General features: G+C 39.6%; 2 protein-coding genes across 7 annotated transcripts; one reads left to right on the top strand and one right to left on the bottom strand.

Annotated features, from left to right (window-relative positions):
- The first annotated feature begins 98,729 nt into the window (after positions 1-98,729).
- Positions 98,730-115,865, top strand: PPP1R17 (protein phosphatase 1 regulatory subunit 17). Of its 3 annotated transcripts, XM_083863855.1 has the most exons (6): positions 98,737-98,791; positions 100,469-100,617; positions 104,460-104,572; positions 107,393-107,545; positions 108,945-109,100; positions 114,332-115,865. In XM_083863855.1, exons 2-6 carry the CDS (start codon positions 100,586-100,588, stop codon positions 114,409-114,411), a joined length of 534 nt encoding a protein of 177 aa, XP_083719981.1. In that variant the 5' UTR covers positions 98,737-98,791; positions 100,469-100,585; the 3' UTR covers positions 114,412-115,865. The 3 variants fall into 3 exon arrangements, with proteins under 3 accessions (XP_083719982.1, XP_083719981.1, XP_083719980.1); XM_083863856.1 differs by lacking the exon at positions 100,469-100,617 and having other exon boundaries at positions 98,730-98,791; XM_083863854.1 differs by lacking the exons at positions 98,737-98,791; positions 100,469-100,617 and having other exon boundaries at positions 104,255-104,572.
- An 11,922-nt stretch (positions 115,866-127,787) lies between these two features.
- Positions 127,788-259,755, bottom strand: PDE1C (phosphodiesterase 1C). 4 transcript variants are annotated; one of them, XM_083868121.1, is made up of 19 exons: positions 259,571-259,755; positions 251,129-251,179; positions 247,372-247,543; positions 218,904-218,930; positions 186,033-186,146; positions 185,013-185,195; positions 183,129-183,195; positions 181,037-181,153; positions 178,979-179,119; positions 176,670-176,770; positions 174,788-174,916; positions 165,874-165,975; positions 164,422-164,542; positions 156,201-156,282; positions 152,647-152,767; positions 151,326-151,501; positions 147,980-148,282; positions 144,552-144,626; positions 127,788-128,592 (listed from the first exon to the last, which is right to left on the bottom strand). In XM_083868121.1, the coding sequence occupies exons 1-19, from the start codon at positions 259,653-259,655 to the stop codon at positions 128,423-128,425; spliced, it is 2,337 nt and encodes a 778-aa protein (XP_083724247.1). In that variant the 5' UTR covers positions 259,656-259,755; the 3' UTR covers positions 127,788-128,422. The 4 variants fall into 4 exon arrangements, with proteins under 4 accessions (XP_083724247.1, XP_083724250.1, XP_083724249.1 ...); XM_083868122.1 differs by lacking the exon at positions 127,788-128,592 and adding an exon at positions 131,519-134,279; XM_083868124.1 differs by lacking the exons at positions 247,372-247,543; positions 251,129-251,179; positions 259,571-259,755 and adding exons at positions 237,985-238,087; positions 238,638-238,910.
- Between the last annotated feature and the right edge of the window lie 28,603 nt (positions 259,756-288,358).

Raw genomic sequence — 288,358 nt, 5'->3', positions numbered from 1 at the left:
AACTACTTACATGACTATGTTTGAATGTGCAAAATATCTTTGTTATAGATGAGCAAAGCAATGGTTAGCTCTCACAATTAAGGCATGAATATTGTGTGTATGTTAAAAGAAGTTTTATAGATGTATAGTTATGTTATTGTGATATGTCCTCCCATAGTCCTCTTACCCCCCCTCCCCAGCGCTGCTCTTTCTCCTTATTGTCTTTTGTTGTATTTTGTTAAGGTTTAATAAAGCTTTGAAATTTTACGAGTGAGCATTGTTTCTTCTTCATTGTGTTGTTAAAGGTACAATGAGTAAGGGTTAACATTTCTGTGGATATTAACTATTTATTTAAAGGTATTAACAGGATGTGAATCTTGGATTTACAAATATGTATATAAGCTCCAGAATTCAGAATGTCGTAATTAAGTTAATTAAGAGACAAAGAAGAAATTTGAATATTGTCTGGTTCTGGATAGTATCACAGCCTCCACTCTACTGAGAAAGGCAGATCTACTATACCAGTAGCTTTCAGTCAAACTGCATTTGATTTGATTCAAATTCTGTTCCAATAAACTTATTTATAATACATGTATAAAAAGTTTGTAGGGGAGCCATCTCATAGTTACTAGAGACTCCATCATAACGCATGCTTCCAAAAACAAACTCTGTCTTGTACATGAAGTTAGAGCAAACTTACTGGGTAGGCAATGTAAGAAGTCCACTCACTCCTATGAAGGTGGGCTCATTTGTTAATACATTAGTGTGGCTGTGAGAGGTGGTAAGAGAGGTTTTCTGCTATGGACAGCTTACGTGCCTGACAAAGTCAATCGTGTTCTGGAACAACACAGGGATATGTGATGTACTACGTATAACGTGAAGAGAATGTAGGAAGCCAGGGTCTGAATTGCTAATGGTGGCTTCAAAATGTATTCACACCTATTGCCCATTTTATTTGGGGTCTTGCTTCTGAGACTAATGTAACAATTTAAACTTTGAAACTGAACTTTCAGAGACAAACACCAAATATTGTGAAAATTCCTGAAATATATAACATCTGGCATCACCATGTTAAAGCTGACCTCATAGTTTCATATTGGCATACCTACAACATTTTTATGCATCATTATTTAGAAAAACTTTCATCAAAAAGTATGTACTGACATGTCATGTTCTTGGTTTTTTACTTGCTTTTACTTTTGATTTTAAAAGGTAGAGTGTCATAAATGTTATCTGAAGGAGAGTCTGAATTCTTGGTTCATATTGAATAACACCTTTAGAACCACTGCCAATTCCAGAAGAGTCAGGCTTTAGCTGGAGAATACTACTGAATCAATCTGAGGGAATAAAAATTAATTATCTATTGGGTTAATGTACTCCAGAATCTGAAGACCAGTTCATGTTACCAAAACTGAATGATTTAATTTTTCAATTTCTTTGCACGTGTTTGGTGATTTCATGTATGCCCAAAGCATGACTCTGAGGCCTAAAGGATTTGACAATATGATCTAATAGCATCAGTATGTCAATGATATATGAAAGAAGACTAAATTGGTAACGAAATAAAGCCTGCCTGTATAGTCTTTTTCTAATGCTAATTCCTGTATTATCAGGATAATTTAATTAAATATCACAGTGTGAGAGAAAAAAAAAATCTACCCTGGCAATTGAAACTTTACGTCAAGATATCATTTGTTTTAATATGTCAAATTACAAGAAACTGTTGAAAAACCCAGACTAGGAAGTCCCAGACCAAACCATATACCTCAAGACTGAAACTTATTTTAATTCCAAGAATAAGTAGCTGGAAAAGACCATTTTCATAGATCAATATTTTGGGTTATTAAAATATTGGGGTTTACATATCTGGAAGAAATATACATTACATTGATTATGCATTGATCAAATTTCTATTGTGCCAGCTGTACTTCATAAACCTGAGAAAGTGATTCAGACAAAACAAAAGACAACATAAAAACACAACTCTAATAATTTTAAATCCCAAAGAGGCAATTACAAGTTTGATTCCAGTCATGTGGCTGGACTACATTGGAAACCTGAACACTTTACTCATATTAAGTAGATGTAAAGGCTTGGATATCGACTGTAAATAATAAATCCATCCGGCAGTTTTATTGGCAAAGTACGACCCTTTTAATAAGTTGGGAAAATACAGCAATAAAATTCACACTTATTCATGGGTACAAGGTAGTTTAACAGAACTGAAATGTGTTAAAACATCTTTTTTTTTTTTTTTTTAATGAGAAAAATGAGTTGTGCAATAACTAGTCATTTAAATAAATCAGCTGAAAAGTGAATTAAAGTAATGTTGCAACAGGGATAATTTATAATTCTTTAGCCTTTGTGAATTATAATTCTTTATAATTTGTGAATGTGTTAGGGTATATTATATTTAGTGTTATATATTTAGAATATTTCTTGGCCTATAAAGAAAAGCCTGGCAATTGCAGTGCATATTTATCTTTGCTGTGGTGGCTAGGAAGAAGGGTAAAGGGCAGGGCATCACAGGTGCAACAAACCACCCAAACAATGACATGAAGATGGACCAAGGTTTAAAACACTAGCAATGCAGATGGCAACTGGCTGGTGAGGATAGAGGTGAAGGAGAAACACAGCTACCTTTGTGTGCACTATCCCAAAAGCAGCTTTTTCATTCAGGGTACATGTGCAGGGTCTTTACCCTCAGATAAATGTGACATGCTGAGTATAACCTAGTTCAGGGCTGCTCCAGTAGGTACTCACATTTCTGGAGGACAATTTAACCCACAGAAACTACTTCAGGCTGAGATGGAGCGTCACTCTCCGCTGAGCACTGAGCCACCCTGTATAAGTGCTTTCAACTGCACATCTTCATTTTAGATGTCTAAAGTTAGGTAAATGAGACCTTCCCATGATAGATATAATAAAGCTGATCCATCTCTTCTCTGCTTTTTCAAAAGTGCTGGCCTTAGAGGTGGACGGGGCAAGTTGAGGCAGTTCCTGGTCTGTTTGGAGCAGTTTTGCATGTGTCTGGAGAAAAGTCTTTCTTGTAGTTCTCTTTGGATGTAGTAAGGCCTAGGCAAACACCAGTGTTTGGAGAGGAGAGGGATGGAAGGAGGTATCTAATTATACATCTGTTCTCCAACATTTTGGCTCTCAGAATTAAAAGAAAAAAAAAAGAAATGCAAAAATAGGAAGATCATGAGAAAAGGTAGTGGGACACAAAATAAATCCTATATTATCATTTTAATTCTTTGCTTTCTCTTCTGGAAAATGTAGGTATATTGAAAATAACAATAAACAATAAACCCTGCTTGTAAAAAAGATCAGTTCTTATTCTTCTGATGTAACTTGAAACAATTCTGGGGAAAAAAAGGTCTTCTTGAAATGCTTCCTTTCAAATTTTCCTAGTTTTGAAAAAATATTTTATTAGTTTAGCATTCAAGACAATTATTTTATCATATTATTTTAGTTAATTTATAGTTTAAAGTGTGAAAAATTAATAAAAACAGCAAAAAAGAAATAATAATTATTTATGTTAAATATTTTAACAATTTAATCTTAGGGATTTCTACTAATTTTTTTTCTTGAACAGCATTACTTTCCAGGTTTTTGGCTTTTTACAAAAATTCTGAAACTTGTGGGACAGGAGAAAACATTTGTGACTTAGCTCAGTCCTAAGCATCTAAAAAGATCTGTGGTACAAATTATAGTCAGTGCTGCACTTTGTCAGATTTTGGGTGTACTTTGTTGAAATGGGTTTCCTCAGGACCCTGAGTTTGCTGCTTCTCTTCGGCAGACGCAGGGCCAGAAAAACAATGTTAAGTACACCCTAATATTTTTAAAGCCACGTTTCCTGAGAAGGATGCTTCAGACTGTTATTTGCTACTATTTGGCCTTATCATTTGAGGACACAGCTGTATGGTCAGGTAGTGATGTGCAAAGTGGCAGATACAAGAAGAGTGTTTCATGGTTAGCTTGTCTGAAATTGTTTCTGCATGTATTTAACGTTGACGATTAACATGTCCACCGACAGCAAGGAAGAAATGAGGGTGGAGGCAGGAGTCGAGGTCTGCAGGGATATTGGCAGACACGGACTCAGGTGTTGCGAACATGACTGGTGCCACCTATGGGCAGGTAGAAGAACAGTAACAGGCAGAGCTGGGCTGTACTTTACTGACGGAGCACCGCAACACTGACTGGATTTTGGCAGCAGGGGTGATTGGCTGTAGTATTTGCACAGTTTATAAACGGGTGGTATTTATCCTTCCCTAGTTTTTTTCTATTATGGACATACCATGTCTCTAGCCAGTGACTTGAAGCTGCAAAACTAAATCAGTGAAAGGAAATCAGCAAGGATCCTCACAGGCTTGACTTCCAGCTCCAGGCATTATTCCCACTAACAAACTTTATCAGTTTCTGTAGATTTTAAATCACATTGTCTTTTTCTTTTCTCTGTGAAAGACCTAGAGGATCAAGCAGAATAACAAGAAACTCAGATCATGATAAAACTTGGCAGAGACGTTTCTTGCTTCCAAATCATGGGACCCTATAAAGATTTGAGGCCAAACATTGACAGGTGCATGACCAGCTCCTATTTTCTTAGGAAAAATACTGAAATTGTTGAATTCTGAGTGTTCCCAAAGGACTGTTACACATAGAATTTAGCAAGCTCAGTGCCCCTAAGATGAAAAAAGAAGTAATGCCTGTTGTAAAATTGAATTGATTTCATGCGTGGGAAATTAATTCAGTAAAAAAAGGGAAAGATACTAATTTCAACTATATTTTTTAAATTATATTTATTACAATAATATTTTCTTAAAACTTTTGTGTGGAAATGTGAGACTGAAGTTTACTTTTCCTCTGCTGCTGTTAGCAGCTTCCAACCGAGTTTAAAAAATTGTTTTGCAATGTTTTTTTCAGTATACCTTTAGTGTGTTGTAATTATTCTTTACTGTTTCCTTCTGTCTCTATGAGAGGAATGCAATATGCCACCCACGAGATTTTTGTGTTGCCTTGCCTGCTTATCCTTCATATGTGCCATGGCACTAACCTTTGATTACTCTCAAACTCCATGCTTCAAATCCATTTGTCTATCTGTACATACACATATGCCTCATAATCCTAGGGTTAAAGATAAAAAGATTTTACTTTTTTAAAGAACATCCTCTTTATCTGACATTTTCTTTGTTGCTGCTTTTTTTTTTGTGCAAAGTGTATTATTGCTTGTGGGATAAGCTGAGAAGAAACCAGAATGGCAGTCCTTTTGTGAAGCTTCAAGCTCTCAGTATCTTCTCTGTTCATGACATCTCCACTCTTACCTTCAGCTGATGAAACTTTGGACACGGTTTTCTTTATTTTTTCTATGCCTTTTAAACCAACTTTAGGCTTCCGTTTTGTTGGTGGAGATGAGTAGATGTCCTTTAGCTTGCCAAATAAGAAAGAGTGATCCTCGTATCTATAGTAAGTACAAGTGATAAATTTAGTAAAGGTGCTGTTAAATATCACTGTCTGGATTTAAATATTTGGACAAAAAATATCTGCCAGTACAAAATAAATAGCATGAATGTTTAATCAATATCTATCATTCCTCCTGGTCAGATACTGTCTTCTTTGTTTAAATAGAGAGACCATGCCTGCTAAGTCTATTAAGATTTGGACAGTTTTAAGCAAAATCCAATTCATATCTTGATGCATAATAAGGAATGAAATATAAGAGAGTTGAATCTACACATCATAGGTAAATACATACTTTACAGATTCTTTAAAAATTACGTTGGGGCATGACTTTCAAAAATACATTTAGTCACTAGAGGGAGACATGATCGTGTATAACAGAAATTTTCACACTGGGAGGCAGCTATCAGCCCAGCTGGAGTGCTACTGCCCAAGTGAAAGGCTGGTAACCCTCTAGGGGCCATGGGGATTTGAGACAGTGCAAGAACCCTTCATGAATCTGCCTGATCCTCCAGAATTGCATCAGCAATTCCTTTTCATAAACCCATCTGACCTGTGCTCCAGTGAGAAGATCCCCTTCAACCTGAGTGAGTAGAAAAGGCTTTTACCTCATTTTCAGCCAGTGCTGGCCTGTGCTATGTTGCTCATTTTTCTCAAGAAACCTGCTGGGCATGGCCAAAATTATCACTCAGAGTAACTTGACTGGGTGGAGGAGAGGAAGGGCAATGAAGAAAGCCCTGTGTCTCCTTGGGAGTTTTTCTACTATCAGAAGTGGGCTGGGACACCTTAATAGCTCCTAACGTATGCTGCCAGTAACCACTGATTCCCCAAAGCTGCATCTGGGCTGAACAGAGATGCTGCTTGGAGGAAACCAGTGAGGATGTGCTGAGCAGGCTCCTGGATGATTTGTTGGCATGGATGTTTTTCTCTTGGTGGAAGAGACTGCAGGGGACAATATGTACAACTATTTGGCTAGAGAAAGTGGTATGCAAGGCTAAATTGGCAGGGTCTCATCTCAGTGATTTACTTTAAAATGAAAGCTAAGGTGCAAACATTAGAGGCAGATTTTGTGCCCACTGGAAAGTGCTTGATCAAAACACCAAGCCCAGTGTGAAGCTTCCATAAGTGTTATTATTCATCCAAAAACCAAACAGAGCAAACCAAAGGCCCTGTCTGCTGGGATCAGTGTTGGGCTAGCATTAACCATGTTGCTGCTGATAAAACCACAGGAAAACATCTCTACATCTGGAGTTTCTGTTCAGTGTTTATCCATTCTGGGATGCTGTTTAATAATGTATTAAACTAGTGTATTGTAAATGTGTGGTAAGTGACATTTTTTACCACTACATTAATAATAGGTGTTATTTATTATTTACTGCCCAGAAATACTTTATGGACCTGTTAATATTGCCTCCAAATAAATGTTTATGGAATCACTAATTCTGGTTTTATTTGCAATATTTCTCACAAAGCTTGACTCATCATTTCTACTCTGCTAGGATTTGTGATCCTATTTTCTCTTTGCTTTGTATGTTATGTATGTCTGTGTAATTTGAAGGGACAATTGTGGAGTGTGAGATGGAGGCAAGTATTCTTTAATTAAAATGCTAACACAAGAAATTAGCCTATTGAGTGATTTTGTTGTAACATAGCCACATGCTCTGCCATACAGTAGTAAAATGCTATTTGATGCTTCCTCTAGAATGCTTCCTATTCTCTGGGGCTTATACTGTATCCAAAAACCACCCTCCCTTTAGGCTGAAACTCGGCACACAATATCTCAGATCAACTTCATTGCAGCTTGAAACTTAAAACAAAAAAATTTTGCTCTCCTGTCTTCAAGTTGCTTCGGGACACTACACCTTAAGGTTCCTTGTATTGTTTCTTTGCAGAGTGATTAAAGATTTCACCATCATTCAAAGATTAAAAATTAAGTGTTGCTGGCATTAATTTTTAATGGAAATATCATTACTGCTGACTACAGAAAAAGACCCTCTGTATTTGTGTTCAAGAAGGACATAGAAGTATCACTTCACAGAAAGAAAAACGCTACTCTTTAGCTGGCTGTTTTTGCTTGTGTTGGTCATCCAAGATGGAAGACTCTTACCCTTTGTGGAGAGCATGTGACACATGCTTTCATGTCACTGACCATTGTTGGAGACATTTGATCTGATCCAAGCACGAGCTGTTGTTGCTTCTACAATGCCCAGTGAATAATGAGTCTAAACTCTTCTTAACAAATCCCTCATCTATGGTTATTTATGCATAAATGGTTTCTGAAGCAAGTCAAGTGTGTTACTGAGCAAGTTGTCTGTCCCTGTCACTGACTACAGAAAGTTAGTCATAATAATCTGATTGACCAGTTAGATTAGAGTAGACCTTTGATCTTTTAATAACAGCATATGCATATACATGGAAAAGGAAAGGCAAGTTCATTGCAATCCTAGGATACATAAAGACTGAGTCTAGCACAACTTCAACACCTGGGACCAAGTGGAACTTGTGCAGCAGGGTTACAAATCTGGTACCTATCTTTTTTCTTTTTTTTACTGAGTTGTGTGCCTGATTGATATAAACAATTTTTGCACCGTGCTTTTCCAAGATATGTACCATAAATTTAGTAGTTTCAGATTACTGGAAATTGTTTCATTACAATTTTTTCTCCTGATTTTATTTATATTCACTCTTTGAAATGTCTTTGCACATTAAAAAAAATAAAGACAGTGTTTAATAGATGGAAATCTCTCTGTCTGTAAGACACCTATAAAAAGGGTTCCTCTTAGTAGAAATAAGGAAAAATTTTAGTTTTTTCAGTATAGGAGAAAAAGTTGGGGAAGTACTGACCAACACCTGAAAACAGGAAAACAAATTCTCAGGTGGAAGAATTTATGGTTGCTGACACCAGTCAAGAGTCATAAAGAAATCCAGAAAGAGACCAAAGGACCTAACCCAATGGCATAAGATACTTTTGGTTGATAAATGCAAGTCATTTAACTTGGAATAATGAAGGGGGAATTTGAAATGGCCCATTCATTTTGGAGATTACAAGCTAAATTTTTCCTACTTGGGAAAAATACCACTGAACACAGGTCAGACAGAACTAGTCAGTCTGTAAGATCTTAAAAATATAGGCAAAATGTTAGTACCTGTAAAGGTTGAACAATAAACTGTCAGTTACAACCAGTTACAGATCAATGCAAGCCTGACAATGTCATTGTATGCATCAGTGCTATGTTGTCCCTTGTAACATAGGGTCAGATGGGCATATGAGGAGCTATTTTTTCTCCTTTCTTCTCTTTTGTTGGTTAATTTGGTTGGTTTTCGTTTTTGGTGCCTTTTTTTTTTTTTTTTTTTTTCAGACAATACTTGTATTACATTTGCAAGAGACCAGTGCTTATATGTTTTACAGAGTGCTTGTATGTTTTACAGTTCAGGACACCTGCTTTTGGCAGCAGAGATTCAGAAATTGTTGTGGATCCTCCTGGTAAACCATCCCCAAGCTTGTGGTTATACAAAGTTGTAAAAATCCAGAAGAAAGCCTGAATTACACCTTCTACCTTTCCATGGGTCACTTATTCCCTTGTGTAGTCTTTCTTGAGGCATCAAGCTTATTCTCTTGTGCTGCCTGTCTTCAGACATCAAACCTCCAGTGAATGGAATAAAGTCCCTTTCTGTGCCATGCCACTGATCCTACAAGAAGTGAAGCATTTTCTTGCTCTCTGCAGCAAAACCCAGCTCTGAACACATCAGTGACTTGGGGGGTTTTGCAAGAACTTGCATGGTAGCAGTGCACAGTAGGAACTGAGCAAGCAGATACTTGTGGGACCACAGGCTGTTGTGGAAAGGGACTGTCAAAGGAAAATGGATGCACTTCTGGGCAAAGGTGTTTAGTGTTTACAGGAAAGAAGAATGGCTGTTAGAAAATTAAACAATTGGGCCTGGCTCTGCTCATGGGGGTTACGGAAATCACTGATCTGAAACGGATGGAGTGATGCTTATGTGGAAGTGGTTTAAGAGTTTTGCAGTCTTTATGGAACTGTCTTTTCTTATTTCTGAGAGCAGAATCAGTGAGCAAGGTGAGTTAATAGTACATAAGTAAAATTGAAGCCTACAGCAATTAAATTAAAAACTAGAAAATTAGGAATAGTAAAACTGAATACATTTTAATTGAACATAATCAGTTGAAGACTATTACATTACCAGAATGGAACAGAAGCACAGAATAACATGATAATCACCTCCTGAATTAAAATTTTAAACCAATAAACTGAAAAATTGCAGGTACCCCAGTGTATGACATGCAGAGTACTCATGATATGAGAACATGAATTATTTATATCTTCTTTAAGTGTAGAATGTAAATTTGTTCTGAATTAATTTCTACTGGGAAATCAGTAAATATAACTGTCTCCTGTGGCAACGTTTTTCCTTCTAATTATTGTTATTATTATTTTATCATTTTGCTGTTTGGAGAGGGAAAGAAAAAATGACAAATTTTTTGGTAGTACATAATTTAAGTAAGGGTTATATTGAAAAAATGTAAATTCTTTTGATATTCTAAATGTTTTCTTTGTAATGAAATACACTGCAAGGTAGACAGCTGTCAAAATAACTGGACAAAAGGACTTCACTTTGTTAGGACCAATGGGTATTAATGTCTTCAAAAATGAGTTGATCAGAAAGGACCAATCAGGTTCTGGAAGAATGAGTGTGGCGGTCTTTATGAACATCAAACTACACTAGGTTGTTGCAGAGCTGAGCACAGTCTGAACTTTTGAAATTTAAAGAAAAATATGCAGGCTTAATGGACTCCAAATAATGTTGCAGGACTCCTCTGTCTCTTTTGTGGACACTGACTTTTCACAGCATGATTTTCAGCACAAATTTGATATTACTATTGTGTGACCAGGAAGTCAGTATCTACTTGTTTTTTCCTACAGAGAGTAAATCAGTAGACTAGTAGGGAACACGAAAGGGTTTAGCTAGTGCCTTATTATTGTGCTCTGTGAGATGCAGGTCAAAGCTTATGATGGCCATAATATCACTGAAACTCGGGAAGAAGAAAACACCCTCCAACAATATTCCTTTAAGTGTTAGAGAATTGGGCATTGTTTTACTCTGATCAGGATGTACCATGGAAATAATCCCATCCACTCATGCTTTTTTACCAGACTTTCCACATATTTATATATTAAAAAAACACTAAGAAATTATTGTTCATTGGTTCTACATTACACAATTTAATATTTGATCTCTTATTTGTTATTGATTCCTTAGCCTTCAATGCTAATTTGGTCCTCACTCTTTGGTTCTCTTATCAATCTTTTCCCAGTTCAGGTGTATCCAACCACACTAGGGGTTAATGTCTGTTAATGGCTGGTTATCTCCCCTATGCCTTCTGGCTACTCCCAACACGTGGATGATAAACTCTCAGATTCTAAGAATCTTCTTCCTAGGAGTGAGCCTCAATCAGGCCCCACCCAGCAAAACTCAAACCCACAGTAAAGAGTCTTTTGAAGATAAATCTCCATTTCCTTCCCACCAAGTCCCTACACTTGGCAAAGGCAAGCAAACCTGTGACTACAATTACCCAAAATTTAAAGAGTTATATAATTTCCAACAACATGAATAATCTAAAAATGAAGGAAAGTCTCTTCTGAGGAGGGAGAGAGTTATTAAATTAATGAGCCCCTATTATTGTCACTTCTGTTTTTTCTTTGTTTTTATCTGTACACGGTGAAGGAAACTTACCACTTTGGGAGAATTAGGACAAACAGGTTTCTTAAAACACAGATATGGTCATAGCTTATAGTTCATATGCTCACAGCTTGCCTGCTGGTACTGGACAAATGATTATTGCTTTGTCCTTGCAGTACTCCTGTTGGAGTATTTTGCAGGTACATCTATGGTAAAGTCAATGAGGAATTAGGCTTTCTCAGCTTTGTTTTGTACTCCCAAGCTTATTGAGGTAGAGAGCTTTTGAATTCTCTGTCACCTTGTCCTTGGGGGGTTACTGAAGTGTCTGTCTAACAAAGTCAGAGTAACCACGACTGAGGCTTTTGTTAATTGCCCTGACCTTTACAACCCTTTCTACTAATTTTGTACACTTTATTCGTCCATCTCTCCCATCCTAGGGAATAATAATACCTTGTGGATAATGTTATATGGCAAACACTAAGTTTGAGAGGCAAGTAAAAGATGGAAAATATTAAATAGTTTTGAATAATTTAATACAGTATGTTTGCATTACTTATATCTTTGTCTTGTAACCCATCTGGATCTGCAAGTCCTTATTAGCTGTAAACTATGTTCTCCCCATTCTTGATCCTCTGACAATGGGAAGGTGATGAGCTAAAAATGTAAAGATTTTTGTTCTTATGATTTTCGAAAAACAGCTCCCCTGTTTTCTGCTGTTTTCTTTTCGTGGACCATTAGCAGCTTCCAAAGGCAATATCCTTTCACTGTCACACTATGCCATGGGGTGCCATTTCAACAACTTCAAATGAGGGCATTAAGTACAATTCTGGATGAGAGTCAGAGCATAACCAAATAAAAATAATAAAGGAAACCTTGTAAGAGCAATTTGGAATGCTGTCCTGTGCTGAATTCATTTGCAACTTAGCAGAAAGCTACCCATCACTGGTGATTGGTACAATAGTCTTCAGTACCTTATTTAATCGTAAAGTATTTCATACCCTAAGAAACATCACTGTTCATTTGCATTTCCTTTTTCGGTGATCATCTTAGCTGAATGCTGAGTGGTGAATCAGTAGGAGGGGAAGAAAATTCATGCTTCTAATTCAAGGAGAATAAAAATGGACTTCTTGTTGTTCCTCTCCCTTCCCCCTTGCAATTAATCTGGAGTTAAATACTTCTTAGGAGAATTAAAAAAAAAAAATCCTGGAAGGAAAGAAATAACTTTCATAATCCTTTAGTAAATCTCTCAATGCATAGTGGTCAAATTATGGCAAACATTGCATACAGGTCCAAGACAACATACTCCCACCCAGAGGTAGGATTGTGGGGTAGAAGCTCACCTCCTTTAGCTTACCTCCTAGGGAAACAGAGAATGATCAGTCTACAGGTCCTTACAATGCCGCATACTTTGGGGAGGACTCAGGCTGCCTAAGGTCCCTGAATTGGCACTGACTGGTTTGGCACCAGCTTTTACATTCAGTGCTTGAATAAATTTTGCATTCATTATTTTGGGGAAAATCTGTAAGGTGCACAATAAATGGACTGCTCAGAGCTAGAGCTGAGGCATTTCCTGACCCTGACAATGCCCTCCCTTTCCACACCTTTTTCGCGGTGACAGACTTTAGCAGGCACTGCTTGGAAGTGTCATGCAGAAATCCACATAGAGTTTGTCAGTGTCATGGGTTGACACTGGCTGGATGCCAAGCACCCACAAAAGCCAGTCACTCACTCCCCTTTGCAGCTGGACAGAGAAGAGAAAAATTATTTCACAGGTTTACAGGTTGAGATAAGGACCAGGAGAGATTACTCATGTTATGTGCGGTCAGAGACAGAAATCATGACTTGAGTCCTCCTGATCATAAGGCAAACAGCCAGTTTTATTGTTCAAAACCTTAAAACAGGGAGTTCAAAACTCCTGGATCTAGACAACTGATTGGTCTGGGTCATAACCAGCTCCTTGACCAGTGATAAGTCTGCATTCTAGATTGAACATGACTGGCTGAGGTCCCTGCTTGGGTTTTACTCCAACCTATCCCTGCCTCATCTGAGGACTTGTTTTACTTCTAGGTTGGTTGAGTTTAGGGCTCAGATATGGCCAAATTTATCTGTCCAGCTACAGACTAGTGTACTGTGACAATCAAACACCAACATGGGAAAAACAGGCTCAACTTAGAGATATGTGTTGGAATGCTAGAAACTTAGATTTAAGATTCTAGTTTATAGTAACACATAAGAGTCAAGATGGAGGATTTGGGGCGTTGTCTTTGTCCTTCTTTGCCTTCTTCCTCCTTCTTCATGGGTTTAAGTGGTTTTCTGTAATTGAGTGAAAAAGGACTACATTGCAGGCCTTGGGTGGTCATTATTGGGTCAAAAACATAAATAATATAGGCGTCACCTTGGTATTGGGCAATTATTGCTTAAAAGACCATGGAAAGAGTTAGAAGCACTCCATTTTACCTTTGTTTTCTAGAGCTCATGGTGAGTGAGCTACTAGTTTATCTACTGTAAACAGATAAAATATAATAAACATTCCAAGTCCAAACTCGACATCTTCATTTCCTGTGTTATTCATCGTGACCTTGTCAAGAGAAGAAAAGAAGCTTAAACCGTCACAAATGAAGTGAATTTATTTACTAACAAAATCAGAGCACGATAACAAGAACTAAAAATAAGGCCCTCAGAAACACCTTCCTCCCAACCCCTCCCTCCTCCCAGCTCCACCTCCTATCTCAGTGGTGCAAGAAAACAAGGAATGGGGGTTGAGGTCATTTCATCACCTTAGGCTTCTCCAGTTGCTCAGGGAGAGGAGTCCTTCCCCTCCTGCACTGTAGGGTCCCACCCACAGGAGACAGTTCTCCATGAGCTTCTCCAACATCAATCCATCTCGTGCAACAGCTGCAATCCCATGGGCAACAGTACATCTCAAACTGCTGCAGCATGGGTCATTATTCCACAAGTTGCAGTCTTTCAAGGACAGGCTTCTCCAGCATGGGAGCAGGGCCCCTCACTCCATGGATTTCTTATGGGTTCACTGCCTCCTCTAGGCATCCATCTGCCCTGGTATGTGGCTCCTCCACAGGCTGCAGGTGGATCTATGCATCCCAATGGACCTCCATGGGCTGCAGGGCCACAGCTGCTTCACCATGGTCTTCACCACAGACTGTAGAGGAATCTAGGACTTGCTGCCTGGAGCACCTCCTTCCCCTCCTTCTTCACTGACCTTGGTGTCTGCAGAGTTCTTCTCACATGTTCTCACTCTGTTCTTTTCTGGTCAGAATGAAAACTTTTTGTTTTGATTTCTTCTTAAATCCTTTATCACAGAGATGTTACCACCATTTCTAACTGCCCCAGGCTTGGCCAGTGGCACATCTTTCTTTGGAGCCACCAGGGATTGGCCTAGACGTGGAAGAAGCTTCCAGTAGCTTCTCACAGGAGACACCTCTCTACCCACCCCTGCTACCAAAAAACAGGCCATGCAAAATCAATACAGTCAGCAGAAGAATAGATCAGTCAAGAGGTTTAAGTATAGGACAGGGACATAGCTGGGATGGTTGCTGTCTTGGCTATGCTGATAGATGACTTTGGGCTAGGTACTTAACATCTGTGTATTCTGCTTTTTGTTCTCTAGAAGAGTGCTAATCTCTTCCTGTGAATGTTGGAATTTTCTCTGGCACTGGCCTTGTAATAACACCTTAATACCAGTAGGGAATGTGTTGTGTGACTGTGAAGGTTTACAAAGCACTATGAATTTGTGTTGGGTTAGGTGTTATATTTCACCAGTGTCTTGCTACCAGAATGTTTCTATTTGAGTTGCACCTTGCATAAGTAACAGTTTTATGTTATTACTCTCTGCTCTGCTGAACAATATTGAGTCTTGTAATTTTCTTGCTAACACAGAAATTATTTCACCTTGACATGGAATACTAGGCAAGAGTGTCCCATTCTGAAGTAAAAGGCACATGGGACATATTTAAGAATATGCCTAGTGGGGGTAGCTCAGTGTGCTGCTGTAGTGCAGTGCAAGCCGAAGATTGTGCTTTGGGTGGGAGGAAATGGTGGAATTCCCAGCAACCAGCTGTCAAGTGACACAGATCCTTTGCATAACAAAGGGCATGGAGGCCTTGGCACCAGTCAGGTGACCAGCCACTCAGAGATATGGCAGGAAGGAGCCAATAGCTTAACAGCAAAGCCCCACACTATTGTGTGCATAGACTGTGATGATACAAAAGCCAAGAGATTGCTTGGTTCTGGGTGTCTCCTCAGAAGCACCCAGCTGGATCTCAAAGTGTTTCTGTGTGATTGTGCCATGATTAAAAATTGCTTTAAGAGTTGTTGGAGGTTAGGATTTTCCTTTTTTTTTTTCTTTCTCTCAGGGAATTTTGTCCCATTTGTTGTCTGAGAGATGATAATGACCAGTACTTAAGAGAAAAAGAAGTGGCCAAGGCAGGGGGGAGGGTGCAGTTGGCTCTCTCTTAGCTAGGGAGGGGTTTCTCTTGGAAAGGGAAGAGATACTGTGAGATTTTGGCTGAGAGGTGAGGGACTGGGCTCAGCCCACTCTCTCTTGCTCTCAGGAGTGGAGGGGAACAATCCAGATGCTTCTACCACAGAGAGAATTCACTGTCACCAAGGAGTCCATCCCCTTTATGGCTTCTTCCTTACAGTGGGTGAGTTGTTGCTTGTAAGAGAGGGACCTTATTACATCCAATCACATTGGAAAGGATCCTCGTCATCTGCTCAGCTGCCTCAGGGGAAAAACTTGGCACCCCAATTCCTTCCCCTTCCCCAAAGACATCTCTGCAGCTGCATGCAGCTGCTACAGCTGCAGAGTTTTTGCTACATTTTGTTTGCCACCCCGGGAGTGTCCAACCACTGCTCCAAGGTTCCTACTACAGCCCATTTCACCACCCAGAGGGGCACCGAGACCAGCTGTTTGCAAAGAAAGCCCCTTTCCATCTCTCCTGACAGCTGGGCTGCCGTTAACCCCCATGGTGAGAGATGGCCAAAACTCGCGCCACAGCGCCCTCTGCAGCCGCAGGAGAATCATCGCACCTGCCCTGCACGGCCAGGAGCCACCAGCGCCCCTGTCAGCTGTGCCTGGAACTGGATCAAATTTTGCCCAGATTCTCTTTTCCCCCTGGGTGTGCTCACAGTGTCAGACTTGAAGGCTGTACTGATGGGGGAGGGGAGAAGAAACTCATGCCGAGAGATTGGAGCAGCTCAGGCAGTCAGAGATCCCAACAGCCAAGGAGGGAGATGGCTGCTGTCCACCCTTTGGTCTCTTGGGGCAGGCTCAGCATCAGGGTGTTTTACAGCTGCTAAAAAACAATCCAGGCAGGCCGGGATGGGGCATATGCTCATCCCCTCCCCAGCCCGGGAGTCAGCGGGAGTCCCCCCTCACAAGGAGGGAGAGCTGGACTGCCCTTCTTACCCCTGCCAGGTCAAAAGGAAAAGGAAGTCCCCAGGCTTCCTGGGCTTTTTAAGGCTGTGTGACCCAGAGAGGTATACCTGTATTTAATTGGCCAATCTGGCCATCAATCTTACAAGTCAGTTTTAACCATCCATACTAAACCAACACCGTGTCATACAAAAGCTGAATTCTATTCCTGACCATCCTTGCCACAATTCCCTTTACCCTTTCAGTTCCACTGTGCTCTTTTAAAAGAGGGGTACTAGATTTGCAAATCACCAGCACATTCTGGGTATATAAAATCTGTCCATGTATCCTTGGTTTGTTCTTTATGACAAGTCTGTCATTCATGGACTTCCATTGCAATTATTTCGGGTATGGCAATAACGTTGTTACAGTGGCTGGGGTTATATTATAGTCATGACTCTGAGTGATAGAACAGATTACTGCCTCTTTAAATCTGAACGTGAGAGGAAGGAGTCACTCAGACCAGGAGAGCTTCCTCTTCATTTTGCCTTGTTTGCCTTTGCCTGCTTTATGATGCACCACCTTGGAGTGTTTTCAACTTCTTGTACATTTGCTAGAAAAGAAAAAGCCTCTCTAAAACTGCTGGACTGAAAATTAAATATAGGATGGCTGCAGGCTATGTTTTTCTTTGCTGGGAAGCATTACCATGATAATTGTTTCTACTATTCTGGAGAAACTACTACTCTGGAAAAAAAATGAAAAACTAAAAAAAGTCAAAACAAAAGCCAAACTCCTGAACACCCTCTACTTCCTTGAACTTACCATAAAGTATTGCTAGTAATTATAGAAGCCAACTGCACAACATCCTTATTTCACTTAACTGGCATTTTTTTTAAAGCTGCAAAACAATGAAAATATAAAATTGACTCAGTGCACAGGTTCTGGAGATTAAATTTCACTTAGTGAGAAAACTGTAAACTGTCATGCAACGTGTTTTCTTATAATTCACTTCAGTTGTTTATATATTATTTTTCCTTTCTTTTTTTTTTTTTCTTCTGTTGTAATACAGAAGTGTAGAAATACACGGCAGCGTTGGACAGAAGACTTAGTTTTGCTTTTGCTCTCAGTGCTGGATTATGTCTGACAGAAATGTTTCACAGTGAAAGATTATCAAGAGGTAGAGAGATCATATATTAGCGTTATTTCTTAATGGCCGCAGGGTTGAGGTTATTTTTTATTAAGCTGGTTTGTTTTTTTTTTTAAAGTGACTAGCAATTTTAAATGACAAATTCTTCTGATCTTCCCAAATATTTAAGCAATGGTAGTCTACTAAAGAGACAAATCCTTTTTGAGATAAAAATTTATCCATTGTGGGTTTAAATTTAAACAGATTAGTAGTCACCTCCAAATCAATTGAGCTTTAATGAGTATTACAGAATATTAAGCCATCTGTACATACTACCAGTGAGATGATTTAACTATGCAATGTTCTGATACAGTAAGAAAAAATTATATTAAGTAAATGTTTATTTATTTGAATGTGAGCTGAGGATTGTCTATTATAATACACATATATTACACAAGTTGACGTGATGACAGAATTGTTTTGTGCTGTAAATACCTAAAGGATCCAAATCTATGTATGCAGTTAAAATAGCAAGTAAGGACCTGCAAAATTAATAGTCAAGGCTTTGCATTCTCCACCCTATTTTACACCTTTCTTGTCCCATATGAAACACCCAGTCCCAGCTTGAACAGTGACTCTTGGCCCCAGAAATACTTCAAATGTCTTCTAGGCCCTTCTCTAAGAAAGGTGATGTAGATGGAAGGTACTTGGCAAGGAAGAGCCTAGGACACATTGCAACTAGTGGGGAATTCGTAAGGGACATTTTCCATCTGACACAGTTTACCACAACTGCAGGTCAGTCAGGAAATCAGTTGTCTCATCCAAAGCACCCAGTACTGTGATGAACTTTCAACTTTGACATTAGCCCTCTGTTGACATCAGAATCCAACTCTGCATTTGGTCTGGAAAAGTTGAAACTCAAGAAAGATGAGGATGTGGAGGTGATTTTAAGCTAAATTTGAACCTCCTTAGTCCTAGAATTGGTGTGCATTGAAAGCTGTTTTAAGTTCCTTGCCTTCATTTGATCTAGCTAATCACCAGTAGATATGTTTCCTCTTCTGATACCTGTTACAATGGCTGACAGGATCACTGGTTCCACAGTACAGCTTTGTAACAATGACTGATTTGGTGGCTTAAACTGGTTCAAAAGTTGTCAACAGCAACAGAAGAATAATTCCAGAAAACAAAGAAGCCTACGAAAGGTACACAGTTCTGGTGGAAAATGTATATATATACCACAGCACTAAGCCACTTCTGGAAGAGTTGAACTATAGATCTGTATTTGGTGTGCTCTGTGCTTATATGGGGGTTATGCTAGTTTGTTTTCTACATGAGCTCCATGTACTCTGATGCTGCTGAGTACCATGGTGGAGTGTAGTTTAGTTCTGAATTAAAGCGCTACTTCAGGTAAGTTCTGATGTCATGTAGTAGTACATATATATAAGTGCCATTATTTTTTGTCACATTGTTTTATTGAGAAAGGAACCATTTAAATGTGGAACTATCTCTCCCATAATATAAAGATAGCATTTAAAACCTATGGGACAGATTTGTCTATGTATTTAAGGCTATGTGCTTCCAATGAGATCACAGCATGCTTCACCCTCTCCACACTGAGTAGAAGAGAAATGGAGAGAACATTTGAGACCTGAAACTGAAAGTATGAAACTACACGGAATTCCTAGTGGAAAATGCAGGATCTGCTACACAATCTATCTTTTCACAGTCAGTTTTAGCTCTACCTCATTGCAAAGAGATTGCCAGCCACAGGAGCAGGATTGGAGACCTTTTTAATCATTAACCATCTTAAACACCATATTTATTACCTATCAACAAGTGTTCATTAAGCAGTGGAGAATCATGTAGCTGGATTCATAAGATAGGAGAACAGAATGGGGCATAGGTGTTGATAATGTTATTATCTTCTGAAATTTGATGAGGGAAGTATGGAAAAAAGTAGCAAAACCTTAGCTTAAGGGCTGCAAATGGAGAAGGTTCTTCTTTATGTATGCCCTTTACATTATTCCCAAGGCAGATGTAGATGTTTGTGTTGTTTTGATGAAATGTATCACAAGGCAGCAGAGGATAAGCATATGTGATACAGAAAATTAATAGTAAAGAATCAAACTTTTCGAGATCAAGAGAATACTCAGTCAATCATAGAAAACTCTGGACTATCCAAAGCAGTTTACCAACATACAGTACAGTCCTAATAACTGTGATCTCAATTTAGTGGCTTAAAATGGCAAGAAAACAGCAATGTGGGAATTTCTTTGAGACAGTCTAAACTAGAAACATTCACCTGACTTTCATGCTAATACCATTTTGGACTGTAATCTGGTTTTTTTTATTTCTTCATAACTGGAAATATCCCAGAAGGGGAAAAAACTGAATCGTTAGTATTTACATTTCAAAGGAGTAAAGTAATATGTGCACACAGGGGCATAGAGAATTAAAAGACTTGTATTAATTTTTTTCAAGGATATGGAAGGCTAAATATACAATTTTTTTTGTAAGTTCTTTTCAGGTTTTTATGACCTGAGCTGGTTTTACCTCTGCAGCTAACTCAGTAGCCAAACAAATGAAACACTGAAAGTTCAGATCTGGACATGACTTCAGTCTTAGTGAAGATTAATTTACAGGTTTATTTCCATATGCTTATCTTTCTCCTCCTTGTCATGGGTTAACACAGTTTGGTTTTTATTTAAAGAGGAAAACTGCCCTGTAAGGACCAGTTAATTTCCTGTGGAAGGGACAGGCACGTATCAGAGGCCGATTTTTAGATACCGACATATTGTTTAACCACTGAGGAAGCTGAATGCGACTTTGAGAATACGCATATAAAGTCCTGATTGTATCCGAGGCAGCCTTTTCCCTTCTGGCCACAGGAGCAGGTGACACAGGCCCCCTGGGGCCATTCCATGGAGCAACCCAGGCCAGCCAGGCCTCCTGCTGCTTACCCCGCTCACACTGGGGGAGAGCTGGCCCTGGCCTGGCCATGATGACAGGCCCCCATCACCAGATTTGTGGATTTGAGCAAAGGTATCTGTGAGGGACTGAGCGAATAGTGAATCAGTAGTTGTGGTCCTGTGATCCTATGAGATGTTTGAACAGAAAGAGATGAGTTAAGAAGCCCTCTGCATGGGTGAGAAGACATCTCCATTCCCTGCAATGAAGAATCCTTCGCCTTTGGAGTTGCTTATCTTTGAAAATGACACCCCAGTATAGATGAGTCTATGGCCCATGAGCAGCCTGGGAAACTGCTAATGGGAGGGGAATTCATAGTCTGCAGAATTTCCAGGCGGGTGCGGATTTGTGACATGGGAGCCACCAGAGGACTGTGTTATTTGTGGTGATGTTGCCATGGAGGTTCTAAGAGAGACTTCTCTCCCAAAGAACTGATGAAATATTATTTTTAAATGATGAAACTGACTGAAAATCCCAGGTTTTGTCTCTTTATGTTGTTTGTGGGAAAGTGAACAGTTTGTAGGGGAGGAGGAGGGTTTCAAAAGTTTCATTTTGATTCTTATTTTCTTATTTTAGTGTGTGCTAATGAATCTACATTTGTACCCTCTAAGTTTGGGCCTGCTTTGCTTTTTCTCCTAATCCTATCTCACAGCAGAAAAGACACTCAAACCACTACACTAAATTTGGCAAACAGAGACAATTGAATATGAAACCATAACACCCTCTCATAATACACCTATGTCTGAATTACTTTTTTTTTACCTTGAGTGATTCCCCTAACTTAAATATTGATTGTTTTTTTTTGTAAAATTTACAATAAACAGGAGTACTATTTAAATTTTTAATAGTGTCAGGTTGAGACAGACTGAAACAAGAGTTTGAGAAACCTAATGATTTTAAACTCCCCACATCAGAAACAATTAGTTTAATCCACCTTCTGCTTCTCTTTCACTCATCCAATAAACTCTTTCTTAAATAGATTTCATATAAAGATTTAAGACCAAAAAAGGATATAATTTTTAAAATTATGACTAGATTTTTAATGGAGTTTTGTTGTTGTTGTTTTGTTTTTCTTTTGAGGTGTTTACTTCAGGTTGTCTCATACTCAACAGATACCTTTTTGTGATGCTCATTTCATAGCAGAAAACTCATAATTTTTCACCTTCTAGGATGTCAAGAGAGCTTCCGAAGGCTCTTTGGAGGAAAGGGGAAAAGATTTTCCAAATGTAGGAAGTCACAGTGAACATGCAGATGAGAAAGGAGTTTATCTTTCAAGTTTTCAGGGGTATGAGGATCAGTCTCCACGGGGAAATGATGTATCAGTATTTTCTATGGGAAGAAATAGGATTTGTTTCTCCAACTATGAGCATTAGATGTTCAATATTTAAGCCAGTGAATAAAAACATTATTGTGGAAGTAAAACTTTCGTGATGGTATTAATGCATGCATGGTAGCAAATATAGAAAAGTAATGATCAGATGAGACAGGTAAGAGTATATGGTAGGTAGCTTTCTATCCTAGGCAGAGCAGGACATCCTGGAAGACCTTGATTTAATTCCTCTGTCTGTCAGTCTCTGTGTGACCATAGGCGGGGTATTTAATCTGATAATGATTCAGATTTTTTAGTTCGGTGAATTCACTTTTATTGCATTTGGATTATGAAGTCCATAAAAAGCAAATGCCTTACTCTGTGCTCTGTAATGAAAAAGAATCTTAAGAACAATAATGTAATGAAGTTAAATTTTATCATTATAAGAGATTGATTTAGTCCAGTGAGTATCATGATGAACTGTGAAGGGCATTAATGATGCTGCACATGGTCCAAAATCTTATGCAGAGATCAACTGAGCTCCTGATATTTTCATGAAATTTTAGGTAGAAGAAATAATACATGGTTGTGTTAAATGATGGTAGAGAAATACTTTGCCAATTTGCAAGTTCCTATGTAACACTGTAAAGAAAATTTTAAAAGCTCTTCCCTTGGAAGGCTTTGAAAAAGAACAAATCGTACAAAACCCCTTGTATGTGAAAATAGTCTAAAAAGAAGAGTTGCAATATTATCATAATAATTTCAAAGCAAAAGGATAAAGCTAGGAAGCCAAGTATTTCATAATGAATGCAGCATATAGCTTTTAAACAGGGCTAACATATGGACCACTAAAATGAATGTGAATGCAAATTAGATACTTTTGATTGCTTGAAATAAAGTCAGCGAAATACAAGCTTCGAAAAGCAAATTGTGTGGATTTAACTACATGAGTGCCGCAGAAAGATTATTGTTCATACAATATTTCCATATGAAAGAAGGTAATGAAGCTAATTTAGGTAATTCTAGGGCAAGCTGACCTAGATTATTTGAAGATAAACTGTATGCTTTCTCTGGCTTTTTTTTTTTTGTGTTTGTTTTCTTGATCATGATTTGTTTAACCTTTTACTTCTACTTTCTACTGAATTTATCACCCAAAATTACCAGGCATCTCATTTTTAGATGTGCTATAGCTTTCTACAAACATGCTAGTTTTGAGATTAAGTGACATAACTGGTGCTGGCTGGAATTAGCAGTTGTTGGGAACTTCCTGACTTACAAAGCATGATTTAGCAGATAATGTTCAAGGGCTTCAAGTGTCTTTTGGCTCAGGCAAATAGAGGGAGAAGATCAGAAGTTGCCCTAAACCTTGGAAATGCTGGTGCAACTTATCATTTCAGCAGCACACATTTTGTACCCAGCTCTTCTCTGCTGTGACTAGTGGACAAACTGGAGGGTAGCATTTTCCCCATGAGCCACTACTCTTCATGTAAAAGCAGCAAGATACTCTTGCTCAGAGGGAAAATTAAGGAGGTTGCCTATCACTGGACATTTGTCATGGCTTGCCCCCATGGAGCAGCTATGTCATACCCTCACTGTGACCTGCAATTTGTAGGTCGTAGGAGCCAGGAGCTCTTGAGAGATGGGTGCCAAAGGTCCTACGTAGTTCGGAGCAACACCAGCCAAGTGGGAACCTGGGTATTAAGACATATCCTCTCCTACTCCATTTCTTGCTTGCCAATCTTGAAGCAAAATCTTAGGCTCTACCAGGAGAATCAAGAGGTGACTTATATCACCACACCTCCTGATACATACCTTTCCCCTGTCAGACCACCTTTCCTTCATCCAGGGTCATCAACTATATTCCGAACTGCTGCCCCCTTGCAATGAAAGCAGCCCTTTAGCTCCCCTCACAGTCAGAATTGCCTTGCACCTTCAGACATCTCATCTGTGGACCACTCTAAACATCTATACTCTTTTACTGCTGATACATCTGTAGCTATTCTAAGTACTCCCCTGATGCCTTCCTACCACATCTGGAGATCTTTTTAGTGCATTAGCAGCCCCTGCTGTTTTTTAGCATTGTTCCCATACTCGGGGCTCATGGTTATAACTAAGCCAAACCCACTACAAGACCCGCCCGGTTGCATTGCATTCTCCTCATTGCCATAACTGTGAGGAAGGGAGTACTGATCCTAAACGACATTTTAGCAAAAGAGGAAAATGGCTGAATGAGCTCATTTACATGTTTGCCAATCACTTGCCAATTTGAAGATATGTGAATTAGCACATTCTTAAATTTGCATAAATTCACACATAGAACTGTGCAAGACTTGGCAGCTATGAAACAAAAAAACAAAACAAAACAAAAACTCCCAAAAAACAAAATAAAACAAAACAAAACAAACAACAATAACAAAAGAAAAAGAGAAAAAATGTATTAATGGCTGTGCAAAAAGGAAAGGAAAACAGCTCCAGAATATAAATTTCTTTGTGTTTATACAGATTCATAATTGGGTAAACCAGAAACAATTCTATTAGTAACAGTGGTGCCCATTTATGTAAATCCTGAAACTGGGCTTCATGATTTGAAACATTGACTTGGGCCCTATTCTTTCCTGGAAAACCATAAAAAACAGTTGCAAAGACTAGGAAGAAAATTTGTTGCAAAAAGAAAAATGCAGCACTTAGGCATTGGCTAGCTTCAGCAAAGTGTTTTGGAACACTTAGAAGATCTGCTATCTTCTACACTGTTTCACACCAGCATTCCTCACCCCTGGCTGTGCACTGCCACTCTTACAATTATACTGATTAAAGCAAATGGTGTTTTTAAATCATGGCTGTGATAAAATTTAAATTGAGCCTGAAGGACTTCCTGGACCGCTGATGCTGCACTCATGTTCATATGTGGGGCTTAGCTAGCAAGGTCACTGAGCTCAGGCTGCAGCCTGACTTGTCCTTTTTGTTCAGAGGAATGAAGGTAGCAAACAGGTGTGTGGTGTTTGCAGCTAGATTACTTCAGCTAGAGATTGGTCTTGTTTCGCACCATGTCTTCCTTTGTCTTCAAAAGCTGTGCAGCAGCTTGAATTGGCAGCAGCACCTTCTTTACAGGATGGTAATCCTGAACTATGTGTTTACATGCTCATTTATTTGAGGGAAGGTGGCTTGCAGTTGGGCAGCTAATGCATACTCCTCATTGTCTGGTCATTCCCAAGTGCTGCTAGTTATCTCTCAGCAGAGAAAACTGATAATGTCAGTGAATACTAATGACGTGGTCAATGCCAGTTATTTTATTAGGAGAGGTGTAGTCACCATGCATAGGCATGGCAAGGAGTGATGTACGGCACCTAAGGGGTAGATGATGGTATTTTATACTAACAGAATTGTAATTGTTGACAGTATATTCTGCTTTACCTGCAAAGGTTGGATTAATGGCTACTAAAAAAGTATACTGTTGCTCTTAAAAATGATAAGCACTTTGCTAGTCCCACATCCTGTTATTGTTACACAAGCTTCATTAACCAGTGGTTCTATGTTTTCAGCAGATTTTTATAAGTTGAAAATTTAAGGGGCAGACTGTGTACAATGCAGTGATCTAATATCTGTATAAAAGCTGACAGAGGCCTCTTCAGCCTTGTTATAAGCGGGTTTTTTTTTTTTGATTGGAGCAAAAATGGTAGGTTTGGCTGAAATTTTTGAATTCTAAAAGCAAGACAGAAAAATAAAGGAAGTAAAACTAAATCTGCCTTGATTTGGCCAAACTATTATTTTACTGAGACTTTTTTTTTTCCATTATAGAAATCAAATAATACTTAGGAAAATTTAGGAAAGCAGGAGAGCTATTAAATATTGCAAGTTCATTTTTAAAATTCAACTGAAGCATCTTCATTCTGAAATGCCTTGGTACCACTGGAGAGACTGACTGGGATCTAGAAAGGCCTTAGCTACACTCCAAAAAAGACACGCTGTGACAAGTTAGTCCATTGCTTTTCCTGCTACAGAGACAACTGGACTACAACTGGATTTTCTGTTAGGAAGAATGTAATGGTATGACATATGGGGAAAACTGGTATTCCCAAAATAGCTGGAAAGTTTTGCAGCCCTTGAAGTCTTACAAGTTCTTCCCTCCCTGATTTAAATGTCATACTCCACACTGAATATGTTTAGATGGTAGTGCCACTGACTACTTTGTAGACCTCAGTAATTAATCTAGTAATGCTCCGCTCAATGTGGATGACACAATTGGAAATCTGTCCAGGTAGAGACAATTTTGTCTCATAAACAGAAACATAATCCTGTCCCTGAAGTAACACATCAGTTACCTGACACTCTTCTTACATTTCTTCTTGTAAGAGTTGGCAATGCTTTTAGTTTCTCTCATTATGTATACTTTGAGGTCATGGCTAGATAAGTGAATTTTGCTGTTTAACTCCTTTCCTTAAATTCCAGGAAAACAGAGCAGAGTAGATTAGCTTTTAAAAGCTCATTTAGTTTCCTTAATGGGTCACTTTGATTTTTCAAATCTGTGAAGTCATAGGCAGAAGTTGAAATGATTTTATTTGCACTGGAGAAAATATGTCCGCTATGTACTAAGCAAGTGGTTTACATATGTAAAAACAAAGAGTGCACAGCCTCATCTGTCACAGCAAAGATGAGGGAGCTCCTGTACTGTCAGTAGAACCTGGTGATATTCACATGCACAATCTACTTTGTAGACAGAAAGGCCCAAAAATTTTGGCAGTTTCAAGTATTCTTAACCTGAAGCAGAGAGGAGCTGAAAGGGTGAAATATCCTGCCAGAATAGGAATATGTTATGCAAAACTATTCATGTAAATATTTGTATTTCAGGTGGTATTGCTCCAGGCAATTTGCTCTTTGTATAGATTTTATTTCTGATTCTCTGAAAACAGGCAGATGACGGGCCTGAGAAGGATGATGTGCAAAGTCTTCGCTTGCTCCAGACTTCTTAGGTAGTCTTGGAGCATGTAATTTATCTCCTCTGAGACTTTGTCCACCTGTCTAAGAAAAGAATAGTTCATAAAGATGAACCTCTTAGAGGTTGTGGAGACTAAGAAATTACATCATGGAGGTGATGTGTATTAAAACGATTGCAGAAAAAAGTACAATTGGCCAAGGTTTATACATAATCTCCATATCCTTCAAGTAGATCGGTTGACTTTGGATAAAGATTTTTATTCCAATTTCTCTAGCAATAGGTGCTAGCCAATCTGTCTATGCATGCAGGTTCTAAGACTTTACTGTCTCTAGGGTTTTCAAGTTGAAACACAGGAGAGTTGTTTTACGTTTAGGACTGGGAAGTATCCTGTCTGCTAGTGAGGCACATAGCAGCCATGGAGCTGCTGTGCAATCACTTTAAATAGCAATTTTGAAAAGCACATTATGTAATCTTATCTATGAGATAAAATAGATGTTGGGAGTTAGGTTTTTTCCCTTTTGTTTCTTTCCCCCATGGAACTTTGCCTCATATGTTGCTAGGAAATAATCACTATTGATACAAAACAAAAGATGTAGCTGGGTGTCACAACATTCCATTGAAATGGCCCTGACTGGGAGCAGTTGCAAGGGATAACTCTAGGGAAAATGTGAAGGGGTTACACCAGGGGTTTGGGGCTGGGTTTTTGGTCAGTCCAGTTTCTTGGTTTGGGGGAAGAAGGAGTGGCTTGCCTTTCTTCCTTGCCATGTGAGTCCTCATAGCTCAGAACCCACTGTGTGTGGTGCCGACACATCGGGATCAGCTCCCACCGGGCCCTCTGCCCGCAGCGGGTTGTCACGGCCACTCCTGTGTGTTGGGCTCTGAGATCCCAGTCTGCTGGGATTTTCCTGCACTGCAAGTCTGCTTAGTTACTATTTTTGTTTCCCAGACTTGGGGTGGGGTGGGGCATGTCCCATATAAGCCACCTCTGCGTGGTACGCTGGGGACTGGGGACTGGAGCCTGGCCCTTGCGAGGAGCGGCTGCCCGCGGTCCCTGTCCGGGCCCGGCCCCGTTACCCGCGGTCTCTGCACTCGCCCCAGAGCGCCCCCTGCCCCTGGGAGGAGTCACTGCACCCCCTGCCCGCCCGGAGCCGCCAGCGCCCCTGCTGGTCGTGATTGTAACTACAACAAAGGGGAAATTACATTATTGCATTTTCTCTGCTCGTTTGTTGTTGCTGCCATTGTTGTTGTTTGTTTGCCTTGTTATACATTCACATACTAGTAAAGAACTGTTATTCCTTTTCCCATATCTTTGCCTGAAAGCCCCATATTTTCAAAGTTATGATAATTCAGAGGGAAGGGGGTTATATTCTCCATTCCAAGGGGAGTTCCCACCTTCCTTGGCAGGTACCTGTCTTTCAAACCAAGACAAAAGGGCACCATTCTGCTGAGACACAAGATTTCCTTGCATGAAGACATCTTTGCTGAGTATGGGCATACTGGAAAACCAAGCAGGAAACTGACTAAATGGATTTAGATTACCATCTTCCCAGCAAATGTTTAGGGGCAGTTTTCAGGTATCTTCTGTTATAGATGAGTAATGGGATGACTGGCTCTTGCAATTAAGGGATTAATATTGTGTGTGTGATAGGAGAAGTTTTATTTATGTATAGTTATGATATTTTGGTTTGTTGTTTAGATGTCCTCTGTTCTCCTCATAATTACCTTCCCCCCCTGCCCCATATTGTTCTATCTAGGCAGCCTGGGTTTTCCAGAACATGTGGAGAGAAGGTGTGTAATGGGGAAATCTTATTGCTAGGGTAGCGTGCTGTGACAGCACCTGACCTTCAATGAAGTTGCAAAAAAGTAGCCTCCACCAATAAACAGCAAAGAAGAGTTGACTGGCAGGCTTTGGAAGGGCCAGGGTTGCCTGATGCAACCTCAGGGGTATAAAAGGTGAAGCAGCCATTTTGTAGATGAGCTCGTGGCTACTGAGTCACCAACTCCCAGTGCACTGTCCTTTTCTCCTATTCAGTCCTTTGTTGTATTTGTTAAGATTTAATAAACCTTCTAAAATTTTAAAGTGAGCACTTGTTTCTCACACTTCTGTCCTCATACTCCCAGGTGAGGGTGTTTTGCAAAAGAAGGAAAAATCATGAGTAATCAAACAGTGATTTTTTTTCCCTATAGCAGGAGCAAAGATTAGGAATCAAGAAGTGGAAGAGTCTCAAAGCCTTGTGAGGCTATGCCAGGGCATAGGAGCCAAACTGAAAGGTTGACCTGAGGCAGGCAGCTTGAGAGAACCCTTTTAGTGGGCTCCTGTGCTTCTCTGAGAGTGAAAAGTCTGTGAGGCCAGGAACTTGTTCATCATTAGCATTTCTTAGAAAGCAAGGGAGAGTGAGTCTGCTTTGACTTTTTACCCATATCCTGACCACTGAATAATTTGGGTGTTACAAGCAGGAGCACTAGGCTGGGCTAATGGTCACATCATTTCCCCTTTCGCTGCTGTGCTGCTCATTGGACCACTAGGATCCAGGCCTGGCACCAGAGTCTGTCAAAACACCTGTAAATGGGATCTAGATGCATAATAATGCATAATCTAGATCTCAAACTCTAGGAGTGAGCTTTCACTTTTTCTGGATACACTTCAGGCTAATCAACCTCTAACTTCCTTCTCTTGTGGGATTTCCTGGATGGGGGATGCAGCAGTCTCACTGCTGCTCATCTGCACTCTCTCCTGCATCCAGTCTAGGTCTTGCTTTGAGGTTTTCCTCCAATGTCCTCCTTCCACACTGTTTAGAGGATGTCCTTTCTTGGCTGCAGCATCTAAAAGTCCAGAGGTTCCTCTGTGACTGGAGCTCAGGTACCCTAGAAGGGGTAGAATTATGGCTTCAGTTTGAAACATATGCACATTAAGGGGCAATCTCTGAGCAGCAGTGGCACTAACTAAGTGGGAAATTGTAATTTCTTGTGTGTCATGGTGATACAAAATTTACATTTTGTGAAAAAGTGTTCCTAAATAATTAATTTTCAGTACTGAGGGAATATGTACAACTTTTTGTAATTTTATAATAATTTATCAGCCTCTTTCCTGCAGTCCTGTGCTGTCTGGCTGCTCTAAAAGTATACAATCAAAAGACAGCATAAGTAGTTTCAAGAGCAGACAGGATGTACCTTCAAAATGAGGATTTTCCCAGTGAAATTGGGACATCTGGCAATCTAAAAAAAAACCCCAACTAGATGAAATAAAAATTATGAAATGGAGGAATGGAAAAATATGTCTTCACACTGATTAGCGGGCAAAGTAATCCATCTCCTTCAACTCCCCTTTCAGTCCTTGGAGTAAACCAAGGGGAAATAGGGATATTGTTTTCAGACTTAAAAGGGATATTTCACACCTTTTCCTCCCTCTTTCATGTTGTCCCCAGTAACAGCCTTTATGGCACTTATAAACAAAATCTGTCCCTTGCTATTCTTGTTTCTGGGTTCAATCAAAGTTTTACCATTGTCTTTCAGGTGCTTTGGATCAAACGCAAGCTTATCTTTGCTGAGTGTGTTACTGTTCAGGACACCACCTGTCCACAGTCCAATTTGCAACTGAATTTCTTTCCTGGCCAACATATATTGACTTTCTTAAAAAACCAGACAGACAAGGTAGCATATCCAGCTGGTCTCTTTCAAGTGTGGGAGAGCCACACATACACTGGATCTACAATAAAAATACTATAATGTTTTCCCTATAAGTTGTTTTTAACTGCACTATACTACTATGAAATCAAATGTTACATGACTACATAAATACATTTAGACTCAATGATCTTAAAAGTGTTTTCCAACCTAAACAATCTACGATTCTGTATCTGTGGTTTCATATGCATGATCTAGTCTGATGGTACATTTTGGGGTAGGAAGTCCACAAAAATGCTAAGTGTGAAAGATGGATAATTGATCTCTCTGTTTCGTATGTATCTTGGTAGAAAAATATGCTAGAACTAAAATGAAGTGTAAAATGATGCTTCTTGCATTGCTAGGAATTATTTAAGTTTATACAGAAATTATTTTTACACACTTAGAAGACAGTGCATGCTTGTAGACACAGTGTCTAGTGCAGTGGAATCCTCACCTCTGCTGGGGTGTGGGAAAAAATCATATGATGTTACAGATGAAAAGCACTGTAATAAAATTAAACAATTCTGGTTTTGTACTGCATTTCATCACCAATATATCCATATTGGAAAATTGTATTTTCAAGAAATGTAAAAAATGAATAGTAGTGTTTGGCGAGTGAGTGCCTGTATTTTAATGGCAGTTTGACAGTGTAGACAGAAACGTTCCTCTAAGCATCTTTTCACCTGTAAGTTAACAAGACAACCCAAAAATCAGAGCTCTCTAATAACCAGCATACATGTGTTTCCCAGTATGATTACATGAGGAATAGCTACTATCAACCTCCTCCCATACATGCTCACTTAACTGAATCATTATTACCCATTTCCCTTCATTAGTATTTTTAATTTTTTACTGTACAACAGTTCAATGGTTTCTCATGTTTATGCCATAATTGTGCCTAAGAGAATATTTCTTAAAATTTAACTCTTTTTTTAAATTCCACATCCTTTTCTAAATAACTCTTACTTTTTAAAACCAAAAACCTGAAAGGAGCTACCTTCCTCAAACTCAAATGTCAGTATGTATTAGTTCATAATTTGATCTTCAGGCAAATTATATGCATGTATATCCTTGTGAATAAAGTCTGTTTGTCAGAGATACCCCTCAATGACAGCCATGCCACCAGGGAAGTTATATGAGGGTGGGATTTGTCCTTCTGGGAAGGGAGTCACAGGTGATACTGGTAGACATAAGAAAAAAGGAGAAAACAGTTGGTTCCCATTTGCCCACTGCATTTTTACTGTGGCTTATAGGAAGTTATAGTAGTTAGTGTTGCATAGGCAAGCTTTTTCCCAACAAGTATAAATGTTCAGGAAAAAAAATATTTAAGCCAGCAGGGCCACTTAAATTTACCAATCCCATATATACAAGAAATGTGAAAACAGAGGTTTCCTTGATATCCCACCCAAGATTGCTTTGATGATGAATTTTAAAACTGGGATTTTAAAGATATTCCCTTAGATAAAAAGACAGTTTTTTATAAACTCCTCATTCTAAAGTGAAAATGACCTCTGCTGGTGGAAATTTGCACATCTATTCAAATAGGCATTATTCAGGTCTTTTCATAAACATTTGTGTCCAAATGCTGTTGCACTACTGCCTCAGTATTTTTTTTTAAGTAATCTTCTAAGAGGAACTGGAATATTTTGGAAGATTAGAAGATTATCACCTGTCTTCATTGCCAGAAATATATATGCCCAGGAAATATTACTGAGGATGTCACAAATGCTGAAAAACTAAAGAAAAGGCAAAGTAACCCCAAAATACTTGTTCTTATATAAAGCATTTTGCTGGTGGCATCCATTCTGTCTTCATCTTCTCCTTATAATGAGCCGGTTCCTGTAAGGATAAAATTAAATTATGTAAGTGATACTAGAAGCATCTGCACAGAAGATAGATTGGATTTGAAAGACAATGGTCATTCTGTGCTTATGAATAGATTATTTCTAATCTTTCTATAGGATCTAAAAGATTTATGGTCTGAATTGTGTTTATAAAATTTGTAATTTTCTATCTCCTCCTATGAATGGCACTTAGGGAGTGATAACAGCCAATAAGTCTGGCTTCTTGCAGACATCTGGTCCTTCATACCTGTAGAAGATGGCATAAACTGACATAGAAAATCCAGTTTTGGGTGTCGATAGGAGCTCTTCCCAGTCTGTCTCTGCCTTACCCTGCATGACTGCCTAGAGTGTTTTGCATTCATGCATGTCTGTGTACAGTGAGGATGGCTGCCATCAGCAGGATGGCAGCACCCCAAATAGTTGCCAAAGGCCTTAAAATCTGTGCCACATCAACTTCTCACATCACTTTAAGAAAAAAATCAACAATACAAAACTTCCTGAACATGTCTGTTCTTGAAAACACTTACAAGTCACACTACTCCGTGTGACACAGAGTAGACAAAGCGTATTTGAATAACAGAGAGGTTGGGCATCAGTGGGTGAGGACTATGAAAATATCAGTCCATGTTAGGCAAATCTTTGTCCTCTCTCCTTTAGAAACAGGAAAGCTGCAAAAGTTTTTCAGAGCTGTAAAGCTGATATAGGAGAGCTGTTTTACAGCAGACTCTCACTTTTCCCTCCTCTGGCTTCTGAAGAAGTATTAGGGCATACTCTGCAGTACCTGTGCTGGCACTGGTAAGACTTGTTTACTTTCTGTTATTCTTTATTGAAGCTGCATGTGTTTTGTAAGCCTACTCCACAGAGGCACTGCTGGCAGAAGGGTGATGCCAAGTTTTGTCTTTGGAGGACAAAACTCCTTTTCTGCTGTCCCACTGTGTTCAAATACATTTAATAGTGAGGGAAGGTGTGTCTTACACAGCAAGACTGTCTTTCATACCATATTATTCTATGTGCATGGGACAATGCCATTACCAGTGGCTAAGGCTTGAAACTTAAGTCACTGAGTAATTAAATATGCACTATCTGAGATAGTAAGCTGTGTAGTTCTATTGGTTTGTAAAAAGTCAGATTAAGTTATTGACTTATTAACTATACTCTTTGTTTTCCTAGACATAGAGATAGGATTAGTAATTGCTTGAATGAAATATGTGGTTGACTAAGGAACAAAAAATCTGGCCTACAACACAAAAGATTACATGTGCTCACAGTGTCCCTCCTGCCCACTCCAATATGCCAAATATGCTCTTATCAACACAGAAAAGTAAAATGTTTGCCCTAGGGTTTCCAGTGCCAGTTCACAGGTGGGCAAAGTTAATGTTCATAAAAGTTAGCAATCTGATGTGAATGAAGCCTTAACCAAATTTTCAGTGAGTAACTTTCAATTTACTTTTGTAGCCTCAGAATTAGACCTGAAGTGACTGTCAGTTAAATCAGGAGTAATTTTGGACAAAACCTATCTACTGAAAAACATCAGTTCAAACTTTGTACTGCAGGGAGAAAGGAGTAATTACCATTAAGCACTTATCAGGTCAATTCTGGTGAACCTGTAGTATTTCTAATCTGAGATACAAGATCAATCTAATCTGGTTTCTTAAAAACTGACACACACCAAGCATGCTGACTTCTGACTGAAGTCAGCCAGGCTGCTTGTGAAACAATGGAAAGGTATCTGAATTTGCTCCAAACACATGACAAAATTTTGTAGTACAAGCTGCAAACAAGCTGAATCAGTGTTTGCTTCTCTGTTTTAAATCATTATTATTAGTGAAATGAATACTCATCCTATAGTGCCTTTTTGAACCATTATCTTCCAATAAGAAATTTGAACTCATATGTAAGGATGAAGTAGAGATAAAAAATTTGGTGATAACCAGATTCACCTGAACTATATTCCTGTATTCCTATAAATAGCAACATGTAAAAATAGTTTGCACTGATGCTATATCTTGAAATGAGTCCTTATAGAACTCACTTTACATTGCAAGGGCTAGTACACTTAACTGTTGCTGTAACCTTTATGACTTACAGAGAATTAATTTATCAAGAAAAAAAGAAAACGTTCTAAATTTCAGTTCTGGAAATTTAGCTTTGTCCATAAGAATGAGGGCAGTTATTCCTGGCTCCGACAATGCTAAAAATAAAAACAACCAGGCCATTTGCCTCTTCTAGAATATTTGTATGTAACTCTCTCAAAACCAGTGGAAATGGAAATAGCAGGATATCCACCTTTTATAGATTCAGCTTTTCTATATAGATTTCAATGTCATGATGATATGAGGAAACAGGGAATGTTGCTTTTGCCATTCTCCTTGAGGTTGTGCAGGATTATTAAAGTAAAAATATGCTTTTTAATAAAATAAACAGAAGACTGAACACATAGAGGGAATAAACCTATTGATTGGAGGACAGAGCCCAAACGTGTTTTCAGACATTAAAGAAGACAGTACTTTTCGTAGGTTATTCCCTGTAAATAATTTTGTCATTCAAAAGACTGACCACCATCCTGACTACCTTACTCATCTCTACTGGCTGGTGCACTATTGTTTAAAGAAATGCCAAGAAAACTGTTTCTGAAAAAAATTTGTAGCAGAGGAAGGAAAAGATCCCACAGGTAAGGAGGATGAGACTAACAGTAAACAAAATGCTAAGTTCAGTTTTCAAAGAGACCTACACATAGTAAGGATTTGTAATTGCTTTGGCTTAACAGGACAAGTTGGCACTGGAATTTTCTATGCTTTCTTGTTGCTGCTGCAGAGTGCATATGGAAGGACATTATGAGTGGCCCATGGGCAACACAACCACACTCTGTACTGACACAAGGGTAGGCTGAGGACTTGAAGCCTTGGAGAGGCATGCAGAGATTGCTGCTGCTTCAGCTGTATGCTCCCATTTCAGATCCCACCTCCATCCCTCTTCCTTCTTGACTTGCTTCATGGACTAGTTCAGAAAGGGAAGAGGAAAGAGTTATTTAATTGGCAGGTGCTCTGAAATGGTAGAGAAAGACTGAAGCATGTGTCCAAATTGTGCTTACATAGGCAACATGAGGCTAGGGCAATATTTCTGTGTTTTATACATGCTCTCTTCTCTGTCTCTTTCACCAGCAGCACAATGGATGAAAGGCCTGACAGAATCTGTCCCATCAGTAGTTAGTATTAGGGCTTCTGGAAATGCCTGAAATAATTCTCAGGGTATCTGAAGATCTTGGTCTGGTGATGTTGCTGTCCATTTCTAAAACTGTCCTCAAGGGTATATATGATTGCTAAGGGTTCAAGGAACATGCTGAGGTGAGACAGAGGAGCAAAGAGTTAACTTAATCCATTTGTCAAGCTCCCTCTTCTTTGCTTCCAGTATTTGCTCAGGGACACAACAGCAGTGGGCTTGAGCTCCCCATGACAACAGTGTTAGAAAACGCATTCAAGGATAGGCGTGGTGCCAGCTGCTTGGTTTGGAAAAAAGGGAACAGGCAAAGACACTTGGGGCTGATACTTCTCTCATTTGCAGACAGCAACAGGAAGCAATCCACTGATGTAAGTGGGATTATATGGTGCAAATCTATTATTTCATGGACTTTTATGAGAGCAACTGAAGGGTTGGTGATCCTAATTTGTCTCCCGTACCCACAGAGAATGATGGTGTGAAAACAGAGAGGTTTGATTGCAGCCTTCTTGTCAAAGGAAACCTATTTATGTGACAGGTTTGCCACTGATTGTGGGCTACTCTCCTGAATGGGGAGACAAGAAGAGTATCTTGGAAGGATATAGCTGCCCTAGCCCCATCAGAGAAGTGCCTAGTCCAGTGCTAAGGGAGGAAAATATTTTTGCTCAACATCTTACTTACTATTATGCCTAAGATCCTCTGGAAATAAACCCCTTGACTCATCTATGTGGATGAACTATTTGGTATCCAGTTCTGTTTTTGCCAAACCAATGGCATTTTGGCCAAGTCTCTCCATAGAAGCAGGGCCACATCATTTGTATTGCATGTCTGTTGAAATAAAAATGATATATGACTATGTTTCTGGCAGAGCTTAAAGCAATAATAATAAAAAATACTAACAATCTAGCCATCTAACAGCCAAACAACCATCCATGATTTCTTTTTGGGAAACAAGACAATTTCCCTCCTTTCTATTAACTGTACTGCACTGGTTCCAACTAGGTCTCCTTAGAGAACTGCTCATTTAACTGGACTTTTTGGAACAAAATTAAGGTGCTATACAGTACTTCTGAAGTATGAAGAAGACATTCAGCTAGATAAAAAAAACTGTTGCAAAAAAAGCCCAACAATCCTAGGATCTGGCTGCTTCTTAAGCCATTCCAGTGCTTGTGGAAATTACTTAGCCCAGGTTACCAGCATATTCATTTAGCTTTGGTATCCCACAGGGAAACAGACAGAAAGCTGAATTGTTGTCATATGTATCTGTCAGGTATTTCACACAGGGTAGTACAAAAAATACCAGTTGTTCTGCAGATGTGAGTGATTCTGCCTCTTCCTTCTTCATCTGAAATACAATCCCTTACCTTTTTTTCTCTTCATAGCAAACACAGACCCAAAACTGGTGATGGTTTTACTTGTGATCAGTCACAAGGAAGATCCTGGGAGAGTCTCTTGCCAGAATATCATACTGTGTGTCCTTCACTCCTCCTGATTGTTTGCAATGCAAATTGTAGGCTTTGACTCCTGTAGTGCCATATCCATGGTAACCAAATGAAGGTAAGTTTGCATTACTTCCTTAGTAAAGTGTAATCCTTCCCCTGGTATATGTGCCCAGAAGGCATACAAACTTAAAGGGACAGTAATATATTTTATGGAAAACAAAGCAACCAAAGCATCTTCTGCTTTTTTTTTTTTTCAAGTCTTTTCCCCCTTGTGTCAGTTATTTCTGCACTCACTCCTCCACCCTCTATTTCCCATCTCGTCTTTCTCTATAATTCCCAGTGTTAAAAGCTGGACTAGTTCTGATTTCTGCTTTCCCTTTGCCTGGAGGCTAAGCAAACAATTATCAAGTCAAACTGCCAACCTAAACACACTACTTCTGCAAAAGTTCTTCTTTCACCTTTTTGGTATCTTCAAAAACCCATAAACAATGGGGGTAGAAAGCCAAGCGAAGAATGCCAGTGCTTGTATTCCAGTTTTTCGGACCTTTGTTCTCTGGTAGAGCAGAGATAAATGTGCACCAGCCTCCTATTATTCCACTATATTAATAACTGGATCAAGCCATACAGATTAGAGTTATCATTTTTTTTTTTTTTTGTAATGGCAAAATATTTTAGAAAGACTTTTTTTTCCTGATCTGTAAGATATTATGTAAAAAATAGTTTTTCTCTTAATTTCTGGTTTTAATTCCATTTAAAGGAGCTTCATTCTGGATTTAAAGAGCTTTTATTTTTTCATAGCTTCACAGAATCTCTTTTGACTGGACAAATAGATTTTTGAGCAACAGGACCAGACTCAAACTGAATGTACTGCAAAATTGTTGCTGTTGATACTGTTTACAATGTTGTTTTGGTTTTCTACTTTTGACAACCTTTGCACTGAATTTATGTACTTTACATTATGTATCTGGAAAGCTTAAAATATAACTCCCTCTTCAACACAGTCTCATGCTGTTTGAATACAAGGAAGAACTTCTTTGCTATGTAGGTGATCAAGGACTAGAGCAGATTGCTCAGAGAGGGTATGGACTCTCCCTCACTGGAGATACTCAAGAACCATCTCAGCGCAAACCTGTGCCAGGTGCTCTAGGATGAATCTGCTTGAGCAGGGATGTTGGATCAGATGACCCTCTGTGGTACATTCCAACCTCACCCATTCTGTGATTCTGTGAAACATCTTTAGCAATTGTTATTTACCTTTATCTGTAGTGTTCTCAATTAGAGTGAGCTCACATAATTAAAATACAGCATGAAGGTACCATCAGGTTCCAGTCTTGTTATTTAGAGTGAACAACACAGCTTGTGTCAACCAGCTTTATGACTTCTACTTTGAAAAGGGTAGAGCAAGTTGGTACTATGGTCTCTGGACAGAAATTTTACCAAAGGCTTCACATGGGTAGAATCCTCTCAAAATTTATATTTACCAGCACATGAGAAAGCTTGAAGTGTTACTACAGCATTCACTATCCTGTTATGCTTTCAGAAAAGTTCATTTCCTGGAGTCACTCATCACTTGTGAGTTTTTGCATGGATGTTCCTGCAATGCTTTGAATATCAAACTGAGTGTCCTTTTTTCCTGTCAAAGCAAATGGCAGGCATGCTGGAGAGACAAAATAAATCATCCTACAGCAGCTGTGAGTTCAGTGTGCTTAACAATTTGGATGTTGATGGGCAGGGAAAGGGAACCTCAACTTCATTTAGCTGCCAGAAGTCAGATCCTAAAGCTGAAGACTAAAAAGATTTTTGTCATCTCCTTTTGCTTCTGATTAAGACAGAGAGAAAACATTAAGTTTGCAAGCAGTGTTTTGTCCTAATACAGGGCAACTGGAAATAAAGAATAATACAGACCAGAAAATATGACTATTTTGTGCCTCAGGGCACCTGGCTAGATGCATATTTCTTTTTGTTTACTGGAGCAGACATTGGTAGACAGATACTTTGCTCTTTTTCCCTGATAGAACTGCCATAAGAAGTGTAGCTAAATCAGAATGTAGAATACAACTATGTCACATAAGTGACACCACAGTGGTAGTATAAAGGATATCTGCTGTTTTCCTCCTATTTTCTTTTTTAAGTGTTACCCAAAGGCAACAAATAATTAATAAATTATACAGAGTATTAACCCTATAGTTCATAGAGTTGATAATACAAGCATTTTAATCCTAGCTGTGGGATCTGAAAAAAGCACATTTTTTTTCCTATTCATTCTATGTTGTAAAAGCATACTTACTATTCTGTTGTCATGCCAAAACAGCCAAGTTATCAAAAATATACTCAAATACAGAGGACACTGGAGCATATTCAAAGAAAGGCAATGTCTCAGTTTTGAAACATATTTAAGAGAGGACACTCTGTAATGAGTAGTCTCCACTAAAGGGTTTCAACAATCCCCTTTCACCAATAGAAAATGAATACTAATAGCAGAAAGTGGAAAAAAAAACCCGACTGAATGCCCACAAGGCAAGGAAGAAAGGTAAATTACTAGCAAACACCAAATTATCAGAACTCACACCCCCTCACACACACAGATAAACAAAGACCCAAAAATGCCTGGGAAATGGGGCAAATATAGGCAAAACACCCCTCCCCGACATGTGGTGCAAGATGGCACCAGGTTGCATGCATCCAGTCCTGGCCCTTAAAGATACGGCAACCATTTTTGGGCATAAAGCAGAGGATCATGGAATAGACTATCATCATAAAATACTCCAAAACAGGCAACAAAGGTGGTGAAGGGTCTAGAAAACATGACTTATGAGAAGCAGTTGAGGGAACTGGGGTTGTTTATCTTGGAGAAGAGGAAGCTTGGGGCGGGACTTCATTTCTCCCTACAGCTACCTGAAAGAAAGTTGTAGTGGTGTAGGGTCTGTCTCCTCTGCCATGGCTCAAGCGAAAGGATGAGAGGAAATGGTCTTAAGTTGCACTAGGGGAGATTCTTAGTAGATATTAGGGAAAAAAGTATCACTGAAAGAGTGATTAGGCATTGAAATAAGCTGCCCATGGAGGGGACATAGTCACCATCTCTGGAAGTATTCTTGGGGGTATTTTTTAGGGGTCATTAGGGTGGTTCTGCACTGATGGTTGCACTAGTGGTGTTGAAGGTCTCTTCCAACCTAATTATTTTGTGATTCTGTTTTCTGACAGATTTCTAAAGGGCATTATTACCACTGAAGTATCTTCCAGTTTGGTAATGAAATTCAGTGTTTCTAGTGTTGGGAACAAAATACTTACACAGAAACATAAACATAAATACTGCACTCTCCCCATTACTATTTTCTGTGAAGTCTTGAATATGGAGAAAACAAACTCTAATAAATGTCAACCTCTCTAATGAGAAACTTGGCATGAGAATCTTTTCATTAGAAAAAAAAAGCTGGAGACCAACCATGAGTGAAATTACCTGTGTTGCACTACCCAGAGATTTTGGGTAAACTTTCTCCAAGTCATGAGTCCTGAGCTGTTTTATTACCACTTAACAGATTGGATAGATAAGTTTCTGTAGCAGTACATTGGCGTGCTCTTGCCCCACAGAAATACAGGAAAAATCAACTTACTTTGGCCTACAACAAAAGCTAGCTAAGGTGTCACAGCCTGTGTTTGTCTGATTTTAGAGTACAGTCACACCAGCTACTGCCTCTTACCAAACTTGCAACAACCTATCATGTTTTGCCCTTTTGATTTTTTGGTGACCTGCTACTGCCTATATTGCCTATAAACACAGCATCATTAAAATCATCATTAAGTTCTTTTTTCAACACCCTAGCCAGTAATTCACAGTACAGAGTTTTTATTTTGCAGCATTTTTGTTCACCAAGTCCTGGCAATGTGAGATATTGAGGAAATCACATCAGCAGCCAGTTTGTGGTATAATGTTCTCTTACAGAGAGGAGTACGTATGTGCTGCTAGGGGAAAATTGTCTTCATTCTCACTTTCTAATCTTAGTTTTTACATTTTCAGGGATTTTATAGTGAATTTACAACTTCTGTTGGTGTATGAGTAGGAAATAGTATACAACTAGCAGTTGATTCTAATTCAAAATGTGCTCAGTTTGCTGCTAGAAAGTCTGTCTTATGTTACTACACAAATTACAGCGTGTCAGTAACATTTATGTTCTCAATTTGGATATCCTTTTACTGAATAAGCCAGAAGAAACTCATGTTAGAATTTATGAGCACAAGAATAATCCCCTGAAAGGATGTTTTTTCCTTCTTTACTGAGACAATTTTGTTAAGTAGAAGAGAAAACTTTAGAAGTTTTTATTCTCTATTTATTTTTATAGCTAAAAACGCCCCTAGCATTTATCTGACGGAATTCAGGTATTTTCTGCTGCTCATAGTTAAATGTTATCCTGTCTTTCAGAAGATCAGCAAGTGTGTTATTTCAGTGTAAGAAGAGGAAGTTACAACTACAGGCACTGTAAATTTTCATCTAATTTATTCCTATCACATCCTCATGAAATGATCAAATATATACTATACAGCTCACAGGTATAGCACACTTGGGGTCCACTAAACAGTGTCATAAGTTCTTGGACATATATTTCCTCCTCCAGAAACTCTTGCAAGTATTCTGCATCTGTCACTACTCTCAACCATATTTAGTGTATGTTTCTAAGCCCATATTGATGAGAAATCAATATTCACTAATACTCCCAAATTTTTGAATATACTTGAAAAACTGTAATGTACCAAAAAAAATCATACCTGTATATATTAGAGTGAGAATAAAAGTAATGTATTACAACTGTGGCTTTTTAAATAAAAAAACAAGGATTGAAATTTATTTGAATTAGATTTTGCTCTATATATATCTTCAGTGGTTCAGCAGCACATGGTGGAACCCAATTAGTAGTGCCTACTTTTAAATATAGGGGCTTAGAATCTGTTGCTATTGATCCATGAAATGTAAAGGTGCTTATTTTCCCTTTATTATTGATATGTATTGCATTATTTTATGACTAAACTACACCGAGCTTCCCACATGATATCGTTTGGCAGCTTTGTCACTCAGGCTAAAATTTTCCTTATTTCATTAAACCAGTCTTTTGGTCTTTTCTCTACTTTGACGGATTTTTGTTTTGAGGGGGAAAATATAAAAAAAAAATAATTATTTTTAGTTCTTCTTTGCAGTTTCCTTCTCTCAGACTTCTATCAACAGTGCTAGTTCAAAAATCTGCATATCCCTCTAGGCCTGTTTAATATGTGAGCTGATGGATAACCTGCAATGGTAAAAAAAAGTTATCAATGCAATGCTTCCACTCTATATAAACATTTGCTACTGATCTTGAAAGGTGTGTGTAAGGTTAAATTCATTTTGGGCATGATAAAACCTGTTGACAAAGACTACCATGGTGTGAGATATTCCTTTTACAGTGTGAGGGCTCTGAAAAGCAGTCATTTCTCTACAGATTAGCAAATACAGACACAATAAAGTGAAGAACGGAATCATTCTCAGCTGCCACTCTGGCTGCTGCAATTCATTGTGCCTTGTGTCTCCAAAATTTTGTAATGAGCAATTATATCTTTTGAAGTAGGTGGTTAGAGAAACCATACTCCCTAAAGGTTCCCCAAAGATTCACCATCTGTCAAAAGTGAGCCACTCTGCCACCTTTATAATTAACTGGTACCTTACACCTACATTCTCACACCTACTGTAACATACTGTTCTTGGGAATAAGTGTATTGCCTCCCTCATATCAAGTCCTCTTCTAAGACATTGCTATTATATATCATAAAAACCAAGACAAAATGCAAATGTTTACTCTGGGAAAAATAATTATGACATCCCAGAGGAGTACATAAGTAAACACATTTCATGGTTGCTTTTTTACCAAACAGGTCCCTGCTAGAGTTTTCAGAAAGTCCAGTTATGTCAAGCTGCAAGAATCTCAGCCTTTCCCACATGCTCACGCTCACTGGTCCGCCCCAAAGGTTAGTTACATCCATATATTACCACCAAGGAATACAAATTATTAGTCTGTCAAGAGATCAACAAATGTGAGTACACTTTTAAATAAGCAGTCAAGGTCCTCATTTGTAAAAGCCATGTTCTGGTTTATTTGAACAAGATCAAAATAATCTTCTCAATAACAGTTATCTGATCTCAAGTGAATTTGTAAAAAATCAAAACCTACCTGAAGCTACAGTGGGCTTTGGATCCTCTGGAAGGTAAAAGGCTGTGAGATTTTATGGCAGCTGCAGCATGCCTTGCCTGTGTTGCGTCTAGAGCAAAGGCAGCCTGCGGAACTGTGAACCTACACCTCTTATTAATATTCTACTTGCTAAGCTATCTAGATGTAATACCACCAGATTATTCTGGGGAGAGGAACGTATATTAATCTTTTAGCAATATGACCCAAAATGCAGTGACTACTTCCACTTCAGCAGTAGTCCCCACAAGAGGGGGAAAGAAGGGAAGATAATTATTAAAAACAAGACCATATGACAGCTACTGCAAGACAAAAGTGGTACCAAGACAGTGATGTAAATAATCTTGATGTTTCCACCACAGCATCACTGAATGGCTGGTGCTCTGGGAAAAGGATCCAGTGGAGATTCTGCTTAATTTGGGGTTTGGTACAGAAGAACCTGATGTCTGCACAAAAATACCTCCTCGGTTCCTCAGTGGTGTTTCTGTAGCAAAAGGATTTGACATCCAAGCCTTTTTGGAAGCTCAGAAGAAGCAGGTGGACATTGAGAGGCCAAACCTATATGGTAAGGAGAATTATTTTGGCAAAAGAAGTTTTAGCCATAAATAGCGTGGGAACTGAGAGGGTAGAGAAGAAGAGGCTTATGAAAGAAAATTAATGAAAAAGAGACATATTTAGGAGACATAGAGGAATCTCCTGTAGCCCTTTGTGGCAATGATACTTCCTGATGTGACTGAAGTTTAGCTCTACTCAGCTATAGACACTGATTTATGTGCTGAAGCTTTCTGCTTGTGGCATTTTAAAACAAAACTGCATGTCCTCTGTAAGATCAACCCCACAACAAGAGAGTCCTTGGTGTTGCCGAGGCTGCAGAATTGAATGTGTCCATTGACTCAGCCACTTCACCAGCGGTACATTAATATGCACCAAGCATCACTGGTGTTGTTAGTCAATAGAGAAGATATGGAATCCAGCCAGGCCAGATGCGGGCCTAGGTTTCTTTTTACCCTTGGTGGATTCCTCTCACAGGGCAATGTTCAGAGCAGATAACAAGATACTAACTTCCCATGACTAGAGGTGCCAGAGCTCGTGTATTAGACCCTAACTACAACCTAACAGTTTTGTGGTTCAAATATGCACTAAGGGTAGATTAGAATCATATTTTAAGTACAACAAATTCCTTGTTCAAAATGGCACCACTTAAAGCACACAATCTTGGTTTTTATTAATTTAGATGTTTTTAGTTCTTGTTTTGTGTATTTTGCTATTGAAAAATGAATACAAGGTCTTCACCCTGAAGATATTTCTGCATTAAAATAGCATTGTTAATCTGCTAGTATATAATCCATCTGAAAAGTGCCTTTTTGACATCATATTCCCACAAGTCACAGCACAGAATAGCCAGATGGCTCTTGAAATCTTCTGTTTACTGAAGATACACTGTGAAGCAGGATCTCTCACACAGCCCATGTATTGTTATGTAGAAATGCACCAAGCAAGAAGTAAGGATGGAATGAGAATTAAAAATGAAATGTTAAAGCATTATGAAAAATGTGTTCCTCCCTGCTCCCCTCAGCCCCTCTCCTTTTTTATAGCAAGGCCCATGCACACATTTCAACATTTACAGCAAACTGATACATTAGACAGGTTTCTCAGCTCTCACTTTATTTCTCTCCTTAGAGAGAGGGAAGAGAGAGATCTGAGCTATTTGGTATGAATGGATAGATATGTATTTGGTGAGAGGACTCTTAAATGGATAAGAAATTGGTTGGATGGATGCATCCAGAGAGTAGTAGTCAATGCCTCAGAAGCCCAATGGACTCTGGGATCCAGTGCACCTTCAGCAAATTTGCAGGTGACACCAAGCTGGGTGGTACAGTTGACACACCTTATGTCATCCAGCGGAATGTGCACAAACTCAAGAAGTGGTCCAATGGGAGTCTCATGGAGTTGAATAAAACTACGTGCAAGATTCTGCCTCTGGGTCAGGCTGGGAGGATGATGAACAGAGCAAAACCAGTCCTGCCAAGAAAGAATAGGAGGTGTTAATGGATGAGAGGCTGGACAGGACCCAAGAATGTGTACCTGCAGCCCAGAGAGCCACATGTGTCTTTGGCTGAATCAAATGAAGCATGGCTAGCAGGGTGAGTGAAGTGATTCTGCCCCTCTGCTTTGCTCTAGTGAAATCCTATCCGAAGTGCTGTATCCAGCTCTGGGATCCCCAAGCCAGAAAGAACCTGTTAGAGTGAGTCCAAAGAAGGACTACCAAGATGATCAGAGGGATGGAGCTTTTAGGAGGAAAAGAGAAAATGCTATCATGAAAAGCTAAGACACTTGGGATTGTTCAGCCTGAAGAAGAGATGGCTTCAGAATGGCCTAATTGCTGCCTTCCCTTCAGTACATGAAGGTAGTGACAAGAAGGCTGGTGAAGGACTTTTTTAATAAGATAATTTAGTGATGAGATAAGGGAGAATGGCTTCAAACTGAAAGAGAATAGCTTTAGATTAGATGTCAGGAAGAAACCTTTACTGTGGTGTTGGTGAGGCACTGGAACAAGTTGCCTATGGAAGTTGTGGATACCCCATCCCTGGAAGTTTTCCAGGACAGGTTAGATGGAACTCTGAGCAACCTGCTGTGCTGCACTGAAAGATGTCCATGCTTCTTCCAACCCAAGACATTCTATGATTCTCTTCTGGTGAATGGAGATTTAGAAGATACAGAATTAAAAGAGAAGGAGAGCAGAGTAAAAGCCTTTGAGAGAAGGAGTTTGCACTGTGTAGGTAGACATGTCAGTGTCGTTGTGCAGCTGCTGGGCCATGCTACCAGGGGCCACCCCAGCACTGCGAGCAGCCATGCATCTGGGGCAGTGCTTCATGGCTGCAGTTGTCTTGGCATGGCTGGAAATGAACTTTATTTACTTAGCTTCTTTTAGCCACCCATGCTGCAGACAGAAAGGCAAAAGCAGCAGCAGCAGTTTTTTTTTTTTTTTTTTGGTGTCCTGCATGAAGAAAAGGTGTGGAGTGGAGCCGGCAGTTGGCGTGCCTTGCACAGTGCTGGCAGAGACCACACGACCAATAGAGAGAGAGGTGTGGCAAACAATTCCCTGATTCTGGAGCCTGGACAAGATTAACCTTTCAGCTTTGCAGAGCTCTATGAAAACCAATTGATAGAACTTGAGAACAAACTAACCTACGTACACCAATTCTCTCCTGAGTCAGAGAAAAGGAAAAATTGAAGACATGTAAGGAGAACAATATGGCAACACTAATGTTTGGTGCAAAAGAGGGAGGGAGAGGAGAAAGTGCTTTGAGGGTCGGATTCTTCTGCAAGCTGTGATGAGGACTATAACACAACAAACTGTTTCCCTGTAATTCATGAAGTGCATGGGGGAATGCAGCATTCACCCGCAGCCCATGAGAAAAAGACACTTGTGCTGGAGCATGTGGATGCTGAAAAGCTGTGATCAGGTGAGAGGCTTGAACAGAGACAAAGAAAATCCTTGCATTCAGAAATAGAGGAAGAGGACCCTTGCTTTTATACTAGAACAGCCCATCCTTAAAAACTGCACCCCATAAACTAAATGGCCCATGAAAAGCAGTTGTGGGAAGACTGCAAGCCATAGGAGGGACTTCACATTGCAGGCAGGTTGCAGGTGGACTGTTAGCTGTTAAAATTAAAACCATGTTGGAAAAGTCCACAGAGAACTGTTTCCCATAGGAAAGACACCATGGCATAGCAAAAGAAATTCCTCTTCTTAAGTGAACTGAAAAAAGATTTTAGAAGATTTTAGACAAACCAACTAAAAATGCCATGTTTTATCTCCCTGTGCTCTCAGTGGGAAGGAAAGAAGGGTGGAGGGGGGGGAGGAAGGTGTTCTGATAGTTTATTTTTAGTTCTCATTATCTTCTTTTAATTCTGTTAATAAAATTTCTTTATACCTTTTGAAGTTTTAAGCCTGTTTTGCCCTTAAGGTGTAATCCTTATCTCACCTCATGAATTTTCTTTCCCCCTTCTCTGCTTAACTATAGCAAGGAAAATAAATAAATGGTTTTTGTGGGTGCACTGGCATTTGGCCAGTGTCAACCCATCACAAAGGTTCAGATCTAGAGATGTTCCACAGCATTTACCTCTCCATGAACATTTTAGGGAATTCCAGATTCCTTACAGTTGGAGAATACCAGAATAAGTACCAGAATAAGGCAGACCATGTGCCACTTCTGGATATTTAAGACTGTATTGAAACACTGATTCCAGAGATGGTGGTGTTGGATGAATTCAGTTATTGTTACACTGTTTGGTTTACTATCAATGAGCCATTTCAATGCTAAAGAATTCTAAATTCTTCTCATTTGCCTCTAGGAAGAAAAGGAAGAAATTGCTTAATATGAGTTAGTGAATGCTTGAGAGGTTTTCTCATTGTCAGTTTACTTCTTCATATTCTCTGAGTCAGCAGAGAAAGTTAGTTGATTTGGTATGATATATGTTACTCTGAAAAGAAAAGAGACAAGGAGAAAGGTTATAGGTAAAATATGGAAGAAAGAAACCTGGAGGAAAAAAGGGAGAAGGAGGTGAGAAACCCTAAGGGCTTCCATAGTGAAGTGATGCCTCTCCTTTTTCATATTTCATTCATTTCCTATTGCAGTCCTTTTCTGTTTCTGTCTGACTCTTCCAGGAATATAGTTTTCTCAGCCTCCTTCACTGCTGATTAGATCTTTTAAAATAAGCATGAATTGCTAGAAAGTTATTAATTTTACCATCACTCAGTGCTGCTGTTTCCTCAGCGTTGGCAGAGTTTTAAGAGGTTCAGTTCACCAAAAAAACAAAAACAAAAACAAAAACAAAACCAAAAACAAAACAAAACAAAACAAAAACCCACCTAACTTCCTAACTGAAGAAACAGTCACTTAACAGTCAGAAATTTTAAGTGAAAAGTGATTATATTTCTAAATATATTGATTGCCAAATACTTTAAAAACTTTAAGTTTCTGAACATCTCAGTTCAGTAATGTTGAAATGTTTCAATCTGATGCTTAATAATAAAAAAAACCCCAACCTACTATATTTCAGTATCACCTTTCTATAATGCCATATCTAAATTTACTTGAGGTGTTGTGTCTTGTTTCTGTGGATTTTTTCACCCTCATTTCTCTCTGTCTTGGCTGCTGCAAGCCCCTCACTGGAACAGTTCAAGTCTCACTACTCTCTGTGAGATGAGTATATTAGGTATCTTTTCCCATGATACGTTGTTGTCCTGCGACTACTACAGGTTAGTTAGAACAGAGGAAATACATGCTATTGAATATATGCTATTCTGAAATGGAACAATGACCCCCTTCCTCCAAATTATTATATTTTTGAAATTATGGGGCTTCCAGGCAAAAAATATGGGAAAAAACAATAAAAATTCTTTATGAAACTAAATATATATAACAAGACAAAACAAACAACAATAACAACAGCAACAAGTCAAAGAAAATCCAATAGCCTTATCCCACCTATTAAGCAATTTCCCCTGTCGTGTTGTTCCAACGACCAGCTGTTGGCTTGTGTTGAGGCAGAGAGGCAGTAGTACCTCTCTCAGGCTTCTGGGGGCCCTCCGATGCAAGAGCAGGATGTCCCTGGCGGCGATGACAGCTCAATTGAGGGAGAGAGAAGAATGGTCAGCTCCCCCCGCACCTACACAGACTGTACTGGTCTCTCTTGGCGCTGGCAGCTGGTGAAGTCTGTGTCAGTGGAGCAGCTGGGACTCTCTTTTTCTCTTACAAGCAATGGGCATACAAGCCAGCAGCAGGAAGAGCTCCATGGCAGTGTTAAAAATCACTGCACTGGAGACATCCAAAGTGAAGGAAAAAACCACATAACTGTCTCTGCTCCCAACTGGGCAAAAGACTGATGACCCTGCAGCTAAGAAACTGCCAAAACCACCCCCTCCCCGAGAATCATTCCAATGGTAAACCAAGGCACTCAGCCATGTCTTCTGTGTCTTAATTGCTCACCATTCATTCCCTTCTGGGCATCAACTGCCCCTTCCTTGTTACCCCTTTTCAGGTAACAAATGGGAGAAAATACACCAGAAAAACCAAACCCACACCAGCAACTGAAACAGGGCTCACTAGCACTCGGGGAAGCCAGCTTGCCCATATTCTCCAGGAAAAAGCACCACTGTTCTTGTGCAGATGTTGCTGAGGGGGGGACAGTCCAGGCACATATATTAAATTGGGCTGGCTGTCTGACACACTAACAAGTTCCTGAAAACAAATGTGCCTTAAGATATCCTACATCCCACTGCCTGCCAATGCCATTAAAGATTGAGCTTCATTGCACCTAGCTGCAGAACAGCCCCACCGTTCTCCTGCATGCAAGGTGCCTGCTATAAACAGGCCAAGGAAAGAGTCTCCATTTCTGGTGGCTCACATGCTCAAAAAAGTCGTTGACTGTAGTGGTGTGTTTTTAGTTTTATCAGTTCCATATATGTATTTGTTCTATGCTTTCATGCTGTTTGTATAACAGTTTGTTCCTTGTACCCCCATATTTGCCCCTTCTTGGTTTTACCCCAATTACAGTTATATGCCAATTGTATGTTATATAACCCGTGGGTCCTGTCCATCACTTCGGGGCCTCACCCTGGGCCTAGAAAGTTCTAGTGAGGTCATCAAGCGATTGGGCAGGATCCTGGCTGTTCTCTCCTTTGTCTTCTTGATTTGTTCTATTGTCTGTCCTTTATGTACAGAGTCACACCTTCCATTCCCCTGGTTGGTCCCACACTGTGCCCTTCCCCTTGCCCCTCCCCTGCTTTTAAGATGCTGCACAGAGATGATCTACTCTCTGGTTGGCAGACTCCCTGGTGGTGATAAAGTAAACCCCAGCTGCTGTTCACCCATCAGAGTCCTTCCTTCATTCCTCATCATCATTCACGCTGCTGTTGTGGCAAAGACCTCACAGGATTGGGAAGGTATCCCCAGACATGGACCATACCTCTCACTGTGGCTGGTGTCAGGCGAAACGGGACAAGGGTCCTGAGGCACCGTGGCCACTGCAGTTGACACAACCTGCAAGCTGCCAAATTAATTTGAAATTTAAGAGGTAATGTGGATTTTGTACTTTATCTCCATTCTATTCACAGTATAAATTTGGATTCCCTATTTCAGGATGGAAGCTAGAGTAAATATTTTCAACAAACACCATGCAGCAGCACTATGGGGAAAATAAGTTGAATTCACACTGCTCATTGGGGTTTGATAATTTTAGATTTAAAAGTCCTTTCTGTTAGGATATTGTCAAAGAAGTTATCACTGAAGTTACTGAGATAGGATTCATTCAACCAGTATGATAGTGTAAGATGCCAGTGTTTTTATGCAGTCTTAGGTGTTGGGGTTTTTTTATAGAAGCAAGTTGCAGGGATGTGGATACATATGGTAAAGAATATTTTTATAGATCCAGTCATGAACCAGGGCTGATCCTTTACTTTCTATCTTTCTTTTTTCTCCCCAAGCTCATGACCTTGTGTGCTTTTTCAGAGGGTTTCGTGGCAAAATTTGCCTTGCTTTATAGCAGTGTTTGAAAAAATCTATCACTCTGTAAACTGAGAATACTATAGCCCAACTAAAGCATTGGGAAAGTTTAGGCTGAGGTGGTAGTGTTCTTCTTGAGGAAAAGATATTTATCTTTCCAAGTCCTTCCAAAAGTGTATTTTGGTTGGTACAACTTTTCTCTCAGTACATCTAATTCAAGAGTTGGAGGACAGATCTAATTATCAACCTTGGTGAGAAGTAAGTGTCTTTTACAGATCTGCAGCACTGCAAATTTATAGTCCTGTAGCAATCTCTATGTCTTTCTAAAGCATTTAGCATGCTAAACTTGCAGCTCCATGACTAGAAGTTCACACAGAAGTGAGGGCACTGACAGAGCAGTAAACACGGGTGATCATAAACGCCCCAGTTTGATGTCTAAGACAATATGGTAAATGCTGTATTCTCAAGTTAGATAAGGTATATATCATTTAACTTCTGAGTATTCTCTACCACAGCATTAAATTAAGACCATGTACTGTTTGAAACCATGAGGCCACCTAATTTTTTAATCTGGCAATGGCCACTAGCAGATGTGTGGGGAGCAGAAGAACAGGTACATATAGAGTGATCCTTTTCTCTTATTCTAGCCTTTAAAAATGAGAACTAGAGGCCCTTCAAGCTACAGACTGCATGGAGAACACACCCAATATAAATGTTAATGTCTTACTTGTATCTAATAGATCCTTTCCTCTCTGAATTTTTTTTTCTGAAGGAGTTTATGCAGCACCATGACATGATATACTTATTGATATTATGAAAAAGTCAAATGGGTCTAGAGTAAAAAAATTCTGACCTTACATATACTCTTTGGCAAAAATATTTTCTTGGATTTCTTCTGCTAAATAATTTCTTTTTCTTAGAGACATTTCTCTGAAGTTGTTCAAACAAGATTATTAGTGTATTATAACCTTTATGAATTGATTACTTTGACCAAGACTTGGAAATGTGCTGAGACTATTTTAAAGAGAAGACTACAAGAAAGAGAATCATCTGAAAGATGTTGTGTTTTCACCATGAAATGTCCAGAATTTTTGTCTGTTTTTTTGCTTTTGCTCCTAACCTCCCCAACATTAAAAATCATTGCCATCAGTAAGAATTCTTCCTCCTCTTTTTTCTGATTCAAGTTTTGAGGATCCCACTCTATGTGGAAATGCTCCTGACACCTCTTCAGCTGAGTGTAATAAATAATTTGGCTATTTTTATTTTAAAACTCTTCCCGTGTAGCTGCTTTTAAAGTTTAGCCAAACAATACATTTTCCCTCTCTGCTCCCATCATCTCTGGCATTTGAATGCATCATTCTAGATATGATAGTCTAGATGATATGGCTTGCTAAATCATGGGGCTGTAAAATACACTTAGCTTGCCAAGGAGACTCAAGGAATGCACATGAAAAGGGTGTATCTCCCATGCACAGCTTTGAGCGTGTAGGGTCCCAGTCTGATGCTTTAGGCAGACATCTCTGCTCTTCCAGGCGACACTAAAGCTGTGCTTCTACTTGGTGAATTATTTGTCAGACTCAGATGATGCTTTATACACCAACCTTCAGATCCCTATGAGATAAGTATAGGAGACTGAAGATAGTAGCTCTACAGCTATTCTGTACTCAAACAGGACCATTCAGCCCAACTCTCTAGTGGCAGCATCTTACTTTTGTCAAGCCTGCTCAAATAATAAAGCGACCCAAGTTCCTGCACAGATATTTGTCCTAGTTTAAAAGACAGATGTCTGCCAAGAGAGATGGGAACCTTCCTGGAATAAAAAAGATGATTCCCTGCCTCCAAATCACTATAACTTTGAAATGATGGGGCTTTCAGGCAAAGATTTGAGAAAAGGAGTTCTTTACCAGTTCTTTACTAGAATACATGCACACACACACGTATATATATATATAACAAGACAGGCAAATAACAACAAAACCAACAACAACAAAACAACTACCAAAAAAAAAAAAAAAAAAAAAAAAAAAAAAAAAAAAAAAAAAAAAAGAAAAAGAAAAAAAATAGCCAGAAAAGCCTGCTAACAGCCTCTTTCTGTCTGTCAAGCAATTTCCTCTTTGGTAAAATTATGGCCACAACTGTCTCCCCTCCAAGCCAGGCAAAGACTGAACCATTCCCAGCTAAGAAACTGCCAAAACCTCACGGCTTCTCCCCTCATCAAGCCAGTGTCCAAACCAGGACCTCCCTCCCTGGAAGCTTTCCAATGGAATGCAAGGGTCATTGGGCCTTTTTATTGTATTTTAATTGCCCATCATTTATTCCCCATGCCCCACCCCAATCCACCTTCAACTGCCCTTTCTTTGCAGAGGCTTTTTTTTTTTTTCAGATAACAAATGGGAGAAAATTCACTGGGAAAACCAAACCCACAACATGATCTAAAAAATCTTCAGGTATCCACTGGTGCTGGGCATGCACAGGTGCCATTGGCAGAAGTGGCAGCTGTGTTAGCAGGAGTGAAATCCTGAGCCTGTCGAAGACAATGTCCTACTGACTTCTGCTGGGCCAATGTTTTTATCAAAATGTGTGGGGTTTTCTTGATTAATGCTAGAGCTCAGGAACGGTGATAGAATAGAATAATTAATTATTCAGTTTGGAAGTGTTTATTAGTGTTTTCAAATTATCTGTAAACATATTTGCTGTTTTCCTGAGGAGTTGGTTATGGTGTTGTGATGTTTATCTGTATACAGGTTTGCATACCTATGGCATTCGGTTGCTCTTGCCACGTCTTTTGTCTTTTTGTATGTGTCTAGTTTGTCAACATGTGGTTTCATCAATTTTTGAGGCTCAATGTCAAGTCGTTGTTATTCAGATTTTTCACGAGAGTTACATGAGGTTAGTTTGGTTTTATTTTCTGATGAATATCTTGATGTTCATGAACAAAGATGTGAATCTGTACCAGCAGTCTTGCTCATAGAAGTATTTGCAGAAATAATAGCTGTAAGAAATAAAATACAAAGTTCCTGAATTCAGTTGAGTGTTGTTACTGTAAAGTGTTTTGTGGTTAGATACTATTTACTTACCTGTTGTAAGGCCTTCTCTGTTAAATACCATTATCTCAGATCTATTGTTACTGTAATTGCAAATGCCTTTCCTAAATGTTTTCTCTGTTAAATGATACTTATCTCAGACCCTTTCCTTTGAAACTGTATCCTTCCCAAAGAATCGCCCCTGCCGCTCCCTGCTGCTCCCCGCATGGCAACCACACTACCTGGCGTGCAAATAAAGAGGACTCCCATGAGCCTTAGCCCTCAGAGGAAGTGGAATTGATATAAAAAAAACCCCTAAAACAAGTGAGCCATTGCCCAGACTGGACTCCAAACTACATCAGTGAGCAGAGAAAAGCATCAGACTACCCACTGGGGCTTTGTGTCTGGTCACCATAACTTCAATAGTACCCTCTCTGCATGACTACCCTAGACTTGACATCGAGCCGGTGTCTTCCCAGGGACTCCTGCAAGGACAGAAGGCCCAGCTCTGCCCTGTGGCAAAGCTGAACACCTTCTCCTCTGTGTCATCCATTGGGAGCAGCGGTGGTGTGAGCAACCCCTTGAGCTCCCACCTAGAGCTGATCTTAATAAAGGCATTAAAAGGAGCTGGTCTCCTTGCCCATTCATTTCAGTAGCAATCCCCCAGGACTGGTGGAATGGAAACCACCATTTGGATAAACCTTCAGTGATAAATTAAAAAAAAATTAATATGTGGACATAGCCCAATGAGTAAAACAAATTCAAAATGTAATGATACACACACAAGTGCTTTTTGCATTCTTTGTCCATCTCTAAAAAATGACTGTGCTATTCAATTTAAGGATTTAACAGGTAGCATAGGTATAGTAATCACAGAGAAAGGGGGGGAAAATAACAGTATATCCCAAATACTTTTTCAAGATATATGAATAAACACATGTTTAGTAGTAATTTCATGCCAGAAAAAACAGACTGCAATTATTTCTTTTCAGTTCAGGTAAGACTGTCATCCAGTCAAGTGATTAATCAAAATTGTCCAAGTAAACTGAACTTATGTAAGATTTATGCCTTTGTAGAACCATATTACTATTTATACTTTTTTAAAGCACCATTTTTTTTTCTCTCTTTTCTTTGTTGCTTTTGAGTCTTTGATGCTTTGCCTAAATTTAAAGTAGAGATTTCCAGCTTTTAAAACAGGCTTTTTTCATATTCTTTGTCTTTTTCTCACTGCTATTAGATGGCATATCCCTCCATACTCAAAGAAGTCTTTCTGTGACTCCTACTTGCTGGGTATCATGGAAGTAGTCTAAAAATTTTCAGTTGTGAATGTAATATTGTTAGTAAATAATACCTAGCTTTTAAGAAAGTTCCTATTAAATTTAGCAGGACATGGTTCAGACCCATAAGAGAGGTCCTTAAGACAGGAACAAGTGGGAAAATGAGTCCATAAGGAGCCTAAATGAAGAAAATCTCAACTCCTGCAAGCACATGCCTGAATTTCTATTTGGCTTCCAAATCCCCTAGAGCTCAGGCTGCCTATTTTTCAAGTCTCATGCAGTGCCTGATACCATAAGGGTTTACTCTCATTTGGCTGTGGGGTCTCTTGGAAAGGGTGTGAGTAATGATGGAGGTGTAAGAGCCTGACATGACCCTGCTGAAATGACAGCTTACCTGAGTGAAAGTGTGAAGAGTCCAACATGAGAAGAAATAGAGATAGACAGGAACAGACTGCTTTGCCTTGATGAAGCATAAAAGAGAGACTCTTAGAAGTACTTGTCCCAGTGGAATTATTCCTTGGCTTTGTAGCCTGGCCTCAATTTTAGTCCAATTGCTTAATTTTCTACATTCCCCACGAAAGCTAATTCCCTGACTGCAGTGTGTCTTCTTTATATTTCTCCATAATGTAGAGTCTGGCTGTTTAACTGCAGTAGACTTTATGATAAGGCTTTTTCTCCCTCTTTCTTGGCAGAATACCGAGACTTAATTTTAAAAGACACTCAAACCTTCAAACACCCCTGAATTACTTACAGGAAAAGCAGAGTGTTTACTAGCTCTGTTTTTAAAAATATGACAATATTTTTTATTAGGCAATTTTATCATTGTTATAAATAAGTAATTGTACTGGGGAGAAGGGATAATCCTTATTTAATTAAATTCATCTATACTCCCAGGTTGGCAGCAACTACACATATGTGAGACTAATACTCACAGCCTGCCAGTATGCATGTGCAATTAAAAATTCACTCTACAGTAGCACTGGCAGTTTAGTGTTGCTTTTGGCATTTACAAATTCTTTTATTTTGTGACTTTTTTTTTACCATACACATATGCTGGAGCAGATGTTGCTTATTTGTTGTTTATTCAAATCTGTGGGCTCTGGCAGCTAACTCCATTGTTCTGTAATGAAGCTTTATTCACTGTCCTGTATTAGGACCCGGCAAATGCATGATGGGCAGAGGTAGCTCTCAGCAGGAGCTACAGTTATTGTCCTTATTGGCTGTTAATACACTAAAGCTCACAGTTAAGGAAGCTGACTGGGCAGGGTATGGGGCTAGATGCTATATGCAGGGCAGAAATACTTGACTCCACTCACTGTATCTTTGCCCTGATGAGGTGTGGGCTTGCATGTAAACTCAACTGTTGCAGAGGTTTTGCATTCAGCACTTGAAAAATAAAGCTCTTCTCCCCCTCTACACCCTCTCCTCTCCTTGTTCTCCCCCTTCCACCCCTGCTGCTCCTTCCTTTTTTTCAATTACCCTTTGTAAAGTACTGAGTATAACTAAAGGATGTTTCAGTGTTGCTCACCCCATTAACTCAGTGTGTGCCTGAAAATTCATTAACAGCAGCTCCTATCAGGGAGGCATGGGAAGTCAGTGTTATTTGCATGTGTGTTGCAGTCACCCACTCCCTCTTGTTCCTTGCTTACTTGCCTCTCAATCTGCTGGGGGGCCATGCACCAGAAAGGCAGCAATTCCTGTACAGCGCTGACCCAAGTGGAGACATTGCTCCCAGGCACTCTAGTGCCAATAGAAACTCATTAGCTTGCTGGAAGAGCTCTTGGTAGTCCAAGAGATAATCAATCAGGCAAGTAACCGCCTCCATCTGGCTCACTGTGACATAGTATCTTGTGATATATCTTGTCCCAGCTAGTGGTGCTGGGGATCACATACATGCAGTTTTTGCAGTGGCTGGGAATGTCCCAGCTTCCCCACATGCTGTGCTAACACATTAGCTCCTGTGACTTATCAAGTAGCAATTTTTTTCAATTATCACACCTTCACTCTTCCTACTCACCAGCTCCTCTGATGGTTTGGCACCATTGCAATACTTAGAGAATTCAATTGGTATTTCTTTTAATTGAATGAGTACCAAGAATGCAAATTCTATTTGTTATCCATTATCCATTGTAAATTCTGCCTGTAGTTGAAGGAGCAATGCCTTCAAAAGTACAAGAAGAAAAATATGTGTATTTCCTATGCTTTACAGAGTACGGATTTTTCATGTGCCTTTCTCTGGTTTCAATATTAAGAAGTGAACAGCTGTTTCATATTTGCTGTAGTGCCAACATAACACTGTTTTTCTTCATGTATAACACAGTGACTTCTAGTGTTAAGTATATATTAAAGAAAAGGCAATGGCAAAAAGACAGACAAAGGGAAGACTTGCTAAATCTGTAGTCAAAATTTGGGAGCCTTAACTTAAAAATGTTTTACAACTATTCTTGTGTTGATACCACCTGACATTTAGGTTAAAATTTGTCATTGGTTAATAAAAACAGTCTCCAAATATAAATTCTCCCTTCATAAAACATGATGAATAATAGATTCATAATTGATAAATCATTCTTTGCAGCACTATTGTCTCCTGCAGGTGACCTGATACAAAGGAGACATACATCTTCTTTAGCTGCTTTATGTTGCCTCCACTTGTTTTATGATGCCACAACCTGCATTTCCCCCTCTTATACACATGAAGCACGTAAAGGCCTTCTTCCTTTTTCCTGTTTCTTATATAAGGTATCTGCAAATGGGATTAAGAGGAAGTTGCTGCATTTTAATGCATTTTATGTACTGAATAAGTCTGGAGGGGAAGTCTTGTAGTCCCAGAAAAAGAAAAAAAGAGCAAAGCTGTGAAATGATGAATCTTCAAACTTTCCTGTATTTTTTTTCCTTCAAAAACATTTTGCGTTGCCTGTTTTCCCCACGGAAATTCTGCTGGAAAAACAATTTACTTTTGCAGCTCTTAGTAATACCTTGTCTGCTTCACTTTACTGTGGTCCTCCTTGATGTATCTCACACACTTGTATATGCTTAATGGATATAAAATATATATCCAGTAATGAGTATTAAATAGAAACTCAGGATGCAGTGATGTCATCTTAACCAGTACAGAAACTAGATGGGCAGCAAAGAAAGGAAGATTACCAGCTTTTTGAAATGGTTTCTGTCAGATTATGCCACCCAGTGGTGTGAGTATTCCCTTTCTGCAGTCCTTTAGTCTAGCAGTATCTCAAGGCCTTTAGGAGGTTGTACAATTTTTAGTGAGAACATTCCTAAAAGTCATTCCACATTTATGTCATTTCGTTGCATATGTGTGTCATACTTTCAGTTCTAGTTCAGCAGGCTGATTCATCCTAGTGGAAAAGGATATCCATACATTGCATACTTAAGGCAGATGGCCCAGTGAACCTGTTCTTCTGTTCTTAAAAAACATAAGCTGTTGTTTAAATTGTAGGAGAAGAAAATCATAAAATGTCATAGGTGTCCAGGAGGACAATGAAATACTAAAAAAAAGGAGAGATTTGTTTAAATCAAGCAATAACCTTTAACAAGAAAGGCTTTTTCTATTATTTATGTCGCTGCCACTTCTTCCCTTACCCTCAACAAAGCACAGGATTATCAGAGACTGTGTAGTCACAAACCTCTGTGTTGATGCCTTAAGTTTTAGCTTTCATATTTTTCAGATTCTGTACTGCATGAATATATAATTCTGAACTTCATATAAAGTGTTAGCAAGTTAGCTTCACAGTTTAGATAGACAAAACAATCCTTTTCCAGCCTGAGAACTAAGGATATGGTTACAGCTTCAGACACAAAAAGTGTCAACCACAGTGAATTGAGGGGAGCAAACTGGGAGGTTGGGACTTCACAACCTGAAGCTGTAATTGGACAATTAATCCCAATATGCAAATGGACCAAAACTTATAAAAGTGTGAAAACCTGTGATCCGTCGTCCACCTTGGGGGTAGCCTCAGCCAGGCTCTTGTACTGCTCACGGTGTATTCTTTGAAGACCTTTTTAATAAATACCTACTTTATTCCTTTAATGCCTAGCCTCTGTTCTAGGTAGCCTCTCAGGGCGTTGTGTTGATATAATAATTGTTCCAGTTGACATCTGATCTTTTTTTGAACCTTGCTGCAAAATTCAAAATCCAAACCCCATCCAAAACTTAGTCTTTGAGGCAGCTTTTTGAGAACATGCGTACTTTTTCTGATGGCACCACATTGCTTTGAGAGAATTCATTCACCTCACTGTTGGTGACACCTCTGAGAAAAGGATCTCACTGCTGGTGATACCTCTGAGAAGAGGACCTTGTTATTCTGAATGCATTTTTATGCTCTGGAGAACTCTACATGATTCCTCTTCTATAGGTCTTCTACATACTTGTTGTAGTCTTCAACCACTTGTTTAAACTTAGCATTTTTCCTTGGGAAAATATCACTGGCAAGAGAGAGGCAACCTTACTAAGCCAGACAATCTTAGACTCCCCGAACAGAGTTTAATGCCTATTATAATTGAAATAGAGCTATTGTAACTGATCTTTGATCTCTAGAAAGTGACATCCAAAAATCAGTACTGCTTCTAGCCTTTCAATTTCTTTGAGCACTGCTGACCAGAAGTAGCAGGATCTACAAGGAAGATACAGATCTGTTCTGGTTCTCGCCAGGACGGGGTTAATTTTTTCAGAATCCAGGAGGGCCGCAGCCAGGACCCTGGGGTGGTTTGGATACCACCTCAAGACATGAACAGAGGACATGGAGAGGGCTAGGGTTTTCCCAGTGTTGTTAGGGTGTGCAGGGTATACAGTTGGATGGCACCAAGATCTGCAGTTCTGCATGGTGAGCAATTGCATGTGAATCTTTTGCCCATTTTGTACACTCTATGTGCTGGCTTGAAGGTAAGCCAGGGGGAGGAATTAACTCCACACTAATACCTCATGAGACATTTCAAGATGGAGTTCCAATTTACTAGGAAAGTCACAATGAAGGCAATAGTAGGGGCCTAAACCAAAAAAAGTCGGAGTCACTCTGTTGGTCAGGGTGGTGGTAGCAGTCCAACTGAATGGTGATTGCCGTCCCATTGAAGTGATGGATGTGGTCTTGTCAAAAATGGTGATCCTATGGAAAGGCTTGGTCCTTCTCTGGAGGTCCAGTGGTGGTAGTGGAGAATTCTTGTCCTCTGGGTATCCAGTGGTGGTCGTGGTGTCCCAAGCCCAGATTATATACAGGCAGGAATGTCTGGTACCTCCCACAAGGCAGGGAATTTCACAATGGATGATGTAATTCCACAAGGCATTCTAGGGAGTCCTTGATGGTCCATTAGCAGAGATTGCCCCACTCACCCCCTACCCAGGGTAGGTGGTACAGCTAATTCCCCAGAGAGAGTTATCACAGTTGAGTCATGATAAAGAAACACTGCTCCACCTATCTTAACAGTTCATCAGAAGGTATTGTAGATGGTGGCAGAATACATACTTTGGTTACACCCCACATTGTAACCCGGGACACTCATTAGTACTGCTGTCTAATTGATGAGTAGTTACTGATGGTTCTCTTATTTCATTGATATTTCTAGTAAAGTGTTCTTTATCTCAACCCATGATCTTTACCTTTTTGTGCCTCCAATTCTCCTCTCCATGCAGTCTCAAGAGTCTGGGGGTAAATGAGCAAGCAGCGCATGGTCTAGGGATGTTTCAGTGGGAACATTAAATTGGGGAATATTATTCATAAACCGTGACAGGATCTTTCACTCCTTTTTGTCAAAGTAAAGGTTGCTGGAAGCAATTCTCCCTTTTTTGAGGTGGTTTCAGTTGCAGAGAGACCTATGAGGTTCCCTTATTTTTTATTCATTGTCTCTGTGCAGGTGGTACTGGAAACAGTTGTGATATAAAGTGATCTGCTGTGTAGGATGATAACATTCAGCTCTGAATGATTTTCATCAGAAGCAGATACAACCATCACACAACTCCCAAATGCAGTGATACAAATCTGATTTAAAGATTGTTGGCTGGAGCTCAGTGAAAATAAGATGGAAGTGATACTGACTCTCAAGGCAAAGTAGGAGGAGGACCTGGCAAAGTTTGAGGCTGTTTCATTAGCTGAGGGAAGATAAAAGACTGCTTTCAAAATGACCACAGTTTGAGGTTTTGACTAGATTCCTCACTGCTCCCAGCCTTCCCAGACTACAGAAGCATGATTTGTGACAGAGAATTGACTACAGTGTTCTCTCTTTTCCTGTCAATGAGATGACTCATTGTCTTGGTTTGAAAAACAGGTGCCTGCCAAGGAAGGAAGGAACCTCCGTAGGAATGGAAAATATGACCCCCTACCCTCCAAATCATTGTAACTTTGAAATTATGGGGCCTTCAGGCAAAGATATAGGAAAAGGAATAACAGTTCTTTACTAGAATATATATAAAACAAGCCAAACAAACAACAACAATGGCAGCAACAACAAACAAAAACCCCAGAAACCCAGTGAGAGCCTTCTCTCGGCCACCAAGTCTTTTCCCTTTGGTGCAGTTATGTCCAGGGCCAGCAGGGGCGCTGGTGGCTCCCGGCCAGACAGGGCAGGTGTGATGATCCCCCGTGGCTGCAGGGGGCGCTGTAGCACGGCCCAGCTGCCTCCCCTGGTCAGTGGCAGCACTGCTGGGGGAAGAGATAGAAAGGGGATTCCTTTACAAACTCATGGGAAGCAGCAGGTCTCGGTGCCCATCCGGCTGTTGAAATGGACTGTAGCAGGAATCTTGGGTACAGCAGAGGCAAGCACATCCAGGGTGGCAAACAAAGTGCAGCAAAAACTCCAAAGCCCTGTCCGGGACTGCAGGGTGTCCTAGTGGACAGGAGGGTACTGGGTTAAACTGTAGCAAAAAGCCCAAGGCAGGGACAGAAAACAGAGGTGCTGGACAGTAGCAGCTTGGCTCCCACAGGCAGCTGGGAAGATGTGCCTTCAGGAGGTGGGAGGGGGTGGGGTCACAGGTTTTTCCCTGTGGCACCTGAGCAGATGGTGAGGGTTCTTTCCAGTGAGATTGGATGTTGGAAAGGTCCCAGCTCAACAGCCGCTTTTATGAGCAAAGGCTCACCCACAGTAAGGAGAAGGTGTGCAGGACAGAATTCTGCCTGGCACCAAGATGATGACCATCTCCCCTCTGATCCTGAGAGTGAGAGAGTGAATGAGGGCCAAGCCCAGCCCCTCACCCTGAAGAATAAGGACTTTACAATTAGAAATTGTAAAGCAGGTATGTTTTATTTCCAGCTGGGACACACAGGGGAATATCTCCTCCATACTGTGTTACCTTGTCAAGACAAGGTCCAGGTTTAAATACACATTGATCCCACAAACCCACACCTCCCCATCTGCTCATTCCCCACCTTCTCTCGCTTCGTATTCTAATTAGCTGTCACACCTCCTGGTGGTTGTGAGTTGGGGAGGAAGGCTGACATCTTCCTCAGGTTGATCTTCGCTTCTGGATAGGCACGGTGGAGGTTTGGCTATTTTTCAGGTCACTAAGCTCTTGCCAAATATTAGGAGCTTGATTTTGCTGGATTCAAACCACAAAGTTCTGCTTTATCAATTTTTGACAAATACCTAGGTCTTGCTTTGCTGAGTTTCACATTATACATCTTACCTATATGACTTCTACTTAGCAACTACCTAACAACTAAGCTTAATAGCTAATCTTCTATGTGTTCTCAATACAAGCTGTTCCTTTACTTTTACAAAATTACCAAAAGCTGCTTCTAAAATCCTGTATTTTTTTACTCATAAACATCCTCCATATCAACCCTCCAGGCAACAGTCTCATGGTATCATGGGCACTTCCCAAGAGAAAGCTGCTCAGTTAAGAGATGGTAGCAAACTGCACCCTTCCCTGTCCTCCTCCTCCCATCCAGATCTTAGGTCTCTTAAATGTCATAGTTATTGTTTCTTAGGCAAAAAATGGGAGAAAATTCCCTGAGAAAAAATAAAACCAGGAAAAATCCTAACCTCCAACACTCATTCATACTTTTACTATTTCTAGGGCAATGTTTTCTTATGTAGGACAGGCAGGAGATCATGGAAAGCTCTGATTTGCAGAATAGGCAAACACCTTGCTCCTGAACCTTGCAGTTTGCAGCTGCAGTGTGTGAGATTCAGTGTCAGTCTGTATTACCAAACCTAATATGACCTCTTTCTGTAGCTCCAGCCAGTGTGTTAACAAATTTTCCAGAGTTGTGGACCAAATTGTAGTGGGGATATACTTGAAAGAGGCAAAGGACTGACCTTCTGGATGGTGAACCTCTTCACCAATGCCCACAGTCAGCAGATCTTACCCTCTCTAGAGAGGCACTGGATGGCTCACTAGCAGTGGAAATCACATCCTTTTGGGTGGTGTACATGGTAGAGAATGTGCTTCCCTTGCCCATATTAATTTATGATTTGGGTAGGGAGGAAGCAAAACAAACTTTTTTTTTTTTTTTTTTTTTTTTTTTTTTTTTTTTTTCTCTTTTTTTTCTTTTTTTCTTTATTGAGTAGCTTTACAGCTTGTTATTAGCTAGTTCAGTTCTTTGCTAAGGCTTCCTTCTACACATTAGCTCAGGAAAACCTTTTATACAAAAGAGTGAAAGAGAGCAAACCAATCCACCCACCAATCCCAGGCACTTCACGGAGAGGTATATTTATACCTGCTGTTGAGACACTGACTGAAATACGCAGTTAGTTTTTAACCTGAAAATACACGCACCAGTTTTGAATATGCTTGCATTCAATGCAGGTGCCAGTGGCAGACTAGCCAACGCCTTGAAGAGCTCTTATGCTGCTTTTCACACAGTTTTTGCAACCTGGGCAGCACTGCCCACTTCTGTGCTCTGGCTGCTGGCTGTGCTGTGCCATGAGCTTGCCAGACATAACCATAATATACACTGAACCTTAAGCCAAAAGCTTGCCTTAAATTTGGTGCAAAATTTGTTCAGGAGGAAGACTCAAGCTGAATTCTCTGGTGATAGACATAGATTTACTACATAGTTCTGTTATGCACTGAGCCAGTGCAATTTTTTCCTTTAATGCTCCATGATCTGTTTCTCTGAAGTGCTTATGGCTAGTATCTGGAGACCATCTAGGTAAATGTCCTTCTTGGAGCACCTGGAGCTCTGCAGACAGACAGGCAGTGGATGAGGAACCTGAGGCTGCACAGGAGGACGTGAAGCACAGTGTGTGCACTCCTAGTGCCCCTGGAAGTATCTGTCTCCTTCTAATGATGACTGTGACAGACAGACCCCAATGATAACCATGTAAAGAATTGCAGGCTGAACAAGGAGATGAAGCAAAATATCAGTAGCTGTCACATGACATATGTGCCTTCTGCCCTTTTCTCAGGTCCTTGTATGAAGCATACATTCCCTTGTGTCCCACCTAGAGTGGTTGCAGTCATGGGAAGTGCAGGGCTCTCCCCTCTTTTTCACAATGAGTCTGGCGTGACCCTCACAAAAAGAAAAGTATACCTGAAGTCCACCATATGTCAGTGGTACCCAAAGTGATGGGGAGAAGAACATTGCAGACTACGTGAGCACTGTAGTTTAGACAAGAAGAAAATACTTCAGAGGAACCAGATTTTGTTTGCCTTGTAAATTTGCATTCTGGGCATAGACTATTCTTTTGTTGAATCCGTACTACATCCACCAGCACAGTGGGGAACAATTAATAATAGAAATTGCATTTCATAGAGATTTTTGGAATATATTTTCACCTAGTCACACTGTGTAAGATGATAGACATGAAACTCCAATTCAAAGGGAACAGGGGACTGACAAATATCATAGCTCACTTGAATAAGAGTAGGAGCTTTTGCTGCATCTGGTGCATTTTGGAGTGTATTATTTCCTTTCAAATATAAATATTCTAATAAGGTTGTTTATTTACCTATTGTCTGTCAAAATATCATTGAAAAATGAAATTTGTAGAAGGACGTGTTAAAAACTCAACTGTGCCAGGCTTTGGAAATAGGTTTGTGTGCTGCTGCCATCTGATGGTTATTCTCTTGAAGTGCTGCACAATGCTGAGACGCTATACAGGAAGGGGTCAGTGCTGCTGTGCTAGGGACAAGCAGGTCTGGACTAGGCTCTCCTATGAGCAAGTTGTGGAAATGTGTATTGCATTTGGCTAGAAAACAAGTATAAACGAAATTTTTCTCACCTCAGTTTTCTTGTTCGTTGTCCTTTCTACAATGTGCAAAGTGAATCAGTGTTACAGGAGCTTACAGGTGTATTTAAAAAAATTCCTTTGAAATTTCAATGGCACTAGTTGAAATGTTTACCTTTATAATCAATGATCAGTAATCTGCACAGATGCCGATGGGGAAACTATGTCTTTGAGAAAGGAAAGACAATTCAGTATGCTGGGAACAATCAGATTTTATGGAACATTTACATAGGATCAAGGTTTTTCACATACATGAGAACACATATTCACATATGAAATACAAGATTCATTTTCCCCAAATGTTGAAACTTGTAAAAAGAAATTACTTCTGGTTTATCAAGGTTGAGTGAGCTTCACATTGTTTTTACTGTTCTGGGTAACAACAATTAAAAAATGAGGTGTTTTGTGGCTTATGCAGAGTTCATATTTCAGTGAAGTTTTGCTAGCTCTTAAGCATTGAATTGTAGAATGGCTTGGGTTGGAAGAAACTTTAAAGACCATCTAGTGCCAATCCCCCTTCCGTGGAGAGGGAGACCTTTCAGTACAGTAGGTTGTACAGAGCTTAGTCCAGCCTGGTCTGGAACACTTCCAAGGATGGGAGGTATCTACAATTTCCCTAGGCAACCTGTTCCAGTGCCTCACCAACCTCATAGTTAAAGAATGTTTTCCTAAAATCTAGTCTAACTCTACTCTTTCTATTTGAAGCCATTCTCCCTTATTCTGTCATTACATGCTTTTAGAAAAAAGTGCCTCTCCATCTTTCTTGCAGGGTCCTTTCAGGTACTGGAAGGTGACAGTTAGGTTGCTCTGAAGCCTTCTCTTCTTCAGGCTGGACAAACTGAATTCTCTCAGCTTTTCCTCATAGGAGAAGTGCTCCATCCCTCTAATGATCTTAGTGTCTCTGGATTTACTCCAACAGATTGATGTCCTTCCTGTGCTGGGGATCCCAGAGCTGGATGCAGCACCCCAGGTGGGGTCTCACCAGAACAGAGAAGAGGGGCAGAATCATCTCCCTTACTCTATTGGCCACATTCCATTTGATGCAGCCCAGGACACATTTGGCTTTCTTGGCTTTTTTTCAGGACACAGGTCAGAAAGTACACTTTATTGGATCATGTCCAGCCTCCCATCCACCAGCACTCCCTTCTTGGTAGGGCTGCTCTCAATCTGCTCACTCCACAGCCTGCATTGATACCAGGGTTTGCCTCATACCAGATGCAGGACCTTGCGTTTGGTCTTGTTAAACCTCATGAGATTCCTATGGGCCAAATTCTTGAGCTTCTCCAGGTCCCTCTGGGTGGCATCCTATCCTTCAGGTATGGTAGCCACATGACTCATCTTGGTGTCATTTGCAAATTTGCTAAGGGTGATCTTGATCCCTTTGTCCATGTCATTAATGAAGATATCAAATAACGCAGGTCCCAATGCCTGCCGAAGGACACCACTTGTCACTGATGTCCACTGGGACTCTGAGCCATTGACTACTACCCTCCGGATGTGACCATCCAAGCAATTTCATATCCATATAACAGTCCATTCATCAAACCATCTTTCTCCAATTTAGGGAGAAGGATGTTGTGGCAGTGTCAAAGGCTTTATGGAAATTTAGATAGATGACATCTGTAACCCTTCCCTCATCTACTGATGTAGTCACTCCATCAGAGAAGGACAATAAGATGGTGAGGCAGGACTTTTCATTGGTGAAGCCATTCTGATTGTCTCCCTGTCTTCCATGTGCATTAGCATGGCTTCTACAAGGTTCTGTTCCATGATCTTCCCAGGCACAGAGGCTGACAGGTCAGTAGTTACCACTGATATCTTTTCTACCCATCTTTTCAAAGGTGGGAAAAGTGTTGCCCCTTTTCTAGTCACCTGACTGACATGACTTTTCAAATATCATGGAGAGTGCCTTGGCAACTACATCAGCCAATTCTCTCAGGCTTCTGGGATGCATCTCTTCATAAATAAGTGTTTCAAGTCTCTTAAAGAGTTACTGGCAAAAGTATCAGTAAAAAACAGGTTTAATATAAAAGCGACAGCATGACAAAGTTCATTAGCAAGGTTCACTGGATTACTTACTAGATAGTTAAGGCGTACCAAGGAAGAGCAAGTGAAAATCCATAGTCAATTAATCTAAACCAAAATAATCCCAAAATTTTCTACGTGGAGGCGTGGGGGGAGGGGGGAGAGAAGACAAAGCGATAGAAAGTGTAAGGATAAAAAGGAATACAGCCTAAAGGTGGAACGGCACTTAAACTTAACAGTTCTTAAGCATAACAGCATTTAACTTAAGCTTAACAGCACTTAAGAAGAATTTAACTTGAATTATAACTGCAGTTAAATCGTTTAGTGAATGACTCATATAGGGTTTTTTATATCAAAACAGTAACTTACTTAAGGCCTAACTTGTAAAAAACCTAAAGTACTTAAGAATCTTGGAAAGCAGCATTTCTCTGACATTTGATATAGCATTATGCACACTTGTGTGCATACAGACATAAAGAGTTTCTACAAAGTACCCGCTAAAAATTTCCCTTTAGGGTAGTGAAATACTTACTTCAAATGTCTTTGCATCTTCTCAGCAGGCAAAGGGCTGACCCTCAAGGAATGGGAGTACCAGCCCAGGATCAGTCACTGTTTGTCAATCCTCTGAATACAACAAACTTGGGAGTTTGCTGACTCTGAGAGGCATTCAGAGGGACTTTGCTGGTCACAGCTGCTGCAGTCCAGGAGAGCTCAGATGGTCTTGTTTTGGACTGCTGCTTATAGGGCTGCAAGAGAATGAGCTTTAGTCATAACAGTGTTTCATCCTGGCCACACTTCAGGTCAGAAATTTCCTTTGAAAGATTGGGAACAAAAATATTATTCCACTTAGGCTGTTATTCAAGCAAAAAGTTTCAAAGGCTGATGATTAAAAAAACACAGTAGCTCACTAGACAGGACAAGTTCCTGAGAGCAGACAGTGCTCCTGATAAGCTCAAGAAGAGCTTAGCCCAGGTACTGTTCGAAGCCAAGACCTAGCAAGTATTTTTCCAATCTTAGCTAGGCCTATGGGGAAACAGATACACCACTGCAGTCCCATAGAGTTATGCACATTCAGGTTACTCAGATTGCCATGAAGCTGATCTTTATCAACAATGAGAGGGATTCTACTTCCCCAATCCCCATCCTACTGTCCATCCACTTGGGAGGTGTGGGAAGAGAGAGTATCTCAGCCTTCTCATCTGTTGTTACCAGCTTTCCAGCATTGTTTATCAGTGGAGGGATTGGAGTCTATGCCTTCATTGTTCTTCCTTTTCTGGTTAACATTCCTGTAGAAGCCCTTCCTGTTATTCTTTGCATCCCTTAACCAATTCAGTTACAGCTCAGCCTTGGCCTTCTTCACCTTGTAGTGGTGTTGGTTTTGGTTCTATCAGTTTTATGTATGTATTTGTTCCTTGTTTTGTATTATTTTTTATAAGTTGTAATGGTTTGCCCATGTCACCGATGTTCCACCCTTTTTGGTTTTAATCCAACCCCAGTTATATGTCAGTCATAAGTTATACAGCCTCTGGGTCTTGTCTGTCACTTTGGGGTGTCTCCCAAAAGTCTGGAAAGCTCCAGTAAGGACCCCAAGTGATTGGACAAGACTTCAGCTGTCTCCCCACCCAAGTTATTGATTTGTTACAATGCGTGGAGAGCCATACCCCCTTGGCCCCTCATTTGTCCCCAGTTAAACCCATCCCTGAGTTCCTCCCCCCAATAAAAGGTGTTGCATTGGGGGGTTTCCCGCTTTTTTTCCCCTCGCTTTTCTTCCCCACTGCTTCTGCTGAGGGGTGTCTGCTGGGGCAGATACCCTGATGAATGAAGCCAGCAGTTAACCCAGAATAGCCTCCCTCTTTCTTTCCTGCTGTCGTTGCTTCACTCCTTCGGGCAAACAAGAACTCACAGGGATGGGTGAGGTTCATCCTGCTACCGAGCCGTGCCCTTCACTGTCGAGGTGTCAGGGCTGGCTGAGGCAGAGACAAGACACCTCTACACACCTCATCCTTACTCAATTGTGCTTCATCTCTATACTCTTCCCAGGTCACCTATCCTAGCCTCAATTGTCTGTATTTCCCTCCTTCCCTTTAGTTCGGACTCCAGATGAGCAGTCCAGATTTTAATTTGTGAATTTAAAGTTCAAATTTGTTCTTGCGTTTGTAGTGTTTGTTCCTATTATTCCCCATATATTCATATGATGTAGAAAACAAATATTGATATTGATATACATTCATTGGTGTTAATGTGATTCAAGAGACATGCAAAAAATGTGCTAATATTTAGAAACAGTGTAGCAGCTCTCATGGCATCTTCTGCAGTTTGCAAGTATTTTCCAGACTGAAGACTGGAAAGAGGTTGTGTTGTTAGCATCCAGCTCCACAGAAAACCATCTGTGGAGTCTTCAGGAGAAAGCAGAACCTAACTTCAACACTTATTGCTAATTAGGAAATACTATTTTTTTTAATGGTGAACCTAGAAACCCTGTAATTTTAGAAAGTTACTGAAATCTTCTGAAAGTAGGAGCCACTGTAACTGCATGTAAATATGGAGAGAGGAAAAGTTTCTTAATGAATTTGGATTGATCAAGTTGGGGCACCTTTGATTTGGAAGGCATGTACTTGATTAGCAATTTCTTTTAACCTTATTTATTTATTTAAAATTCAGGCAGAAGAGAAATGGAATGCAGGAGCTAAATTATCCCAGTTCAATTAGCACTGAAAGGTGAAGACCCAAGGTTTATCTCACCAAGATCTTCAGGGGCAATTCTCAGGTTTCCCCTTTCCAACACAGCCATATGTGCACTCCACATAAGACCCAGAGTTAGTTTTTAATTCATAGTTGAATATTGATTTGTATATCTGCTTCTTCTCCAAACATACTATGTCTTTCCTTGGTGCAATTCTCTGCATGTATTTGCAGACTCTCTAGAGATTTGGGTGTCTTCACACATTAGGAGAACTCAGTAGAACTACACAAATAATGGATGTTTATTGGTGGCTCCTGCCATATTGTAGAGATACATCAAAAATTGAAAGCTGCAGTATGGAGTCCTACACAACAAGGTGCAGAAGGTATTGAGGGACAAGACGGTTCAAGTAGGGTTGCAGAGATGAAAGCCATCCAGCTGGCTTTAGGTATCACTGAATGAGAGAAATGACCAGGTCTACCTCTACACTGACTCCTGAATGCTTCTTGGTATGGCTAAACCAATGGAAAAAAGACCAACTGCCAGCACAGAGGTAAACCCACCTGGGCTGCTGAATTGTGGCAAGACATTGCTGCCTGGGTAGAAGCACTGACTGTCAAAGTATGTCATGTAGATGCACAGATATCCCAAGAGCTGGGCTACTGAAGACCACAACAACAGACAGATGGATCAAGCTGCCAAGATTAAAATGTCTCAGATGGATCTGGACAGGCAGCATAAGGGTGAATTATGGATAGGGAAAGAAGCATTCCCTTCTGGGAAAAACAGCAAATATATCTGTGCATCTTCAGTTTTGTTAGGCTGCTTTGTTTGGTAACTTATATACATCAGTTCAATGTTAAAATGATTAACTGTCAACTGGGAGGTAAAGTTCACAGTCAAATGAAAAGCTGAGATGAGAAATGAGTTTCAGTGAATCAGCTGAATTAATAAGTGACTTACTGGTTTGCAGAAATGAGAAGTTATATGATTTAATGTAACCCTTTTGTCCTAGGTTGCAGTGTAGGATGTACACAAAGTATTTATTCTATCACCATCTTCATGAACTTTTGAAACCAGGTGGGGCAGTGTTTTCCCAAGCCCCTGCCTCTTCTGCTAATGGCCCATTAACGCCTTGCCCATGACTTACAGGTAACTCCCTCCAGGAGTTATCTCCGTTTAATGGGCCATCAAGGACCCACTTCACCCTTCTCATCCTATTGTGAGATGCTCTGCCCAGGGGGAGGAGCCAAGCATTCTCACCTGGATATAAGCTGGTATGTGGGACAGTGCAAGCAGCACTTATCCACTGGATTCCCAGAGGAGCAGAGCTACCAGACCTTTCTACAGGATCACTGCTTCAGGAAGAGCACCTCACCTGGACTGCTTCCACCATCCTGCTCAGGTTGTATTCTGACTCTGTCAGTGGTCCTTTGTGTTATTGCATTTATTTAATTTTATTTTTACCTTTTTACCTTTCTTCTTATTAAGTTATATCTCTGACTTGGAGCCTCTCATTCATTTTGCTTTCAAACCACAACACCTTTGAATAAGATAAAACCATTTGGGTGATATTAGTTACTGCTTATTCAAGACTAATTGTGAACATTCAGATACATACCACAAGCCAAACTGCCGCAAATCCAAATGAATCATGACTTCTCAGAACTTCAAGCTATTTTACTGTTCTAGAATAAGTAGCTTGCATAAAATCTTAAGTCCCAGTAAGATGAATTATTCCAATAAAAATACCAATAGTAAAAAGTCATCAAATATTTTATTTCTTTGTTCAGAGATGCTGAGTATTCTCCAAAGCTATGAAAGACTCAGCGTGTGATAGGGAGGAGGGCAAGGAAGGGAGTCAGGAGTGACTTTTTATCCTCATAAGAGTGGAAGGAGCGCATCACCATCTGCTAAATTTCAGGCATTTCCATTTCTCCTCTTCTATTTTCTCTTCATAAGAAAATGAAACTTGAACTGTTGTAGAAACTGGGGAAGAAAATTGTTAGATAAAAGTCCCAGAAAGTGAAACTGGTGAATGTTAAACTGCTTTCATTGAATATATAAATCTGCAATGTCTTTTCTTTGAATAGTGTATTAGAAAATATGCTTTTTGTTCACTATCTTGCAGTTTCCAGAAGATGGCAGAGTCAGTCCTTAAGAAGGACTGAGGAGCCCTTTCTCATTTATTCATACTATTTTATCACTCTCCTAATGGGGGATAATGGGCTATTTCTTCTCTAGTCTGTGGACAGGAAATATGGAAAAGATTTGCACCGTACCATTATTCAAAATCTATTCTTAGAGATATAGCTTCACACCCAAGCCACTGTACAATAAGTGAGTGAATTTACTGAATATTAGTCATTATACAGAGATTACACCCTTGCCTACTTTGTATTGCAGGTAATGTAGTATCTATAACTTTTACTGTGAGAAGTTTTTCAGATTGCATCCCATTTACCAAGGGTATGCATGGAGTATGCAACCACCATGAAGCAACTGTTAGACAGCAAATTCGTCGTGTTTACCAACACCTTACCTGAGACAAGGTCTTGGATGAGAGTTAGTCCCAGTCTCCATTTGATAAGGAAGAGTAAAGAAATGATGACTAGGAGATTTGTCTTTTGATTCTTTTCTGACAAGCTTGAGTTAGAGGGTCTCAGAATTGTGGAATAGCTAGGGTTTCCTTATATGGAGGTGGAACTCCTTGTGTTTTACTCTATGGCCTTTCCTCCTTTTCTTGTTGCTGACCTCCACTGAAAAGAGTCTGGCACCATCCTCTTGGCTAAACAGTTCCAACAGTTCCTAGGCTAAACAGTTCCAACCCCCACAGTCTGTCATTGTAAGATGCTCCAGACAAGACTGCATTGACCACAGATTGAAGTCTGTTTGCAAATGATCCCTTAGGCAATTAGATCTGTTGAAATAAAACATCCTTTAGGGTTTTCTCCTCCTTTTTATGACAGTATCTCAGTAGCCAAATCTTGCATGTCTTCTTCAGACTAAGCAGAAGCAGGCACTCTTCATATACTCTTGTGTGTCTTGTTTCATGCCTTTTATTATATTTTTATGATTGCAATATGCTTTTTGCTCTATTTTCTTTGCAGCAGCTGGACCAATTATTAGCAGAACAATCCCATCTGTTCTCTGAGCTCAAACTCTCTGACTGAAGGAAGAAAGAAAAGCCCAGAATAAACAAGTATTTTCAGGTGCTGCTGACACTGTGCATCCTTGAAGTGGGTGCTCAAAAATGATGCACAAAAGAGCTCCTATTAAAACCACATCAGCAACAGGCTTTCTCTCTGCCCCACAGCAAGGGACAGCCTCAATGCAGTTTCCTATCAGGATAGTACATGATCCAAATTCAACTAAGGCTGCCCCACAGAAGCTGTCCACCAGTAATAAGGAAATAAAAGGACATCCACAAAAGAAAATTAAGTTTAAGACATTCATATACAATGCAAGAAGTTTCAGTCTCAGTGTCAAGGTTTTCAGTAGAAGAGATCATTGACCTGCAGTACAATTTTACTATTCTCTGTCTCATTGCCACTGTCTAGCTCAGGACCATTTCCTTCTAAGCCATGCATTTATCTGAAGGGATTAAGTCAGTGTTTTGCTGCACTTTCAGTCTGCATAGACAACACAGGAAGAACTGAGACTGGACCCACCTTGGTATTTCTCAGTGTTGGGGGTTACATTTGTTTCTTTTTTTTACTTACAGAATTTTTTCCCATAAGTTGCTAGTAGACTAAATACTGGGTACTTACAGGCGCTTGATCAAAACCAAGTGGTGGGCAGAAGTCAGGAGGAGGAAGATCACATGACTTTTTGGGGCAGGAAAACAACAGGGCTGGAGGCAGCTACATCTCTCTTGCTCTCAGTATCAGCATCCGAGAGGGGATGGCCAGGCTGTTGCTTGCTGTGGGAGGAGTTCACTGTCACCACCAAGTCCTGGGAAATCAACCATCATCTGCTCATATGCCCCAGAATTCTGAGCTCCTCCTCCTGCCCTGCTGGGCCAGCCCTGTTCCACCGCTGCTTCTTCAGCGCTGCTTTGAGGGGGTTTTTTGCTACTCTGTGGCCCCGCACTCCCCCTGCTCTGCCAGGACATCCCTGCCATTCCAGTTACCACTGAGGTTCTGAAACATCTCATCCACCAGCCCGGGATTTTCCACTGTTCCAGCTTGGTGTTTTTGGAGTCCTGCAGGGGCACCGAGATCAGAGTGCCCCAGCTTTGTGAAACAAAGCTCCTTGAGGTTCATTGTTCTGTTTATTATTGGTGCTGTAGTTGTTGTTTGTTTGCCTTGTTATACCTACTAGTAAAGAACTGTCATTCCTATCCCCATACCTCTGCCTGAAAGCCCCTTTAATTTTCTAAATTATAATAATTTGGAGGGAGGGGATTTGAACTCTCCATTCTGAGGGAGTCCCTGCTCTCCCTAGTAGACACCTGTCTTTCAAACCAAGACACTCAGTAAGCTCTGGCAATGATCTAGATGCTCCAGAGAGAAGAACATATAAATACATGGATTGTATTTGGCTTGCTTCAACTCTGAAGGCGATTCTTTGACTAATTATTACATTCAATCCTCTCTCTTCTGGTGAAATTAGTAATTTATGGCTTCAAATGTTAGACCTAGTTAACCAATTTTACAAGGTCAGTAAAGTCAGTGAGTTGGAAGGTTTTCCTGATGAAATTCCAAATAAGTATGTATATCACAATGTAACCATAAAAAAATTTGCCTGATTTAAAAAATATAATATAAACCTAGAAAATATTGTAAATAGCTGCCTTATTAATGATGTGTTCCATCTAAACAAGTGTTCCAAATATTAAAGGATTTATCATTCTCTTAAATTAGAAATTAGGGTTAAGTTATGCCCTTCATTGTAGTCTTATACTACTGTATTGATTTACGTTGATATTAACACTGATGTTATCAAGCAGAATCAAGTTCCTCAGCCACAGACAGTGAGGAAGAAGGAACTGAAATATTTGAGATAATGTTTCATTATCTTTTGCACCCATTTCTTTTTAAGTCTAGTCTTGGACATTCTTTCAACATACAAAGAAAATAGCACTTTTTTTTTTTTTTTTTTTTTTTTTTTTTTTTTTTTTTTTTTTTTTTTTTTTCCAGTTGAAGAAATCTTTCCAAAAATTTTTAAGTATTGATTCAAGAGAAGAAAAAGACTGATGGATGTCAGACTAATGAATTTTGTTTTTAATAGTTGTGGCCTTTTTCTTGAAAGGCATGGTATATGACAGAAGCAAATTAATGAAACTTTGCATTATAGAAAGTTCTGATCACAGCAATTTTATTTGCCACAAGATGACTGACCAGAAAAGCAGCCATTTTAAAGTGATTTTTGAAGACAGGCTATGTATTTTGCCGTTCTGTGATTATTAATTTTATTATGCTCCTATTAGCAATTACACGGGATAGGGCTGTTTTTTGCAGAAAGATTTAAAAAGAAGAGGGCAAATCTTATATTTTTCTGAAGAAACTTAAGAACTTGCAGACAGACCAGGAAATAGTATTAAAAGGTATTCTTCTTATAGTCAGTTATTTTAATAGTCCTTCAACCAATACTGATTTCTGGTGCAAAGTGCCTTGTTTAGTCCTAGCCACATTCTAAATTTTAACTTGCTACTAAGTACCTCTGACTATTTGTTACTGTTAGTATCAAATTAGAAGCTCACTGGCAGTGCATAGAAAGTTAAACTGTCAGACTATTACTATGCAAGTCACCTGGCTATACTTTTCATGTTTGCTTTATATAAATCCAACTAAAACCAAAATGTGATGAGAAACACAGGCTTTTCTACATTATAATTCTGGAATCAGAATCCTGGTTCAGTTTTCTGGGAGGTACATGGAGTCTGGATTTATGCAGAAAAGCCTCTCAAGTTTGGATCACAGCAAAGAAATGCAGTTTCATTTTCAAAGCAGTGCAGCTTTCAATTTAAGGCTTCCCAGACTGTGAGATGTCCTACTGTCTTGTTTATTTATTTATTGTTTATTATGTTCTAAAGGCATCTTAGGTATCATTTAGGCTTTGGTGTTGCAAATCACAGCTTTGCTAAGGTGCAAATAGAAGTAGCATTTGCACATGTTTAAGGAGAAAATGCAGTCAAACATGCTGATCAGCCTTGAGGCTCCTTGCACCTCCATGCTTCCACAGATGTTCAGAGTAATAAAATGACTAGAAGAGAGAGGTACATAACACAGGAACTAACAAGATCCTCCACAGCGTGCTGGGCTATGAATTTTACTGGTTGAAATTTGCTCCTTTCTTGAGACCCCACATGAGATTTGTACGCCACTTCCACACTATCAAGTTTTTAAGAGTTTATATGTCAAGGTTTGTGATTGAGAGAGTATCTTTAGGCAGCATGAAAACAGGACCAAAACATCTTCCATGGATTTTTTTTTTTTGTGAAATAAGCAATAAATATGGCATAGTGTTTTCTCCTTCTCTACTGGCTTAGAAACTGCAGCCGCAGATGTTGTCTCTCAGCTTGTGGAGGAAAGCAAGAGCATGGTGAAGGACAAACAACAATGCCAGTGCTGAAGATCTCCTGGAAGAAAGGATGGCTAAGAAGCTTCCTTGCCTCAGTGATACCAGTGATTTCTCCCATGAAACAAGATGATTTTTGCAAGAGTCACTTCAACCCAATGCATAAAAGCTGTGTAGGAATATGATGTTGCAATTACTCTTGGCCTGTCTTAAGCCTATGTGTAGAGAAGTTGATATTGGCAAGTGGCAGCTGTTCTTGATTAAAAAAGATCATGCAGGACCTCTTGTGCCATTTGAATTCTACCATTTATATTGATGAGGAATGAATCTAACTCTAGGTAACAAAACTCTCCTGTTTGAATGGTCTTTAGATTGGTATGTGCAGTCCAGCTCCTCCTTTCAATTCAATTATAAAATAATTCAAAGCAAGATATGAATGGTATAGGGTTCCCCCATATGCAACACATATGTTAATGTGAATGTGTTTGCATGTATAGCTAGAAAACCTTCCAAATCCTCAACACTGTTTTAATTGTTAAGCCATAGTCTTATAGCAATAAAAAAGCATAAAAGCATTGGAAAGTATTTCTTTCTGAGTAATCCTAGAGCACAAGTGGTGTTTCACTTCATAACAGCTCCGTGCATGTTACAAGGATGATTGGACTGCACCTCATACTGCTGTTGAAGATTGGAGAAAAAAGAGAACAAGGAGTAAATTTGGGATCAGGAAATTCTGGGGGTAGTGCTGGTGAATGTGGCAGCCAGTTGTGTACCTATTTAAATTCACAGTGTTACCGACATTCTGGAATCCATCATTTATATCCCTTTGGGGCAGTCATATGCAAATATGATGACAATCTCAGTGACAACTCAAAAGAATTGATTAAATAATAATATATTTGATTGAATATCACAATTGCTCCAGCTAGCTAAAATACAAATTAGCTTGTTAGCTCATATCTTGGAGGAGTGGGGAAGCTATATTACTTCTGAAAAGCATTAGCTCAAGCAGTTTGCAAATTTGAAATCTGAAGAAAACTGATCTTTTGACAATGTAGGACCTCTGACAACACCCCCACAACACCCCCCCGCCCCCCCCCCAAAAAAAAAAAAAAAAAAAAAAGGAAATAAATTGAAGTATTTCAATAAAATTATGCTTTCTTCCCCATTTTACCTCTCCAAAACTAAAATAGGTAGAACCATTGGCTTTTTCTATAGGAGTGATGAGGCTCCACAAAGGTCCATGCAATATATATCAGACCAGGTAGGGAAAAATATAAGACAGATAGGGATACATCAGTGTTCTTCTCCTTGCTCTCTGGTGCTCTTTCAGTATCTTTTGCCTCTATTAGCACCTGAAACTACCACCTGAAATGGTTATAACTCTCTATTAGAGAGTTAACATTTCCTTTGTTCTGGTTACAGTATCTAGAGTGAAAGGCAAGGGCAAGATGCAGCCTCAGCAAAGCAGGAGGGAGGAAAGGATGGAGACAGGAAGGGAAAGGTAAAATAGAAAATTGTTCCTTAACAAAGATAGAAAATTCAAAACCTAATGATTGCTTTTACCTACCCTAGTTCAGTAGCAATTTGTGTAATTTGGGTTTTACTTCTTTTGTCATTGTCTTTTGCCTTCACTGGTTTTCCCTGATGCCCCCATAAATCTTTAAACCCTGAAGCTAAAAGAGGCTGTTTTGTGCACCAGCTTCAATATTGATTTTGCTAAAGAGTATAAAATCTAATCAGATAATAAGAAAATTAATCTAACATACCCTGCCAAGAGCTCCCATTAGTTGTTATATCAGGCATCAATTCAATCAACCCTTGAGAGCATCACATGAATAAACATCAAAACCTCTCTGGCATGTTAATGCATCAGTTGCCTTATTGTCAATGCTGCCATGACATTCCAAGAAAAGTACTGTCTTGGGAATTCAGCCCCTTCCAACTTCAAGTCCAAAGAATATTTGATACATGCTTAGAAGACAGCAGAGTTCAGGAGAGGGGATCTCACAGCCAAAAATTGTGGGCACAGCTGCTTTAAACATAGCTTTGACCTTCTAGATGCACAGTCCAGCCATACCCAATCTGGGCATACTGCCTCCCTCTTGCATCCCAATGCATGGTGATGCAGTGCCCCAGGTCAGGCCCAGGGCTTCCCCTGTGTTGTGATTTGTATTTGAAAAAAATCAAAAAGCCTCAAATCTTGGCCTCAAGCAATACAAATAAACTGATTGTGAACTGCTAGATATGAATGGCTTTCTGCTCTAGGGCTATCAAGGAGCCTGGTGTGGCAGGACATCCTCTCCCTCTCTCTACCACAGATGGCTGGTGCAGATGGACAAGATAACCCAGGTGGGGTCACAGGAGTCATCTCCTGGTGCTAAAATGTCTGCAGCCTGACCAAGAATCAACATCTTGGTATAGAGAGCAGATGTGGGAAAAGAAAAAAGAAAAATAAATATCAGTGACCAAAGATTCTGTTCTTTACAAATATAAAAGTCACACAAATTAACACGGAGGTAGAAGCCACTTACACACTCCCTGGAGACATGTGAGGAGGCTTTTGCCCAAAGCATAGACACATTTTCATGGCTACTTTTGTGGAAATTAAAGCAAAGGATTTCATTGTGTGCCCCATCAACAATTGTAAAACACATTGAATCCTAACCTATACTGTTTCTTTGCTAGCTGAATATAGGTACCTTAATCGTGTAGTGTATGTTAACTAGTAGTTATTTTTGTTTTATTTCAGTGTAGTAAATAGTCTGTTTAAAGTCTTGTGTCAATTTTGTGTCTATTAAATAAATAATTCATTTTGTAATAGAATAATTTGCCATTATAATTTGCCTTGTGAAGGAGAGTGGGTTTTGAGTGCTGGCCACCCCAATAAAGCTACCGCCTCTTACTGGAGGCCTGGGCAAAAAGCAGGAACTTATCTAAGCTCCCATCTCCATTTGCTAGATGGAGCCACACCTGATGACAAGAACCCCTCATCTGATTCCAGGCTGTACCATGTTTTTCCTGTGATCAGAGTCTTTCTTCTGGTGGGGGACCCTTATCCCTGGCACAGCTTCCTTCTGTCTTATCTAACAAGGTTTTAGATTCATTGCAGTGAAGTTATTCTCTCCTAATACATTCGTAGAGTGCCTGGCAAAATAGGGACCTAGTATCAGTTGGGATCTTTACTTTCTGCTGTGATAATAATTTTATGAGCAGACTTTCATTAAGATCCATTGCTACTTGAGAAACAGCTGCACCATCACTTTTTAAGGCTGTTGACTGTTTTAACTCTCTGCTCCAGAAACAAGGTTTCAGTCTTCTCTGTAGAAATGGATATGGGTAAAATAGGCTGAAGTATGAACAAAGCTAATTTTGAATTTGAAGCATGAAAGGTAATTTTGCTATTAAATGGGAAAATTCAGAATCACAACATCTGAGGCTGCCAGGAATTCAAGCACTGTTAAACAACACTGATCTCACCTCTCTAAGAGGTGTGTTTGAATTAATCTGTTTTCATTTCATTGTTTTTCATTGTCTTTCAGTGGATGGAGCACTCTCTCAACTAGCCCAGATCACAGCTAATAAGAGGGGCACAGGTGTGGTCCATTGAGGCTATTGAACATTGATATGGGAAACTTCCAAAAGTTGTCTGTTCCTTCCCACCACCCCTTATCCTAAGGGAGTGTGAGGGGTCTCTGGTACCTTACCTGAAGATTTGTGACAGATTTCCTTTACATGTCACTGTCAATCTCTGGCCTTGTCACCTGCAAAAGGCTTCTGCAAACACAGACAGGTAAAACATTCCCATTCCTCTGTATTCTCTGATAGCCCAGCTGCCTCCAGGAATGACTGCAGTCAGTATTTATCAGAGGGATTTTAGATAACGCAAGAATCTGTCAAGGGTGACAGGCTGCTAGAAGTCATGAAGAGGAGCAGAATGATAGTCCCAGGTGGTGAAGAAAACTGTGGTGCTCACCCCAATATTAATGGTACACTACCATTTTCATTACCCTATTTAAGTTTTTGGGAAATTACTTTAGGTCAGTTCCCAATCTGGGAAGCTACAGTAAGGTGCACCTTCCCCAACAAGGATAGTTTCTTTACAACAGACAAGTCAAGCTTGTAAACCTATGGTGAAAAAAGGGGTATGGGGGTGGGTGTGAAAGTCTGTAGTCAAGTATTGCCTTGGTGGAAAATTAGCTTTTAAAAGGTTGCCGGGACTTTACAGAGCTTTTTCTAAACTAATGGCAGAGAAAGAGATTATGGAAAGTAGTAAATAATCACTTGGGAAGAAAAAAAAGAAAAACCTAATTACTTGAAAGCTAAAGTCAATTGTATTAGTGACACCTTAATAATGTCCTGCATAAGGGCTTTACTGTCCTTAATTTTTCATCTACAAGGAGTAGCAAGAATGATCTCATTACCTCAGGAGAATTGTTCCAGATCTAAGGTTTCTCTAACCAGAACAAAGCATATTGGAAGCACAGTAGCCTGGATTACTCACATCCTTGTCCCATTTAACAAACAGAGAAGTGATACCAAGGACAACTGAGTCATCCCAAATCAGGCCAGACAAATGTGACAAGCACCCTTCTCATAACTGGGTTTCCTGCTGAGGAAATCCACAGAGGAGCGAGTGTTTGTATGTGTGTGTGCATAGAGGGTGGGGGGTAGCTGGAGTGAGATGTCTGGGGAAATTTGGAGCAGCTAGCACCAAAGAAAACTCATTTTGGGAGCTGATAGCCTTTTGATATCATGAGGCAGTATCCAGCTGTTGCCTGATGAACCCATCCTGGCACTGGTTAGCAATTGCTGCCAAAGCATGTAGCAGCTGGGCTGACTACCATCCAGACTGGAGGTGAAGAAAAAGACTTGTGAGCAGCATAGAGGAAATGTTGTAGCTGTGGATGGGACAGAGGAATCTGAAAACAAGTGGCAGACGTGAAGAAAAGCAGTAAGAGAACAACAGTTGAGCAGGTGTAATGGACATAAGAGGCCTGAAACTTGACAAAAGTTGTTCTTCTATGTGTAGATTCATCAGATTAAAGGTAGCCTAAAGATATCAGTCCATAGAATTCCTTCAATGAAATATGTAATCTGATGTAGACCTTGCTCAGAAATCCAGGTAATCAAATTCACTTGTTCATCTTTCCAAGGATGTTTATGAGCATGCCAGAATCACAAATGAGCAAAGGGAATAAGGACCACAGTCAGATTAAGTGAAAGCTCAAAAGAACAGTCAGTTTAAGGCTATCCTAAACTTTGATATAGCATCCAATGATTAAGACCATAAAAAAGGGATTACAAGGCCAGCCCACCTGTAACAGGACAATGAGAAAATAAATGTTTGTTTCTTGCCAAGATTTCAGTGCATCTTCATTGAAGACTAAAGAAGCTGGGTAGTTGTAAAAGTAGAAGTCCTTTATTGCATGCCTAAATCAGCCTCATGATTACAGTTTGTGTGATTATGCAGAAAGCCTTCTAGCATAAAGTCAGTCCCAAGCAGAAGCAGCAGCATCTTAGCAGCAGCAACAGCAGCATCCCTGATCTGTGTTCTGTGTCTGGTCTAGCATTCTCAAACAGTGCATTTTATTCTATTTTTAGCCGATCAGTTACAAACATGATTTTCCTACAGTCTTGGTGGACCTATCCTAGCCTAAGATTAATATGCGAAAGCAGTCATAATTTCTTACACAAATTCTGTGTATATAACTTTATCTGTTATATCTAAGAACGCTAGTAAGGCTATGTTAAGTCTAGAATTTAGTTAACTTTTTAAAAGGTGAAGCTACTGAACTTTCAACTAGGCTTTAGGGCTTTTTCTTAGTAACTAATTCAGTCTCTTATTTGCTTAAGGCACTTAAAATATTGTCTACTTATTTAAAACTAAAGTTGCATTTCTACCTCATGTCTCTGTGGATTTATGCATTTTAGTTTCTCTGAAGGCTTTAATTCAGCCCTCACATCTCTGAATGCCCCTAGGCCTGTGGGGATGGGGATGTCCCTCTGGGCACTCTGACAAGAGAAACTAGGAAAGGTAATGTTATTTCAGGGGGAGAGCTCGATCAGTTTTTTGTGGGCTGCTCTCCTCATGTTGTTCCTGGCAGACACAGTGCTTGGATAAGGAAAATTTGAGCATATGTTTCTACCTGTCTCATTTAATATCTCTTAATGTTACAGAATCACAGGAAGACAGGTTGAGAGGGAAATCTTGAGTCAGTTGGTAAAGTAAGCTTCAGCAGTAGTGGTGGCTACAGTAAATCCTGGGGACTGAGCACTAAAATGGGCTGGATAGAGGGTTCCCAGAGTCAGGGAAACATGATCAAAAGCTGAGGTATCCACAGTGCTCAAGAGCAAGGCTTGAGCCTTGGGTGGGAGTTGCCAGGAGCATCTGTGACAGATCTATACAGCTCCTGGGAGCATGAGTGAGAAAGGTGTGTGGTGTGGTAGTTTGTGAGGAATGGTTTCTCTCCTTAAGAAGGTCAACATTGTTGCAGAACCAGAGAGCAATGTGTAAGAGCCATAGTTTGTCACAGCTGGTCTTTAGCTAAGACACAATAAATCTGGTCATGGCAAGCCCAGTTTGGCTGACCTGGCTTGTTCCTGAAGTCCCTAGGTGAATAAGAGCTCGTGCAGAGACCTCAGCCAATCACAGTCAGTCCAGAGAGCAGATATATATCACTGGTCAAGGACCTGGGCAGGGCTGAGATTCAGACCAATCAGTTGTCTAGATCTGTGAGTTTTGAACTCCCTATATAAGTGAGTTCTGAACAATAAAACAGGCTGTTTGTCTTATGACTAAGGACCCAAGTCACGATTTCTGTCTCCAGCCTACAACCATCACATAATAGCAGTTGAGAATAAGTAGTCTGAGTTCCAAACATTATGGTCATGACGTGCTATAGAGCTTGTTCCCCAGTGGTTGTTGGAGTTGCTGCACAAGTGATGTTAGAGGCTTCCCTCTAAACAATAGATGTAGCTCTGGAGATCTCTGAGTGCCTGGTGTGTGTCTGGGAAGCTGGGACCAAGAGTCTTCTCCTTTGCTGAAAGTGTGTCTGTGTTGAGGAATTATATCACCAGATCAAGGAGTTATATGAGGAAGTAAGTAGGCTGCATATCTTTCATGAGGATGAGAGATAGATAGTATATTTTCAGAGACCCTACAGACTCAGGAGCCTCAACCCTTTTTACATTGAAGATTGGTGGCCTCTGCACCATCTCACAAGAAGCCAATAGGAGGGAAGGCTGGCTGGAATGCTGCCATTCTCCAATCTCACTGTGTGCAAGGAGAAATGCTCCTATTTCTCCTGAAGACTTGCCATTAACAAAAAGTTTTGTGCCTTCCAAGGTGAGAAGGATCTGAGTAAGGCTTCATTCTTCTCAGTGGTGCCAAGCAATAGGTCAGAAATTGACACACAGAAAGTTGCACCTGAGTGTAATGAAGAACTTTTTTACTGTGCAGATGATCATGCACTGGAACAGATTGCCAAGAGAGGATGTGGAGTCTCCCTCTCTGGAGATATTCAAGAACTGTCTGGATGCAATTCTGTGCAATGTGCTCTAGGATGACCCTCCTTGAGCAGGGGGGCTGGACCAGATGACTGCACTGATGGTCCATTCCAACCTAACCCATTCTGTGATTTTGAGCTAATCCAACATTCCACTCAAAAAAGGGACTAGCTTTCCTTCTCCTAATATGTCTAAACCTTTTTGTATTGTCTTACCATAAACTTCCACTGCTCCCTGTGGAAAGTAAGTCCAGAAATTTGCTAGTTGGTATGTGAAGTCTTTTTTTAAAATCAGTTTTCAACTGATGTCCTACTTCTAATGAATATCCTCTAACTCTAGAACTTCAGGATTTCATTAAAAAGTTGTATGAATTCATTTTATCCATTACTTTCTGGATTCTGCAAAACCGAGGAGTCTAGCATCTCCAAACTGAAGAGTCTCTTTTGTCACTGGAATTGTTATGCAAAACATACAGTTTCTTCTTATCAAAATTAAAAATAAATAAATAAATAAATGAAAAAGGAAAGCATGGAAGAAGGAGACATGGACTTTACAAAAAATATGGATATAGAACAAAGACAGGAGGTAGAGAGAGAAACAGAGAGAACTGAGGAGTTAATAAAAGAAAGAGGAACTCAAGAGTCAGACATAGGTGGCTGCAAATGTGAAAACCAGGAAGCCTGGGTCCCTTTGCTTGGGGTCACACTTCTGTGCCAGAATGGCTATTGGGAACAGGAATCTTGTCTGTCTTGGGAATTTACAAAGAAGACAGAGAAGGTCACAAATGATATTTGCCCACCTGATTAATCTCCTGGACAGTAGGCACCTATCTATAATGAAGAAAATCCAGGGTTGAACATCAGCAAAGCATCTGGTTGGTATGTGTTTGTAGATTCCTTTAGGACTGGCAGATTGATAAAGGATTCTCCCCATGAGCTGTATGGCTGTGCAGAAATTTTTCTGTTACTATTTCCCCCTTAGTCTATAGTTTTACTCCTTTACTTCTCCACTGCTACAGATCAGGGCAGCTGAAGATAGATGGTGGTTGGGACCAGAACCTTGACTGCGTGAATTCCTTCTGAATAGTATATTTGGCACCAGCAACAGCTCAGAACTCCACTGTGTTGTTTTGGTAGAGTCTTTGGGGATATTTTGTTGGTTGGGTAATTTTTTTATTACAGACTCTCAGATTCAGTCCTTTTCTGTGTTGTAGTGTAGTCAGCTTGTCAGGTAAAGCTTTACACTCAACAAATGATCAGGAAATCTCAGTGGAACTACTTAAGCAAGAGGATGCCTTGGTCTTCTGCTAGGCAGAAGTAAGCTAGCACTGTGAGGTAGCAACAAATTCAATACAACATCTCAGAGTGAATTAGACATGTCACTGCTAATCCCTAGATAAACAAGATGGAAGGAAATGTGTCAAAACAAAAAAAATACCTATTAAAACATCTGTAAAGATAAACACTTATCCATAGTTAGCACTGCTAGATGATGGAATATTGTCAATGAACCATGAACTGTCATATTCAATGCAAAACCCAGATGCGTTGGAGATCTATGTCAGATTTTCTGGGGATTTCCAGACTTGGAAAGAAATAAATAAGGAAGACAGATCTGGAAGAAAAATATAATAAAAATTACTTATTTTTAAATCCTAACTGTAATTTGAGGTTTTTGGTAGCTTACACTTTTCTTCTCTGGATTCACAGGGGGAAGTGGCAATTCAGCAGAGTGTTCATGAACTGTGTGAAACTCCTGTCACAGTCAATGAAGACCTTTGGAGGAATAAATAAATAGCTCTCTTAAGAATGTACATTGAAAAAAGATGAAGTCTGAGAGGAAGAGAGATAGGAACCTAAAAAGTCTAAGACAGCTAGAGAGTCTCAGAGGCTCTGTAAAACAGGGATTCTCAGGCTCTCTAATCCTATGCTGTTGATCATCTATGAGCTAATAATACATATGTGAAATTCTGGGTAATAATGTTTTCATAATGTTTTATAGTAGAATGCTTTCAGGAAGGGAAAGAAGAGTCTATAAGCTGTTTTGTGACGATGACCTGAGGTAGTCCATAACATTCTCTGGGAGAGTTGTGGGAGAGATGTACTGCAGATCAGGGCAGCTGAAGATAGATGGTGGTTGGGACCAGAACCTTGACTTTGCCTGAATTCCTTCTGAATAGTATGTTTGGCACCAGCAACAGCTCAAAATCACTGAAGGAAGAGGTTGGAAGAGACCACCAGAGCAGTCATTGGGTCCAACCTACTTGCTCAAGGAAGATCATCCTAAAGCATATTGACAGAATTGTGTCCAGACACCTCTTGAGTATCTCCAGAGAGGGAGACTCCACATCCTCTCTTGGCAATCTGTTCCAGTGTATGGTCATCTGCACAGTAAAAAAGTTCTTCCTCATGTTCAGGTGGAACTTCACATACATCAGTTTTTGACTTTTGCCTCTGGTCTTATTGTTTGGCACCACTGAGAAGAGCCTGGCTCCCTCCTCTTGACATCCTCCCTTCCTATACTTATATACATTGATGAAGTCATCTTCTCAAGGTGGAACCCTTTGTTGCCCTCTGCTGAACCTGCTTCAGGAACACCATGTCACTCTTGTCCTGAGGAGCCCAGAACCGGATACAGCACTCCAGATGTGGCCTCACCAGGGCTGAGTAGAGGGTCGGGATCACCTCCCACAACCTGCTGGCAAAGCTCTTCCAAATGCACCTGAAGATACCTTTGGCCTTTTTGGCCACAAGAGCTCACTGCTGGCTCATGGACAGCTTGCTGTCCATCAGGACAACGATAGATGCATAACCTTTTGAGTAGTATAGGCAGATTTGAACAGGCAGATGTACAGAAACAAGTAAAACATCTAGAACATTTAATAGGAGATTACAGAAAAACATTTTCTTTCCCTGAAAATCGGTACTCTGTAAATGAATGAATGCTGGGAATAAACAGCTTCAGAGGATGGCAAACAGGTATTTCTTAAGCTAACAGCTTCAGAGGATGGCAAACAGGTATTTCTTAAGCTATAACAAGGAGAGAGGGGTTCGTCTTTGATGGACCTTATGCCCAAGAACATATGAACCTGTATGCCACTTAGTTCTTACTCTATATTATATTAGAATGTAAGTTCCTAGAATTCCTGCTTATTGGGAAAATCTTGAACGAGGCTCAAAACCATAAGACAATTTAAAATATGCCAGACATACTTTCCCTACCCACTCCACCCCACCCTGCCACCCTTTTTCTTTTTTTTTCCATTTAATGATCTTTGTGGGGGACTTTAACTACCCTGATATCTGCTGGAAAAGAAACACAGAGGAGCACAGTCTAGGATGTTCCTGTTCCATCAGTTGTCACTGATGACAACTTCCTGACAGAAGTAGTGAAGAACCCCAGAAGGAATTGTTGTGCTGCCCAACCTTATACTAACAGGGAAAGCGTTGTTGGAAGTTGTAGGCATGTGGGGGTCAGCCTCTTCTCCAAGGCAACTAGCAATAGGAGAAGAGAACATAGCTTTAAGCTGTGCAAGCGGAGATTTACAATGAACATTAGGAAGAATTTTTTTCACAGAAAGGGTGATGAAATATTGGAATGAGCTGCTGTCCTGGTTTAGGGCAAATTTGGGAGGAAACCTCTGAATGGGGTTCCTTCTGAAAGCAAACCCAAATGGCCCCTCTCCCAGTCAGTCTGGGAAAAGAACTTCCTTGGAGAAAAGTGGAAAAACTATTTATTCAACAAGCAAAGTGCCCAAAGGCATAAAGAATTAATAATATGAAACAATAAAACCTCTCATTCTAGAGTGGGATGGCAAATTGAGAAAGTCCCTGCCATGGGTGAAACTCAACTCACTCAGTCTCTTATCAATTCAGCCAGAGGTCCAGGCCCCACTGGGCCACAAGTTCCAGCTCCCCAGTGCTCCTCTGGGTATTTTCAGTCTAGAGCAGGTTTAAACAGTCCCAAGAAAAAGGGGGGAAAAAACAGTCCAGGAAGTTTCTCTGTGTCAGCTAGCTAAACTAACTAAAAGCAAAAAAGATTTCTGTGCTGCTGCTGTCGGTGCCTCAGACAAACACCCGCCGGAGAAGGAATGCAGAGGGGTGAATGCTGTTTTCTCAAACAAGCTGCGTGCTTCTTCTTTCCCTGCTTCACTCTCAAAACCCCTCTTAAAGGCACAAAACTCAATATACAGCACACACAGGACAGACGACTGAGGATACAAGCATCATTAAGTGACCCTAGGGCAGCTGCCCAGGGATGTGGTGGAGGTATTTAAGGAAAGATATGATCTAAGTTGACATGGCAGTGTTTGGTCATAGGTTGGACTAGATGATCCCAGAGGTCTTTTCCAACCTTTATATCTGTTAAGGTATAAACTTGATATCTGATTAATTTTATATGGGCTCTTAATATTACCATTCCAAAAGTAACATTTCAAGGATAAATATTAATTAATTTCAATGTTACTTCATGTTTGATATGCTGGAGATAGTGCTTGTTTTAAGTAAGTGGAAACAGGTGTGCAACAATTGATTTAATTAAATTAAACAAGCAAGTAGAAAATTAAATACACATGGCTGTTTTCAAGGAGAGATACTGTAAACACTAATTAAGCAAATGAAATTCAATAACTAACAAAACTATTCCCTCTTTCTAATTTTATGAGATGGAAGAAGTCCTGATGTTCTCAGTCATGATACTGTTATTTATACCTTGCTAAGGTATAAAGAAGAGGTGCCCATAACCAGGTCAGCCATGACATAGATGCAGCCATCTGAATTGTCATATCTGGACTTCATATCATACCTTATGAATCCTGTAGAGATCCATGAAGAATGATGTAGCATTGCTTTCACACTGCCCATTAAGTCCAAAAGAGTCAGTGATTGTCTAAGTAAATGATTTTCAGAAATAATTAGCAAAAATTATCCTCCATTCCCCTTCTGGCTAAAATTAAGTCCTTTTACATAAAATAAGGGATGGCTACTATCTTTCCAGTGCTGATTCACCATGTAAGACTACTGTAATTTTGTGTGTAATGAATAAAAATACTTAAAAAGGAGAAAAATGGATTTGCAAATTTTTATAAATGTCAAAAGTATTTATTTCTGGTCTTCAAGAGTCCTCATTAATATTTATCCTAATCAATACATATGCTCCCTGCAGAAGTACAGACAAGCTCAGCTTTTACAACTAAAATAATTTTGATGGATTTTTCTACTATTGCTGGCAGAAGTCAACCCAGCTAAGTTAGAGGAAAAAGCTACTTTCCAGTCTGGTTTGTGCCTTTCTGTGTGCAGGTCATAGCAACTACTCATATGCTATCCCACGAGAGGCAATAAATTACTTGTCAGATGCAGAGTCAAATTCACAGGAGACAACTTACCTCATGGGGCTGATTTCCCAGATCTCCCCATGCTGATTAAGGAAAGAGATTCCCTGTAGCAAATGGAGCAATGTCTGTGCTGGCTGAGGAGGGGGAGCAAGTCTCGCTGCTCAGGAAATTGTGGTCAGCCCTGCCTGTATAGCATTTATGTTTGAAAAGCCTGGCTCTGAAATAGGTTGTAAATTGTTAGAAATAATAGGGAAAAAAATAGCTTTATGAAATGGAGAGAGATATTCTTCTCTTTTTTTGGTCCTAGGGGCCCCAGGAAAAGGAGTTCCATCTTCATTCTATGCATATCATCTCCAGCAAATCCCAAACCAAGTGTGTGTATATTTTACAGACAGGATTGTGGAGTGTCACAGGGTCTGGATGAATGCAAGCTGTCTAAATGGATGGAGCTGTTTCACTTTACATAAATAATTGAATACTAAATGGAACACACACTGGCATATGTCCACCCTTCTCCCCTTGCATCTTTCTAACACCATAATCTCCTCTTCCTGCTGCTCTGATGGGGAAGCCATAAAAGTACTATTCCAGAGGAGGGCAGCAGAGGGTGCAGGAAAGAGATCAGTCTCCTCTCCCGCCCTCCTGGCTTTACAGAAATGCACCTGCAGCACTTATTTGGGGTTTTTAAGTGCATCCAAATGTTTAACTGAAAGCCTGGATTTACTTTCACTGGAGCACCTTCAGCAGGGACCCACACTGCTGCTTTCACAATGCCTTTGGTCCTCCTTCCACATATGTAGGAGCATTTGTGACAGTGGCTGTAGAAAGTGGACACTCTGCTATTACTCTTCTGCAAGATCCTCATTGAGCTTAGCTTGTGTCTGGAAATTCATAGTGTTTGGTTTTAACAGGCATCATAACTTTGATGAATAAGACTTTATGGAGTGAAAACAAGGTTCAGTTTAACTTGTCACCAGATGATAAATGGCCTACACCTGGTGAGCTAACATAATGCTTCTTCTCCAAAACTGCTGGCCTATGGAAACAGTACAATGCCCATTGTACAGTTGTGTAAGAAGAACTGGAAGTTCACTAGCCACAGTGTCCTGCCAACTCAGACAGGTGACCTGGAACATTGGGGTGTATGACCACCAGGGACCACCAGGGAGACCCCCAGAATAGAAGAATGTGTGTGTAAAGGGGAGGGGAAATATTTTAATGATTTTGGGGAAATGATTATTAACATGGGTGTATGTTTAGTCTGGGACAATCACTGAATATGTAGGCAAAAGAAAGTATATAAACAGAAACTTTCCTGTATCCACAATGCATGGCTTTTGGGAGGAGTTATCCCCTTGTGGATCTGGCCAAATAAAGAATATCTGCTTCTTAATGCTGCATTGGTGTTAAGAAGTTTTTTATTTCATCGAATTTTTGGTAAAAAACTTGCTTTCAAAACCAAATTGTTGAAAGATCTGTCTGCTTTTTCTTTCATGTTTTATATTAATAATTTCCTGGCCTTGGCAAAGAAAAAATAAGTCCTTTGTGGTCTCACTGGACCATTAAAAAAGAGAGGCAGCTCTCATCTGCCTCTTCAAAATTTCCTGATATAAGCAGATATTGTTTTGCTGTTTCATCATTGATTAATTATTCAAATAACCTAACCAAAGAACAACATTTAATTAAACAACAGGCAAAGAGGTACTTTATGGTTAAGCACTGCTTGAATTGAAGCAGTCTTTATTAATGTAACTGAAATAGATACCTGCTGCATATCAGCTTCACAAACATTCCTCTCTATGACATTACCTATTGCTCTCTCCACATAACCCAAATGGTCACATTTCACTATAATACTACTGCAGAAAAGACACTTCCCCAATGTCTTGTGGGTGAGAATAGCTGAAAATATATGTGACTGCCTTTAGAGAAAGAAAAGTTACTCAGTTTATCCGGGTGATGTCCAATCTCTATGTGCACAACAGAAAAAGGCTCACATTAGCTGCTTAATCAAGCATGTTTTCTGTGTATTATGGCAATGTTTCTTATTCTAATGACTGTGTCATTAGGAACAACTTTCTGGTAAGGCACAAAATTTACTTTTCTGAGCCAACAGAGAATTTAATTTCCTGAGGTCCAGAATCCATTGAAGTCGCTGTTCTGGGACAGTTTTCAGGTTTTATGCTGTGTTGGGGAATTAACTTTGTGACGTCTTGGCCCTATTAGACCAGTAGAAGTTTTGTCTTAAACTGCAGTAGATTTAGTATGTTGCACACTCTCTAACAATTGAAACAGAAACTATAGGAGCACAATTTTCTGCGTGCCATTTTAATGAGCTTAACTATGGGGAATGAAATGGAGAGTATAATGGAACTGATAAAGGAGCCTGATACCTAAGCCTCAATCTCAGGCCTGATCAAGCAGAAGCCATGGGAGAGACAGACACAGATAAAGGCTCCCTGGGTATAAGTGACCAAGAAACATGTTGTGAAAGTTTGTAATGATTACCAAGTAACTGATGTCATAAAGAATGTATAACCAATGAGAAATTGTTACCAAAAATAGAACCCTATATGTACCATACAAGAAAATCCCTATTTAAATGCCTTGTATGTTCAATAAACTTGGCTTCTGATCAGAACTTGGAATGTCCCCCATCTCTCAATCACTGATACTTAACAACTTCCTAGAAACAAGCTTCTGCAGATAGGGAATCTGTGCATGTAATTACACAAATCCCATATGATGCAGAGCTTGTGTGTCTCAAATTAAAGAAATGTAATGTACCCACGCCGGGTTCAACAGCTTGCTGTCAAACCTCCAGTGGGGTCAGTTCTATTGAAATCATAGAAAAAATTGATAAAATGCTAAAGACTAACACACTGTTAGTGTTATTACAATTGTAAACTTGAAATGCAGGCAGTGAAATTAGGGACATTTTAGACTTGCTTTCAAATTCCACCCAATGGAGGGGTTTTCCTCTCCCTTAGAAATACTTTGCATTATCTACTTTGTACCATCTCCTGTAATGGAAGAAATGGTCTCAGACAGAGGACACCATCCTGCTCTGAACAGCAGTCAGTAACCTGCTTAGCAATAGGAAAGGACCACTAGCACACTTCTTTCCTCCTTCCCTCAATTTTGCAGTACGGGCTGGAACATCAGTCTGAAAGTCTAGGGAAGTAGGATGAAGAAAACGCAAAAGCCCTGCATGACTGCCACCGCTGCTGCATCACCAGTGCTGTTCTCTGGACTAGCTAAGATTTTTCAGGATCCAGCACAGGTTGCAATATCCCTTTGTTTCCCCCTCAGCTCTAGGCACAGCTTTGTGAGGAGCTACTCTCCTCAGAAGTCAGGATGAGGCTACATGATGGCTATCATGGCTCCAATTGGCCAGCCAGGTGAGGACTTAGAGTGTAGGAATTTTTTCCATGGATGGCAGGGACAAGGAACTCTGCACACCTGAGATGCTCTAGAAACACGCGGCTTTATTATTACAAGGGTCGTGGGTAAAGCGGGCTCTGCTTCCAGCCACCAGCCTCGGCTGAAGCAAAGCCCTAAAAAGAGAATGGGGAGAGAGAGAGATAGAAGAGAGCTAAGGGGTAAAAACGGGGCAGGAGCAGGGGAAAAACGTGGAGAGAAAGCAGGAGCAAGGGAGGAGAGAGAGAGGAGAGGAGATGGGCCAAGCGAGATAAGGGAAGAAGAGTGGAGAAGAACGAAGGAGAAAGGAGAAGAGAGGACAAGAGTGGGGAGGAGAGGACAAGAGAGCGATCCTCTTGTTACAATACAATATATCCTTTTTTCTGTTTAATATTCTAATTCACATTGACTAACCAGCGTGAGATACAAAACCTACAAACTTTGCATGCAGCCTATAAGAACGACTGCATTACCATGTCATTTTACTTTCTAAGCTCTATAGACGTCTTTCTTATGCATTTGTTCCTGGATGTCTTTGCCAAGGTGGAAAGGCAACATTCTTGTCCTTTTGTCAGCTTAATCACCGTCTTCCTGCCTGCCAGGTTTACATCTCGAAACTGGCTTTCATTCCTATTTCACTCAGGTTTTACATCTACAGTATTTCTTGCCATGCAGTCATATTCATAAGTCCTTCCTGTCCCGTCTTTCCCAACATTAGAGTAGTCCCTGATGATTCCCAGAATGAAGTAACAAGCCCATGACATGTAGAAGACTGCTCCCTTGAAATCTCATCATCTATATTCTTTAGCCAGCAACAATTAATTAAATTATTGCAGTTTTTCATCCATTGAATTTTTCAGACCTTTTCTCAAGCTGTAAGGAAAAACCAAACATCTTGGGATGGAAAGGTATGCTCTTGTCTCTTCCTGCAGAGGGGAAGTACTGAAAAATGCAAAGATGCAGCTTCCAGCTTGCCACTGACTGAGCAATGCTGAACAAGTCAGCCATATATCCTTCTCAAGACCTGAGTCATCCACAAACTGGAAGTTTGTCAACACAGCAATGCAGTCTCATTGCATGACAGGGCAGTAACTACCAAAATGTCTGTGGTGCTGCTGTAATGGGAAGAACAGAGAGTGAGTAAGGATTTTTCAAGATGCTTTCAGTAAACTGGAAACTCAAGGAAGTTGAGAGGAGGCAGTATTCACCTTCCTCAAATTTATTTGAAAAACCTCTTATGTGGATCACTCTGCTCCTTGCTTCTTTGTTTCATGTCCTGTGTTGATAGACTTTTGGTATGGTTTCAATCATATCTAGTTTATTCCTCTTTCAAGAATTTGTTTATTGGATAACACATGCAGAAATATTCTTTGCCAGGAAAGTTCACAGACTGTGTCAGACATCTAGAACTCCTGCCATCCTGCTGTAAGACGCAAAAAGGCTGAGGGACAGCCCAAATTTACTGATGAGTCTCTGTCTCTAACCCGAGAGATAGGCATGTGTTGTAGGTACTGATGTTACAGTCATATATGCAGTTTCTAGTCAGAGAAGTTGTTTTCTTTCCAGGTTCTCAGTCTAATAAAATAAAACAAACCATGTAGAGGGTTAAAAAGCAGAGTGAACACAGTGGTGTTTTAGAAGCTGTCTAATATTTTTAGGTCCAAGTGCAGGAGGACTGTGATGCTATTTAAAAAGATCATTGAATGCCGAGTTGGAAATTATGTAATCTTGACAAGTCTACAGTGTTTTAGCAGGCAAACCCCTTTGTATCCATACACAAGAAGACACTGGCTCAGCACATAATTAACTAGAGCAAGAACTTAGAGTGGGAAACAGGAACTTCAGGAAAAGGAACAATTCTACAGATTTAATGTCCCTGAAAATGGAGGGAGAGAGACTTCTCGAGGAGGTAAAGGCCAGCTTTAACCTCATCCCAGCTCTCACCTTGCTCAAAGCTGCATGAAAATGATGGATATAAGGAGAAGCACAAATTACATAGGTCAGAGGTCATCTGCTACTGCTTTGCTCTACGTCTCCCCGGAATATAGTTTTTCGCTGCCATCTGCCATTTGCTGAACTTTACATCTGTCTTTCCCTAAAATTAACTCTCCCAAAGCCATCTGACATTAAGATTAATAAAAATTGTGCACTGGAGTCTTCAAAAGCACCAAACTTGAACATCTTTCTCTGTTATGAAAAGCCACGTATTTTTCTTTCCATGTTTCTCCTGGGTTGCTTCTCCTGAAATAAGAAGGAAGATTTTGTTGTAAACTAGATATATCAGAAAATACTAAATTTTTTATTTAAATGTAAAGTATGGGTTAACCTATAATAATTTTCATGACAGCTCAGTGGGATAGTTTTTCTCCTTGGCTTTGCACACGGAATCTGGGCATGATATAGAAATGATAGATTCTTGACATAGAAATTTCCTTTGCCACTCTAAATGGGGTTATTGTCTTCCACCGTTCTAGGTTTCCTTTGTAATGCCCCTAACCTTTGTAGGGGCTGCAGGAAAGACATTTGCCTGAGAGTCATCCATCAGGGTAGATATAAACCCCAGACTCCTCTGAGCCTTTGTGTTACAGTCTTAAAGGTTTTTCTCAGCAGTACAATAAACACAAATTATTTCCCTCTTGGACCTGAGACAAATATGCTGGTTTCAGTATGTGGCAATGATTTTCATCAAGCTTTCTTTTTCAAAAATATGACATATTTTAATGTTTGTGTCTGTGATAAATGCAACTTATGTCCCTATATGCATATCCAATTACATATAGGCGGAAATGTAGATGTTTATAACAGCAAGTCTGAAAAGTGAGGTGCTTTGAGTGCAGGTTTTGATCTTCTGCACTTTTAACCTTGACAGCTTAAAGGGAAACTGCCAAAGACAAATGTTGACTGTACTGGAGGCAATCTGTTTGATTAAAAACCCAGCACAGCCCATTGACCTATTGATCAAACTGTTGTGGCTGCAAAGTAAATTATTTAATCAACTGTAGTCTGTTTTATAGCTATGACAACATTTATAAAGGGATTAAATTAAAAAATTGTTCCTTACAAGGTACAGTTCTCTAATTTTCCACATATAAATTTATTTTGAGTGTGAACATGCATGCAGCAGCTTAGGAGTTAGCATAAATCTGGAACAAACTTTATGTACTGCACAGTACACTTCCATAACATAATAAGAGCACAGGCTGAAGGTGGGCTTAAGCACACCAGGAGAGTGTGAGCCCTGAGTTTTCTTACTTGGACTGAGTATTATATTGGATGTAACCACATGCTACTGCTAAATCATCAAGTTTTCAGATATCTAAGATCTGTTAAAATAAAATGGCACTTCACCTTATCAGCACCTCTTATTTGAAGAAGATTATTTCACTACCTGAAAGTAGTGCCAGGGTTGAAAGTAAAATCTTACTTTAATGTAAACTTAATGTAACAAACCCCTACAGAGCCACAGTGGTACATATGTCTTGGATTGTACTTAAGATTACTATATATATGCTATAAGTTACTATTGGTTACTATAAGCATAGAAGTTTTATTAGATTTTCATAGCCATCTGCAGTAGATATGGAGCATACAGAGGTGACAACTCTATCATCTTTAAGGCAACAGGCCTTCCTGGTACTGATAATCATGCTCACCTTTACCTTTTTAGAGACAGGGTTTTGTATGAGAAGGTACTGTGCAATGACTCACATGATGATCTCTTGTGTTCTTGGTTCTCTCCCTTCCAGCAGACTCATTCCAGCCTCTACAGGCAGCATCAGACACTCTGTTTCACACCCATGACCAATAACAAAGCCACAGTAAGGTTATAGTTACATATACATACATACATGCATATATGTACTTATGTGCATGTGTATGTGTGTGTATATATGTGTATGTGTTGTATTTACCTGAATTTTTTGTTAGATCTTCTCTTTCCTTTTGCTTGTCTTCTAAAGCACTAGCCTGGAAACTTTTAGACATGTTCTTATATTTAATTACATGAGTAGCTCTCCAAGATGGAAGCACTTGTGTACATGTGAAAAGGATTAAAGTGCAGATTTATTACAAACTCAGACTACCTTCCAGGTTGTGTTTGTGAAATAACTGAACAGAAAATATTACAAAGCTGGCAGAAGTTCCAACCCTCTTACAAGCAGGACAACAACTGTAAACATTTTTAAGACCACAACTGACAGTAAATCCTCCACCACATTGATAATGTGACAGACATCCTGTAGAGAGTAGGATAAATCTTCTGTTGCAGTTAAATGCTTCATGGCATCATGGTAGCTAACAAATCTAAAAGGTGACCCGGGTTGGATGTGTAATTTTGCTGAGATAGCTGATAGGTTGCTTTCCTTCTGAGTAAACCTATATTGTAGCATTCCCAAAGTAACCTTGGGATGTAGTGGCTAGAACAGGAAATTATTTTCTCATCCTCAGGGAATTCTTTAGTGCTATAAATGACTGACTGACTTTTTAAATCAGGACAATAAAAAGGCAATCTTCAGCTGAGTTTCAAAACATATTTCTGGTTTGATCACTTTGTTTCATTCACCTCATTCTGATTTTCTGACTTCATAGAAAAAATATGAGACAATTGCGTTTCTAAAAGACATTTCAGTGAAATTAGAGGGGTTTTAATTTAAAATTCACTGCAACTGAGAGGTTTGGACAATGATGGATGTGGGCAACTCATAAAAAAGCAAGGTTGGGCTTTGTGTGATATGAGGAGGTTTTTTTTTTGTTTGTTTGTTTTTTGTTTGTTGTCGTTGTTTTTTTTTTTTTTTTTTTAATTTAGAAATATTAATTTTCACAAAAATTCTTAGGAGCCCCTGCTTTTTTAAGGAATAGTTTAAGCATTTATGAACTTGCTTTTAAAGGTGGGCCACTGAGACATATAAGTACAGGTGACTTACACTTTGCAAGGTAATGAATGTACTTGTCTCTCCCAGGCATTAGTGAGGAAAGCTCACAGTTCTTTCAGGTGGTGCCTTTAGAACATTTAACATGCTTGGCATTTTGTAGAACCACATATGTTACACAAAGGATCCAAGGCTGTAGCATAGTTTGCAGGGCTGGCAATTAGCACTTTGCCCCTTTGGGCTTTCTGTACAATATACTGTTTATGAAAGAAAGTATGCCATGCACACTGGCACTTTTGAATTGCAGTCACTAAGTGGGGGAAAAGAAGAGAACAGCAACTGTTATCCGTCACAGTTTTTATAGTCAAAGGCATTTTTGTTTTAAATGAATACTAAGAGAGCAATTCACAGTCTCACCACAGACTAGAATATTTCTTCCAGAGCTTTTCCAATGTCAGACATGTTTTTATTTCTTTCCCTGAGCTGAAATAACAGTTCCATCCAAAGGCATGGGCTAAAATAGAAGAGACTGGTCTCTGCTGGCAAACAGTTGGCAGCTATGGAAGACTCCCTGCCTGTCCCCATAAACACCATGCTTGTATAACCAGTTTTGGCTAGATATTCACACAGAAAACACAGTCATCACTGAACCTCAGTCCTGGAGACAGTGTCCATCAGTTTCTATGCTTATGGTGCTGCACCTGGATGTGTGCCCTGCCTTCTTGCTCCACTTTTATTCTCAGCTTTCCCCTGGGTCCCTGACGGCATCAGCCTTACTCCCTCCCCTTGTGATTTTCTTTGCAGCTCTGGACACAGCAGCTGCAGCTCACCTTTTGGCTCTGTGTGCCAAAGTCTTCACTTTCACATCCTCCCTTGTTTCTTTGAGAGCAGCAGCGTCTGTGGCTCTTGGTCATCTGGCAGGAATGATGCCTCAGCCTTGAGGCACTGCTGATCTCCCACGCATCTCTTATTGCCTCCTCTTTGGCCCCTGTAACTTGTGGAAGAGGAAGAAAACAGGATAAGAAACTGCTAGCGGAGCAGGGAGTGGTGGTGCTGCTCCCTAGCCTGCAGGAGGAAGCCTGAGTGCAGCGTTGCCACAGCAACGGCTTCCAATTACCCCTAGATAAGACAGGCAAGAGCACCAGCTGCAGTCCCAGTCCAGAAAGATCCTCCAGTGAGCTCTGACAACAAACTGCACCTTGCCTACTACCTCACACCACTCAGTAAGTATTTCAGCCACACCTTTTCCTCCTGGCTGGTTGGCTTTTTGATTTCTTTTCTCTCTCTTTGTTTGTTTGTTTGGGTTTTTTAGGGGGCGTGTGGATTTGTTTGTTTATTTGTGTGAGTTTTTGTTTTTAGCAGCCACCACCAGCAAGTTGCCTTATCTCCTCTGGGGATGGGCAGGAAAGCACAGGGTCACACTGCATAGGGAATGGGCTCGGGATGGTCCTGTGTTGAGAAAAATGATGTATGACCTAACTGAGTCTGGTATTTGTGGATAGGGCAGTGGTGAACAGACTGTTTTAGAGAAAACTAAAGCACTAACTTTAACTGCTGGGACAGTTCACAACCAGATTTGTAAGTCAGCAAAGTGGAAACTGATATAAGGACTTCTTATCTCACTACTAAGGGGTTAATTTGTACCTCAAGGAAAAATTAGAGAAATTTGTATTTTTTATGATCTCCAAAGACAAGTTCTTTGTAACCAGAACTTGTGCAAATGTATCTGGCATTTTTTCAATCAAACAAATATTTTATTTATTTTAAAAGTTTATTTTATAAGCTAATAGTGTGAATCAGTCCACCACCCAGCCACAATTTTTGAAATAACACACAGAAGCACACTGTATGTGAGAAGAAACTGCTCTCAGACAATTCTGTGGTACTTATGCCTCCATGCTATTATTAGTAGCAAAAGTTTTGGGTAGAGGGAGGCATTCAGATCAGGCTTTCAAATATCTATGTATTTGCTAATAAGATTTAAATATGCTTTATAAAAGTAAAAATCAGAGTAATCTGACAATATCCTTGTGCAGAGCAGCCTAGTGCCTAAATAACTGAAGAAGAAACTCTGTGCATTAGCATGAAGCAATCTTCTGCACCCTGGAAGGCATCACTCCAATAGAATAATTTTAAACATATAGTAAAATTTGTAAAAAGGTTTGGAGTGCAGAGCAGCAACACTGCGAATTTCTACTTGTAGGACATCTCCTTTGTACTCTGACTACTGTAATCTTGCTTTATACACATGATTTGCCAGGAAGCAGCTAGGATGGGGTATGGGTGAAGGTACATATTTTCTGATAGATACCGAGGCCCAAGATGGAAAAAGCCAAATGCAGGCAGATGTAGTACCATTCTTCTTGACTCCTGTTTCACATGATTTCTGTGTAGTGGAGATGTGTGCAAGACAGCTTCATCCAATATCTTATTCCTTCTTTCTGCATTTGTAAATTGCTTCAAGCAAATAAGGGGCTATTCACACTATAGAGCCCTCCACAGAGGGCATGCTACAGGTCCCTCTCTTCGCCTCCCACAAAGGCTTAAGGATGCAGAGAAAAAGGAGCAGGTAAGGATGCTGGGAGCCTGCCTATTCCTGCTTGCTTATGTGCTCATTGAACCAGACAGAAAGGGGAAAGCCAATTTAAAATAATTTAATATACAAACTCCACAGGAAACTGTAATATACAAACTTACAGGAAACTGTAAGTGCATGCTTCGTGGGAGAAGAAGCATCAGTCTTAAAGAGCAAACTCCCATGCCAGAGCAGGTCTTTGGGTAGGGCAGCAAAATGCTGCTTTTTGTCCAGACTGGACTATAACTGATGAAGTCCAGCCTCTGCCTCGTGTCTGCATTTGGCAGTAGACTGTGAGATACTCCCTTTTTACTCCAATTTCCAGCTACTGAGTACACCAGCAGCAGCAAGGCCAGGCTCTGCCTATGAGAGGATAAAAAAGTGTGCACCCTGTACCACCCCAGGACCTTACTTGCCTCTATTTCTACCTCTGCTTCTCTCTATGTTCTTAGGAATTGCGGTGGCTTCAAGAAGGTAAGTACATAGGGCCAAACAGGCTTCTGTGGCAACATTATTATCTACCATCAAAATGAACTTACTAAATTCAGATTGACTGCTATTACCCGACAAGGATGCTCTCAAAAGTATTTTTATTTATCTAGCATCCTTGTCAACATGCCAGTGGTTTGTTTAATAATTATGCATGCCCTGGAAATCAGCACATTTTTCTTCAGGATTTTGTCAATTGTAGAAACAAAACACTCTCCTGAACAAGGAAAAGAAAATCCACCTTAATGACAATTGAATCCTAAATCATATAGGGAAATCTATAGCATCTCAGGAAGTATCTTCTATTGTGTGTGAAATAGGCTTCCAATGTAACCATTACAGATGCACAAAGGATGAACATGGATCATTATGTCAAGAGACATAACAGAGTGCAAGAAAAAACCACTTTATTTCATCACATGAATAGCAAGAATTTGCTACCAAGGTGACTCTCTGCTCTGGCAGCAGAGAGTAAAAAGTGTACTAATGTGAAGGCTGCTAGGAAAAGTGTTGCACTTAATGCATGAAAATCTGAGAACATGCTTCAATTTGTAAAGCCATATTAATGGCTTCCTAAAGTCTCCATAGCAGGCTACCTTCCCACATAAAACGTTACGGGGAATCTGTTTCTTTAGTGGCAGGAACTGATTTTAATGGTTTGGGAAAGCACCATTACAATGGTCACATAACACCAACTTCCTTTGAAGGAGAGCTCTGTGTATAATCCATGGTGAAAGGATGTAACAGTACTCACAGGTTCACATGTCATACACAATGTATATACATCCAAGATATATACCAAAATCCATGATATATTTTGGTAATTTTTATCTTTTTATTCTTTTGTCACACAGACTGTCACAAAGTGCAGTACTTTTTTAAGCAAGACAATGCTGGTTTCAGGGCAGATTTACAAAAGAAATGAAAACAAAGGAGAGTGTCAGAAGATAGCCTGTAAACCAGAATTTTAAAGCACTGAAGATGCCAAGGGCTTGGCATGTGTGACAATGAAAATATGAACACAGATCTAAGAGATGTATTTTAGAATAAAATTTTCCAAACCACCATATTAAGGAAAAACAATGAAGCAATCCTATATTAAGTTTCTTTACAAAGCTTAATTTTTATTGGGTGAAATAATTCAATGAAACAACTTATTGAAATCTAACCAAATTTAACTATATTTTATAAGCCATTTCCAGTAAATATAATTTACTACCAATTTTGCATTTAAATTTTGCTATCTATCCTCAGACTTTTTTGCCTCAAGATATATTAAAACCAAAAATGTCCATGGTATCTGAAATGATATCCCTGATTTTACTGAAAACCTTGTAAACAGAGTATTCTTCAGAAAATAATACTTGGAAGCCAACCTATCAAAATACTTTATTAGAGGATGGCCAGGCTGCTGCTTGTGGAGGAGTTGTGGGAGGAGTTCACTGTCACCAGAAAGTCTGGTCCTGGGAAATCTACCATCATCTACTTGCGTGCCCTGGAATTCTGAGCTCCTCTTCCTGCCCTGCTGGAGCTGGGCCAGCCCTGCTCTGCTGTTGTGGCGGTTTCTTTGGCCCTGCTCTTTTTGGTACAGTGTGACCCTGCAGCTCCCTGCCCTGCTGGGACATCCTGCCCCTGCCTACCAGGGACATCCTGCCATTCCTGCTGCCACCACAGATCTTCTGATTTATCTCATCCACCAGCCCAGGACTTTCCACTGTTGCAGCTTGGTGCTCTGAGGGTCCTGCAGGGGCATGGAGACAAAACTGCCCTGGGTTTTATGAAGCAAAGCCCTCAAGGTTCTTGGTACTGTTTTGTTGTTAATGCTGTAGTTGTTGTTTTTGTTTGCTTTGTTATACATACTAGTAAAGAACAGTTATTCCCATCCCCATACTTCTGCCTGAAAGCCAGTTCAATTTTCTAAATTATAATAATTTGGAGGGAGGGAGTTTGAATTCTCCATTTCAAAGGGAGGCCCTGCTCCTCCCGAGCAGACACATGTCTTTCAAACCGAGACAGTAAGATATATTGAATCCTAAGTTACATTATTTCTTTGCTAGCTGTTACATTAATAGGTACCTTTAACCTTGCTCTGTATATATCTACTAGTAGTTTCTTTTATTTTTTCTCTTTATTCCTGTGTAGTATTAGTTTGTCTTATGTCTGTTAGTTTTCTGTCTATTAAATAAATAATTCCTTTCATAATAGACCAAATCCGCCATTATTAAAGAACTTGTGAATGAGAGTGGGGTTTGGGACGCTGGCCACCTCAATAAAGCTACTGTCTGCTGCCAGAGGCCTGGGCAAAAGGCAAGGGCTTATCTAAACCAGCACCTCCATTTGTAAGAGCAGTGTTACTCCGGTTATTTTTAAGTCGTTGGCATTTAAGACGTGTTTACATCTGCTGTAGAACTACATCAGTGCAACCTTTCCTACCTCCTTTTGCAAATATTCCTTTGACTGGATTTTGCTCAAGAGTTAATTGTTCTTTACACAGATGCAAGTTTAGTCATGGAAATGAGATTAACTCCTCCACTGTTCTGTTTCTTGTCAGCAAACCACCATTGCAATTTACAGAGAAATAATTAAGTAATTTTTTTTCCTCCAGCAAGATAAAACCAAACTAACACAGTTTAGTCTCCTATTTTCCCATTCTCCTTTTCACTGTTATTCTCCAGCTGCCTCTTTTCTTACCTTTCTCTTTTATTTGCCTTTCTCTACTTCCCTTTCCTCTATTTTTCCCAATTACTTCTTTCATTTACTATTCATAATGTCTCCATCTTTTTTCTTTTCCACACTGCCTTTCTCCTGCTTACAAGCAAGCCACAGTCTGCTCTTATTCCCTGAAAATGGAGAACAGAGGTTGTGAATAAGAAACTACCACAGCTGTTGCTGGATGAAGGCAGATACTGAGATCACTTGGACTGGACCTTCACGTTGAAGGTTTTTTCCCTTTAACATTGCCTTTGTCCTTCTGATGAGTTTCTGCTAAGCAACCATAGAAATTATCAGCAGCAAAAAATGGCCTAATTTTCCTCTTTCTGTGATGGCATCTCTGGCAGCCCCAAGATCAAATCTCAGCTTGCAAGGTGCTGAGGAAGCTCAGGTAGGAGAATGGATGAGGATGGGCTTGGACATCTACTGCATTTATAAGTAAAGGGGGGAAAAATAGCCCAAACAGCAATCCAGTGAGACTTGCAGAGCATGGACACTTAAATAGCTGTGTGAAATGGGTTTCCATGGTCTTACCAAAGTGATGAGTAAGTTTACTCCATGATGGCTTTGGGGTCTGTGGGCACTGGCCATCTTTCTGAGGCAGGACTTTACACCTGGTTTTTCTGGGGTATGCAAGGTGTCTTAGTGGAGCTGGACTTATAAGACTAAGTCAACAGAATTCATGATTAAAGTTGGTTCATATAATAAATACTAAATATGATCCTTAGTTTACAGTTGAGAAAAAATGGAGAAGAAAACCAGAACAAAACATCCTCTTCCTTAGCATTTACTTTGTGTATGAAATAGGACTTTCTGTATGAAATAGCACCTTCTGTATGCTCAAAAAAATAAAAAAGTATGTTTTTCTGTAGAGCTAGTGTGGGTTGCTTACAACAAGGTAAGTGGAAAAACAGGTTATTATGTGTGTAACAAAGACAGTGGATAAATGCATCGCAGCATGAGTGAGTAAAAAATAAGGTCAGCAGACTGCTGGAAGACAAGAACCCCTCATCAGTTGTTAGGTAGCACCAATATGTCTGTTTTATGCAGGCTGCTGAATTTTTTTTTTTTTTTTTTTTTTTTTTTTTTTTTTTTTTTTTTTTTTTTGGGGGTAGAATCTTCATAGGAGAAGAAAAGCCTGTTTCAATGATGTCAACAGAATGTGTTCAGCCACTTGATATCCCAGAGGACAGACTGGACAAGCAAGATTCACAGTGTAACCATTTAGGTAAGTTATTGGGTGATGTCATTGCACTAATGAGCCGTGTTGCCTTCACATCATAAAGTCCTGTCCAGTGTCCATTTTTCCCCTCCAGCGATATAACCAACCCCCCATGAAAACAGATAGATTACACCTTCTGCTAACACTTCTAGTGCCAGATGGACAGACAAAGAGCATTTTTCCTATATATAAATATCAGCTGAAGCTCTAGAGTGAAGTTAATTGAAGAAGAGAAAGGAAAAGAGTCATTGATCTTTTCCCTGGTAGAGCGGTTTCTTCATTTATATCACAGTAAATTGAAAGCTAGGATATAGCTGAGATTTCCCTGAATATATCTTCCATATGCAATTTGAGTAAAAGATTTCAAGCATTCCATTTGCCATTGAGAGAGCTTTCTAAAAACGCTTTCTCCTTCATCGTCAGCTTCCTCTCTTGAAGCAGCTTCATACAACTTTTACAATGAGCATACTAGGGTTGTCTTTGCTCTGTTACACTCCTGAATACCAGACTTCATGCTTGATAGATATGCTTTTTGCATATTCATGGTCTTTGCCTCTGCTTCAAGTGCTATGATTTCATTTTTATCTTACAAAATTGTCTTGAAGATTTAGCAACCCAGAAAGAAAAATCTGTTTGCTTGTTGTTACCTTTGCAATGACAATAATGAAACACAAATACAATTTCACTTCCTTTTGAACAAACAAGCGTCTCACCACAGGTTTTATACATCTTGTTTATTTGTACTGCAAGGAAGGTATACTAGCTCAGTCTCTGCTAAGTGGCATTTCTAGCCACAGACACCATTTTTACAACTGCTGGTATACCAAACATAGTTACTCCACAAAATTGTTTATTTAAATACATACAGAATGAGTTTCATTATTTTGTTGGAAAACTGAGGCAGTGGGAGAGTAAATGAGCTCATTAGGACTATGAAGAAAGCCTTTGAAAGCTGGAAAAAAATGCCACATATCCAGGGACTTAACCCAGAGGCCATCCTTCCCACATCCACCTGCAGCTCACAGACATAACAGCTGCCTTAAATAGTATGAGAAAATCTGGAATGAAGTCTTGTTTGCATCCAAGTCTGGGGTTGGGTAATGGTGTGAGGGACCCAACTGAAGGCAAACAAGCAGCTTTTAAGAATTCAAAACATTGGTTTCTGTGATGATACTAATGAGCAGTTCACAAATGAGAGGTTAAAATGCTTAAAGAATCATCATCAAGGTTATTGGCAAAAATCAAGGTTTAATATGAATTCATGAGAATGCAGCTTTAACAAAGTTAAGTGGCAAGGTTCATTCTATTACTTACTATGTAGACAAAGCATACATAAGTGAATTGGATTAGAAGCAATTGAATTGATTTACATGAAGACTGGGATGCAAGAGGGTAAGAGGGTGCAGAGAATATGGATATAAGAAAAGAATGCAAAAGCACTGAATCATTGACCAATTTAATATTTTTAAAAATAATTAAATAGGATTTGCTACAATTTTTATAATAGTGAGTTAATTATATACTCAAAATAACAAAATTCATACCATAATCCATCCACTTGCATGAACACATGATAAAAGATGCATACATTTATATCTCCTAGTGTAAAGGTACCTATCAAAATTTCCCCTCAGGCTCAGTGTAATACTCATGTCAAATCCCTTGGTGTTTCTCCATTGGCGTGGGCTGCACCTCAAGGAGTATGTATGTGTGCGGGTGGCATCTGCCTAGACCTCGTTGTCAGCAACAGTCTTTCAAGTATTGCAAACTTGAGGGTTTGCAAGCTCCAAGAGGGATCCTATTCAGAGGCCCACTCTGTTCCAGGAGAGCTCAAGCAGCCTTACTTAGCACTGCTGTTTGTAGCACCACGTGATTTTTCCCTAAATGTCCAGTAAAAATCATACTACTACACTCAGGTTAGAATTTATTTTTTCAAAAGATCTCATAACTATGTTACCATTTCAGCTGGCTATGACTCAGGTAAATTACTTACCAAGGCTAATAAGAATGACTGCTTATCCTTTGTTCCTCGCTTTGGTTGGTCTGCTAATGCTCCCGGTATGGTCAGAATAGTTCCTACCTTTACTGTACAAGAGCATTCAGTATGGTCATGGAAACTTCACTGCCCAACTGGCACATTTAAGGGGCACTTCATCACTCAGCTGATTCAACTAAGGCTTATCAGAAGCTGCTGAGATTGTAGAGCAGACCTAAAGAGGAGTTGAGGGAGGGGGATGTATTACCACAACAAGCTATCTTCAGTATTTTCAGCTTGCATAAGCGCCCAGAAATATAGACCCTTGCAGGAAAAGTTATGTTGATCCTCTTAGTCATCTGAGTAAAGGATTGTTTTAAAGGAAAACCAAATATCCAGTGTAATGTTATGTAAATAAAAAGCAAATAGCAATTGCTCAGTAGCTCTGGAAATAAAGCTAACTCTTGGAAGGGAACAACATACTGACTGTCTCATTTTACCAGTACCTCAGACTGACCCTATATATGTAAAACTTTCCTTCACAAAACTGGCCTTGTAACTCTTGAAGACAATCCACACAGTTACCACTGGATGAAACAGGGGTGGCCATGAAACCTCTGCACACAATGCATTCCCACTAACATGTAAACACACAAACTGCCCATAACTGTCTCTCTCTCCATTTTGTGTCTACAGCCAACAACACAGGGCTACCTAAGTGACTTGACTTGCATGTAGTATGGGACAGAGCCCTCTTTTGTTGGCTTTCTAAATATTTAAAAGATTTTTCTTTCTGGGCATTTTTATTTACCTGGATTAAAGGACATTTCTGTTATATTTTTTCCCTCCAGAAAACCTTTCAGAGCAGCTGATTAAGAGCTGTGACCTCAAAAAAAAACCAAGGAAAGGTAAAACCCTCACAGCTTCCCAGAAGACTGAACAGGAGCAAAAGAAGCCAAGGAGAAAAGATACACCAGCTTTGTACACTCCACCACTTCTAACAAGTGAGTAGTAAATCTCTCAACTTTGAAATCTCAATTGCCTCTAGGAACTGAAACAGGGTGAAAGTCCATAGAATGTTCATTCAGTTATGTCCCTTTGGATGCAGACAGGAACACAGCATAATGCATGTGCACCTGGGAAGGCAGGTGAGCAGAAAGTCTGACTTTCTCAAAGACATTCCATGTTAGTTGAAGGGTTTAGTCTCATTTCTAGGAATACCAAGGTGGATAGATTTGTGCTCTGAAAAACATGCTCCTGTGGAGCTCATACTCTTGCTGATAAACAATGTTACGTTTATGTGTGAAATGATGTGCATTTATTGGCAGCTGCTGAGCCATAGATGTCCCAGTTGGATATGGTCCGTAATCAAAAAGGATCAAGTCCAACCCCTGCACTTTCTCATAAAACGTGTCTGGCTGGGGATGAGACTGGGAGTAGACCAGTGAAACACAAGCCACCTGCAGGATGCTCCTCCTGGAAATCACAGGGCTCATGTGTTTATGGGGACTCTGTCAAAGGGTAGATGTTTCAGGAAGCCAGAAAACATCACAGCAATGAAAGGGCTTCTTGTAGGATGCCCCTTGCCATGGCACAAATACAGATGTTTGAGAGCTAAATGCTACCAACCTGGAGAAGGGAAGAATAAGCAGAAGACTGCCACTGAAACCTAATCATCCAAGAATAGCAGTGGGCATAAATGTTTGCCAGTCTCAGCTAACAAGCACTCCTTGTTATAATCTCCAGTGAGAGAGCTGTGCTCTTATATTATTGAGTTCTTCCCATGCTGCACATACACGGAGGAATTAGCCAGTAACTACTTGTGTGCTTCTCTGTGTATCTGCAACAATTCACCAAGTCAAAAATAAGCAACTGGAATTTCCCAGTATTTGTAATCCAGATATTGAATTTGATTCTGTTCAGTTTTCACATGTATCTTCCAGCAATTCTCTCTTAGGAAGAGCAGCTCAGAGGCTGAAAAGCTGTGTTTTCTTCGTGCTGTTTTTGTCATATCATAAAGAAAACATTTTTTTCACTAGTTAAAACAGCCACTTCTTTGTGGTCACATTGCTCCCAACTAACTTCTTGAGCATCTGTATTTTTAAACTACTGTGGTAAGATGTCTAAAGTTCTGGAATAGGAGATTACACTCATCTGTCCCACGATTTCTGACAGCCTGCAATTTAGTGCATTATATACAATCAGAAGCCAGCTGGCCTGATAGCATTTTCTAGAGCCTATGGGAAATAATTAATTTGAAAGAAATGTAGGGTAGGTGCATCATGCAGCAGATCATGCAGTTGTGCCACTATACTTCAGAGTAGTCTTTGGGAGAGCTACAAAGGTGAAAGTTTCTTCAATGGAACAGGCTAAAGTAGCATTTTCTTTATTGTTTACTTACAGGCATAATTTCAGACTCATCTGAAAATCTGCTGAAAAGGTATGGTATCACAGAGAAGTCACGAAGAGAGAGTCCAGTCTCTCAAATCACTGAACTGGAGCAGAAAAAGCCCAGAAGAAAAGATACACCTGCAATACATATCCCACCTTTGATAATAGGTAAGAAACTTAGGTAAAATCCTCCTAAGAGACAGCAAAAAGTGGCTAGTGTCAGAGATATATTTGAAAGGCTGAAAGGAGGTTACTCTCTGCTCAGCGTACTTAGCAGTTCTTGAACTGGACCTATTTGGTCCAAGTATATAATAGTAGGGGTTAATGAAAAGTCTAATATATCTCAAGTTCAAGCTCTGGGGATAGAAAGGACAGGGAGAAAGAAAAGGCACTTGATCACTTGATTATCTTTTGCAAACTGCAATCCTACTTTTTTGAAAAGCCAACTACTGCCCTGCTTTTCAAACCCAAGCCTATATAAACTTTTTAGGTCACCAGCCTTAAAACGCCTCAAACAACCTAGAGCAAAGCTGTACTGGTTAATCTCCTCTTCATTCTGCAGTCCCTCACATGCACTGAGGAAGTCAAGTGGTGATGAACTTCTCATTAGCAGCACCTTAAAGATAATTCTGTGCTTCTGGCATGACATGCAATACATACTACATAACATGCCAATAGGGCGGGGAAGGGAAGGGAAGGGAACCCAACCCCTACCATGGATCACTTGAATAGACCTAACCTGGTTTTGGGTACACTGAGGAGTAAGAGCTCAGCAATGTATGCTCAATATAGCTGCACTTTGCTTTATGATCATGTCCCCTCTCTTATTTAAATCAAGAAGTGATGAAAGAAAAGTATATTTATGTAATTCTGATTACCTAATTATAGCACATAAACCAGCGTTTTTAGAGCAATGCTGGAGACAGCTGAAAGGTAAGATGCAAACAGAGGTCCCCAGCTCTCAGATGGACCCATACTAGTAGTGTGTCAGATGCTTACCACAATCAGTAGCAAGATCATTACTAGTAAATCACTTTGCTAACTCCAGAGGTTCCCAGTAGAATTCAGGATTCAAAGCTCAGAGAGGGATGTAGTCCACAGATGCGAGTTATAAACTTTTCATGGACCACCAGCAATTTCAAGGACAAATCAGCATTTTAATGCAAAACAATGGAAAGGGAATACAAATGGGAAGTCAAAATGGTAGTGATTTGTATAACACTGGGAAAGTATTTTTTTTCTTTGACATGATGCCTCTGATCACTTGTGAAAAAAATGTGCTTTACCAAATGCAGTTTGGAAGTTTTGGGTTTAAAGGAGTGAGAAGCATGTCTGATTTGGGAAACATTTGTAAGTTAATCTTTCTCTGCTGTTTAAATCACTTAATCTCCCCACCTCTGTTTTCCTAGCTGTGTGCATTATGAAATGCAACTCACCCTGAAGGTCTATTTTAAGGATTGTTAGGTTGTTCTGTTAATATCCACCAAGGGATCTGGCTAAAGAAAACAAGAGGGTAAATACAATGTAATCATAATTTCCCAGCAGAACTTCCATGTACTTGCAATTTTTAGGTAGACTCTGGAACCACAATGGCTCACAGAAACATGAGTGTTTCTGTTAGAAAGATAAAAACTAGGCAGAAGTTGTTGTCTTAAATCATCTATTTGTCAGGTGCCACCTAGATCTAAACCATACCTCCTGGGCTACAAATCAGAAAAACAAGAAGACAGCACATGTCTACAGACTGCCTAGGGACAACTCCTGCAGCTGAGTTGGGAGAGGCAAGAGGTGAATGGTTAAACCTCCATTCTTCCCACCAAGAGGTTTTCAATGGAGGTGTGATATTTTCCTAAAGGAGCTGCCTTAACTGGTTTTCTAGGCTATGAGAGAGAATGAGGGCTTGAAACTAGTTTTACTAGTTATCTCTGATTTGATTAGGAAACCTCAGTCAGCCATATTTCAGGAACTGCATTCCCATATTTACACATGTATTTAAATTCTAGCTCAAACCCACAGGCCTGAAGACCAGTTAAGTTAATGGACGATATAATGCTAAGTGGGGATGACAATACAGTGTTCTAGAGCTGACTGCAGGCTTAGGTCAGATTCAAGCCATTTACTGTCAAGTGATATGGAAAAAAAGACCTTTAGAAATCTGGTTATATTTTGTCTTCTGGTCTAATCCCTTCAGAAAGACAAGGTGTTGGTTGACTGAAGGAGAGTTTGCTACTCAAGGAGACATCTGTTCATGACCCATTTGTTTGGACATGGCATAACATTAACTGTGCCACTTCAGTAGAAGTTTGAAGGTTGAATACATTTAGAAACCTGACTCTTGTAGAGGAGATTTCAGATAACTAATTTAGTAGCCCCCTTTCTTTATCTGCATTTCCCAACTGGATTGGGTGTTTGCAAGGTGTAAAACTTATTCTGCTTCTCACTTCAACCACATGCCATTCAGTAGATTCATTAATTTTTTTCATTTTACGTGATACATTTGACTTTCTTTCATTTGTGACAGAAAATCTCTCTGAATACCCAAAAGGGAGAGGGACTGTCCTAGGAGTGCTGGTCAAAACAAAGAGGGATAACACATCTGCCATTTTAGTTGCATTTACAACAAAGTATTAATGTGGACAGCTGTTCAAGAGAATATTTTATTATTTAATATTTTTTACTAGAATTAAGTGGAGTTTCTTGAATTGGTATCTACAAGTGGTTTGCAGGGGTCTGAAGGGGAAATATTAGAAACGGTGATAATTCTCATTAGCAGGTCACAAGAGATACTGATGCCTTAAGATTTTAGCTTTTATATTTTTCAAATCCTTTACTGAATTAGTGCATAGATCTAAACTCCATATAAAGTATAGTTAATTGTCTTCACATAGACAAAAGAATCCCTCTGGGCCTGTGATCCAAGGATACACCAGAGTCTCAGGCCCCGAAAAGTATAAACAAAAGTGAATTGGGGAGAAGCGAGCTGGGGAAATATAGCTTCATTATCTGAAGCTGTTATTGGAGAATTAACCCCTGATATGCAAATAGATCAAGCTTATGTCTGTCTGAAAAACCTGTGACCACCATCCATCTTGAGTGTAGACTGTGAGGCTTTTACACTGCCCAAGGTGTATCTATTGAAGGCCTTTAATACATTCCCACTTTGTTCTCTTAACTCTGTCTAGCCTCTGTTCTAGGTAGCCACTCCAAGGCATCAATACCATGCAGCACTGAGTGCTGTTTACTTCAGCAAGACTAATAGCAAGGAGACAGGACAGAAAGGTTTGTCTATATTTACTTAGCTCACATAGTCCTGCTGGGTCTTCTTGAATCTTCAAGTCTATAATTAAGGTTCTGTTTTGCACAGCAATTCCACAAAAGCTTAGTTTCTTTGTGTGTGCTACTGGATGGAATAAAACTGAAAGTAAATAAATAGAAAATATTGGACCAGCCTTCAACCAAAGGCTTTTCATAGCAAATCACGGAGTCATCACTGTTGAATTTCAATCAGTAGAACATTGGTATGTATCTTGAAAAGTAAATATGCATCCTTAGAATAAGAAAGGAGTAGAATTCAGGCATTTAAATACATAGGTTACTTTGCCTGATACAGCCACAACTCTGCCAAAGGCAGTTAATCACTGGAAAACAGATTCAGAATACAGGATATGAAAAACTCTTTACAGAGAGGCAGCATCTTAGCAGATTGCTTTGATTCCATACCAAGTGTTGTAAGGTGGCTTCATCAATAGGCAACAAAGTGTCATTGGAGGTATAATTGAAGACAACTGAAAATTGCATTCGTTTCTGCCATTCTCTCAATAGCAAATGCATGTAGATTGAATTTTGTCACACATTTGAAGGTACATTTTAAGCATATATTAGTTATATTTTCCTTGTTCATCAAATGGTCCAGGATGTAAAAACCAACAACAAATAACCTCCACTCCACTTTGGAGCACACACAACCCAAATCCCAAAGACAACAGGAAACAAAACTTGTCTATATTTGCCTAGGTTGCCTATAGGAATAGAAGTCTGTGAGGGGAATATTTACATCCATCTCCATAAAATGACATCATTCTTTGCAGTTAACAACAATAGTTACTTAATTGCTGCTTGAAAAATGAAGTGCTTTGTGTTTCAAGTTAACATTAATTTATGCCTTTCAGTCTATCTCATAGTCCTGTGAAACCAGCTAGTTCTCAAGAACTCCAAATAAACAAAGCAGGAGGTAATTTAAATGAAGGGCAGTATAGGTCAGTATTTTTATTAATTTGTCACCTCTGAAAAGGCTTTATATTTGAAGAAAATCTCCCTCTGTGGTATTGTCCTATTTTCAGACCTTGTCAAGACTAAAAGCCTTCTGTGTGAAAGGATGTTTGATATAGAAAGAAGAAAAACAAGTTGGCTTGACAGAAAAGCATGGCTGGCTAGTCACCAGTAGGACATCAAATTAAAAAGGGGAAATTTCATTGGTCTCAAAGAAATTGTATCCCTCATCCTCTTTGTAGACTGTTAACATCCACACCAAGGCATGTGGGCATAAAATCCATCACAGAGGTCACTTGGTTTCTACTGGAAACAGGCAAACACAGCACAATATGTTAAAATAGGTTTCAAAAACATTTTTTTACCTAATTCACTGATCTTGCATCACTCTTATTTTTTAATGCAGAAAGCAGTTACAATATTTGTTATACCTTGGTATTATGTAAAAGCCTTCAGATTCCCAAAAGACAGACTTACTGGTTTTACCAAGAAAAAGAGAAAGAAAGGCACAGGGAGAGAAGAGAGAGATTTGTGGGAGGTATGATCTACAATCCAAGTCTATTTTCACATTGTTCTTAATTCAATAGCTTTTGCAATTTATTGGTACTATACCATTTCAGTGGAGATGCCACTTGTCATGTGGGTATTTTAACCTCTCTCTTGGTCACATGCACTTGCAAAACCTAATATGGCTACATAGAGAAAATATTCACATGTTCACAAAAGCTGTTTCTGTCACAAAGATTAATTACAGTATTTGCTTCATCATGCATGCTCTTTCCCTTATTTAGCTACCCAAACCCTTTTAACAAACAGATTCCCAAATGAAACTTCAGAGTATCTTTTTACAGGTAGCAAAAATATGCTGGATTTAAGAGTGCTGAAAAATTTTAGCTAAAAATGCAGTGATTCAACTCTAGTTCACTAAGTATTAGGAGACTGAAATGCCAAAAAGAAATGAGGAGTAATTCACATGATGCTGGAAAACAACATTAAAATCAAAAAATAAGAAAGAACTGAAAAATTCTCTTTAGCCTGATACTTTCTAGGAAGTAGTATATTAAATCAAATCCTTTTTCTCCTTTTTTGTTTGTTTGTTGTTTGTTTGTTTTTTGTGTACTGTTTTTAAGGCACTAAGGTGTTTAAAGAAGAAGAACAAACAGTGATTATGGAAGATGAAGAAAAGGATGGAGACATAATCCACGGTTAAATTACTGTGATACTTCAATAATACAGTGTAAATAATCATGGGTCATTCAAAGTGGCAGCATATTAAAAAAGATATTTCACCTTTATAAATAATTTTCCCAATTGTACACTTGAATATAAACTATAATCAAGTGCTTATCTTCTTACCTGCATCTCATAATTCCCAGCAAGTATCATTGGAGATGATGGCAGAAATTTCAGTGACACAGGGTTTGAAGGATTCTGTTGATTTACTACAAGTGGCTTCCCAGCATTTTTGTCAATGAGGAATCCACCTCTGATCAGACCTAGCTTTGTGCAGTGTGGTACTCACAGAGTACCCTATGAGTGTATACATATATATAGGCACACACTCATACTGGCACTAGAAGTGGTAGTGCAGAGTAGTAAACATTAACTAACGATTCAAATTGCTTTTTTTGCCTGACACTTTACCTCATTTATCCAGCTTTCCTTTCTTGAAATAACACTGACTGCAGTGAAAATTCCCATGTGCAGAGCTGGTGAAATAGGTGGAGAAGGTGAGAGAGGAAGGATTCAACTTGAGTCACTGAAATGCGAAGCAAAAATTTCCTCTGCCTGTATCTGCTCATGACTTGTGTGTGTAAGGAGGAAAAGATAAATTTACTGTAGAACTAAAATTTACACCTAAGTGCTCTCAGCATTGGCAGACACATCAAACAGGACAGTAGAGGGCAGAGATCTCAGAGGAGAAACCCTAGGGAAGCACAATACCTGCCTGTTACACCAGTGTAGACAATTGTCTCCACTCCTTGGTGAAAGATAAAGTAGTTGGATAGTTGATCCTTTTGCTCCAAATAATTTCTTTTCACATCTGCTTTTTAAATTGAGTCATAGGTAATCAGTTAGGAGAGGCTGTAAAGATTCAAAATCATAGCAGGAAGGTAAAAATTGAGTAAAAAGAATATGTTACTCAATGGCACATGCTTACTGCAAAGTAGAAGAACAACATGTGAGGTTTTTAAAGTTTACTCAATGATTCATACAAGAATTCTTTTCACAGCCAGTTAAAGCCTTCAGCATTCGTAGAGAGATGCGTATTGGAAGAATATTTTACCAAAAAAAAAGATAGAACTGGACACTTTGTGCTTGCCTTAATAATTCTGGGCTAGATGGAGTAACACTGCTAGCTGAACCCTTAGGGAACTAAACAGAGAGGCTGAAGATTGTCTAGACTGGCAGGCTGAATTTAGTTATCTTTTTAACTCACTTAGGCAGACAGCTAAGGACCACACTAGCTTGAACTCCATTTGCCATTGTGACTGACCCAGCATCTTTCATAAAAATGCAGTCCATTCACAAATATATGTGAATGTGTACTCTCAAGATGTAATCAATGAGCTTACAATAAATAATTGCATATTAAATTGTACAAGAGGTCTGCTATATTATTAATGGGATGCCTCTTACTTAGAAAGTGTACTTGTTTTTATCCTATTAATCTATCAGAGATAAGATAATATTAAAAGTATAAACAATCAATAGTTCAAATAACAACATTAATATAAGATCCACAGTAAACTATGTCACAACAAGTAGATGGCAAAAAATATGTATGACTCAGGTCTACCTTTACTAGTAAAATTGGTGAATATTTTCACTGCATGTGTAGTGAATTGATCTTGGCTAGATGCCAGGTGCCCATCAGGCTGCTCTATCACTCCCCTTTACAGCAGGACAGTGGAGAGAAAGTAAGACACAAAACAACTAGTAGGTTGAGATAAGGCAGTTTACAAATGCAAAGAAAAATAAAAGCAAACGTTTATGCATACATAAGAAAAAGGGAAAATAGGGGGGAAAAAAGAGAAAATAATTAGTATCTACTTCCCATCAGCAAGCAATATTCAGCCACTTCCCAGGAAGCAGGATTTCAGCACACACTTCTGGAGCAGTTGGTCCAGAAGGCAAAAATGGTAAAATAACAAATGTTTCTCATTCCTCTTCTCTCTCATAGGTTTTGTATCTGAGCTGATGTCATATAGTATGGAATATCCCTTTGGTTTATTTGGGTCAGCTATTTTGGCCTAATTGAGTCTCCTTGCAGGATCTTGCCCACTCTCAGTCCCTTGATAGGAGACATGGGAGAGAATGTTAGAGAGACAGATGCTCTGCCAGTGCTGCTCAGCAGTAGCAAAAACATTGCTGTGTTATCAACACCTTTCCAGCTACCAGTGCAAAGCACAGCACTGTGAGTGCTGCTAAGGGAAAATGAACTCTCTCTCAGCCAGACCCAACACAGCACAATACAGCAAGAGTGAAGTGTGGAGTCCTGAAAAGATTAAAATTAACATCAACAATGGATTAGCCATGAAAATCTAAATGTTTAGACATGAAGGGGCTTAACAACACAAAGTAGGAGCACAGATAGGACTGACTTTACCACTCTGAAAAGGATTTATTTCCAAGCCTGGGAAATACTGACACAGTTTAATGGGAAATTGAAAAAATAAAATAAAATAAAATAAAATAAAATAAAATAAAATAAAATAAAAATTGAGCATCCTTTAAGCCTAGCATTGTATATTGCATTGAGTTACAGTCTGAGTGACATCTCTAATGGCACAGCAGCCTAATTTACCATCCCTGTATTGATGAAATTGAAACCCAGACAGAAGAATGCTGCTGTTTCCTTTTAAACTGGCACATTCACAGCCTGCTAACTCAGCATTTTGGGTTTTTTTTTTCCCACCCAGGACCCATATAAACAATTAAAAATAAATTTTCACTTGATGAATTAAGTAAATAAGAGGTTTTGTAATGTTCCTAGCAAGCAGTTTTAAGGACCTGATAGTAAAAATCAAAAAGTGCTTCATCATTATCATTATTTCTTTGAACATCTGAATACTAAGAGCAGCCCACCTTGATGTCCATAAAAAGGAAGGCAAAACCTGCGCAAAACTAGAGAGAAGGAAGAGAATGACAGAAACTCTGGCCTTCACCTTCCCCCTGCTCACCTCTACTGCTGCCTTCCAAGCTTCTACACAGCTGCAGAAAGACCTAAAGCCTCCAAAAGCTGAGATGCCACCAAGTCTTGGATGATGCCTCCAGCTTGGGGAAAACAGTAACCTACTGTGACACGCACAGGACTTGTGGAAACCCTCCTCTGCTACTGCATTCCCTGGTGTGAGCAACAAGAGTGGACCAAAGTCAGCTGCAGGGACCACATGCTGCCCCTACTTTACAGGTCAGTGACTGCCTTCCAGCTAAGACGCTAACCCTCAAGACTAGAAAAGCAGATAAGCTACTCCAAGCAGCAAGGAAGGAAAAAAGGCAAAAAATCCTTTGCCCCCCACCCCCCTCAGTGAAAAGGTAGCAAGTGTGTTTGGTAAACTATCCTATGCTTGTAAAGTAATAGTAGCTTGTTTCTAACTTTTCTCTACTTTTCCCTTTCTCTCTCTTAGCCTCTCTTACAGTTAATAAGGTGAAAATATAATTTTTTTTGGTATCAACATATAACTTCTTTTGAGTTTTAATTCCATTTTGGGGAGTATTCGAACCTGAAGTACTTTCTTCACAGAGATGAATACTCCTTCATAATTAAGTGGATTGTAACATTTAATCACGGGACATGAATCCCTTAGAACTAGAGTGTTGATTCCAAAAACTCAACAGATTCCTAATTTTTATGATTGATCATTTTGTGTTAGAGAAACAAAGCAAGATACCCTTATGACTCCCTTATGACTTTTTTTTTTTTTTTTTTTTTTTTTTTTTTTTTTTTTTTTTTTTTGTGAGGAAAGTGCTTTGTAAAACATTGTAGGTGTTTGCTTTTTGGATGAAATTACTGCAAGGTGCCCCTCAAAAGTGAGGCATATTACTATGGTAAAGTGCTTAAAATAAGATGCTCCTGATGTGTAAGGAGTGGGACATTAGAAAATAATTTAAATTAGGTGCCCCTCAGGAATCATCTCCCCAGTGTGTGTGTTTTTTATCGAATATATACAGGTGCCTTTCTAGGGTGAAGGATTGAAATTTGAATATTAGCTGTAATTTATACAAGACACCTCTGGAAACAATCACTTCACCTTCATGAACTTTGTAAAATATTTTTCCAGAGATAAGGGGTTAATTTAGAAACTACACAAGGTACTCTCTGGAAAAATCTACCACATTTTTGTGGTAATATGAAACATAATGCACAAACTCTGGTCAATTTGTTGGATGAGTTTGGTGCCAAACTCTCTCCTTCAGGAATGGTGTGGGTATAAAACTACTGGTGTAATATCCCAGAAATTGTTAATCAAAACTCTACCTTGCATGCAAGGGCAAAAGTCAAAAAAGACAAAGGAAAACCTATCATGTTTTCTGTCCTAGATGCTGTTGTCTTAGCTGCAGTTGAACACAAACACCAACAAAAAGCCGATATGGAAATTATTGTTTCGTTACAAGATTTGGTTGGTCGCAACTGCAATTAGAGGAAGATAAGGCTGACACCTGCATCCTCCAGGAAGAGACAAGAAATCAGAAAGCTATCATATGTGCTCGGAGAGAAGCTGCATGTGAGATTAGGAAATGAAACAAAAACGGGAGTTAGAGCTGGAGCTATCCAAAGAAACATATTCCCTCTTGTGGTAGTTTGACATTGACAAAGTGATTTTTTCAGGAAGTTATAGTTATACCCATTGTTGACTAGTTTTGAAAATGACAGCTACTACAGCCAATAGAGGAATTATACATCTCTGTGAAAACACAGGGTTAGATATCAGAGGATACTGGGAAACTTCCCTTTTCCCCTGTGGCTGGAGGAGCAGGTAACCCTGGCCCCAGGGCCCTTCATGGAGCTCCCGGGCCGGCAGAGCCGCCGCTGCTGCCTGTGTGAGGGGCCGGCCTGGCCTGGCCGGGCCCCATCGGCTCCCGGGGAGGGGGGAAGGCTGCAGTTTGACATCCAGAGAACTCTAAGGCTCATCCCGAGCCGGGGGAGGTGTCCGCCAGGCCCGGCTGGGTCAGGCCCGCCCCGGTGGTCACTGAGGCGTCTCCCGGCCCCGCCATCCTGAGATCCCTCCTGGGGGATTTCTTTTCCCCACAGCCCCGCGGCTTTGGAAAATCCTGGAGGCTCCTGCGCGGCAGAGACCCCACGACCATCTGCAGGCCTGGGCGAGAATGTTAACTCATCCTGGTAGAGATGAAACTTTTAAAACTCTAATCCTTCTTTTGAGTAAAAAGAAAAGGACAGACTGAAATGTAGAAAAGACACAGCATGAGACAGAAGTCAGATGAGAACATGAAAGACAAATTGGGAGAAAGGAGTGAGGAGTTGCCCCCTTTTGGCTGGACTCCTCTTGTGAAACCATGGAGAGTGGACTAACTTTCCCTGTAACATATGAATGCTGTTAGGGGCATGCAGAGATCTAGTTATAGTTATGGACTGATATAACTGAGATTTAATGGAGAACAGAGGAAGATAAAGTGATGTGAAGCCCTTGGCTCCCAGGGAAAAGTGAGGCCTCTGTTCCTCAAGATAAAGATGATTTTTGGAAATAGAAGAAGAGAACCTTTGTTTTATACTAGAAGAGGCATCCTTAGACAGTACCCTAAAATAAGCAGACATGACCCATATGCAGTGTTGGTAAAGCTGCTAATGGAAGAATTTCACAGAAGCAGGTTTCCCAGGCTGCTGTTTTTAGTGAGTTAAGACCCACAAGAGAACTGTTCTATGTTGTCGGTGGGGAAATTCCATGGAAGTTCCAAGAGTGGCTTCTCTCCTAAAGAACTGATGGAAGATTATTTTTAAATGGTGAAACTGACTGAAAATCTCAGGTTTTGTGTCTTTATGTTGTTTGTGGGAAAGTGAACATTTGTGGGGGAGGAGGAAAAGTGCTTTGAAAGTTTCATTTTGGTTCTCATTTTCTTCTTTTAGTGTGTGTTAATAAATCTGTCTTTGTAACCTTTAAGTTGGGCCTGCCTGCCTTTCTCTTAATCCTATCTCACAGTAGAGAAGACACTCAAACCACTGCACTGAATTTGACCAAGAGAGACAGGCAAATGTGAAACCAATACACCTCTCTGACTTAAAATGTTTTCGTAATCCATCAGAGAAGCTGCCAGTCTCACTTTGTCCCTTAATTAAAACAGAATACATATATGAGGGTTCAGATGATGACATATATTACATAACCATGAAAGAAATTCCATATATGGCTACTGAATTGGTTAAATTTAGAAAGGAATATAGCCAAACCCCTAAAAAATCTGAGACTATGTTTGGAGTCTCTCTTACTTGGAGTGACAAAAATTCTCAGAAAAAGAGATGGAAGGGTTCTGGGGGCAGGGAATGATCCTGATCTCTTACCCAAAGGCCAGCTTTTTGGGCTGGTGGACTCAATCCCCTGGAGAGATCCCCTGGCTATAGTGGGAAACATTAATCAGATTGTAGAACACATGAAAAAGTTGCTTGTTTACAAATGATGTATGATAGGGAGTTAACACCATGATATGAGTCCCCTATGATGATGACTGTAGGCGCTGAAATAATGATATCTCTTATCAGAGGCCACCCTGAAGCTATGAAAGCCATAGGCATGCAGATAAAAGGACAAATAGAAAGCCTCATTAAAGGGGAAGGAGCTGTAGCCACCTTGGAGACAGCTATTACCCCCAACCATAAGTGAGAAAAAAGTAAAATTTGGGCCTGGGAGTAGGTGGCACAAGAATTAATTAATTATGGAAGAAAATATGACCTAATATCTTCAAGTGCAATTGATTTTAAATCAAGTCAGCACACAGAGTGCAAAACAACTGTGCCTCCAGTAAGAATCCAAAAGGCTATGTCCTCCCCTGGAAAGGAGGACGAGCTAACACAGGGGAAGAACACAAGGAAAAAGAAATACCCTGTGGAATGTGGGCCTACAAAAAGGGATCCCAAAAACCCTAATAGATGGCCAACCCACAAATAAAGTAGAGATATTAATTTCAGAATGGCCAGCAAAGTATGGATAGTTTTAAAAGCTATACCTGCAACAGCCCTTTCCTTCATGGGATCACAGAAGGGGAATGTGACAGGAAATTCCTATGTTCATCCCCAGTAGGTAAGCCAAGGGACAAAGGGCTTACCAAAAACTCCAGAGGAGACTTACTAATAACGTGTCCTATTGGTCTCCACAAAATCCCTGTAACTTTTCTAGTAGATATTGGTGCTCAAATGTCCGCCCTTAAAATTGACAATGCCTCTTCATGTGGTATCACTCCCTCATGTAAAGGTATACTTGTGGATAATTTTGGATTCACACAACCTCAGACAACAGCAAAGGCAAGATGCTGGTTACCAAGAGAGGAGAATGCAGTTGAGACCCTAATGGTTTGGGGTAAATTTCCTGCAGATTTACTGGGGCCAAACCCCCTAAAGGGAAGGTCTTGGACTAACACAGAAGGAAAAATATGAGCATCTGGGAAGGAAACCCAACATCTGTGTTTATTAAGTTCTGCTCCTGCTTTCCCCTGCTCCCTAGTAACTGATGTCAAACCTTACCTCTTACCCTTGTGAGACAGTGAAGGAATCACCACAGTTATTGGAGATTTGAAAGAAAGAAGAATAGTGATTTCAACACATTCTCCTTACAAGCCTCCTGTCTGACTGGTCCACAAGCCAAATAGCAATTGGAGATTGCTATACAAGAACAGGCTCATAAAATTATGGGCCCTATTGATGTTCAGGACATAATTTTTATGGTTGCCCTGCAGGAGGAGTATCAGGAGAATTTTGCTCTCGTGGGAGGGTCAGCAATACACTTTCACCCCCCTCCCACAAAGATTTAAACACTCACCCACTCTAGCACATCATGCACTGGCACAAGAATTCTCGCTCCTTCCTCCTGTAGCAGGAGTAAAAGTATAACAATAAATAAATAAATAACTGAATTTAGGTAGCAGAAGATTAAATTGCACCTGTACAATCAACACAAACAGACATTGCTAAGCATTTAGAGTTCCTGGACTTATATATTCCTCCTGAAAAAGTACAACCCCTTCTGCTCAAGAAGTTAAATTCCCAGGAATCTGGTGGAAAGGAAGAATGGTGTGTATTCCCCCTGACAACACTCACCATCTACACCAAATTAAAAAACCAGAGACTAGAAAGACCTGCAGCATGCTTTAAGCTTGCTGATATTTTGGAGGAAACACATTTCTGATTTTTCAATAATTGCAAGACCCCTATATCATTTGCTATGGAAAAAGGCAAAGGGGGATTGGACGCCCCTCCATGATGAGGCCCTACAACTCCTAATTTTTGAAGCCATTCAATTATCAATTACTAGGCTCTATACACCTTACTGATTCAGTACAAATTGATAAACTGTACATACACTTACAGCAGAAAGGACCTAATAGTCTAACCAGACCCACAGAATTTTATTCCTGCAGCTTTAAAGATGCAGAAAAACAATACTCTACCGGGGGAAAAGGGCTTATTGGTGGTTAATACAGCTTTTCAGGAAGCAGAGGAAAATATCCACCAACAACCACTAATTTTAAGAGGGCCTTTTAAAGTAATCAAGCCAGTTTTGGCAGGAACACCACCTCCAGATGGGGTGGCCAAACAAGCCTCTGTTCAAAAATGGTTCACTTGAACATTGAACAACCACTTCAAGCCTTTGGGGTGGGGGGAAGAAATTAAGTGCTTCAATCAGTGAATAAAAGACTGATTGCAGTCAGGAGATTGTTAATGGCTAATAGTTTTGAAGCAAATTACTTATTACGCTCTACCTGGTAACTAAGATACAGGTCTCTGTTTACAATAGAGTTGGGACCAAGGAATTTAATGGCCTGACACTTTAACAACTTTCAGCTAAGGATTACAGAAAGCCTTTCACCCATCTTAAGGGGTTGTGATGAGTATTATTGTAGTACTAAATATTAGGTTCATAGGTTATGTGAAACAAATCTAAAGCAATATTCATGATGTTTGTAAACTCACACTATATTCACAGATAAAGCAGAATTTGTATGCATTGAGTTTAGCAAAACTTAACTGAATTTTTGTCTGGTCGAAATTTTGTCTTACTGGTTAATAAATTGATAATTGTACAATGCTTTTACCAAAATTAATTGATACACTTAGATATTATAACAGATTCTTTCCTCATATGTTATATGCAATTTCCACCTTTTGAGATTACACTTTTTACACATGGTCTTACAGTATTCTTGTATGCAGAGAGACTGCCCAGTAATAGCATCTACAAGCAAAAATCAAAAATGCGTGTCAGTGAAGCACAATAAAAATTTTGGCTCTCACTTCTATTTAGATAAGTTCCTAAACAGATATTATTCAGTTCCTTGCATTGTCCCCCCAAAAAGTGAGGTGGTGCAAAAAGAAATACCAAAATTTTGGCAATGTAGATCTACAAATAGAAAGAGTGAACATTTAAAGCCAGTTTCTACTCCAAATTATTGGCTTTTGGTCCTATGTGAGAGAGATTGTAGTGTCCATATTTGGAGATTTTCACAACCAAACTGGACACAGCCTGTTATAATCTGCCTCAGTGGACTACATATGAACAAGAAAACTCTGGAACACATGATCCAACCTTAGTGATTCTGTGACTATAACCCGGGAACCACACTAAGGGAGCTGCCCAGTGATGCTTTTTTGTGAGCGAGGAAAAGAGTTAGTGGTAATGATGTCACATGAAGTTAAAAATTCACAAAAAGTTCACAGTAAATATACATTAGTTTTAAAACCATGACAATAGGGTGCCAGAGTAATAGAGCAATGAAGAGTTCCCAGGAAATACCCAAAACATAAGACGTGAATACTCAAAAGAGTCCTTCTGTGCCTCATTCACTGTAGATTTTAACATTCAGATTTTAATTCAGACTTGAATCCTTTCCTAAAAAAACATGGAAAAAACTCTTCAAATAACAAAGCACCAATTTTTTTCCATAGCTTAGCAACCCAGTGATGACAGCTGAGACTCAGTTCAAAAATGGACTAAAGAGAGAAAAAGAAGACATTTTCAAGTGTTGATTGTTGCAATGACTTATTGATAACAATTTTAAACAGCACCATAAGCCTAAGATAGTAAAACTTGCTAAGAGGAACGGACTTTTTTCTATGCTGGGAGCAAAGGTTAATCTCAGAAATCACAAATACAGAAGAAAGCTGAGTGCACTGCAAAACTGGTCCTCCTTCAAATAACACAGATTTTATTTGTGGAGAATTTTCCTTTGTTGTCCACTAGATGTCAGGATTGGACTGAGTGGATGAGCCCATCCATTTGATTCTATATTATCAACATCAACACAATAAGATGGTAAGCTTAGGAATTATTTTTTGAAGCATCTGGTATTCACTAGAAGCCATCTGCACAAACATCGTCTCTCCTCCACTTGGCAGTATTTTATTTCAGCTAAAAGCCCCAGGCTTTGGAAGAGGGAGAAAACATTCTGAGATATTTTTCCAATACCAGTGAGTGTCCAGCAATATTCTTCACCTTCTCCAGCTCTAGGAAAAAAAAAACAATTCAAACAATCCCTCTGAACCACTTGGGTGAACAGCCACTTTTTAGAGGCAACTCTATTAAATAGCAGAGCAGCACAGCATGGATTTAGCTGGAGGAAAGTGAGAGCAAAGGAATCTGATCAGAACTCCAAAAAATTTTAGAAGCCATAGGTACTCCCCATGACTCAACAAGCTGAGTGGCACAGCTGACGCTCCTGGAGGACAGGATGCCACCCAGAGGAGGACCTGGAGAAGCTTGAGAAGTGGATTTATGTGAAACTCATGATGTTCAACAAGACCAAGTGCAAGGTGCTGTACCTGGGTCAAGAAACTCCCAGTATCACTACAAGCTTGGCAATGAACAGATCATGTGCAACCCTGCTGAGAAGGAATAGGGGATGCTGGTGGATGAGAGGCTGGATATGCAGCCCAGAAAGCCAACCAAGTTTGAGGGCTGCATCACAACGTGTGTGGCCAGCAGATCGACAAGAGGTGATTCTACCCTTCTGTTCTGCTTCGGTAAGATCCCACCTGCAGTGCTGAGTCCAGCTCTGGGGTCCCCAGCACAGAAAAAACATGGCCGTTAGAGCAGGTCTAGAGGATGGCCAGGAAGATGTTCAGAGGGCTGGAGAACTTCTCCTATGAAGACAGGCTGAGAGAGCTGTGGTTACTTGTTCTGGAGAAGAGAAAGCTCTAAGATGACATTTTAGCACCTTCCAGTATTTAAAGCAGACCTACAGGAAAGCCGGAGAGGGACTTTCTACAAAGGCATGTAGTGATAGGATAAGGGTGAATGGATTTTAACAGAGAGAGTAGGTTCAGGTTGGATATTAGGAAGAAATTCTTAACTTTAAATGGTGAGACACTGGAACAGTTTGTCCAGAGAGGCTATGGATGCTCTATCCCTCAAAGTGGTCAAGGCTGGCCTGGATCGGGCCTTGCCCATGTGGAAGATGTCCCTGCTCATGTCAGAGGGGTTGGAATGAGATGATATTTAAGGTCCCTTTCAACCCAAACCATTCTCAGAGTCTGTGATGACACCTCAGATAAGTCAATTCATTACCCTGTGACTACATAGTAGTATATTCAAGATGACAACATACCTCTGCCTCATGGCAAAGGAGAGAGTGTGGACCAGGACACCAAAGACAAAAATGTCCTCCTTTGTAAGATACTAGTGACAGAAGAATGATAACAAAAATAAACTATTGATAATAATGAAAGAAAAAAAAAGAGGTTTCTCTTTCAACCTCTACAAGTGACCTAGTGGTGTCCACTTGCTGTTCACAGGCAGAACTCTGTTAGGTAAAGTGTCCTATGGGGAAGAAATGACACAGACAGGAAATGTGTTTGGAAAGGCAATATAATTTTGCACATATACATATACATATGGATACAATATATGTAGTATACAGCCTATTTGAATAAAACATTTTAGGGTATTCTACAAGCAAAATACAGTTCTTAGAAAATTCCCAGAGACAGATCACATTTCATAAGTGGAGGACTTTAAAGTCCATTCCTTTAGGCAGTGACCCAGCTCTGCTGCTGGAGTCACAACTTCAGGTGGTGGTTAAGGTCAACATTACAACATGAAGCACTGAGTAAAAAGGATTACAATAACTGAAACATGGTGACATCAGAGTACTTGGGCAGTGAAGATGTCTAGGAAAATATTGTAAAAAGGTGTGAGATCTTGAGGCGAGTGCACCTGGAAATTGCACTGGTCCTCTCTTAAGAGAGTAAAGGGCATCTGTAGCATCAGGAAAACACCTTGGCTTTTTTCATGTGACAGACAGCCTTGATTTTAATGTGACTGTCATGCACCAGTGGTACATGCACCAGCTGGTGAAGTTTTAATGTTGAACATTATTACAAACTTGTAGTGTATAACGGGGCTAATTAACAGTGACCATATTTTTAGAACTAGTAATAATAAAATTGGTAGGTGGCACAGATACTTCTAACAAGAATACTTAAAACAAAATATTCAGACAAGTTTCTATGCAAGAATTTTTGCTTCACAAACTTTGACGCTCCTTGGAGGAGCCAACAATGATTTTCTCCATTTTTCCAAGGTCCTGGTCCAAAGAATGTCAAAGCTACTGAGTCATGGATTAAAAGAAGATTACAACATATGATCTTAAGATGGATAAATAACTAGTTAACAATGAGGAGAAAAATAAAAATGCACAAATAAATTAAAAAGTGTGATGAAATGGTCAGTATTCATAGTAAAGAAGGATTGTTGCTTCTGCTATTCAATGTGCTTCTCCAGAAGATGTGATTTGGAAAAGTTGTTGGTGGAAGAAGAAAGCAAGTGGGGAACAGAAATCAAGAAAAAGTGAAGAGGTAGAAAAGAAGAAGCAGTAGCTTACTTCAGTGTAGTTGGCAAGTCCACCAATTCAATATTGGTTAGTGCAGAAAGATGCATATAGAGAGAGGCAACACTAATTCCATAACTCCACATGTGTACTTGGGCTAAACATTAATTAGGATTTTTATAGAGAATTCTACAGAAACTACTGTTCAGTACTCAAGGAGGTTCAAAAATTAAAGTACAACCTTAGAATCTGTTCAGAAAAGCATAGAAGGTAAAACAGAAAGTGTAATTACATTACTGTAAACATTTCTGGTATACATGCAGCTTGAGCAGTATGCAGTGCTTGTTCTCTCCTTTCAAAATGAAATTGAAATCAAGAAGGATATAGAGAAGAGCAGCAAGGAAAATGAAAAGTAAAGTAGGTTTGCCTGTGAGGAAAGTAAAAAGAGGGCTGCAAAGGGACAGTTGAGGTAGTATGTAAATCACCAGGGGCTTGGGGAATGAGGACAGAAAGCTATTTGCCACTGTTTCTCAAAGCGCAAAATCTGGGGACAAGAGGATTTTTTTCACAAGGGACATGTTTAACTGTGAAACTCAAGCCCAAATGACACTGTCTACTGAAAGAATGCATGGGATCAAATTCAATGAAATTAATACCATAAGAGACAATCAGTGTTGTTTAACATTCAACAGAATTTGAACAAAGAACAATTTTAATGTTGTGCTATATTTTTTTTTTCTAGTGAGTGAAATGAGAGGACTCTTTGTACTCCAGCCTCCTACCTTCATCCTCCTGAATACGTATCATGCTGTCATAGGAGGACATTTGTTCTCAGTACTGTTAGGTAAGAAAATTTTTCCCATGCTGTCTGAAATAGGAGTTATTGTTTTAACTGTGGTGGGCAGAATGTCACATTGAAACTACCATAAAGAAACCAATAATCTAGAAAAGCAATTACTTAATTTGACAGTAAGTCACATACAATTACTTTGTGTACGTAATTCTTTTAAGGTAACAGACCAATATTTTAGTACTAAGTGAGCATATGCTATAATAACAAGGCTATTGAAGTAATTTCTAACAAAATGTCCATTATATTGTATAGTAAAATCATACACTTGGTTTAAGTTAGAGTTGCACTACATTGCTGTCAATGTAGTGTGGCCTGTGCAATGACTCCACAATGTTCTCTGTTTGACATTCCAGAAGAAGCCTCTTTATCTCTTCTGCTATTTCTTATTCCAACTCTGGGAAATATGTTGAATTTTCTTCATTCTTCCCCTCTTGTCAAACACCTTACCTCTCACTGGATGTTCCTCTGATTTCTTGTGTAAGGCAGGGCTATAGTCTCCTGGGTTGTGAGCAGGCCTCCCGAGGTGATGCAGTTGAGGTTTGATGGCTGGTGGCGACAAAGGAATAACAATGATGGTTACTGTGCCTAGCTTTCACTCACTTGTGGAGAAGAAATGGATTCCTCAGAAGCTGTATCCATCCCACTCAGCACAGGCTGTCTGTGGAAAGGAAGGTTTCTCAGCCTGAGAGCCAGGATTCTTTTGGGTTAATGGGTAGTTACAGACAGTTAGAAAAAAGTTCACAGGAAAAAGCATTTAGAAATATAAATCATAAATTTAAATGTAAAACTCTAAAATGAAACATAGGCATCTCCAAAAATGAAATTAGGGCAATTAAGCACTACAGAATACTGGATCTTGAAATCATGCCCTTATTCTGACATCTCAACAGACTACATCAACACAGGAAAGAACATTCTCGTGGTTAGAAAACAACAGTTTAGACAGTAGATGAAACTACCAAAGCTAAATGAAGAAGTAACTTTATACTCCTATCTACATTTATACAGTGAAACACTTCACTGTTTTCAAAATATTGTTGCTCAAGGTATTTTTAAGGCAAAAAATCTGAATTGAGATAACGTTTCCCAGAATTCAGGAATAGGTGGATCTGAGGCATTTTTTATGATTTTCCAATAAACTACAATGATTTTCCAATAAACATTGTGAAAGATGGAAGTGGTCTACATATGAATTTGACCATTCTCAACTTCTTGACTGTTTCTTTGAACCTACATCTTGCTTGTTTTAGGCTTATGCATAGCAGAAGTCCCTGTGGGAAGGGCACAGCCCAGGCTGGACAGTTGGGAGTGGATTGAGGGGTGAGAGGCAGCTGGGAGTGAGGAGAGTCAGTTGAGTGACAGCTGGAAGTGAGATTGTGATTGGCTGGAGAGACACATGGACAGCATATGAGCAGAAAGGTGATTGGATGGTAGGAGTGTGGACAGCAGCACTGAGCTGGGCCAGCCTTTGGGTGCCTTTCTTCTGTTGAGTTCTGTTTGGTCTGTTTGGTTTCAGTGATGTCGGATAGAGATAAAGGATATAAAAGAGGTGCTACTCTTACAATAAACTGATCTCCTTCAGATGCATAAGGGGGGGGTCTGCATCACTTTTCTCCCCATTGCTATGGTTACTAAGTTTCCTCCCACATCCAATAAGAAACAAAGGTTGATCTTACCCTTCCTTTTACCATTAATATATTTGTAAAAACATTTTCTATTATCCTTTACAAAAGTTGCCAGTTTAAGTTTGAACTGAGCTTTGGCCTCTCTAATGTTTTTCCTACATGCCCCAACAACCCCCTTAAATACTTCCTGGGAGACCTGACTCTCCTTCCAAAGATGATACATCCTCTTTTTATTCCTAAGTTCCTCAAAACCTTGTTGCCCATCCAGGCTGGATGTTTGCCTTGTTGACTCAGCTTTTGGCGCACAGTCTGTTCCTGTGCCCTCAAGACAGTTTGTTTTGAAGCATGCCCACCTGAGCTCCTTTGTTTTTAAGGGCTGCTTCCCAAGGAACTCTCCAAATAAGTCTCCTAAATAGGCCAAAGTCTGCCCTCTGGAAGTCTGATGTAAAAGTCTTATTGATGTTCCTCCTGATTTCACCAAATATTAAGAAGTCTATAATTTCATGATCACTGTGCCCCAAGAGGCCTCCAGCCACCACATCTCCCACCAGCCCATCTCTATTTGCCAACAACAGGTCTAACATAGTCCCTCCCATGGTGGGCTCAGTCACCAGATGTGACAAAAAGTTGTCCTCCACACACTCTAAAAACTTCCTGGACTGCCTTTTTTTGCTGTGTTAAGTTCCCAGCAAATGTCTGGTAGGTTGAAGTCACCTACAAGAATAAGTCAAACTTTTTGTCAGACCAGCAGCAAGAAAAGAAAAATACATGAATATGCTAAAAGGATATGATCAAGGAGAGGAGCAAGAAGAGCCCCTGCTCAGCCCAAAAAAGTATAAAACATGACTCTGCAAAACCAGGATCGGTAAACCCTGGGGATTCGGAGTGATAGAGTCTGAATTTGGGTCACCCAGTGCCGATCGCCAGGCTCAGCACTGTTTTGCTTGTGGCTTTTTCAAAACTTATACTTTGATTATTCAATAAATTCTCTTTAATTATTAAATTAGCTGATTTGTTTATAACATATTGATTAAAGAATAGGCATTCAGATGATGTGTATTGCTGCTCTTTGAAGGAAGAGACAAGACTATGTGCAAGAACAGAAAGGAGAAATGCAAAGATGCCTGATAAGGGGGACATGCTAACAGGAGACAAAAATACAAGATTACCAGAGATACTGAGATAACAGGGCGCCTTGGGTCCCCAGGACCAGATAAAACTGGCCTTATAGCAATGGCATCCTCTCTGTTTTAGGAGAGGAAAGTGCCTGGATTCTCCCTCTCAAACTATACGTCAGTTTCTGGGAAGCAGAGGACATGGTGCTTTCAGCTAGGCAGAGCTTTCTGAGAACACCAGCAAGTCTTTGTGCAGAGGTGGAAGAGTGTCATCTTTATTACGCAGCTTCCTAGCCTGTGCTGCCCTCTGCAAAAAGCACTCTGGCACCAGAATACTCCTTACAGATGGGTGATCCCACATAACTGTAAAATTTCAGCATGAGGCAAATTATATGCACCCAACACTTGCAGAATTTCTGGCTTATTCATTGCTTGTGTATTGCATTCTCCATTACTGAGGATGGAAAAGAAAGGCATCTGAAAAGATAGTTTCTATACACCTGGGGAAAGTTAGATAAAGATGTAATAAGAGAAATCCTTCCTCACACTATAAACATAGGCCATTAGATGATTAACACCTAATCCTTTTCCAGTTTTTTACTGATTCCTTTGTGGAATAAAATAAAAGAAAGCAGCTATGTGTTTTTAAATAATTGTTTTTATTATTTTTTTATACATTTGCACAGTGGCTGATCTCTAGTTTAACTGGGAGATGTCTAAACATACCATACTTTGGCTCATGATGCATCAGCACTAGGCTGCAGAATGTTTGAGGAAGCTGAGGGGACAAAGTAAGGAGGCAACCCCACAATAGATGCTTTCACCTGGCCCAATCACTTTGTAGGGTTTTGATTTCTAGATTTCACTTTCACTTTATGTATTTTCCCAGCTAATAAATTTCACTTCTTTTTTAAAATGACAACAAAAATAATTTAAAAAATGCTAATAGTCCACTGTAGCTTACACAAATAAGTTCAAAGGAGAAGACTGTAAGGTCTATCTCTGACTGCGTGTATTAAAAAGCATTTTGCTGTACACTGGTATGTTGAGATCAGTAACTCTCCCTATAGCATCTGTTCTAGAACAGCAAGTCTGATTTGCAGATTTCAAGAGACATCAAATCTACCACTTCCTTTATTAGCTCCTGCCAATAGCAAATAACCCTAATAATCGAGCAAAACCATTTTCCAGCCTGATTTCTCACCTCTGTGCCAGTGCATGATAAACAAGGACTGACAAGCTATGAAGAAAGAAAGAAAGAAAGAAAGAAAGAAAGAAAGAAAGAAAGAAAGAAAGAGAAAGAAGAAAATATGTATCAGAAACATATTAATAAAATCATACAGTTTTTTCAAAAAATGTTATTTTTCTAGTGTGCATAATCTAAGGCATCTTTAGCCACTGTAAAAGGTAAGAGTAACTTGACTAAAAATATTGACTAAATTGCTGCACCTCTGACCAAACATTCTGTTAGGGTATACTTTCCTTGACTCCATGAAGAAGTCTATCTAAGACTGTCACCACTGTGGTATTTAGTTCAACATTATTGTTATTTCATTAGTGTGCCTTCAAAGAATCTGCTCAGGCCTGAAATTCATATTCTACTACTCTCATTGGGATTGACTGCTGATGGAGGAGGGGAAAGAGAGTCAAACAATGCTAAGAGGTGACACAGCCTGTCACAACATGGAATGTGCTCAGTGTTGATGGTGGAGCCACTGTCCTCCCAGCCCTTCACTTTCTTCAAAAATTTACACCAGAGTTACTACTGAACCACAAAACCACAAATAGGAACACTATGTCCCCTTATATTTCATTTAAATAAGCTGGTTCAGTGAAGCCAATTGAGGGTTCTAAAAAATTCAGAATTATTTTCATACTTCTTTCTGAAAACAGATGATTGAAGTACAACCTTTTCACAGCGTGAACATAATCTAAATCTCTGGCTTTGAACAAATTCAAACTGGAGTACAAAACAACCCCTTAAAATATTTCTAGCTTCAATAATGAATATGCGAAATGCTCAACAGTCTTAAGTAAAAGTGTTTATTTTTAAAATGTATTTAGTCTGAGCTTACTGCTGTAATTTTTGCTAGTGTCACAGAGGCTCCTCCCTGTATATGCAGAATTTAAAAAGGATCAGAGATCCAAATTCTGTTTGGAAATTCCAGGCTTTTCAACATGAAAAGGAAATACTAAAGATTTACCTTCCTAAGCCAATGTTTTTCATGTTCTCTACATAGAAATGACCCATGACAGGGGTATGATTCCTTAAAAAATACATTAATGAGTAGTACAGCAAGATCTCATCCTGAACAGCAAGCTGTTCAGCAAAAAAAGTTGTATGTATATGTACATGTCTTGAATTCCACACAAAGAGGCAAAATTGCTTACAGTTAGCTAATTGTAATTCCTATTGTGGATTCCTATTAAGATCCCAAGCCAGAAACACAAACGTGCTTGATATTCCTCATACATTCTTATTTTGGGTTTTTTTCTGCCCATCCTTATGCTTTTCCTTTTCATTGGACTGTCCATTCAGTCAGTGATGAAAGATTAAACTGAGATGACAGTAAGAATTGATCCATGTGATTCCCTGATGCCCCTCTCCTCCTAGATCTTCAGGTCAGACAAACAGCTATTACTAATGGGCCATGAAAAAATGTGGAAAACAGATGATTTCCTGCAATATGAAGTTACGCAGGTACATCACAAAATACATTAATAGATGTGCTCAGAGTCTGACCACAAAATTTGCCCCAAGAGAATATTGCTTTCATTGGTGATTTCTTTCCTAACTGCAAAAAGAGAACAAAATCAAGGGTTGAGAGAGTCTTACTGCTGTTTAGAAAGAAAACAATTTTATCACCTACAATTTTGTATTACCTGCAAAAGATACCAAATCCCAAGAAATGGTCAAATGGCTCTACACATTCACTGTTCTTATTAATAAAATCCTCTACAGGGGTAAAACTGATGCCAAGTTCTGTCTACTAGCAATTGGAAAAGGCTTTCAGTGAAAAGAAAAAGTGAATTATTATCAAGGAATTTTTTGTTTGTTTTCCTTTTCCTTTTATATTCTTTTGCATCATCCTAGTGTTGGTTTCACAAGCTGAGGCATAGCAAAGGGCAAAGCAAGCTTTTGAAAAATACTTTTTTCTATTTGCTTGACCTGTCCAGAAAGCGGAACCATTTGCATCATGAAATCACAATTTGACCTTTTAACAAAAAAAACCTTCCAGAAAAACCAACAATAAAAAACATACATACATGAAGAAACAAACAAAATTAACCAAAAAAAACAAGGCCCCCACCCTTGAACCCAGAGCTGCTAGCTGTGAAGTAGCCAGTGAGTGGAGGAATGTTTCAAAAGTTGTTTAATGCCTTTCCCAGAAACTGGTCTTTGCAGGAGTAGGAGAACAGGAATGAAGAAGGTCAGATAAAATGATGAAAGATATTTGCAGTCTCTTTTTAAATATATTTTACTCTTCTGTATCTGGAAAAAAAAGGAAGAAAAAAAAAGAAAGAAAAAGAAAATGTCATATGCTGCCTTTCTCCACTTTGTCCAAGGGGTCGGTAATCTGGGAAAGTAAAATAAGTGTATCAGTTTAGACAGCCTCATTTTCTGCAAGCAGCGAAGCTTTGCTTAACTGTGGAAAGGGTTAAAGGTGAGGCATGCCAAGGCAATACCTCTTACAGGCAGAACTGGAAATAAAATTCTGTCCTAAACAAATTGAATTCTATATGATCAGACTAATACAGCTAGAATTCAAAGTTAGGTATCAAGAAGATCACATAACAGAGTCCAGCATGCTTAGATCAAGAGATTTTAATAGGTTTCTTTGCTGTACAGCACACTGATCGTCTTTGATCAACAGCTTTTTCAGTACCTTTTTACTTATGAAGGCAAGGATGTTGTACATGTGGTTTGAAATTAAGAAAAGAAAATTCTCCAGACACAAAATAACATTACATTTTAAAAGCTCTTTTCTCCCATTGAGCTTTCAGTAAAAACCACAGCTTTAAGTATGGAGAGGTACAAAAGATATAACAAAATATGTGCATTTTACAAGCTCCTTGGGTCCTCTGTCAAATATTTATAATCTCTTGGCCTCATAATAAGGCTATGTTTGACTAATATCCTGAATGTATAAGCTTAACTGTTTTCTATGTAGCTATACTACAAGTGCATCTTCACAGTAAACAGATCTCCTCGAGAAAGAAGTATAGACAAGAAAACCTTTTTGCTATTTCTAGTGAAAACTGACAGTTTCTAATTAAAGACGACAGTCTATCCAATTCATCTCATAACCATCTCTAGAAATCCTCTGGAAAAGCTTCAAACAGGAACATGAATATTTTACTCTATATTGGCTGTTCTAACTGGCTCCCTGAGTACACCTGGTACCCTGTTAAGATGCTGTTATACTGACAATGCTTATATCAGCAGAGTTTGAAAGTGCACTTGCATCTCTCAAACATGGAGATTCAGCCCAAAGAGAGATGAATTTACCTGTAGGGCTGTGCATGCCTTTGAAGACATTATTGCAACATAACACCTTTTGGTCCCTTTCAGGAAACCAATCTCTTTTGCACTCAATATTATATTGCCTTTTTTTCTTTTTTAATGGTGTTTAGGCAAAGGAGAAAAATGACTGCCAAAACAAAAATATTTGCTGCTGGATTGCATTGTCTGTGATGGATGTATACAGCAGCTGCACAGATCTACTAGTGAGTTGGTATCTTCTACCACACAGATGGCAGGGGAACCTTTCCTTTCAGGATGGTCCCCTGTAAATTGCTATTACAAAATCTTGCTCACTGATGTGATTCTAAGACACCCTTTTAAAGAATTAGGCTGTCAGCATTTTATTTGATTTATTTAGACTGAGTTGTCACATTTCCAGCATAATCTACAATAGGTAATACTAGCAGCCATAATAACAGTACTACATTACTGTGATGTTTCCCAACTAAAACATTCAGCCTGATTTACTGTCATTAACAGGATCATAACAATACTGTGACACTTATAATTAGACACATTTTAAAGAGAAAAGATTGACCCAGAAGGAAGGGTAATTATTTGAGGCAGGTGGACTAAATGGCATATTTGAGTATTTGAGAAGTAAGTATTTCTGAGCTTCTTAAGAGATTTGCTGCATCAAACCAGAGATCCAAAACAGAGTTTGGAGTACCACCTAACACATGCTTCTCTTCCTATGCCATCCACATTTACAAGAACTTTAGCCCCTCCCATCCCTGCTAATGAAGCGAGGGAAAATGCAAAGTTTTCTCCATTTTCTGTAAGTTCCCTAGCTGTGAGAACTGAGTCAACCCAGAAAGGCTGTGGATGTCCCAACCCTGGCAGTGTTCAAAGCCTGATTGGTTAAGGCCTTGAGCAACCTGGTCTAGTGGTAGGTGTCCCTGTCCACGGCAGAAAAGGTTAGGACTAGATGATCTTTAAGGTCCATTCCAACCCCTAAACTTCCTAGGATACTGTGATAGCTGTTTACTTCTGTTAGCTACATCATCAGCTCCAGTAAGAACAATTCAAAGCATAGAACTTGCTTTGAATTGTTTTTTTCTGCTTGGTGGAGCAGATGTTTTGGTTTCCTAGCCAAATTTCCCATTTCATATAATAGAACCTCCTTTCAACTACCCTGATTCAGCCTCTTTCTCATTTAAATCCAATAGTTCTAGTGTAAATACTAGCATGTATCAACAGAGGTAGCTGAAAGAGGAAAAAGAATGACTATGCAGTGCTCTGAACACCTAAAACTTTAAGTAGTTCCCATAGCATATATTGAATGTCATTATCTGAAATAGCCTTGCCTGAATACAACTTTTGGTCTAACCCAGTAAGATTGTTCAAGTGTTCATAGCAAAGCTGACAGTGTTTAAAAGTGGCTTCTACCCCTACTAATTAAAAGCAAAAGTTTTAAAAATGAGCTTATTTATTGCAAGCTCTGCTCACCCTCAGAACCAGTTACATCCAAGCACTGAGTGAAATGACAAAAGAAGTTGCAAATTCCTGTATGGCCTTTGATATCATAAAACAATTACTACTGATGCAGTGCACAATGAGGTGAAATAGTAGTCTGAATAACTGCATCTCACATAATCTATAATCCAGTCTTTCCCATTACAAATGACAGAAGTATCTGCAGTTGCTGAGCCAGATCACCTAATCTGCCACTTTTAATTTCTTTTTAATTCCTTTGTGGACTCACTCAGCATCTTACATATGTAAAGGAGTGCCTTTTTATTTTTTTTTTTTTTTTTTTTTTTAAGCTTTTTCCATCAAACCTGGGTATTTCCTGTCTCACTGAGTGCTAAAGTGGGCTCAATCATAATCTGCAGATTTTCCACCTGAAAAACACAACTGAAGCTATTTCTATTGCTCAAAATAAAACAAAGATTTTGAAATCTAAGTACTCAGTTCTCAGCACTGGATGATCCTGTCTCCTACTAAAGCCATTTAAAGCCTTTTCATAGATAATTAAGAGCATGAAGAAATAAATTCCGTATAGTTATGGTATTTTATTTCTTCCCTTGCACTAAAGATGTATGAGGCCTAAGAAGCAAAGTTCAGAAGACCAATGAAATAAAGAAGAAATATGTGTCATAAGTTAATTCATCTCTGTTATCAGTATGTCTAATGGATGAGAAATTTTGGAGTGATTATTTTTTTCAAAGAAAACAAAATATTATTTGAAGGTGCTTGCATTCTCTTTAAAGCAAGGGAAAACAAGAATAAATGCTTTTGGGAAAAGCTTTTGAATAATTGTTTAGTAAGTGAATTTAAATAACATCACTCCAATTTAGCACATGACTCAAGTGCATAACATTAATTTTTCTATGAGAAGAAATAGCATTAGCATAGAAGATATCCTGGTTTTGGAGCTTTGGCACATAATTGTGCCAAACCAGTCATGAAGTCAAACAATTTCTAGTCCTTTTCACACTGACATTGAGTTTTATGTTTGCTTGACAGCTTGCATTCCATTTGACTGACCTAGAATAACATCAGTGATGAAAGAGATTAGTTTTGGTTTAATATATGTTATTTGCCTACCAGCATATGATGGAAATATATAAAAGCAGATAAAAATGTAATGAATATACTGTCAAAGGTTTGGTTACACGAAGTAATAACTGAGTTTCCTGAATCAAGCATGTATGAAAGTAATTAGATACTTACTATGTAAAGTCACCTAGAAGATGAGGTGCAAAAGCTTATTCTACGTTTGATAATCAAGCATAAATCAAACCTCTGCATATGTTTGGGGTAAAAGCTAGATCATTGTTTTTATAAAGAGATGTTCCATTGTGGATGGAAACAAAAACCCCCAGTTCTTTTCAAGGAGCAAGGGGGATGAGTTGTGTAGTGGGTTGATCCTGGCTAGACATCAGGTGCAACTCTATCACTTCTCTCCTAAGTTGGACATGGGGAGAGAATATATGGATCATGTTTTGAGATAAGGGCAGGGAGAGATCATTCATCAATTACTGTAACAGCTAAAACATACCTGACTTGGGAAAATTAATTTAATTTATTAATGAAATCAGAGTAGGCTAATGTGAAGTAAAACAAAACCTTAAAACACATTCCTCCCACCCCTCCTTCCTGGGCTTAACTTTATCCATGATTCTTTACCTATTCCTCCACAGGGCACAGGAGGACAGAGAATGGGGGTTAGAGTCACTTTGTCAAACATTGTCTCTTCTGCTCCTTCCTCCTCATGGGGAGAACTTCTCATACATTGCTAATGGGCTTGGCCTTGGTGTGTGGTTCCATCTTGGAGCTGGTTGGAGTGGCTCTGTCAGACATGAGGTAAGCTCCTATTGGGTTTTCAGAGAAGCCACCCCTCCAGCCCTTCCCACTACCAAAACCTTACCATGCAAATCAAATAGAATCTTCTACCAGAAGAAGGATCATCAAAGCCAACAAAGTTTTCTGCCACATATGTTAATCAGAATTTTATCGTAAGCACTGGGCTTCTTTGGCAGACTAAAACAAAAAATTAGGATAATGCCTAGCTCTGGGTCAGACACAAAGAATTGGTGCATTTTTCTCATGGCAAAATGTCTGTTGGAGATTAGAGTTTTGGGGAGGGCAGTGGGGTGGATAGAGAGAAAATAAAAGATCAAGCTGAGCTTCTCATCTAACTAAAACAAAACTTTTATGTTTACCATTTACTAAATGCTGGATAAAAATGTGAAACACCATTTCACTGACGTAACATGGAAAAATGTTCCCCATAAAGGTAACTACTCAAAAAACCCTAGTTAAGTTGCCTCCAGTGATGATTCTTTTTCACCATGCACCTGAATATTCCAAATATTCACTTAAATCAAGAGAAATGGAATTCCCAGTTTTTCAGCTTGTCACGTATATTTGTGACTTCATGTAAAGTAGAATCAAAAAGCAATCCAGCATCCTAAAGACCATGTATCTAGGCTCCTATGAATAATAAAGAGCAGGCTAAAAAAGAGACACATGAAAGTCTCAAAAGAAAACCAGGTATTTTCCCTAAGAGTTACAAACATGCGCAAAACTGACATGGTGCAAAATCATCTGCATAATTATAAAATATACCTGTCTACATATTCCCCCTATTTTCATCAAGCATGCATACCATGGTGATGTACTGTTTGCCCTGTCTAAATACTATCAATATATTTTGCACTTAGCCTCAAAGATCATGTTCATCTCCTATTAAAACTGCATAAAACCTTGTACAGAATGCATTCTTCTTTGCATATTCCAGCTTGCCTCAGGTGCCACTTGCTAAATTAGTCAAACTGTTTTTTTCAAAAGAGCACAAAAAGGATTTTAAAAAGCACAGAAGCTGTTCCACCCCCCAGTTATCCTATACTGCAATATTATGGAACAATTGTTCAGCAGAGATAAATTACAGTGAAATATGTCTTTTTGGAAAGCAAAATGTCTTCATGTTTCAAGCACGTTTTTCCAGAAGCTAACATGTCTTTCTGATTTGTAACTTGAGTCCATAGCTGTTAATGTAATTCAAGTAACAGGCTATAAAAAAAAAGTGAGAAAAGGAAGGAAACTCTCTTTAGTAAGTAGACTTAGATTAGGGTCATTCCAATTTGCCTGTACTGCTGTAGTATGACACATAATATGAAGAGCACTATCAAGCAGCAAGGAGAAATACTATGTTTGCCTTACAAATGGAAATGGATTTTTTGCTTCTGACAATAATGGAGAAATCAGCTTATCTTTTGAAACAGAATTAGGAATGGCATCATTATTTATATGACCTGTACTTTACATTTTTACCTCTCTCAAGCAGACATAGACAAATGCTCTTCACCTACACATTTGAGTAACCTGTTTTAAAACAACATCAGAATAATGAATATTACGTGAGCAGGATTTAATCAGAAGTCTGCTTAGTGTTCATTGCTATGTAGTGGTCTTGGCTCAATTGACACATACAAAAATTGTATCTTGCAGAAGGCTGCAAAGACAGGCAATATTAAATGGTTGAGAAGTTTTTACAAATGAAGTTGGGAAGAATCCTGTTAATTCAACTCTCTCTCTGAATAATTGTAGAACCCTCATCATGGTGTCTTCTCACCACCATGTTCTTACAACAAAGACATTGTCAGATAAAATTCTGTGCCAGCTACTCTGACTTGATATTTGGGACAACTGGGACAGAAAGAAATGAAGGCTTTAACATAATAATCAGGGAATTTTTCACTTCCTGATCAAGAAATAATTATCTGGAAAAATTAAGACTGAAAGGCAGTTCTACATGTTGACATGGGCAATGTACAGAACTCAAAGGAAAACTTAACTACTGTAAGCAACACTGTATCTTAAAAAAAATTAAAATATAGAAAGCTAAACCCTCCATCTCTGAAATATACTCCATATATTAAAAAAGCTATATGTAGTATTATATTACATTATATTATAGTGCACATTATATTCTATTGTGTTGCACTGCATAGAAGAATGTAGTACTGAAATAGACCTGTCAAAACACAGGTTTTGATTTCACCATGAGGTGGCAGCCCTGCTCATCACAGCACATTAGGCTTTCACTGCATGTGCTAGCAGTTGAAAATGGAAGTATCCTGTCTATTGCTGTGCTAAAACATGCATGTTACCACTAGAGCAATACATTCCTCATACAAAAAAGGAACCTTTTATTGATGTACAATTGGTAGTTGAGAGAGTATATTTGATCAAATGGACTGTGTTTTCCCCAAAACAAGAAGTTACAGTGAAAACTGCCTTAATATGGCAGAATCTTTTCCCAGTGAGAAAAAAAAATGAGGATGTGATAGAAATACTCTGTGAAAGTGTTAATCGTAGGATCATGCAACCAGAATAGTTTGGGTTGAAAAGGGACCTTTAAAGGTCATCTAGCCCAACTTCACAGCAATGAGCACGGACATCTACAACTAGATCAAGTTACTCAGAGCCCTGTTCAATCTGACCTTGAATGTTTCCAGGAATGAGGTTTCTACCACCTCAATGGACATAATATTCCAGTGTTTTGCCACCATTACTGTAAAAAATTCCTTCCTTATATCATGTCTGTAATGGGAAAGAATAATTTTTTCATTTGATGTTAGTTTTATTAGAAAAAAATACTATTTCAAAAAAAAAAAAAAAGAAAGGTTGGTATGCAAATAAAAATTATGTCCATGGGGCTGCTTATAATTTTCCATCCAAAGACTTGCCAAGCAATGATCTCACATGAGAAAATTCAGTTTTCCAAAATGGTTTAACAACATTCTATCCTACAGGAAACACTTGATGCTGATGATGTCTCTGACAGGGATGTATCTTCATTTGGCAAATGGCATCCCCATATTTATTTTCTTGAAACTGAGAAAAAGGACAGTAGTGAGTAAAAAGCAGTATCTCCTACAGAAAAAAACCCCAACAACAACAACAACAAAAACAACCCCAACCAAACAAAAAACCAACCAAAAACCCAACAATAATATGAAGATCAGATTAACATGAGAAGAAGACTGGTGTATACTCAAGAGACTCGCACAGGATTTTGAAGCAGTTAAGTCTGAAATCCAAGATAAGACTGCAATTTACACAGCCATCCTTAAACTAGCTCTACTGCAGCTGGCTTTGGTATGATACAATTAGTCATACAAAGGTCTGGCTAGACATGTAGTTCCTCACACTCTCGGTGAGCTTGATCCTTATTTCTAGAGGAATGTCCACTTGAGTATTTTTTTGTAGCTTCAAGGTAACTGACACAGAAACTACATTTCACACCTGTGACCACAGGGGAGATGTGTAGTTTCAATATCTTTGTGTCAACGTGGCTAGCTATTCTATATGTCTCTAGTTACTAGGTTCCCCATGTAGTAAAAGGACAAACATATTAGAATTATTTTGGCATGAATGCATGCCTATAAGTAGATATTACAATAGCTTCCTTTGTATATAATTTAAAAAGCAACTTGGATACATATCCTATGAAGATTTATGCAAAATACAGTCTGCAGCTTTCTTTTCTGGGTGCAGGATGCCTGTGCAGTAGGACAGAGTGTTGTCAGTTGGGTTCAGGACTTCAGCTGATGCAAAAGGGTAGTGGTGAGAAAGCTGAAGCTCTTATGTTGTTAAACATACACAAATGGGCCTGTTTAGTACAAATAGTCCCAAGCTACGCAGTGAACAGAGGTTGTAAAACCCAAGAACAGAAGAGAGGTTGTAAAACCCAAAAAAGTCCAGGCTGAGTCTCACCCACTAGCAAATTACACGTGATGAGCACATTATAGCCATAATCTCAATCTTTCTAATTCTTGAATCTTTTTTTCCAGTGTGTGATGTGCAAAAGACCATGCATTAGCACAAGAGAAAGCATATGTTTGAGTAAACATTTTAGTAGTCTGCCAACAGCTATGGATAATGTTTCTTTCTCCACACCTCTCACATTGCTGGTAGAGGAGATTTGCTCTGGAGTGGGCAATAGACAGAACAGGTTGTGCAGTATTTGGCAAAGGAGAAGTGCCATTCTAGTGGTTTTATTTCTAAGGTGCACATTTCTAATAATTCACAATATTTTTTCCTGATTTTTATCAATTAGATAATTAGCTATAATTTTCCTCTACACTGTCTGAATGAGAAACAGTCAGCCTACAAATTGTTTTTGCATGGTTAGAGTTGCTTAGTAACTGTAATCAGTTTGTCCCATGGTACTGGTACTTTCCTTAAAGAGATGAACTTGGCTATTTCTTACAGAACAATAAATAACAAATATAAATAACACCAAAGATAAGCAACTTGCAAAGAACCAAATTCACATCCTCAGTCTTCAATCTTCTAGTTAGTATGACATATTAATTTCTTGGTCCTCCAGCCCAAATAAATATGTGGCCCTAATCTTTCTAAGACCTTGAGAGTGAAGGCCTTTAAATGCAACCTTCTCCTCAAAGTTAGAGTCATGGGTCAACTCTCTTGACTGAGCTGGTGCTCTTGAGTTCTCCTAAAAAAGCCCTAGTGTTTCTGCATTCACTTGGTCTTGCAAGGAAGCAGCCTTCCATCACCCACCAGAGTAGGGAGAGCAGTCAATTCTGCCCATTAATCTTTCTGGAGTCTTGATAGTTACATATGGAACTGCACATACTCGTGAAAATCTGAAGGGTCACATGTTATTTCAGTATTTGTGCTTAGTTTCTGCATGACTGCAGTAAGAGCTGTGACTGATACTTGTTCAAGACTGTTTTCCTGACAGACATTTAACTGAAGTATATAAGTGACATGACCTCTTAACAAAAGAACTGAATTTTTCTAAACAATTGTTACTAAGGGGCCTCTTAAGAAAAAGTACATAATTATGTGTCTGAAATTAATATGTGCTTCTAGATGAAATTTTCTACGTGCTTAGTTGAGGTATTATATTTCCTTCCTATTTACCACTTTGCTAGAGCAGTAGGAATTTAAATTTGATGGTTTCAACGATTAAAACAAAGCACTGTATTATTTATATTTAAGAATAGTTACATTTCAATGAATGCCACTGATACGTACACAAAAAAAAATGCTAGAAAAGTTGTTTGCATTTATTTTTCCACCTAATGATTCAGCAATTGTCTTTGAAGCAATGTGGGTTCAGATACCAACTCATAGGCCTCTGGTACACAGGTGAGGAAGTGCAAAAGTATAAATACACTGCAAGACTTAGAGATGTTTTTACGAACTGCTGAGGCTGTTAAAATATCTGTAGACCTCTACACTAGGCTCAGACTCATTTGAAATTATTCCCAGATACCCATGAAACCTTGGGATTGCCTTGGGATTGCTAGAGTTCAAAAATATTTCGGCAGCCTCCCTTTTCAATAGCATCCTTAATAGAACCTCTTGTGCAGCATTTTTCTTTGGTCTGTTTTCTTCATGCCCAATGTGGCCTGTCCTTACCAACAGAAGAATACAGCCCAAAGAAAGTCAGAATCTTACAAATCTGTATTTTCTATTAAGCAACCCTACTAATCCAGGATTTCTTTCAGGCACTGCACAAAAATTGATGGATAAGGTTTACCAGCAGAACTAAGTGGTACTAGGCATTATATGAAAGGAATGATTTTCCCTCAGAGTGCTTCTTTCATGGCTTTTTTCAAATCTAATGACTGTTTCTGTTAAGTTTGTTTCCAGTTACCACACAAGTTTTTTGGTTTTAGAATAAACCAGAGATGTTTAGGAAACAATAGATAGCATATAAAAATGAGTGTCAAAAATGCAATAAAATGTTGTCCTTACCATCTGTTTTCTTTGATTCATCCCCCACACCAAACTTATCTTTTCTGTCCAATTTGTTGTCTTCCTTTAATTCGCCTAGAAAGAAGCAAGAAGAAACAATAAGAAACACTATAAGCATTTTAATGCAGAGTGCAGTTTAATGCTTATAACTCAACGAAATTGCAACACCCAAAGTAGATGTTGTTTCTTAGGAGGAAAGGTCTGAGTTGAAAAAGAACTTAATTAACACATTTTCATAGAACAAAGCACCAGAAAAAAATTAACCAACTCCTACAAATAAGCAAGTTTTAAAATCTACTTATAAAAGCCTTCTAATTATCAAAACCTTTTAAAGTTCATATGCAAACTTACAATTCCTTTGATTGTATGTAGGCAAAAAAACCCCTTGATCATAAGCTTCATTTCAGAATCAGGACTCTGAAATATTTATGCTTTCCAAAGAAATAAGGATCCTTATGAATCTTGCAAGGATTCATCGTAAGTGTCTGTTTTAAAGAACCATCTTTGATACCCTGAACAGGCCTATGTAATTTTGCCTTACTTTCTCTTACCAGATTCTTTATCCACTGATTTTTTTGTGTTGGTATCAGGCAACAATCATCCTAGCATTGATCATTGCCTTTAGAGTCAATGTAGCAAACTAAAAAATCAAGGCCTTTGACAGAGCAATGATTCATGCAGAATGAAAATAGCAGCTTAAGATGAGGTGTATTTCATGAAGCCAGGAATGTCAAACAAGAGTGACTCTTTTTTTGGTCCTCTATTAGCCATAGAGCAAAGCACATCAGACATTACCAGACCATCCCTTCAATAGAATGAGAATGCTGAATGCTAGATCAAATAAAAACCTAAATGGAAAGCTGGGGCAGAACAGAGCTATTTCAGCTGCAGTGTCCAAAGAGCAAGAAAGGCATTTTTCCTTTTAGAATGCACACCTCAACACAAAAGGCTGTAAAAGTCTCACTTCAGAATTCTGTAAAAGTGAGGCTCTATTACAGTGATGGATATTCCATTTGTATTACTATTTTTGGTACTATTCTTCCCAGCCTTCGGATCAACATTAAAGGTATTGAGTGTTAAAGAGGATATGATCTGCCTTCAAAATACTCTTGGGAAGCGGGTATTTATTTTTGGAAAAGCTCAAAAAAAGAAAAATTGTAGAGAAATGTGGTCTCTCTCTTCCACAATGTGCCTTAACTGTTAGCATATTCATTATTCTTGGATGGTAGTGGATCAGTCTCTCTCTCTCCAATTAAGCTTCATCATAGTATAAAAGAGGAATGGTTTCCAAACCCTAAAATATTTAACAAGATGGAACCAAAGCATGTTCTTTTCAGTTTTTATTCAAAACTTTCCGTGTTTACCTTCCTAAGCTCATGGTGCGGGTGAAAAAAAAAAAAAAAAGAATGCAAGACGATACAGGACAAGCAGCACCCTCCTCAGCTGATCCCTCTGCCACTGATTTGGAGGGCCTTTGTACAGAAAGAGAGCAGATCCAACAGGGTTTAGGTGTCTGTTTGATGAAGGTGTTTTTTTTAAAAAAAAGGTGCCATCTTCAGGAACTGAAACAAATATGTTCATAGCAAAGCACAAAAGTATCCTTGCATTTCCTCCACCATCATACAGCTGATGGTAATGATAGGCGAACAAAGCTTTTTTGACCATTGCATAAACAAGTTGCTTGACCCTAAATGTGTGCAGGAAAAAATGCTACATATGCACTGTTTCAGTGTTCAATCTCTCAAACTCACCTAACAGCACACTTTCTGAACTTTCAGTGAATATTATGAAAAGAGGACATTTGAGTAATGTAATATCTACCCTGTTATACTGCCAGCAGAGCAGAATAATGATCATAATGATCTTTTTGAAAGGGATTACAGAGGCAGAGAAATAATAAGACAAATACATTAGATGAGATATTAATATATAGGCATAAAGGGAGCTGTGGTAAATCTAGAGATATGAATGTTAAGATTTCATCAGTCCCCAGAGACTCTGCAGTGATTGTTCCTCATTAAGGCCATACCCCACAAATAAAGGAGCAGAATTTCTTTTTCTGAGGAAGTCACTAATTTTCAGAAATCATTATAATTCCTTTCGGAGCACTTCTGACACCTGCAGCAGAGACACATTGCCGAAAGAAGTACTAGCAAAATCACTAGAGCAACACTTATTCCCCATATTGTTAGAAGCATGCAAAACTAAGGATTGCAGAAGAAAAGTCTGGTGCAGTCTAACTCTCATTTCATATATCCCTGACCTTTTTGTCTTCCTGAGGGGCCCATTCCTGTTCACACATCTAACACTGTCTGAAGAAAAATCCCATACATTAGGGAGAATGACAACTTTGTTTCCCACAGCCCTTCCAATCTAAACCCCCGCTAATTACAAAGGAGTTGCTAGGAAAGGCCACTGACCCTGAGAATGACATCAGGAATGTTTTAAACAGAGTTTCTGCATCTCCTGCCATCTAAACTCACTGCTTGAGCCTGGACTTTCAAAGCCTAAATGCTAATTCAGTTTTTTTTCTAAGAGGAGGCTTCTAAGTGGTTTTTCCTCTACTTTTGGACTGCATGGTACTAGCCAAGTTTTTGACAAGACACCTATGGCTGTACTGCCATTTTTTGATATTGTCTCCAGGGAGCAGGAGCTGTGCAGGAAAGGACAGTGAAATGACTGAGAGACAAGTGATCTCTTCTGTTGGGTTTAATAAGTTTTGGGGTTGTTTTTTTTGTTTGTTTGTTTGTTTGTTTGTTTTTTTTGTTTTTTTTTTAAATGTTTGATGGAATTTTCAAACATTTTTCCACCTTTTTTGGGGGTGCAGAGTGGGGTTCTTATTTTAACTCAGTTCTACAGCAAGTTAAAATATCTGGAATAAAATTTCTGTCAAAAAAAAAATAATCAAAAAATAAAAGCCTAAAAAGGATCGTCCTTATAAAAAATAAACAGAGCAAAGGATGGGTAGATGAAATAAATCCTAAAAAAAGAGAGGAGAAAAATTCTCTGTTCCAAAACTTATTTTGATATGAGGCTCAAATTAAAGATGCCTTTATTTGGCTTTAAAATGTGTTTAGAAGCCAACTCTGGCTTCTCCTCTGTCAATTACTCAAAGAATGAAGATTTTCATTGAAGAAGGAATATTTGTTTCAGCTTTCCTTGCTGTATATTGTAAGAGGTTACTTCAGTTCCGTGAAAAAGCTAATTTTTCCTTTTTTCCAAGCAGGGATGGTGAACCCCATCTATAGAAAAACACTACTTAGAATTTAATTTAGTTTCTGATTTCCATATGTAGGTGACTATGCCTATGTTCAGAAAGAGACTTGGGGGCCAGGAATGCTTTTTCAGGACACCAGGTTCTCCCATCACTGAGGTGAGATACTGGTTTTAGGGCTGGATTTTTCTTTCAGTAGAAGAGGAGAACTTACCATTCTGGACATGCTGTTTCTCTTCTCCTTCAATATGATGAGGATACATTTTCTTATCTGTCCTAGGTATGTTTTTCCCTTGATAGGCTTCATGTTTGCTTGTACCACTTTGCCAAGTGCCATTCACAGGATTTTTACTGGAATCTGAGATTTTGCTTTCCCCAGGATTTGGTTCTTTGCTTTTTTCTGTCTTTGCTTCTGTGACATCTTCACCTGGTTTCCCATCCTGTTCATCTCTTCCCTTTTCATCTGTTCCCTGATGAGCATTCTCCTCGGCTTCTTTCTTAGCTTTTTCTTCTGCATCTACAGCAAAGAAAGAAGCCAAACAAGGAAAGAAATCACAACTATCAGTTAATTTGACAGGAACAACTCACGTACCTAAATCTACTTCAGATTTTCACATGCAAACAAATTTACTTAGATAAATATAGGAACTGTTTGGAAACAAGAAAAGAACCTAGGAGGACATTTAACAAAATATTCTGAAAATAACCCCCTTGGTTGTCCTAAATGTATTTTATGTTTATGTCCTTTTTTTTACCATATAAAGTTCACCTTTGAAAAAGTGGTTGCTCAAAATTGTTAAAAGGTAAAAAGAAATACTACTACTGAAGGCTGTAGGGATGTTTCACAGATTTCACATAATATTCTGAGCTGGAGGAGATCCATTAAGTGCAACTGTTAAGTGAATGCGCCATACAGAGGTCAAGCCCATGCTCTAACCTATTGAGCTAATCTCAGGGTCTCATGGCATACAGAAGGACTCCTCTCATTTGGGGATCTGGAAAAAAAAAGCTTTATTCTACACCTGAACCACAGGACAGAACTTTATCTCAGGAGAACTGGGCTTCCTATGACACCATTGGATAAGTGTCTCTTGTCAAAAGTAGTGCCAGAAAATATTTTATCTAAATGGTGCTTTGCACATCAGAGTGTCTGTTTAGTCAGTTCTTTTTTTCATTGTTCTTTAATGATGATCATTTAGTAAAAAAAAACAAAACAAAACCAAAAAACCCAGTAATAAATTCACACAGGTGTCTCCTGCATATAGGATTTTTATGTCGTTTATGCTTAGTCAAGAAAATATATATATGGTACATATTGAAATTAAATTCTTCAAACTAGTTACCTGTATTGTAACTTGTAACTTCATTCACTCAACACTCCTATACCACAAGACTGAACATGTTAAATGCTTTGTTTGTGTGATTAGATTTAATTTGGTCCATAAGGAACTGCTAGATATTAAATAAAATAAACAAACAAAAACCCACAACAAAACAAAAACAAGCAAAGAACACCCCCCATGCTTCCCCCTCCCAAACACACACACACACACACACGCGCACACACACACACACAAAAAGCACCAAAACCAAACAAAACCTAAAAAAAGAAAAAAAAAAAAATCCTGGGAAATAAACAGATTTTGAATAATGGTTTTGTTTTCATTTTCATGGAATGCCTAGAAAGTGTTTTTCCTTAATGGCAAATTTTAATCACAAAGGAAAACTTGTTTTGAATAACACATGATTTCCTGAACCTTTAGACAGGTCTTTCAGTTGGAGAGGAAAAATCTGCTCTGGCACTTCAGAGAACTATGCCAAATCCCCAAAGTCACAACCATAAAATACATTAAAATCAAACACTTTCCATTTATATTAAATAAAACAACTCCAATCAGTAAGGGATTGAGCAACAACCATTCAGATCAGAGAATAAATTGTATCACAATTTCAGGAAGAAAATAAAAATCAGTGAAATATTCCTCCTTTCTTTTGTTCCAAATCTGGTCTAAGTCACCTAGAGGTTGTAGGATACCTTATCATCCATACCCTTGAGCTAAAGGACAATTATACCTAAATAATTTTCAAAAGATGGCTCACAGTATTTCCAAAAGAACTCCAATAATAGAGATTTACCAGTATTAGACATTATAATAATGTCTATAATAAACTGCCAGTTTTTTCTTCTATTGATGGTCCAGGTATTTGAGTAAAAAATAGTTTTCTTATTTTGCAGCTGCAGAAGTCTTCAAGAATCTGCTTTCAGCTGTACACTTTCTTAGCTAAAAACAAGTTATCACAATTTTCTTTGCTGTACTCTGCATTGTCTACAACTTGTGTATGTTCTGTCAATTGCAGTGGCTAAAACTGGACACAAAACATCATTGAAGGCCTTGTTACTGCTGAAAAGATGAGAACAATGCCAGAGGGGTCTTAAAAACAAAGTCTTTTGAGGGTTTTCTTAGTGTGTGTGTGTGGAGAGAGAGCATTGCTTTGCTTTGCTGGGTTTTTTCAGTGGTGGTGGGGTGTTCGTTGGAATTTTTTTTTCAGTACTGAACCCTGGTCAGCCTTCAATCAACACAGCCCTCATATTCTTCTGAAATATTTGCAGTCCTTCCCAGACCAATGACATCGCACACACTTTCAGCTTAGTTCCTAATTAATTTTCCAAGTTATCACCAGAAATATGAAACCAGCTGTGAGTAGTGAATATCCTTCTTTCCTGAACTATCCCCCAACTACCATCCGTCTCTAAAACTACCACCTCCTTTCAACCCTGATGAACTGTCATAGACAGATAGAAGAATTATGAAAGAAAGGCCTCATAAAATCAGTCCTGCTCTATTAAATTAATAGCTAGTCTGTCATCTCTTCTAAGTGTAGTTAAGCAATTTGCAAGCTCCCATGTGAAAACAATGAACTTGTGTGGTATGAGAACTCATTAGCACAACAACCTGTTTTTGAATTGAAGAACAAATGCACCTGCAATAAGAAGGGATTTGTCCAATGAGAATCAGAATAGAAGATATGTAAACAATCCAAGAATACAGAGATTTGATGGACAAGTAGAATATCTTTTACTAACCAATAGAGTAATTGGCAAGAAAGCTATTAACCAATTAAAGTTGCACAGGAGGTCTGTAAAAATTGTATAAAATGAGTTGTGTAAATAAAGAATTGGATTTTCTTGCATAAAGATAATGGAGTCTCGGCTGGCTGATTACAACAATTAACAATTTATAAACCTATATTTACAAATACCGTTCCAACTATTTTTGCACCCACTGAGTCTGCTTTGTGACTTTAGGGGAATTCCCTTTAAAATTTTTCTCCTCCCATTGTTCCCATCCTCTTCATTATGTATACTTACATTGCCTAAGAAGAATATAAGGCACAAATGAGTCACAATGTTCCTATCTTCCTGAATCTAGAGTGGGTTGTTGAACTCAATAGATATATTCTTTCAAACTAACAGTTTGAGAATGGTTAGATTGAAATTGAACTTGAAGAAGAAGAGGTCAACAGAATTTTATTCTTTCACTAAGAAGCCTGACTGTTACCTTTGGTGGCTTGTGCTTTCCATTTCTCCCTGTTCTGCTGCACCACCTCAGTCCAGGTGGCTTTAAAACATTTGAAGTCCACAGAGAGTATGGAGCAGTTGACTGAGGCACTTCCTTCAGACCCAGTGATCTTGGCGCTTGATCTTTCAACTTCAGAGGAACTAATGTTATTCAAACTGGGACACAATATCACAAAACAGAAGAAATCAGCATCCCATACACTCAAATATAGCTAAATAAAAATAATAGTTAAAAGTCAGATAACAGAGATACCCTGGACAAACTAAGTTTGAATCCCTTATCCTTCCTCTCCCTCCTACCCAAAGCCAACCAGTGTTAAAACAAAAACCAGTATTAGGAATAAAGGGCTTCTTTTCCTCATCTATTTATTCATGCTCACGAAGAAATAGAATCACTCAAAATGCTGTTACTACTTTTTTTTGTGTATCCCCACCCCCTAAATATTACTGGAGAGTCAGACAATTCTAGAAATCAAAAATGTCACAAGAGGAGTCTACTAAATTTCATCAATGGGAGGTATTAGACACAGGTCAGTCTCTGTCACGGGCTTAGTGACCTCAGCTGAGGCTCAAGCATTCATTCCTGTTACAGATCCTACAGTTGACTTTTGATGCTTTATTGGGAACATTTTAAGAAAGGCAGCAAGGTTACTGATATAGAAATATTTTAGTGTTTGGTCTTTGCCCAAGAGCAAAGAAGTCACCTGGGAGAGTGAATCCTGACTTGATAGTTCTACTCTAGGGAGCACTAGCCATGTGGCATTTGAATCCCAAGATAAGTAGTCAATTAAACTACCAAAAGAGCAGTATCTCTAAAACAGCAATGCGGGTTGAATGGGCCAAGACTTCCTACACCTCAGCTCCCGGTGAATTGTGATGGTTCTTCACACATTTGCATGACCCTAAATACTGTCACAACATTATGCTTATTCTTTCAAACCATCATTTATGTTTCAATCCCATTTATACTTCTAGGCATGAAGAAACAAGTGCCTCCCAATTACTCTCATTGCCCTCTCTCTGACATCAGTGACTAAGAGAGCACTGAGAGCGTATCTGATTGCATGGCTACAACCATTTGTGCTCCTTGCCTTAGAAGGTATGACTCGATGCCACCCTCCTCCCTCTTGGACCTCCTCCAGGCTGGACCTTCCCTGCACAAAGTCACCTCAAGAGGTGAGCTACAGTGTTGACAGTGCAGATACGGGTCTTTAAGCCACAAGAAAGAGGGGGAAAACCAGGACAGTTGATTGCAATGGCAGCTCATACAGAGTGAAGGGAGAGGATGCAAGGTTTTTCACCTGGAACGCCTAAATCCAGACATGCCAGAGTGGGAAGCTTCATCAATTAGTGGAGTCACAATTTTCTCTGTCATGTCGGTCAGCACAGTAAAGGTGGGTTCCACAATGAAGTCAATGAAACCTGAGCAGAAACACAAGCAGAGTTAAATAGGCAAGAGGAGGATTTATGTGGAGTCCCTGCTCCAGTGAATACAGACAACCACACTGTAAATGACAGTAAAAAAAATATAACTTGAAAGAGGGATAGGCAAATATCAGAAAGGGAAAATCCTAGAAAGGGAAAACTGAGTTATACTTTAATCCCTGACCCAAGACCCTCAGTACAGCATGCATGTACCTAATTAAGCATTGGAAAGAAACCCTGGCAAATCAGAACATAAACAGACTCATCAAGAGTTTTATAAAAAGAGTAGTGTGATACTGAAGTCAAATTCCTAGTCGATTTAGATAAAACTAAAAGTAAACTTTACCTTCAAAGAACTTTCTCAAAGAAGAAAATAATTATTACAGTAATAATACCAGTAAGCTTAAACCACCCTTACGGCATATCAATATGTTGCTGTGAATTTTCTCTCCTCAGAGCTGGGCCAGCTTTTTCTTGTTTATAATAAAATAGATCTATATGCTTTTCCCACATTTTATAATATTAAAAAAACAAAGGGAAAAAAAAAAACCAACTAAATATTTTCTATTTCAGTATACAGCTTGACAGAGATGAATATGGCTCTGATCTGAATGTTGGGAAGTGCAGACTGAAGAGCCCTAAGGTCTTGTGACCATAAGGTCACAAGATGAAGGAAAATCCAAATTGCATTAATAAAATGTGGAAGTGAGTAGCTTTTAGTAGGTTACATATCTCCCTAATTCTTTTAGCACTTCATTTATGAAATTACTTAGTGCTGCAGGTAGCCAAGAAAACAGTGAAATCCTTAGTCCCTCCTAAGGCACACTGGAATCCAGGTTACAATTATTGCTGTTATAAATCCCTACTATTACAATTTTTAGATATTTTAAATTATCATTATTAATGAATAATTAATTAACAATTAATTATTCATTAATAATATTGCAATTTCTCTGACCAGATCATGATATGTTTCTATGGCACTGGTGATTGTAGGTCATAATTGAACAATAAAAGAAGAGATCATGTGGTTCAGGCACTTGAATTCACAGATGCTTCAATCCACATCTTGAATACAAAGCAGTTGAGCATCCTCCTAGTTTGATTTCCCTCCTCATATTTTTGTTACATTTCTAAAAGGATGGAATTTTTGTTGTATTTTCATGCCACTTTCAAATAACATTCTGTAAATCTGGAGACACGTGCAGTTTTATGTGAACATGTGAATCATGTGCCTCCATAACCCTGGGTCAGTCTTACCTATTAAAATTTAGGAAAAAAGAATTCCCAGGTAGTTAATCAGAAATGCATACAGTATAAATCTTGAACAGGAAATTGTAGGCTAGATCACAACCCAGATAGTCCCAGAAAATTTCATATAATTTTTTTAAGCACTGAAAATTTTACTGACTGAGAACAGTGTTAAGAGTACCAAAGGAATCCTAAGAATGATAAGAACTTGATTTACACATTTGTGTCTCTGTCTGTCTATATGTGTTTTCTATTCCCCTTCACTCAAAACCTTATTTACCTCTTAATGACCAAAGAAATCTAAGTCATAGTATCTTGCATTCTGCTCAGCAAGTAATATCACTGCCATTTTCTCCCTCTCCACTAACAAGCCTGAGACATGTAAATCTCTGATATCAGACACATGAATATATCACTAACTTCAGCAGCAAGACAGTGGGATCTGTTTCGTGAGCTACTGAACAGCTGCACATAAACACATTAAACTGTTGTGTTTAAGAATCTAGTTTTCCCTGTGAGTGGTCTTGCATCTCATCAACAAAGAGGAGCAGAGGTGCCAAAAGGGGCCACAGGTAAACAAATTCAAATGCATACAACAACTTTTCTTTGATAAGTAGCATTTTTCCTCTATTCCCTATAACATTAATAAGTTATTCAACTATGTTATCTTAAAATTTGGATTATAATAAAGTTGGAATCATAATCTGCTGTTGTAGAAAAAGAAATTAGGACTTTATTAAAAATTGTGTAACTTTTGTCATATTCTCATGTCTCCTCCCTTGTTGTATGCTCTTACTCTTTACCTGAAGACACTTAGATTTAAAGACAGAAATTTAGTTTGTTACTTAAACCCCTGAATATCAAAGAATGAGCCTGAGTTTTAAAACCTATTAATACTAATGACTAGTTTATCATCCTTTTTCTCCTTCAATAGAATGGGCATGATGAACAGCAATAAGCCTATGTCCAGGAGTCTTCAATGTGAGTTTTAGCTGAGATTGTCATACTTTATGTTTATTGCTGCTTTCCTCCACCAGTCTACTGGCAGAACACACAGTTGTATGGTAGGCCATTGTTCCAGAGGAGTAAATGCTACCAGTCTGGTAACCAGGCCAGGCTTGTATAGGGCACTTCAAACTCAGATTCTTAGGTGAATTTTCTAAACTTCCAACGCCAGAAAAATCTGGGATGCTGTCTCTGAGATAATGGCTTGCCTACCATGAACAATGAAATAATTTTAAACAGAAACAGCTCTTAGCCAAAGATGTGAATCTGTACTTTGCTAGGAAAGTAGGGTTTCCAGGAAATCTTTGTTTCATTCTTTGAGAGAAATTTCTTGCTTCAAATTTTTTGTTTGCTTTCTTTATATGTTTTCTGTCTTTCTGTTTTTATCAGTTATCTCAATTTTAGCATCCATGTTATCTTTCCCTTTTTTAACTCCATTTGGCTACCTATCCTCCAGCTGAGGTTGGAACATGTTCTTTCTATCTACTTCGCTTACTTCCAAAGTATAAAAATCCACCCACAAATCCACCTTTCCCATGTTCTCTTCATTGTGTCAAGTCCCCTGAACAGTTTTACTTCACTTAGCCCTTCTTTTTCTTCCGCTGAATGTGAGTCTTGTTGCCTCATCCTTCCCTTACTTTTTAACTCAGTAACTGAAGAAGAGGTAGAGAAAGTGCGGTTGGTAAGTCTGTAAAAAGATCTCTTTTTCTGAATAGGTGCAACATAAAAAGGTTTGGTAGTTGCTTGGCTTCATTGAAAAATTAGGGTTGGTTTAAAGCATTGGGAGAGAAAGGGTGAAAGGAATACATTTTTTGTCCAGGTCATCAAAGGAACTGACATTACACTTTCATGTACACCGACACTCATTCACGTTATCTCATGTGCCCTGTCTTCACAGCTCACAAAATCATGGAGTAAGTGTCATAACCAGGTAATAGTTCAGAGATCAGAGAACCATATCAGAGGCAGATCAGAGGTAATTTGGTGTGGAACCATCACTATAAATTTAATGGCTTCTCTTTGAATGGTTGATCTGGGGAAAATAATGTCATTGTGCCTAATTTCCTCTCTTTAACATAATTCCAAATGATGAGAACACTAGGAACTTGGCACTACTGAGAAGATGAAATTTTTCTTTTAAGATGCGACTTCGCATGCACCAAAAGGGACATACCTATTTGAGACTGAGCAACCATAGTAGATTTCCGATCACACAGAGGAGAGAAGGGCAGCCCTAGTTCTGCTTCTTTGTCACCCTGGAGAAAAAAAATGAGAAGAAATTTTAAAAAGACAAGACACATTGCACTTTTCATATATTATGTCACAACTGTCAAAGCCTCTCATTTTACTTTCTTTAATTAAGTTTGGATTTGCTTAGATTGGGGTTTTTAAACATAAATTGTGGAGACTTTGAGTCTCACTGGAAAAGCTGTAGCCCAAGGAGAGGTTGGTGAATTAAGCATCTTGATTCCAGTGACTTTTTATTAGAACTTTCCCTGCTTGCTTGGTACTTCTATGCATCAACTAAAAACCACTTGAGCACAAGAATGCTTCTCACTACAGCTCTCCTGAGAACTCAGTTCTCAGAGCAAATCTTTCATGAGAAAACACCAGTGTTAGGACTGGTTTTTCAGGGCTTGCACTTCTTTACACATCTTTTTTAGTCTTTCAGATAAGGCTGGCTGGATGCAGATTAGCATATTTTTCCAAAGAAAATGCTAACAGTTTTCTCTGAGAAAGTAACCTGCTTGGTTGATGTGGGACAAGCTGTGGACATTGTCTACCTGGATTTCTCTAAGGCTTTTGCAATGGTTTCCAATAGCCTCCTCCTAAAGAAACTGATGTGTCATAGTATAGACAAGTGGTCCATGCAGCAGGTGAGGAACTGGCTGACAAGCCCCAGCCTGACAGGAAGTGGTGATAAATAGCTTCTTTTCAAACTAGCAATCTGTCACAGGCAGGATACTCCTGCAGTCAATACTGGACCCAAGTCATACACCTGGGAAAACATAATCCAGGATCACAACACAGGCTGGGAACAACCCAGCTGGGGAGCAACTCTGTGGAAAAGGACCTAAAGGTCCTGTTGGACAGCAAGCTAATACGAGTGAACACTGTGGTGCTCTGGTGAAGAAAACAACAGAATGGTGGGCTGCATCGAGCAGGGCATCACTAGCAGAGATAATGAAATTCCACTCTACTCAGCACCTGCAAGGCCACAACTGGAATACAGTATTCAGATTTGGTTTCCCCAAGCAAAAAAAGAAGTGGATAGGCCGGAGACAGTCAAGAGAACAGATACTGGGATGATGAAGCAACTGGGAAGCCTTTCATGTAAGAAAGGACTGAGAGAACTGCGTTTGTTAAGCCTTGAGAAATGAAAACTTAAAAGACACCTTATAACCATGTTCTAGTATTTAAAGGGTGGCTACAAAGAAGATGGAGACCCCCAATTTACAAGGAGGCACATAAAAAATATGGGGTAATGGATACAAGTTATTCCTGAAGAGATTCTGATTAGACACAGGATAAAATTTCACAATGAGATCAGCCATTAAAATTATCTCCTCAGGGGAGTGATGTATTTCCCAGCATTGAACACTTTTAAGATCCAGCTGGATAGAGTGCTGGATTATTTTAACTAGACTGTGCTTTTGCCAAGAAAGGTTGGACCAGATGATCCTTCAGCTTCCTTCCAACATGTTGCTGTGAATATGACATTTCACATTACTTTTAGATTACATTTACATTTTAACTACATAAGTCCAAACATGCCTACCAGCCCATAGAACTAAAAGTCCTTTTCTAGCATCACAAGATGATAGAAGATCAAGTGTTATAACCCCATATTTCCCAGTTTTCCAGTCTTTCAAGTCACATGTTTCAAAAGGCCCTTTAATTTAATTCAGTCACTCTATAACATTGCTTTACGTTGAGAAGATGTATAGGATGATACAGCTGCAGTACTCCCCACAGAGCATTCAAATTTAAATGGCCTGTTAAATATACTGTAAAATCATTTACTTAAATTAGCAGCTCACTTTAATTGTGATGAACTTCTTACCAGTGTTCTGACTAATATCAAATAGAAGCTAAAATATTCAGGAAACTAAGCAGAGAAAAGCTTCTATGGATATAAAAAGAGCTGAATTATTGTTATATTTTTATTATAACATACATAAAAGGGGGGTACAAGTTCTGCTAGGATTTTGTGCAGAACAACAAACAATAGTATCCATCTACTGAAAAACAATTCTGATTTATGTTAGGAGCCTGATATACAAATATCTGGGTGAAACACAAACTAAACACAGAGATATTTCCAAGTAACATTCCTTTACTCTATTAGCTGTGTCACTCAGAAAAAAAAATCTCTCATTGCCTGTTCATAATTCTTCTCTTACTCCTTAGACCTCCTAAAAAACACAGTAGCTAATTGTCTTGGAATAGAACACCTGCCTGTCTTTGTGACTGCTCAGAGAGACACTTGTTTTTTAAGCTGTTTGAGCAGCTCCCCAATGGCTAGCTAAAATTAGTAGAACTAATTAATTAACGGAAGATGTTTGCTTTAAGAGATGCTCATAGATGTTGAACATAAAAAAACCCAGTATTGTACTTAGAATCTTTCACACCTACAACATGGTCACTTGGTGTATGAAGACTGTGTCATGTCACATCTGAAAATACTGGGAAATGAACAGAGCTGGGGATCTTTTCTGATATAGGTCAAGTCAGGCTTTATGTCTCTGAAGAACAAAAGGAAAGACAAGGAGAGGAGGGAAGGGGAGGGAAGGGGAGGGGACAGAAGGGTCTGCAATAAGTGACCATAAGGAATAAATATCCAATCCTAGGTCAAGCAAGTTCCTCACAACCATAGTCCCCTTAGTTATTAGTAGTTCTCGATATCATGGTTTAAGGATGATATTCTCCAATTTAGTGCTCCTACTAAAATCCTCAAAACCATGCACTACTCGCTCACTCACTCCTCATTAGCCATTCGCCTACCCCTTCAGTGGGTTGGAAAGGAGAATTGAAGGCATAAAAAAGATACAGACCATAACTTAAGAACAATCTCCCAGAAGCATTAATGCGATAAGAAAATAAAAAAGTAATAGCAACAATATGAATAGCAAAATTTTACAAGAGAATGGCAGGTGATTCACATGCAGATGGCTCAGCATGGAGCCCAACCTGACTGTCACCACACCATCCCAACCCAGAAGAAAGCTCTTCCCCCATCCCAGGAAAATTATGTGAAGTGGTATAGAATAAACTCTGGGTTCTAGCCATGCCACCTCTGGCTGCTGTAAAAATTACCCTGTTCTGTTCAGAACCAGGACAGTACCCACCCCTTACTCTCTACTATATGTATTATGCCCAGATCCTACACTTTCCAACTATACACACATATATATATATATGTGTGTGTGTGTGTGTATTTACAAGCACTATTATCATTTTTGTAGTCAATGGCCATCCCTCCAAGATTTCTGTTGAGTTTATTTAGTCTATAACTGTGGGTTCTATCTGTCCTAGGTGTCTTCCAGGGCAGAAGGGCTGGTGTAGTGTTGGGTGGTTGCAAGTTGCATCCGGAGATCATGACTGATGTATCTGGAGCACTCCATATCCATTGTTCAAGGTGTTTATGGCATACAGTGGCAGTGTCATTCAGCAGCCAATATTATACAATTCAACATTAGACTGTTCTCACCCAAAAATCAAAACCCTTTGAAGTATACATAATGTTTCCCCGTTACTCTGCATTACACACCAAGTGCACCCAGATTCTTGAGCAAAACAATCCCACATTTGCTTGAGGTGGGACTAAGACAAACTATTTTTCCAAGCATATTCCTCATATGCACCACAGGGACTTTGTCCCCTTCTACAGTATGTGGAAGTTTTAATTGCACAGGGGGAGCTCTATTACTGGAACCTCTAGTGTGGAATAACCAAATGGCATCCACAAAATGTAGATCCCAATGTTTGAATGTCCCACCACCTATGGCTTTCAATATGGTTTTTAGCAGCCCATTGTACCATTTAATATTCCCAGAGGCTGGTGCACAATAGTAAATATGATACACCCACTCCATACCATGCTCTCTAGTCCAGGTGTCTATGAAGTGATTTTTAAAATGAGTCCTATTGTCTGACTCAATTCTTTCTGGGGTGTCATGTTGCCACAGAACTTGTTTTTCAAGGCCCAAGATGGCATTAAAGGCCAGAGGCACAGAGGCATGAGGCATAGAGAACATCTGGTGTTTCTACCACTCTAAGTACTATGTACTTAGTGGTTAGTTTTTGGTGGGTTGAGAGAGTGTGATGTAATCAATCTCCCAGGCCTCCTCATATTTATATTTCAACCATTGTCCCCCATAACACAGAGACTTTATCCACTTGGCCTGCTTGACTGCAGTGCATATTTCACAGTTGTGGATAACTCGAGGGATATGATCCATGGTTAAGTCCGCCAGCTGGTGGGGACACAGCTGCTATTTTGCTGACCATGTCCACTGGAATCTGATTATATCCATCTTACTATTTTACTCCTAAAAAGTGATATTCCTGGTCAGGTCCCTTGACATTGCTTTATGGTAAAATCAACCTTCAGGAGGATATAGATTATTTTCTTTTTTTCAAAAAACTCTCTCGGTTGTGTCACGCCACACAATAATGGCATCAACATGTTGCCAGTGTTCTGGAGCTCCATCCTCTTCAAGTTCAGTCTGGATCAGTTCATTACAAATAGTAGGGCTGTGCTTCTACTCCTGGGGCCATCAGTTCCATGAGTATGGGACACCCCTCCAGGAAAAAGCAAACTGTGGTCTGCACTCTCTTGACAATGCACATGGTGGCACCATTTTGCTGCCTTGGACTACAGATCATCCTCAAGTTCCAACATATCCATCACAGCAGCTCTCAGTGGTAGCGTGACTCTTTTCAGGAAACAGTAGTCCACTGTCAGTCTCCACTGGACTTATTCAGTGGCCATATGAGGCTATTGAAGAGTGAGTGAATCTTGCTGACCACTCCCTGGCTCTTCAGTTCATGAATTGTCTCATGGATGAGGATCACAGAGACCCAGTTGGTGCAGTATTGTTGATGATGCACTGTTGTGGATGTGATCAGTACCTGTTGTTCTTCCACCTTTAGCAGTCCCACAGTAGAAGGGTCCTCAAAAAGACCAGGCAAAGTATTCAGCTGTCTGATTTCCTCTATGTCCACAGTAGCTATCCCAAAAGCCCAACAATCCCTCTTGGGTCTTTGAAATACCCTCTCCTGAGTTAATCTATGCCAAAGGTACACGGGGCCTCTGGACCAATCAGAATTGGGGTGTTTCTGCCTTTTGTTCCGAGTCAAGCTCACTATAACTTCCAGTTACAGTCATCTGTTGGGATCCCCCTGCTGCCACAGAAGCATAGGTTCTGCCCCTAGAGATCTTGATGGCATCAGGATATGTTCTGTGCCAGTGTGAACTAAAGCCTTATACTCTTCCAGGTCTGATGCACCAAGCCATCAGAGCCACACAGTCCAATAGATTGGGTTGTCACTTTCATCCTGCTGGAGGCAGAGCTCCTCTAGTCCTAGTCACAGTAGTCATTGTTCATGTCTTGTAAATATGACCTTGAGGTCACTTCAAGAGCAACAAAAATAACATTCAGTCCTTCCATTGTGTCTGACAGCTTGCCCACTGGAAATGGAAGCAGCATTTATGCTTGAAGAATTTTCTGTGGTGGTTGTCCTTCCTCTCAACTCACACACCTGTGCTGCTAGGACAGAGGTGGATTTTCCATCCCACTTTCTCATGTCTTCTCTGTGGTCTAGTAAAACTACATGTTATCTCGAGATGTGTGCCCTTTCTCTCATGCCAGTGAGTGTATGCTTCCAATAACAGAGACTGTGGTCCATATTGGAGGGGCACAGGACATTTCCTCTCAAACATGCTTGAATCTTTTGAGTCTGTCTACAATCAGGAAGGAAAAAAATCATTTCATATTACCATAGTAGTGTAGTAGTACATCACATGAAGATGTAGAGATGGATCACCAATGTAAAGCCCTCTTTGTTATCTTTCTTTCATTGACATCAATGCTAATGAGTTGGTGTACCACAATGGTGTGCTGCATACAAATTTCTGCCACATGGATTGTGCAAGCTGGACCTGATCTGATTCTACAAGGGACTGTTTGTTATTTGAATCCTCATAGGTTACTACCAGCACAGCTAATTCTCTCAGGTACTGGATACATTTCTCAACAGCTTTCCCCCTGCTTGACCACACCACCAGGACATACTTGTGAGAATTAATACCTTTCTCTTACATTTGATTGGAGTTGCTCCAGAGGCTAAGAGTTTCTGTCCTCTTCCCAATCCCTTTGCCAATGCCCACATCCCGGGACAGGGATCCCAGTTGTGTGGCTTCACTACCAGGATTAGGTACCACAACCTTGTGAACAGACCAAGCAACACTGTGACCAGTGGCTCCATACATACTAAAAATAATGCTTAGATCAAATTAATTTCCAACACTCTGTGACCACATCTGTTGTTAACTCAACTGTTTGAGTCCAACAGTGGGTGCCAAACTAGGTTGTTTTGGTTTAGGAATGTTATTCTTCAATTTAGTGCTCCCACCAAAACTTCCAAACCATGTTCCACTCACTTACTCCTCTCTTCCCCCTTCCCTCCCCCTCCCCCTTCAGTGGGATGGAGAGGACAATTGGAGGCACAAAAGGTAAAGATTAGCAATTGAAATAACAATAATCTACTGAAAACAGCAATAAGATAAGAAAGCTCAAGAGAGAAGAACTGATTCAGATGCCAATGCTCACCCAACACCACCCCAACCCAAAAGACAGCCATTCCTCCATCCCTGGAAAATAAAGGTGGATGGAATAGAATAACCTCCATGTTCTAGCCATGCCACCTCCTGGCTACTGCAAAACTTAACACTGTCCTGGCCAGAACTAGGACATCAATTTGTGAGAAGTGTGTGTGCTTTTCTTCTAATATCAAGTAGGGATGTACTCATTGATCTAGTACTGAATAACTTCAAAGAATACAAATCTATGCTTCATGTTAAGCTTAATGGTTTTCCTGAACAGGAAATTAATACTGCATCTGGATTTGGAATTGTAATGTGGGTTTTATATATAGCTTCATCTAAAAGTGTTGTTATTTTCCTTACAAAACTAAAGTAGACTTTGTTGGCTGTAATTAAAATACTCATTTAAATACATAAAATAATAGTTTTGTCTTCATTACATGTGTAAAAAAAATTCAAAACTTGGAGGTTTTGTGCTCTCACATCTTAATGTGAGGTAATCTTAATTTCTTCACAAGTCTTTGGCAGTCATGTATACATCTAGTCATGCACACATCTAGTATAACTTTGAGCTAGAAAAGCATAAATATGCACGGATTATCCCCTAAAATTCATGTTAAAATCATCCTACTTGCATGAGCCTCCTGTGTGGCAAGACAGAATCAGTTGCAGGTATGAGCTATCATATCTGCTTCCACTCAGTAAAATGATTCTTGGTTTCAAAAACAAACTAAAGTATTCATTTCAAAGCAAATTTTTGCAATATCCTTGTAAAAAGAACTGGATTACTTCAGTGTCTTTAAAAACAGACACTATTTTTTTTAAATTGTCAGAACTTTTAAAGGATTGTCATTTTTCTGTTTTGCATTTAGATTTACTATAGAACATGAAGTTATTGGACTTTGCAAGGAAAATAAGCACTTAAGTGCTAGCACTGTTTAGGTTAGTAATTCATAGTGGGGAAAAGTATCCTGTACACTCCTTAAGTGATCTGTTTGCTTTTACTTTTTCTTTTTCCTTTTTTTTTTAAATTAATTCTTTCAATGATTTTTATTAATCACTTGAGAACCTTGTAACCATCACACAGAGCTCAATGATTTGTCTAGATTTGTGGGTCTGTCAACAGGTGGTCCACTATGAACTATAATTTTGATTAGTTTACTTTTAAAGTAAGGGCAAAGTAAGCCTTTTTCACATCCATCACAACAATGTAAGTAGAGTTCTATAAAGTACAGCTACACAAACATGGTTTTATGGTTCTAGAGCTAAGTAGAGTGACATATATTCCATATTTTCCTAATTTGAAAGACATATTAGCTTTCCAAATTAGTATTTCTACTATGTAGATAATTTTTATATCTATAGGGAATGTATCAGACACTAGCTTTCTAAGAGGCATACCAGCCAGTGCTAATGGTTCTAGAGGAGAAAGATTCATACCATTTAGGAGATTCTTAAAAGCATCAGAGAAAAGGGACATACCTGTGTTAATATTTCCCTACTTCCTTAACCAATTCTACACACTCCCTTTCAACTGCAGACAAGAAAAGAACTCCCCTAGCTTTACCTGTCTGAAGAACTCCTCTAGCAGACACATGGTCCAGCGATGATGGAGATCCCAGTCCTTGGCTGGATGACTGATATCTGCTGTATGTAATAACAGTGATAAGGCTTTTGGCTTGTCAATTCTGAAAACCGAAAGGATCAAAAAAGTTAATTATCTGCTCTTGCAGGGAAGATTGACAAAAAAAAAATCTTACCTACAGGAAAATAAGGTAATTAGAATCTTTGACCAGGATATTTTGAAGTGGTTTCTCTGATCACAAAATCAGACAATTCTGAACTACTGTCTTTTTTCTTCAACATACATGATTCCTGTTTTAAAAGAGGTACTAAGAAATGAAAAAAAAAAAAAAAAAAAAAAAAAAAAAAAAAAAAAAACACCTGCACAGCCTTGCTCGGCAACTTTCCAGGCTTGCTTGCCTACACTAGCAGTCTTGAAGAGCTGCTCTGTTGCCCATTTCATCACTGCTGTATTTTATGCAGCTTAGAAGAGAAGATGGTCCCTATCATCCCACTGTAATGAGCTGTGGGGATCTCTGGGGCTCTGATAAGTCTACAAAATAACTGATAGAAAACTTGTGTAAATACAGAAGGGAATCCTGATTTCACAGAAAAAAATGCTGGTGATTTCTTACAACCATAACCTAAGAGGCTAGCCCAAGAAGCCAGTAAATAATGCTTTCTTGGTATGAATGTTCTCATTTTTTAATTCTGCTTTTTGGATATCCAAAATGGTTGAAAAAGTTGTAGCTTCTGAGGGGATCAGGTGGCTAGCCACACCCTGCTCTGATACAGGTGTAATTCTTATATAGGTGTAATTCTGATACAGGTATAATTCTGGGAGGCTCTGGACATAACTGTGTCCAGGATGAAAACCTGACCATCACTCAGAGCAATCTAGAAGGAATTTTTTGGGAAGAGCTGTGGATAAAATATAACAGCTTCCAGTGGCATACTGGGAAGAAGAAAAGGCTTCCCCCATACTGCTTCATCTGCTATTTTCTAGTCCTTGCCTCAGTGGATCTCAAATTTTCCTCTGATCTCTGGTCATGAAGCAGGCCCCTTTCAGGGGTGACAGCTGATACCATCTTCATAAGGACAAAATGTAAGTTATGTTCTGCAGGTCTTACAACCTTAAGTCATACTCAGTTCTAGAGGTCACTCTAATGAATCATGTCCTTGATGTTATCCACCAGGGAAATACCCAGTGAGGCTGGTCCCAACAATGGTGACATTTGAAAGCTTTGGGCCACCACCACAGAATATAGATGTGCATAGTGGCATGTGCTCATCCTCCCTAAGTGAATTAATTCAGAATTCATCAGCAGAAAGAAAATTGCTATAGATAGCAAAGAAAGAGAGGGCCTCTGGAGAGGTGCTTTCGAAGTTAAACACATTGGCAAAGCACCAGCTGAAATGCAGTCCCCTCATTGCACTATGTTGTGAAGTGACTCACCCTTCTGGTTGCTGCAAAGCATTCTTCATAGCTTTGATTTGCTGGAAGTGACAGGACATATCAGTAGCCAACACCATCTCAATGACTAGAGCTCTAAATTCCCTTTTGGATAGCATCACAATGAGAGCAGCAAGGAAAGAAAAGCACAAAAAGTAGCATCAGACATGCTCCAGTTTGTTATCTGCAAATTATTGACAACAATGCCTGTGTATGTAACTCTTTATTCCTCTTTCAAAGATAGGGAAGAGGATGAAGGATTTTCTGCACAAACACAGAAATGGGAGGGATGCAAATGAAGCCACGTGGCTAATCCTTGGTAAGAGAAATATTACATGTTTTCTGAAGAGCACATTGGTATTAGTACTCCTTTTTCAATTAAGCACAAACTTCTAAAATTGTTTTCTAGGGCATTCTTAGAAGGAAGGGGAAAATTGTTTAAAGCCTCAGAATCAGGTAACTTGATTTAACTGGTCGATATGCATGTTTAAAGTTGACTTAAAGGTGGAAAATCACCACATTAAAAAATCACCTAGTATATATGATGCATATATGAAATAAGGACATTTGAGAACCTGCCCTACTTCCCTGCTTGCAGTAAACCATGGAATACACTAAACTGACAGGCTTGGCACACCTCAAGGAATTCATTATCAAGTTTGCTCTGAACAGAAATAAAAACTTTAGGGCTTTTTGGTATACTTTGCTTTGCTTTGGTTTAGGGGGGTTATTTTCAGGTTTGGAGGTTTTTTTCCTTTTTAGCCTGCTATATTCTCTCTCTCCTCTTAGAGTAAAAGATGCCCAATCACTACAACTCTTACTCATGTATTTTCATGTCCTTCCAGTTCTTTTTAACACTTGCCTTGCTCTATTGTGCCCTGAGACAGTGTCTTGTTTTGCAATGTGTAACCAAAAATGTGTATTCTGTTTCCATCTGTTGAAACTGGTTGGGGAGGTGTTTTCTCTATCTCTTGTATAACCCATTGCTCATAACTCTGGGGAGGAGAGGGTAGGTGTCTTCTGTTAATGGGCCAGCTGTTAAAACCAGGTGGAGCAATGTTCCTTATCTCTTCCATGACCCATTCTCCCTCCAGGGGGGACGTCTTCTATTAATGGGCCATTAAGGCTCACCACATGACTGACACAATTACATCATCCCATTATGAGATGCTCCAGCCAGTGGGGGGAGCCAACCATTCCTACCTAGATAAAAACTGGGAGTCCTAAACATGAAGGCAGCCTGTTTTCCACTGGATTCCAGAGGAAGACTGGACCCATCTCACCACCATTGGACCCTTTCTACAGGATCATCTCTACTCCAACAGAACCACATCTGTTACTCCAGGAAGATTTATTTGGACTACTTCCAATACCCTGACCAACAGGGTGTCAAGTCATATCTCTGACTCTGTCAGGGTTTTCTAGGATTTTTATTTGTTTGCTTGCTTGGATTTTTTGTACTACTACATTTGTATTTTTAATATTTCTAGTAAAGAACTGTTATTCTCATATCTTTGCCTGAAAGCCCCTAATTGCAAAATTATAGTAATTTGGAGGGAGAGGGTTTACATTTCCATTCCAAAGGGAGCTCTAACCTACTCTAGCATGTACCTGTCTTTCCAAACCAAGACAGACAGAAAAAAACCCCCATTCAGCCCCGGTGCATCACAGGCTAGAATGAAATATCAGTCTTTCATTCACATGTGTTCTTTTGCAGATCATGAATATAAACCAGGATTGCTTTGTTTATACATTCCATGATAGCAGCTTATGGAAAGATAATATCAGAGGTAATAAAGATCATTTCAGACGTGTATTCATTGTTATTTGTCTGTCCTGGTCTGAGCTCCACTCTATGGTCCTTCCTCTGTGAATATGGACACTCTATGTTCTTCCTCATATGAATATGGTCCTTCCTCTGTGGACATGAGAAGGTGGGACAGAAAACCCACTTCCATCTTAGCAGTATGGATACATAAACTAAAAGAAACTACTAACAAAGGAAACTTGGCAAGGATGAATTTAGCTCCAGTTTCCTCTGGATGTGTTCTTGGGCAGAACAGAAGTAAAGATGACATGTCTGATCCCCTTGAAGGGACCTCCAGACTGATAGCCAGAACTAGAGGGGCTCTGCCTCTAGCCTGATAAGCCATGGGAAAATCATGTCTATTGGATTGTGTGGATCCAATATCCTGGCACATCAGAACCACAAAAACATGAAACTTTTACTGACACTGGCACAGAATCTATTCTGACGTCATCATGACATAGTGGGGACAGAACCTGTTTCTGTTGCTGGGGTGACAGGGCGTCTCAGAAGTATACTCTGTTGGAAGCTGAGGTGACCTTAATTGGGAAGGAATGGAAAAAACAACCTATTTTGACTGGTCCAGAGGCTCTGTGTATTCTTGGTATAGATTACCTAGTGGTCATTTCAAAGACCCAAAAGGACTTTGTTGTACTTTTCGGATAGCCACTGTGGAGACAGAAGACATTAAACAATTGAATACCTTGCCTGGTCTTTCAGAGGACCCTTCTGTGGTAGGACACCTGAGGGTTGAAGAACAGCAGGTACCAATTGCTGCTAAAACAATGCACTATTGACAATACTGCACTGACTCAGACACTGTGATTCCCATCTGTAAGATGATCCATTAACTGGAGATCCAGGGAGCGGTCAGCAAGACTTGCTCACTCTTCAATAACATAATAAGAAGAGTGGAGACTGACAGTAGACTAATCATGGTCTGAATGAAGGCACACCACCACTGAGTCCTGCTGTGACAGACATCCTGGAACTTCAGTATGAACTGGGGTCCAATGCAAAAGAGTGGTGCCACAACTGACATTGTTAATGCATTTTTCACCATTCCTTTAGCAGCAGGCTTGCTTTCATTTGGAGGGGCATTCCCTACACCTGGAACCAATGGCCCCAGGGGTGAAAGCACAGCCCCACCATTTGCAATGGAAAAGGGGGCTCCAGAACATCTACAGTACTGCGGGGTAAAATGGCACAGGAATTTTTGAGAAAAGGGGAAAAAATAATCTCGGTTATCCTCAAAGTGGGTTTTACCATCAAACATCAAAGTAAGGTCTAGGGACAGGAAATTCAGTTGCCAGGAGTGAAGTGGCAAGACGGACATGAACAAATTCCATAAGACATGACTAAAAACATAGCTACTACATCCCCATTGACCAGCAAGAAGGAAACACAAGCTTTCCTAGGAACCATGGGTTTTTGGGGGATGCAAATCCCAGAGTACAGCCAAATTGTAATCTGTCTCTACTTTGTGACACAGAAGAAAAAATATTTTATGTGGGGCCCTGAACAACAGCAATACTTTGAACAGATCAAACAAGAGATTGTCCATGCAGTAGTCCTTGGGCCAGTCAGGATGGGACAGGATGAGAAGAATGTGCTCTATACTGCAGCCAGGAAGAATGATCCTTCCTGGAGCCTTTGGCAGAAGATGCCTGGAGAAACTCAAGGATGACCTTTGGGTTCAGGTATACAAAGAATATGAGGCCAACAGGAAAAGGGATCTTAGCAGCTTGTGAAAGGGTTTGAGCCATGTTAGAAGTGATTACTATTGAAGCACTGGTCATTCTCACACACTGACTACCAGTGCAGGCTGGATGTTCAAAGCTTGACTTTTAGGTACATGTGTATCCGTGAGTCCAATAGGTTGAAGTTTTATAAATCCAAGTGCTGAGTCCTGCATTTTGGCCACAAAAAAACCTCTGCAATGTTATAGGCTTGGGATAGTGTGGCTGGTGCCCAGGTGGAAAGGCACCTGGGGCTACTGGTCAATAGCTGGCTGAACATGAGCCAGCAGTGTGCTCACATGGCCAAGAAGGCCAGTGGCATCCTGGCCTGCATCAGGAATAGTGTGGCAAGCAGGAGCAGGGAGGTCATTCTTCCCCTGTACTGGGCACTGGTGAGGCCACACCTTGAGTGCTGGGCCCAGTTCTGGGCCCCTCACTTTTGGAAGGATGTTGAGACGCTTGAGTGCATCAGAGGTAGGGCAACAAAGCCATTGAGGGGTTTGGAACACAAGCCCTGTGAGGAATGACTGAGGGAGCTGGGGTTGTTTAGCCTGGAGAAAAGGAGACTCAGAGATGACCTTATCACTCTCTACAGCTTCCTGAAAGGTGGCTGTAGTCAGGTAGGGGTTGGTCTCTTTCTCCAGGCAGCAACTGACAGAATGAGAGGACACAGTCTCAAGCTGCACCAAGGGAAATATAGGTTGGATATTAGGAAAAAGTTTTTCATGGAAATAATAATAAAGTACTAGAATGGTCTTCCTGGGGAGGTGGTGGAGTCACCATCCCTGGATCTGTTTAAAGCAAGACTGGAAGTGGCACTTGGTGCCATTGTCTAGTTGAGGTGTTAGGGCATGGGTTGGACTCGATCTTAGAGGTCTCTTCCAACCTAGTCATTCTGTTATTCTGTGATATGTATATAGTTGTTTGTATGTGTATATGCACATAGTTAAAAGGTATTAATTGGGGCATGATATAGATGATATGGAGTAAGAAGTGGATAAAGTCTTGGGTGACCAAAAAAATGTGAATTTTATTCCATTATTCCTCTATGTCAGTCCATGCAGTTTGTATTACTGTCACTTTAAGACCCAGGGATCAGAAGTGGAACCAGAATCAGTGTTTTGGGTCCATGGAGACTGGAGGTGCCAGGGTCCCTTTAAAAGTGGTGGAACACTCAGGGCTCTCTTTCTTGTTTCTCTATGGGCTGCCAAGAGAGTTTCCTGGGGCATACTCTCTGGGCCAGGGCAGAGAGAAGCAGAAGCATTCTTTAATTTCTCTCTGTACTCTGTGGGAAATTTCATGGTGCAGGTCTCAGAGAAAACTGCATTTGTCAATCCTAGATCATTTTGGAGAAAATGTCCTAACACTTTTCCTGGCCACAGTTGCCAGGAGCAATACCTGTTCCTGGAGTTGGAAAAGGACTTTTGTTTGGACGATTTGTTTTTGCTACTGCCACTCAGGACAGTCATGCTGTGAAAATTGGTTCTCCCTTCTTCCTCGATGAGTTACAGTGGCTACCCCAGATCCAGCTGCCACTGTCGACAGAGCTGCCACCGCTAGGAGAGACCCTGTCAGGTGGCATGGACTAAATGGTTCAGCAACATTTTACTGGTTTTGAACAGGAATAGTTGTCCAAGTTCTCCAGGTTTCCTTTGTTTTATCCTTGTTCCCTCTTGGTTGTTGTTTGGGGGAAAAGAGAGTTTTGTAATCATGGAGGTTCAGTTGTTCTGTTGGGTTTTTTCCTTTGTTCTCTCTCTCTATCACATGGCTAGGAGAATGGGTCTTCTCTGCCATCTTGTATTTGTCCTCTGGCTGATGCAGTCTTCTACAAAAGTCTCCATATTGTGGGGAGGTTTCTCTGCCACCTTGTTTGCTTTGTTCTTGGGGAGTACATAAGATTCAGGACCTTCATAGCCAGTGGTTATTACTGTTATCTTGGTTGTGGCTGAGGTTTTTTTAGGAAACTTATTTTTTCACTTATATCTTCTTGCATTCATCTTTATTGGTGACAGGGGAGTGGTTAAACTGAAAAAGAAGGCAGCTTGTTTCCCAAGCTCTACCCCACAAATTGTCTCTAACCAAAACACTTCTCAGGGAAAAGTATCCAGTTCTGGCTTCAGAGTTGAAAAGTAACATCTGCGTGGCAATCAAGGAACTGCAGAAATGTAGATCATAGCAACAGAATGTTGTTCCCAACTGTGAGCAACTCTACAGTTGTTGAAACTGGCCTAAAAGACATAGCAAGAGCTGCACTACACCTTGTTAATTGCACTTTTCTCTCCTATGCTCCATCAGTATACACTGGTGGCATCATTTTTTTCAGGTTTCTCACTGAGCTGAGATAATTCAAAGGATAATTCCACTTCTCTAAGTAAACAAAAGCCATCATCTAAAGATGCTGATCTCCATCAATCTTTACAGTAAACCAGCTAAGCTGACTTACACGAAACCCACAGACAATGAAGTCTGCTAACAGTGACAAGAATTTATAAAAGTATTAAACAGGAAAACTTACTGCACAGTTACAATAGTTACATCTCCTGAAATTATCTATGTGGCTAATTTTGTTCAGTCAAAGTCCCAGCACTTTATTATTACAGAAATTAATAGGAAAACACTCTGTTAAAAGAAATATCATCATTGGCTGATTCTCGCTGAAGGTATAAAACTCAGAATATATATATGCCCATCCTGAGTGCATAGGAGCAAAATTTTACAATAAAATTTTACACGATCCTGCAACCATACACACACTATTACTTATGAAAAAAAAAAAAAAGAGCATAAGAACAAAGTCAATAAAAAAAATTGTGGTTTCTCACTGCAGTCTTGAAATAAATAACAGTGACTGACATGGAGGGTTCAGAATTATTTGAGGGACAAAATACCAAGCAGCTTTACTGAGAAAGTCAATATTGAAATCAAAGTTACTTCCTGAAGTTGTACTCCTATGCAAAACTAAACAAGTAAACCTTTTCCAGCTATCTTTTTATTCAGCCTTTATTCAACCCCTTAATTATATATATATATATATATATATATTTATATATATATATATATATACTTGGCAGTAAAGATTTCAATAAACTGCATGGAACTTACTAACAATTAAATACAGTGTCAAAAAAGACATCTATAATATATTGGGAAACATACGTTTACTTTGCAGTTTATTTTCTTAGCTCACTGTCATTTGTTTTTGTTACAGTTTTTTTGTTTGATAACTTGCACAAATGAGATTCACAAAATGGAGCAACTAAATTAATTTTCAAATATTTTATAAGCACCAGAGAAAAATACATATTTCTCTGTGGAGGAAACAAAAAGTTGTTTAAGTACTAGTAAGCACTCAACACTTTCCTTCTTGACTGTAATCCAAAAGTTCTCTTCCATTCTCATCTGTTTTCCTTATAAAACCCATGGCCATTTATTTTTCAACTGTGAAATGTGTCTCCACATACATTCCCTAATTAGGTGACAGATTACCAAAAAGTTATAAAATCCACATAGATATCTAAGATTGCAGATCATCAGATCTTCTTTTCCTAGTAATGTGAAAAAAGAAGTCAGAGTTCAGCTTAGACAGGTACTCAAGAATTTATATTCCAAAAAACATCTCTCCAGCCTTTTGCAGGGGGAGATTTATCAGTCTACGAAAGTGAAGTTTAATTTGGGCACATTTTATTACTTGCCTGAAGCATCCTTCAATACTGAGAGTCCTACTTTTGAGTCCTAGAATGGGGAAACTCTGGGCTTCTTGGGTTTTATTTTTCAACACCTCAGATTTTGCTGGTCAGTTGATGCTTACAGTGCTTCCAAAATGTTTGCCTATGGGATTTTGTAGAGGCAGTCAAAAGCAAAAGCACATAGAAATCACAATGTTTTGGACTTAGAGCACTTCCAGACAATGACCTTTATTCTGCAGTACTGCTGCCTGATCAGTAGCTATAAAATCATACTTGTGAGAGAACAAATAAGCAATTCAAACCGCTGAATATTTTTGCTCTGGCAGTTACAGCATTTTTTAAAGGGATGGGTTAATCTTTGAAACTTTGGTTCTAAGCACATTGCATCAACAGAACACACACATTGGTACTACAGAATCAGTGAGAAATATCTGAAACTGGCTTTGATTAAATCAAAAACTTTAAACAGTTTAAAGCTCAAAAGCAGACCATTTACCTAAAGTTGGTATCTATGCAATCAAGCATACTCATTAGCTGTTCCACTAAAAAACAGTGGCTGTTCCTTCTAGACAGTGGCCCTAAGGCTGTTTCTAGTCACTTAGTTCCTTATGTTTCCTCACCAACATTAAATGAAGCAGTAATTTGCTGCCAATATTTGACAAGGCATTTCCATCTGTACCTAAAATAGATTTTTGCCATCTCAATGAAGGTATTTTCTTGCCACCTTCTTGCTGCCCACCATGACACTATTCTAAATATTGGCCGACAGAATTTTCAGGACATTCCTCCACAACACTCCTATTGACTGAAATCATCACTGTAAGCTCCTAGTGTTTTGCTATAGGATCACATCACTGTTAACAAGTTAAAATAAATAGGAAACTCAGGCTAAACAGATTAGTAAGGAGAGCCTTCACTCCATCTTGGCAGAAGTCAGCCCCAGAGACAGGCTTTTTTCCCCACATTTATATTAAAACTTGATTAAACTGTTCAGCACTATGTTACATTTAAGAATATGTAGAAGGCACTGTGCGTCACATAGGATTTCACAAGTTGCTTCCTCTCCCATGAAAAGAAACATGGGGCTGGATCCTTCCTGTCTAGCACACTAGACTATTTTAAAATTATCACCCCTTGAAATTCACAAAACCCTATAAAAGCAGGAAACTGTCATCACTTTGAACTGTCAAAAGTTAGAAAGTTAATAATGGGCTCATTTTGGCACATAAATCATGTATTTCACGAGGCTTATTTTAATTACAGCTTCTTAAATCTCCCAAGCATTTGTAGTAGATCCATGCCCCCTGGACTGGATTATATTTTGCATTTATAATTTCCAGGCAGGAAGTGTTAAAGTAGATAAAGGTTATATTTATATTTTAGGACAAAGAAACAGCAGGCTAGCTATACAGTCAATTACATGTATATAAAGACTGTCTCTGTGATACTTGATAATTAAATGGGATTCAATTTGTACACTCTAACCCATTGTCACAAAGTCTAGTCTCACTATCAGAAGTGAAAATTGAAATCAGGAATAAACAAGACAAACACCTCTTAAAATCCTTTATCTTGTACCATAGAAAGACTGGTATGTTATATAAAATAATGCATATTGCTATTCAAACAAGGCAATACCAGTCTAGGCTGCAATGTTCCTAGGCAGCCACCATGGTCATTTTTACCTCCAATCATCCTTTGAGAGATTAGATAAAATATTCATCTCTTCATCATCTTGCAAAAGACGATACGCCGCACTAACATGATGATTTTCAAGCACAGATCGGTCATTATATAGAATGGCTGAGTCCGACCTAGCATTTAAAAGAAAACAGAAGAAAGGTTGTTTCTCTCTTGTATAAAGAAGCTTTCCTTTGATCAGCTATAGCAATTAAGTCTACAGAACAGATACGAGCATTTTAAGAGTACTTGTAATACTTGGTTAATTGCTGTTACTCAGTAAAAGAAATCTAAAGAATACTGCAAAATCTATTTCTCCAGATAAGACTCACCTAACTGCCTTGTTACATATTTAAAAACAAGTGGTGAATTCTGAGAGATATGCAAACTTGGATTAGAACCATGAGGCTTTTTCCTAGTATTTATGTGTGTCTCTCTGATATTAAAATCTGACTGTACCCAAGTAAGCAATTGTAAGATGTGACCCAATACTGTTTCTAGAATAGCAAACTGACTGTAAGCAAGATAGAACCCAACTGATTTCTGACATCTGTGTGCTAGACTATGCTGTGTGGAAAGGAAATTGCCAGTAGGACCAGAGTAAGACCAAAGGAATTTCATGCCTGATTTTAAGCCCCAGATCAGAGATCTGTAATTGATGAATGGGTAAACTGGTTTGAAGACAAAGAAGTTAACAGCAACAGAGGGTGAATATTTTTTTCTTACAGACCTTACTCAGATCTGCTTCACAGAGCAGTGTATATTTTTATCCTCTGACACTTAACACTGTCTGATGTTCAATGTTAGAAAAATTAAATTATGACTATCCTTCCTTGAATATGTTTATAAGTATTTGGAAAGTACAGCAGATCCGTAATTCCTGCATGCATGAAGTTGTAAGAAGAGTAGTGCGGCTTCACCCAGAACAGACAGAGACTTCTTTCTTCATTCCCAGTCTTTACTGTGCATGTGTGTGCTTTATACAGGAAACCATTATTGATGCACAGTATGATTCAGCTGACACACTACAGACATCTATTTTAATTACAGACATGTAATCTAATTTAATTAAAATGCATCTTAGAAATGCCCAAGTGTGCAGTGTCAGCTGAGGACATTTAGACATTTTGGCATTACTACCAGTACACTCTGATTGTCAAAATAACACACCGACCTTAGATGCCCAATTATCACTGAAACTAGAGACTTCATAATCTTTGCACACTTCTGAATTTTGCTGCTATCTTCATCTAATTTTCCTCTTTTCCACCAACCCAAAAGCTTTATAAAATACACCGGTCCGGTCTATTTTGCGATCAGTTAATAACTGTCTAGCAATTTACGATGCTTTTAAAGAGTATTTCTCTGATTAGGTAATGGTAAACATATCCTCTTGGTGCGGGAAAACCTGCCTACCTACCTTGGTTTTCCACTCAAGTAGAAATAGTATGTGTAGTGTTCACATTCACTGATGAATGCAATAAACACTGCTGAATGCCTGATTTATGCCAATAATGCTTGATTCTTCAAATTCAACAAGGAGAAAAAAAAAGTAAAATTACAATATCTGCTTCAAAACTTTATCTTCTTCAAAATACATCACTCTATGCAGCCATTTTTCTTTGAAAACTTTACATGGAAATATTTTTGGAACTTCCTTTTTCCTGGTTATTAATATGAAGCAATGTTCAAGAATTTAGAATACAAGCATTCCCTTGTGAATGTTTGAACAAGAGAAAATTAAATGTAACCTAAGAAAATGAACTTTCCTCCTTTAACACTTGAAAGCAGACATTCCTGCATTTTTCTAAGGTGGCTGTGCTGTTACTCTCCAAAGGTTTCTCCCTTTATTTCCTGACCCTTCATCATGATTTACAGTGGCCTCACCGTGTCTGGATGTGAAAGTTGTTGGTGGTTCCAGTGTGTTCATAGTCATGTATGGCAGCTGCAAAAATCATAGCGAAGATCTCCAGCTCTGTCAGCCAGTGCTGAAAAGAGATTACAGTACAATCAGATAAGCTGGCATTTTATAATTTGTCTTCTAAGGTAAGTTATCTATCCTCTGTTGACAGTAAGTGTTGCATGTCGTTACCCTTCCCCTGCAGTCTGCCAGCTACTTTAAAGCAAACTTCTCTGGTTGATACGTAAAAGCCAAATCAGTGTTCGTCATGGCCTTTCATTTAAATAAATGGAACTTCAGCAAAATTATTTCAAGACCTAATAAGGTTTAAGGCAGAGCAATTGGAAATGTGCCCTTCTGAAAGAGCAATGTTTGAAGAAGAGAAACAAGGAAAACTCAAGGTTTATCAAAGGAAACTTATACCACCAGGGTATGTATTTTCAGTTCAGTTTACCCGAGTAGTAGAGACTCAGATACAGAAGAATCTCACTATTTTCCAGAAAACCAAAAGTCTTTGTCAATCACTGAATCATGAGAAGAGCAAGGAAGATAACCCTAAATCTGCTTCTGATAGACAGCAGCATTTACTGCTCTAATTGCAGCACGACTGCAATTCACAAGTGCAATCTACATTCAACACAGGAGACTTGGGATGTTTACAGGAGGCAGTGGAGCGTGTGACTCCTCAGGGAAGAGCAACCAGTTCTGGCTTCAGAATTGAAAGCAACACATGTGTGCCAATAGGAACTGCAGAAATGCAGATCATATCCACAAAACATAGTTCCCAAGTGTGAGCAATTCTACAGTTGTTGAAACTGGCCTAAAAGACATAGCCAGAGCTGCACTACACCTTGTTAGCTTGTACCTCTCTGTCCTATACTCCATCACCCAGTAGACAGTGGTGGCAGCATTTTTTCAGGTTTGCTATTGAGCTGCATAGAAGAAGGTATCATCGGCATACAAATATCACCACGAGTGATGCCGACAGACAATTTTTATAGTGATTTTGTATAGCTGATCAAAGATGCTCATTGCATGAGAACGTGTTGTAATTTGATTGGGCTGAGACACATGATTTTTCCTTATCTTTTTTTTTAACAGTTCCAGATACACTTTATAACAATTGGGGAGTGTTCAAGAAGGCCTGAGCTGCAGTAAGATCCTCAACCTCTGCTGACCTGGGTTCATGTGTCTGCTCTGCACTACAAAGACTCCATGACCCTCAAACTGCACAATGGTTAGTGAAAAGGCCTCAGCAAAATGAAGTGAAATATGACAGAATTACATGTATTCAAGTACACAGCAATCACTGAATGACCATGGTATAACAGGAGATAACTGCCAAACATTTAACAGATTAATCTCCCTTTCACTGTCACCTTTGCCTCTACACTTCTGCCAATGCAAGAGCAAGGGCAAATTAGGCGCATGCAAAAAGTGAGGCAAATAATGTGTGGAAAAGATCTGCTCCACAGAATCAGAATAAATGTAATTTCATTCTTTTTTCTAGCTGCAGTGGTAACCAGAAGAAAGAAGAAGACAATGAATACATATGTATCCCATACACTTTGAACTTTCCCTGCTATTTATTCTCCCCAACGGTGTAGGACAGCAACTTTCTAAGCCTCCAGCTGAATCCAAACTGCAATGGTTGAACTTCACTCTGGAATTTATCTTCCTTCAATTTCTCTAGTCCACCCTCAAATGTATTTCTTTCGTTTGTCTTGAGAACCACTGTGAGAACATATTGTGCACTAAGTTTGTTTTTCAAGCCCACTATCCATTCCCAGAATTGTTGTCAGACTTCAGCTGTCTAGGTTTCTGTGCAAGTCAGTCCAGATAATTTTGCTGTAGAGAAGTGGATGGAGATCAGCATTTCCAGATCTCAGCACTCGCTCAGATAAGTGGAATGAATTATCATTTGAATGTACTGTCTCTCACCTTAAGTTAAGAAGAAAGCTTAGACAATATGATTCTTCATATTAGGTTAAACAAATTCCAGCAAATGTGTGTTGGCAGATTCACACAGAAGATCTATGGCAGAATGAAAAACCAAGCTTGGGTTTCCCATTCATCCTCTTTAGATCACTGTTAAAAGAATTCACTTGCCCTCAACAACTTCACTTGGCCTCTCTTCCTAAATAATCCTGAGTTTTTACCTTTTTTAGCCCAGCCATATCAAATTAAGTGTGTCTACAGGGTAAACAGATTCTACTGTGGATAATCATAATCTCATTGGTAAGCAGAAACTGTAGTAAAATCACTATATATTCAGGATGCCAAGTCTTTTACTTACCACTGTGCCTGTCTTGAGAAGGAGATAATGGACTGTCTGTGTGACATCTGCAGCATGCATTAGGTTGTGATAAGGATTTTTGTGTTTACTGTAGCCAACCTCCAGAGCTTCCACAAAAGACACCAAGGCAGAAATAGGAATCTAAGTAAACCAGCACAGAATAAAGAAAGAATAAACAAACAAATAAATAAACAACTCAAAATGAGCAAACAAACAAACAGCATTAATGGCTAGCATTCAGACAGGAGTATTTTGATAAGAGGTTCTCAAAGAGCTGTCTGTACTTCACAAAGCAAGAAAATGCTGGAACATCTGAAACAGTCACTCAAGAGAGAGAGTGAGTTCAGGTTACTACTTCAAACTGTTCTTTCCACCCATATTTATATTACATGTGAATCATCCCCAAAAATAAATACATAGAAATAAGTATACTATGAAATGTTGTCTGGAATACACATAGAATATGAAAAGTAACAGCAACTGCTGGATCGATTGCCATGGAGAAATATTTCTAAATAGATTGCAATCAACTGCCTGTTATCTTCATGATCCATTGGAATATATCTCTGCTTTACTATTCACATTTAAGATTTTCTAATGAAACACATGATATAGCAAATCTTAGATACTCTAAGAGGACTATCATTTATCAGACCTCTGGGTTTTCACAGCAAAATCCAGCCTGCCCATTCTATGGGATTGCCATGTTTCTCTGACTCCAAGAGTAACTGAAATTACCTGACAAAATGCATTTCAGGGAATTTCTAGAAAGAAGACTATGCCAGGTGGTAATGCATGCAACTGCAACATGGGTTCTCCAGTTTCATCTGCTCAGACAGGAAGTACATTAAATGTTAATGTTTCCATATAAAAGATCACTGGTCTTCTCCTCTTAGGTACATATAAGCAGAGGATGCAGTTCTGAGCAGACATCTTGATATCTCATCAGGCATAGGAAGTTCCTGAAAAATTATGGGATCTAGACATCTCTAAATTCTTCCCAGTCAGAGTGAGAACCCCTGGGAAATGGAAATATCAACAGTGGAAAGGAGAACAGAGTTTCTGCATGGGGAAAGTGGTCAAGAACTGGATGGCAATGTTTCCTCTTCAAAATTTGAGGAAACCTCTAACAATTACAAAATTATAGAATAGTTTGGGCTGGAAGGGACTTTTTAAAATCATCTCGTCAACCTGGCCCTGCAATGAACAGGGACATGTACAACCAGACCAGGTTTCTCAGAGTCCAATCTGATCTCGAATGCTTCTAGGGATGGGGCATCTACCACCTCTCTGGGCAAGGTTTTCCAGAGTTTTACCACCCTCACCATAAGAAAATCTTCTTTATATCTAGTCTAAATCCATCCTCTTTTAGTTTAAAATCATTAGCCCTTGCCCTATGGCAACAGACCCTGACATAAAGTTTCCCCCCATCTTTCTTATAGGTCCCCTTCAAGTACCAAAAGGCTGCAATAATCCCCAGGACCTTCTCTTCTCCAGGCTTAACAATGCTAACTCTGTTGGGCTTTCCTCACAGGAAAGGTGCTCCAGCCCTCTGATAATTTCTGTGGCCCTCCTCTACAATGGCTCCAACAGGTTCTTGTCTTTCCTGTGCTAAGAGCTCGAGACCTGGATGACCTGGATGCAGTATTCCAAATGGGGTCTCATGAGAGCAGAGTTGGGAGTAGAATCACCTTCTTTGACCTGCTGGCCAATCTAATTGGAATGAATTTGAATTTGCTTTCATATTCTCTTGTTTTCTTTTATGCCTGCATGCTCGAGGGTCCTGTAAAGCTCAGAAAAATGACGGCATCATTCTTAGAGGATGAAATGCAGTATTTCCCATGGATTTCATTTGGAACCCCTCCTAGCTCATGGTGCCTCATTGCAACTGAAAGTACTACTAAAATCATGTATAGTCTTGCTTATTAGGGAAAGTGCAGTGTTCACAAATTCTTCAAAGATCACTAAAATTACATTTTTAATTGAAAAAAATCAGGGTGAGAGGGAAGTTAAATAAAATTCAAGATGAATGAAGAAAGCCATCTTCTAAGTACTGACCTTGAAACGGTTGATCAGATCATAGTGTGTGAGAAGTTCATAGAAAATAAATTTCAGTGCATGATCCCCACTGGCATCATTTAGTGCAAATACATCAAAGGACCACTTGTCTACATTCTGCAAGAGTATGTAGAAAAGACAGTTAATATGGTCATAATTTTTACCATGATCATTCAATTTCTTCACTTTTTCTCACAATTTGAGAATTCTAGTAGTGATATAAATGTATAATTTTTTTTTCAATTCTTCATAATCCATTTAACCAATGCAGAATTGTCATGTCAGGCAAAAGAATTATAAAAGAAAGGCCTCATAAAATCTGTCCTGCTCTATTAAATTGCCAAAGCTAGCCTGTCACTTCTAAGTAATTTGCACATTCCCATGTGAAAACAATTTCAGTATGAAAACTCGTTAGCATAACAACCTATTCCTGGGTTGAAAAACAAATGCACTTGCAATAACAGTAAGATCTGTTCCATGAGAACCCATAAAGGTAAAATATAAACAACCTGAATCTTAGCACTTACACACTAATCACCTTCTGACCAATAAATGAAGTAGTAAGAAAACTACCAGCCAATAGGTGTTGCACATGAGATCTGTGAAAACTGTATAAATTGTGTTGTGAAAATAAAGAATTGGTTTTCCTGCATGAAGAAAATGGAGTCTCAGCTAACTTATTTCAATACAGAATCATCACTGTACTTACAGTATCAGTATAATTATCAGTATTTTGTGGCTTGTGTTTAAGAAGCTTCCATTAAGAACATGTATGCTGTTAATTTATTCTAAACATGGCAATTCTCTACATCAGAATTTAATCACCAAAGGATGAATCCTAAAATATAAAATCCTGGTTTGCTTTTGTACCTGAGACATTGAGATGTTCCTATTTGGGCTGATATGATACATTAAATGCTAGCAATTATATAAAAATCCAACCTTTATAAGAGAAGAATAAATATCTAATTCCAGTTGGAAAAGTTACAGCCAGCTATAAATGACATAGTAGTGCTGCAGGCTGGTCAGTCAAGAGATCAAGGAGGAGAAGTTCACTTCAGCTCCTACATCTAAAGTTTAAGGTTTAACCTTCTTGCAGAAGTTTCAGTTCAAATCTCAAATGTTAGGGAGGTGACAGCATTCATTATCTAGCAAGAGGTGAAGAGAAACACTAATTCTTTCTAAACGCTCAGTTTCCTAGTTTTCTGTCTCTTCTTAACCTTGGGGAGTTGTTATATATGTCAACAAGCAAATTCAGGGATACAGGTTATTCTGCTCATCATTACTGGAAGGCATGACATTTTTGTAGGCACAGATAAGCAGAAGTCTATTCTGCAAACATTGTAAGTGACTACAGGTTCTGTGTTCACTACTTGTATATTTGCTAGCCCAGAAAATATTCCTGTCATGGCATGGGCATCAGAAAAGGCTGAAATATTAAATTCTAAAGCATGTAAATCCTTCAGTAGTAATTAATGTGAAGTTCCAACTCTAGGACTAGACTGATGAACAGCAGATCACCACTCTGTAAATATGTCTATATGAATGACAAGTATAGCCACTATTCAAATGAAAGACAAAGCTGATTGTCCCTTTTATGGCAACCAGTCTTGTATCTTCACACCCATGTCACACAGAAAGGCAACAGACTACTATAGTAGAAAAATTAGTATAAAATATATATAAAGAGAGAGAAATGCTGTGCACTCAAATAAAAAAAAAAAAAAAAAAAAAGCCAAACTTCTCATCCACTGAAAAAGTGAGACAGATTATACATCTAGAACTTGCACTGCTACAGCCTGAATTTTGTTGCAAAAGCTGCAGCATTTCATTATTTTATTAAGACCAACTTCTGTCAGAAAGCTGTGGTTCCACAGCTTTGAGTTATTAAGTCAGATGTCCTCTTGACCACAGCAGCAAAAATGAGAATTTTTAGTAAAAAATAAGCTTGTTTTGACTTAATTTCATCTCAATTCTTGTCCTTATTAGCATGACCTGAGGGGAATATTTATTATGGTAATCCAGAACAGCTGAACAGTATTATTTTGATGCTTGTGCAGACCCCCCTTTAATATCTTTTTATTGTTATTACCTTTAGCACTCCAATTACAGCTGGTGGGTAGCTCAAGCCGACCATATTTGAAGTACGCCTGTACATTCTACCAAGATGAAATAGATAAAGCAACACATAAATAGAATTAAAAGAAATGAAACAAACAATCAACAAAGCTCATAAAGCAACAGACCATTACAGGAGACTTGATTTAGCCTAGAAAACCCTAACTGGAATATGGACCTTTATTTCTTCCATTTTGTTCTTAACTTGCCCAATACTGTCAATACTATTCTTATTGTATAGCTTAATTTGAGATTGTTCACTCCCCAGTATTTCACAGCTTGGTTACCTGAGCTAAACATGACAAAAAACTTACCAGTACCAGATCTTCATCAGATGGAAAGGCTACACTCAACTAAACAAAATGTTCCCCATTTTCCACTGCACATAACTTGACATTTTAGTTCCCTTTTTTTGCCCTAAGGCACTGTAGGACTAAAAGGAGATGATGGAAAGGTCTCCTTTCCCATCTGAAATGATCCTGTGCAAAGTCTTCCTTCACTGCCATTTTTTCTTTGTCACTTATGCACTCAGAACTGAAAAAAGTAATTCTCCTTAGAGACTGATATTCACCCATTCCCAAATTGTAGAATTTCTTATCCCTTCCTTTCTCTAGTCTGAAGCTCCATAGCATTCTCTTAAAAGACAATTGACACAGAACCCATTTCCCTTAGCTCAGGAGAGTCACAACCCTCCTCCAGGGCCATATTATATCTGAACACTTCCTTCTTTGGGTCACAGTGATCCAGGTCAGCTGGAAAACAGCCTACGGAGCCACTTTTTGCATTTACTTCCTTTTTCAGTAAGTCTCCCACTGAGAGTAAGGGTTAATTCACAAGTAGCCTGTCAAACCTTGGAGAAATCTGTCCCAATGAGAGGTTAGAGGTTTAGTCTTATTATAGTTTGGTGCACAGATAAAAATATTGGCTGTAGTCATTACAAAGGAGCCTTCTGTGTGTCTTTGTGGATTGTGGTCCACAGTCTGATATGCATAATCTCCTGCACAGAAGGTGCTTAGGCTGTCACTGCAATTCTGATGAACAGTGGAAGGTGCTCTGCTCTTCCATTCCTGACAAGAATTTTGCTCTTACAAAATTACTCCAGACATTTGAGAGCTGCTGTCTTTCAGGCTGTCCAAAGAATGCTGACAGTTTCAGATGTGCCAGCCCTCCTTTTGCCTAGAATAAAGAAGGTCAGTGAAGAGTTGTTACTTGACAAGAAAAGGTAAGATTAGAAGGGAGTCCAAATTGAAAATAATAAATATTTTAAAGAGTTAAAAAAGTAAAACCAGTTTTAGCAACAGGTTGTGATGTAAATCACAAGAGGGAAGGCTGAGAGGACTCAATGGCTTTTTTGAAATCCTCCCTGATCTCCAAAATTTTCATATCAGTTTTGATCTATAGTTCATTCTAGTAATAATTTGGTAAAAGGTTTTGTTCTGCATCTTAGCAGTTCTTCATAAGAAATACTAGACCAGAGAGGAAAACGGAAGCAATGGAGAGTTTGATCTCTCCAAAATTTAAATGCTGTCACACCTGACCAGAAGTGCATATCGTCTGTCAAAATTATACCAAGTGTACTGTTACATCTGTACTACAGTAAGAACAGGGGAGTAGGTGTTGTTTCAGTTTGCAGTCTTTTACTAAATCTCAGGTTTTTAGGTGTTACCCAGATCTGTGTAGGAACATTAATAGAAGCACATTAAAGTGTTCCTGATTCAGTAGTCTTCTACTAATCCTCTGAGGTTTTCTGGCCTATGGTACTCTCCTCCACCTCCTGTCATTGTGCCATCATATACTGCAGGTGAAATCTGCAGCACCTGGGTAGTTACTAGACCAAAGTAATTACATGACACTTTACCTTTCCACAAATATCCCAGCTTGCACTGCATGGACGATACTCCTGAATCGGGGTTTTTCCTCAGTCCTTTTGAGCATCATCCCCATTTGCCGTGTGAAAGTAGAAGCCAACCAGTCACGGACCTCTGAGGGCACAGAGTCAGACTGGATGCCACTGAGTTCATCTTCTGTGTCCAGTAAACGACTAGAAGGATGAGGAAACAGAAGGGTAAACAGACTCCCTTAGAGAGCACTACAACATTATTAACAAAAAAAGAAACTCACATACTTTCTAATTAAAGCAGCTGTTAAAAGTCTTTGATTCATCAGCCCTAATAAAAAACAATACAAGTCTTCAACTGTTTGTTTATTCTTTATGTACTTACATTTCAGATTGTGAAACTCACTACTAGGCTGAGAATCAAGAAGAATCAATCTTCTGAAGCAAAACTATATGATCATCTACTGACTTCACATCTTCAGCTCATCAATATTTCTGAACTTTCTGCCTTTCAAAGGTAATTTATGGTCATTTCTAGAATTTCTAGCTTCTGAGTTAGTAACATACAGTTTTCTCCCATTCTGATCATCTGCGTTGACTCTACAAATGCATTTATCACTGGGTAATGTAACCAAGAAGGAGAACTCTGCAATGTCTTACCAGTCTACCTCTGTCATGAGTAAGTTGGGGTTTTTTTATTTCAAAGATATCATACAAGTGAAAAATTTGACATTATTCAGAAGAAACAGTCGAAATTTAGAAACTGTCTGAAAAAGTAAGACACAATTACTATGAAAATATTTCTCTGAGAAAAAGTATATTACATTTATGATTGGTTTTGATCTCCTTCCCTGTCCCAGGAAACTTGAAGAAGATTTTAAATGAAGGATGGAGATCTGTTCTACACAGAATACAATATTCTAATGATTAAAACCATAATGTCTATAAGTAATAAAACTTGGGTCAACCAACTTTCACAACTGATATGTAAATTAAAACTGGTGCTAGATATAAGAGTGCTGATGTCTGTAATTAGCTCACCTAGTTTCTTCAATGTATACTGACTCAAGAACAGTTGCTGCATATTCCAAATTCTTCTTTAGATCTACAACTGAAGCTTCCCCTCTCTCTAATTGTTTTACCAAAACACGCAATCTAAAGAAAAGGAAAACAAAAGTCTAATTAGTATAAAGCAAAATCAGTTGAGAGTGAGTGTCAGTTCCTAGGAAGAGACCTAGCATAAACCTTGACAGGTGAAAACTTTTGGAAATCTACAAGTTTTTTGAAGCTATATACATGAAATCAACAAAAATTACTTTTCAAAGATCAGTTATAACGATGCCAGGCAAATATATGTAAGTCTGTGAGTTATCACAGAATCATACAATCACAGAATGATAGAATATAGGGAGTTGGAAGGGACTCATCAGTATCACTAAGTCCAACCTCTGACTCTATCCAGGACACCCCAAGAATCACACCATATGCCTGAGAGCATTGCCCAAAGGTTTCTGAACTCAGACTCCTTGAGTCCTGTCACTAGTCATGAGAGTGAAGAGATGAATATCTGCCCCTCCACTTCCCCTTGTGGGATTGTTGAAGACTGCAATGAGGTCTCCTCTTAGTCTCCTCTTCTCCAGTCTGAAGAGTTCACATGGTCTCAGTCACTCTTTATAAAGCTTCCCCTCCAGATCTTTCACCATATTTGTGGCCCTCCTATGGATACTTTCTAATAGTTTAGTATCTTTTTTATATTGTGGTGTGCAAAACTGCACACAGTACTCAAGGTGAGGTCATACTAGTGCAGAGCAGGGCAGGACAATCACTTCCACTAATCAGTTGTCTGTTCCCTACTCAAAACTGAAGTAAGTGAAAGTAGAAATCTCTTGAAATTTAACACAGGAGTTAAGAGAGGACAGTTTCAATCCAGCCATAAGAAGGAACTTCTTGAATGGTATCTGTTAACAAATGACTGTTATTCCTCATGATTGGTATACACATGCAAAACTGTACTAGAATATACTTAGAAACACTATTGTAGAAAAACTATACAAGGTTAGGAAATGCTATGAATTTCATTAGATCAAGCAGCCACCCTTAGACTATCTCATAAATATTAAACAGAACTCACTACTTTCACATCCAAACGGTAAGCATTGCTTCATATGCCTCCTCGTTTCTTCATTCCATGTATGGGCAGTCTGCAGATATCACCCCTTAACTAGCTACCAGAAACACTGTACATATGCCACAGGAGTCAATATTACAGAAAAAACGTGGCCTTTGGCTCTTCCTGACTTTTATTTAATTGATATAAGTATCTGGCAGCTTTATGCTGAACTCATTCAAAATTCATGTTCAATAATAGCACAGCGAGTAATTATTGTTTCATGGAACCAACATTCTTCATTCTTCAATAATCATTGAATAAAATTATGCAAAGCTTTCTTGCCTGACCTGCTGTCTGCCTTGTCCTTTGTGTGTGCAAAATAATGACACAGAAGGAACTAAACAGTCTTGAGAGCTGGGCCAATGCAAACCTTTTGAAGTTCAATAAAGCAAAGTGTAAGGTCCTACATCTATGTTGAGGTATTCACAGGAGCATCTAAGAGCTGGGCAGAGAAGTGATTGAGAGCAGTGAAGAAGGGCTTGGCAATGACAGGTGATGGAAAATTCAACATGAGCCAGCCATGTGTGCTCACAACCCAGAAAGCCAATGGAATCCTGTGCTGCATCAAAAGGAGCACAGCCAGCAGGTCAAAGGAAGTGATTCTCCCCATACTTTACTTTTGCGAAACACCACCAGCAATACTGCATACAGTTCTAGTGCCCCCGATGTAAGAAGGACATAGAACTGTTGGAACAAGTTCAGAGAAGGGCCACAAAGTTGATAAGGGGACTAGAGTCCTTCCCATATGAAGACATGACTCTAAGAGCTATGGAAGTTCTCTTTGAGACACAGCTTCCTAAATCCTTGGGGCTAAATGTATAGAACAGATGCTGGGACTAACAAAGATAAGAATGACAGGCAGTTGTTAACATGCTTTTTATGCCTTCTGAACATCTGAAACCCAAGGTTAATAGTTAATTGTCATTAAATGGTCATTAAAAAGAAGCAGAGTTAGAGCCATCACTCATTCAACACCCCTTAATCTGAGATATTTACAGTTGCAATCTTTCTCCAGCCTCCCCTCCTGATGGCAAAGCCTGCAAATTAAAACAATAATACATCCACAGCTTATAATTAACCTTCTCTGTACTAAAATTGGACTTTTTCCAGGGGACATAAATCTTCTTTTATATTACGTATAGAAAAAATGATGTCTCTTAGATGGAAAAGATCGATTTTGCATAGGTTGAAGAAAACCCTATTTCAAGATATATTTCATTATAACTAACTGAAAAAAAGATTTCTTGTTTCTTCAAACAGAAAGGACAAGAGCAAAATAAAAGATAATTTAAAAAGCATTTTTCACTGTAAACTGAGCAAGTAATCTTTCCTTTATTTTACCTCTCCTATTTCTAGAGTGAAATATTTAGAATAAAGCAATACATTTTCCTAGCCTGCCATGCCAGACTTACTTGTCATGAAACTCTCCTGGTGAACAACTTGGTTGAACACACTTCTGCAGGTTAGTAAGTGCTTTGAATTCCATTAAAAACCCCACATTATTCCTGCCTCAAATTTATTCACTACTGACTATGTTGGTGCATTGTTGTCTTTCCATTACGTAAATAGAACAGACATCACAATTAAGGGCAAAAGTATTCTAGCCCAGGAGTTGGCAGGGCTGGTTGAGAGGGTTTTGAACTAGGTTTGAAGGGGGAAGGGCATTAAACCAGGATCTCCAGAAGGAGCCTAAGGATGGTAAGCCAGTCAGGGGTGAAATCAGCAGCCCAGATGAAGTGCATGTACACTAACATATATAACATGGGTAACAAACAAGACAATCTGGAAGCCAATCTAGAGCAGCAAAGTTATGATTTAGTTGCCATCACAGAAACATGGTGGGATGACTTGCATGACTGGGGTGCTGCAATGGATGGCTACACGTTGTTCAGAAGAGACTTCGGCCTATTCAGGATGCTTATTCAGAGAGTATGTTAGGAAACAGCCCTTAAAACAAGGAGATCCAAGAAGAATGAACATACTTCAGGAAAGAAATCTTCAAGGCACAGAAGGCTCTTCCTGTGTGCTGAAAGATGAGCTGACAGAGAATATGACCAGCCTGGATGGGAAGGGAGCTGTCAAAGGAAGTCAGGGGAAAAAACGGGTAATGTCACATCTGGAAAAAGAGGCAGATAAATCAGGAAGTGTTTAAGTGTGTCATTACTTATGCAGAAAGAAAATTAGAGGGAAAAGCTCAATTAGAACTTAACACAGCCACTTCCATAAAGGATAATAAAAAAATGGTTTTATAAACACATTAATAGTAAAAGGAGGAGCAAGGAGAATCTTGATTCTTTGTTGGATATGGTGGGAAATATAGTTACCAAAGATGAGGAAGAGGCTGAGGTACTTAAAACCTTTTCTTCTGTTTTCAACAATAAGACATGCTTCTCAGGACTACTGGCCTCCTGAGCTAGTAGATGAGGACAGGGAGCAGAACAAATCCTCTATAATCCAGGAGGAAGCTACAAGCTTCAGGACAAGAGCAGTCTTAAACTGCACCAGTGGAGGTGTAGGCTGGATATTAGGAACAAGTTCTTCACAGAAGGAGTGATAGTGCATTAGAATGGGCTGCGGAGGAGGGTGCTGGAGTCACCATGGCTGGATGGATATGACACCTAGTGCCATGGTCTAGTTGGTAAGATGGTATTAGGTCATAGGCTGGACTTGATGATCTCAAAGGTCTTTTCCAATGTAGTTGATTCTGTGACCCTGTGAATAATTTTGATGTAACTATTCCTGAACTTTTAAAAATATCAAAGTTTATTTTCTAATTTTTAAGACATTTAATCTTTCTTGCTTCCCCACTTCCTACACAATGAAACAAATCAGATTTTTTGGTAAAATATATTCTCAAATACACTACTTTGTAGCACAGATGGACTAAAAGCATATTTACTATATATCACACTATTCTAAACCTCATATTTAAGGAATATTTAATAGCACTGTATCCCTACTATAAACTATAATTTGAAAGGAATCAAACTGAAGGCTTGAGTAGAGGCTATAACAGTGAAATCAATTTAAGAAAGATGTCAAAAACCAGGTTGTGCAATTTTGTTTGCTATCATGATTAATAAAATAGTGAAAAGATAAATTTTGAGAAGGAAGATGGGCTCATCTTAACAATGTGAAGAGTGAATTAAAAATACTGTTTTATATTGTATTCACTTATGTGTCTGATTTCTGACATGATGAATGTCTGTGAGGCTTTAAGAATTATATTCTGCTGTTTAATAAAACAAATCAAAGGGCTCTCACTTTTTAGCTTTTTGCTAAAGTAAAAATAAAAGCTGTTATATTGACCAATCAAAAGGTTTGAATCCACAGATTACCAATATATTGCTGAGAAGATCAAAGTCCTTTTCCTTAACCAGGAAAATAATATACACGAAGGGAAAAATCTTTATTGTACACGTTCATATATTCCTGCGTTTATGTACTCTTAAAAAGAATGCTTATATTTTTATTACACTCATTGTCATTCTCTGTTTCTAAATATATATTAGTTATACACATGTTAAATGAAGAACATGATAGACAATGCTATAAACATTTTTTCATCCAGAACCTGGTAGACAATCCCAACAACCTGAACAGCACTCCAGATTAAATATTGCAGTTTACATCTTTAAAGCACTCCATAAAGAAAAAGCTCCTCTTCTAGTCTCTGAGCAGCTCACAGGATTAGATGTACTTTAGGTTTTTAACAACTTGCTTTCCAGATGTTAAATGGCTCTAAGGATTAGATGCATTTTATTAAAACCAACATGTCCCAGCTTTGAGCTGGAGTTATCTACAACATGAAACACTGTGTTTTCCACAAATCATCAGCGAACAGAAGGGCACTACTGAAATCACCAGATTAAAGCAAGTGTAAGCACAGATTTAACCTAACATTTTTCTTTCTCTAAATTCCATAGAAATATCTCCTTTAGAGATACCTGTTTTCATATTTCCATTCAGCTTTGCAGTGTTGGACAAAAATAACCAACACGTTTAAAAACAAACAAAAAATAAGTACAGGGGAAAAATTCTTCTGTTAGCTGTGTTTTATGTCAAGCCAATCACTTAGTACTTCTGATGGTGCAGTAGAGCAGACTGACCAGTGTCTGGCTCCCAACTGCTTCCTGTTGCAATTCCCTCAGCTGATGAACAAATTCCTCCACAAATCCTTCCTTCCAGGAAGGATACTGAGTGGTCCCAGCTGACCCTGAACCAGGTGCATCAGCATGGAAACCACAAGCAGCACTGATCTCAATGAGATAGCCCTGGTGAGTAAATCCTCCACAGAGAGTAAGCAAATGACTTTCCTGGGTCAAGGAGCAGGTCCCAGGATTAAAAAGAGATCTCTAAATAAATCTTTAGACCTCTTTACTTTTTGAATAAACTATGAAGTTCCTGTATCTTAAAAGAAAACTCTGCATCTCCCTAAGCATGGAAGATGACAGAAAAATGCAGTACAAAGATGATTTTTAATTATCTTAGAAAAACAGAATGGGTATCCAGGTTCTCATCCCCTCAGCTGCAAAGAGACCAGAATTTGTGATTATTACTATGGAATTAGCTGTCTCACAGTAGCATTATTAATTTCTTGGCATGTTTGAGGTTTGTGTTCAGTTTTTGTGGCTACATTTTTTAGTTAAAAGATGCCTGTTAAAAGATGCCTGAGCAGAAGTTGAGTCATAACCTAACCTGTGATGGCAGCAGAAACTTGTAAGTGTGAACCATTACTTACATAACTAATAGTACCTAACTCTTACTATGCACTCTAATAACCTATGCTTTCTTGAGAAATACTGGATTTAAATTTCACATCAAGTAAACAGCAGGATATATGTGGGTCAGACTGTAATCCCCAATGACAAGACAGTTGTAACACAAAAGCCATTATCACTGATGATCAGTTTGTTAGCTTGGAAGAATTCATTCCCTGTGATACTGAATACTGACTGCATTTGTTACTCTGGTTTGAAAAATACGTTTTACACAAAGATGACTGCAACAAGATATAAAACACTGGTAAATAGTAAACTGAGAGTTCCTTGTCCTCAACTTTTTGAGCTGTACAGAATAGAGCTGGTCAGTTACTGGGAGTTGAAACTCCTCCAATACCTGTGGGTTCAGTCAATCAATGGTCTAGCTCATGGACAAGTATGTTGTTGACAGGTGCCTTAGAGGATGATACCTAATTGATCAACCTGACACTGCAGAAGGAACACACCTGTCTGAAATCTTTGAAAAAGCAGCTGAAATGAGACTCTTTTGGCTCTCCTGGACCTCAGCAGGCTGCAACCAGCAATTTCCCTCTGAGCTGGACACCTCTCAGAACCAGTGAACTCTCAAGTTTTTGTACTCGGAGGATCGACGAACAATGATGAATCCTGGGCCAATATTTTTGCTCCTCAATACTCAACCCTTCACCCACTGGGGAGATGCAAAGGCATCCAAGGTGAGTATTTTGCTTACCTTGGGAAGAGCAATTTTTCATAGGTACCTCACTTGCTATGTCTGTGCACATGCATGTGCACACATGCTATAGCAAAGCTGGGAGAAATATGGGTTTCTTAGATTTTTAAGTATCTTAGATATCTAAGTAAGTAAGACCTGTAAGTAATTATAAGTCATAAGTTATAAGCTAAGTGGAATACTTCTAAGTGTTGTTCTTTTTTAAGTTGCTAAGCTTAACCTACAAGTTAGATTAAATGCTGTTAAGTGTTATTCTTCTATTAAATTGTTAAAGTCAAGTTTTAAGTTAAGTTATAAGTTAAATTAAGGTTTAAGATAAGTGTTGTTCCTTTGTTAAATTGTTAAGGTTAAGGTGTAAGTTAAAGTGAAGTACTGTTAAGTTTGAGTACTGTTAACACTTTTAGGCCATATTCCTTTTTATCCTTGCCCTTACTGTCCTTTTGTCACATACACAGGCTGGATTTTTTTTCGTTGTATTTTTTCCTTGTTGTGCCACTGTCTAGTAAGTAGTAGACTGAATCTTGCCAACAAATGTTGTCATGCTGTTGCTTAATATTTAATCAGTTTTTACTTATACCCTTACCAGTGATTTTTTTAAGCAATCTCACTCGTTCATAACACATACCATTTCAACTCACTGGCTACTGGTGCATAAAATACCACCCTGCCCAAATCCTTCTTCCTCATTGTCAATGGACTCTTCATATAAAAACCCTTACTTACAGGAATTCAAAGCTCTCACACACCACTGAAGAGTGAAATAGAGCAGGGATGAGCTAATAGAGTTTTTATTCCAGTTTCAGTTTCTGCTTAATTTTGCTTTTTTCCCCTGAAGCATCAGGACATGCCTTTGGAATCTGCAGTCCCAAGGACACAAGACTGTCATTCCCATCACCAGTGGAGAGGAAGAGTGAGACATCAGCAGCTATTTAGACCTGTGTTGTGTCCTTCAGCTACTCCTTGTCCTGATCCTTCACCTAGCTGAGACCTCAGAGACTGAGGAAAAACTTTCCTCTGGTAGCATGAAAGTTGACAAGAGAAATATTTCACTTGAACCTCCCCTTTATACAAAATAGGAAATACTGTTTTGAGTGACATTTACTAGATTAAAGCCACAGCCAAAAGCAGGTTTTGGATTTTCAGATTGCCCTGTTTGTAAAATAAATGAAATTTTATATTTTTCACTTCAGCAGCCTCCTTCCAAATCACTTTTTAAGTTACTGACATATTAGAGCTTAAACTTTCAGAGACCTCATCATTTGGAAACCAAAGACTCAAGTTCAGCTCTTGCCTGCTGAAATACAAAATAAATTCTTCTAGGGACTGGGATAAATGAGAGGCATATTTCACTTGCTGGGGGAAATGACTCACTTCTGTGTCTCAGCAGACCTCATTCTTATGAGGCCACTGGGTTCCAGGGAAGGAGGGGGAGATAGAAGCAGGATGTGCAAAAGTAAAACTGCAAAAGCAAAGCTTTTAGCATTTTCAGAACATCCCCTGCTCATTTCCAGTTTGAGATTAAACTCAGCTTCATTTCCAAAGCTCAACAGCATGATGACTGGCGCTTCATAAAGCACAAATCTTCTCATGAGTAGTTGGCAATACCATTGCATGTTGGTCAGTGCTTCCTGGCTTATAGCAAAGCAATTGCTTACGCTTTTTAAATTTACATATTCAGTGAAACAAAATCACCAAGAAAAATCTAATTATAATCCCATAGGTCCGTGCTCATGATACTCTTCCAGTTGATCTATTACTGCATACAACCAACCAAGAATGACAGACTAAAGAGAAATCTCCAGGAATGCTCAACAAAAGGGCAGTTATTAAAATTCCCTGACATAGTGAGAAGCGATAACCTGTGAGTAGTGCCTAATAGAAGTGGATAGGAATATAAGTGGACATGATTATATTTCAATGGGGAACAAAAAGGAGTGCCTTTTCCACAGCTGCTAACCTGTTTCTGAGGGACTATTTTAATGTTAACCTACCATTCCAATGTTAAGTGAAAACGAACTAAGGAGAAGAAGGTACAGTGTTTCTTATAAAACATTATTTAGAAATTAATATAACTGTTCTGGAGTAGTCTTTGTCTTGAAATGAAGGCTACAAGCCATTTGATTAATGTATAAAAAGGCTTCCCATCCTCCATCCTCAGAAGAGCTATTTACCCCTTGCATTAAATGCTGTGTTGTAGTAACTTATTAACACAAGGTAAGCAGTGAAAAACCAAGTAAGTTTGGGTTTATTTTTAAAAAAAATCATGAACCATTGTTGAAAAAGGTAACATTCCTGAACTCTTCAGTACTGATGCATGTCTCTGAGGAAAAAAAAATTATATTTACTAGGATATTTGGAGAAAAACCCAAGGGAATAAAGGGCATGACAGCACGTGCGCATGAGTACTTACATATAACATCATGAAGAAAGAAAGAAGAGCACCGTCTGAAAAAATATGAAAGTTCTCCAGCCCAGGAATAAAGAACTACTTCATGCCCTTGGTGAGCCAGAAGAAATAAAAATTAGCAATGAACTTCTCTTTGAGAAGTAATTTCAGAGAGTAATCAAGAAGCAAATCCAGACACTGAAATCCTCATACCATATCCTCATAATCATTCAACTGATTATTACAAAAATGAAAAAATGGGCACAAATCGCGTTCTGTCCACTAGTCATTCAAAAACCAGTAGAAAAAGGGTCAAAGTCATCTACTAAATTATCTTATAAGAACTGTTTTCCTCCATTTTATTTCCACCTCTTTTCCTACCTCATCTAATCACTAGAAACATCACTAGAACCTTCCAAAAAAACATACTAGAGAGGATGACTACATTCAGATGAATAAGCTGCATTTTCAGACTTACTAATTTTCATTAAATTTGGTGATGCTTTTTCATTAAACTTGATCAATAGTGATGCTTTTTCTGAGTGACATTGAAATCTTCAGAGAAACAGAAGCTGATGTGAGAAATACTGTTTTCTACACAGCATTTCACTAATCAAAATAAATTAGGCAGTATAACAATGCAGATAAATATAAAGTAAAATAAACATGTCTTGATAAACAATGAAAATAACAGAAACTGCAGAACTCATCTTGTAATATTATTAACATCAAAGTTACCAGCTAGTATTTCACCAACATTATGTGGATAAATCACATTTATTCAATCACAGAAAATACACTGTTTCCCTTTATTATCAAAATCCTTCATTAGTAAGTAGCATCACTTAAAGAAAATAGGTAATTAAAACTATTTTTAAGATCAGCTAACAATAGGAAACACTGGAGAGGAAAAAGTATGGAGTGGTAAGTTTAGAGAGGTGTGAGAAAGGGGGAAAAGGTCCAGATAGTAATACCTGGCAATGACAAATACTGCTGATTTCTTGTCAGGACAAATTTCCTCATTCTGCAGAAACAAACTGAAGAATGAGACTTAGAGGTTTATTTTCTTTAGTATTCTACTTGTGGTGTCACAATATATGAAGATAACATTTACATCCTGTGCTGGTTTCAGCTGGGGTAGAGTCTATGTTCTTCATACTAGCTAGTATGGGGCCACATTTTGCATTTTTGTGATACAACATAGTTGATAATATAGAGGTGTTTTTTTGGTATTGCTGACCAATGCTTGCACAGCATCAAGGCCTTTTTTGCTTCTTGCACTGTGTTACCAGCAAGGCAGCTAGGGGTGCATAAAAAGCTGGAAGAGGACATGGCCAGGAGAGCTGACTCTGCCTGACAAAGGGATATTCCGTACTATATGGCATCATGCTCAGCATATAAAGATGGAGGAAGAAGGAAGAAGATGGGGTTGTTTGGAGTGATGACATTTATCTTCTCACGTAATCATTAGGCATGATGGAACCCAACCATCCTGGAGACGGCTGAACATGTCTGCCCATGGGAAGCAATGAATTAATTTCTTATTTTGCTTTGCTTGTGTGTGTGGCTTTTGCTTAGCTTATTGAAGTGTGTTATGCCAAGACATGAGTTTTCTCTCTCTTACTCTTCCAATTCTCTCCACATCCCACTGGCACGGGAGTAAGCAAGCAGCTGTGTGGGGCTGAGTTGCCAGCTGGGGTTAAACCACAGCACTTGGACAGCCCTCTGCACAGATGGTGCATTCTGAATTGATTCAAGTATTGATTACACAAAATACTTGAAATAAGGACCACAAAACTTCCCTCCTACTAAAAAAATACCCATGCGCATGACCAAAATACATTCAGAAAACTAAAAAAAACCCAAAAAAGAACAGAAAAAAAAAAAGGTAATTGATTTTGATTCCCTTTTTATTCCTGAGTTCCCCAGATAATCACCTTCTATAAGGACTAAAAATTTGAAATTTTTATTTCTTTCTTAAAAACAGAAAAAGAAACAAATGGAAAAAGTGTGAAAACTGGCAACAGCACATGTTCTTTGGAGAATAAAAGTAATTTTGCAAAGAGAGTATATATAAAGGCACTGCAGATAGTAAGGTAAAAATATTCCTTGGAGAAAGCTAAACAGCAAAAGAATCTCTTTCTGGCAAGTGAAGTGTGAATGAGTCCACAGACAAGACCAAATCAATGCACTGAGAAGATCACATAAAGTTCCACTTGCATAATATAGGCTGAGGAGCGATCATGGAGGTTATGATTTCCTTCCACTCTTAAGGATAAAGGAAGGAGAAGTGTTCATGCAATTGAAGGTTTGATCCCCATGTCCTTCAGGTTAAAAAAACACATAGGACCATAATTTCACAAAGTCTAACTGGACTGAAACTTCCATTCCCCATTTTTCTAGAATATATATTAAGTAAAGAAGAAAGCCATCACATAGACTGATCTAGACCACAACTGGCATATTGACTGGCAAATGCATACTGAATTCCATCTGTTTCTGCCCTTTACTTCTGTGCCTTCAATTATTCATTCTTTCAAAAGTCATTCTAAAAATATATAAATTTAAACCACTCAATCAAAAAATTCTGCTCTATCACAGCAGCCTGATTATAAATCTTTCACTAAATTTGGAATTTCAGATTTCTGAAAACAGAGTCAGAATTTCAGTTCTCTAATTATTTTGGTACAGAAAACATCCAACCTCTTGAAAATCAAATATATTAAGTTCAAACTGAGCAAATTATATAAATTTTGTTATTTTTCTGATAGTGTTAATTTCCCACTTCTTACTTTCTTTTCTTATAGCAGTTCCACTCCTATTTTATTCATACAGACAAAGAACAGTTTAGTATTTGTTTTAAATTCCTTAGTAGACCCTAACTCTGCTGGGTCTTAGGTTGTGCTGCTGCTTAGATGAAAGCACTAAATTCCATTCAGGCGAGTGCTCCTTGTTCTTCTGCCACAGCTAAACAAAGGAGTTAATTTTGGTAGCTCAGACAGTTGAAAAGCAAAAGTCAGCAAAACAAAGTTACTTGTCATCTTTGTGTGCAAGATGCAGGCTTTCTCTACAGCCTGAAGATGGTATAACATCGTGCAAATATCCTTACTCTGACATAATGATAATTCCCCATTACATATCAACAGAGCTAACCTCTGAATGAGGTGCTTTGAATTAACATAATAAGGTTAAAATTTTGCAATTAAAACTATGACAAACTAGACCAGGGGAAAAAAGTATAACTGAAAATCAATTTTCTGTGGCTTTAGCTTTTGCCAAAAGAGTCAAAAGTTTAGAAGGGGGCATAGACACTAGAGATGGCATATATGTGTGGTGGTGCTTAAATTCAATTCCAATTGGGTTTTCACTGCTCCAGTTTGGTTTTATAATTTGTGTTTTATAATTTTGTAATTATTACTGTTGTTTAAGATGGCCTCTCCTTCCCTCTCCTTCTCTCCTTCTCCCCTTCTCTCCTTCTCCCCTTCCCCCAGACTTTCCCGCCAAAACCTTGGTTGTCCTGGTAACCCTATCCCATAATAGTTGTTTACCACCTTTCTGTTAAGTGTCAATCTTTAAGTTATATAACTTCCCCACCCCCTCATCATGTATTCCTCCTCCCCAAGTTACTTCTTATTGGTTCAAAAGTTGTGCATCCCCTCATTATACGATGGCAAAAGGTTGTAATTGGTCCCACGCAATCCCACCCCTGTAACCCACTCAATAAAAAGCCGTGCCATTTCGAGGCCAGCGTCTCTCTCCGGAGCGCGGCCTTGGGACCACGCATCCCTTGGTTGCACACCCTGAGAGTCCCGCCTTTCTATTCTGCGCAGTATCCGCACTGTGGTCGAGTTTGCCCACGCCTCTGGCAAAGTGGCCCCTGGATGTAGTGGCAGCAGGGCTGGCCGGAACTGCACCCATTGGAAAGCCGAACCACTGCATATATGAATGCCCAACACTGGTGCGGAGGGATCAGAAGAGATGGGCAATCCTCCTACTTCAGCAAACAGCACTAAAATAGGATTCCTAATGAGCAAACACTGGGTCTTGCAGGTGAACAAAACTGTGGTCACATTTATGTGTTTGTACCATTGACACTCATCAGTATTAGTGCCAACAGTGTGGTGACAAGAAAAGCATTAGCATGCAGTCATGATTTCATAAAGAGTCTTGAATGTTTAGGTTCAAATTTATGTAAAACATTTCTAAGTAACATATTTTATTCATTTGCTTTTCTTTGCATGTTCCCAGGACTGGGGTAAAAACACTGTCTATCAAAACCACTTTGGATACTTAGAGGCTCCTCAAGACTTAGCTTTCTTTACATACAGTACCAAAAACTAGTGGTTTTAATTGCAGCACAGACAAAGGTTCTTTCCTCCTTCATCTGATCAGTCATTATTTCAACTCTACCTCATGCTGTAGATGTAATTAAAATATGTTTTCACAAGCGCCTGCTCTCTGGCAGGAGTGACAAGTCAACATACAAAATTACAGCATTGTCAAGTAATGACAGAATACCATGTGATTGATATTGGTGCCTGAGACTTCAAGGTAACTGCAATGTGTATTTTAATGCTAGACATTTCACATAACAAGTCCTTTCAAGATTATTAATGGCTACAGAATTTTTTTAGTGATGGCTGCTTAACAACATATGGCAAATGGGGCTGAATAATATTTTCTGTTACAGACAACAAATTTATTGATGGCTTCACTGCTCTAGAAATGCAGAAAGAAAACAAAGATATTTTTAAAAATCACCCCATTCATTATATGAAGTTATATGAATTTATATGAATTAATATATATTAATTAATATATATTATATGAATTTATAATTCCACGAAATAATCTTGTATATTCTATTAAATACCAACTGCCATGATTCTTTTTCAGAAAAGTATGTTTTTATGTTTTTTATTTCTAAAAAATAGAATAACGTTCCTAAAGAAAATGCATGCTCCTTTTAGGGAAGTGCATGTACCCTTAAGAACTCTCAATATTGAGAAAGGGCTGACAGAGTCCTCAGTAACAGCAGCTGAAACATGAAAACTCTAGGGCAAGAACCCCAAGGAACAACACATAGCAAGAACCAGAAGACATCATTCCACAGATTGTAATGGGCTGACAGAGTTATGCCTGACTTGAGCACAGTGTACAAAGAAATGATGAACAAAACAGCCCTACTAGTCTGGAACTATACAGGTGCTTAGCATGCAGCCAAGTCAGAAATAATGGTATAGTCTACCATCAACAGGCACCCATAGGTAACTGCCCATAGGCTCAGGACTATTTTAAGCTATGGAGTTTCTATTTCAGAGTTGATTCATGTCATGTTGATAATAAACAGCAAGCATGAAGCTGTGGACATGCCCTGCTGGTTTTCTGTGGAGGAGAGGAATCTGGATTTTCTTCTCCATGTTGGGTCCTGCAAGCACAAAGACATTGATTCTGTTCAGCTGCACAGAAAGAGATCCTACCCTATCAGGCAAACACAAGGCTAAACCATCTATCTGATCAAAATAATGGGTTTAGACTTTTATTGCTGTTTTTATTTCTTTTTGAGTACTTTAAATGCAGAAACACTTCAACAAAGAGAGAGAATTTAACAAAATGAGGTAACTTCCATCTCCAGCAATACCCCTAACAAAATTCTGCAATGACAGAAGGTCACAGTAACATTTTTTTTTCTATGTAGTGGATTGAACCTGACTGTATTCCAGACACCCAGCAAAGTCACTCTCTCATTTCCCTCCACAGTTGGACAGAGGAGAGAAAATATAACAAAGGCTTAATGAGTTAAGGATGAGGAGACATCACTCACCAAATAACTGCCATGGGCATAACAGGCTCCAATTAGAGATATGAATTAGATTTACTATTAACAAAATCAGAGCAGGATAATGAAAAGTAAAATAAAACCTTAACAACACCTTCCCCCAAGCCATCCCTCCTTCCTGGCTTTACCTCTTCTCCCAGCAGTGCAAGGAGATAAGGAATGGGGGTTATGGGCAGTTCATCTCCTGTGGTTTACACCTGCTGCTCAGAGAGAGGAGTAGTTCCCCTGTGCCACTGTGAAGTCCTGCCCGTAGGAAACAGTTCTCTAAGAACTTCTGCAATGTGAGTCCATATCACAGGCAATAGTGGTCCCCAAACTGCTGCAGCATAGGTCAGTCTTCCACAGAGTGCAGGTCCTCCAAGGACAGTCTGCTCCAGTGGCGGGTCCTCTCTCCACGGGCCTCCTCTCAGGCATTCACCTGCTCTGGCATGTGTCTCCTGCACACCAGGTCTGCATCTCCATGGTCCTCCATGGGTTGCAGAGGTACAGCTGCTTCACCATGATCTTCACCACAGGCTGCAGAGGAATCTCAACTCCAGTGCCTGGAGCACCTCCTCCCCTTCCTTCTCCACTAACCTTGGTGCCTGCATAGTTATTCTTCTCACATATTCTCACCCTCCTCTTCTCTGGCCACAATTACAACTGCTCAACAACTTCTCCTTTCTTCTTAAATATGTTATCATAGAAGCATCACCACCATTTCTAATTGCCCTGCCTTGACCCATCCATCTTTGGCACCTGCAGGGACTGGCTCTGCTGGACATGAAGGAAGCTTCCAGCAGCTTCTCACAGAAGCTGCCTGTGTAGCCCCCCACTACCAAAGCCCAGGCCATGCAAACCCAAGACAATATCCCCATATTAAGTTGTTCTGGACAGAAATCACAGGCAGAAAGCACATCTATACTTGAAACTAGACATCTATTTTTAGGCTTGATGCATACTAAATACAGAGAAAAGAGCACTGCTGAGCTCAGAAAAACAGTAATTCAACACTGATAAAGAAGTGAAACTCAAAAAAAGCCCAGGCTTGGGAAGCTGAATAAGTACAGACCTAGCCAGTCATTTCCCTGAAAGAAATACACTGTATAATATAATGTATAATAATAATTCATTTGGCCAAATATGAAAACGGGAGCATGTGATGGAAAATTAGAAAGCAAAGTAATTAAATTAGAAAACAGATATGTAATTAATAAATTACTAGAAAATATTAGAGACCTAACACAAGATAAGAAAGGAACACATGTTTTTGTTTAGCTCTCAATATTTTTATTACTAAAATGATGGAAGAAGCTAGATTATGGCTTGAGTAATAAAAAAAAGAAATCAATATCCAAGCTGAAAAAGATTGCCATAACTTTAACAAGACTGACAAATTGCTTTCTCAGTTAAATACAACAGTACATTAAAACGTATCTAGCTAGAAAGGATGCTTAGTAGCATAAGAAGAAAGCTCAACAAAAGAAAAGAATATGTTAAAAGGAAAAGAACACTTTTAAGAATTTTATGCCTCAATATGGGAAAATATTAGGGCATGACAGCAAACCCAGGTACAGCAGGTGTAATGACTCCAGTGGGAATTCCCTCATAACAGCTTGCACCAAGAGGTCTTAGTTTGCCAGAAGGACTGGTTACTTCACTGGAGAACGCTTTCCTTATTCACCTTTAAATGAAATAGATCCAAGAATTGTAGCCCAGGCTCCAGAGGACAGGACCTCCCTTTAGAAAACATCACCAAGTGAGCAGTTAGGTGCAGTGAAGCACAGTCTGGTCCAGGGTGGAGATGAATGCCCTCTCCACTGGGGACTGCCAATTTCAAATCAGCTCACCTCTGGGAATGGTGCAGTGTGGGGAACCTTGCACCATGGCCACCTGTCTCTCCTCAGCTGATAGGTGAGATACAGGAGATTTTCCACATCTGTCAGGCTTTTCATCTCAATTGCTATTAAAAAAAAACAACAACAAAAGGCTCACGAGTTTCAGAGTAGCTCCTGAGGAGCTGCATGGAGACATTGCAAAGAAAGTGACTCAGTACGTGAAATGGGTGAGAAGACTCCTATATCACATTAGCAGCTTTTTAGCTACATTTGTGGCTTAAGTATTAGCAGAAGAGCAGGGAAATCCCTTTGAGCAGATAATTAATTCACTTAATCACTGCTCCAGTGTGGTGGTGCTTAAATTCAATTCCAATTGGGTTTTTACTGCTCCAGTTTGGTTTTATAATTTGTGTTTTATAATTCTGTAATTATTACTATTGTTTAAGATGGCCTCTCCTTCCCTCTCCTTTTCCCCTTCTCTCCTTCCCCCCTTCCCCCAGACCTTCCCGCCAAAACCTTGGTTGTCCTGGTAACCCCATCCCATAATAGTTATTTACCACTTTTCGGTTACCTGTCAATCTTTAAGTTATATAACTTCCCCACCCCCTCATCATGTATTCCTCCTCCCCAAGTTACCTGTTACTGGTTCAAAAGTTCTGCATCCCCTCATTATACGTTGGCAAAGAGTTTTAATTGGTCCCACGCGATCCCACCCACGAACCTACTCAATAAAAAGCCGTGCCATCTTGAGGCCAGCGTCTCTCTTCGGAGCGCGGCCTTGGGACCACGCATCCCTTGTTGCACCTGTTGAGAGTCCCGCCTTTCTATTCTGCGCACCATCCGCACCGTGGTCGAGTTTGCCCACGCCTCTGGCAAAGTGGCCCCTGGATGTAGTGGCGGCAGGGCTGGCCGGAGCTGCACCCATTGGAAAAAGCCGAACCACTGCAAGCTGGCGCCCAATGCGGGGCTGTCACGCGTGGGCGAACATCTGACAGCTCGACGGCGACGGCTCTGACGCGGCGCACGCGGTTTGAGAGCGTCGCGATCGAATCCGGTCCGTCGGGACCTTTTACGGATTTTTCATTGTCGTCGCGCCTCCTAGTGGAAGCAGCCTTCAGGTGCGCTCCCGGGAGGGAGAGGAGGGTAGCTTCGCAGCACCCAGCGAAGTCCTCTTCAGTGCGGATTTACCCCAGACCAAACCGCTGTACCCACGCAGGAACCAGGGACGGGTAAGCGTGTGAGCCCCTTGCCCTCACCCTACCCAAAAAGGGAGGGTCCAGCCCAGGAGAAACTGTCCTCGGGGGGATCCAGCCGCGCGGCGCCCGGGGGGAGGGTTGTTTTCCTCTCCCGGGTTTTTGTTTCGCGGTTCCTGTTTTTATTTCGTTTTGTTGTTTTATGTTTTGAGTTTCCGCGGCTCCGGGCTGGTCCCAGCAGCGCTCGGGATCGGGGGGAGCGACACGGGCGCGCCGCGGCAGGTATCGGGAAGCCGCGAGGCGGGAGCGGCACGGCTGAGCCCGTGGTGTAGTGGTTAGAGCTCTGCGCTTTCGCCGCGGCGACCCGAGTTCGAATCCCGGTCGGGGGACCGGGTTCGCGGGATCGCGGGAGCAGCGCCGTGCTCGTTTTTTTGCCGGCCCGGGCGCGGGAGACGTAGGTTCGAATCCCGGTCGGGACCGGGACCGCGGGAGGCGCGGAACCCCCGCTTTTTGTCTGCGCACGGGCACAGACGGGGTTTAAAGCGGGTTTTTTTGTTTTACGAGGCACCTTCGGGGCGGAGGCAGTGGGGGGGGCTGCCTGACCGGAGTTTTTTCGTGCTGGAATTCGGTTTTCAGTTTATTTTGTGTTGCGGTACGGTTTGGAAGGAAAAATGGGTGCCAGGCTCTCGGCAGAACAGAAAGACGTTTTTCGTTGTTTTGTTGGAGTTCTCAGTTTTAATAATGTTAAGTTTTCAAAGGCAGAACTGAAGCGTTTTGTGCGCATGCTCTATCTGCACTTTCCCAAAACGGACCCGGAAGTTGTAACGCAGCCCCGATATTGGAGCCCTGTCATCTTAAAACTTACCAAATTAGCTGCGTCCGGGGACAAAAATGCAGCGAAATACCTGTTCTGGTCGCGGCAGATTCAAACTGCCGTGAAAAACATGAAAGGAGTGCAGAAAGAGCAGTCTCCCGGAGAAAGCTCTGTTTCCCCCCGTTCTTCCCGTTCTGTATCCCGCTCCCCCTCACCCCGCCGTGGCATCCTCAGAGGTGCAGCGGGCGTACCCCAGCCCGCCAGCCCTGGCGCTCTCAGAATGCCACCCCCCCGCCCGGGACAGACAGGGCAGTCTGCCCGGGACCTCCGACAGAGCACTGGCCACGCTCCCGAGGAATTTTCCCTTCCCCAAACCTCCCTAAACAAACCCCGAGTTCAGTTCAGTGTTAGTGGAAGTGAATGCACACAGAATGCCCGCGCGGAGCCGCTCGGCGCCCGCGCGGGGGGCGCCGGCGCGGAGCCGCTCGGCGCCCGCGCGGGAGGCGCGGGGGAAAAGCCGCTCGGCGCCCGCGCGGCAGGCGCGGAGCCGCGCGGCGACCGCGTGGCAGGCGTCCATGCGGAAGAACCGCATGGCGACCGCGTGGCACGGGCATGCGGTGTCCATGCGGCAGACGCACGCCCCGCCCATGCGACAGGCGCATGCGGCTTCCATGCCGCAGGCGCATGCGGCGTCCACGCGGAAGGCGCGCGCTGCGCGCGCGTGGAATGCGCACGCGGTGCCCGCGCGGGAGAACCGCGTGGCAGCCATGCGGCGGAGGCGCAGGCACGCAGCGCCCGCGCGGCAGAGGCGCGGAATGGCGGCGGCCGCATGGCGCGGTCGTTCTCTTTGTCCGCCCTGCCCGCCAGCCCGCTGCCGGGGGCGCCGCTCGCCGCCGCCGCCGCCATGGCCCCGCTCCCGTTCCCTTCCCCTTCCCAGTCTCCCGAGTTTTCCCCCCCCAACCCTTTTCCGTCCCCTTCCACCCTTCCCCGAAGCTGTCACTGTTCTGAAACCCCTTCCTATGACCCCCCCACCTGCCGCTCCTCCCGAGTCTCCTCCCAAAACCACTCCTCCGAAGGCGTGCCTTTCCCAGACCCTGGCACGCCCCCCTCCCATCGCAGGCCACTCCCCTTGGTGACGCCCAAGTCCCGCCCACTGCCTCCCGGTTCCCACGCCCCTTCTTTCGGTTCCCATGCTTGGGGCAAGGAGGGGGAGGGGTGGGATCCAGGAAGTGATGGTCCCCATGTCCCTTCTCTCGCTCCAGTTACCTACAGGAGGGGTAGGGGAGGGCATGAGGAGGCAAAGTGGCAGCAGTTGTCCCAGAATGTTGTCAGGGAACTCATGAAGGCCCTCAAGGAGTACGGCCGCATGAGTCCGTACTTCCTTGGTTTGTTAGATGGCCAAGTTACCGGGAGTGAGGTTGTCCCCCATGACATCAAGTACCTTTTCAGGTGCTTGCATTCCAGAACTGAGTATCAGCTCTGGTTTGCAACCTGGAAAAGGCACTTGCAGGACGCCCTCCCAGGGTGGTCAAATGACCCTGACACAGCTGTGGACAATGATGGAAACAGGATCACGCTGTCACATGTGATGGGTGAGGGAGAATGGGCAATGCCCCAGAAACAAGCTGAAAGTCTCCCAAAGCCGTTGTTAAGGCAAATTGCTCGTGTTGCTGTGAAAGCGTTTTCCACCATGCGGCCTTCCGGCCCCATGGAATCGTATTCAGATGTTTTTCAGGGACCTCAGGAAAACTTCCTGCTGTTTGTGGAAAGGCTAACGGTAGCCATAGAGCAGCAGGAAGAGGACGAAGTGGCAAGGGAGAGGCTGGTCACGTCGTTGGCATTCAGGCACGCCAACGAAGTCTGCAAACAGGCCATGCTGACCCTTCCACGGATTCCCAAGCCGACATTACAGGACTATGTCGAGGTGGTAACTGAGGTGGTCCCCCTGATGACATCAGCAAAACCTGAAAGGCCGGAACAGCGACGGAAAACCGTGAACGCAGCAACCACAGAAACCCAAACCTGCCATCAGGACAACGCGGCCGTGGTACCAAAAGGGAGGCGTCCATCGGGAAATTCAGCTGACAAGGCTTGCGCCTTATGTGGCAAGCAAGGACACTGGTGGCAGGCTTGTCCCCTGAGACGGGAGTTTCAGGAATTTAAACAAGCCAAAGAGGGAGGAGGAGGAAATGGGAGGGGAGGACGCTCCCAACAAAAAAACGAATAAGGGAGCGCGGAGCCACCCAGTGCGATGACCCCAATCGGGTGGCCCAAGCCGGGGGAGGAGGAATGGGGAATGATGATTTGAGTTGTACCGGACATGACATTTTAACGGACTTGACTTTTTCTTCCCAGAGGCAGCAGAGGAGCCCTCTGAGAGGGAATTCACCGGACAAGACAAGGGACTCCCCGTTGAGGAGTCGTTCACCTGATGATTCTGACCCGAATGTGCCTGTTCCTTTCGCAGGAGAGTCCTTGACAACCACAAGCGAAGGAGTGCCCTTTCATCTTCAGTTGTCTGATGCCTTGTGGATCCGTGATGATGAATGGCACCACGTGGCGGTATCTAGAAATAGAGGTACCTGGCACAAAATTGGCACAACATATGTAGTCGTGGGGGATTGTAAACATACCCCGCCAGAAATCGAGATTGTTCCCCAAACCACTCCTGCGGATCCCAAGTGGTTTGAACTCTGGCTCCGCTGCACGACTCCACCCATTTATCTGTCAAAGGGACAGATAGTCGCCCAGGCAATACCATCACTCCCTGAAAGGGTGTGTCCTGAGGGCGACTGCAGGACCTGCCACCCCCAGATAAGCACAGTCGTGTACATTACACATGACAGACCTGAGGAGGTGTGCAAACTAAGGGTGGGCGGGGAGACCACCATCATTAAAGGTCTCCTTGACTCGGGGGCGGACGTAACGGTGATCCCGGAACACCTATGGCCGTCACGTTGGCCGTTGCAGACAGTGGTGGAGCAAGTTGAGGGTGTTGGAGGCCTTCAATTGGCGAAAAAATCAAAGCACATGGTGCAAATTAAGGGGTCCAATGGGCAATTGGCAAACATCCAGCCCTTTGTTTTGAATTACAAAGCACCCCTGTGGGGGAGAGATGTCCTGGCCCAGTGGGGGGCAACAATTGAATTCCCTGACCCTCCACAAAATTTTCAGGCTGCGGTCACTGAACTGCGCCCCACCCAAAAACTGAATTGGAAAACGGATTCTCCAGTTTGGGTGGAGCAGTGGCCGCTTTCTAAGGAAAAGTTAAAGGCGCTGAATGAGCTCGTGGAAGAGCAACTCCGGAAGGGTCACATAGAGGAGACCACCTCTCCTTGGAACACCCCGGTGTTCGTAATACAAAAATCGGACAAGACCCGATGGAGGCTTCTCCAGGACCTCAGACAAATTAATGAGGTCATCGAGGACATGGGCTCTCTCCAACCAGGGATGCCTTCCCCAGCCATGTTGCCCCAAAATTACAATTTGGCCGTGATTGACATCAAAGATTGTTTCTTCCAAATTCCTCTTCACCCCGACGATGCTCCGCGGTTTGCGTTCTCGGTTCCTAACATCAACCGAGAGGCCCCAAGGAAGAGGTATCACTGGAGGATTCTTCCCCAAGGACTGAAGAGCAGTCCTGCCATTTGCCAGTGGTATGTGTCTTCCTTGCTGACCCCCGTGCGTGCAGCTGCACACCAGGCCGTCATCTTGCATTATATGGATGACGTGCTCGTGTGCGCCCCCAACGACGACTTGTTGACGCATGCGCTTGACCTGACAGTGGCTGCACTGGTTGCTGCAGGGTTTGAGTTGCAGGAAGCGAAAATTCAAAAGATGCCACCATGGAAATATCTTGGCCTCGAAATTAATAAGCGGACCATTGTTCCGCAAAAATTGGCGATCAGAACCAAAATTGAGACCTTAGCGGATGTGCACCAGCTGTGTGGGGCTTTGAACTGGGTGAGGCCTTGGCTGGGTCTCACTACCGAGGACCTAGCACCTCTTTTCAATTTATTGAAAGGGGGAGAGGGGCTGAGTTCCCCTAGGTCACTCACCCCGGAGGCACGGAAAGCACTGGAAAGGGTTCAAGAGTTGATGTCCACCAGACAGGCAAATCGATGCCATGCTGATTTGCCTTTTCGATTTGTCATTCTAGGGAATCTGCCGCACCTCCATGGAATGATATTCCAATGGGACAACGGGGTGACCAGCATACCCCGGAAGGACCGAGGCGGGAGAGATCCTCTTCTTATTATAGAATGGGTCTTTCTCAGCCACCACAGGTCCAAGAGGATGACACGCCCACAGGAGTTGATGGCTGATCTAATTCGGAAAGCCAGAGTCCGTATTAGAGAACTGGCTGGCTGCGACTTTGAGGTGATCCACGTACCAATTCGGTTGAGTACGGGCCAAATTTCAAAGGCAATGTTAGAGCACTTGCTTCAAGAGAACGAAGCACTTCAGTTTGCCCTGGACAGTTACACTGGACAAATTTCAATCCATCGGCCTGCCCACAAAATTTTTAATTCGGATGCTCAATTTAAATTAAATTTAAGGAGTGTTCAGAGCAAAAGACCACTCAAAGCCTTGACAGTTTTCACAGACGCGTCCGGAGGGTCCCACAAGTCAGTGGTGACTTGGAAAGATCCTCAGACTCAGCAGTGGGAGTCTGACGTTGCTGAGGTGGAAGGATCCCCTCAGATTGCTGAGTTGGCCGCAGTCGTCAGGGCCTTCGAAAGGTTCTCTGAACCATTTAATTTGGTAACCGATTCGAGCTACGTTGCAGGTGTAGTGTCCAGAGCGGAGAACTCAGTTCTCCAAGAAGTGACTAACATTGCTCTGTTTAAGTTGCTCTCGAAGCTAATAAGGCTAATCTCCCACCGAGAGCAACCGTTTTACGTGATGCACACCAGGTCGCACACGGATTTGCCGGGGTTCATAGTGGAGGGAAACAGGAGGGCTGATGCTCTTGCTGCCCCTGTCGCGAAGGCCCTGCTGCCTGACGTTTTCCAGCAGGCAAAGCTCAGCCACCAACTGTTCCATCAGAATGTGCCAGGTTTGGTCCGAGGGTTCAAACTAACCCGAGATCAGGCCAAGGCCATTGTGGCGACGTGTCCCAGCTGCCAGCGACATGCAGTCCCAACCTTGCATGCCGGGGTAAACCCCCGAGGGCTGAGCAGCAACGAGGTATGGCAGATGGACGTTACTCATGTCCCTCAGTTTGGGAGGCTGAAGTACGTCCATGTGTCTGTGGACACCTTTTCTGGAGCAGTCTATGCATCCGCCCATACAGGGGAGAAAGCAGGGGATGTCATTAAACACCTCCTCCAAGCCTTCTCCTTCCTAGGCATCCCTAAAGTCATCAAATCGGACAACGGGCCAAGCTATATTTCCAAGGAGTTCCGCAGCTTCCTCCAGCAATGGGGAGTAGAACATAAGACTGGCATCCCCTATTCCCCGACAGGCCAAGCAATTGTGGAGAGGACACACCAAAACATCAAAAGAGTCCTCAATCAACAGGGACAAATTCTGAAATTGGAGTCACCCCAAATTCGATTAGCCAGGGCCTTGCACACAATTAATTTTCTAAATTGTTCATTCGAACTTATGAATCCCCCAATAATTAGGCACTTTGGAGGGAACCCAAATTTGAAATTAGAATCCAAGCCGCCAGTTCTCGTCAAGGACCCGGAGACCATGAGAATGGAAGGTCCACATGATTTAATCACTTGGGGTCGCGGGTACGCCTGCGTATCGACACCCACCGGACTTAAATGGGTGCCGGCCAAGTGGGTGAAACCTTACATTCCCAGGGCCTCCAAAGGATCGGATCATCAAGTGAAAAATGTCACTTGGCGAAGAAAAAGGAAGCCCGTTGGTCCGGAGGAAGAGAGGTCCGCTCCTTCCTTCCCCATTCCTCACTGGCTTTTTGTTAATTAATTTATTTTGTTATATTTTAAGTTACAGGAGAGACCAGTCAGATACCAACTGAGAGCCCCAGAAGGACTGGTTTGACCAATTGTTTGGGAACTGGGGACTCTCAGGCTGGGTCAATTCTGCTGTAAAAACTGGACTTCTAGTTTTGTTTTTGTTACTTATCATTGGAATTACATTTGGCATCATCCGACGACCCACGCAAAAGACCATCACTGCAGCCACCTCGTCACTCAGCGGTGAACAACGTCTGGGCCAGTGTTCCTCCTGTCGAGGAGATGGAGATGCAGCAGCTCCCGTCATGGGAAGATGAGGAATACCCTGACCCAGAGGACTTTTTCACCGGAGACCGATGATGAGAGGTGGCTCACAGAACAGAAAATCTATCCCCCGAACAGACAATACTAAAAGCCATCACAAAAAAATAAAAAAGGGGGAGATGTGGTGGTGCTTAAATTCAATTCCAATTGGGTTTTTACTGCTCCAGTTTGGTTTTATAATTTGTGTTTTATAATTCTGTAATTATTACTATTGTTTAAGATGGCCTCTCCTTCCCTCTCCTTTTCCCCTTCTCTCCTTCCCCCCTTCCCCCAGACCTTCCCGCCAAAACCTTGGTTGTCCTGGTAACCCCATCCCATAATAGTTATTTACCACTTTTCGGTTACCTGTCAATCTTTAAGTTATATAACTTCCCCACCCCCTCATCATGTATTCCTCCTCCCCAAGTTACCTGTTACTGGTTCAAAAGTTCTGCATCCCCTCATTATACGTTGGCAAAGAGTTTTAATTGGTCCCACGCGATCCCACCCACGAACCTACTCAATAAAAAGCCGTGCCATCTTGAGGCCAGCGTCTCTCTCCGGAACGCTGCCTTGGGACCACGCATCCCTTGGTTGCACACCTTGAGAGTCCCGCCTTTCTATTCTGCGCACTATCCGCACCTTAGTCGAGTTTGCCCACGCCTCTGGCAAAGTGGCCCCTGGATGTAGTGGCGGCAGGGCTGGCCGGAGCTGCACCCATTGGAAAGCCGATCCACTGCACTCCAGACCAAGAAAACTGATGTGGAATTCTGGTCAATTTGAAACATGAAGCAATGTAAACAAAAATTTCTTGTAAGTCAAAGATACATTCTTTCTAAAGTAAAAAAAAAATCCTGTCCATTAAAAACAAAAGCCCACTGTATTTTTGGAACAGCACAGGTCCAAAAGCCAAGTGCTTCCTCTAGGGGTTAAGGAAAATTATGTTTTCCCCAAAAACCTTTGTATTCAGCTAAAGAATTAAGAAAGCAAAACAAAAAAATAACATAATTACTCACAGAACTTTAACCAGAAAGGAAGATTTTCAAATGTGTCAGTGGCAGAAGAGATCTGAACTCAAGGCAATAAGCAGGAGTGGAATTAAGTGTGAAAAAGAGCTAGCTTTGTCATAGTTCACATAATCTAATTAGAAAGTCATATTCCCTTACCAAAACATGGTTTACTTCTGCTTTGCTCCTGTCAGATCAGAGTCCTGTTAGTCCAGTTAGTGAAATTTGGTGGCCTCCCAGTATGTGTAGCACATAAAGATCAAATCATTTAATAAAGACATGAAAGCCTGTAATTCAGACTTAAATGTTACTTAAGCTAAATTATTCAAATTATTATGCTCAGAAAGAAATAATAACTTGAGTGTCTAGGTGATGGAACAAGAAATTCAAAAATATTTCTGCAGCATGTATGAACATATATTGTTTTTTCATGTACAGGACACATGGGAAATGTTTATATAATTTACAATCCTTTTAGTTTTAAAATCACTCTCACAGTTTGACCAGACTAGTCTTCAAAAGCTTGTGTAGAGGTGGGAAAAGCACTGTGAGAGAAATACTGGTTTGGCATCTCTGTTAAAGTAGAGGACTAATTCAGTAACAATCCTGTGTCCAACCCTTACAACAAGTGAACAAGTACTAATGAGTATTATTTTCCTAGTGAGGTGCAATTAGAAGAGCCAAAAGAAGGATCTTAAAATAACAACCATTCACTAGAAATACATAAATTGAGACAATAAACAATGTAAAGGGGAGGAATAATGGCTTTCAGTGTTACAAGGCTGCATCTAACCTTTAAAAAAATCCTATGGGAGTACATGCAAAAGCTTCAGTTTCTAGGAAAGCTGCATTTTGATTCGCAGTTGTTATAGTAGTAGTTGCTCCACAGCTCAAACCTGTCTCATAGAGCTGTATTTATTGACAGCACTGAGCTTACTTTTTTGAGTAAGCCTCTAAAAATCCCAATGCTTCCAAGCAACTTCTTAAATACCACTACTCTCAGAAAGGTTACTTACAAACATCACAGAGAGAACATTTGGATTGGCCCTATTAAAAAGCTGCTGTGTCTGACAGCTAGCATTGAAAGAGATGGTCCGAAAGGTCAGTACTTACTTGATGTTAGAAATGCTCATAGAAACATCTGACTTGATATATTATGTCTTTAAAACCCTGGAGGATTTAGTTTTTGCACGGTTCCCATGCAAAAAGAAACAGGTATGCCCAAGGTGCATGTTTCCAAGAACTGACTATAAAACACTATAATGAGCAACGGAAGCAAAAGTGTAACAAGAAATTAAGATGTTCTTTATGAACATGGAAATTAATGGGGCTTTACACAATAATAATGAAACAAGTGCTCTTTTTTACAAATCAGCTTTCCATTATTAAACATTAAAGTAAAGACTAATAGCTCAGAGAAAAGCTAAAATCATCATTTCCTGACTAAGAGGGGATCCACTGAAGGAACAAGGAGCCATGCCTTCTCTTGCTGCAATGCAGACAGTCCAATAACAGAGCTGTGGTAACAATATATCATGAGGGCTGAGGGTAGATTTACAAAAGCTACCCTTGGCATAATGAGCATAATTATTCATAATCAAAAGGGAAGAAGAAGGTTCCTCCTGCAGACAAACGGGAGCAGGAGGAGAAACTTAATGTAGCTCTTGGTGGACAGCAAGCTGTCAAGGAACCAGCAGCATGCCCTTGTGGTCAAGAAGGCCAATGGCATCCTGAGGTCTTGAGGTACATTAGGAAAAGCATTGCCAGCAGGTTGAGGGAGGTGATCCTGCCCCTTGAGCCCTGCTGAGGCCACATCTGAAGTTCTGTGTCTAGTTATGGGCTCCTCAGTACAAGAGACATAAGAATCCTGAACTGGGTCCAGTGGCAGGCAACAAAGATGATTAAGGGACTGGAGCATCTCTCTTATGCTCTCTCTCAGGGGAGAGAGCTAAGCCTGTTCAGATTTGAGAAGAGATGACTGAGAGGGGACCTTGTTAATGTATACAAGCATCTGAAGGGAAGGCGTCAAGAGAATGGAACTGATGCCTTAAGTTTTAGCTTTCATATTTTTCAGATTCTGTATTTCCTTAGTGTGTAACTCTGAACTCTATATAAAGTGTTACCAAGTTCTCTTCTCAGCTTAGTTAGACCAAACAATTCTTTTCCAGCCTGAGAACCAAGGACACCATTACAGCTTTAGGCCCAAAAAGTATAAACAACAACGATTTGAGGGAAGCAAACCAGGAGGATGGGACTTCACAACCTGAAGCTGTAATTGGACAATTAACCCCAATATGTAAATAGACCAAAACTTATAAAAGTGTGAAAACTCATGACCGGTCCTCCATCCTGCGTCCATCTTAGGTCCATCTTGGGTAGAGCTACAACCAGGCTCTTGTACTACCCAAGATGTATCCTTTGAAGGCCTTTTAACAAATACCTACTTTATTCCATTAACTCTGTCTAGCCTCTGTTCCAGGTCAGCCTCCCAAGGCATTAGAACAAAGCTCTTCTTGGTGATGCCAAACAAGAGGACAAAAACTTATAAAAGGAGGACAAAAGGCAACAGGCAGAAACTAATGCACAGGAAGTTTCCCTTCAATATGAGAAGTGACCACACACTGGAATATATTGCCCACAGAAGCTGGGGACTCTTCCTCACTGGAAATATTACAGAACTGTCTGGATGCAATTCAGTTCAGTGTGCTCTAGGATAACCATGCTTAAGCAGGGAGGTTGGACCTGATGACCTACTGTGGCCATTTCCAGCCTTACCCATTCTGTGATTCTGTAGCTCTTCAAAGCATTCTCAATAAGAACTCTTGTCTCTCCTCCTGCTGAATTTTAGTTGGAGACCTGGAAGGCTTGCCCTTCCTTCATAGTTTACCAAACACTGGTTTCAAACTTTTATTTCATCTCAGGCTAAACTTTGCTGCAACTTTTAAGTGAATTACAGAGAACTTTTCTATAACCACACTTGGAACATGGAGGCAAGCAAAGATTAAAATAAGTTCAGCAGCTTTTTTTGCCAGAAATCCCTTTAAGCAAAAAACTCCAAAAACATGAAGCTGAATGTTGAACATTCTCTTAGGCAAGACTTAGGATCCACTGAGAGAGATTGTATTTCAGAGATTGCATCCCACACTAGTGTTTCCATTTTCCTCTTTCTGCACTTCAGAGTCATTCAACAACTTCCACAAATTGGAATCCTCTCCTCTAATATTGACAGCAGTATTAAAGGAGGATGTCTTAGATCCTCTCCCTTCCCCATAAAGCAAGGTGGTATTCAAAGGAAGATGAGGAAAAAACAAACAATTCAGAAGGAGAAAAAATGTGAGTACTGCTCAAAAATACAAGCCTGTGTTAGGAAAGTACTATGTTTTTCTAGTTCCCATGCATCAAACCCCAATTCCCTCTGTGTGTGTTTTCATGCTACAGCAGATCTACCTGAACTTTAAATTTGGATACTAGGCAAGTCCGGCTGCAATGATATGCTTTTCCGAAACAGGCTCTAAATTCACTCAAGAAGTAGGAGTAATTAGTCCATTCTGAATGCAGCATAGGCACAGCTAAACCCAAGATACCAAGAGCATGTGTTGGTGGTAATGCTATTAGAGATCATTATCAGTGATTTGGATTATTAGATGCAACCATCCTTTCTGAATTTGTGGATGATATCACATTAGGGGGAGTAGGAGATACAGCCATGAGTTTGGAATGCATGGCTTACAAATGTCCCTTTCTATCAAAATTTTTCTATGAGTCTGGAATACATAGACCAACACACTGAGAGGAGCTTCCACTTCTAGTTGTGGCAGCCACCGTCAGCATAGCCACTATTTCCTGTCAAAATGAAAGTTGGCTGCACAAGCTACACCTGGCCTCTGACTCTTGTTTGCTATGTTACAGCTCTGTTTCACATAAGCAAGCTAATTGCATGATCTGAATATGTGGGAAACACTAGTTCTGTGCCTAATTACACTGGGATAATTGGCTGGCATATGGCACCATAGAGGCTGATTCCAGCAGCATCAGAGCGCTATTTGGTACCTCCCAGAATTGAGTGTTGGCAAAAGGAAGAAGTGATTGCTTTCAGAATACCATTTGTTTAAATAGCAAGACTTAGGACTCTTCTGAGCATGAAATATTCACAGCTGCACAATATTTATTGATATTATTCTTTAATCTTTCACAGCCTCTGTGAATTATTTGGTATGGACAATTTAAAAAGGTCAGCAACAGCAACACAGCCTGTAAAGGTAGAGAAATAGATCTGTAAACATAACACTATGTGAGAAAGGAAGATTCATAAAATGAAACAGATTTAACTCAGCAAAAGCACTTTTTGGTCTTTTGATGTTATAAGCTGTAGCAAATCCTCCAAAAGCATATTTGTTGCTCAGAAAATAATAAGAAATAAATTTGAGAAACATTCACTGTAATGAAATATGCTAAGAGACTAGTGTAAAATCATCTAGTCTGAATAAAGCATGGAAGAATATGTCATAGTGTTGACAAAACATTATATAAACAATTCATCAAAGGAAACGCGTGATAATTTGCAGGATAAGCTGTAATATATAATTTACAATTAATTTGTTATAAAAAATCTGTCTCTTTTGCTACATCTTATTCCAGAAATTGAGAAAATAGGGAAAAGCATGGATTAAATCCCACTACAATACACATTTAAATATGTAATGCAGAATATATGCTAAGATTATTCAGACTTTTCAATATCCTTCTTTTCCTCAATACAATATAGACAAAAAGTTTATAACAACAGCATATATTGCTTTGCATGATGATTTAGAACACAGAAGGACTAAGCCCATGTACAGAACTATTCTCTTTTTTCCCCAGGGGGCATTATTTTCACAATTCCAGAAAGCACAATCTATTAAGCTGTTTTCTTATCAGTATTGTTAACTCACCATGGCTAATGAACATGCATTCTTGTCTGAAAGCAAAACTGAGAAAGGTAATCAAATTAAGGAAGGGAAATTGTGACATGAAGGGGAAGGTGACATGAGCCTGCCACTACTCTGAACCTGGATAGACCTTTTCCCTCTTGGGTCTCTAGGGCAGAATCCACACTAGAAAGCACCTGAAACATTTGCTGTGATACTGTTTATTATAAGCATGGCTGTCAGACACCCTCAGAGCCCAGTGATGTTATCAGTTTATACATGTTGCTGGAATTATCAACTAATAGACGTTACTTAAAAACAGACTTTAAGTGAACTGCTGTCCTACTACTTCTTTTTGCTGGATATTACACTTTTGCACCAGGTGGTACTAAGTGGAATTTTCCATTTAGCATCATACTTAATCACTCAGCAGGTGGAAAATTCAAGGCAGAACCTTACTGGCCATCTAGGTTTCCATAGGTGCTGCCAATATGTGGTTCCTAGCAATAAATAACAGCCCATTGTACTACAGAGCCCTCTGGGCCAGCAGTCAGCTCCCATCGGGCAAGGTTATCAGGAGTCACTGCTCAGGAGTTGCCATACACCATTCCCTGGAGTGGGCTCTTGGCCTCTGCAGAGCTCACGTTGTTTTTAGACATCAGAAGGTCATGAAAGCCCATTTGCAAAATTGCTGCAAGGATGCACACCATCAGGCAGGCAGCTGGCATGTGTAATAATAAGAGAAAAAAACATAAAGTTCAAAATCCCACAGGGCATAAAACTTAGCCCTGTAATGCTATGTTTAAACAAACTGACATATTGTATTCTATGTACATCATCAATACAAGAATATATCTGCCTTAGAGAACATAATTACATCTCTCTTTTGAGGCTTACAGAAAGTCTCCCACAAAAAAGAGTTGCTGAATACAAACCTCACTAATGTCACAGTTATGCACACAGAAAAGATACCTAAATTATACACAGTATTCAATGCAATGCATTGACAATGCAAGCAATCCAAGACATTCACAAATACACACAAACACAGTGCAATCATTCATTCTGGAAATGATCTTCTTGCAGCAGCTGAAGACTTGTGGCCAGAGAAATATTCATAATTAATTAACAATCATGGCAGCAGCAAGGGAAATGGGGAGAAAGTAGAGCTGCAAACAAAACTACAGTCTCAGCCTCATATTTAGAAAAAAACCTGGGAGCATATTTACCTTGTCCCTGTTCCTGTCTCTCACATTATCCAATGCTCTCTTACACAGATCAGCACAGAAATCTCCAAATCAGTATTTTTCACTAAACTCTCATAGCTTAAACCCACCTTGTCTCTGACTCAAGCCAGCACACTTCGGTTTCTTGTGGCTGTGACACACAAGCACACATATAGCCTGTCCTGTCATCGCTGTGATAATTAGAGTGATAATCTTCAGCAAAGGGTGATAGGAAACAGGAGTGGTGCCTATGACACCTTAGCTGATCAAAGCATCACATTGGCTTCTCTACCAGCATGCTCAAGGGTTCCAAAGCAAGAAAATTTAGCAAAGACTCCCATTGAGCCTGCCTCCTACAAGGAAGGAATAAGATAAATACAACTGGAGGCTGTAATATGGACTCTCAATCAACAGGATTCACATTTTCATTCAGTCTACTGCAATGGCACAGATTATTAGTAACTCTACAAGCCTGAAATTTGTTTTGTTGTTACAGATTAAGCAAGCAATACAATACAGGTTAGAACCAGTAGATCTTCCAGAATAAACAGTGTGACGTTTGTTATGATTTCACCTTTAATGACAAATATTTCTGTCCTTACTCAGAGACAACTGCGACTAACATCAGAGGGGAGTACTACCATTAGCAACAAAGGAGATTGGGAGCAGCAGCAGCACAAGACATTCCTTCAAGGGGGGAAACAATCACTAGAATAGCATTTCCCTGGGAAAAAAAGAAAAAAACCCACCAACCTCGTAACAGAAAAATCCTCTTTCAAACCCCTAACAAAAGAGAGAGATGATGCACAAATACCTTCCAGTCCTCTGCGATTTACTCTTACCTCTGTGATGTTTTCTTATATTTTCTCCTGCAGGAAAAGAACAAAATAGAACTGAGATGAGAAGGCTTCCCAGGCAAGGAGGAAAAAGGAGAGGGTCAGAAATAAGGAGCAATTCAGTGAAGTCACTTCTGCCATAAGATTGTCCCTAACCTGAAGTAGCCATTCCCTTCTACTAATCTCAGTGGTGGCTGCCACTAAATTCAGGAGAAAAAAATGTGTTTGCTTGTATGCACATGCTGCCCTTTCTTGTGAGAAAGGGTTGTTGCAACTAGAAAAAAAAAAATTATTTTAAATTACTTAGCAGGAATTCCAAGTGTCAGAAACACTTGTACTTACTAGTTGTAATGTTTATGTCCATCATCCAACAGATAAGTAAGATAAGATCTGTGAAGATCCCATTAACATGGAGTCATGAAATGTACCCAACCATGTTGTCTGTGGTCACTCAGTGGAAAACCCCAGTGGTTTTAGAGCAGTCTCTCTAAAAAGGAAGTCTAGATCCTAGCAGTACTCTACTCCAACAAATTCCAGATAACACACCACAGAGCTTTATTTCATTGCACCTGTCTTGAGCCCTTACAGACCCTAATCCAGGACTAGGAGTGGCAAGAGCAGGTAAGGATACAGGACCTCTTCTCTACCCCAATACTTACACCACATCAATTACAGCAAAAGCTGTAAACCTCTTACTCGTTTTAGTAAGGTGGATTTTGTCTTCAATGACACAGGCTGCCAATGCACAGAGTAAGGCAATACACAAAAAGGCAGTACATGCCTTTCTGCATAGCTATCTCTATGGCTATACAGTTACCTGCAGGGGTGCACCAGCACTGTATGTTATCTGTGAGCTGCTGTTTCTGCAGCTGTTTCCAAAGGCTTTGCACAGAGGCTGGCAAAACAGGGCATTAATTTACTTGAATTCAGCTTTGCTTGTATGTTCTAAAGTAAAATTAGTGATATTTAAACTTCACAAATAGTGACTGAAAAAAGTTTCAGTGTGGACTGTGATGAGGTGTGCTCTGTTAATTAGCAATACACTAGCAGACATTCCCAACATTTTCAATGTGTAGGTAATATTGTTAAAATAGGTGTACAGCTATTAGCATCAAGTTTAATTTTTAATTTCTGATGCTACTGTATGCGGAAAACTGTACTAGGGTGGGCCTAGAAAACTCAAACAAGGAGTAACCTTCTTTACAAATAAGAAACATGGCAAAAAGGAATGTAGTGCTATTTTTTTACTTAACAAGAGCCATGAATAATGTCTCCTGACTGTAAAATATTTAATCCAAAAAATTATCTTAACAAATTGCACTTGTGGTTCTACCCACTTTTAAATTCTGACCATGCTGGAATCATAAAAATACTAAATAACTACTTTAAAAAAACATTTCATTTACAATTTACTGTTTGAGAAAATACTTATTTAAACCTGAAATTATGTGAAGGAGTAAAAGAGCAAATATTCATAGCAGTATCAAGTTTAAAGCTCACTGACATTAAGAATGTTGACACATAAAAGCAGAAACCCAGTTGGACAAATCTTATTCTATGAGAATTCTTCATTTTAATTTCAGGATGAAAAGTAGAACTTTTGTTTTGAAGAATGTACATAAGGAAGTTTATACTCTGACAAATTCAGAACTTCATTATGTTTTCTGGCAAAAAAAAAAAAAAAACTGTTAAAAACCAGCCCATCTGATTGGTCATTCTAATCCATGCTAATTAAAATATTTTATTCCAAAGAAATCCAGATTTGTTTAAGTTTTAAAATGAAATTATTTGCAAGTTAATTCTTTCCCCTGAGAAGCTCATATGGTTCATTCCAACATTGTCAGAACTTTCCCTTCATTTGTTAGTGACTTTCATATGATGTTATAAAGTGTTTCTCTTCCAGACATTTGAGCAAAGATAAAATTCATTAACTCCAGTCTTAGGGTGTTCTTTACATTTGGTTAATAACATGACTTTTCTGATGAATTACACCTTTAATGTTCCTTTCATTCAATAATATTTTAATACATTAGAAAGCTGTGCTATCATAGATGACAGTACTAGGAAAAAAAAGAATTTGCCTAAGTCATAGAAATTTATTAAAAATTGTACACAGTTTTGTTGTTGCTGTTTTCACACCTGCAGTCCAATCACAGTTAAGGTTAACATGCACCAAGTTAGTGACTGCTTTTCCAAGCACTGACTGAATTTGCAATTTACACTCGAAGAGAATATAACTAGGGGAATACTTGTTTATAGATTCAATATCACTACTGCATGCACATGCTTTAAAAGGAACAACATTAGCAAATTCTGATATCCAGGAAAAAATTCTGTATGCTTGAATTTCCAGCATTTCAAAAAACAAAGTCTAACAATGCTACTCACCACATTATAAAAAGATGGTGTTGATAACATATAACTGTTTTTAAATATAGTATTCAGTTTTCTTTTGGAAACACAATGTCAACATCTATCTTCTTTATGGTTACAAACCACCACTTAGACATGCCTTCCATTAAATAAGACCAGTGGAAACAAAGGAATTAGAAAGTACTTCTTTAATACCACAGCCAGCATTAGAGACTGGCTTGAATCAACAAACATGTGTGCATTAACAAGAGGAAACTGGAGTAGGGTGGATTTAGGTTTGGTTGTGTTTGCAGGTTTTGTTTGTTTTTTTGAGGTTGTTTTGTTATGAGGAGTTTTGTTTGGTTTGTTTATTAAAAAGAAAAAAAAAAAAAGAGAAAAAAAAAAAGTGGGGCAAGATATTTTGATTTACATCCCCAAGATGAGTCAATGAAGACAGATGAGATTGCTTTGAGCAGATGCTCTAGGATAAACCTAGAAACAGGCACACTTCCAGCCAAGCTCAAGGGACCTCTCATTTTTTGAACAAACCCAAGCTATATCTCTTTCCCAGGAGAGAAAGAATGAGAGAGATTTAAAGGCGGTATTGCTACAGCTTCCCACATCTATGGGCCTTCCTGTGCTCAGGCCGGAAAAGAGGCTTATTGATATTACCAAATCTATGTAAGTTCAGTTTCTTTTCTCACTGCACACATCATGCTCGGACTGCAACATCCACTCAATTCCTGTTACTGTGGAATGTATTATTCAGAGGCTTATATTTAGCTTACACTTAAAAGAAAATTAATTGGAACAAAGTAGGGTTTTTTCCATGGTGAAGAGAATTAGCAAGTAACTCACACTAGGTAGGCTCTACACAACCAGTGTAAACTAAAAATAACTTCATTGAATTAAATGAAGTTACACTTGCACGAGTATAGTATGAAGTGAGGCAGTCCCAGTCCAAGAAGGCTGCTAGAGCCTAATGAAAAAAAAAAAAAGAAAAAACCAAACAAAAAGACACTTAAAAATAAGTGGTTTGTAACTAAAGTGGTAGATAAGATGAAATTTTTAAACTCAGAAACCATAAAGTTAACAAGAATGTTGAGTCAACTACTTCAGTATCTCCTCTTCTGAGGATGAATCCTTCTTGTAGCCAGAGAAATAAAGACAGCATACTGGCACAAAATAAAATTAGGACAGATTTTTGAAGGTATTTAATCATCAATAAGATGTAGCTTACTACAGCTGTATGGCCTCTCAATTCCCATTGAAATAAATATACATTAAAAAATTCTCTGTGCTTTGATGTCCATCAACTTCTTCAAGGTTGTCTGTTCTCAGGGTTATGTTTCTAATTTTGCCATTTAATTCCGGTGCACCCTCGGCCAAATTGCTTTTCCCTGTATTTCCCCTTCAGGCATTTTTCCATTAATTTGTTAGCTCTTCGGGGTTGTAGGTTTAGCTTTATAGGGTTTTGCACAACAATTAATTACTTGAGCCCAAGTATAGCCCTCCATTTGAGTCTTTGCAAAAATGATCCTGCCTTTTCTCTGCATCTAGGAACCTGGAAATGAAGAAAATATAATATAAACACACAAAATGAGTGCCTGCATTTGGTAGTGATGTTCTCAGACCTTTGTCTTCTGAGAGAGTCGAGTGAGTTAATCCAGCTGAGTAGGTACAGAGAGAAGTGAGGACAGAGGGGTTGGGAGAATTAAGTAACTCTGTCAGCTGACCTGGTTTTGCCCCATAATCATACAACTCGTAATATTAACTAGCTATATGAATTGCTATTTCACTCTTACACAGCCTCTGAAAAATTACCTAAACACTTAATTTTTTTACTCATTAGAGTAGTTTGTTTAGTATGCTGTTATTCCACATGCATTCCACAGGGTTTGGTATTAATTGTGTCTTTTCAGACTATGGACAAACCTGTGGGAGCTGCAGAAGTAATAGGAGGATCTTTGCCTAGTTTCATCCTTGAAAACCTATACTAAAATATGAAAGTTAATAAGAGTCTCATGCTCTGCTCACACGGTGCTAGAGATTAGGGGCTATATCTGCCCTTGGAAAAAGCCTCTGCAGGCTTCTACCTTCACTGCAGTGATCAGACTTAGGCTACCAGCTGGTGGATGTGGGATTGATGGCCTAAAGTACACATTTGAATGCAGATGACACTTTTCAATGGGTTGATACTTCCCAGCTCAGGAATGACAAGTGCCAGAAGAATGTCCTTAGCCTGATGAGACGATGGAATGGTTCAATTTTAAGTCTGAAGCTCACAATCAGCACTCACAGTGCCTTCATCTGACGTGTTATGTTTTGTTTGGCCGTTGCAACGGGTTTAGAGGGTAAACACAGTTAGTCAAAGCAGTTTAATAAGCCAGGTAGATCTTCTGAGGTCCCTAAAACTCAGTGGCCAGTGCTCTCTTTGTACCACCAGCTGAGAGTGCACAAGCCTAGATCTAGCACAGCATGTGTTTTCAGGCTGGATCTGTGTTTCTTAGTGAAAAAGAGGGCAACAACATTTTAGGGTGCCAATAGACTACCAAAAAATGAATCTGCTACAGTGGTTTAAAAAGTTATTGCCACCAGCTGCCTTGTATGCAGTGCCCTGCCACAGGTCTGCACTCTCACAGCCTGGCTGGCAGACACAAGGACACCTCTGGGCATCAGATGCCTCAGTGCAAGGTTCAATCTTTTGGCTTAAACTGCCAAAAATGGTGACTTTTGGCAAAGATGCCAGGTTTGTACTGTCCTGTCTGAAGTACACTCCTTAGTGCCCAAAATGCAGAGAGGAAAAACGACCAGTTACTTAACTCCTTCAGCTGATGCAGCAAGCCTTGTCAGAGCTTGCCTGCCATATTCTTACTGTTGTCTCTGACACTGGAAAGCATGATTAGAGAAAAGGGAATGTTCCTCCTTCCTGAAGAGGATAATTTTGCAAAAGCTACTTCTTCAGAGAAACTACAATTGTTTAGGAAAACAGTTGCTACAAGCTAATACTTAAAATTAGTTCTTCATAGGCTCAAGGAGAAAGAAGGATGTTTCCTCCTATATTTAAAAAGCTTTATAATTAGCATGTGTAAAATATGGGAGGGGAGGAGCTTAGTCATCTGTTACAATAATGTCATTTAATAGTAGAGTCCCATTACATCCATAGCTCGCACAAGCTAGGGCTAATAATCTCTGCTTCCCTGCAGGGCTCTTATGACCAATTCATTTGGAAACAGAAAAAAGCCACCTTACTGGAGTGAAATATCCAAATCATAACACACACATTCTCTCAGGTCCTTTTCCTTTCTGTCTTGCCAGAGCTGGGCTTCTGATATTAAAACTGGTGTTAAGATAACACTACTAAAATCCTTTTTTGTAGTTTAGCAAACCAACAATGAAATAAACAGTGAAATTTGGTAAAAGAGAAAAATGTCTGTCTACAGGTCAAATCTGGAAGTTTTTTTCTGCTCCTTTTTTACCCATTGGTGAATGCTTTTTCTGAATGAAAAAGCACTACCTTTTTCTGTAAGAGCCAACTACAATTCAGGTTTACTGCTCTTGCCCCCAGGCCCTTCCAACTCAGAATTCCCAAGATTTTCCCTTAGTGACCATGTCTAGACAGAAGGATTTAAGAGCATTTCCCAGCTCACAAGCTCAGGTGCCATCTCTGGTCATATGGCAGTGGCACAGCAGTTTGTACTGGGAGTAGGCATTGCTCTTCCGTGCATCTCTCCAAAGGAGGGGTGGCCGGAGGCTCAGATCAAGTTGACTGACAGAATCACTTAAATAAATTGAAAATCTTCTCTCGCAGCAGCTCAATATTCTCAATCACTCAGTGCATTACCAAGTAATCATCATCACCACAGGATTAGAGATGCATTTATGTTACATTAACAAAGTCTATATTAAGCAAGTATAAACCAACTCACAAAACCCCAACCTCACAGCCAAGACTAGAGCATCTGGCAAAGCACAGGATCCCACAGGAGCCATGACCAGAACTCAGAAATACGTTGAAACGATGAGACTTTACTGATGGTATAATGCCACCAGTTCCTGACAGGTTTTTAATTCTTTCATTTAAACAGAATGATGCTCTTTCTTGCTTTACTCCCACTCCAGTCAATAATAACAAAAAAGAAATTAATTTATTTACATGTGGGCTGTTTATCAGAATACTGTGATAAGTTAAAAACAATGCAATCTCAGAAACAATTAACAGCAGGTGAGAAGAAACAGTAAGAAGCAGGTGAGGAAAGAAGGCAAAATTTCAACTGACTCTTGAAAATTGATGGAGGGTTTATGTGGATTTTTTAAAAAACGAGGGAAATAATTTAAATTGGGCCCTGAACTATACGGGCCTGAACAACCTGAAATCATAAGAGGATGAGGCAGTCACTTGTCTTATTTGAAGTAGATTAGAAAAGCCTGTGTGCTCAGAAGTATGAGTATGCATGGTAGAGGAACACAAGGAAAATAAGTGCTCACAACCTGAAACTAGTAGAATGATTTCAGTAGAAACGGAATCAAGACAGGTGACAAACACACAGGTCACAGTTAGTAAATAATGTATCTAAGTAATTCAAAGCCAGAAAATATAGTCTGATTTTGTCCAAGGAAAATACTACTTTAATAAACTTTGGTTAATCTGGCTGACCGTTGAATTTCACTGGTCTAACTACCAAGTTTTACACAGAACAACAAAAAGGAAACTTACAGCTTCAGCTCAAAAAATGATTGCAATCATTAGGACATACAATCAATTATGTCTCTTGTTCTGCCTCTGCTTAGCTGTGACCTTTTGCCATTGTAGGGCTCTTACCTGTGGCTTAGAGACCAGTTTCCTACTTGCACGTTTCATGTCTAGTATGTGTACTGAGTAGATGTTAATCACATCTGGAAAGGCAACGAGTTTAAATACTTCTTACAAAATAGCTACTGTGATCACAGTCAGTCAGGAATTTCTTCTGCAGTACAAGCTCAAGAGAGCTGAAATCTCTTCTCTACACTATTTAGTAAAGACTGAACAGAGCATAGAGATATTATAAATGGTGTTATGGATATGATCCAAGCAGATTCAGTTTAACCATCTTATTATACTATATGCTGTCTTGAGAGCTGATGACCTTTAATTGCACTCAAGTCCAAATTCCTTAATTTTTCACACAGAGTGCTGGGCATCAACTCCCTAGAAAAGCAGGACTCAAGAATGGAGAGGGGGAAAGAAGAAGGGGGAAAGAAGACTTGTAAGAAGGGAGTTGCTCTTGAGATCTGTTCCTCCAAATAATAAGGATATGAATGACTTGAACTATTTGGCACTACAAACTCAATCCATGGCTTGATTTAATCTCCCAAGGCTATTGTTAAAGCAACCCCCTACTGACCTTGGACAGGACTATATACAATTAGAGTCCTTTCATTCAAGCAGTAGTGTGAGAGCTGTATTAGTTAAAGGTACCTTATTTTCCACTGACATAAAAATGATATATGACCAATTGACATAGTTTTGTTTAGCTTCATTTCAACAAAAAACAATCATGGCTTGCTCAAACTTTGATAAATAACATCAGCTATCAGAAGAGGAAAGCTAATTTCAGTGTATTTTTCCCTAGCATGGTATATATACTGAAAGAGAAGTAAAAATAACAAAGGTTTACTTAATTGATCTGTATTGAATACTGTATGCTTAGGTTGGTTTTGAGCAAGACAGTCTGAGGTACAAGGATCTGCAAGGAGCAGAGGAAACACTGCAGGGACAACATAGTGCTTCACCTGTATCACCAAAGTTTTCAGTACCACCAAATCAGAAGGGTAAATTCAAATTCACTAGTGAAATGGCTTTGCATTGGAAAATAGACTGCGCTGGGCTTTTGGCTTCTTAACTACAAAAGAAGTCAGCAAATTTTGTTCTAAAAACTTCTAAAAATAGGATTTCATTCCTGTAGATTTTGTACATAGTCAGTACAATTACTGAGATTTTGAGGTTCTTCCTCTGTATTTACTCAGTTTTCCATCCCTTTTCATGCAAAAGACCAAACCAAACAACCAAAACCATAAACAAAGAAAACCACCTCACCAACAGCAAAAAAGCTTCTCTTATTGTATTTGGTGAAGATTCGCCTGAAAAAAAACATGAAGTAAAAAGGAAGATAAGTCTGCCTCTGAAAATCTAACCCTTTTAAAGAATGTGATCTACTGCTCATTCTGCTTTTTCACAGCACACAACAAGCAAATTCTCTTGTACTTCATGCAAACTACATTCTCAAGAGAAGTGCAAGCTCATAAAAATCCAGTTACAGGAGAGTACATATCAGGAAAATAAAGTCCTATGGTCTAAAACCAATATAGAGCAGTTCTCAATATTCACTCTTTAAAAGTAAAAAAAAAAAAAAAAAAAAAAAAAAAAAAAAGTCAAACCATATGACCTTCACATATTTATTATTAGAATATATATATATATATATATATATATATATATATATATATATTTAGGCTGTCTGAATTCTACTATCAAGCTGGCCACTACAAATTACTTATGGAAATTTAGTTTTGAAATTAATAAAGTTGATGACCTGCAAAGTACAGGATGGTTGGTACTTCAACTTGCTTATTCTGTAGTCTCTCCCACTGGAAGACAATGGAGCACTTAGTGCACAATGGGATCAGAGGGGTCAAGAGGGAAGAATACCTCCCGCAGGTGTTTGGAGCATAAATGTGCTTCACGGTGTGTTTACATGGCAACAACTGATGTCAACAAGTGGGATTCCCCTTCCTTGCTAGCACAGTGTCTCAGAAAAAGGAGATACACAGTCTTGACTGGGCATCCTTTAGTTATATTTAGCTGTTCATTTCACTGGAAGAAAGTAAAGAAACTTAATCAATAAGGAGTGTACTGAGAATAAGATGAAGTAGAACTTTGCAGAGCACATATATATCCAATATTGATGTGTAGTGATGTATCATGGAGTACATAATACTGTTTAGCAGAAATTCCACTCTACCAGTGGCAAAAAAGCTGTTAGACCCTGAAAGAAACAAGCATAACAACAGGTTAAAACCTTATTTTAATCATCACTACCATGTAAAACTAGCATATTCAGATTCTGTAGGAGCCAGCTGTCAGCTGTCCAGCTTTTTTCATGCAGGATGGCTCTGTGATGTTATAGCATGCATGAAAATGGGGAGGGGGGAATCATTCTTCATACTTTGCGTGAAATATGAAGACAGGAAATGTGGACTGGAGTTATATCAGGCCAGACAAGCTGTGTGCGTAAAGTCACTGAACAAATTTGCATATAGCCCTAAGCTTGAGTAAATCTATTTGTTACTATTTTTAGATTTAAATGTTGCTTGTTACTGTTTCTCCCTCCAATCTTCCTCCCCCCAAACACAATCTACCCCTTCTGTCTGTTAACAGACAGCTGGTGTGACGCAGAATTTTAAATCTCATGGGTTTGTGCCAGATCCTTTCTCGACTCCTGGGTTACAATCTAAAACACTTGGATTACTGTCGAACAAGCCTAAACACTGGGAGAAAAAATTTCTACACAAAGATGCAGTGTTCTCTTTCCAAAAGAAGATTCACTTCCCCATCCCCACCTCCAAGCTTTCTCCTCCTTCAGCACCATGGTAGACTTTGAAAATTATTCAAGCCTTTTAGCACCACTATTTTGTGTGGCAGCTCAGGACTGCTGCTGTTCTGATAATGCTTCTTCACTAGAAGGCAAGATATTAAAGGCCACTCTTAGGAAAATGCAATTTTTAAACTTCTCATGGAGAGTCATGCTCTTTTTCTAGGCTTCCTAGAGCTCTGAATGTCTTCAGGAGCAGAGACATTATAGAGGAAAGTAATGTGAATGATGATGGGTTTCTGGGATAGCAAGTGAAATTGTGTTTGCAGAGAAGTGGCTTCACAGAGGCTTCTGTCTTCAATAGTGATGGCTGCAGCAGGGTTCATCATCTTTTGCAGGATGCCTGCTGTTCTGTTCACACCATTTTTTTATCACAACAATATTATTTTCTGCAGAGAGTAAAGAAGGTTGCCCATCTTTTGCTCCTCCCCTCCCTAGGCATGACACAGATGTGATGTCACACAGCTGGCTCCACTGAATTAGACATGAGAGTAAAGGGAAAGAAGTGAGGAAAGTGAAGAGAGAGAGGTGAAAGTACTGCCATCTGCAAGCTCAAAAACACTGTCCTGTGGTCTCAACATGGGAACATCTTGCCACACAGGAAGAAATCTTGGGAGCAAGAACTGGGATGGGCCAGGGAGTAGATGGGAGCTGGTGCTGAGCATGTACACAGAGAATGAAGGAGGCTGTGCAACATTTTCATATCTTAAGACTCTACTCCATCCTGATACCAGCTGTCCCTCAAGTATCTAGATGGCAAAGAAATCATGGGGGAAGGAGTGGGATATGTCATCAGAAGCTTCAGATATAAAGGTGCATTTAAATAAATAAGTCTTGTCCTTTCCACATACCAGGTGCCACAGTTGAGACAGTAAATCTAGTTCTTAAAAGTTTGGCTGCTGTAAGGGAGGGGTCAAATTCCCCGCCTCTGGCCCTGAAGAGGAGTACACATGGCTTCATAAGGTAAATAGGTTATTCAAACTGAAATTTGACATTTCATAGAATGTGAGGCTAGGTGGGACAATTATGATAATCTACTTCAAGTTATTCAGCAAATTTACACAAATCAGGAATTTAATTTTTCTCCATTTGCAAGATATTTACTGCAGTAGAGCTAATTAGAAACAAGATTTTAGAGATCACTGAGCATTTATGCAAAAGCCTTTCTCAGAAAAGCACTTTGAAGACCCTCTCTGTACAATATAAATTACCTCTACACAACCAGTCAAACTGCATCGAAATCTATAGGCTCTTTGCAGATATAAAACTAGTGTAATGAGAGAAAGGAAAAATAACTACCCATACAGCATTAATGGGAACACATGGAAGGAAGAATTTTAGCAGATAGTACAACAAAAATGTGGCCAAAGTACCAAATAAGTTCTCCCTTCCTCTAACAAAAGAAAGCAATGGCCTCCTAAAGAAGAGATCCTCATTCTTCTGAACAAAGACATTCTTAGAAGGTAACACAGAAACAGTATTTTGGGGAGCAGTTGCAACCAGTGGTATTATTGCAAAAACCAGGCTTTCCTTCAAATCTAAGGAAAAAAAAATCTAATTCCACTAAAATCTGAGAGATGCAAAAAAATGCTACAGAGGGGTCACATTTTCAAATTCCCTTAAAAGCAGTCCTTGTCCCTGTGATTTTCAGCAGAGCTCAAACTCCTAAATGACTTGCATATATGTTGTGATGTGAACTACTTCATTCTGAAAGAAAATAAATCTAACAAGTGTTTACGTGTAGGAATCTGAAAAACTCACAGGATTTTCTCCTTTCCCACTATCACTTTTTTTCTTAATTTATATTTTAAAATGCTCTATCTGGTTGTCCTCTCCAACCCTTTTATAAGCCAGTATGTTCTTTTGTAGATGATCTCCCAGTTCTCCGTTCCCAGTCTCAAATTCCCACAGCTCCCTCTCCTTTTACTTTTCAAGCAAGTCAGAAAGAGGAGAGTTCTTCCATCTGTCCCTGCAGCATCTGCAGCTGTCCCTGCTGCATCAATATGTTTAGAGAAGCATTTCTAAATTGTGTATTCAGACTCATTGCTTAACAGACATCAATAACTGCTCATTTCTAGTGAATCCCTGAAAACCAGCTGCTCCACAAGAGGCATGGGAGGAAGTGTGATCTGACCATCATTTATAGCAACTAATCTGAACTGCTCAGCCTTATAAGGATGCTCTACTTCTGTTCCTTGCCCTGCCTGCCACAGCTCAAGGGCACTGTATAGCCTTAGCTGTTAATAATTGCATAGATCTTACATCCAATTGTGCTAATCTTGGTGTTGAAATGAGCTTTGTATCAAACCAGGATTCATGCTACAGATGGATGTTGTGAAACTTTCTGTTCTGGCTAGGAGTTTTGTGCATGAACAGTATCTATCTCTATTAGTGTAAGAAATCACTCCTAAAGTGATGACACAGCTATTGCCATATGACCCAAATAACACAAATAGCCATTCAGGATGTTTGTACATACATTGTTGTCATGCATTTCTATACACATCTTAATAACTAAACTGTCTCCTACATCTCTCTTGACAAGAAAGATCATGACAATCTTTTCCTGCTGCGTACCTAAGCTCACGTGAACTCCTGCATCCCACATAACTGACTGACAGGCATAAAAGTCCTCCCAAGGAAGGCAATTCAGACTGCTGTGACATGAATTGGAATTCTTGGCAGAGACACAGCCTTTCAAACCTCTCCCATACAGATCCATGTCTCTCCAAGAACTCTGCACCCCCTTCTTGGCCACCGATATCCACCTTACCAATAGTTTACAGAAGTCCTGACTTCACTGAAGTCAATTGGTTGAGTTAATGACAGTGAGTTTTTTCAGAGTCTGAGTTGCATTCTTGGTCCATCAAAAAATTTTAGTTCTGGTTTCTTTGTATTTATAATCAACTTCAAATTTAATCTGCTTTTCAAGTATCCAAGGTAGTTCCAAACAAATTTTGGCAAAGTTTGGGTGTGCAGGAGAAAGGATTATTGCTTATCTATGATTCAGATTTAAGCACAACTCTGGGATGAAAACTGTCAGAGGAAATTTTTGCACCATCATGGGGCTAAACTTTTCTTAAGCAACCAATTACTTAGAAAATCTAGTTTTATCAAAGAAAACAAAGGAAAAACAAATTTGAAAAACAAACAAAACCAAACCAAAATAAAACAAAACAACAATTAAAAAAACCCCACAAACCACAACACCACAGCAAAGACCAGAAACTGAATTCTAATTTCACCCCTGAAAATACATTGGCATCAATGCTTTCTAGTACAGGCCAGTTTAGGAGATCAGAAACAGCCTTATGAATCCTTATGAAAACTTATGAAACAAGCCCTTCTAGGAAAGCTCTGCTTTATACAAATCCACAGTATTTTGAGAGCAATTTGCATTTGTAGAGGTTTCACTCTTTCTGTAGTATTTCCTGGGTCAACCCTAATGTGTGAAGCTTAAGCTTTCCTCACCTACCAGTCAAGATCAGTCAGACCTTTTCTAGGTTTTTGAAGAGGCTGAAGTAATTTTTGAGGAGACAAGACAAAAGGACTGGAACTATAAAAATTTGTGTTAATTGGAGGAAGAAACAGAAACACAGTAAATGAAAATCTTTTCAAGGTCTGAGTTGGATTTAATACAGTGTTCAAATCCACCAAAAGCTTTCAGATTAGGAGAGGAACTTTCCTCACAGCTTTTAAAACACACACAGAAAATTTTTCAGTGATGTTTTCCATCAGATTTTGCTTCTTTCCATATGGACTCCTATTGCAACAAGACAGTTTTGAAAAAAAATCAAGATATAAACTGTTATTTTCACTTTGACTTAAGGCTTAAATTCATCTTCATAAACATAACGTTTTTAATTTCTGCAGGACTGCAAGCTTTGTAGCAGTGATATTTGAAAAGCACTGAATTTAATATTACAAAGGAAGACTCCTTCTTCTATGGCAGATTGTGGTGGGTTTACGACTTTTTGGGTTGAATGTATTTCATTTGTACTATCCTCAGAAGAATAAAAGCTCTTTTATAATTACAGAAAAAACCAAAACATGTATTATTTCTTGGTCAACATTTTACTATTAAACACAAACTCTTCCCCCTTTCGTTACCTACAGGACTCATACATTGACTTAAGATTCAAAAGAAAGTCAGTCTGGGGAACAAAGTAACAGAAGGACTGTGGCAAAATGTATCAGTTTACTGAATAAATACAAACACCATGCTTTTTTATGTCTGGTTTACCAGACAAGTCCCAGATGACTGGAAATTAGTAAATATAATGTCCATCTACAAGAAGAATCAGAAGGATGATTGGAGGAACTACAGGCCTGTTAAGCCTTGGTTCTGGACAAGATTATGGAAGAGATCATCCTGAGTACCATAACATGGCACATGCAGGACAACCAGGGGATCAGGCCCAGACAACATGGATTTATGAACGGCAGGTCCTAGTTGACAAATCTGATCACCTTTTACAACAAAGTGACCCACTTAGCAGATGAAGGAAAGGTTGTGGATGTAGCCTCTCTAGACTTCAGTAAAGCATTTGACTTTGTTTCCCAGAGCATCCTCCTAGAAAAACTAGCTGTTCACAACTTGGATGGGTAGACTGATTGACAGTGAAAAAATGGATGGATGGCCAGACCCAGAGACTTGGCAGTTGCCAGTTGGCAGTTGCCAGCTGGCAACCGCTTGCTACCTGTGTTCCCCAGGGCTCAGTTTTGCGCTGGTCCTGTTAAACATCTTTATTGATGATCTGGATCCAGGGATTGAGGGCACCCTCAGTAAATTTGCAGAAAACACTAAGTTAGGGTGTGGATCTGCTTGAGGGTAGGAAGGCTCTGCAGAGAGACCTGGACAGACTCAATCAATGGGCTGAGAACAGCAGCATGAGGTACATTAAGGTGAAGTTCTGGGTCCTGCACTTGGATCACAGCAATCCCATGTAGCCTTACGAGCCTGGGGAGAAGTAGCTCAACTCTGTATTCTTCTTCATCCTCAAATACAACATCTAATCCTAGCATTGAAAAGGGCTTCAGTGCTTTTTCTGTTCTTAAGAAACTGGAAGGCAACTGAAGTCACTTCATGAAGCTTTAAAAATTGTAAGTAGTAGATGGATGTTTAAGTCTCACAAGTTAAGCTACAGTTCCAAGTGCTAAAACAAGAACTCCCCAACACAGCCACCACTGCTCACACCTTCCTATATAAGGCATCACCTTGAAAAGCAACCATGCAATTTTGAAACCATATATTTTGAAATAAGGTCTGCAAGCTCCAGTGATAATACTGACCTGTAAGGACTCCCATCTAATCTTAACCGATATGTTTTGCAGACCAGAAGGTCTCAATCTTAGCAGAGTTATTAGCAACCACTGAAGAGTGGAAGGAAGATTCACAAGCAATTGCTTGGAGTCCTACAGAAGTTATGGCTATGCTTTGTATAGTGTCCAAGTCCAGAGCTGAATAAGGCAAGTCTGAATAAAAGACTGTCTTCTGGACAGGATTGATGGAGGAGCAAGGAGGATAGAACAGAGCAAGAGACTTAAGATCTTTTTCTGGCAGCAGCAGCTATAGAGAGCATTAAGCAAACAATCAACACATCCCTAAGGCACATAGTTTCTTGCAGGGCGAGCACTGCTTAGGTAAAAGGGGAAACTAATCAAAGGCAGGCTTTGCCTGATGAAACAAAGGGCAGAGGCAGCCAGCAGCCCATCAGCAGCCAGGGAATGAGAGCACCTGTGTCCTTGTGCAGGAGGACACGGGGTAGTGGAGAAGCACTACTTGCATCCAGCAAACATCGTGAGAGACAAAAGCCCTCCAATATCCTGATGGAATGTGAAGCTGTTCTGGTTCATTTATGATGCCATCAAAACTCAGAAGCACGTCTGTTTCTGGGAGGCCTCTGATGCAAGGAAATCTGCTGCATTCCTTCTCATGGAAGAAAGGACACTGATGGCTGCATTTCTGGTTTACACAGCCTATTGCTCAGTGAACTCACACAAGGATAAATCTGGATTAAACTGCCCCCTAATATTGTAGTGTAACATAGGAAAAGAAGGGCAAAATTGTCAGTTCTCAACTTTCAATATTTTCCCCAGACAGTTTGATATACTTCTAATGGTTCCTCTTCCCAGCAACAGCTTATTGACAAATCTTTCCTCAAAGTTTATTAAAAGTAAGTTAATGAAAGTTTCTTCTAATGTATGATTAAATCTAAATTGATATCTAATAGGTTGTGTGTAAAAAGACAACACTTATTTATAGATCTCTGGTTTGAGATACACAAAGATTTTTTCACAGATGATTTACTGCCCATTGAGACGATTTACCATGTTCTTCCTAAACCTGAGAAAACACTGTAAGTCCTCTGCCTAGATTATCTTATTAAGTACAGCACAGAATTATGATATCATTAATACATATATATCAAGTAAAAACATTTCAGTTCTCTTACTGTATTAATATTTTAGTTGTTTCTTAAACACTAAAAGCAAAAGAAATTTGTACATGGCTTAACAACCACTACCTCACATTACTGTGCTTATAAAACAACTATGTTGTTCTGACTAAACCACATTTTGGAGTGATACAAAACAAAAAGGAGAAGCAAACCCTTCCACTTCACTCTGTGGACAAATCCAATACTTTGCCTGTCTTTTACAGCAACATATGACTCATGTTGCAACAGATACCTGGCTTTAGCCTCACAAAAGTCTGTCCTTCTTCACTGTCCAAAACACCTCTCTTTACCTTGAAAATACACATTCCATGCCCAAACTCCCAGAGACCAGCCATCCTGTAAGACAGAACAATACCACAAACATGGCAAAAAAACCCCAACAAAACAACACCCTCACCAGACTTGCTTCGGCAGGAAATTAAGGGCATCTGAAAAGACCTCCAACTCAACCACCACTTTGGAGCCTTTGGGTTTCCATTCCCTTCAAACCGAGCAGGCTGAGAAGAAGTGAAAATTCAAAGAGCCACCTCCTGTGCTCCCAAGAAAAAACAGGTGATGAATATTGTTTTGTCCACAAAGGCTTTGTGAATAAACACACCAGCTGGCACTGGGGGTGGAAAGAGGAGAGGAAAGTACCACAGCTGCCAGAGGTGAAGTCCTACCGAGGAGATGTCCCACACAATGATGAGACCTCAGATTGTTTAAGTCATCACAGCCCTTCCCATTTAAGAAGAGATGTCAGGATCAAATTATCTACTGGGTGTCTTTCTGCTGCAGGCTACAATTCCGCAAGGAGCTTCAGCCAGAAGCATGCTCTCAGTACCTGTGTAACACTGTTCTGGTAGCACTGTTCTACCTTGTAATTAATTCCAATGAGATATGGCTGTCAGTTTACTAGTGGCAGAGGAGAGAGGTATTTTATCAAGTAGAATTTGTTCTCTCCAGGATAAAGCCTCTTATTTAAGCTTCAACTTAGAGGGTTGTGCATATCTAATTGTTCTTCTTACACATATAGGCATGCATAAAGACAGACAAGAAAAATCATAAAACATTATACCAAACCTCAGTTTGGTGTGTATGGATGCATTAAGCCTCCATACAATAACTGGGAATGGAAAATCTTCTTTTCCAATTTCATTTAGTGATTGAGAATTCTAGAGAAAATCTCTCTTACTATTTAGGCAATCTTGAAACTTGGAAGAAGATAAATATTTGTTACACTCATACACACTGATGACAAAGAGGGTTATACTGAAAAATAATGCAAGGTTTAGCTATTACACATCTAGAATGAGTCTTACAGATTTTCTAACTTTCTAAAAGTTAGAAGAGATCCAAGCTTGATGTATAATATACAGACACTGCCTTGTACTAACTGCAGGAGAGGTCCTGAACAAAAATGCTGCTTATCTATGAACTACAAGTAGAATCCAAATCACCATGCTCTTAAACTCTATATTAAACAGAAATTCAAGAAGTCCTAATAGAGTGTTTGTTTTGTGTGGGTCTTCCTTTAGGAAGGCTCACAAGACAGCTGTTATCTACTTCAATTAGGTTCCTTCACAAAACAGGCTTCCTGGAATGATGCTTTGAAAGAAACACTTGTTAATGCATATCTCTTATATTGCTTGAAGTCCTACAGAAGTTTGGGCTATGCTTTGCAAAACATATCATAGTTGCTCACACAAAGTAACACCTAAAAATCAACTCAAGTTTAACTTGGATCCATTTGTTTTCAACAAGTACTGGTCTGCTCTTTGTTCGTTCTTTTGCTTCTGCTGTTTCCAAGCCTCTTTGGTCTCTTCCCCCCTGTCTTTCCCTTGAGGGCTGAAATTTTAATAACTCTAACATGTGAGGATGATGAAAAAAAAATACAAATAGTTCTGAATACAGGAAGGGTTGTAATTTGCCATGGCCTAGAAATGATGGGCAAATGGTTGACAGAATTTTACATATTGAGAATAGGAAAAACACCAGATATTGTTTCTAAAGAAGCTAGGCAGACACTACAGCTTTTTCTTTCCTGCAGTCTCAAGTCTTTTAAGCACAGATACTTCTTTCTACTCAGGAGGCAGTATACAGTCATCTCATGGCAAGTCAGGCTTAATTTATAAATTAATATAACATATAATTAATAAATATAATGTAATCAGTGGAAGATTAATTTGCTGCCATTACAAATGCTATTGGAAATGTTTTCCAGTTGTGCCTTCTCTGCCTATTTTGTCCTTATTCATCATGTCAGTGCTAGAAATGGTGCACATTGCAGTGGGGGGGAAGTCTCTATGCTACAGCTAAGGGTAAGATTATTGAAAACAGAGGATTCAATTAGGTATTGTTTAGGCTATAACAAAACTTTCCTAGTATAACCTGAAGTAATTAGGATTCCAGTAACTGCTTATAATTTAAAATGCTTCATTAATCACATTTCTACATTTCCACTTGAAAACGTTCAATGTAAAAAGCAGTTCAATTTAAGGAAGTAAATGGATCTTTTGCTAAGATAAAGTCACTTTATTTATGGAGAACAGGTGTGGAAACTGCTGGGAGATTTTGAAGATACAGCAAGAAAGAAAAAATAAAGTGCTACAGTAATTTTGACAGTGGGAGTAAATTGGGGATGAAAAGTGAAGTACTACTTACAAGCCTCGGAGACGAAGCCAGATTTTCTCTATTTGCTCTGGCTGTAGGTATTTCAGAGAGTTGTTCTCAAATTCTTCAATTTCCTTAGTCGGTGACTCCATAGCTGCAGATAACCACTTAGGTTAGAGCTCTGCGAGGACAGCTGCTGCCTCCACACACGCACTCCCTTCCACCTTTAACGCTGGTGGGGAGCAGTTAACACTTCTGGCACACACTTCTCCCCCATCCCAGCAAAGGGATCTGTGTGGGCAGCCCTGGAGAGCTCAGGTGTACACAGGGGGCAGCTGTGTCTGCATGCCACCATTCTCGGGCTGAGCGAGAGGATCAAAGGCTCATCTCCAGATTGCAAAACCACGCAGATTTTTTTTTCCCTTTGTTTTTTGTTTCGTTTTGCTTTTACAATAAGCCAAGGATACAACCCGTAATAGCAGCTGAGGGATCTTTATGAAGGGAGGAGGGGAGGAAAATCCCTTGCAGACAAGTGAGCTGTGTGTGCAGGGGCTGCTGTGGGGAGCCTGCCGGCTGCAGGGGTCCCCAAGGCTGCAGCTCTGCCTTACCACACTGCCTGTCGCTGTGCACAGGCCCCTTTCAGTCCAGTCCCCACCAGGTCAGCCTCGCCCTTCCCCTCCCTAGCCGTGCTTTGTCCCACTTACCAGCAGCGCTGCCGACAGGCTTGAAACCTGACAACTAAGGAAGAATTCATCTGTCAACACAGCTGAAAAAAACTGTTTCACTCTCTGCCTCCCTCTTTGCTTCCCTCCCATGTGCACGCACATCCAGACACACGAGGGAGAACAGGCTATTGGAGAAAGACTGGCTTTGATTAAAAACCCAACCAAGAAAAATCATTGAATAAAGAAAAAGAAAAATAACAGAAAGTGAGCCACTCACTTCTGGCAAATAGCAATCTACTTCATTGCAGTCAGTCTGCTCCCCTGAGAGAGGAACGCACAGCAGGGGCTGTAAAGCTTCAATGGGGACAAAATCCACTTTTAAAATAAACAAATCAGTAAAGTGCTTGAAAATGCTCAAAAGGGAAGTCAGTACACTGAAGAGAGATCAAGTCCAACACATTAGTTACAAATGTATCAGTGTCTTTGAATAAGAGGTTTGCACAGTGGAAGTTAAAACTCAGTTCTGCAATAGGATGCCTGCCTCCAGCTCCCCAGAAGCATCCTCATACTGACCCCTGGGGACATACCTCTCTACACCTGCAGGGTTTATGCTCTGAGCACAAGGAAGAACAGGGATTTCTTTCATCACACCAGCCCAATCAGTCCTCTCTCAAACTCTGCCAAGACGTCTGCATGTTTCTCTTTAGTTAATGTTATTGTGATGTAGTGCTTTCAGCCAAAGCCATTAGAGCTGAGGGAAAATAACTGACAAAACATTGTCCCAGCCTTAACACATTTTGCTGCACATTGCAAAAGCTGTCTTTTGAGAAGAAGAGCCTGCAGCAAAAGAATTAGCACCTCAGACAATTGGGCAACCTGTGACCTGGAGAAGGTCACCTCTTCTTTGCAATAACATGCAACAGTATGTATGTGGTGATAGATCCAAGTCAGATCTCTGAAGTATTTGATGTTGCTTTTCAGAAAAGTCTTTGTATAATGAATGTTATCCTTCCCATTGCTAGGTGCCAAATTGTATCAGCCATCACTCTAATCAGTCTCAATCCTTTCCTAAAAGTAGTTCTTAAGGAGTTACCCAGTTACACTGCTGCTGCAATTGTTAACCATCTCCAGCTCTCTGCTATTAAGATTCTCAAATATAACCAGAAGGCAGCTGAATCAAGTTGGTATACATTCAAAGAAAGGAGACAACTTATGGGAGGTAAAAACATGCATAATTCTTTAAGTGGTCCTCTCTCCCCTTGTGGATTACAAAGGACAAGCAATTATGTTTGCTGCAGGAACCTCTTTTGAATGATACAAAGAACTGCACAAGCAGTCATAGCAAGCCATTTTCTGACAAAAGTTTGGGGCATATTATCTTCTTATGTTCCTGCTGTAGTGATAACAGAACATAGTGCTATTCTTCACTTCTTGTGCTCCTTTCCATTACACTGATCCCCACTACTAAACAGTTAGTATGTTGCACACATCACTGCCTTTGGGTGGTGAGTAAAGTAGTTACAAAATATATTGTCTTTTTTTTTCACACATTTGATTTTTAAGGTACAGAGGAAGTAACTGAGGGAAATGGAAATGCCAAATATTGGTGGCACTGGGTTTTAGCTCAAGACTGGGATTCCCTTTCTTGTTTAAATCCTGGTGGTCTCATTTTATAATAAATGCCATCAAAATAGCAAACACAACACAGTGACTGCAAAATGTTTTGAACTTGTGCCGTAAGTATCCGACATGAATACATATCATATTGCTTGCCTTGTCCTTAAACGTATGGCTCACCTCATGGTGAGAGAGTAACTTCCAAGAAGACAAAGTTTACAGGCCAAGTAAGCAGCACTCTTTCAGTTCTCACATTCATTGCTGCATTGAAGCAACAAGTTGTAGGCAACCAAATGGCACCATTTGGTATCACTCTATTTAAAGAGCTTGACTATCATGATGCCATTTGATACAAGCACTAAGCCACCTCCTGGTGGATTAGCCATGTATTTAAAGCAGAGGGGAGCTCAGATGAGCAAAAGTCCGCCTTGCCTGTCAAAACATTTGTTGTTCAGCCTTATGCAGATGATGACCAAGATGGTAGGGCAAGATAGTATGATATATATACCCTGCAAACCCCTATGGCTGGAACAACACTGCACAAACTTTCTCCCTGGAATCACAAAATCACAGAATATTCTGAATTTGAAGGGACCCACAAGAAGGACTGAAGATGTAGGAGGATGCCGACATGCCACAGAGAGGTTGTGGTGTTGTGTTATTTAGGAGTGGAGCTCCTAAATCTCAATAAGATTTAGGATCCCAATAAGATCCCAATAAGCCTCTCCAGTGGAAAAGCCACTTGGGGAAACTCAGGCAAAGCAGTCAAGCTTACACATCCATACTCACCATGTGGCTAGCTCAGCTAGGAGAGACAGGCAGCCTTGGCTCTAGATCAGTCACAGCCAGGTTTATTACCAGGAGCCAAAGGGTATTCCAGAGCCAGAAGGGGGAATCATGTGCCTGTCCCAGGCTTAAGTATGATGTTCAGCAGGCAATGACCTTGAGGTATGGGGCAGAGCAAAGGGCAGGTAAGGTCCGTATACCATAGGGAAGACAGGGCCAGTCACCAGGTCCCAAAACCAATGGAGACACGGAGGAAAGGAGAAAGCAAAGGGACAAGGGCAAACCATCATGAATAGAGCACCATTGGGAAGTTCTCTCTCTCAGGCTGGGCAGGTGACTAAAGTCTGTCCTGCCAAGGCCAGACCTTAGGTATTATGTCAAGGGGTTGCAGGAACTCCACAAGAGGTGGTAAAAAGCAGCTGAGATTAGTAGAATACAGACTGTGCCTCCATGAGGACAGGCATCACTGTAAAACAGTCGAAGTACCAGGTGGTGCAGGAGTAGGTCTGCCTTTCTCAGGATGGTGGTACAATTTCTCAGGATTTCATCCATAGTCCAAGGAGAAGCCAGAGCCACCTCTGACATAGGTACCCGCAAATTAGACTCTGTCCTCATGTTAAACTAACTTGTCAGCAGCTAACTTCCTTAAAGACACCTATAGCTCCTTTTTTTTTTTTTACATTTTTTAAACAAAGACTAGAAAAACAGTGAGAAAGTTCAAAGACCTCCTTATTTTCATCAGAGGTAAGTAGGTATAGCAGTAACATTCAAAAGGCTCACTGAAATGCATCCAAAAATACTTCCAAGACAGAAACAGCACTTCAGTGAGCATGAGAAAACTGAAGTAATAATTTCAGACAGCAAGTTATCTAAAGTCCTTGCTGGACTGCAACAAAATCAGAGAAGCTACCCCATGCTGAAGAGGTAGCATGAGAAACTGGAAGTGTATTGACTGGATCATCTACTGTGATCCCTTCATATTGTCTGTGTGCACATTGAAACAAATTCTATAATTAGTACAACAACAATATATTCATATTATCTGTATATAAATAATCCAGAATATATTTGCCTTTTTTTTCTTTATTGTAAATCTGAGTTGGATCCCCAAACTTCAGTTATGTCGGTATGATGATTCAGCCAGTAACATATTTGAAAATGTTTTGCTAATTCTATATTCAAACAGTTGTAAAACACTGACATATCTTCTAATTCTGCTAATGCCAAAATAAACAAGGCAGATTTCGCCCAGTCTTTATCCTAGCAGGAAATAGCTTCTTTCTCCTTTTCAGTTAAAAAAACCTTTTTGTTTGTTTTGTTTGGAAGGGAGTTAGGAGGAGGAAGAGATGTTCAGCTATGTCACTCAGTTGCATTGGCTCTATTTATTCTTTATGTTGAGATACAAGGGACCGATGGGAGATATTTAGGAAGTTCTACTTTCTAGCTTTATTTAATTAGATCTGGTACTTCTTAAGCAGTAGTTTCCAAGGGAAATTTCATCTTTTTTTCTCCCCAAGGTTAGACTTTAGGACTTGATTCACACCATAGCCACACACAGCCATTAATACTTCCATAAGTGAGAGTTGGAAGAAAAGTCTGCAAGGGCTAAAGATAGCCAAGGAGTAGCAGCTGAAGAGACTACTAACTATCTTTAATTATAAGCACTCATCAAGTTTCCTCAGGGCTGGGGAACTGTGATTTCTGTTACTCTCAGTAATTAAGGGTAGTTTTAGCTTTTCTGTTCAGAAGTAGCACAGACACAGCTGTCCCAGAAAATGCCATACTTTTGAAAAGTTTCAAAAACAGTGAACTAGGAATATATAGATATATAAATATTGATATACCAGAAGATAAGACACTAAGAATACTGCAGCATTCCCTGCATTCTAATAATGTGTTAGCCTCAGACTGCCATCAGGACTAGGCATACTGTGGAGAATTTCAAGCAGCAGTATTAGGTGAAGACAAATTTTAGCTTTTAATCTAAGAAACCAAACAAAAAAAAAAAAATTGACAAAATTAGCAGTAAAATAATCAGCACCAGAAAAAAAGGTGCTGATTATTTTGCTGTAAAGATGCTGTTCATTTAAACTTCTATTGAGTCAAGTCAATCAAGCTGACAGTGTAGATTAAAAGCTCTGTTGACTGGCAAGAAATTTTCTAGCCAGTCAGGTGCAACAAAAAATATTATTAGCAAGACAAAAGCATATCTCTTTTGTGGCCTGTCCTTCTTGACTAAGAGTTGCTGCTTTCTGTGAAGTAAGATTTAAGAAAACATGCAGAATCCTTCTTCAACTTAGGAAGCTTACCAAAATGAGAACATTTCCATACTGATGACATCTGCAGTTACTACTTAAGCCATGGTATTGTGATAGCAAAAAAAAAAAAAAAAATCCTATTGTACTCACTCAGAGTATTGCAACTTTGACACAAGGACCATCACTATTGAAGGGCAATTTTGAAAATTGGTTTTCATTAATGACCTCCACTGCATTAGAATTACTATAAATGGCAGCTTAAGGAAAAGGCATGAATGAGGAGTGATGTTTAAGGGAAGAGCTTTTTAAAATGCTTTGCAAAAAAAGAAAGAGGAGAGCTTGAAAACACCGCTATGAAAGGTCTGTGCAAAAGAGGTTAGATGTGAGTAGTAATCCAAGCAACTAATTATTCAAAAGAAATACCTAATTAGAGAAATAAACAAGACTAGTTTTCTAGTTTTTCTCTTTTTCACCAACATCCAATGAGATCAAAGTAAAAAATTTTGAGGATGTGAAGACTCTATACATCTTTCTTACAGTTTCCTGCCCCAAGTCATCCTTCACATCTTCAAAGGGATTGAATAAATACCAAAGTTTATTCAAAACAAACATGAAGCTACCTTAAAGGGTGTTTTAATCGCTATTTACATGTTTGAGAGATGGAAGTGGGAGGGTTTTCATTTGTCTGTGTCTCATACACACACCACATTATAATACACAGGCCAATACTGCCCCCCTGTACTATGAAAATATTACATTTCATATATAAATTTAGCTCTTGTTAGAGTTAAGACAGAAATTATTATACATGCTATATTATCCTTTGTGGAGTTAAGAAAAAAAAAAATCTATCATGGAATATCTGTGCATATATATATATTAAAAAATGAATTTTATCAACTTAAAAGTGTATGGGAGTAATTTATAAACCAGATCTCAAATTTCCCCCCCTCCCTCTCCCCTGTTGTTTTCTTTGTAAAATCTGCCAGGTTTCTGTACCAAGAGAAGACTCTCTAGCTGCCATTTTGCACTACCATTGCTTTTTGAGACTAGGGAGCCCAAGTGCTATTCTTTCCCTTCTCCTTATCTGCTGTCTCCTGAGGGAGATAAGTAGCCAACTCTGATTGCTCTACTTGCCCTTGTTGGCAAAGATAGCCATGTCAGGGTTATTTAAATAACCATCTCTGGCAGACTGCAGACCAAGAAACAAAAGTTAGTTCCACACTTATGTAGATTCCCTTCTACTCCAAAATTCCCAATTAAGCTAACATTTCCTTGGTTTTTCTATGAATAACATGCATTGGACAGATGTGGAAGCGGAAGCAGAAAGTAGAAGCAAAATACAAAACCACACTGCAAAATGCAAGACCATATTGCTCTGAAACCAGGTATCTGCAATGTACAGGGATCTTTTACTGCAGTGATACACAAAATAGAAGATTATTATCTGCTTTCAGCAGTTTGCCAGGCTGGGTCCCAGCAGTGTGTCAGAGGTCGGAGGAAAGTATAAGAGAATGTAAATAAAAAGCAACATCTGTTTATAACATTGGATCATGGCTGGTTAACCCGGTCTCTTTCTTCCTCAATCCACTTCCTATGATCACACAAATGTGGTAGATCTAGCACATTTGGAATTCGTGGAGTTCAAATTTTTTGTAAAAACAGGCAGTGGAACAGAAAGCTGCAGTGCAGGCAGGGACATAGTTAAAATAAAACGAGCATGTAGGGTAAAATACCTTTCACAGTACTCTTCACTGCCACAGCTGACCTGTCTTCCCAACTTGTGCTTGCTCATGAAAACCCTAAGGATTCAGCTGCTTCAACAGAGCAAAAGGAAGGCTAAAAAGGATTGTAATACTCCGTCAGTTATCGGAACTAAAAAACAGGGAAAAAAAACAACAGCAAACTTTACCTTTAGAGGAACAATTGCCACAAGAGCAAAATGAAACAAACGGGCCCCAAGGAGATCTTGAAAGATGGAAGATTTCTACCACAGCACTGAGTTTCTGGAAAAGTCTCCCAAATGGTACAGCACAAAAGAAAACTCCTACCTCACTTACTTGGAGATTAAGGTTCCCCAAGTTAGACAGGAGTTATACAGACAGCAGGCTAGTCCCAGCAACCTGTGCCAAGACTTGTGCCCTGAAGATATTAATGCCTCTGCAGAGAGGTCTTGGATGGACATCCACAGTGAGGATAATGAGCTTAGAGCAACACCCTCTTCAGAGAGGAAAAAAATGGTAACAGGAGCTTCTCCTCTGGGAGGAGAGGAAAGAAATTAGTAAATAGTAGTTCAGTACAAATGACTCTTTACTTCACAGAAGATGCTGCTTCAAAGTCTTAAAAGGTGTTCCTCAGAGACCACTCTTTTCTTAGCTCCAATGGCTGAGCTTCCTTGAACAGCTTAAGGGTTTTTGAACTTCCTCCTTTCTCATAAGTTGTCTTCTAGAAAGAGGAAAGGCCTGCTCCTAAAACCTGAATTACCTTTTCCCTTTGATGAAAATAAGACTTCTGTGAGGCTGTAGGTAGTTTAAGTACTTTACTGTAATGGCATGTCCCCCATTCTCTTTTGCTGCAACTACTCTTTCTGCAATTTTACTTTTTTTTTTTTAAACTGATTTTTACATTGCTTAAAGCCGGTAACATTTATAATAAATATAAAAATTACAAAAAAAAGAGTCATATCAAGAAAACACGTATATGGATGTAGCTGAGCTGACTCCCGACACTTTCCAAATAAAGAGGTTGGTCACACCAGGGAAACACTGTTGCAGAATAGTTTGAGGAAGGGTTGAAGTGGTCCTCCTCTGGAGTCAAGTAAATTACATGGGCTTTTTACTGGTAGTCTCTTTTTTCATTATCATGTTGGACAGAAAAATATCCTAAAACAGACCAACTAACATATTGCAAAGAACATGAATACCTATGAAGTCCTGGACAGTGCATATTACTACTACAGGTAAGATAAATATCTTTCTTAATAGCAAGAGATTTACAATCTCCCTTTTGCCTTTTGTTTATCACCCTCTCAATGCTACAGGTGGACATTGTGAAAGGGAACTCACTGAGTTAAGATAAAATCCTTACACTTCAAATGAACATTTAAAACAATTTTTGCAGCATATTATCTAAAATCATAGTGTTCATTCTGCACCTATAAGGACTGGGTTTTAAACTGACTTTTCAAAGCACTAGCAGAAGATCACAAATTATTCACGACCTTCACTTCATCCATAATATTCACCACTGTCTTACAGCATTTCACTGGCAATATCAAAAATGAAAAATCTGCTAAATCATACTTCATCATTAATCCTGCATTGGAAGAACAAGTGATATTCCTAAACCCTCATTTAAGCTAACTCCTGCAATTTCCACTTAAACTTTCATTTAAATTAGATCCATTAGGTCAGACTTCAGCAACATTTTGTCCACACTCTCATTTAACCTGTTTGCCCATTTCCACTGCATGCTAGTGCAACTTTGGTCACCACTGAATGGATTTAAGAATTTAAGAATTGATACGCTTGCATGATGTGCTTCTGTACTGGTGTTTTTGCTAGGGGAAGGTTGAAACCATGTCTTGAAATGGTTTTGAAATAATTTCTTCTTCAGTTAAAGACACAAAACTTGTTTTAAAAGAGTTCTAATCCATACATCCAAGTATCTGCTTCCTGAGCTGAGCTTGCAGCTAATTTTATTTTTTCTTTATTAATAATTTATTAATCCCTTAGTAGTCTGTAGTCCACACGCATCACTTTTCTGCTGTTCCTCCTTGTTGGTGGGGCTTTTTTATTAATACTTGTTCAAAGCATATATTTGTATGCAGATGCAGCACAGATGCCCGAGCTGTCTTTGCTGATTATTTTGATTAGTTACAGACTTCCTGCCTAGTAAATAATCTTTTAGAGAGGCTAATGAAGTGTAAGAAATTAAAGGCAAATCCAGTCGATATTATTTATAGATTTCTTTTTACACTCTTTTTCAGTACAAAGATACGCAGCATTACGGAATCTTTTGGTATCAGAAATGTCACCAAACCCGCACTGCAGATTTAATCTTAAAAAGATATCCTTTCAAAGATAAATGAAGTAAACTCATATCAATCAGACCTGAAAGATGTTTTCACCAATGCCTCAGGACTGTCTACTGGTAGTAGTTCATCTGCTAAAATTTCTTCAGGAGGTCTAGGGTCACTGGTAAGGGTCAGCTTTGGCCTTTCCTTGAGGTTGCTCGTCGGCCTACCAACAATGGTGTTGCACAAGCAGTTTTGTGATTTAGACCCTGAAAAAACAGAGTAAGAAGGAAAAATAAACTCATAGGCTTATTGCCCAGTGTGTCAGAATCCTGAAAGATAAAGGTGGTCTGCAATCATTTTACCTTTACATGACCACAGTTTGGGAATAAGCCTGAAAACCTGAAAAAAGTCCAAAGTGGAAATAAGCACAAATATAAGGGCCATTCCAAATGCAGAACTGTAATGCTTCCCATAAAAATATTTTATTACAGAACATGAAGCTTTCACACCTCAATAAGAAACATCCTCTCCACATTACACTTAGGTTGTAATTTAATATGTGTTGGTGTGGGTCTCTAGCCAAAGAACTGGCTAAAAAACAAAGTAACAAATCAATACAATACTCATCACTGACATTTTTTTAGACTAGTTAGTTGTGGTTAAATTATAGATAAAAAAGATCACTGCAGGATTAGCACCAGAAAATATATTTCTTTTCTGTCAAAACTTCAGCTTTTCACAGGAAATATTCAAATGCCAAAACATTTCTATAGATTTTTTTAAAATTTATTTCGAAGTGCCATCAAGTGGCGCTTGCATGTCATTCAGAGGAACCATCCTTATTTTTAAGTCTAGTTCCACTGACATGGTACAAGTAGCATCCTTCAGTCAGATGTCCACCCTGCTGCAGAAGAAGAGAATACATGACTTGAATTTTTAAAGTGTCTGTTTCACATTTTCAAATATTTCCAAAGACTTTCTGAATAAATCTGGCATTTCTGAAAATCCCAGCAATACTTCCATAATGAACATCTCTGTTGTTTTCAAGTTTTCAAGTATTATAGAATTATACATGACTGAACTAGCAAACCAAATAAGAACATCTAGTACTGAAATGCTGATTATTATTCAGACTTCCCACAACAGAGGTGCAGCAAACATTAATCTTTCCACATTCCAAAACAGTAATACAAGCCAACACTGCTAGTAGTCATTCTCCAAGGGCTTTGTAGCAATATGCAATTTTTAAAAAAATCTGGAAAATGAGGTATCTCTGAAGTCAGTAACTGATTTTAATTAGGGACATCAGAGGTAAAATTTTCTAATACTTTCCCAGCTTTCAGACCAATTATCCACTGGACCTAACACATGGATTAAGGATTACTTTTTGATGCAATACACACTAAATACACAAGACGAAGCCAACCAGAAGAGCTGCTATCCCATGCCTCAAGAGAAGCCAAGTAATGGCTACACAGTAACAGCAGAAATAAATGCAACATCAATACAATATTATTATTCAAGGGCCTGTAATGTTATGGCTGTTCTAAAGACAACTGTTTAGGAAATTTTTCTGTCTAACCATCTAGGAGCCACTCACACTCCAACCATACAAGACTTTCATTGTTGGGACTGAAGCCTCCTTGCAGAGGACAGCTCGGTGAATTGACAGCACCCCACTTGACTCATTACATACATCACAATCACACAGTCAGAGATTTTCCTCACCAGCTTGTCCCCAGGTTTCCCATAGCACACCTGGCTCCCATGGTGCTCAACATTATGACAGCTGAATCTGGGTGCCTCCAGGGAGATATCGCTAAAAAACAATCCCTTGGGTTTTTACCCTTACAGTCTATGCACCCATTTCAATGCTGATATTTATTCTCAGGTCTTCTCATCCTTCACTGGCTCCTGCAAGAGCCTCTGGGTGACTGGTCACTCTGACCATCCTCCTCTCACTGGACTATGGCCCAGGTCCCCATACCCTTTTTATGCAAATAGTCTGCACCAGGTCACTTCTTGTTTCCTGGGGCTCTCTATTTCCCCACACCTATGGCACAAGCTGTAACTTGCATGCCAGGCTTCCTGCACTAGGCATAGTCCTCAACAGTCTTCACTTTCTATTAAGCATACCTGCTAATACATTAAAAGGGAAAAGAAAACCCTTTCAAGAAATTTAACCACTACCCTTATATACCACATTATCACAAGTAACAAACACTGCACAATTGAGTCTGATTGTCATAGGGCAGAGTACAAGATTACTGATTCTTGTGCACAAGTGCTTAAATAATTACCAATACAGAAAAGGATTCTCAGAAGTTAGTTATTGCCCAGCTGGCTGGTTATCCACTACTCGTTCAATGTAAGAATGGTGCATCCAATTTTCCTAACTCGAATTTTTAACAGCAAAATAGGAATACCCTAAAACAGTAGGGCCATTTAAAAATCACAGAATATCCTTAGTTGGCAGGGATCCATCAGGATCATTGAGTCCAACTCGTGGCCCTGTACAGGACAATCGCAAGGAATACACCATGTGCCTCAGAGCATTGTTCAAATGCTTCTTAAACTCAGAGTGTTTTGGTGCTGTGACTGCTTTCCTAGAGAGCCTATTCCAGTGCCCAATCTGCCACTTTTTCCTCTGGGTAAAAAACCCTTTCCTGATATCTAACCTAAATCTCCTCAGACTCAGCTTCATGCCATTTCCTCAAGTCCTGTCACTAGTCACAAGAGTGAAGAGACCAGTACCTGCCCCTCCTCTTCCTTCATGAGGGTGTTGAAGACTGCAATGAAGTCTCCCCTCTGCTTCCTCTTCTCTAGAGTGAACAAATTGAGTGATCTCAGTCCCTTTTCCAAAAGCTTTCTCTCCAGACTCTTCACTATTCTTGTGGATCTCTCTAATAGCTTAATGTCTTTTTTATATTGCAGTCCCCAAAACTGCACACAGTACCTTGCGCACAACCTGCAGCTTACACTACAGCTGCTCACCAAGCTACCTGCACTAAGTGCAATCCTCAACAACTTTAATTTCAAATCCTTGTGAATAAGTTTAAACATTTGCAAAAATGTTTCCCTCTCATTTTATTGTACCCTGTAAAGGATGATTACAGCTGAGCTGGAGGCTCAGAGTGCCATCCTGTGACTGTGCAAAATACTGCACCATAGATGTAAATTATTTAAATGTTTTGAGCTGCATTGCCCAAGATGATGACAAACGCTCCCCTCCATTTAATAATAAAGAGGGGATTTTTCTCTGCTAAGTGATCACAAATCACTATGAAACTGTATATATTATGATTGGGATGCCCTATCTTTATCCTCATTTCTATGTATTCTATCCTATCTTTCTAGTAATTTGTATGGTCACAGTCCTAGTCAGTTGGTGTTACACTACTAAACATATCCCTCCTTTTTATTCAAATTTGGGTCAGTTATTCCAAATCCCAAGCCATAGTTTAAGCTTTTAATTTTTTTGCCTGAGGCAAAGTGATAAAGGAGATACCAATAACATTTAATAACTTTTTTTCATGTATTATGTCTAAGATTTGGCAAAAAGCTCTTTGTAAGCACTGTAGTGAACTTCAGTGGCTTAGAGACATTTATAACTTTTTCTGCTTGAAATAATAGTAAGGCAAAAAACTCTTCCATTCATTTAAATTTGCATCAACTCTGTTCAGTAAGACAATTTCTGTAGGTGACTTTTCCAATTAAATATTATGGTTCCTGACTTTAGTACTGTAAATGACACTTAATATAGGGCAGACATAATATGAGATTAAAAGAATTATTATTTTTTTATTTTTAGAGTAGGTATAGAAATCGATCAGTTAAAATAAAACACTTACGGACAAATTGTAATAGTGGTTGTGGATGGTTGTCACCTGTCTCATTTGCAACTGAAAGAAGAAAATACAGAGAAAAAATGCATTAAATTAATGTTACATTAAGAATAACGATAATATGAATTTTTAAACTCAGTTTTAATCATCAGAGAATTCTCCCTTTTGACTCTTCTGTGCATAGTCTCAGGAACAGGAGGTTGAATGCGAACAGCTCTGTGGCTCTAGAAATGTTACAAAAGTGGTTCACTTAATGGAAGTGCACTGAGTTTCTAGCTGCCTTCAATCACTGTCACTCCATGGGTGTTGCTGAGGATTTCCACAGGAACACTCTGGCACCTGTGCATGCACTTTTCATATACTTTTTAAGCAGCATGGGATCAGATATAATGGACTTAGGGTGTTCTTTGGGATTCTGTTCAGGAGTCCAAATGTCTGAGTAATAAATTCTGCCCTGGAGAACTGCATAACCAGTATACAAACAGACTGTACATTTTTGCATGTGCTTCAGAGAGCAGGCCAAGAACAGGGCAGGATTTGCCACCTTCAGCTCATGAAATCTAATCTAATCTAACAAGACTTAATGCTGCCTTGGTTCACCTGCCAGGTGGAACAAATACGAAGGGTTTCTCACAATGAACAACATGTGCAAAAAAAGTAGAAAAGAAAATCCTGGTAAATAAACCTTTCATTAATACTCAGTACAGCAAGTCAACCATACCATATAGTAACACTAATCCACTTCATCAGCTGCTGGTGCAGATGTCAGGACTATGACCTAGTCTTTTTTCTTTTCAGGTTGTGTGCTTTCTAAAGCTTGTAACAGAGGTGGGCTGATGACATGATGCCATCTGATATAATTGTTTCAAGCAATTGAATTTCAGATTGATGACTAAAGTGTATATAGAAACTTCCCATTTATATAGAAACCAAGTGCTGCTTCACAGTTCCCTGTCACTGGCAATCTGCTGGTGAGTACCAGCAGACAGCTCTTCTCAGAGACACCTTTCTAGCAACTGGTCTCCAGCTGTAATGCAAAAGCATTTACTCACACAAATACATTCTGAATTTTAAAATCTCTTTTAAACAGACACCTTGGGTTTTAAGGCACATCACTAATTCTGGATGGAAAAATCTCTTAAGTCTTTCCAGAAACACTGTTATTTCAGCAACTTCAAAGGCAAGCCGGCCACAGTGAATGCTGTGTCTGTACAACAGAGTTTTGGCTTCTTGGTGGAGCAGGAGCTATCTACCAGCCTACAGGTGTATAGCATTAGGTATGTGCACCTTCAAGGATCTCTGTGATGAAGGTGTAAGGCCTTCAGCCTCAATACTAGTGGTGCTGCAGATGTAACACGGAGATGGTTAAATCTGTGCTCCCATAAAAGGTCTTAACAGCAACAGCTCTCTGCAGAGGAAGGAGTATATTCATACTGAACTGAATAGTTCAGAGATGACTGCTCTCTTATATAGATCACCTGACCTATGACTCTGATTGAAATCAGTTTTGATTATCACTTTGTATTTTAAAATTTCAGATTTTGGCAAAGAAAGAAAAGATTTGGGCTTTTTTTCCTCAGCTTTGACAGAGATTTCTTAGATTTTCTTATATGATAGTTTTGGAAAAAAAATAATACCCACTTCAGACCAAATTATATTTTGACTTACCAGGGCTGTGTAAGAGTCAGAACATAATGTGGCCTGAAAAATCTGTAATTCTGAATTTATGGCAATGTTCAAGGTGAAAAAACATTGATTGTTTTTAAATCAATGGCCATCAGTTGGAAGAAAACACCATGTCCCTCCTCTAAGCTAATATAATGTAGTGCAGTGTCACAAAATAAGGTCTGTACAATCTGAAGATGCTTTTTTCAGAGTACATTCCATGGCAAGCAGTGATTATTACCAATATCCTTATTTGGTAATAATTACAGATTTGGGAGAGGGAGTAAATCAGTATCAACTAAATGAGCTTAGTATTCTTCTACTCATATCACATCAAGTATAAACATCCTATCCTGTAAAATGTAAGTTTTAATAGGAGAGGAAAACACACTTTCCACTTGGAGCATGTATATATTGGCATCTACATATTATAGTACCCATGAGTTTTAGGGAGTCCTTTTTCTCCTCAGCTCTCCATTCTTGCTCGCTTCCCAGAGGATTACAATTACAATTGCAACAACTTGACATTTGAGGAAAATAGCAATTACTCTAGTTTAATCATGGAGCACATTTTATCACTATGCAACAGAGCTTCTCATCCTGCAACTAACCGAAGACAACTTGTTTGGAAAATCCCGTTACTTCAGTAAGGTTTCCTGTGCAAGTCCAACAATCGAATCATGACCTGAATGAAAATCTTCTTTTAGGTTTTCTTAAGGCTATCTGCCTCATATATGTAAATAATTTGTCTTCATATAAAGATTCATTAAAAAAAAAAAATTGAAACTCAGTATTCTAAACAAAGCAAAAATTACTGTAAGTAGTTTCAGAGAAAGTTAACATATTTATAATCTCTACTTTAAGTCTGCTTCCAAAGGTGTTAAATGACTTGCTCAACCTGAGCAATAAAATATTCACTGGAAATTCTCTGTACTGGATTAGCTGTATATGGGGACCAGAGAAAGAAAGCTTTGTTTTCAGTTGATTCCATTTAAACTAAATCACACAGGCATTCACAAAGTACAAAATAGAAGAGAGAAAATTATAAAATGCAAAGAGGAAAACACTAGCACAAAATTTGGGGACCAGATTTATTACCACAGTTCAAGAATGCAAGACCCAAAAATGGAAAGAAAAAAAAAAAGAATGTGAAAAATTTAGTCCATTAAAAGCAATCAGCATGCCATACAGGAGAACTAGAAGGATCTCAGCTACCCATATATATGGGGACAAAACAAGTAAAATTTGCTTTTGGAATTCTTTGAATCCTAATAATGATTGACTATCAGTACTAAAAGAGAATGGATATGCAACATCAATCCAGGATCCCCATCTCCCATGGATATAAATGTACTTTAAGTCCTTGGAGTTGAAATTGAATTAAGTGGTACTGACTGAGCAAGTTGTCTACTCTCTCCCCTTTCCTAATGGAAAACTTTCTACACTTGGCAAGTTTTGTCACTGCATAACAGTAAGAAGGAGGAGTGAGGTGATTGGAAAGGGTACTAAATCAACAGACATGAAATGTATCATCATGCAGCAGTAGCAGCAAGAGATAAACCATGCACTGCCCTAAGAAAAATTTCAGGGGACGGATTGCAGCTGCTATGACAACAAGAAGAGGGGATGGGACATAATGACCCAAGTGACTGCTTCATGTTTTTCCAGTGAACCACTCTACTCACCAGCTGGGAAGCCAGTAGAGACTTCATTAAGTACATCTGTTCTGTAATTACTGCATCCTTCCCTGCACCACAACTGTAACTTTCCACGCAGTCATAGCACAAAGGTGTTGGATGTAATTGTGAAGGTTCATTTTTCAATCCTAAAATTTTCAAGCCTGTAGCTATTAGAAATTCGGAATCAAGTTTCAGCAGGTTTGTTAGGTACAAGTTCTGTCACCTGCTAAGGAGAAATAGGGAGCAAAATCATATCAGCATAACCTTGATGAAGTCTTCCAAGCAATGCATGGAAAAGCTGCATTATTTTCCTTGTGTGTAGGGCAGTTCCTTTTCTAACATACAGCAACTTTAACTGAAAAAGACAAGGACAGATCCTTCGCTCATTTAAATCACTGCAGTTGTCCTGACTGCAATGGAGTGGTGAATATTTACTGCTGGTCAGGATTTTGCCCCTTCATTTGATTTGCACTAGTACACAAATAAGTGAATTGTATGTCCAAGACACTTCTGCTTTTTTAGTCATGCAAAGCTAGAGAACTAGGAAAAATGAGCTTGATGAGTGAAAAAATACTACATCAAAACAACAGACCAATTAGTAGAGCACAAGGGTTTAAAACAGAAAATTTGCAGCAAAACCACAAATCCCCAAAGACAGTTTGAAAGCTCCTAGACTTTGATCCTCAGCAGGAGGAGGAGGAGCAGTAGGAGGAGGAAGAGGCAGACCTCTGGGAGAAGGAACAGTCTAGAGAGAAGGTTCTCCCTGTTGGATCCTGTCTGCTCAGGAAGAGGCCTGGCTGCCTTCATGCCTAAAACTGAGCTCAAAAGGCACAGAAGAGTTCATGCATCTTTATTTATTTTGAAATTTAAGGATTCTCGAAAATCTGAATTTTTAAATTAATACCTTTGTATCAATTCAGAAAGCACTGGGAACAGGAATAGTTTGCCAAAGACCAGAGAGGAAAAAAAGCAGAGGCAATGTTATTTCTTACATCTTGAAACCAGCTGGGGAGGTGTTTTCTTTATCTCATGTAACTCCAGGAAGGCGGGGGGGGGGGGGGGGGGGGGGGGGGGCGGTGCTTTCAAGTAATGGGCCAGCTGTTAAAACCAGGTAGAACATTGTTCCTTATCTCTTCCTTGACATGTCCACCCTCCCTGAGGATATCTTCTGCTAATGGGCCATTAAGGCTCACCAATGACATGACACATTACATTATCACATTGTGAGATGCTTCACCCAGTGGGGGGAGCAAAGCCGTTCCTACCCAGATAAAAACTGAGACGTAGGAACACCAGGTATCTGGTTTTCTGCTGGAAAACTGGACTGGACCCATCTTGCCATTACTGGACCCTTTTTCTACAGGACCATCTCTGCTCCAAGAGAACCACATCTACCACTCCAGGAGGGCTTACTTTTGGACTGCTTCCAACACCCTGACCAACAGGGCATCAGGTTGTGCTTCCGACTCTGTCAGGGTCTTTAAGATTTTTGTTTGTTTGTTTGCTTGGTTTTGGGGGTTTTTTGTACTACTACATTTGTATTCTTAATATTCCCAGTAAAGAACTATTATCCCTATTTCCAAATCTTTGCCTGAAAACCTCTAATTGTAAATTTATAATTGGAAAGGGGTCGGAGGGGCTTACATTCTCTATTCCAAGGGAAACTCCAGCTTTCCCTGGCAGATACCTGTTTTCCCAAGCCTCATGGTCAGTAATCAGTTTTCAAAACACTGTGAAGATCATGGTTTCTTAGAAGTTAGTATAAATGTGAATCAATGCAAAATACTTTTTCTTCATAGTATCATTTAGGTTGGAAAAGACATTTAAGACCACTGAGACCAATTGCAAATTGTACACTGTCAAGTACACCAAAAGAGGCAATGGAATGACCAAACACCATTTGCCAGTGCTCTCACCCATGCAGTTGGAGGTGATGATAGTGAAGATATAAGTTACAATTATTACCATGCTTCCTTTCTAGTAGTACAGATATTTCATCATGGACCTACCCAAACTCCCAGTATGTTGTTCCTACTCTATCTGGAACAGAGTTGGACAACAATTTGCAAATGTTGCATGACTACTATGATTCATTTTGCAGGCAAAGGGAAGTTACTTTCTCTTAAACTAATATTTCTCTGTTCCTCAAAGGTACCAGCCTTCTCTTTCAGCTAGTACTATAGCAGCAGATGCAGCAGCTCAACATTTCCCAAGAACTTCTTAAAAATCATCAGGATACAAAAAATAGAATTCTCATCTGATGGAAAAACAGACATTTAAGCCCATCCCTGACACACTAATGTTGCAGTGGGGTTTCTTGGATAGATTTATTTTCTTTGGTATAATGATTAACAAATACATGAATCATTTAGGTCTGTCTACCACGCAGTGCTGGTAATACTACACAGCAGGTTTATTAGGTTTTTACAATTGTGTGATTCAATACAATGTACACTTGCCCAGATATAAAAATAAATGTTATATAATACACAGATCATAGAATCAATACACTGTGTGCATGAAATACAGATCCAGACCAAAGAAAGTAGCCCAGGAACTGCAATGCAACTGTCCTAAGAAGCAGAAAAAACCTGAGTCTTGCTTTAAGACAATTTAAAGGGGATCACTCTAACATGAGCTCTCTCCCATTGTTTTAATCAATTTCTTTCCACCAATAAGGAGAAACGAAATCTGAGTAGATATAAGTGAAAAAAATATCAGTTCACTAACAAGCAAAACTACAACAGGCAAAAAATAACAGTAAATAATCACTAGATACAAAATTGATAGATCTCATGAACTCCCTAAGAACAAACAGAAATTCAAAATGGTAAAGTACCTCCTTCAAGATGGCATCCATTACAGGCAACTACATGTAGGGAGACAAAGCAAAAATGGCATCTGACCAAGATGGCAGCATACACTGGCAACCATGTGGTTCAGGAGACAAAGGGGAGAGCATGGCAGTAAACCCTCCTGGGAAGGCAGGAGCTTACAAAGCATTTCTAGTGGCATATGGGAATTGCCAGCACAGGTGGGATCAGCTCCACCACCCGCCACTTCCTTCTGCCTCTCACCGTACTCCACCAGTGTTGGTGCTGCTGCCCTCTGAGCCTCTGACTGGTGTGTTGGGTGTAGAGTGAAACAGTCTCCTGGATTCCACACAAGGTGGCCTGGGGAGGGACCAGCTCAAGTTTTGCACTGCCAATAAAGGTTTGCAGAGTTCACTCTGAAGCAGTTTTTGATTGCAGAAATGCAGTTTTTTCTGGGTGGCTAGTCCAAAACTCCTTCCCCCTCCCTCCTGAAATAACCTCTGCCTTAAGCAAAATGCCACCACACAAAAGAGAACACAAAAGAGAAGCCTCTGCCCACACTACCTCACCTTTAAGGTGAAAGCCAAGAAGTGTGGTAAGAGATGAGAAAGCAAGCCAAAAGGTGAAAAGGGGGACTCTGCCTGTGTGCACCTTTTAAAGTGTACCACACCTGCCTGCAGGTTCCAGATGCACCACCTTAAAGAGACAATAACAATTTTTGGGTGCAGATAGATTTGAAATACAATAACATTTGTGATTACCTAAGACAACCTTCAGTTCCAAAGGTCATTCGGACCTTCAGTTCCCTGGGTCATTTGATCCTAAAATTGGTCAGGTTGTATTGTGAGCATGAGTAGCAATAAAGACAGCAGAGCAAAAAAACTCAGCAATCCTATTGGTTTGTTCCTGAATTTAAAAAACAAAAACACCCAAAGAAAATGTTAATCCACCAAACTGACACAAACTGATAAAAACCCATTACTAATAATGATGCTGAGAGTGGAAGAGATTACGAAAGGGGGTGCAAAAGTGAGCATATTGCAACAACCTGAGGAGGGCCTTCCCATTAAAGAAGGAAATTTCAGCAGCATTGGCCTGGCAGTTTCACCTTTAAAGTGCTATATGAACATTAAAAGATAGTTAACATATCTTAACTATGTAAAAATATTTTAATGAAAACATATGTCTCCATTTTTTTTCAACAAGCTTAATGTTTGTATGATGTTAATGACTGCAAAATGAATTCTCCATGAATCAGAGGCCTAAGCAGATATCTCCTTCCACACCAATAAAAGGTTGTATCCATCATTATTAGATGAAATTCTGGCCCAATTATGTTAGTATCACCCAGGCAAAACTTTCTTGATTTCACAAGGGTAAGGAAGTGAAATCTCTGTCTTCTTAAAGGCATTCAACAGGAATTTCTATTGATTATTACAATTAAATTATCCATATAATTTAACTTGGAGTTAATCTAAAAATTCAAATGGGATGTAAGCTTGTTTTGATTCTAAGATCTATATTGATATATATATATAGGAGTACATACATATACACATACCCTAGTAAGAGAAGCATTTGTAGCAAAGCAGTCTGCTCAGAGAATCCTCAAATTTTGTGTACCAAGTCTATTGGAAAAAGCCCTTTAACTTTGAGAAGCCTCACTTTTCCCCAAGACAGTGAACATAAACATGAAACAGCATTCTCCAAACAACTACAGCAATCCATCCTAAAATTCATATTCTTTCCTCAATATTTCTCTTTGTCTCAGCAATTTTACTTCTTGTGTTTGTGAACAGTTACAAATGTATCTTTGTGCAAAGTGAGAAATGACAAAAGATTACAGAATTTGAAAACATTGGCTAAGTAAAGAATAAAATATTTCAATGAAAGCCAAAGCTCCCAAGGATGACATTCTGGGCTCATAGGAAGGAAATACAGCTAGCAAGCTGGAAACTTGCAATCCTGGAGCCCAGGCTTTCCTGAGGTAAGCTTCCAAAATAAAAGTACTGCAAACATCTTGGTGAAATTGTGCCAAAATCCAGTAAAAGGATGTAGAGTGGCTGCATATCAAAGGCAAGCTTCTTGGGCAAAAGAAAATAAGAAGACAGAATGTAAAACCAATGCTGGCAAAAATTGCAGGGCATCTGTACATTTTAGAGGCATATATTGACAAATGGCAGTTGACAAAAACAGTCTTTTAGCAGTAGCACTGACTGGAATTACTAAGAAAGACAGGAAAGAAAGAAAAGAAAGAAAAAAATTAAAGAAGACAAATTAAATCAGCTCACCAATTGTAAAGGTATAGCCATCCATACTGAATGTAGCACTCCGGCATTTTTTAAATGCTTCCTTTCTGCTACTTGGGTCTGTCATGATCCTGCCAGCTTGTACTTTCAGCAGCTGCCTTTCTCTTCCTCCTGGAAGCAGAGTACTCAAACTCACTCTTAGCTGCCCTTGACTATCTGCCTGTGACAGCACACACACCAAGCCTCACATCTTCCTACAGGGAGCCAGATCTGAGAGGCGTGCACCCAAGTATTTTCTCCTCCCCCTCCTTCCCTCTCATTGGCAAGTTACCTACCTGCCTGTTCAGAGTTCAACTGGTTAGAGGCTCCCCTATCAAAGCCAGCAGTCAATAAACCAGCTGGTAGCTATCAAATCTCTGTATAGGACATAGCACACAAAAAAAACTATAAAGGGTTAGATTTTGCTGTTTTCTACTCACTGACACTCCCTGTATTCCCTTCCGTGCTGCAACCAGTTTCTGTGGCTCCTTTTACTCACAGGGATTTGTGACATGTGGCAAACTGTGCTCAGATTTCACCTCTTCAAACAGAAGCAGTGTTCTTTAATAATTCAAGGTATAATGAATTGACCCAAATACATTACACCATCAATCATCTGCTACTTATGTAAACAGCAAGTCTCTAGAAACCCAACTGAGAGCAGAGAACTAGAAATTATCAGTAAAGGAGAACATGGGAAAACAATATGTAATGTAGCAGTAATGTTGATAAGCTGAGGAAAATGTTAATGCATGCACACATTCAAAACAGTCTTCCAAACTCTTTCTTCTCCTTGTCGTTTATCCTGATTTGTAAACTAATCTCTGTAGTTTTTTTACCTAGTAATGTTTAGAAATTTTGACTCAGAGCACATGCAAATAATCCACTGAAAAGGCAGGGAAATCCTAAGAACAGACAAAATTTAGTCAAGGCTGGCAAAGTTTCTACAAGAAGGCAGCTGCAAGCCAAAGCTTTATGAGTAGACATCTAAGAAAACACTGTCAACATCTTCATGATCCCAGTACACATAAATCTGTGCACTTCTTTTACTTGTAATATATGTTAAAACTATAAATGTGGTATTGAAATGTTCCAATTTTTATGTTCCAAAGAAAAAACATAAATTCCACATAAACACCTCAAGTTTTGCATCGGTCTGGATTGAAACCACTTGGAAACACTAAGTTTCAAGAAGACTACCATCAAAATAATAGCCAGGACACAGTTTACTAAAAGCTTGCTCAATGCACACCTAACGGTTTACAAAATATCAGCAAATGTTGTCATGTTTAAGGTATAAACCAAGACCCACCTTGGATTCTCAACAAAAGCTTAAGTCATATAGGAATGCTGCACTTTTAAAATCCCCTCTTTTCAAAGGATGGGAGAGAATCACTACTGATTCAGCAGTTATTTTAAATTCTGCTTAGTTCTACCATAGAGCCTCAGCCAAATAACGCTTTTCCTTTGTTAACTTTTTAAAAATTATTTATATGGATGTTCAACAATATAAGACAAGTTCATTAGGAAAACAGCTTCTAGCAGTGAGAGTTTGTTGGGCTTTTTTTAATAAGTGATTTTTTTGAAACAAAAACAACTGCTTACATACAACATTTCCAACACTTGCACTTGCAATTATTTTTGGTATGACAAGTGTAGGCAATAGTTCTGGAATTTAAAAGAGTTGCTGCTCTTTATAGACACTTTATAGCCTTTGCAATGAAGACTGCTCATGCAGTTTACTGAAATTCATCACACAGCTGCCTCTCCAAAAGAAGGTAGGAAAATAATCCAAGTATAAAATATTTTTAAAGAATTATTTTGTCTGTCACTGGTCATATAGATCATATAAGCCCCAATGCTCTTCCTAAGATAGCAAAAGCACAGAGAATGATTCATAATATATGTGGTATGCAGAAAGTTACATGTTACCTAAATGAAAGATAAGCAAACTGAACAGTTTCAATATTTTGGAACTATCTGATTTGGGTTTTTTAAATTTAAACAGAATTTGAAACAAGCAGTAAATTAATTTCTTTCAAGATTCTTCCCAACATCTGAGTTGGGTTTCATGGATTCCCTGGTGTATCAGGTGATGTGAGGAGAGAGATCCTGTGGGATGCAGCTTCCAGTGCCTCTCAGCACCATCATTTTATGTTCTGGGCTCTGCTAAGCAAGGTGGCCCTGGGACAGTCACTCCTTCTTTACAACTCCTGCAACAGCTGCAGCTGGTCACAGATCCTCCTTCTTTCTGATACATGAGTAAAGAGTAAGGAGCAAAGAAAGGCTGAGGTGCTGGGCTGCAGGTACAGGAGGAGTAGTCTCTCCTTGCAAGGAACTTGATGCAAGAAATTTGAGAGATTTGTAGTTTGTCACATCAGAATCGGGGGGTTTGGGGGGGGTTTATGTTGGTTGGTTGGTTGGTTGGTTGGTTGGTTGGTTGGGTTTTTGCAATAGTACGCAATAACCCTTAACACACACAGTGAATATGCTTCATGAAATGTAGCAATTGTATCTGCTCACCTGTCACAAAGCTATGTAATTAATGGTGAAGTAATTTTATAGTTTAAACAGTAGTTAAAAATCCTTGGGGCTTGTATTCTAGATTTATTGCATTTTCCCCATTAATTTTTACTGCAAGTCTTTTAGCGAGGTCTATGCAGCTGAAAAATCACAGTTTCCTCTCTTGTCACCCAGCAGCTCCTCAGGACAAAGAAGTAAAGTGAGCTAATGAAGTTATTTTTCTGACCAGTGTCACAATATCTTTGCCTTGGTTTCACCAAATTTGCAGAACGCTCATGGACTTCTAAATTTCAGGCATGTTGTCCATTATGCAAAAAGCAGCAGGCAGACATAATTTTGTTATAGATACATATTATATTATTGGCTTTTCACAAATATTAAAAATGAATACTATATGTATTATGCTGGAAAACTGTTGTATTAATATAGTTTCTTTTATTAATAAAACTTAGAAATAATAGTATGATAAATGTATTTCTTAGGCTATAGCAAGGTGTTAAATAAAGACAGCTTTTGTAAATATAACCCAGGGAATGAAAAGATAATCAGAAAAGTCCCCCCTCGCATTCCTGGATTATTTTATCCAGATGAAGATGATGGTGACAAGAGCTCCAGGGGACGAATTTATTGCACCTCTATTATCTGGAGTGTGAGACTTTGTGGAGCCACTGGAGAATTGATTTGCAGAATAGATTGGTAGGGAGGGGAAGTTGAAATTAACAAACTCGAGAGGAATATTTGAATCATGTATGAGAATTTATGAATATGCAACAAGTAGATGTTTATAAGGAAGAAGTCTTTGTTAGCAAATCATGCTCTTTGGCTAAATTCCAGGCACTCAGCCGTACCATTTTGCTTTATTTCTGTTTTCTAATTGTCTTATTTTTTATTAAACTATTTTTAAAAAAGAATTACCAAGAAAGTGAACCGCATTTTTCACAATTTGCCACAGACTGATAGCAGTATGAACATTTCTTATTACTAATGCCCTGTCAGCCAGCACCCTGCACCCTTGTTTCCTGAAGCTCTCCCTAAATTGCCACGTCATCTTGTTCAGCTCTGAAATCTCCAGAACAGAAAATACTGAATGATTGCTACTTCAATGAGGAGTCAAAATTGAAGACCAGTAGGACCAGCATACAGTGTTTAAGGAACAGAAGCAGCAATTACAGGCTCAACAGTGTGTGTCTGCTGAAAAGGCTCTATTTGGTACTTCGCATACAACCCCTCCAGGCAGAATTCAACACCCAAAGTGTTTCTTAGACCATTGGACATGTAGATGTCTGACATGGACCAGATTAAAAGCAAGATTACACTGGGAGCACATATTTACAGGACAGCACAAAAGTGTGAAATTAGGTGTTTGTGATGGACTGAGTAATATTGCATTAGAATCTGTGATTTTTGTGGTCCCATGAGATGCCTGAAGAGAGGGAGAGATGACAAGTCCTGCACCAGTGAAAGAAGTAAGAAGACATCTCTGTTCCTTGAGATGAAGAATTCTTTGCCTTTTAAGTTGCTCACTTTTAAAAGATGACACTCCAGATGCCTGAGTTCCATGACCCATGAGCAGCTTGGGAAACTGCTAATGGGAGGAGACCACATGGAGGCAGGTTCCCCCGGGCAGCTGTTTGTGTGAGAGTTCAGACCCACAAGAGAACTGTTCTAGGTTGTCAGTGGGAGAAATTCCATGGTAAACCAAGAGAGACTCCTCTTTTAAAGAATTGATGAAAGACTATATTCAAATGGTGAAACTGGCTGAAAATCACAGGTTTTGTCTCTACGTTGTTTGTAGAAAAGTGAACACTCATGAGGGGAAGAGAAGGTTTTTGAAGTTTTCATTTTTCCTTTCCCTCTCCTTTGCTTCTCTTAGTGTGTGTTGAAAAACTATCTGTTTCCTTTAAGTTGGGGCCTGTTTCCTTTTTCTTCCAAAAATTCTGTCTTCCAAAGATAAAAAGAGCAGATACTTAAACTACTACACTAAATTTGGCACAACAGAATTCGGCGAACATGAAACCACTACGGGGGGGGTAATTAAGAAACAAAAGAAATGGCCAAGAACTCTCACATACCAGTATAATGTCTTGGCCAGGGGAACAAGAGTTTGGGAGTTTTGACTGAGGAGTCATCTCTGTGGCTGGGTGGGTTTTTTTCCCTGGATTTGCAGTATAATGACAGGAGAGGTGCTGGAGTTAACCAAAACTTAGCTGGAGGGTGGGGGGTGGGTGCTGGCCTCTTCCTTTTTCAGCTTGGTGGTGGAGAAGAATTGTCATGTGTGTTACAGAGGGACTCTGGCTGTTCCACAGACATTGCTACAGTTTAGCTCACCGCCCTGAGTTTACCCTTCTCCCCTGCTCAAGCCCACTGCTCCTGGGACATTCCTACTGTTTAGCTTGCTGCCTGGAGTGGTACCAAGACCAGCTGCTCCCTGTGAGTTTTGCAAAGGGCTCCATTTCCTATCTTTATCCACACCCGAGCTCCACCACCACCTCAGGAAGCTTCTGAGCCCACGTCTGAGTGCCCCTGAGGCCGTGGGTCTTTAGGAGCAGGAGTCCAGAACAGATAGACTTTTGTGTTCACATCTTATAGATTGATAGAAATAACTATATTTTAAAGTCTAACCAGTGGTTATTGCTATTGATTTGCTTTCCTGTTCTGTATTACAATTCAGCTTGTGAGCAGAGGTATATAACCTTCCCTATGATGCTTTCCTTAATTTCTCCTTCAATCCCAAAGCTAACATTCTGCTTAAGACATTCTTAAGTTGGTCAGACATATTTTATATTTTAGAGAGGGTGACCATGAAATATTTAAGGGTACAGTTTCAAATCTATATTTGCTGTTTGCTTTGCTGTTTCTTTCACCAGAAGGGCATAGTATTTTAAAGCTGACAAAGAAACTTTTATACTTCAGCTGCAGGATTTAACAGTCTACAGCATACCAAAAAAAGGGTGAGTTAGGAGGATTTTTTGTGGAACAGAAGAGAAAAATAAAATTTTTAGGACTGCTTCAGGGATTTCTGGGACTTATTCATTCAAATGCAACTCAATTTGACCGACAATAGGTATCCAAAAAGTAATAATCAGATTTAAAAGGAGTGATGCATCTAGTTCCCATTAACTTTTACAGGACTTATACATCCATCTGTTCTGCCCATCGCTGAGCATCTACCCCAAATACCAATACAGTTAGAGGAGGTTTTAGTTATTGTTTGGTGATGGGTTTTGATTTGGGACAGAGGGTTGTAGGGTTTTTTAATAAGTTACTCAGCTTTTCTACTCCCTAAAATCTCAAATTAGTTTTCCATAGTCTCCAAACAAGGAGCATGCATTTAAACTTGTTTATACAAGTAGTTCTAAGATTTAAGCTTACCCACCAAGCTTTGTAAGACAATATGCCCATAGCAGCCTTTCTTTTCTTCTCTGCAAACTGCTCTCATTATAAGATAATGAACATTGAGCTTGAAAAAATCTAAGTTGTCTTATATATAATAAATATAAATACCCAGTATTACTTTAACAATAATTTAAATAAATAGACAGTTTAATTTAAGTAAATACCCAATATTACTTTAACATATGCAACCCTAAGGTTCTGGTGTTCTAAACATTCATTGCCAGTATTAATTTCCATCCTCAGAGTTCAAACACTTTGCAACTCCACTTCCCTACCATTCTTCAAGCTCTGTCTCTAGAATCATGTGAACAGATGAAAAACACATCTCAGTGTGACATGATCTAGCCTTTTTGTCCTACAAGTGTGTAACATAAAAACAGGATCCACAAGCATTTGCAGAATGCAAATATTGTTAATACGTAAGAGTGTTGGAAAACCACAACAAGCAAATAAGATAATGTTGACTAAATAAATGGTTAAACATGATTTTTTTAAAAACACAGAAGAGAAAGAGACACTGGCATTTTATTTTGCCTTCACACACAAAGAAAAGATTATCTTACATCATCTAAAACTAAGCTGCTTTATTTTCTTTGTTCAACATGTGGTTTTCACCCTGCAGGTGAAGCAGTAAATTAAAAAGGAAAAGAAATTATGGATTACTCACTTCTCTTTGAAAACTCGATTTCATAATTTCCTTCAGTACTGTGAACAACTGACACACCAACTCAAACCAGCAGGGAATCTGAGTCATTTATTCAAAGAAACAAGCTGGTTTTATACACTTTCTCATGGCACAGTATTTCCTTACATCATAATTCTCACTACCTGACCTATCTCACGTTGCCATGTCAGCAACACGCTTTCTTAATGTCCTTCTATGGGATGACCATGCACTGTTCACCTGTCAGTCAGCTTCCAGCAGGCTCCTCTCTGTAGGGGTCTGTTGTGTGACACCTCCTCACCCCAAGGTCAGGCAGAGACAGCCTCTCTGTGCTGCCATGTGCCTCTCTGTGCTGCCATGTGCTTCTGCAGGTGTGAGCCCGCAGCTGAAGTCCATCCCATGTCTTCCCACATAGTTCCACCTAAAAGCCTGAATGAAAAATAAATTGACCCCATACTACATACCAACATTCTTCCAAAGATGGATCTACGTCCAGCTTTTATCATACTGAAATATGTCAAAGTATTTTCTAAAGGCGGAGAAGGAAAAAAAAAAAAAAAAGAGGGATTAAGAAAAAAAAAAAAAAAAAAAAAAAAAAAAAAAAAAAAAAAAAAACACAAAACCGAATTATGTCCCTCTTCTTAAAATTTCTCTCTTGAAAAAAGTACCATGGGTAACTATATCTGCTTTAACTAGTTTTTTTCCATCTTAAATTCTGCTTTTATTTTAAGATTGTGCAGGAGCTGCCTGCATCTACCAAATATTTGTGTTGGATTTTGCTGTGGAATTACAATATAAAAAAGATGTGTTGCTACTTAGAACAGGGCAGGTGGCTGGACTGTTTTGGCAGAGTCCAGAGCTTATCTGGCAAACAGGCTGCACAGGGATGTAGGGAATGACCTTGAAGTCATAGTAGTAAATAAGTGCCATAAGTAAGTAGTGGCCACTATTTTATTACAGAACAGGCAGGGTGGCCACTTATTTTAAAAAACATTCTTTTCAAAAGAGAGAAAAAAAATAAGTGTTAGAGGAGTAAACTGGAGGAATATGACCAAGTCGGTTGATGCAGGGAATAAGAGGCTATAATATGTAAGACTTTCAATGGTTTCATTGTTTAAATTGCTTCTAGAACAAAGGTTCAGCCTCGAACATACTTCAGTCAAAACTCTTTACATCATCAATGCTGCACTTAAGACCTGATTCCTTGTCCAGGCTTCTCTTCATCAAACTAATATCCCAGCTTTAAGTAGTGCTAATGTAGCTGTATCACTGCCAAAACTTTACCATCAACCTCCTTAAACATGTATGGCCACCACTTTAGCATAGACCAGTGCATAGACTTCTTTATTATTTATTTTGCTTATGACAAAGTAGCTTTCAAGAGATCTGTCAAGACTTCACCTCTCTGTAAAGAGAACAGGTAAACTTGTTTGGTTTGGTGAATCAGCAAGCAGGAAAAATAACAATTCATGCAATTGCAAAGCATAAGCAGCTGCTAGTAGTTTGATATATAATGTGTGTTTGTGGCAGTTTTATGTTCGCCGAATTCTGTTTTGCCAAATTTAGTGTATTGGTTTGAGTATCTGCTCTTTTTCCACCTCTGGAAGATAGGATTTGGGGAAAAAAGGCAAAACAGGCCCCACCTTAAGGTAAACAGATAGTTGGGTACTGTTTTGTTATTTATGTTTAGTTGTTTTTTTGTTTGCTTTGTTATACATATTAGTAAAGAATTGCTATTCCTATCCCCAAATCTTTGCCTGAAAGCCTCTAACTGCAAATTTATAATTGGAAAAAGGGGGGGAGTGTTTACATTCTCCATTCCAAGGGAAACTCCAGCTTTCTCTGGCTGATACCTGTCTTTCCAAACCAAGACAGTCTTCAATTCAACTCCAAGACAGTGCAGAAAAAGATTAGAATTGTGTTTTCCCAATTAGCATTTTAAGTTCTTCCACCTAAAATTTGGTCTGGATACCAGATACCTTTTTTGCTAAAGCTAAAAGTTGAGCAAATATGTAAGTTTTTTCAGAACTTCAAATGTAACAAAAATCTAAATTAAAACAGACATGTATAACAGACAAAATTTAGACATCCATAAGATCTCATTCCATGATGCACTCAGTAATGTATGGAAAATTGTATGGGACTTAAGTTGCACTAATATAAACAACGTAATTTTAAAAATTAGAATTAAAACGATGAAATTAAAAATTAGACCTATGGCTTACACAACCTTTCTTTATAATGCAAGAACAAGGGGTTTAACAGGAAGAGTTGCAATTATAGTGTATTTATGGTGTAAATTAAACTGATAGAGCAGCACTCCAAAGCTAACATAGCAATGTATGACATGGTGAACATTTTCAGTAGTAATGATGTCTCATTGTGCTTTAGGCATTATATAGCTATCATGTATTTTTAGATTTTCAAAATGAAATATTCTAGTGGTCACTTATTGAGTCGTTTCAAATTGCCTTCTGAAAGGTTAATGTATTGCTGCTGGCATTGTTTGTCGACTTGAATTTTGGAGAATGAGATATTATTATATAGGAGAGCAGGTTTTTTTAATTTACCTGAACATTGGCAAACCGTGGGAGTTGTCAACCTATAAAATTCAGATTGATGTGCAGAATTAAAGGATTGTATGTTTAATGTTTCTACTAGAAAAAAAATAAAAGAAGAAATATTCCCTTGCATCTGAGAATGAAACAAAAATATGACGCTATATATGAATTATATATTGTGTCTTGGGAGATAAGGTTTTTTTATTATTTTCATTGTGATCGTAATAATTAAATTATAGGTTGCTATAAACAACTAAGCCAATTTAATAATTAAAGAGAATTTAATAAATACTCTAAGTATAAGTTTTAGGAAAAGCCACAACCAACGCAGTAATCCTTCCCTAATAATCAAGCCAGGCAATTGGAACTGGGTGAACCAGATTTGAACTCTATTGCTTCAAATCTCTGTGGCTCACTACTCTTTGTTTTGCAAGGTCCTGTTTTATACTTTTTTGGCTGAGCGGGGTGGGGGGTCTCCTTGTTGTTCATATCCTTTTAGAATATTCATGTATTTTCCTTTTCTTACTGCTGGTCTGACAAAAAGTTTTCCTGGAATTCTTGTCCTGGAATAAACATCTTTGGTGATGAATATTATCTTATTGTTGGTCCATATAGAATGCATATCACTGGGGCCTTGTCAGATGGAAAAATCCTTTGGAATAAACATTTGTGGAGACAGCTTATCCTTGCTTGATGAATCCCTCTTTCCTGATGCAAATTGCTTTTTCTCTGTCACCGGCTTTGGTTATATAAATGCTGTAGTTTTTTAATTCTTTTGCACAAATTATTTTGTAACATATATTACATAGGTTAAATATTAAATAGTAGGTGGAAATGAACAGATACATAATGAAAAATCAAAAGGCATAAAATATAGATGTACGGGAGAAATACAGCATATCCATACCTATGTGAGAAAAATACTCTGTCAGGTCATTCAGCTTGACAGAATAATTCAGAACTGTTCCAAGCCTTCCTCAAATATAGTGGAATATAATGTATTGCATCTTTTTGGTCTATTTTAGAGTTCTGAAAAATACATATGGTGACCTCCATGTCCTCTTGCACCTGCATTTGTGTTACAGAAAAGGTGAAAGCTGAAAGGCGGGATAAAGGAGGTTCCTCTTTGGATGAAGCTCCAGCTTTGCTTTACTCAGTTCATGCCTGCAAGAGTGAGTTCTTGCAGGGACTGATGTACATAAAGCCACTCAAGACTTCATGAATTCAGCTAAGGCTGTTCTGTGTCAGTTACCACACAAGTCAGTTATCACCATTCAGCCCAGTGCTTAGAAGAAAAAAATTATCATCTTGTGCTACAGCTGACTCTAACATAAACAATAAGAAGGGTTGCAATATTCTTTTCTTTCTGGTCATTAAAAGCAAAATTTTCATCTACTAAAGAATTGAATTGGAACAATAGAATAGTAAACAAAGGAAATACAAACTGAATAATTGCACATGACTTTAGATTGGATCAGGACTTTTTGCTATTTATCATATTTTTTTCCAGCAGGAGATCTTTTTATTATTTAATAAGTTTTTGAAGTTGTTTTATACCCATTATATCTAACTGGAAGCAAACTGCAATACCTCCCTCTAGCAGCTCTTTCTTCTTTGGTGCAAAATTGCAAAATTAATTGCAAAATTTTATTCCTAATTGTAGTTGTTTTATATATGATGGTGACTCTGCAATCAATGGAAATTCTGTCACCAACCACTCTTGAAATGTTCTTAAGCTGCTCTAGAGCTTTAAGAATACTACAGTGTCCCGATGCTTGATGAAAATACTAAGTACAATTAATACACTTAGATTTTTAGAGATGTTTTGAATATTTAATTTGTGTGTATGTGGGATCCAAAATGAGTGGCTTTGGCCTGGACAAAAATTTGCTTGTGCGGTGTGTCTGGAAATATCACTAAATATCGAAGGCATAAAACAGAGTGATAATTAAATGTTTGGGCTACCGGAGGTTACTGCCCTTTAGTGTGTTCCCCAACTAGAACAATGTCAAATTAGTCTCCAGAATATGACCATGTTTATATTAATCATTGGTACTCATCAAACATGTTCACTGTACTGCATTGTTATATGACTAAATTAGCAAACATTTAGGTGTATCACAAAACACAGCTGGTTATGTTGATCAAATACTGAGGAATTAAAATCTTGTACCTCCCTTCTCTAAATATCCTGGCTTTGTTCAGTGAAACTCATGATTTAATAATATCCAACATTGGTTTAGACAAAAGGGCATGCATTTTTCATGTTACGATCCATCAGTTGTGAGCTATACATTGTCTTATATGCAATATAACCATGTGATTTGAAAATACAAAGTAGCAAAGTACAGTTGCCAGCCTACCAAACTGCATTTTTGGTAAAAAATTCCATAAATATTACTGCATTGAGGGCATTTATTTTCTCTCTCTGTAATTATGCTTCAGCACTTAAATTTGCAACGTGGGATAATTCAACTGGATTGATGAAAAATAAAGAATTAAGTCTGAGGGGCTTTTGTGTGTGTGTGTTTCATGAGGTCTGCTTTTAGCTAGATTGATTGTAACTTTACATAATTGTGCTGTATACAGTTAGCATCAAAAAAGACCCCTGAGCAGAAACTGGCACTAGAACAATGACTTTTGTTAATGAGAAAAGAAAAATGGATACCATTTGATTTTTGTGTAATGTAGCAGAATACCACAGTAACTATCAAGTATCAAGTTGTTTTCAAACAGACTTTCACTAAATGTGCTATTACCACACACATTCTTGTGTAGACATTTTCCACTAGTCATCTTCATATTCTTAGTTAGAAATTTCTCCAAAATTGAATTCACTCTCTGAAATATTAGCTTCCTATATTAAATGAAAAATAAAAACAAAAGACCTGGCACACATCTATTTAACCTTCTTCAAATTTGAAAATAATAAATTAAATTTTCCAGGGACATAAATTAGTCCACAGGAAATATATAGTTCAAAAATTAGGTTGTGAAAATACTCTTCTGATTAACAACACAACATGTTTTGTGCCAGTTTCTTTATGCTGAATGAGATTATTTCAAATTCCCTCATGATTCAAGATCCAACATCAGCTGTATGAATTTTGTTACATAAAACCCATTCATATTTTTGTTTATAAAGCAAAGAGATTTTGAATAACAAGGAGGAAATGCATTAGAATTACAAAGCTGTTTCTGTGTGCATTTAGCTGATATGTAATCCACATGTTTAACTTAGGAAAGTTGTTTTAAAGTGTTTTTTAGAATACAGATCTCCTCATAAGGGAGATAAGTTTGGTGAATGAACCATTAAATTGATAAAAATTTGGTTGGATGGTTGCATCCAAAGAGTAGTAGTCAATAGCTTAGTGTCCAAGTGGAAAAACAGTAATAGATGGCGTTCCTCAAGACCCTGTACTGGAACTAATATTATTTAGTAGTTTTATCAACAGCATAGACAGTTGGATTGAGTGCAAACTCAACAAGTTTGCAGGCAACACTAAGCTGAATGGTGTTCTTGATACTTGTCATAGGTTAACACAGTTTGGTTTTTGGTTAATGGAATATTGCCCTGACAGGACCTTGCACTTTGTTTTAGAAAGCACAGGGACCTATCAGGAGGCAATTCTTTCTATTGGCAGGTAGTTTGACCACTAAGAGAGTTGAAGACGACTTTTGGTAATACCCATACAAAGCTGAGTGTGCCCAAGCCAACCCCTTTTTTACTTCTGGCCAGAGGAGAAGGTAACACAGATCCAGCTGGCCAGGCTCTGCTGCTCCCCCCTGCACAAGGGGAGCTTTCCCTGGTCTGGCTGTGCCTCCAGCCCCCCATCGGCTGTCGGGGGTGGAGGATGCAGTTTAACCTCTAGTGAACTTTTAAAGCTTATCCCTGAGCCAGCCAGGGCCACGGGAGATGTTCCTTTTCTTCCCCCATGAGACCGGGGGTGGGCAGGAGCCCCCCCTGTGATCCTGCCTGCTGAGATCCCTGACTGCCCGAGCTGCTCCCATCTCTTGGAGTGAGTTTCTCCCTGCCTTCCCCCATTGCTGCGGCCTTGAAGTCAGACACAGCCCAGAGAAAAGAGAACCTGGGCAAATTTAACTCTTTCTTGGCACAGACGAAATTTCCAAAGCTCTAACTTTTTCCTTAGAGAGAGAGAGAGAGAGAGAGGGGCCAAATTGGAGACATGTAAAGGGACAATATGAAGATCTCAAAGTCAGTAAAGGAAGAGTGACCTCTTCAGTGGAAGAGAGGACAAGTTGCCTTGGTTCAAGGCTGAAAAACCTCCTATGAGTTGTGGTAACAGAATGTAATATGAATATGCTAGAATAATCCTTTAAATCATGGACAATATGACTTGGGGAAATGATTTGTGGATTTTTGAGCAAAAGTATCTTTGAATATTGAATTAGAAGTTGTGATTTGGTGATCCCATGTGAGGCTTGAACAGAGAGAGAGATGAGAAGAAGCCCCTGCACCAGTGAAAGAAGTGAGAACACATCCTTGTTCCTGAGTTGAAGAATCCTTTGCCTTTGAAGTTGCTTATCTTTAAAAGGTGATACCCCAATATGTATGTGTGAGTCTACAACTCATATGTAGTCTCGAGAAAGGCTACGTGATATGGGAGGTTCCACAACTGCAGAATTTCCTGGGTGGGCTGCTTTTGTGTGAGTTAGAAGCCACAAGCAGACTGTTTCGCTTGTGGAAAGTTACCAAACAACAGGAGAGACTTCTCTCTCTGAAAGACTGAATGAAAGACTGTTTTATAAGTGTTGCTGACCTGGATTTCTGAGTTTTGCCTCTTTACATTACTTGTAGAAAATGAAGAGTTTGTGGTGGGAGAAAGGGTTGATTTAGAAATTTCATTTGGTTTTTTGTCTTATTTTCTTCTTCTTAGTGTCTGTTAATAAAATCTATTTGGTTACTTTTAAGTTGGGCCTGTTTGCCTTCTTCTCCCAAATCCTATCTCACAGAGGGAAAAGAGAGTAGACACTCAAACCATTACACTAAATTTGGCAAAACAGAAATTTGGTGAACCTGAAACTAGTACAATATCCTGGAAGGAAGGATGACATCCAGAGGGACCTTGCCAGGCTGGTTCCATGTGAACGTCATGAAGTTCAACAAGGAGAAATGCTATATCCTGCACCTAGGTCAATACAGGTGATGACACTTGCTGATGAATAGATTGAGAGCAGCCCTGTGTTGCTTTGATTTTTTCTAGCCTTCTGTTGTTTGCATTTTTGTAGTAGAGTTTTTCACTGCTTGTAACATAAACAAAGTGATTGTTTTTGCATTTCTCTCTGGAAGAAAGACAATTGATAGATTTTTAATTTGGCTAGTGGGGTTAGAGAGGTATCGACATCATTCTCCAATCTTTGATCATTGTTAAAAATCTATATAAACCCAAGTAAAAAATAAACCGCCTCTCTTTTTGTTCTGACAACCTAGCTGCATGAGCGTCATTCTTTTCATGTCCTCTAGTGACAGCCCTGTAGAGAAATATTTGGCAATATTGGTGAGGAGTAAATTGGACATGATCTGGCAATGTGCACTTACAGCCCAGAAAGCCAACTATATCCCTGCTGTGTCAGAAAGAACTGTGGCCAGCAGCTTGAAGGATGTGGCTCTCTCCCTCTGTTCTCATGAGACTGCACCTGCTTCTAGTTATGGGACCCCAAACATAAGAACATGGATCTCTTGGAATGAGTCCAAAGGAGGGCCATGAAGATGATCAGGGATCTGGAGCACCTCTTCTGTTAGGAGAGGCTGAGAGTTGAGTTTCCTCAGCTTGGAGAAGAGAAGACTGTGAGGAGATGGTATTTCAGCATTTCAGTTTGTAACGGGGGACTGTAAGATGGAGAAAGACTTTCTACAAGGGCTTGTATTGACAGGACAAGGGTAGTGATTTTAAACTGAGAGTAGGTTTAGACTGAATTTAAGAAACAAGGTTTTTTACAATGAGGTCGGTGACCTGGCACAGGTTGCCCATGTAGTTGTGGATGCTCCTTCTCTGAAAGTGATCAAGGTCAGGTTAAATGGAGCTTTGAGAAACCTGATCTAATGTCAGGTGTCCCTGGCTATGCTTGGGGGGTGGGACTAGATGGTTTTTGAAGATTCCTTCGAACCCAAACTCAGTGATTCTAAAATGTGTCTGTGCACACAGGGATGTATCTCCTAAATCTTTCATTTTAGAGGAGAAACTGTCAAGGTGCCTTTCTTCCCTGACTGTACAGCAGGTCTGGAAGAACGAACTTAGACTAAATGCTTTAGTTGACTGTTGAATAGTGCTTTTTTTATCTGATGTCCTAATTTTTGGCAGTTTAACCAATTATGTAAATTAGAGACTTTGGGCTCTTTATCTTCACTTGTTCCAGATTTAATATTAGTTAACTGTCTAGACCTTTCTAATATCTCCTCTGCAGCACTGAAAAGGAAAAAATTGTGATATTTCATTAATTTCATAAGAAATTATTTATTTCAAGCAAATAAAAATGATGGTATATTTTTGTGAACATGCATAAAACAAGTGTTTCTGATGGGATATTGAACAGGAATCTTCATAAATCAGAGCTTGTCCAAGTCACTCATAAGAATAGAGTTTTGAGGAATTAAGAGCATAGGGATGAAATTTAAAGGGGAACTGAATATTATGGAAGACACACTTAATACCTTCTGTTTAGGCTTTCAATTTACATAAACAAGAGCTACTCAGGCAAAGATATTTTCAGAATTACCTTGTGAAGCACAGACAGATCACTTGATTTGTGAGTGCTGGGAACTCATCTGAGTATTCCAGTGATTAAATTCAGATATTGCTTTGCCCTTAAACCACAAATTCATTATTCTATTCAGTAACACACATTAAAAGAAGTTATGTATTTTAAATAAAGATTTTCCTACAGAGTAATAACAATAAAGAGCATAAAAAAACCCAAACAACTAACAACCAAACAAAACCCCAAACCCATATTTGAAGTAATTTTTGAATATTTTGGAATAATTTGCTCATTTTTATTCAAAATTTGGTTTATCTTGCATTCAGATCAACCATTTCAAAAAAAAAAAAAAAAAAAAAAAAAAAAAAAAAAAAAAAAGCAGCCAAATTATCGTCTTGTGACTATTTCTCTGGTGTAAGACTGGCATCTGGTGGTAAGCTTCATGTAGAAGATAAACCTCAGGAAACAGCCATCTTTCTTATTTTGGTTATCTTACACCTGACAGGATCTACAGGGTTTAGTTCATTATTTGTAGATGTAATAGCATCCCCCTGTATAGAAACCACAATTGTTTGTGCTGCTTCTAGTATGGAGCAGATTTCCTTCTTCAGATTCAGTTTATAAAGACATTTCTTTAAGTTAATAGAGTGTGAAGTTAAATTGATTGGTGATTTTGCACTGTAGTTCAAGAGTGTTTTCTCTTCCTTAGTCAGGATGTAATTTTTCACTGAGGGTATCTTGTCAACATATCAGGTGCAATTGTGCTTGAAAATGCCAACACATTTTCAATGTATGATCTGACATTTTCAGAGTGTACATGCCCAGTAATTAAGCCTAATAGATACTTCTTAGTTCAAGGTGAAGTTAATCTCACCTGACTATACTATGTCTCAAAATCAGATACAGAGTATTGCAATTTAAAAATGTGTACTTTTCTCTATTGACTATCAACTGACTGTCAATACAACCTGGGCTGACCAGCTCAAATGGAGAATCTCACATTGCTAGACACATGAGCAGGAAAGCTGTCTTAGGCACTTATTTTTGAAATCTGTCTGATTCTCTGCATGTGGTTTGTGTTGGGAGTCCAGTGGAGACCCATCAGCTCACTCGAGCTGCCCGCTGCAAAAGGGCTTGGGTCCCATAAGTGAAAGTTTTAGGTGGTGTGATTGTGATCCCCAGAGTGACTTCTAAATGATCAGACAAGAACAGTTCCTTAACAATGGAAAGACTGAAGTATCAAATATCTTCTTTGCCATAGTCTTTACAGGGAAAAACAGCCTTCAGGAGTCTTAGGCCTCTGAGGGTGTAAGCACATGCTAGGGAGTGTCATTCAGCAGTGGAGCTCCTTACTCTGCAAAGAATACTTTCCATTTTGTGTGATTTCATTTATGTGTTCCTTTTGCAAGCCATAAACAAAAATTAAATTCTTGAGTTTCTATGCTCTATTACTCTAGTTGTTGTAGTCTGTTTATGTTAAATTACAAGGCTGGCATAAACTATATTGTGAGCATTTTGAATACCCACCTCCAGCCTTCTCCCTCTATCCCAGGACAGAATTTTTCCTTTTCCTGTTTATTTAAATGAAATATGTAGTGCTTAATCAAAATAACATAATTAAATATGCAGCATTTTTTCTAATTCGTTTTTTGTTCCCTGTAGAACTGAGTAATTAATTTACCAAAATGCTAACTTCTTTGCAATCATCTTTTGCTTAACCTGCAATGGGACTGACTTTCAGATTTTTCCTAGATTTACTTATTCCTCTCATTTTGGCTTTTACACTGAGGCAATATTTTATGCATAGACATGATTTAGTAATCTGTGGGAGCAAAAGCCTCATTCATAAGTGTGCACATATCATCAATGTTAACAAAGGCATGGCCAGGTGAATATTAGGGATCATTTTACATGGGTTAAGTAACTGGCTTACATCTGCTTCTTATCATCTCTCAGTCAGCATTTCAATGTCTTCTTATTGGATCCTATAGGTGGTCATGCTTGCATTAATTTTACCCTCCTTGAACACAGATAAAATATTTCATTTGGAGAAGAGGTAAAACATTAAGTGCTGCATCGTCATGAGTAAGTGAAGAGTAATGAGGTAAGGCCAAGTGCCTCAAAATAGCAAATCATACATAAATTCAAAGATAAATCTTCTAAGATCCTTTACATTTGCCTTAATATTAGATAAAGTCTAGGAACATAGGCCTGTCAAAAATGAAACTTGACAAAACTTCTAGTGATTAAAGACAAGTTGGGGCCCTGTACCTCTAGGCAAGTGATGGCTCTGAGAAGACTGGTCATGAGTTCAAGGAGAAGGAAATGCCACAGGGCCAATGCATTACTTAATAATGGATATTAAAGGAATTATATCCAGGCTTATGAGGTTTTCAACAGGTACACAAATTAAAATTTCACAAAAATATCTTCAACTATAAAACCGTTTCCTCAGAAAACCGTCTCAAAGACTTGAATGCAGACATGTGCCCCTGCTAGTTTCAGTCATAAAGGAGAGGACATCAGTTAAATAGCCTTCATAAGCTTTCCTTTTGCCAAGTTTTCCCTCTTCCTGACCTTCCCCCCAGCCTGTCTCCCTCCTACTTCCATCCCCCTCTAAAGAATATAAACAAAGGTCAAATTGCCTCTTGTCAGGGGAAGAAGGTAAAAGTGAGGCTGAAATGAAAAATATAATAAAAGCTGTATATGATATCAAAGTAGTGCCTGGCTCTGAGAGATAAGAGCCAGACTCTCACCTTAGATACCCACTCTCTTCAATATGGGTATATAAGCTCCCTGCATACTGGTGAAAAAAATTTTAGATGTTTTAATCTAAGCAATGAGAATGTATAGATTTTATTTTTTGTACTACCCCTGAAGTTGCTAATGTCATATGCAAACTGCAATGCATGTTTCCAAAGTAATTAATAATTGTTATAACAACTGCTTGTTTGCTTTAAAATAATGATTAGTTTATTTCTTAAATTTGAAAAGACATGATAATGTAGATATTCTAATTAAAATATTTTTACTCTCCATGCCCAAAGCTTCAGTATTAACAAATTAGTATTAAAGTTATTTTGCACAGATACCTTTGGAAATAATCAAGTGACATTAGCCCACATCAATCTCTGGATAATTTTACAGTCTGAAAAATGTGTTTCAGATCGATATTTGTCCCATCTGTTCTGCTGATCACATTTGGATACGCCCTGTAAGTTCTACTTCTACAGTTCTAAACATGTGATTCACTTAAGTGAGAATATCAGCAATAATAAACTATGAATGTAGTTTAAACATGGGCAATAGAATAAAATTCATAGTGTTTATGTTTTATGTAAAATTTAATTTTTCTTCCTGAGAGACTGGACTTGGTATTTTTGTAGCTAATATCTATTTCACTCCTGAGAAACTTTAATATAGCTAAACATATGTCAAAAATAAAACATACAAGAATTAGACTGAAAGAAAAAAAAAATCTCAGTCAGGGCTTCTCAGTACCTTAAGTCACTGAAGTGAAATTGTACATAATGTAGAAAAGGAAAGATTTAAGAAACCGCTTTTTCTAAAAGAAACTGATGTGTTATTTCACATTCTAATGAGCCTCTACTCTTCATTGTAACCTTTTAATAAGCTGTAAAACTCATTGGAATAATTTTAATACAAACTTTTCTCTTTTAAACTTAAATGAGAGACTGACCCGCATAATGTAATTTCAATTTCAGTTTTACCAAATTAAATTATATAAAAATAAAAAAATAGGATAAAAATTTTCTTTTCCTCACCAAAGCATAGCCCAGTTTTGAAAAATAGAGCTTTTTCCTAACAAATTTTTTCCCATTACTGCTTCTCACAAATCAAGTATTCAATATTCAAATCAATCTGATTTTTTTCAGTGTTTTCAGAATAACATCTCAGATAATTTTTTCACTCTTTAATTTGTAGGTGCATTCTTACTTTTTTTTTTTTTCCTTTGTGTCCATGGTTTTTGAGATGAGCCATATTTATTTATATGTTCACTTATATTTACTTGGATGTCTGGAGATTTTCCACTACTTGGGATGCCTTACATTTACCCATTCATTTGGTATAAATTATATGGCTGGTTCTGTAGCAGTATTTAATTGAATGCATTGCTTGTCAAAGGAGGTAGAGACTTGTGATTTAGCAGTAGGCCAGCTTATATCACATCTTTGCATTTCACGTCACCATCTCTGAAAAGGAGATGCTGGAACCATACTTTGCTGTACAAATCTGCTAGCTTTCTAGAGTTCTTTGAAAATAACTAATTTTAATTTTTGTAACAATTTGTGAAATCTATTAAAATTCACAGGTTGGTTTGTTTTGTTTTGGCAGAAGAGATAACAATGCCTATATGCCTGCTCACTTGTATTCAGAATTCCGCATGACTGAAGAAAACCATATTTATTAAACTTCTGATATCTCTTGAAACACTACCTTTGTAACAGTAGACTGACAGATTTGCAGGATGCTTTCAAAGCTGGCATGGAGGCTCTCAGAAGTCCAAGATCCTTAGACTAGTTAGACCCCAAATAATGTTTAAATGGGGAAAAGCAAGCAGTTCAGTGCTGCTGGTCTCATTTCTATCTTTGCAAGACTTTCTTACTAAGCAAGTGAAAGCATCAGTCTCGTGTCTTTGGTCACAGGTACACCTTGCAATCCTTCTGGCTCTCCACCACTTCTCAATTTTACTTTAAATGCAAATCAAAGCACACTGCTGCTGTTTTGCCGCCAGCAACAGACCGGAAAAGGATTTGTTCTCTGCTTGTAGGATGGTGGCCCTAGTGAAGCATCATGATGCATGTAACTGGTTTTTTGGTCTAGGCATTTATGAAAATGCTTCATGTCCAATTATTAATGGAGGAGCATTTCCATTAGAAAGGATATCTGTAAGTGCCAGAGGAAATCTACCACTTTTCCAGCTTTCTTGATGTTTCTTACGTGATCTTGTATACAATCCTCTGTCTCTGATGATCTATATCCCTTTAAAAGAAGAGCTTTTGCAAAACAAGTTCTCAAATAACCTGTAACCCTATCTAACCTTTAGAAAATCAAACAGAGTGAAGGAAGAGATTTGACCAAAGGGCAAAACCAAAGTTTAAGTAAAGGCTGAGACTGCCAGTTAGTGGTCTTTTCTGAAATCTGAAACACAATGTTCTTTTAGTGCTCTCATACAGTTATCATGGTTGCATGAGTCAGAATTTCTGTACATAGAGATGACATGTGATGCACATAGAAATATGATATTGTACTGTGTGTTTAGTGTATGCAGTTCTTCGAAAAGATACTGCTTGTACTTTCTGTAACATGTGAAACATCACAATTTCAAGCTTTAGTATTTGCATATGAACTTTGTGGGAGATAGGCTCTTTAATATGGATAAAGCATAAAATTATAAAACTAATTTTTAAATTGGGAGAGATGTGGGGGTGCTGGAATGGTATCATAAGTTTCTTAGTTGTAGGTTTGATGTGATTTGGACTTTAACCCTAGCCTGGTAAAGTTCCTGTCTTGGATTGTGCTTATCAGAGGTTGATAAGAGTTGCCAAGACAACTCTAATCCTCTGCCCTGGGTTTTGATCATCCTATTGTATTTTCCCCCATCCCATTGTATTTCTCCCCGACATGTCCACCATCCCCCAGACCCCAGAACCTTCAGGAGAGGTGTCTGACAGGGATTGGTGGGTCTCACAAGACCACATCCCAAATTCACCTGATTTGTTAATGTTGTGTATTGCATTTTGACCTTACCCACCTGGCTTTGTGTGATTGGTCTTGTAACTGGTGTCCACCCCTGAGATTTTGGGGGAACAAAAACCCCCTGTAACCGAGGCTGGGGGTCACTCCCCAGAGGCACAGGCCTGGAACCAGGGGCTGCCCCCTGAGTTACCCGAATAAAACCTTTTCTCCCTGAGCCTCCGGAGTGTCCCCTCTTTCAAACCACGGCCGAGACAGCTAAGGCAAAGGGGCTGCGGAACCAAAAACCCACGCGAAGGTACTGTTGGGCGTATCAGAGCTAGCAGGGTGGCCCAGCTGACGCTGAGCTGACCTGAGAGACAGATACGCGAAGCAACAGATTGGCGCCCAACGTGGGGCCTGCAGACGCCTTTTGACCCGCTGTGCCGTGGGAGCTGACACGGAGGCCCGAGGAAGACTCGGACCCTGTGACCCAGAGACCTTCTGAGAGGACATCGCCTTGTCGTGTCCCGAGGCCTTCAGCATCTCACGGAGCCACTGGGGTTGCTAAAAAGCACCCCTGGTGGAAGAAGGGAACAGCTCCTGCCCAGAGGAGTCCCCTTCCGGCTTGTGGTTGCCCCAGCAACGTCTCCAGTGTCCCGAGGGCTTGGTGAGTATATTTCCTCTAAGGGAGGGGAGGATACCCACCACAGAGGCTTGGGAAGCCTCAGGGAACCCTAGGAGGGACGGGACAGGGGGGGACCGGGGGTCCACCCGAAGGAAGCCCTTACCCCTAGGAAAGGACGCCCACAGGGATTTGGGGGGTGGTTTTGCTGGGAAGGGGTGGTGATAAAGGTAACAGCTAGTCAGAATGGGAAACGGACTAAACACCACCCAGAAAGAGGTTTTTGAAAGTTTAATTGGAGTTTTAATTGTTGCCAAAGTTAAATACTCAAAAAAGGAACTGAAAAAGTTTATTAGGTATTTGTTTTTGCATTTTCTGAATGTTAATTCGGACCAAGTGAACAGCATTTGGTTCTGGGAAAATGCTTCTAAAAAGTTGGAAAAATTAGGGAAGTCAGGAGACGTCCTGGCTGCAAAATTTGCATTCTGGCCGTGGCAAATAAAAGCTGCCTTAAAAGAGATCACAGGAATGCAAGATAACAAAGTTGCATTCTCTCACTGCCGTCCCTCAGTCCCTTCCCCCCATACCCCTCCCCCTGCCTCTCCCGAGTCCCCCCAGCCCCCCCGGTCCCATTCCCCGGCCTCCCCGAAATCCCCCAAACCCCCCAGGTCTCCCCTTTTCCCCTCCCCCAGAGAACCCAAGCCCCCTAAGTCCCCTAAAACCCCCAAAACCCCCCCAGGTATTTTAAAAAATGCTCCGGCCCCCCACGGTTCCCTCTCGCCAAGCATTTTGAGAATTCCTGGGTCCCGCGCGCCCCGCAGCCACGGCCGGGCTGTTCGGGGCTCCCGGGGCAGTCTGGCTGGCCAGAACGCCCAACCCCCCCCCACGACCCCCCCGATTTCCCCAGCCAACAAACCCAGAGTCCGTTTCTCATTCGCCGAGGAAGACCACCAGTCCCTAACCCCCCCGGTTGGGTCCGGCAGCGAAAACGGCTGTGAGAAACCCCCGAAGGGAGACACGGAGACCCCCCCCTCCCCAGAGAACAAAGGAGGCCCCCGTAATGGCGGCAGCCACGAGGTGCAGCCTCTTTGTGCCCTTCCCCCTTCTTCTTGTTCCCAGAATGCCTTTCAGCCCCCTCCTACTGGCCCTTCCCCGTACCCGCCCCCTTTTTCCTCACAAGGCTTGCCCCCGCCCCTTCCCCCGCCCCTTCCCCCGCCCCTTCCCCCGCCCCTTCCCCCGCCCCCGCAGAGCCAGGGGTGGGGTCTACCCCACTCCTACTGTGAGGGCACCGCCCCGACTCCGCCCAGAACCTTCCCCCTGCCCGCCCCGCCCCCGAAGCGGGCGGTTCCTGCCTCCGGGGAAACTCCTTACCCTCCCCACCCCCTTTTTCCCCCGCACCCCCCACCACCCCTGCCCACCCTGGGACCGGGAGGGGATCAGGGCAAAACCCCCACAGCGCCGGGGCTGCCGGCTGCCCCTCCTCCCCCGCCGGGGCTGCCGGCACCGCCCCCAGAGCTGGAACCGCCCACTGCCTGGGCTGCTGCCTTCCCCCCCCCCCGAGCCGCAGCCGCCCGCTCCCCTCCCCCCTCCGAATGCCGGCGCTGCCGCCGCTTTTGCCGGGTTACCGGGACAGTGGCTGAGCGGACCGGACCCCGTGGCCCCCCCTCCCTTTCTCCCCCCGCCGCAGCAGCACCCCACAGCGCCGTGGAGCCCCTTCCCTCCCCCCCACGGCGCGAGCGAGGCGCCGCCCCTGCCCCAGCCCGCGTTCCTGCCGCCCCCCCACGGCGCGGCCGGGGCGCCCCTGCCCCTGCCCCAGCCCGCCCCCCCGCAGCCCCCTCCCACAGGGGGAGCCCCACCGGCACCGCCCCCGCCCTACCCCCCACTCAGGAACACGGTGTCCCCAACTGCACCTCCTTTGGGAAATGCTTTTCCAAGCTTTCAACGGTCACAGCCGCCCGTGCCACAGGCAGGCTGGGAGCAGCCCCCAGCTTACCACTGGGAACCTGAGGCAGTGGCTGGGGTCCGAGAGGGAGCAAAGCAAGAGCCCGGAGGTGCAAACACAGACGGGGTACCCACAGTTACTCCGGTGACATACCGAAGGAGCAGGGGGCAGGGAACCACGGTAGCCACCTGGAAAGCGTTGTCACAGACGCTTGTTAAAGACCTCATGAAGGCATTAAAGGAGTATGGGCGAGATAGCCCTTACTTCGAAGGCTTGTTGTTTACTTCCTTTGGTGGAATCACAGTTGTACCTTTTGATTTAAAGCAGATTTTCAAGTGCCTCTCAAGCAAAATGGAATTTGAGCTATGGGAGGTCACTTGGAGAAAACTGCTGAAAGCTGCATTGCCAGGTTTGCTGGAGGACCCAACCACAGCAACTGATAATGCAGGCAATCCTATTACCCTAAACCACCTGTTAGGTGAAGGTGATTGGAAAGCAGCCTCAGATCAGGCCATCAACATTCCCCAAAATGTCCTTGAGTTTGTAGCTAATCAAGCATGCAAAGAGAACCGCGCCGCGATTGATTATCTACTTCTACTGAACCAACATTCATGTGAGGAGTTTGAAGGACTGTGTTGCTTCAATCTGTCATCTAAGGCTGAGAACATCAAAAAATCAATCCAGCAGCTGCGAGGAATGGTCGAGTCCATCAAGCAAGAAACAGGGGACTGGTTTGACAACCTCTTCAAAGGTGTTGGACTCTCTAACATCGCCAGCTCGTGGATCAAAACCAGACTGTTGTTTCTGTTCATCATCTTAATTGTAGCCATTGCTTCTGGTTTGGTCAAAAGCCTGATCATGAATGCAATTTTCCCCACTACTGCCCCCTCAGTGCATTCAGTGACACCTGCCATCGAATTCCCACCAGACTCTGACTCCAGCAGCGAGTGTGATTCAGATATGTACACTCCAGACCAGTGACACAAATAAAAGAAAAAGGGGGAGGTGTGGGGGTGCTGGAATGGTATCATAAGTTTCTTAGTTGTAGGTTTGATGTGATTTGGACTTTAACCCTAGCCTGGTAAAGTTCCTGTCTTGGATTGTGCTTATCAGAGGTTGATAAGAGTTGCCAAGACAACTCTAATCCTCTGCCCTGGGTTTTGATCATCCTATTGTATTTTCCCCCATCCCATTGTATTTCTCCCCGACATGTCCACCATCCCCCAGACCCCAGAACCTTCAGGAGAGGTGTCTGACAGGGATTGGTGGGTCTCACAAGACCACATCCCAAATTCACCTGATTTGTTAATGTTGTGTATTGCATTTTGACCTTACCCACCTGGCTTTGTGTGATTGGTCTTGTAACTGGTGTCCACCCCTGAGATTTTGGGGGAACAAAAACCCCCTGTAACCGAGGCTGGGGGTCACTCCCCAGAGGCACAGGCCTGGAACCAGGGACTGCCCCTGAGTTACCCGAATAAAACCTTTTCTCCCTGAGCCTCCGGAGTGTCCCCTCTTTCAAACCACGGCCGAGACAGCTAAGGCAAAAGCGCTGCGGAGCCAAGGACCCACGCAAAGGTACTGTTGGGCGTATCACAGCTAGCAGGGTGGCCCAGCTGACGCTGAGCTGACCTGAGAGACAGATACGCGAAGCAACAGAGAGAGGACCATTTAAAGAGACACCATATTTCTGATATAACTTGTATATACATTTATGTTTATCTTTAATGAACTAAGAAAAAAGATGCATAAAAAGCTAATGGTGATGCCATACATTCTTTCATCTTTCAGTAATGGATTTCTTAAAAACTGAAGTGAAACCATGTTTTTCATGTCTGCAATTCTTTGAAATTAAAAACTAAAACAATTAGAATGCCTGTACTGGTGAAACAGATGGGGGAAATGCTGTAACTGAACTTCAGTAGATGAAAGATGGGATATCATACTGAGAATCTTCCTTGTGCTGTCTTACCATTTTTAGTCATATGCTTTTGAAAGTAATATTTTGGTCTAACTGGAACTTTCAATATGGCTACTTTCAGTTTCCATAATTTCAATTAATTTTCTCGTATATCTATTTCTCAGCATGTGCCCAGCTTTAAGCACTGCAGTAACTCCATGAGAATAGGTTCTGTAAGTTTAGTGTGTGATTAAGTTTTCAGAGGATCAAGATGGCACTTAGAAAATAACTCATTTAGAAATTTAAATGGAGCATTCAGAATGCAAAAGGAAACAATGTGAAACACAGCATCTCTTATTAAGTGTTTTTGAGGCTGAAAAACCAGCTGTGGTATTAATCTATATTTTAATCTGAAAATTCAGTTGTAAAGTCATGGAAACCTTTAATATTATTGCCCAGATTTGTGCATATAAACTGTTGAGACAAAATATTAATTATTTGCAGGACAGCCTCTTAAGTAGAATGCTGAGATAAGCTGAATCCAGATATGTTTCATTGCACTTTAAACTGGAGAGAAATATCACCATGAGCAGAACTAAGTTCCCTTACTTTTCTCTATATAGCTATTAACTGAAAATGTGATTTTATCAATTTATAAATTAGGACCTTCATTAATAATTTGTGGTTTGTTATACATGCAATCTATATCTGTCCTTTCATGTGACACAGAATGAAGATCCCTGTCACATGAAATTTGTGTATGTGGAAGAAAAATGCTACATTATCTTTCCTCAGTGGAGTGAATGTTTGCAATGTTTAATATAGTAAAATTTTATTTTCCCCATGAGTTATTCAAAAACCCACAGCTAAGTTCTTTCTCATTCTTCACTGTTGACAGGTTGAAATACCAAAGTATTTATTATTTTCCTGGTGAGATTTTATTTTTTTTCCAGCAGAAGTCACACCTGTGAATGCCAAGTGAACTGACATTAATCTAGGAAAGAGCTGAGATTCTTACCAATGCAGGCAGAAGGAGCTCACAGGAACCTACAGTCCAGTTCTGGTTGGACACTGGTAACTGCAGTAGGGCTTTAATCAAGAAGGATACATGGAGCGCAGCTACAGAGTGCCTAAAATCAAGCAGAAAGAAAGAATAGCAACCCTTGAAATATGCCAGAGGAATAGAACAAGGAAGGTCAGATTTCAACAGAATACCAAGGAAATTGGAGACTCTGGATATCAGATGTGGTCAACACTGGGATCACAATCCTGATTTACCAACTTAACCTCTGATGGATCTACCGTCTTAAATCTTTCCTCTGTCTATGAACAATCTCCACAGAAAAGTCTCTTCACACCCCCAAAATTCTTGAAATTATATATTGAAGGGAGATTTTAAGGAGGAATCCTTTCTGAATGCTGCAGGAAACTGAAAAACACAGGATTAACATAGTCCAAATGTGGTGCAAATGAGCAGTGATTCAGTTTTTCTTGGATCTCCTGGGCAATACCAAGATAAAGAGTAAATGTCTTTAAAAGGAAAAGGCAAGTCCTATATTTGATACAGATCTGATAAAAAGCAATTTAAGTGATTCAGAAGAATATTACTGGACCCACACTGTTTCCAAAATCTTTTGCTGAAAGTTAATTAAATTCTTACATTTGAAGTGAAGCCTTTGGTGATGCTGAAAATATGTCGCCCCTTGGAATGTGCTCCTGCATAAAACGATTACTTCATAATCCTTTTGCCTCTAAAGTCATCAAATGAGCCCATTCTTATGAGGCTGAGCTATATTAGAGGGCTTTTTGGACCCAATATTTAGGACCACTGATTAAAAATTATCTTGGAGACATATTCTATATCAATGTGTATTTTCCTCCTAATTCCAGTCTCTATGTTAAATAGCTCTCTGAAGCAAATCTCTCAGGACATGTCATGCAAAACATAGTGTTTAAGATTCCTTTTCATCTCTGTATTCTCTGCACACCTTGTCTAAAATTAAATGCATTGAGAAGACTTGGAAGAAATGGGAGAATTGCCATTGCTTTTCCTGAAGGCTGAGATTAAAAATGTTTCCTTTTATGTCGTTCCTTCCAAAGGCAGGAAGATATTTTCCTCAGCTGTCTGTGGAACCAATCCTGTGAATATTTATTTCAATAAAATTTGTAATTCTACTTGCTGTTGACAAGAATTTTCCCAAGATATTTCAAAGATTCTTCGGCTTTTTTTCCAGAAAAAAATTGGCAGAACACAAACACAATTTAACATTAGACTTGTTTCAGACCAGCAGTGTTTGTCTGTTATTCTGAAAATGCTTCTGTAACAGACAACTTTGCAGATGTCAACTGTTAATGTTAATTTTGTCAGGTTTCCTTTTTTATTATTAGTATAGACTTCAAGTTTCTAGCTAAATCACTGCTTGTATTCTAATATAATTACATAAATGTTTTAAAGTGTTTTGTTGCTCTGGTTTTTAACTTTTTTCCTTTCAATTATGTTTCATTTTTAAACTTGATCATTGGGAAAAAAATACTAAATTAATTTTTGGACATTTTTCTATGAATATCGAGGTTCTCATATTTATTGTATGAAACACAAGTTTGGTACATTCCACAGTACCCAGTTTAACAAGCATCAGGAAATCATGTCTCGTTCTCTGTACTATTCACACCCCATTGGGTTGTGCAGAAAGTGCTTTGAAACACTTTGCTGACTCTGTAACCACAAGATGTCAGTGTGGATCCTTAATTCGCTCCTACTCC

Source organism: Zosterops lateralis (assembly GCF_965231275.1).
Source record: "Zosterops lateralis genome assembly, chromosome: 1".
Lineage (NCBI taxonomy): Eukaryota > Metazoa > Chordata > Aves > Passeriformes > Zosteropidae > Zosterops > Zosterops lateralis.
The sequence above is the reverse complement of the archived record's forward strand: the minus strand, read 5'-3'. Positions and strand labels throughout refer to the sequence as shown.

Excerpts from the sequence above, each read along its gene's own strand:
- PPP1R17 (XM_083863854.1), top strand. The coding sequence starts at position 104,389 with ATGCAGGCTGCTGAATTTTTTTTTTTTTTTTTTTTTTTTTTTTTTTTT. Across the intron at positions 104,573-107,392 it reads TTCACAGTGTAACCATTTAG|AAAACCTTTCAGAGCAGCTG; the intron begins GTAAGTTATTGG and ends TTTTCCCTCCAG. Across the intron at positions 107,546-108,944 it reads CACTCCACCACTTCTAACAA|GCATAATTTCAGACTCATCT; the intron begins GTGAGTAGTAAA and ends GTTTACTTACAG.
- PDE1C (XM_083868121.1), bottom strand. The coding sequence starts at position 259,655 with ATGACAGACCCAAGTAGCAGAAAGGAAGCATTTAAAAAATGCCGGAGT. Across the intron at positions 247,544-251,128 it reads ACCACTATTACAATTTGTCC|GGTCTAAATCACAAAACTGC; the intron begins GTAAGTGTTTTA and ends CTGTTTTTTCAG. Across the intron at positions 152,768-156,200 it reads GGTTGCTCAGTCTCAAATAG|GTTTCATTGACTTCATTGTG; the intron begins GTATGTCCCTTT and ends GTTTCTGCTCAG.